General features: G+C 40.8%; 4 protein-coding genes and 2 long non-coding RNA genes across 17 annotated transcripts; 2 read left to right on the top strand and 4 right to left on the bottom strand.

Moving 5' to 3' along the window:
• Positions 1–24,144: 24,144 nt before the first annotated feature.
• ATF3 (activating transcription factor 3) lies at positions 24,145–33,880 on the bottom strand. Its single transcript, XM_068939796.1, has 4 exons — positions 33,693–33,880; positions 29,221–29,464; positions 28,139–28,246; positions 24,145–27,182 (listed from the first exon to the last, which is right to left on the bottom strand). The coding sequence occupies exons 2-4, from the start codon at positions 29,458–29,460 to the stop codon at positions 26,985–26,987; spliced, it is 546 nt and encodes a 181-aa protein (XP_068795897.1). The 5' UTR covers positions 29,461–29,464; positions 33,693–33,880; the 3' UTR covers positions 24,145–26,984.
• Positions 33,881–54,841: 20,961 nt separating this feature from the next.
• LOC138066851 (uncharacterized) lies at positions 54,842–115,395 on the top strand. Of its 7 annotated transcripts, XR_011140414.1 has the most exons (6): positions 54,875–54,975; positions 55,503–55,552; positions 61,767–61,828; positions 97,823–97,936; positions 102,957–103,064; positions 111,142–115,395. It is a non-coding gene; the product is annotated as an uncharacterized lncRNA (long non-coding RNA). The 7 variants fall into 7 exon arrangements; XR_011140413.1 differs by lacking the exon at positions 55,503–55,552 and having other exon boundaries at positions 54,842–54,975; XR_011140417.1 differs by lacking the exons at positions 54,875–54,975; positions 55,503–55,552; positions 61,767–61,828 and adding exons at positions 89,341–89,618; positions 95,995–96,244.
• Positions 76,954–84,102, bottom strand: LOC104140290 (uncharacterized). Of its 3 annotated transcripts, XR_011140422.1 has the most exons (4): positions 83,486–84,102; positions 83,015–83,073; positions 77,417–80,085; positions 76,954–77,342 (listed from the first exon to the last, which is right to left on the bottom strand). It is a non-coding gene; the product is annotated as an uncharacterized lncRNA (long non-coding RNA). The 3 variants fall into 3 exon arrangements; XR_011140420.1 differs by having other exon boundaries at positions 76,954–80,085; XR_011140421.1 differs by having other exon boundaries at positions 76,954–77,630.
• Positions 112,128–120,089, bottom strand: NENF (neudesin neurotrophic factor). The gene is made up of 4 exons (XM_068939794.1): positions 119,774–120,089; positions 118,132–118,192; positions 116,752–116,855; positions 112,128–116,081 (listed from the first exon to the last, which is right to left on the bottom strand). Exons 1-4 carry the CDS (start codon positions 119,927–119,929, stop codon positions 115,905–115,907), a joined length of 498 nt encoding a protein of 165 aa, XP_068795895.1. The 5' UTR covers positions 119,930–120,089; the 3' UTR covers positions 112,128–115,904.
• A 2,988-nt stretch (positions 120,090–123,077) lies between these two features.
• On the top strand, positions 123,078–146,221 carry PACC1 (proton activated chloride channel 1). Of its 4 annotated transcripts, XM_068939790.1 has the most exons (9): positions 123,078–123,196; positions 127,099–127,195; positions 128,828–129,037; positions 131,129–131,283; positions 132,802–132,944; positions 139,770–139,914; positions 140,850–141,100; positions 143,574–143,678; positions 145,508–146,221. In XM_068939790.1, exons 1-9 carry the CDS (start codon positions 123,161–123,163, stop codon positions 145,509–145,511), a joined length of 1,146 nt encoding a protein of 381 aa, XP_068795891.1. In that variant the 5' UTR covers positions 123,078–123,160; the 3' UTR covers positions 145,512–146,221. The 4 variants fall into 4 exon arrangements, with proteins under 4 accessions (XP_068795891.1, XP_068795894.1, XP_068795892.1 ...); XM_068939793.1 differs by lacking the exon at positions 140,850–141,100 and having other exon boundaries at positions 128,936–129,037; XM_068939791.1 differs by lacking the exon at positions 140,850–141,100.
• A 3,075-nt stretch (positions 146,222–149,296) lies between these two features.
• Positions 149,297–194,790, bottom strand: PPP2R5A (protein phosphatase 2 regulatory subunit B'alpha). The gene is made up of 13 exons (XM_068939789.1): positions 193,733–194,790; positions 177,351–177,547; positions 171,960–172,061; positions 166,447–166,539; positions 163,458–163,588; positions 163,215–163,274; positions 161,928–162,036; positions 159,445–159,498; positions 155,080–155,130; positions 153,910–154,029; positions 153,692–153,819; positions 151,310–151,411; positions 149,297–150,505 (listed from the first exon to the last, which is right to left on the bottom strand). The coding sequence occupies exons 1-13, from the start codon at positions 193,881–193,883 to the stop codon at positions 150,373–150,375; spliced, it is 1,431 nt and encodes a 476-aa protein (XP_068795890.1). The 5' UTR covers positions 193,884–194,790; the 3' UTR covers positions 149,297–150,372.
• Positions 194,791–216,729: the final 21,939 nt, after the last annotated feature.

Below are 216,729 nucleotides of genomic sequence, written 5' to 3'. Positions count from 1 at the left end.
CAAGTGGTCACTGTAGAAACACTTTACATGTACGCACAGCATGTGGTGTGTTTCAATCTATAAGGGATTGAAAGAATTTGGGTTAATTCTTTGCAGAAATGTGGGTTTTACACTGATTTCACTGGAAGCAGAAACAGACCCATAGCTGCCTTAGAGGACATGCGGCACTATGCTTGCTAACCTGGGTAATATTTAACTCAAGAATAGTTACAGGCTAACTTGAAGTGGTAATTCTTAAAATGGAAACCATAGTAACAATCAGCCGTGAGACTGCACACTCCTTTTCTGGTACTCATTTGGGTTTTTTCCTCGATAGTTCTTATGGAAAAAATCCATAAGAATTGAGTAGGATTTTTTTTTCCCCACTATAGAATTTTTAAACGTTGACTTCAAACGTCAGGGCTTGATTATTCTGGAAATAGCTGGCATAGCTTTTGCAAATAATCTGTTCTGTACTAGCTATGTGTTTCGTCTGCTCTAAGAGAATCCTTATGGTTCTTTTTAGAAGTGGATAAGCTAAACCACAAAGGGCTGTCTTGGTATAGAATAAAAACATTCATTCAGAGAGTTAGCACAAAATGACTACTGTGCTTCAAATTCACAGCTTGTCATACTCTGAAGCAGCTTCTCCATGTAGCCAAATAGAAAATGATATCTCTAATACGTGTTTTTGTTTTAAATCTGCATTAGAAGAGTTTTTATTGTATGTGTTTAGTAAGCTCTATAGCCTGCCAGCGTAGCTTTCCGAACTCATCTAGGTCTTGTCCGACGAACTGCATCACAGGCAGCTCCCCTCAGAAGTCAGTCAGTTCTGGGTACGTGTCTTGAGTGTTTGTTCTCTGGAACAACTTTCTCCTTTCATTATATTCCGTGATGAATTTATTGTCATGGTTTCATCACTACAAATTATTAAAATGTTAAAACTTTGCCTCCTAGAAGTGAGATCAATGCCTAGAGATTCTAAGGGAGGGTCATACGGAAACTGTCGTGGAATAAGCAAACTATTCAGGTGTGTCTTCCCGTTATAAGGTAACATTTTGAGCATACTAATTTGTTATCTGTCTTAGGCAAAATAATTGAGGACAAAGACTAGGCAAAAAAACTGTTTAAAGTTAAACAGGAACTTGGATGCATGTCACTTCCAAGACAGAGAGAAATATCAATGTCATTATGCCTGTCAAAACCTCATCTGGAATTCTGCTTACATTTCTGCTTAACCATGATGAAGAAAGATGAACTGAAACTAGTACAGGTACACAGACGGGCTGCTAGGAAGAATGACAGAATGGAGAACCTATTTTTTTGAGAATTTCTTTCAGGCTGTTAGACAAGTGAAGTCTGAGAAGTGGTGCGTTCAGCCTCGATCTAAGTACATCAGAGTAAAGACCGTATAAGGGAAAGAACTATATAAGACATAATGTTGGTAGAAGAATAAGTAGGTATAAATTGTGCATGCATACATTTGAGCTGTAGGTGAGAAGCAGTTGCTACCTGTCAGAAGAGAGAGGTTCAGGAACAGCCTTCCAGTAGGAACACTGTATGTGAGTATGTTTGTCGGCGGGCAGGTACACATGCAACATGCCTAGTTTTAGGATGAAGCTTAATTATTTGATGTGAGACCCATGGAGTATACTGGTGATCCAAAATATTCCTTCCCGCCCTATGTCCTTATTTTCTTCAGAGAAGGCCTTCAATTATTTTTAAAAAGCAAGTGAATAAAAGAAAAAAAAAAATCAGAGATCCCTGAATCTCACATCATTACTCTGAGGCTCGTTTGGACAGAAGAGCTAGCACAGGTTTGGTCAGAGGGAGCATCTCTTGTTAAATTAAAGCATTTGATTAAATCCAAGTAAAGAATGAGAAAAGAAAGAGAGAAATTTCTTTTTCTAAATAAACATCTACCACTGAGCTATCATATAACAAATTAAATTCCCAGAAAAATCAGAAAACCGTTCGCAAAGAAGCAAAACAAAATATAACAGGAATTCTGGGAACTTCCCAAACTGTTTAATTGTTTACTTCTAAAACGGAGTTATTCCAACGTTGGGAACATGCATTTAACAGAGGAATGCAGGCAATTTTTGTTTTTCTTACATCCAGTTCATTGATTAAATATATAAACAGGATGTCTTTAAGAGCAGAAGGTTTTAAAACAGGATTTGATACTAAGTGAGAGAGAAGCTAGTTCCCTTTTAGCTGTTCAAGTTTCATCTTTGCTTATCAGAGCTGTTTTAGGGCACAGTAATTTCCAAGTGAACTATTGGGTTGCGAGGTAAATAATCTCTAGAGATGAATATTTTTTTTTTCTTTTTTACTGTAAATGACAATAGTACTTAGGGCTAGAAATTTCCCTTGTAAATTCTGGTCATCCCATTTGTTTGCTAAGTTCCAGTATGGACTCAGGACCTACCCTGTCAGTGTAGAGGGTTATTACTCCCTCACTCATGCCTTTCTCGAGGGAGGCAATCCATGAGCTGTGTTTAAGAACATAATTAACGGCCAAGAGCTGTGGAGTTTGAAAGAAATGTTTGGTCACACAGGTCAGGTGAGGAAATTAATGACAACTACTTTCATATTGCTTTTACAAGAACAAAGGTCCCATTTCCCAAGTTAATAAAATGTTGAGGAGGCCTGCCTCCATTTGAGGCCTTCGTCTTGCCAGTAGTTCCATACCTCTCCTGCTTAGCATTTCAGACAACTTGGTGAGCCTTCAACAGTCAGCCAGGTCAGTGCACACAGAGCAGCTTGCAGCAGGAACAGGATCTAATTGTGGATACAATTCAAGCAAAAGAGTATAAATAAGGATATGGGTGACTGAGAGTCGTGATATAAAGTTACATGATTACTCAGGCTTTTTATGGGCAATTCCAAATGGCACTCACGTGTACACATCTGCATTTTTACCATTGTGTTAAGGAACTATTGTGACCAATACATTTTTCCTGCCAGTTATTGGATTGTCAGGTTTTTATATCACTTTGCTTGCTATTTTGTAAACTTAATTCATATGAAAACCAGTATCTACAGTTTTCCCTGATTGCTTTTGTAACACTATTTATTTCAATTTATTTTCTTTAAATTTCCAACTACAAATGCTCACTCTCTGTAGAATTCAGGAAATATTGTACAATTATAGATGATTATTTCAAATTGTAACTTTTACCATGGCTGAGAGAAATGTAATTATTTTTACTTTTTTAATATCAGCGATATAAGTGCAAAAGAAATAATGGATGGTGTGTTTTCAATTTTTTATAGCAATGTGTGACATCAGATACATATGGAGAGATTTTAGCTGCCTTGTTTTCTTGGCTCATGCCCACAAACTGGAAGAATATTTTATTAAAAATGATAGCACAAGTTCACTAAACTGTTGCATGGTTTCTTTAAAAAAAATCCCAAAATAGTCTTAATGCCTGTTTATACCTAAACAGTAGTGTTTCAAGAGCAGTAATTCAGTTACCGAATGCATACTTAGAAAAAAGAACAGCAAGTGAGAAAGAAATGATCTATCACAAGTCAATACGTAGAGTCCCTCCTTCCTTGCTTATAAACATTTCCGATTTCCCTAATAATAAGATTTTTGCATTCATCACTACATTTTTCAAAATGCCGTTTGATGCACAACTGTTCTTCATTCAGTTCTATCATGCTTTGCAAGGTACATTGCTATTTGTGATTTACCATCTCATATGAATCTCTTTCTAGTACAGTCTGCCCATTTTATCTACTAAGAATACAAGTTCTTCAGGGCAGGAGGCATTTGTTGCAATGACTCGCCAATTCAGGGAAATGTTCCAGTACTTTCCTGGTCTTTCCATGCACTGATACACTTGAACAAAACTCCTCTGCTATTACTCATGCTTTGTCATGCAATAACGATGGCTGTGGGAACAGCAGGCTGTATCACATGGCCTGAAATGGTTAGTTCTGTATTTCATGGGCTGACCTTCCTAATAATTCAATGGTGGTTTTGAAAGCTGTGTATGTGTTTATCAGCCATATGTCCGGCCCTGTGGCAGCAGATCCCCTGTATATTTGGCTTTGAGTTTCTCTTACTTTCCTTTCGCAGTATGTAGTATCTGTTCATGTTTGGTTCAGGTTGGGATACTTGAAGTGTAACAATTCAGTGTGAATTTGTTTTCATTTTACTAAAATATTTTCTTAACTACAACCAAATTATGTCAGTGTTATGCACATGTACAGTGCATATTTCTTCAGCTTAACGCTGCTCTTACTCAGAGACCCTCTACCACTGACTTCAGCTACACTGTAGTCAACGTGGCACCCAAAGGGCGGACTATGGACCGTGGCATCTTATGTACAGTGATTACTACGTGTTAAAAAATTTGTCCAGTGCTGCAGCACTTTCAAGAAATTTGGCATATGCACGTAGTGATCTGTATAGGCAGCATCTACTGCTCCGTTAAAGGAGCATAGCCTGAAAGGCTGCGCCTTAATGTGAGAAATGAAAAACATACATAATTTTCTGCTTCAGGGTTCCTTTTTGTTATTTAGCACCTAGACTCCTGCATTATATCTGTTCTTTTAGAAACGCTTTTATAACATGACAGGTTTGCCAACACAATATTAAATGGTCCCCAGACAGTGTTAAACGCACTTGTCATGTTTTCTATACCATACCTCATTTTGTAATTACGCTGTCTCCCACTGCCAAAAATTCATCCTCTCCAGAAGGCCCTATTTAAGACTGCGCAATAAAACACTGAGAGATTACTATTAGGTTGATGACAGATCATTTAATGCAACTCTTACCAAAACTCTCCAGAGTCTAGGAAATTGGCAGAATACTGTTAATGGGAAGTTCAAGGGCTGCTTTCTGATGTCATTCAACTAGCAACTCAGGGGTAGTTCTCTTGGGTTACTCTCCTGAGTTTAAAGAGGTAGATTTCTTTTTAATCTTCAGTCCTTTCAGGGAATTGTAGCAGGTGGGTTTAGTTCATGTGTATTTGCCATGAAAGTGGATCTTCTTAGATTAAAACCAAGCTTTGCGTTACTGCCTCAGCAACGTTTTTAGTAAATTTAAGTATTTCCTTTTTACTGCGTGCTGACACTCCCAGTGAGAGCAGTAAGAGCTTCATGTGCATGGATCCACCTTCAGGATCTGAAGTTGTGTGCCACAAGCTATGGAACTAGTGGGCTGCCAGATTTGCCACATGGCATACAACTGCACAGCAAGGAAAAGAACCAGTTTAGATTTTCTAAAAAAAAAAAAACCTTAATGCTTTTGTGAAATTGTGAACACTTGCATACGTTGGCAAACACATGGATGAATTGTCTTCTTGATTTCAAAACCATAGTCCCAATGACTTAACTAAAGCACTAAGATATCAGACCTGTTTTTTTTTTTACTTATACCAAGCCCCTTTATGCCATCCTGGCAACACAAGGGGTTTTTAAATGGGTGTATATGGTGTTTATCTAATTTACAAGTTGATTTCAGTAGGGATGTTTATGTGGGTACATCCCAGCTGAGTAAGAGCACTAATAATTTAGCTCTAGTACATTTAGCAGCCATGGTTTAAGATGTAACTGCAGAGATGTCACCGCTCCTGTGCCACGAACTGCCAGAACTGCCAGAAAGGGACACATATCCCCGTTTCACCTACCTCAGTTCTCACTCGTATGTCTTGCTTCCTTTGAGAGGCCACTGATAGTTTAAGGTAAGACATTGCAGTGTGCTTATTTGTGTTTTATTCCTGACTGAGTCTAACAGTAAGAAGCTTTTGTTTTAAAACTGGGAGAAATGCTGGCATGAAAGCTGTCCCCTTCTCCTCCAAGTCAATGGGATTGCAGCCAGGATTTCAACCCAGGTGTTCAGCTCCTATTCAGTGCAGGGGAAAGAGGAAGGAAAAGGGCAGAGAATACATGGGTATCCAGAGGGAAAAATGATGGGGAGGAACATCTTAGCTCATGTCTCACGAACGTTGGTTTTCTCTGAAAGCAAGCTGCACTAGAAATTTTGTGACATAGTAACATTGCTTCTGCATATTTTCAGAATGTACACAGATGTAATGTGTAAAAGCGGTAATTGAAATCCTGTGTTTGAGAGTGTAGCTCCTCACACTGTTTTCTGGGTGGCAGCACCATCTAAGGCAGGTCTCACTCTCCCACTCCCAGCTACGCCTTCTCCCATATAGCTGCCCTCTCCCTGGTGCCACCACAAACTTTACAGGCTACAGAATAAGCCCATTCAGTGAACTGTAGCTGGTTAAAAAGTAATTTGGGGGGCAGGGGGGAGCCTTTTTGAGTAGCTGCTAGCTGATCGTGTTTGCAGAATGGCTTCACAAATAGCGGAGCTGGCAGAGCTGAAGGGAGCAGCTTGCCATGACACAGACAGGAGCGAGTGGTTGGAGATACGGGCATGCCTTAAACTGGTACCTGGTGCTTGCTGTTGAACTCTTTGTATCCAGCACCTTTCCACCCTCATTTTACATCCAGCATTTGCATACATGAACAGAACAGATAATCTGTCATTTGATATCTGCATATATGTCTCGGTTTACATGCTTTATCTGCATATATATCTCAGCTAACATGCTTTAGTAGTAGTTGAACTCCTGGACCTTAATATGTGGTTGAGATGTTGCCATTTGTTCCCTGAACTGACCACTTCCATGCAAATTAAGAAGATAAACCGATTACTCAGAACCACGTTCTTAATGGTCATCATTTCTCTGGAACTTTTTTGATTTAGATGTAATAGCCTGGAAAGATTCCTTTCTTCTTCTCCTTTTGGGAATAAACAAAGCAGAGAAAAGCTTGGAACAACTGATGACTGATTTTGAACTTTCTCTTGAATTAGAATGATGACTTTTTGATTTTGTATATGGAGCTATTATTTCAGCTAGTATCTTCTTAAGTAGTATGTGAACCTTTGGTTGTCACTCCTCTCTTATTTCTAGAGAAGTCCGTGTGACAAGAGGATGCTTTAGGTAAGCAATGATTTATTTTCAGCTCTTTCTTGATACTTGCTAAGGTAGTACCAGTTGATACCCAGTAAGGGAGAATACTCTTCATAATTTGTGGTTTTAGCATTTCAAAACCCTAACCTAGCCTCTGCAGTAATGTGACCTTGATAACCCCCCAAGCTTTGGAATCCCATGAATCAGGCAGGATAGGCAGTCCATCCGTACATCAATTCACTCTGTAAGATGATTTGCCATTACCACAAAAATGGAATGAAGTCTGAACTGAATGCTTCTTGTGGTTTCCTCATACTGTTTTTATTACAGGTGTGGAATAATGTCCAGTAGCAAAACCAGAATGTCTTAGATAGATAGCACCTGATGTACAGGACTGTGGCTCCCAACCAGTCAGGCAGGACTTGCAGCTGCGATGTGAGTGCGCGACATGCAGTAGTCTGCTCCTTGGGATGCTGGGAGCTGCAGAACATTAACAGTTTTCACAGGTGAGGTTTAACTCCAAAAAGGGCCACTCAGAGAACACTAAGCTTCCTCACTGATCCACGTATACTTTTCCCTTATACATTACATGTTTCAGTTCTTCATGAGTTTCTCAGTGACAACCATGCACAAATTTAAACTAATTGGCTAGTGCCAATTCCTTTGGGATCTGCACTTCATAGTATTGGTTAAGAATTTGGAACAAACAAATGAGAAGCCATGCCCAAGGAATCCTTCGTGAGTTCACACTGAATTCGCGGCCTGGTAGGACAGCACTTTGGGGGTTCAGTGCCTGAATGAGTGTTTTTCTTGCCGAGTAGGCATGATTCAGTGCAGTTTAGGGTTTGTGTATCTCTCTGTGAAGGCTGCAAGCATTGACTGAAGAACCAGTGAATGAAGTGTGGGCTAGAGATTGGACAAGTACTTCTTAGAGTAAAATATTAAAAACATTAAGATAAAGCTGCTTAAAAGAGAAATTGCACCCAATATAGAATACGTTCTGCTTCCAGCTGAGAGAGAAAGATTTGGGGTAACATTTTCCAAAAGTGCACAGCCACTGTGTTACAAGCTTACAGTCTTTTTTTTTTAAGATGTTAAACATTCCTTTGTTCAGCGTTGCAACGATGTGACTTAGGTTGTGGGAGCTATTATTGTCAAAATGACCTTGGAGATGTTTGTTACCACCTTCTGGCCAGAAGTTACCAGTTCAATAGCAGCATCAGCAGAGCGGATTATTCCTGACTGTCTGCTATGAATGATCCAACTATTCCTTGAGCTGCCTCCCAGTCTTTGTACTGAAGTGGCTGCAGAGAGCTTATAGGATTTGTTCTACATTCTCTCTTCTGGGCTGCTAACGTGTTAAATCACTGTACCCCTTTGCTCTGTGAGGGCATGTAAAAACCTGACGGCATGTCTATGTGGCATGATGCAGTAGGCTGTAAGTCCAAAAACTTGGTACTGGAAGCAACGTAGATGAATTGGCAGGTCAAGGGATAGTTACTCTTGCTGAGAGGCAGAGCTAATTGTACAGCATCTTGCTAATCAGGGCTAGATTAGAGCAGTACTGATAGGGAAACTGCAGCACTGTGCAGGACCGTGACCATGCAGCGTTTTTCCTGTTACATGACTTAAGTAGATATGTCAGCCTGCAAACCTCTTGTGCTGTAGAAGTCAGCGCTTGCTAAAACAGCCTTATCACTTTTGGGACTCGAGTTAGTGTTTTTGAGCTGTGCTCTGAGGACTCACATGAAGGACGTTGGCCCAGGGTTCTTCAGTAGTTGTCTGTAACTCTTTGGTCTACTGCTTTCATTAAGTGTTTGCATATACCAGTAACTGCCCATCTATGATTTAAAGTGCTTTGGTATTGCACAAAGAGCTCATGCGTTTGTTTCTTATGCTTGTAGCAGAACAGGCTCAATGGACAAAGATTTTTCTTCTGTCTATAACCCCTGTGAGCTTTACATTCAGCTCTCCAAAAGGCACCTTGCTGGGCTATAGCTGAAAGCTATCAGAAAATCCCAATGACCATATTTCATTAGTCACGAAATATAGTCTACAAACTGCCATCAGGGACTCTCCATCAGGTTAACTAATGGGGTCGGGTTTTCATTTACAAGATCTAGGCTTGCTGAAATAAGGGGAAGTCCCTTCTATCGAATACCATAATGCTGCATCAGTCGGAAGTGCCTGGAAGTTACACAACGAGCCATATTTTGCTCTTGGGCACGCTTCGCGTCCATACAGAAATCAACAAAGTCGCACCAGGTTTATCGGGGCAGACTTTGGATACAAGCCTCTGGCCCGGCCCCTGGAAAACGCAGCCAAATTCGACTCCACGTTACCCTTCAAAACACCCACCTCACGTCAGTGGGTGGCACCTGCGTAACACAGGGCGGGATTCGAGCCACCGGCTAAGCGACAGCAAGGTAGCAGAGCGGGAACTAAAAATTCCCCTTAAAATACGGACCTCGGGCGCTCCGTAAATCTTACAGCGCGCCTTTTATGCGAACAAGCACCACCGACGTGCAAAACCTGGACGTACGAAGGTTGCGCTTCAGCGAGCTTGGCTCGGCGGCGGCGACCGCAGGGAGAACGGGGCGAGCCCGCCGGCCCGCAGGCCAGGCGCCGCTCCTAACGGCCGCTCCTAACGGCCGGGCAACGCGCGCGCCCCAACGGTCGGCGTGCCCCCCCGCCCCCCGGCGCCGTCGCGTCGCCGTGCAAATGGCGGGCGGGCTCAGGCAAAAGGCGCGCAAACGGCCAAGAGAGAGAGAGGGAGGGAGGGAGGGAGAGGGAGCCCTCGAGGCGGGGAGGTCACTGCGTGGCGCTGGCGGCCGCCGCCCCGCCCCGCCGCGCCGCGCCATGCCGGCAGGTTCCGGCCGCGCCCCCGCCGCGCCCCGCGGGCTCCGGCCCTGCGCGCCTCGACACGAGGTGGCCGGAGCGACAGTGGCCCCTGCTGGCCACACGGGCGCCCTCGGGGCCGGGGGACAGGAAAGTGAAAGCGTTTCAGTTGAAAGTCTAGAGTTTCGAAATGACGATGAAGAACCTGATACTTCTCTAGGCACTTCCCCCCCTCAAAGTAAAGGGCGCACAAAGCCGCAGTCCCGCAAGCCGATCCGCCTGGACCTGTCGGCAGAGAGCCCTCTTGAAAGCCCTGGGGCTCGGCACATCCCTCAGCTGCTATCAGGCAGTCGGTTTGGGCCAAAGTAACCACGTTTTTATTGTTAGATACAAAGAGAAAACATTTAAGCCGCTTTCCAGTCTCCTTAGCTGAGTTTACGACTTCGGGGAACGTGTTGAGCTTTAAGGATCTGGTTCTGACAACGCTGTCCAGCCTGCTGAAAACAGCCAAAACCAATACTGCTGTAAGACAACAATCATCCATTCCGCTATAAATGCCAGGGGCCTTCGTGTGACTAGTCTGGCTATCTGTTTCGTGTTGGCTTAGCATTAAAGCGCCAAACTCTGCGCAGTTTTATTATACTACATGCAATGCTGTTTCAAATTAACTACAATACATGAATCACATCAAGATGATGCAAGAGAGATTCATAGTTTAACGCAGGAAATATGTAAGGATCTTGCACAAGCCGTGCATAATAACTGCATCTTTATAGAACCAGTAATAGGAGTTGTCATTTGCTGCCACAGCGCTGGAAGTTAATACAAGAAGCAAAACGCGTAACATTTCAAAGAATTGTGCTGTGGTGCGGAGGATGGGAGAGGAAACGGAAAGGCTAACTACGCTTGGCCATTAAGTGGTAATGCACTGTCTTATCTTTAGTCAGCGAGCGAGGAAGAATGGATCTGCTGTGAGTAAAGTGCATTGGAAAGCTTGTTTCACTTCTGCTTGGTGTTGCCTGCTGTCCGGCCAGCACGTATCTAGTTACTGCCTTTGAGCTGTTCACAAGAGCTGATCTGGGCACTGCCGGATTGAGAAACATGTAGTGGAAATACCACGTTTCACGGAGACAGTGACCAGAAACCCTGCAGTTGGGCTCTGTCTTGTTTCTTCCTACCCATACTAAAAAGAGGAAAATATTCCACAACTTCACGTGATTCTCCGTTGCGCTGCCCGTACAAGGATGTACGTATAATTCACGGTGAAGCGCTGGAAGTGCCATGCACATATGTGAATTAAAGCGTCTCAGTATGAGCTAGACATTTCCAGTTTCAATCAATGAAATTACGCACAAGAACCAAAGCACTCATTAGAGGACTAGTAAAAAACTAGATCGCAGGAGTCAAATGTTGCCTTTCATTGTACCTGTTGCTACTAGCCATCAGTTTCACTCACGCTGAAGTCCCTGTTATCGGGGGCAGAAACTAGCCCTACATCGTTCACATTACCTGTGAAAAGAACGGATTCAAGAGGACGTTCTTCCCTCCTAATTGTCTAGAGTCCCTAGTATTTCCTTTCAATAACTTCATCCCTATGGCTGGCAGCTAGTCTTCTGAGAGAAGCCAATGCCATGAGCTTTCTTCAGGGACTGTGGAACTCCTGAACCAGCCAGCAATTCACTCGAGAGATGCAAGAAACTTTTTTTTTTTGCCAAAGGCTGCATGTGCTGATCTACAATTTATCAGAAGTGAGGGAAATCCTCGCTCTGAACTGTCTTCTGGAAATGGTACTTAATTTCTGAGCCCCTCCCCCTCAGCTATTTTTCTTTCTATTTTTCTATGCTTTTTGTCTGTAGATTATGTTGCTATTTGCTATGTTTGCTATAAACTTTTCCCCTATTTAAAAAGCAAAGCATATTTTCCTTTGCCTTAAATAGTCTCATACACGAATAACTGACCAACAGGTAGCTTTTGGACATAATTTCCCATCTTTACCAACTGATTATAGGCTCTAAACCCCAGCCCCAAAGTTTGATTTCCTCTATCATTCAATTCCATAAATATTGCTAATGCGTCCTGGAAAGGCATGTTAGTGATCCTTTGCTTTATTTGCGCTCTGGTACAATAAAGTTCTATGTTCTGCTGTATTAGGTAATTGGAGATTCATGACAGTAGAGCTGAAGAAACTCCCCTTAGATATCTCCCTTTATGAATGTCTACTTCTGAACTGTTTATGAAAAATTACTTCAGATTTTCTGAACAGATTGTTCAATTTCCATGTATGATTTTCGCTCGCAAGTTGTCTATGTAGCCATCTAAAAAGTTGCAGGAAGGAGAATGTCTCTGATGTATGTTAGCGAGAAAATTGCACCCGCCTCTGGGAGATGAACTAGACACAAGCTATCCGGATTGAAATCTGGATTGGCCAGAAATTTTTTGAATGTCTGAAAGGCAGCACTTTGCCGTGGTTTGTTTCTTAGCAGGGTGGTGAAAGATGAGGTAATAGGAAGCTTTCTGTTTGTTCCAGGGCTTAAGAAACTAGCCTCAAGCTTAGTCTGCTGCCCTTGCAAAGCCTTACATTACAGGGATTTGTTTGCCCATGTGCGCTGGGAACACAGCTATGTAGCAGCTGGAGCTGACTGCAAATTAAAACTAGCATTGTAAAAAATAGCAAAGCTGGTTTTAATGTCGAGCGTTTGAAACACTCGTTTGCTCATGCCTTTTTTATTAAGCCGTTTCTTTTTAATTAAAAACAAAACAGTTATCACTCTTAGTAATGAAAAAGGTTCTCACTTAATGAGAACCTATGGAATACTAAAGATCTCACAGCAAGTTCATGGCCTGGGCTTCCCATCCATTTAAAATAAGAAAACCACTTTGTGATCAAGCCCCGAGAAACGGTAAGAAAATCTGCCTGGTCCTCACTCATAAATTGGGGGTTGCCCCACTCTTTTGTTCCCAGCCTAACTGTGTTTTCTAGGCAGGTTTCTGAGAAAGCCATTAGTTCACACGTGGTTTCTAAGCACTATTTATTACGATGACTTAAATCATGGTGTAAGTTTCTCATGTAAATTATTCCTAGAAGAGGAGTATATGATAAAATGCAGTAACTTGAGCTAATTCAGCACTCAGCAAGCTTGCAAAACAATTGTAATGGAGATGCTAAAGAGGAAGAAGTGTGGTAAGAGAACACATAAATCTGGGGAGAACTGTTTAAAATTAAACTCTCCTGTTAGTTATTTGTGCCATCACCGGCTGTTCACTAGAGGCTGTTAGATAAACGCCATTAATAATGCGCTCGGCCTCCCAGCAGAAGGTGTGGAGCGGCCGCTGAGCGCAGCAGCAGCGCTGTGAGGTGCGGTGGGGTGTGAGGGAACCGGCAACGCGCTGGGTTGAGCTGGGAGTCCTGGGAGCAGCAGGCAGGAGACTGTGTTGATAGAGGTGCTCGTGGGTTTTGGGGGAAGGAGGTGGTAGGGGAAGGGCGGAGGAGGCCAGGACAAGGCTATGGCAGAAACAGAACTAGAGAAGGAAAATGTAGCTTTCTACCCTCTCTCATCTTTACTGTAACAAGTCCTAGTTCTTTTCATTCGGAAAGTCAGAATGAAAGAGAAATGCCTCATTTCCCTATTGACCTTCGGCTTTCTCTGCCAGAACAGTTCCTGTGACACTCTTGCGATGGGACAGTACTTGTTTTTCAGTTTAAAACTGTGGCTTATCTCCTGAGGAGGTAGATGCTTACAGCTCGGAGCTTAGAGCAAGAACTTACTACCTACTGCCACGGTGCTTCTCACTGACACTTGCCGCTACTGTCCTCTGTGCTGCTGCTTTCTGCCAACAGGAAAGTAATGTTGTATTAATTTTACAAGCCAGTGCATACTAAACTGGTGCTGGTCACTCTGCCCAGCACTCCTCTGTGAACAGTTTATTACCAGTAAATTGATTCTCATCTTACGTATTCTGAAGAATAGCCGTTGAAGCCAGTGTTTTTCTCCTCTTGGACACCAGGACTATAGCTCTCACCACTATTTAAACGCTGCTAAATTTGACCCATAGATTTTGGGGAGATGCGTATGGCTACACAGCTTCTGAATTTAGCTCATTGCACTCTTACTAAAAGAAGTCTGGAAGAGCCAAAAAGAGACCTCCCCCTGAAATTTAATCCAGGTCACATGTGTGGTATGGCACAGAACAAGAACCAGACTCCTCTGTGAGTCCTAGATCTTATAAAATCTAAATGCACCAATAATCACAGAGGTTATTTTTAAATGTTTAACATTATTCTCAGAGGCACATACACATTTAACATCTGTGTCTTTTTAAAGTTTTATTTATTCTAATATATCACATCTCTGGCAACAATTTTGTGCTAATTGCTCAGAACATGCTGTCCTTTGGGGAATTATAAATTGAAGTATGACGTTTATGGGCTTTTTTCAAATTTGCACATATTGAATACTCAACTAACCTGACATCACTGGGAGCTCAAGATGGTTGGTGACTGTCCATTGCACTCTGCAAGTGTGGATTTATTACCATGACTCAGAGAAGTAGAATTACCTTTTCATGAAGTTGGAGTGATCTGTCTGTCCATATAAGATGCTGCTATGTGAATGTTGGTCATGTTACTAGGGTGACCTAAAAACATTAACTGAGTCTTTTACATAGAATTCATTTTAAAGGAAACTGAGCGTTATGCTTACCTTTGGTTTCCTTATTAATGCACGTACTTACCCCTGTTTAGAAGTACTCTTTTGTTCTAGATTTCTTGTTACTTGGAGTTAGGCTCCAAAAGGATTTAAGCACCATTGAGGTCCTGATAATCCCCGTTTTGTGGTGCCTGATCCTAAATTTCTGTTCTCCTTGGCATGCATGAACATCAAGACTTGTCATCTTCATCCACAGTCTGTGCAAGGTGCTCTGAGCAGCGCTCGCCTGCCTGTCCAACCATCGGGCCCTAGTGTGGCATCATTCTGAGAGTGTACACAACTCATCGGCCTCTCACCACAGCTGGCAGTGAACTAGACTTGTCTAAGCTAGTTTATGTGTGTAGATATGTATGCAGTCATCGATGAGGCAGAATGCCTGAGTTTGTGCCTCTGGTCTAAGTCAGGCACAGCAAGAAAATACCACTGAAGGTAGGGCTTTCCTCAGAGGAAGCAAGGGCAGCGTTTTGCCTGCCCTGTATTTATTATTTTTCTTAGCAGGAGAGTAAATAATGGTACACTTACACATACTTACATGTATGTGTAAAAAAAACACCAAATGAAGAATTAAAATAAAAAGAGAAAAAAAATACATTTTAACAAGAAGAACAACTCAGTAGAGTATGTTATTATACATATTTTAGTGCTCAAATATAATACAGTGTTTTAGTCTCAGAGGCTTTAGGTAGGTACTGAACGAACAAGCTTCACTTCCCTTTTGCAATTTCTTCATTTCAACATACTGAGGAGATGTAGCCTTCTTTCTTTTGAAAAGCACATTGAGATTGGTGGCATCTAAAAGTAGCTTGCTCCTTAGAAACTTGGAGCAGTTGCAGTTCCCATTGCCCTCACCAGGCTTGGAAGGCACTCAGCAGTTCTAAATTTCAAGATAGTTTTATTTAACTATCTGCAGGAAAAAAAAAGGAAATTTCTTTGCCATTTGTTTACATGCGCATATGATCTCATTCATGGGGTTAGTCATTTACTTCAATACTCTTCTGAATAGAGATATACATGTGCATTTTCTTAGTAATATATTTTTAGAAGGCTCATATGAGGAATTCAGGCTCAAATGTTTTTTCCACGGTGACTACTCACATCACGCACAACAGGGGCTGGGTTGAGGACATTGAAATTTCTCTTTGAAACCACGGGGCTCTTTATGCAGACTAACAGGGGGTTCTTTTGGTAGGATGTTTTGTCCTGTCCCTGGGACATTCATATCCGTTTTCCATTCTCGTGAGCAGGGGTAGTACACTAATGCCTGCTTAAGCAGCAGCCTGAAATACTGCTGGAATTACTGGAATAAGTGGATATCCTCTCGGCACCTAGGACACTTTATATGCCTGTGAAGAGAAGAACTAGAGGTTTGGCAAAGAAAATGAGATCCTACCTTGTATTCAGTGTTCATGAACATTCGGAAAGAAAGAGTCATTTACGAAGAATTTAACTTGCTCTATTTTTGCTTGTGACGAGTCAACTTTTAGACGGAGTCCAGTACCCAGGGTATCATGGTAATCACGTAATCATTGCTGCTTCTGAGCTAGCGGCATCCAGAAGGAGCTTGCCCGTGCTTTAAAGGTTGTCACTAAATAACTGTCCAGCAGTCATGAATGCTGCTAGGGCACTGCCCAAACAATTTGGATTGCAAGACAATTAAATGCAACTTAAAGTGTCTGAAAAAACAATGAAATACCTCAAATGCCATTAAACGATGGCACTGTATTTTTGGAAAGAGATAGAAAATGGCCCTCTGACATGTTCCATGTCCTCCTTCTCTGATGCACTTATTGCCATGCATGGAAAGTATCATCATTACTCTGGAATTTAAATATGTGTCACATGTGCCATACTCATTAGGCTGGAGTTTCTGGTTTCTGCTTTCTAGCGGAGAGAAAGATGAGAAACCAAGTAAGAGATTCATTCAGATCTAACCCCCTGCCTAGCCCCTTATGAAAATCTCCAGTCATGAAAATCTCTCATCCACTTTTTTCCATTGTGCAAGTGTCTCTGCCGCTCGCATATGGCCCTAGGTACACTGATGCCTTCGGCAAATGTAGGATTGAACCTACTCTCTCCCAGGTCCCATTGTCTAGAAATCACACCATCACACCCTTGAGCCAGTTCTTCCTGCAGGCGGGATGTGTGAGGCTTGATGCTCATCTATTTGAAACGAGCATCTTCAGTAGCCAAACGCACCCTGGGAAAGGAAAGGGTGTCTGCAGCGCCCAGCATTCAGAAACACAATGTAAGTGGAAGGGTGGCAGGGGGTGGCTGCATGAAGGTCTCCCATAAAGAAGTGTTTGATGCTTACAGCCGATACGGCCCGGTATGTCAGTTCACTGTCTCTTTAGAGCTAGTGCTAGAGGTAGTCATCTTCGTTTGTGCTAAGGGCTGCCCTTGCTGCCATGGTCGCGGTGTCCAGGAGAATCTGAGGACCTGTCTGCAGTGTAGAGAGTGGGATGAGAGAAGAAAGAACTGGGTATTTGGAAGGAAGATATGCATTTAGTTTATTGTTCGCTTTTACTCAGGTCTCATCTGTGGCTTCTGCCACAGTGACCTATTCTGGCCTAGGCAAGCTTACCATGCCCCTCTCAAACGCTTTTACACAATTCTTGCCTGTGCTGAAGAGGACTCAGATAAAGTCTTGTCTTACGGACAAGACTTTAGTTTTTACCCTGACTGAAAGCATTACCAACTGCAAGATTCACTTTCCCCAAGGCCTCCTCAATACCTTAGACATTTAAATTAGACATTTATTTACAGTATAATTATCACTTATGTGATGCCTTTGTGCTGTACAGACTTTCAGATTAACTGTAGTCCCTTGTGAATCTTCAGGAACCCTAGATGTGTGGATACCTACAGTTGCTGCAATTTTCTTTAATAAATAGCTCCTAGTTAAGAATATCTGTGAATCCATGTACCTGAGAGCAAGAATCCGATCTCATTTGTTACACATTTTGTGTAAACAATTTCTTAGAAGATTCTGTTAGTGTTAGATACAGAACTGTGCAAGCTACTGCACACGCAGAGTATGAAAAATGTGGTATGTTATCTTATTTGGAAATAAGTGCTCATGCAATTAGAAGATATTTCATCATACGCATAAGACAGCAAGATTGAACTTCTGCTTGCACCCTCAACCCTAGCATTTCCTGCTTTTGAATACTTATTTGTGGAACTCAATATTTGTTTTAGCTTCCTGTAGAACAGTTTTTTTGGGTTTTTTTTTGTTTTTTTTTAAGGGGACTATTACGCTGTGTGCTATAAACCAGCTTTGGAACATTCTGTTCATTCGATAAACAGCTTCTGGAAAGATGTGAAGTGGAAGGTCAGTGCACAGAGGGGTAGGAGGCTCAAAAATTTGTTGTAGAAATTCAGATAAAAGTAACAGAAGATAAGTGTAAAATAGGGTGCTTCTCACTGCTTTTAGCTAGATGCAGAGGGGCATTGCATTATTTGAAAGACAGGTAAAATTTTAAACGAATCTCTTCTTTCTCTTACAATTAATTCTAAGGACTTTTTTCTTTGAACCTAATATTGGTAACCCTTCAGAGTCAGCATTGATAACTTCCTCTACCCGCCCTTTCCTTGATCTGAGGATGGTTTTGCTGTCAGCAGAAGAACGTGGTATGACCAAACCCAGACATTCAAAAATCCCATTTAAAAAAAGTCCTCCCTCAAAACAAACAAACAGAAAACCCCAGAACATTCGTGTTTAAACATGAAATGCTAACAGTCTAATGTATTTTGAATTTCTTTTATTTTTTCTTGGTTTCTGAACTTCTTAATATACAGAAGTAATGTATCTAGGGGCTTTCCCTATGGTCCTGAGGAATGAGGTTCTCACCTTGTCACATACATCTTCGCTCTGGGGCTTTGAGAATGCTTGATAAAACCACGGGAATTAGCTGCAGTCTACAAGCCCTGGGTGGTTCGGTTTTGATGGTTATAGTAAGTTTAAATAAGAGGGGAAGTTCTTACTGTGTCGGCATCAGAGCACTCTGCTTCCCCCCGCCAGGGAGAGAAAGGATCCGTGGTTCCATTCAGCATACCGTGTGCTCAGTTTTTCTCCACTATTTTCTTTTTTTCTGCTCTCAACACTTAGCCAAGCAATTGTCAGTGGCCTGCGAACTTGGCCTGCAGTAGCTGTTCGGATAAAGGCATCAAGTGAAGCACGCACATGCTGTACCAACATGCAACATGTGTCTTCTGAAAAAGTCTTGACTGGGGTATCCTAGTTCTACATGTGAGTAAATTTTGCACCTCAAACAGATCCTTTGGAGCCAGGCAATTGCAGGATAGGGGTCTCCATTCTAATCCGGTTCCTTAGTTTGGATTGTGTGAGTGTTTGTGAATGATATCTAATAAAATTTAGATTTTGTTTTCTCCTTTATTATTCATTTTGGGGATCATGTTATTCTTGTGAGTTTTTTAACTACCCATAAGATCTTTCTTTTGCAAAACCTGTCATATGCAGAGGGCGTAACTACAAAATGCCAAATCCTAACTTGTCCGCTTACATTCTAAACTAGCCTGTAACTCTATTGTAAGATGGGTAATTTATGGTTTTATTTACTTTCTTCAGAGGAATTGTTCTCTTTGAAATGTATTTGAGTCATGGATTGTTGATCTCCACAGTGTCAACATTGCTCTCAAAGGCAAAAATATGAAAAATCAAAAATAGAAAGAAAAACGGAACAAAATAAATGTTTTCATGGGTTTGGGTTGGAGTGGAGTCCCATTTCATGCACGGCTTTCGGAAGAATTCACTTTAATACAAGTGGTAATGACACGGCAATAAAAATTTACCTCTCTCTTCAATAGCTTTGCAGTAACTTACCACAATTTTGAACAAATTTTGCAAGGATGCTTAATGATTCAATCTTCAAAGGCAAAGGATTTTATTTTCCTTGAAAGGAAAGGCAGAGTGGCACTGCCATAACTTTTTAATGGAGATAAGCTGGCAAATAGAGGCTATTTTTTTTTTAATGCACTGCACAATTTTATAAGTGAGAAGACAAATCATAACACTTCTCCTTTGATGATGTCAAAGTGCTTTAGAAAGGGAGGCATCAGTTATTACCCCTGTTTTCCAGATGGAGAAATTGAGGTATTGGGTGGTTTGTGTGACTGAGTCGCATGGCAGGGCAGGGATTGAAATCCAGCAATCAGATTTTTACCTGTGTTACGGCTCTTTAATAAGGCAGCTGAAAGATTGGAGTGGCCTACAGAGACTCTGAAAGTTCCAAATGTGATCTGAGGATGATGAAGGCCCTGTTACAGGAGACATACTAGAGACAGGACTTAGGGCTGAAGAAGCCTGTCAGAGGCAGGTCCAGGGAATAGAGTGGCTTAAGAAATTGAAATAAATGCTAAATCACCCTTCAAATATATCTGTAATAATTAGTATCTTAGAGAATCTAGTGCCAAAGGATGGTCAAGGTCCAAAGGGAAGGATCCCGGCTCTTCAGTGAAGGGAGCCAGCAGAGGATCAGTCTGAAACTGAAGTGACTGTCGGTGAAGTTTTAGAGAAAAAATCAACGCTAACCAGTCAGGTTTTCATCCAAGAGTTCAAAGAAAACAGACAGAGAAAAATTACTGAATTACTGCAAAGAGCATGTAACTCATTCTCACTTAATCTTCCTTAGTACCTGAAGACTGGAGTGTGGCAAATGTGTCACCAACCTTTACAAAAGGAGGAGGATCCAGGGAACTACAGGCCTGGCAGTCTGACATCTGCGTCAGGCAAAGGAAAGGGAATTAAGATTAAAGAACTATGAATCAGTAGGTACCTGAATAAATGCAGTCTCCTTGGAGAGACTCAGCACATTTTTTTGTGAAATGAAGTTCAGGCTTACAGACCCATTTGGAGATCTTTGAAAGGGCTGACAAATAAGCGGGTCAGGGTGATCCGGTAGATGTAGTCTATGGAAAATTCTAACAGACTTTGAATAAATGCCCTCACCAAAGGTTTGTAAGGAAACCAAGCAGCCATGGGATAGGAGAAAATGCATATGCATGCATAAAAGATAGGAAACAAAGGGCAGGAGTAAATAATGAGTTCTCTTAGCAGAGGGAGGACATCCAGTGGACTTGCACAGGAATCTGTCCTGGGACCTTTACTGTTCAACGTTTTCATAAATGAGCTGGTAAAGGGGTGAGCAGTGTAGGGAGAAAGTTGATAATAGTACATAATTATTCAGGATAGCAAAGAGTAAAGAAAAGGGCAGTCTGAGGAGATTTGCAGAAAGCCTTTATGAGATTTACTGTCTGGAAATTAAAATGGTAGATAAAATTCAATGGAGGTAAGTATAAGGTGATGCATGTGGGAAAATTGATCCTAGTTTCGTATATGAAATGTTGGGCTCTGAGTTTACCGTCACTATTCAGGAGTGAGATTTTAGGGTTATGATAGATTGTTTTATTGCATCATCAACTCAGTGCTGTTGGCAGCGGTCAAAAAAGCAAATCAAATCTCTGGAATTACTAGGAAAGGAATAATGAACATCATTACATATGTCGGTGTACGTGACCGCACTGTATTAATGCGTGGCTTGACCACACCTTGAATACTGTGAGGAGTTCTGGTCTTCTTATCTTAAAGCACATATGCAAAAAGATACATTCCTTTCCCAGCCAAACTGGGTAACAAGGATGGTCAAAGATGTGAAATGATTACCAAAAAGAAAAAAAGACTGAGTAGGCTGGGACTCTTCATCCTGAAGAGAAAACGGTGTAGAGGGGTACAAAAATCACACACAGCAGCGAGGAGATGGATAAGCATTATCTTTTCCTATTCAAGAAGAAGGGGCTGTAAGTGAAGCCAGGGGGACAGGTTCAAAACAAACAAAAGGAGCTTTTTTTCTTGTAAGTGGCAATAGGCCAGCAGAATTTACCATCAAAAGCTACTGTGGGTGAGAAACTAGTCAAATACCTGAGAGAAAGAGCTACTCAGAGTCACTAACTAGAAGAATTGTGTTGCATTTACGTGACTCTGGAGCTGGAAAATAGTCAGAACATGGGAGAGCACCCAGCAGAAGTATCACGTCTGCTTGGTCTGTTCTTATTCTTCCCTGGATATCTGCTTACGATCACTGCTGTAGGAAGAAAACAGGGCTGGACGGACCTTTGGTCTGAAGCAGCAGTGGAGCCATTTGTTGGGATTCCAGACAGCAACTCAGCAGGAAGGTCTGGCAGGTGCACTAACCTGAGAGCTGAATGACACCTGAGCTGCCTCCAAACGAGCTACCTCAGATGCCAGCAACACGCAGAGCTCACCTGCTCAGGGGCATCAGTTAGCACACGCTGAGCTTCTTGCTGTCATCACTAGGGTGCTCCCAGTACTAAGCCAGTTTATGTAAAAGTATTGCTATGCTCCACTACTATTTGCAGTGTAGACATACCCAATGTCTAAGTGGGTATAGTGGTACACTATACCACTTTTAGCATAGTCTGCAAAAGTGGTTAAATATATATATTTTTATAAACATAATCAAGTTGCTAAATTCTCAAAAGTGGAAAAAAGGATCCCAACTTCATCTCTCAGTTTGTTTCCATTTTTGCACTTACTCATTTCACAGGTCTAATCATTTTTCTGAGTGACAGCTTGGGGGGTCTGAAAATCGATAGGTTTTTTTCAGTTCATGCATCATTGTTGGCAATAATAAAGATGTGCAGTCAGAACTGATGCTAAATCAAGAATAGAGTCCAGTGTATTCTCTTTTGACTGTGCTGACTTTGAAGATCTAATAGGACTGAAAATTAGTAAATAACTATTTTTATCACTACAGTCAGCAGTTCTGACTCAGAGTGTCCACTAGGGAGATGAGCTTCCAGTACAAAGATTTTTTTAATATTGTCACTCTTTATCTTAGCTACACTTTAAAAAGGAATGATGTCTATTATATAAAGAAAAAGACGATACCGCTTATAATGCAGGTGCATTATAAGCTGATGAAGAATATTATTAAGTATTTCTATGTAGGTTAACATTTAGGAGCAACACCTTTATCATGTGCTTCTCAGGGTCTCCAGTTGGGGGCACTGGGCAGACATAGAAGCATGGGCGAGGGCAGACGGAGTGAGACTTGGTGGTATCTAGTCCAGGAGACTGCTGCATGGGATGTAAAAAATAAAAACATAAAAAATGGATGTGAGATAAAATTGCCACTCAGGAGTCAGATGTTTTTTAAGATGAAGTAGATTTCATTTTCAAAGCTCTTTTGTTACAACTGTACTGTTTATCTTCATTAGCCATAAATCATTTTTCATTACCCTATTTCTAATACAAAACTAACAATCATAGGGATTTTAACGCCAACCCCTTAGGCAATAACTTCGAATTCTAGGCGGACCCAGCTAGAAACACTATTGTCAATTTAAATATGTTACCTTTCAGATTCTAGCCTAGTGTAAACTATTGGCTTTACCTACCTTCAGTACTGCTATTTATTAACTCACATCAAGGGAAGAGCTAGACAAAAGTAGATGCTCGTTAAAGAATGTGCAGCCTAAAGCCCAGCACGCATTAAGATCTGCATGGGCCTGTACACACACATATTTAGTGTCCAAAACAAGGCCTACAGAGAAGATGCAAGGTACTCTTTAATTCAAGAAGTACAAATGATGCTACTAGGAATATGATATATAGGCCAGCTACATGCACAATTAAATGGTTTCAGATCACACCATTTAAAGGCAATATTATACAATATCAATCCAGGAATTCATAGCCCTAATTTTGTTGATAAGGTTTTCTAAGACAAGCTTGTGCTGATAACCAGAAGACAACTTAGAAAGCAGGTGGATGATTTATAAATTTGCCAAATTAAAAGCGAATTAAATATTCAAAGCTAAAATTTGATAGCAGGTATAGGAGAATGTGTGATAGGGTGAATGCACATGCTGAAGACTGCACATCTGTAAATGGATGTGTTGACAGGAAAAAAGAATGCTCAGCATTGCCAGGCTCACAGTAACCTAGGTCTTCCTTCCAAATGGTATTTTTAACTACGTTTTGCAATACTGCAATGAATTTCCCGGTCCCTGGAGCTCTTGGCCTTCTATCTGACCTCCGTATTACAAGTTATGACTGCTTGCAAAGTATTCGAGCCAAAATTTTTGGTCTACGCCACTGGCTGTCAAAACACAGGGACTTCTGTCTGGGTGTAGACACTTAGTTTTGAAAAAGCAGGATGGTACATTTTGTTCATCATTCCTCATGCTTCCCCACACACGCACGCGCACCCAAAACAAAGCTCCGAATCAGGCTATACTTCTTTAGCACCTTTCATCCGAGTGCTGAAAGCAATCTATAAACATAAAAACTTTACAGCAGCCCTCAAAAGTATTACCCCCATTTGCAAGTTAGGTAATCAGCAAGCTGAAATAACTATCAGCTGGCCATTTGCAAGGGTAGGAGTTATGACTTCCAGTGCCCTAGTCTAACCCCTGAGCCATGAATAAGAAATTAGCCTGGTATTCACGATCAACCTTGCAATAACAAAACGTTGTTTATATCCTGAGGATCAGTGAACAGTACCAGTTTTACTTTATAAGAAGCTTATTGTTGAAAAACTATTAAATGTGGGTTTTTTTTTTAATATCATAGCGCTGTTCTAAGAAAATGGACCTGGACCTTGAAACTTAGAATGAATTAAATGACACATGAGTAAATATATATTAATTATTTTTTATTAAAGTATCAAAACAAACTTGAGAATAGAAAACAAATTGCTTTTAATGCATTTTAAAAGTTCTCCTGAATAAAGTATACTTTTAGAAAACTCACGCAACAGACGGCTCCTTTCTAGCTTTTTAAACACTCTTTTCTTGGGCATAGTCAAATTGACTTCAGTACCATCATTTCCAGATTAGCGTGCAGGTGCACGCATGCACACACACATACACACAGTAGAAAGCAGCTATGACTGCACATATAAAGAAATAAAAATAATTTTATTCTGACAATAGTAGTGGTACCGTATTAACATTTGGCATGCTAAGTAAATAACATCAAGCAACAAAAGCATGACGCCTGCGTCAGCCGTGATACGGTTAAGAGCAACCATACAAATTCCCTAAAGGAGGGACACGAATTCTGTGACTATACTCTAGTCTCTGCGGTAACGCTTTACAGCGGCATAGGAGACAAACTCTTTTGTCTGTTGGCATTTGATATACAAAGGGCAAAGCCAAGGAGCATGGTATCGTGTTGATGCCTCAGTTTTGTACTTCCATACGACAGACGTCAAATACCAATGAGTGTTCGCTGGACAAGGCTATTGTAATGGGCTTTACGTACATCTGTTGTCTGACAAACAAGTGGCCCCACTGAGTCCCCAAGTCACTCCCTCTAAGCCAGTGAAGGTGCAGCAGAGGCTCCACACTCAGCCTCCAGGACGTGAGTAAAACTCTCACTGAAGTCAATGGAAGCTGCTTCCAACGTACAGAAAGAAAGTGGATTCTCAGGACAGAATCAGACCTAATATGTTGTCTTTTTAATACATTCACTTTTCAAATACATGAAGTACATATCTTTTAAACATGACATAGTTTGTAGGACATTACAATATATCCAGATCTTAGGAAAGGTACTAAGAAGTTCTGTTGCAGAATATAAAGATCATATAAGGATCAGGTATGATATCTGATAGACTCAACCGGGACTTGCAAAGAAAGAAGCTTATGGCTGAGGTATCTTTAAGTTTAGCCTTTAGAATAAAAACGTAATTTCAACACTGCATAACTGGTGTAAAATATTATGTACTGTAAGCTCCATTCTTATTGTCTGCTTTGCTTAAATTGTGGCATTGAGCAGCTAGACACCACTCGTGAAGATACAAAATTTTGGAAGGTCTAATCTCTGCATCCAATCACTCAAGATACACAGCACTTCATCTGAGGAAAAGATGAGGGCTGAGGGTTTTGAATAGTGGTGTCTCAAATACAACTGTTGAAGTTTAGGAATATATAATATTAAACACCAAGAGATAAAAGCAAAAAAACAGCACAACACTTGTGTTTTCAGTTTTATCTTGCTTGCAGTATTTATTAACTTTACTCATGAGGATATTAGTGATAAATAAGGATATTTTCTTTTACAGAAAATTGTAAGGATATATTTTATAGGATTAAACAATCTGAGAATTTCACAGAAACATCAGAATTTAAACACTCATAGCTCCAACTGTTTTGTCCAGCAGCTCTTCTACCAGTTCAGAAACATCTAAGGTTAGTATTTAATAAAAAAGAAAAACAATTATTCACGACATCAAAACTCTTGCCTCCTTCAGATTCTAAGTAACACTTCCGATTGACTGAAGTTGCCACCCAAATGTGAAATAAAGTAACTGCAATCATATTTTTCCGCTCGGAATCATCAGTAATAGGAAGTAATCCTGACAAGGCTGGACAAGATTTTGTCATGCCCTTAAGTCTGCAAGAGCTATCTGTATAACCAGACCTACTGAAGTCCATAGAACCTCTTCTCTGAGAGAGGCCTAGACGCATGATTTAAGGCTTGCAGGATCAGATCCTAGACTAAAATGTCTTTTTTTATTTTTCATGATTCACAAGCCTGGGATTCAGTCCTGCAGTTCTTTACTCTGGCAAAACCCTTATCATAATCCCTTCATAGTTTCCTCTCTCCAGAGGGTCCAATCCACCCAGTCACCAAGTGGTAGTACAAAATGCTCTCCAGCAACTCAAGGAAAAATTATAGTCCCCAAAGGATAGTAGGTGGGGTTCCAGCTCATAAAGCACAAACTTAGCTACATGGATGTTTTGCAAGAAACACTGCTTTGTCGCACCTACCAAACTTTTCAAATTCAGTCTCTGAGATGAGTCACAGAAGAAACCCACACAAGTGTTGTGAAAAAAAAAAATTACAAAGCTTAGTTGGGACTAAAGGCTTTTTGTGTATGTGTCTGTCTGTGTGTGTGTCTGTGTCTGTGTGTCTGTGTGTGTGTGTGTCTGTGTGTGTGTGTGTCTGTGTGTGTGTGTGTGTACGTGTTTGGTTAGAATGCAGTATTACGTATCAGTACATTCTGCCAGAAAGCATCCTCCTGGAAACCTCAAAACTTTAAAAAAATACTCTCAGTCTGCTTTCCCCACCAGCAATAAGGAAAGATAGTGTCCATCCAGCACAGCTGTCTGTACCACGTGCATCATTGCAAGTCATAGTGTTCTAGCACAAACGTCGTGAGTGCAGATACTGTATACTAGCAGAGAGCTAAAACTTCTGAAGCTGTCGTCTGTAGCTCCTAGGAACAGCAAGTATGACAGGTGCAAAACCTATATTTGAGGCAGAAGATGCTTCAATTTGATTGAGACCGGATCTTCCGAGGGGAAGAGTCGCTGTCAAGCCAAAATGATTCTTTCTGCGTAAGAAAGCAATCTGCCCTTCCTAAAGGCTCTTGACTAATAGAATCCTACACATTAAGTCAGATCCTCCATGGATTCTGGTAGCTCTTAAAATATAATATAAATACTTCCATGTTTGCCATGTCACTTAACCTTGTAATGTTCCTTCTTTGATCTGTTGAATAAAAAGATTCCTTTCATCTTCAGGTGTCCTTCCGTTCTGTGCCCGGACTATACAAGTGGGCCTGTGAAGATTTAGCATGTATATCAAATGCTGCTTCTCATTCTTTAGCTCTTCAATCTGGGCTTTTAATTCTGCATTGATAGTTTCCAGCTTTTCTGATTCCTAGTCACAAAGTACAGACACGACTATTAGACTGCCTGTTTTAAGTAGCTGATTGCAATGTTTGCCTAATAGTTGCGGTCTTTTATCAGTGCGAAAACATATGGCTGGCTGAGAAGAAAAGTACATGTTCTTAGAGCCCTGTAATAGTGAAACTATGCACCCCCCCTCAATTTATAGTAGTCTGAAAAACAGATTCCCAGTTGCCTTCTTTGTCCTTTAGAGGGGTAACGGAAGTTGCAGAGTCAAATTCAGATCTCATTTACAACAGTACGCATGCAGAGTAATCTTGCTATCTTCTGCGGAGTTACTCTGAACTTTTTGGGTCAAAAATTGACCCAAAATTATCTATACCTCCTATTAACTCCCTGGAATGTCATGTCACATATCTGTAAACCCACATGAAGCTAACTAAGCAAGAATATAGCTTTTTTCCCTACCCTGGATACAGGAGCAGAGACAGGCCTGATGCCGCTGTAATCTACCTTCAGCTCATGGCAGACCAGGTGCAGCCACCGCTGCGGTTTTAGGACAGAATTTCATGGCTAAGCTACTACAGCACCCATTTCATAAGGACGTCAGAGATTATTTGTGAGTGTCTGTAGGCTTGTTGGGCTCTATGGCAGATATTACGTGAAAAGGGATTTTGATTCCTCCCCCCCCCCTTTTTTTTTGTTCAATGTACACATTCAAATTAATGTTATTCCCATAGAAAATATTGATCTCTGAAACAGTAATCTTCTTCCACTGCTGCCATGCTTTCCCTTTCTTCCAGTTTTAACCAGGTCTATATTTAATATATAGTATGTTCACTTGTTTTAATACAGCTAAGATTATGAAGGTTTTGCAGAGATTTTGGTAACATCCTTCTGCACTTCCTACTATGACAGTACTGCTGTACTATCTACTCAGATCATGGCAGGATGAAGGAGCAAGAAAAATTGCAGCTAGTAACTTACTTTCTGCAAGCATTCTGTTTTTTCCTTCTTTTTGTTTCGGCACTTTGCAGCAGCAATTTTGTTCCTCTCCCTTCTTCGTTTTTTTCTTTCATCCTCTTCAGGAGTAAACTAGCCAGGAAAAATAGATACATACACACAATCAGTAAGATATAGTAAATACTCTATCTGCATTTTGATAACTTCTGCGTATTTTGAAACAATGCAGAGAGTGGTGTTAGCACTCACATCATGAGTTACATAAGGACATGGTTCTGACCTTGCTTGCAATACCATAAAATAGTAGTAACTCCATTAAAATTGTCAATAAAAAAAAACTGACTGGACTTCGGATGGATGCAATCCATGCGACGGCTCATTTTAAAAATCAATGGTATTCAGAAAAATTGCCAAGTGTCTCTCCCACGCCGGCCAGGCTACTTTGAGTTTTCCAAGGAAGAAAAGGAGCAAGGGGTGCAGGGAGCAGAGCAGAAGATGAAAGCAAGGATGAGACAGGGCGAGTACAGGGGGCCAAAGGCAGCACACATAAAGGAGTGTCATTGAATATCCCCTTAAGTTGTTTTTTTTTTTTTTCATTAGGAGGTTCATGATAACAGCAACAGCAGTAATTGATGGAAACCAACGTACAGACATATCCCTAATTTAGTCGATCATTTCATACGCGACATATTTTTTCACTGAGACTATTGGAGTGAAAAACTAGCGTGGCCAAAGCACAGCCGCGTCTAGCTCAGGGCAGCCCATGTGGAGCCTACTGGACCGCCCGCACTGAAGTAAAACTGCGGCCACAAGCAGGCAGAGAAACCAGGTTAGTGCTTGCTCCAGTCACCGTAAAACATCGTCCTTAGGTTCACAATTAAAGATAAAACATTCAACTACAGCCCTTAAGTGAAATGAGAAATACCATAGGGTTTTCCAAAAGTGCCTACAGAATAATCAAGCAACAGGCTTTGAAGGATCGAACAGACGAACGCGTTTAGATGGTGGGGAGGGCTGTCGGCGTTTGATATAATTATTGGTCTTACGGTGAAATTTTTATATAAGAGTTATTCAGTCACATTGACATGCATTTTAAAGAACCATACCTCTGTTTTCATGACTGACGTTTCAACTGGCCTTTCAGAAACTGTCACTGTATCCAGTGTGGAAGACATTCTGTGGGATTGACGCTTATTCTGAATGGCAAATCTCAGTTCCTCTTTCACCAATGGGGTTAAATTTGTGAAATCATCAAACCCCAGTGACCCTGCAGGGGACAAAGTGGGAACAATTGCGGAGGCGCTGACTTCTAATGCAGATACCTGGCCTGAGTGTTGGACCATCATTTTGCTGAAAGGTAAAAAAAAAAAAAAAGAGATAATAATAGTCTTTCAACAACTTTAGAAAGGCAAAAAACATCTGCTAGAGGCATATTTTAAACTGTGAAATAAGACTGTATTTCTTGCATTGCTTCAACCCACATTCCCTACATACCGCCATCTCTCACTGGAGTCAAGCAATTAACAATTTGATCACTAGCAAAAACTTCTGCCTTAGGTCAACTTCAATTTCATATTTAATAATTTTAGCACATCAAACAATTGCTAGATCGTTCTGAAATTTAAGACGGAAAAAATGTTCACGTGTACGTGCTGTGAAGCTTTACACTGGTAATGTGTGGCAAACATTACTATTATTTAAAATACAGAATCAGGTTAGGAGTATCTCCATCCTCAGAGCTAAACCATCAAATTCCAGCTTGAAAAGGACAGAGCAAAGTTTGATCTCAGCTACCTTTAGGTAAAGTTAGAACAGCTCTACTAGAAGCTGAAGTCTTCTGAGCAAGGGCAGAACCTGCCAGAAAATCATCATGTTCATTTTTACACAAGACTGTTAAGATCTGGTTATAAACTCCTAAATAGGAGTTGGCACAAACATGAAGATGGACTTTCAAAGCACAGACTGAGCTAGGGGCAAGAAGTCATGAAGAATGTGAAGTCATTTGTTTCATTCCTTTGCTCTTGTAAAATCTGAAACTGTCCTCAAATGCCCTCCACAAGGGTTTTAAATTCTTAAATATTTATGGCCAGATCTCCTGCTGATATAAAACAGTGTAACTGAAGAGACTTCAGCGGAATTATGCTAATAGACACCCATGGAGAAACCTCTCCCTTATTTCTAGCAATTTTCCTAAGGAAATGAACCTGGCCCACGGTGCTCTCCGGGTTCCTCTTCTTAGTCATCCTCATGTATTTTTTAAGCTGGTTGGGCAACGACAACCGAATTTGGAAGAGGGAGAAAGGCCCCCTACACGCTTTGTGAAAAATGGTGTCCCCGCTGAGGGAGAGGCAGGCAGAGCTCAGCAGCAAGCCACCAAACGCCACGGGTGCCCCAGCCGGCCAGCGCACCCGGCCCTGCACGACATGCCCTGTCCCTCGCCCAGAAGAGGTGTCATAACAGGTCTGGGCTGAGGGACAAAAGCTGCAAATCCATATGGAATCAGATTATATTACTCCTCTTATGCATAAAGCAACTTGTTTTAAATTGGATTTGACCATGCTGTTTTTCCTTTTCCTCATTTGTGTAGGTTTCTGTTTTTTTGTTTTGGGGTTTTTCTTTTTTAAATAGCTGTTGGGGTAATTACAATATGTGCTATCTACTCTTGACTAGAATTGCAATAATTACAGCAAAGTCAATTATAATTAACTTAATGCAGGTAAGCAAGTAGCTGCCTCAGGGTAGCAATGTGGGTAAGTTAAATTTCCGCATAGTCAGCCCAGAGCTGCACAGTTCCCTGTATGCTACCTGTGTAACACAGCAAGAAACGTCTGGGCATCACGCGCCTTGACAGGAAGATAGATTTTGCTCAGAGCTATCTAAAAGTGTACCGTAAATCCACCCTGCTGTAAGTCAGAGTAGAGGCTGGTTCATTGCTAAGTGAGGTAAATACAAATCCTGAGGACAGCGAATTGCCTGATGGGAGAGAATGACACTGTCCGGCTGCACAGGTCCCCTCGCTTTCAGACTCGGTGACCACAGAATAGCCGAAGTTTTCCCACATTCTGGAGGTGAAATCCTGAACCTACTGCAGTCAAAAGGAGTTTTTCTGTTGACCTCAGTGGGGCCCGGATTTCACCTTTAGTTACTAAAGACGGGGAAATTATTTGGAACAATTTGTTATTCAGAGAGACCTTGGGAAATTTATGTAATTCTCTCCAGAAAGCCCCTGCTCATGAGTCACGTTTAAAGTACTGATACAGTTTAATCCTATAATTTCAGAAAGCAAGCAGTTACTCTTTTCCAACAAGTCAGAAACATCCCTATAATTTCCAGCTAAACTTCTCCCAACATTATCTACCATTTACCAACAGGCAACCATTCAACACATTGAAACAGGCTAAGTCCAGATAGCGCTGAACCCCTCATTGCTAGCAGCTCTGTTTGCTGACTGTCAGTCTCTTTGGCTCCCGGAGATGGTTCCATTTGACAACGTCAATTATGTTTAATGCACTCAAATCAGGACTCTTAAATTAACAGTAACAACCTACAAAATAATTAATTGGGCTCACAGTTTCCCAGCACTGGTGGTTTATTCCTTTACTCATATATTCCTCACCAGAGGAAACCAAGAATGTTCATATTTCAGCCAAGTGCCTGAGAAACACTGTTCACACCGGATTTCTGTTAGTGCTAAGGGTAGCACTGGCAGCAGTAAGTACTGTACTGTACTATAATATCCTCAGGTACTCCAGTCGGTCTCCCCTCGGTTTAAAAAGAAAAAAGGGGAGTGGGAAGGTGGCCACCCGAAGGGGAAGCACGGAGAAGGAAGTGTCCTTGGCTGTAGAAACTTGCTGCTCTCCTGCCGGAGCAGCTCACTGACCTTCTCAACATCCTGAAAGGCACCTCTATTGACTCAGACTTTAGGGAAGGGAGGGCCTACCGGGGGGCTGAGGTTTGCGTGAGGATTTCTGCCATCAGCCGACTCCCATTTCGTGGAGCTATGTGCCGCCGGTTCGCTGCTCGGGGCTCCGCAGCAGGGCTTGTGGACAGTGTCTAGCATGGTAGGGCTCCTCTCCAGCCCTGAGAGCTGTAGGACCCACCATGGTATAAATAATAAAAATATTCAGCCTTGTCTCAAAGCTACCTAGTAGGCTAAATAGATTTCCTTTTCTTAACAGTAAGGTAGATATTTTCCTGTTTCTGAAGAAGAGTTCTGCTTTTAGAAATGTTTTACAAGAATAAAAATTAGATTTTGTTATTAAAAAAATGCAACAGTTTGCCCTCCCTTCCTTTCTCCCAGTTTTTGTCCAAACGTTATCTCTCTCGATAAGCTATCAAAAGCAGTGTACCATTTTCTTCGGGTTTGTAAAGAACCTAAAACAGTTGGGGAAATACCAGGAACAGGACTGTCTAACCTTACAGGGTGAGCACACTGGGGCCTTTCCGATAGCGTTGCTGTTTGCTCTGCCAGAGCAGGGGCGCGCGTGGCCCTGGGCTCCAGGCTGCCCCGAACACCTCTGAAACCCTTGGCTGCTGAAGGTGCTGAACAGGTCACAGACCTGGCCGGTAAAGGCACAGCTCCCTCCCAGTGTGAGTTAATGCTTCCTTGCCTTATCCCTAGTTCGACAGTTAACAGCTTTTCTCTTAATGGCTCCCTCCAAATTCTGGTAGGCTCAAACAACTTTAGAGAGTTGTTCCCTCCCTACTTTTTGTTTGTTCTTTTACTGATGATTCCTTCCACCTACACTGAACTTTTACATCTCGTTGGACAATATTTTAATTTCAGGATGCAGTGCCTAGCTGTGAGGTCCCCGGCTCTATTACTTAAGCGTATTGTAGTTTAATACTGATACTATAAGTGACTGCTTCAAGTCTTTTCTCTTTGGCTTAGCTGTACACGGCTGACTGAGCCTCTTGGTTTTATTTCTTCACACAAATTCCTTTTCCTCTGGTGCTGATGCAATAAACCCCGATAACCATTGAGGTTAATCTTAAATAGCATTAAGGGCAATTACAGTTCGCAACCTCTGTGCACGCTGGTTGACCTTAAGCCTTCTGACATCCCACATCATTCCCGAGTCACTCTCTGCTGGCTTCCAGCTCCTCAAACGCTCTTACTACGAAGGGAATCGATTTCGGGCAGGAAACTCCTTCTCTCTAGCAAGTTTTCTGTTGTGTCACGCCTGACTCGATTAGGCAACAGTTCAGCAACCGCTCTTCTCCGCGGCGGTCACCGGCACGGAGGGAAAAGTGAGCGCGGCGAGATCGCACGGCGCTCGCTGCCGCTCCCAGGGCGCCGCCGCCGCCGGAGCCGGGACCGGGCATCCCCGCGGGCCGGGCGCGGGCAGCAGCCGCGGGGCCGCCCCGCACTGCCGCCACCGGGGCAGCGGCCGGCGGGCTCCCCCCGGCAGCGGCGCGGGGGCCCGGCCGGGCCGGGGGCGCCGGTCCCAGCTCCGCTCCGCCCGGCTCGTCGGGACCGGCCCCGGGGCGCCTCTCCGCGCCGGGCGGCGGGCGGCAGCGCGGCGGGCTGCGCCCCCGCCGGCCAGGGGTCCCCGCGACCGTCTCCGCTCTCACCTACCTCTCTGCCGCCGCCGCCGGTTTCCCAGCCCCGGGAGGGTCCGGAGGGAGCGGGCTCCGCGCCTGCCCCGCGGCGCTGCCCCGGCCGCGGCAGTCCGCGCTCCGCCGTCCGCGCTGCTGCTGCTGCTGCTGCTCCGCCGCCGCCGGGAGAGCAGCGCCCGCTCACCGCTCGCCGCGCCTCTGCCTCTCGCCGCGGTTGCATCACCCCCCTTATATAGCCGAGTGGGCAGCGCTGGTATTTACTCTGGCGGCGAGTCCCGGGCTGATGTCATGCTATTAATAGCCGCCGCGGGAGAGAGGGCGGCGGGGGGGGCGCGGGGGCCCGCGGCGGTGATGCAAGGCGGCCCCGCCGGCCCGGGGGCGGGGCGGCACCGCACCGCACGGCTCCGCACGGCTCGGCCCGGCCCGGCCCGGCCCGGCGCGGCACGGAGCGCGCACCATAAGACGAGCGAGCCGCGCCGAGCCGTGCCGCGCCGTGCTGTGCCGCGCTGAGCCAAGCTGCGCCGAGCCGAGCCGAGCCGAGCCGAGCCGAGCCGAGTCGAGTCGAGCCGAGTCGAGCCGTGCCGCGCTGAGCCGAGCCGAGCCGTGCCGAGCCGAGCCGCGCCGATCCGAGCCGAGCCGTGCCGTGCCGTGCCGAGCCGAGCCGCGCCGCGCCGAGCCGAGCCGCGCCGCGCCGAGCCGCGCCGCGCCGAGCCGCGCCGCGCCGCGCCGCGCCGCCGGATGGTCGCCCCGCACCTGCGTGCCGGGCCGCGAGCGACGGGACGAGCAGGGGAGAGGAAGGCAGGGGAGGGGGCGCCCGGGGCGGCCCCGGGGTCCGGGAGGGCCGGGCGGCGGTAGCGGGGGGGCCCCGTGCGCTCCGCCGGCCCCGCGAGCGCTCTCCCGCTTCGCTTCTCCCGTCCTGCTTTCATCCTTCCCCCGCCAGTCGGGGGGCGTCTTTCGGCGGGTGGGACGCCTTCTGCTGATCCAGAACGAGCCAAAGAGCCTTTCACCACACTTAGAGAAAGTGAAAATAAGGGAAGATTTTTTTCAAAAGGGCTGAAAAATGTGATCCTACTTCACTGAAAAATTGCTCAGCCCTCCCCTCCTCCCACGCATCCTTCTCCCCGTCCTGCTTCAAATGTCAGCGAAAAGTTCAGTTTACATGTGGAAGAGGACGACTTCACTTTTTACCCTGAGGAGGAAAGACCCATTCAATGGCATGACAGGAAGCTAATAACAAATAACAAAAAATCCTTTTCTTAAAACACGTCAGCTCACGATGTCCTTATGCTTTCAGGGAAAACCAAAGAGTCCGCCGTAGGAGACAGGGAAGCATGGCGGTGTTGGCTGTGGTGAAGGGGGTTTTGTTCTGTTCTGTTCTGTTTTCGTAGCTTCCTGATTCGTTAAACAACAGAAATTGCCTCCACCAGCCCCCAAAGTGCTGGAACATAGATCTGTCAAAGAAACGCTTGCCCAAAGGAGGCGCACAACGCTTGCAAGGGCAGATGCACCCACGCTGTTATCCAACACAAGCATATTCCAGAGGTGCAAAAACGGCCGTTAACAAAGTCTTCAGGTCTCTTTCTTATGTACCAAGTACGGAAAGATCAGGACATTTAAAAGCTTGAGGATGTCCTAACTGTATTAACTGATACATTTATTTATAGCTACAACTTATACCCTGAACAACAGTGTTCCAAAAAGTTAATCAATTTCATAAAGTTCAATGAGGCTGTATTATGATAATATGTCTCCAGTTGTTTATTCTGGGATGTACTAATTGCTTGGAGCATTTTAACAAGGGTATTACATTCCAGTTGATGTAACGTCCGTGGGTTTGTATCTCCCCTCCGTGTGTGACTGCCTGTGTACGCATGTAAATACCTAAATGTGTGTACATTGGTCGCATAGACATGAATAGCAGTCTTAGCTTTTTAAATGGCACCACGCTTGCATGCTCAACTTCACAATCTTAACACTATTTTATACTTCATTGTCTGCTTTGGAGAAAAAAAAAAAAAGGAAAGAAAATCTGGTGGGAAAGGAAAAGAGAGCTTGGACTAACGATGTTCGCTTTCCTCTTGCAGTAGGTACAGTTGTTCCCTGCTCTCCTCAAACGATGAAAGGCACTTTGAGGACGCCGTAATGAGCTCCTCTGACCTACCTGGCAGCCCTCAGTTTGCAACTCTTGCAAACTATAGGCTTTTCTAGCTGTAGGCTCAAGTACTCGCCTATAGATAAATCAATCTCAGCTCTTTCAAAACATGTTTATTATCTTATCTTTGTTAATCTATGTAAATCAATGGCAAATACAATTCCAGGCAAAAACTTTGCTCTTCACAGGGGTCTAGAGCAAGTTTTGCTTTTCAGCTTGGTACAGTCTGTGAAATTTTTATTACTACAAAGGCATAATTTTACCATTCATGCCCCACTCGAAAACAGCTGGCGTCATTTTTCTCAAACCCAAAGGAAAAAGTATTACTCCCGAAGGAGGCCAAATGTGGAAAATTTCATCTCAAAAGATAATTGGTTGGAAAGTTCTGAGCATGAAGTTATTGTGGAAACGGTTTAGCAACATTAGTTTTAGTGGTCATGACCAGGTGCTTGCTGTAATTCTGACAGAGAAGATTTAGCAACTGTCCATTCTTATTTTACTAGCTGTATCATAAATGGAAACTTAGAGTATTTTTAGCTAAGTAGAGCAATGCCACAGAATAGTAAAGGTGAAAAAAAAGCAATTCCCTCCTTCTATGTGGTTAGAAGTACCTTTGGAAAATAAGTACTCTTATCCTGTTGTTTAAGGGTCACTAACATTTGCCGAACAATCACAACACTGCACCAAGTAGGCAGATGATTACTGAGTTTTTGAAATAGTACTGTGTTACACAAGACTAAACCGATACGTTTGTTTTCTATACAACACTTCTTCATTACTGCTGGTACCATTATTGACAATGAGCTACGTTTGGAACTAGAAATTGACAGTAAAACAGTTGTGTTAATTCTTCAACTGCCTCTGAAATGAGAGAGCTCCTCCCTGCAAAACAAACAGAGAGATTGTTCCTGTGCGCATTTAAGATTAGGCCACTGAAACATGTCCTGGCTTGAAATTCTTCTGTAAAAAAAGAAAATGAAACCACAGGGAAAAATAAGCTAAGTTCCAGTGTATCCCATAGGTTTGATCCTGCTCCCAAAGCTAACTTGACTCAGTAAAGATGTAGGGTCCGACTCCAGCTCCCAGAAGTTACATATAACTATAAAGAATATCAGGAAGCTAAACAGTGGAGCCACCAGACGCTCTAATGCTCTTCGCCAGGTTCGTTTTGCAACATGGCTTTAAATACCTTTCATTTGCCTCCCTCTAAACGTTTACCAATGCTCTTCTCTTTCATTTGTCTGCTGCTACCAGAAACTTCAGGGGACAATCCTGCCGAAACAGCAACCATTTCGCAGCCACGAAGTCAGTGTTAATTACTCCTGCCTTCCCTGGAGCCAGGCACAGCAGCTCCTCACCAGAGCACGGACAGCTACTGGGTTTTCTCTCGGTGGAGAAAACACCACCCCGAGGAGCACCCCATGGTGTTGTCCTTGCAGCCCGCGCAGGGAGAGGAGCGCACTCCTGCCTCTACCTTTTCCTGACCACATCCTGCCTCCACATCCCTTCACGCTGCTTCAGACACTGCGGGGATTTGGTTAAGACTAAAATGTGGTTCTCTACAGAGCTGCTAAGCAATGGATTTGCACCCTCACCATGAAAGCTTTCTGCTCTCCCTTGTCTTAAAATTTATGAAACTGTACAATCTCAGTCGAAATAACACCATAAAATCCAGATCCTGTGTGGTTTTATGGTCATACAATTCCACTAAACCCATCTGGTCTGGGGAACATGCAACGAAATGTACATTAAACGTGTAGGGATATCTTGAGTAAAATCGGTCTCCCTGTGTGCTCAGTGGTTTTAGTTGTATTACTGTAGCCCTGGTGGGTCCAGTGTTTCCCTCCATGGCACACATATGAGAAAGAGCGTTCTGGAACTCCGATGTACCGTGTTGCAAAACCAGCACAAAATTAAACTCTCTGCCAAGGAGAGGTATTCGATATTTCCGTGGTGAGAATTAACTTCTGCCATGATTTGTGCTCTGCCGTACATCCAGTTCTGAACCTATGCGGTAAGATACCCCTGTTCCTCAAAACACACGCTAGTTCTCAGACTAGTTTGACATTTGACCAGACCATCAGCAGTGATGAAACTTGGGACTATGTTTTCCAAAGTTGAGGTTGCTACTGCTTGAGCGAAGGGACTATTCTGTGGTAGAAGCAGCAGCAGTAGCTCCCATCCAGCCCAGGGCTTTTCAGGTTGCTGCCTGGGGACTCCTTGGGCATCTGTGGACTGCTTCCAAGGGTCTCCCAAAAGGTGATTTAAAAAAAAAAATATATATGTATATAGTATAGTAGCTGGGATCAAATTCACCATGGAAGCATTGGACCTCTACTGGGAAGCATTAAGAGCCACAAAAACCGAAGGGAGTTAAAAGCCACGGAGTTAAGAGGACAGATATTAACAGAGCCTGCATGGCAAACACTGCTACCTTGGTATATTTAATACTGCTCGAGTGGATGGGCATGTGCCTTGCAGAGGGAAATTAGCTGCCAATAAGGGCGCAACTTTAACTTCTTTTATTCTTTAATGCTGAAGAGAAGATTCATTTGCTCCTTGCTTTTCTCTCCTCAGTTCACATTTCTGTCCTTACTGCTTGTCACCATCACTGTCTGATATCCCTTCTCAATCAATTTAACCCTTTGTTGTCTCCTTTTCAGACCTTCTCTGCTTTCCTCATCTCTTTTGCTCTGTTTCAATAATAGCTCCCTTTCCTATTTCCTTCAAACAGCAACTTCTCCTTTTCTTTTGCCGCTCTGCTCTCCTCCTTTCCCTTCTCTCTCTTTTCCTCACGGTGTCCGTGGGTTCTGCCATCCCCCTTTCTGTGCCCTTCTTCCAGAGGCTTTCTCCCCTTGGTCCTGCTGCGCCTGCCTCTTCAGCTTCCCGAGTTTAAATGAGTCATTTCAGTTTGCTCTTTCACTTTCTGTCATTTTACTTTTTGTTTCTCCACTTGCAACATGGTAACATAGTTGCCAGTGGGTGCAGCAAGATGTGTATTTCAGGACCAAATTCCCCTGTCCAAAAGTACCATGAGCTTTAGTGGAGCTTTACTAAATCAGACGCTCCAGAATTTAGTGAATTCTTGTTGTCATATGCAGCGCTTTTGGAGTGTTTGGGGGGGGCAAGCAGTACAGCTATCTACTCTCTCAGCCAGAGAGAGAGCACTGACTCTGGCCCAGCCAACCATCTCTACAGTTTCCTTTTCCTGAAGCCTTTCTTTTCTTTTTTTTTAGTTTGTAGTCAGATCGTCTTTGCGTACTGGCATCGCAGCTGGCTAAGCACAACAGCCTGTAATTACACTTTCTGAGCTGTTTGGATACATCCAGATAGTAACAAACAAAGAAAAAAGATCCCACATTCGAGATCCCGTATATGAAAGGATCACATCTTAAAAAAGACTGAATAAAGCACAATCACTCGTTCCACTGATCAAGCAAAACGATAGGCCTGATGTGTTAACCGCTCTCCTGGCGGGTGTAAATTGCATCTCTGTTAAGGGGTCCTTATATTCCCATTCATTTTATGGCAAGAAAAGCTCTTTCTTCACAGATCCTCCTCTCCTCTTTCCCCTCGCCACCCTTTCCATCATGTAAATAAATGCCAGATTTTTGTTTGTGAGCGCAGTTACAGATTCATACTGAACTTGGTCAATGGCTTTATGCGTACAAAACTGTTCGCTGATGAAAGCAAGTACTACCACTTGATCCAACTGTTAAGGAAGTCACCGGAGCGATTTCCATCGACTTCAATGAGAGATAAATGTAGCCCCAAGTGACTAAGAAGAATCAGCATCTCGTCGCGGTGGTTGTCAGCGTACCGAACTCCCCTGTGGAACTGACTTGAAAGATAGGTTTAGAAGTTACTTGCTGAAGCTGTAGGTTCAGCTTAGGTGGACTGACACAGTTGTGGTCTGTAGTCTTGTAATCCACCAGGTAAACACCGAGGGTGAGAGAAGGAGAGCGACATAATATGTATATTTTTTACTGCAAGAAGTTACAAATATTTCGGATACGTTACGGCATCATCATGCCGTTACACACGAAGACACGCATGCCAGTGCCCCCTGTAAAAATTGCCTGTCCACATTGACTTCACTTGGGACCGTGCATGTCTGAAGAATACTTTGGGAGTTAGTATCATAAGTGATACTTGTAACTGCTCTTCCCGTCGGCCTGAGAAGCTATTCCATAACTTACCATAATAATTACAAACACACATTTCTAATTATTAAACATCGATTTCGATACAAACACCATTTTAAATGACAAAAATGTGCAACACAGGTTTACGATCTACCAGAGATTCAAAATCAAGGCTGTCATTGCAGCTTTCGCTCTGCTTATCTTTTGTCCTCTCACCTACTTTGCATGTGACTTACCACGAAAAGAACGCATGAGTGATCTTAACTTTCAGCCTCTTATCTTTGCTGCTTTATTTTTTTGGCTTCAACTGTACAGTAACTTGCCCAGATAATAAGAACAAAGTGTAAGTAAAGTGAAACCAACAGGACTGCGTGTAGTTTTAAAATTACACTGCGCTAACTGCGAACACCGAAGCGTGCCACTGACGGGACCACTAGCCCGGATCCCGGCTCCGCTCTGTGAGCGCGGGAGGCTGCGGACCAGGCCGCCGGAGAAGACGCAGAGTTTCATGGCACCCATTTGGGATGCTCATGTAACTGTTAGTCCAACGGCGAATGAAATCCACAGTTGCGTAGGCTTTGCCTTTTGTCCAGCGACTATCTGAAGTGAAAAGCTCACACAGAGAGAGAAGCAGGCTCCAGGACGCCCTTTTTCCAGGGCATGTCCTCGCCCTGAGGCTATAGAGTCATGCGCCATTGGGTTTGCTGTCTAACCAGCTCTTCAGTTCATCACGGCATAGCTTCAGCAGAAGTCAAGAGGAACCCCAAACAGCACAGCTTACACTTATATGGTTAGATGATTTCTCCTCGGGAAGGGGGGACATGAGTTTCATCCCTCTTCACCAGAGGCAGACACCAAACTCAGACCTTTTCCTTCAGAGCCAGTGCTCTCCCTCATGGGCTTTAAAAAAGAAAAGAAAAAAAAATCAGTCCTTGCAGGGTGCTTTGCAGAAGTCTAAGTTTAGAAGGGAAGCTGGGGTCACGAATCCCCAGTCACAATGATGCCTAGCTCCCTGCTGCAAGTAGACAGCAGGGGAGGGAGGAGGGATTTCAGACCGCGTCCGTCTCTGGTGTTCCTGGCCAGCTCACGGAGGGGGCTGGTGGCTCTGAATTCCTGGCTTTTGCAGCTTACTCACATTTACTGCACAGGGAACTTAAGTGCATAACTGGGGTTTGTCACCCTGTCTCTTCCAGCCAACCGTGATTATGATCATTTTTGCCATACCGTTATCTTTTTAGTCCTCCTGTACTTGAAATAGCTGTTAACAGGGCAGATTAGGAGAGTGCTGCCCACAGAGCTGGGAGTGAGGAAATGACAGGGCTCCTTATTCGGTCTTCATTATTTTGGATAACTTGATCGTCTTCCTTTGGCTCTGTTTCCCAGTCTGTTGAAATAGATAATGCTATTTACATTCTAGCATGAAGTATCTGAGATTCACAAATGGAAATCATGTATAAGGCTGCTGTCTTTTATTTTTATGTCTAATTTTAATTAGCATTCAGGTATGTCTCAAACCTGAGGCTTTTGTTGCTGGATGTTGTCCAGATATGTTATTATCTATTCTTGCTATTCAATCTGTGTATCACAGTAGTATATAGCAGCCCCCACAAGGATTCTGGGTATTTTTTTTCCTTATGTGCAAGAGTTTTATACAGAGCTCTAAAAAACATGACAATCTTTCAACAGACAAATAGAAGCTCAGATTCAGCATAGTAATTAAATACGCATCTAAATAGTCCCAGTCAAAAAGCCTTGCTGAACTTGAGACTTACTGTTCAGCAAAGAGCTAAAATTATCCTCTATAAATATTATAATTTGTCCTTGGGGTAATATATTTTTTCTTATGCATTTGGGATGACAGCACCTAACAAGGTATGCTATTGTGGTCTTTTGTCAAGATCATTATTTTGGCAGTTTTCTTACACGTATGAGCTGATTAGTTCATTTTTCACAGATATTTGAGGTACAGCAGTTACTATATTTTTCTAAAACTACAAAGGCTTAGGATTCGAGTAGGGGCTGAAGTATTAAAACAAGTAAAAACCTAACAACCTTAAGGGGGCACAGAGACTCGGAGAACAAAAGCTGAGCCTTCTGTCGCCCTGCTAACACTGAAGTTTGCGTCAATAGTGGACTTTGGAGGAGCGCCTCGTTAGCCAAAAAGAAGTTACGCTGCATCTTGTTACCACCTCGACGGAAAATCGTTTTTTTAATTATTCTTTTTCCCTCTGATTCTAACACGCCTGGGATTTAACAAACCATTTAGAGCTCCTTTTTCTTCTTCCTGCACTTCAACAGGAACGCGCGGGATTAGTGTCTGGCCATTTGCACACGCCGTCCCGCGTGCCCAAATGACCTCCCACGCGTTCGAAGCCGTAGGGCTGAAGCGTTGCTGGAAGCCTTCCATCCTCGAGTGACTCGCACTGCAGCAGCAGAGCTAGCTAATGTACCTTGCGTATAAGCAATGATGACCAACAAGAAAAGCATTTTCTCGTAGCTTAATGATCAGCTGGAAGAGTTTTCATCTCTGTAGCTGTACTCAGCTTGTCATTTACTGACAGGAAATGCCTTTCCCATCAGGCATTTTTACTGTTACATATGGTGAAAATGTAAAATATAAAGAGGAGGAATAAAAGGATCAGTTCTGTTTCATTTATACAAATTAAATTCCCACTGTAGCAAATAAGAAATAGCGCTGAAAGCAGAAATAGAACTGGACCCAAAGCACCGGCAGTAGGACGGCAGAAACTGGAGCAGGGAGCTAGGAGAGCTGCCACATGTAAAGGGATTTTGCGAACTAATGGAAAAGAGATAAAAACCAAGACAATTCTCGAGGACAGCTGCAGGAGAAAAGGACTTTTTAGTTGGTTGGTTCCGGTCAGTTCTGTTTGGTTTATCACTTGTTATTAGTTGCTTATTTTGTTCCATGGTCTTCTGCCGCAGCGTCTCAGCCTCTTTACAGTACATGAGCAGAAGCAGGAGAGTATATTTTGGGAGAGTAAGGCAGACTTAGGAGTATGATGGTGTTACAAAACCGTTCTAAAGAAATGAGACCCAGTGGCTGATTTTCTAAGCTAGGTATGCTTTCACACTAGGAAGTCTCTGCCTTATAACTTCACTATACTTGTTTGTCAGCGCTTCATGGGACTATTCAAATCATTATTTGTACAGAGCATAAGTACAAAGGATCTTGCTTATGCTATGGCTTCCAGGACCAGCAAAAAAACAACAGAGAAAATCCTGCTTAACAGAGGTGATCAGCTAGGTGAAGCAGAATATTGCCTAGTGCACGCGAGGATATGTTGCTATTGGTTTCTGGGGACAGAAAGCTGTCTTGTGAAAACAACTTCTAACAAGTGCGCAGGTCGCTATTTACAGTGAGCACTTTTGTCTCGCTAGGACTTACCAAGCCATTTAAAAGCAGATGTGGGAGTCCCTTCTCTGATACTGCACCAGTGAGGTTCAGCAGGACGTCGGCCCCCATTAATTTTGCAGGGCTGCACCCACAGTGGGAGAGGACTGGAACCCCTCGTTAGCCTCTCAAGAGACTGCTTGCTTTTGCAGATAAACACGGAAGGATTTTTAGTGATACTTTACATGTGAGCAGCGTGTGGACGGCAGTTTTGCACTAGCTTAAAACCGCTCTCATCTAAACCTTGGAAGGACCTAGTTAACTGAAGACTGCGCTACCCTTATATATAGAAAAGGGGCTGTCATACACAATCAGCCGTCAATCAGCATATGAGAGAAAGTAAAGACATAAAAATAAAACGCTCATGTAAAGGCTGGTCAGGAGTACTCAGCAGATCTCACTGTGACTTCGCTGTGCTCTGTACAGGAATTTAGTACTACATTGCTCCACATTAAGGGACAGATTCACCTTTTTTTAAGGACTCAGTTTCCAATAAAAGAAAAGTATAGATCATGTAGATTTAAATTTAGCAATTTTTCCCATAAATGAAAGCTAATCAAAGTAAAACGTGGTGTATCATCCCATTTTAATGAGGCAGATGCCTGCCATGTTCTGGGGAGGAAAGGAGCTTCCTTACTAATGCAGAGATATTTCTTCCCCTTCATAAACTAAGATGTTCCACCTGGTATCAGAAAAATTGTGAAATGTTTAGCTAAGCACACTTCCACTTCCAAATGACATCAGTGTTGTGGCACAGTTAAACATTGGGCAATGCACAACTAAGCCTGGCATTCTGCTTTGGATTTGTAGTTGTGCCCAGGGCTGCAAAAGGGAGTTTTCCTTGAGCTGGGATTGCAGGATCAGTTCTAAGACTTGTTTGGAAACCATAAATCAGACTCAGTCTTCTCCTTGCTGGCTTTGGTGAGGATGCATCTTTTAGTACCATTCACACAACTGCCTCACTTTAACCAACTAGATAAATCATCTTCTTGGTTGTAGCAGAAACTGGACGTACGACAGATTACTGAAAACTAGTCATCAACTCCTACCAGACATAGATTGGCATAACAGCTTCCATTTAATCATTCAAGGATTTGTCTTGGGATGGCTCAGCTTGCTAATCGTTTTTTCGTTGTTGTTCTTGTTTTGTTTTGCTTGTAAAGCAAAGAGAATATCTAAACTTGCAGGCAACATCTAAATACGGTAGGTCTTTTTTGCAGCTGCTTTGCACTTTGTGCAAAAGAGGGTGTTCAGGGTCCAAAGTTTCCTCAACAATTTCCTTAGTAGTCTGCACAAGTCTCTTGAACTCAGGCTGTAAATCAGCCATGTGTTAGGCTGAGTGCTTGAAATGAAAAAAACCTTTCACAGCAAGTGTGATGTTTTTGTACTGTTTTCATTGTTGAGTGTGGGAGTTAAACATGCACTCGAGTTGTGGGTTTTTTTTGGTTTATAATTATTACAGGTCACAGTAATACTATTATATACTAAAAATATATTTATTCCATGAATGCCCTGTACCCTTAAAATATGTGTGCACATGTCTAAGCATTTGCAGGTTTCATCCCCAATTTGAATGTAGTTTAAACACTATGTTCTTCCCTTTTTTAAATGCCCATTGTACATCTCTTTAAAAGAGGTATTGTAAAAGCAGCTTGGCCTCAGTCCTGCCCCTAAGGAGGTCATCAGCAAATCTCCAAAAAAGTAGGCAGCTAGATCAGGGCTGCCTGTTACTATCTTTCAGTATAGTCCCAGGACTATTTTTTTTTTCCTGTTGACTGGGATTATGGGACTGGGCCCTTGAATGAGTGCTGTTTAATTCAGGGCCTTTTTAGGATTCTTCCCTTACTTTCCAGGATTTCTGTTATGTTTTTGGTTGTATTGGTGTTTAGGATGCAGCCATGAAGGGAGCAGGGAGCAGAGAGGTTACACACTGACACAGCTTCTCCCCCATCGCGTGTTCTCCTACAGGGTATCAGTAGGACAGAGCCACGGCCCTCCTCTCCAAACCTATCCTTCTAAGCCATATGATAGGAGAACCTCAAGATCTTTCGGCTGCCTTATATCATGCATTAAATTTATTATTTTTTTATTATTTATTAAATTATTAAAGGTATTAATTTTCCATTAAATCTTACTTATTTGTAAATGTGTCTTCCCCAAATGGACTGCTTACAAAAACTGGGGGGGGGGGGTTTATAGTCACCTTTCTCTATTACCATAGTCCAAGACTTGTCCTTGCCTCTCACAGCTCCGCCTACTTATCTCCCAGAGCTCAGAAGAAAGGTTATTGGGTGAAAGTTAGTGGCCTGCAATACACAGAAGGTCAGACCAAATCATCTAACAGTCATCCACTATTATCATCATGGTGACTGCTACCACCATGACCACCTGCTAGCATAGGACCACCTAGTCTCCAGCCTCCCCCACTTCTGCTGGTACAGAGGCATTTGTCCTCGGCTCTCAAACTCATTTCATTCTGGTCCTAATTCTCCTTTCACACCGCAGTGTGACTTCACTGACTTCGGTACGGCTGCTTTTCATTTGCGCTTATGGAAAGAGAATCGGGACTTGAGGCCAACTTCTCAAAGACCGTTGACCATCCATTAACATCCATTTACATTTAGGAGGTAAGACACCTAAATATCTTGCAAGATATGGGACTAAGTATTCCTCTCTCTTGGCTACCCTTCCTTCTGCTATGACACGGATTATTTTAGACTTTACATGTATATCTTAGATTCTAACTGCAGCCTGTGAGGCTACATTGCCGTTGATGTAAGCATTAAACAGGCAGCAGGGTTAGAGCAGGCCCTAATTATACTGCGGTCTAACAGGGAAACAGATGTGTCAAGTGAGAGGTCAGCAGCATATTTTCGGAGCACGTCTCAAAGTTCACCCTGTACGTGTCCTTTCCTTTTACTAAAATATTTATAGTTTGTTTTAAACTGGAAATATCCCTTCTGCGAGTTTCTCCTGAGAGCCATCTGGGACACAGGCAGCGTGCAGAGCCCAGAAAGCAGTCGTTAACCACAGGAGGAGAATCTGGAGACTCTTCTTCTTCTTGCGACTCTCTCCTGGGATGGATTAAAGTGTACAAGCTGTAGGAACCTAAAGCAAGCAAATCCCAAACTGCTTTAGAGAAAACCCCTTCACGGGGCCATAAACAGCCTGGCACCCAGACGCTGTGTGTGCTGCAGCCAGCAACCTTCATGTTTCCACGCACCTCAGGGTTTTATTTCTGCACGGGTGCTCAAACACAGCTGCTACCAGACAACGAGGAGCCCTCCCCAGGACTATGTCCGGTGGGTTCCTGATATTAACTGTTCCTCTATATCCTCCAGAGTACGTGTTTTCTGGTCATGCCTGCTCCACACTGTGGGAGTGAGCCCCCGTGCAGAGTAGTCATGCTTTTTTTTCAAAGACCAGGCATAGTGGGGCCACCTGCCTTTTTGGAATAGGCTAAGAGTTAAAGCACCCGCGGGGGACAAGCTGATGTGCAGAGAGGGATTCAAAACTCAAGAACCCAGAGAAAGCTTACTAGAAGGGCCTAGATTTTAGCCTAGATGTTCAGGGTACTTGCTCCAAAGAGATCAGAACAGGGCTCTATCGCTGCTCTAAAAACCACCCCTGCAAAATCTACGAGCAGCCCTGGGAGCGAAGATCAGAAGCGGAGTTTGCCCTGGAGCCCACCGTCCTCCGTTTCCTGCACGGCCTCAGCAGGGAGCGCAGCCGGTGCTCCTCTCCCCACCCACAGCCTGGTGGTTTGGGCAGTCCCCCAGAGGTAAAGAAATGTGAACTAGACCTCTTCAGACAGTGAGTGGAACTGAACCTGGATCTTATATAACCCTATTGAGTGTGTAAATGAAGCAGCACTACCTCATCCTTCCACCGCAGTTTATAAGAAGGGAGCAATGCCTTGTTAAACAGAAAATAAGAAATCAAAGCAAACCCAGAGAAACCAGGTTGATGGATCCCGCGAGGATGGAGGTGCCTCCCTGCAGGCCTGGAGTACAACAGTGCCCCGTCTCACGCTGGGGAGACTGATCTGCTCCCCGCACACCCAGCCGGCTGATTTCGAGGGGCTGAGGTCTCGAGCCGAGGGCACAGGCATGCAAGACACGGTCCTGGCTCCCATGCAGAACGGTGGTGACCTGGAAGTTAGGTATTGCTGTGACTAAATTCCTGTGGCTAAAGTTTTACGGGAACTCAGTTCCCCCGAGCGACTTCAGTAAGTGTACACTTTACAATAACGAGAGCAATTATTAACGAGGCATGAAAAACCATTTTGCTTTATCCTGTCCTGGTACAAGCGCACCACCACCAGGGATAACTCTCTTTTAGAAAGCAGTGGGAAAATGTTTAGACAAGAGAAAGTCTCAACGCCCCCATAACCATCTAATTTGAACTTGTAATTTGACAAGACTGTCTTGTGAACATTTTCTGTGAGTGATTTAGCAAAGTTTAGTACATCATGTATTCAAAAACCATATTGCCATCCCAAACTAAAGTACTGTTTAGTTTTGAACCTTTCTGGAAACATCAAGCTTGTGTTTATGTAAAAATGAAATGAATACATAAAAAAAAAAAAAACCCAGATCTTCCATGAAACATAGCACTTTATTCTAAAATAACAGCGTGACCATCTTGGTGCAGTACTCATCTCAGCTTACACCCAAGGCACTAGAGTAAGGATTTCTCTCCACTACTAGAAAATTCAGCCATTCCAGCAGGTTATCACAGCACCTGAGTGTTTAATTATGTCAAGTTTGATAGCTACATGTTTTATAAGATACTTTGCCTATCAAAACAGCAATAAGTGCCTTAAAGAAAACACAATAGCAGTATTAATAGGTGACTGAGTGGTTAATAGGATTTTTTTTACTCTACGCATGAGCGAGAGAATTTGAAAATCCTGACCTCGAAACACACGCATGCTTAATTTTAATCACACGAGTAATCCCAGTGGTTACAGTACTACTCATAAGTTTAAGTTTAAGCACCTGCATAGGTGTTAGCAGGACTGGGCTTTAATGTAGCACAACACTTAACGCCTAGTTTTTCAACATTAAAATTAACAGCTTGTCAAATTCAGTTTTCAAAGAGAAGTCATTATGTGAAACACATTATAAAAATGAATCTGTATCTAGTAAATACTTTGATATATATATTAAAATTGTTATTATAAATATAATTCTGAGCATTTTCTTAGAGGCTCAGCTTTCCAGTAATCGTACAGGAAGAAGAAAATCAAAGATCTCTTAATAAAACTAGCACACGTTTTGTCCTTGGGCTACGTACTATATCTATACATCCTGCTCCAAAAGCTTTCCAACACAAACAGCTCTAGCATGGTAACTGTAATGCTCCCTGTAGACCTTCTAGAGTATAAAAAGTATTAAGACTCACAAGCAGGACCTAATACATGACCTCATGAAAGAAACCCTTGGCAGGAGGGATAATGAGGAAGGAATATCTGCAAAACTGTTCTCCAGCAGCTTTTTCCCCGTTTCAGGAGTTTCCCCTCACTTAGCAGAACAGTCAAAGTCTCAGCCTCAGAAATTGTTAACTTCCATGAGTTTTCTGCAGACCAAATCTCTCCATCTCCACCAAGGCACTTTCCCTCCCTGCACTGCCCCACACCAGACACCTGAGAGTCCCTCCCTTCACGTTTTTAGCTCTCCGGCCCACAGGACTGAGAAGGCTGGGTCGCCCCACGTAGAGGCCAACGTCCTCATACATGTTAACTTATCCCTTGTTTGCCTCTAAACACAACCTGCGTAGCTATCACCATTCCAAACAAAAATATTTGCAGTTCATCTGAGGATTTCCTGACTATTTCCCAACAGAGCTCCTGCTGCTAGCAAGCCTGTCTTCCTTTGCCGTGGGGTCCGTCTCACATTAATAGCGATGCTTCCAACCCCCTCAGCATCCTTTTCATACAAAGTTCTTGTGAGGGAGCCTACTTGTGGCCTCCCGGCTGCCCAGCAGCGGGGGGCAATATCCTCTGATACATATTTCATGTACTGGGGGACTGAGGGAAGACACTACAATAAGGACCTTGTCCAGATAAGGAACGGGGTGAAATTTTTGTCATTGCTGTTGGCAAAGATATGCAGGCCTAAATATGTCTTCTGCTGCGAATTCGGAGTAATGTATTATCAGTTATCATCAACTTTCAGGTGGCTATTTTTATAATAGAAAAAATTGAGCCAGGTTATGAGATCCATATACTCTGAAAAATCCAAAAATTAATATCAATTAATTTTGTTCTAAGTCAAAAAATAAACTAAACTTTGATGGATCTGTCTATTTTTATTTGTTCTTTAAAAATCTGTTTTCTATACTAAATAAATGTCTGAATACTTTGTTTGTGAAGGCAGTTTACAAAACAAGCTAACAACAACAAAGCCCAACTCACCAGTAAGGATAAGCAGTATTTACAAGATCTTAAAGTTGTGAAATTCAATTTTGTCAGTTACTTCCTGCAAACACCCCATATTGCCTATTTTGCTCTGTTATTTTACTCTGTTATTTTAGGTTAATTTGCAGAGTGTCAAGAAAGAACAAAGGTTAAATACTTGGAATTTGCCCAGATTGTAAGTCACTGCAGAACGTGGTCGTAAATGCTAGTTTCTCCAGGAAAGAGAAAGGCAGCTTCCCTAAACATCAGCCTGAGGAGGAAATTCCTCTGGAGCCAAGCAGCAAGGCAGGAGCTGGAAATGCAGAGCATTGCAGGGCTACTGCTTTCAAGATTGCACCATTAAGGTACTCCAGGTAGGTGTAGAGCTGAGCAGAACTATTTTACAAATATATCCCGTTATTATAAGGGATATGAGGACATAAATCTGCGGTAAATGAAGCTGCTCTTGTAATAATGGCTTGTGCTTTTTAACAATCTGAGAGGCAACTTTTGGTAGTTAAGGAGATCAGTAATTAAAAGCAGTGAAACTAGATGTAAACTCAATTGATACATCTATGCAGAGGCATTGCATGCTATGGTGGTGGATATTAGCAGTTACAAAACTGCAATTCCTGGATGAGTTTACAGTAAATCAGAGTAAATTTATGACTGCTAGGCTGTGCTATGGGAAATAAAGCTCTGTTGATTGGGCTTGGATTGTTCTGTGTGTTTATTTTATCTAATCTGATTGTTTTATCAACCGGGGTTATACACATTCATACCGGTCAGTGTGGCAGCAGCTGTCATTCAAAGCCATCTAAGCACAGCACATACACTAACTCTCTTCCTAAGGAAGAAGTGGGGAAACTGAGGGAAACAGCAAATGAGTTTGTCATGCAGTAGGACAAGAGCAGCAGAGAAAACAGAAAAACCTCCAAGCTTTGACTCTAACTCTCCTGGCAAAAGTGTAGTATTTTCAACAAAAGACACTGCTGCAGACCGTTCTCCTCCAGCCTTCCTCAGCCACCTACAACTCTTCTAACAGTTCTGGTACTCCTCCAACTCTGTAAGGGTCAGTGACGATAATTCGAGCATGCTAAGTGTCTGGCTCAGGGCCTGAGCAGCTTTTCCAGTGAATTAGAAGATGGGGTGCATTTTGGAATTTTTTTGTAATCCTTTGCATATGTTTCACGGAAAACATGCTTTCTAATAACAATTCGTATGCTATCAGCCTGTTTTTTCTGCATTTCACTCTTCCCCACTTTTACTATCTTACAGGAAAGCTGTTAACTGATTATTGTCAGTTCTAACACTCAGTGAAATTGCAGCTTGCGCTTGTATTTCAAAAATCAGGCTTCTAGCCTTCAACAGGCCGCCAATCCTGGGAGACACCAAGCGTCCGCAATACTTATTAAACCAATGACATTTTGGGTTGTCAGCATATTTTAAGGCCTCCTCTGAAGGATATCCAGGCAAAGTAGATGAATTTCTAAGAAGCAGATGTCCCAGTGTCATTCAAAAGCTACTTGTGAATCAAAAGAGTCAGAAAAAAAATTAATCTATTTCTTAAACTATGTTAACAAATCCTGAGATGTTAGTATTTCTTAAAGATTGCAGGTAACACTTGAAACAAGTAATCACCACTAAGGCTTTGATTTTTTAATAATTTTTTCTTATGGTTTATAAATTTTGTAGATATTCCTTTTTGGTATTTATTCAGAATATATTCATCCTAACTCTTCTTGTTTCTTCTCATTATCATTAGCCTTCCTTAAGGCAGGTATTTTTTATTACAGAGAAAATATATTTAATCATAACAGCACTCAATTTTCTCTTAATCTTAGAAGTTGTCTTCCTGTGTGTTATTCACATACACAAGGTTCAAAATATTTGCAAGATGACCTCACGTTTTTCGTTGTTGTTGTTTCCTTTCGAGCTTTTCCTTGCTGAGAGGATGTGTGTCACTTGCATTTTGAAGTGAACTCTGGTAAATACAGCTACTTCTTCAAAAGATCACTGCTATCATTTGAGCACGACTTTTCCATAAATATGAAAGTGGGAAGAAAACTATGAAGACTTCTTGTGTGAACTACCCACAGAATCAGTCTTACCCCAGCCACAGTACAATGCTGGTTCTGGATCCTTCTTCACAGTGTGCTACCTATCTCATCACCATACATGACTCTGAGGTCCAAAGAAGGGTAATTGTATTGTAAGACTTTTTAATTCCCTAACTTACTTCAGCTGTTATCAGCAGCTGGTTACTTCAGCTGGCTGATACGCCTCCGTGTCTTGTAAGCGTTCTCTCTAGTATTGTGCATTACTCATAGTTTGAAAATCACTTTGACTCCTGTAACATAATTATGTTAATGTCAAATGAGTCACAGAGAAACAGAAAACCTGTATCAGAGCTGCACCTTAGTGTCAGTTTCTGAATGCTCTTGCTGGCACGGTAGAAGTAGGTTAGGGGGTTTAGGGGGAAAAAAACATCTTTCTTTTAATGAGTGATGTGAAATAATGATAATGACTCATAAGGAAGCTTGCGTGACAATCAAATTTAGATTCACTGGAACATAAAATGGTTAAGAGAACAGACTACCTGATTATTTATATTATCAGAGTGAGAATGCAAAACACTGAATTTTAAAGAATGACTTTCCCAAGAAAACTTTGCAGAGATCTTTTGCATGTATACAGCTTTTGGCATTCATTATTTAGTTCAAACTGTGAGAGTGACTTAAACTGACATCTTAATTAGATTACATTTCAAAGTCAATCATCTCCACTGTTTTATTAATTTCTTGTTTAGTTGATACAATTGATCATCAAGGAAAAAAAAATTAGTTCACTTTCTTGATCATCAGTGCAAAAAGCGGGAAGCCCTTCAACAAGGCAAAAGTTCTTGCAACACATTTTGTCCTAACTTATAGCACCTGAAAGATAATGAGGGTAGAACTTATTCCAGAATTAAAAGAGAGGGGAACATATATCTCAGACACATTGGCTGCCTCAATGCTAAACAGTAGTTTTTTAGTCTTTTTTTTTTTTTTGTAATATACAAAGGCTAGTTACTCTGGCATTTGTCTTCCAGGATTTTACATGCTGAAACACCTATCAATGTCCACACATACCAGCCTGATAAATAAGATATACCATCTGAATGAAAACAAAGGCATTTCTTTCAGGTGGTAGAAATTTCTTCCCTAGAACAGAAGAGTTCTAGTGTTTTAAACTGTCCCGTTACAACAAAAACCAAGCTTAAAAACTACACAACAGGCAAAAAACGAAACGAAAATTGTACCCAGGTAATTTAAATGTAGGAAATAAATTCACACACGGCCACATATAAAAAATATCTGTTTATAAATAAGCATATTTACATCTACATTAACATATGCAACAAATTATGAGAGAAGACTTACATTTCTCTAAGAGCTACATCTCGTTCTGAGCGTTTCCCCCTCATCTGCTGACTTCTCATCTCATTCCTTTTGACTTTCTCTCTACTTATCCTAGAAACTCAGTTAATAAATTAAATCTCACATGCCCCATAAGAAACCAACTGTTGTTACTAAATTGAGTGGGAATATAAGGTCATGCCATAGGTGACTAAGTACACCCTAGATCTCTCTGCGAGCCATGATCTAAATATGACGCCACAGCATCATCTCGACCTCGGCGTGAGTGAGGGGCTTTATTTCAGAGCACATCTCCAGTCCAGAGATAACCTACTATGGACAACACCTGCCGTTCGAAGCCCTCCGCGCTCTGCTGAGCTCTAATGGTTCGTGTGTGATTTATTACAGTCTTCCACATGATGGAACTAATTTAATGAATCAGTTACAGAGCCTTTATTGTAGTGTTTGGCATTTCTGGATTTCAGTTCTGAAATAAGTGCAAAACATATTTTAAAACTTCTTCCCTCGTAAATTAATCTAATTTTCTCTGTGATTTATTTATATTCTTAATTTACTCCATACGCACAGGCAGAGATTCTCTCTGTGTGATGTTTATTTAGCTGGGAAATTCTCTAGGGTAGAACTTAAAAGATTTCTTTTGTTTCTACCTGTATTTGTAACACATGACAGAGCAGGGCTCTGGCTGTAGACCGAGGCCTTTGGGCACTACTGTGAATAAACTGTAGAAAACAAACAAACAAACAAAAAACGATTAGCAAATAAATGACTGAAGTAAGAAAGCCGCTAGCCTAGACATCAAAATGAGCGAGGTGACAAGAGGCTTGACACATCCGCCTTCCCTCTGTCCACGACACCGCTCAAGAGGGACAGGGGGCGGACAAACCCTCAGGTGCAGCCCGACATCAACACCGAAGCGCTGCATCCTGATGGTGAGGTCTGGGAAGCGGTTAAACCGCGAGGGGACGGCGGCCGCCACTCCCCTCGCCCCTCAGCGGCACGAAGCTCAGGACGGACGCCTGGCTCTGTTAGTCAGCGACGAGGGGTGTCTGTCGCGGGCTCCCGCCGCCCCCCCCCCCACGTCACGGCCGTTTGAACCGACAAGAGCGGTTTCTCGCCGCGCGCACCCCCCCCCCAGCCGCCGCCGCCGCCACCACCTGCCCCCGTCCGTCGCCGCCGCTCGCCCCGCCCCTCTCCCCGCGCGCGCCGCAGCCCCGCGGGCCGCGCCGGGGGACGCTGCCCCTTTAAGGAAGCGAAACCCCAGCGCGCATTCCAGTTTCCACCCCACCCCCCCGCGCGCCCGCGTCATCGTTCCGGGAAGCGGGTGACGTCATCCCGTCCTCCCGCGGCGGCGGAGGGGCGGGGACCTGAAACAAAGGAATAAAAATAGAACGCGAGGGGCGGGCAGTACGGTGGTCGGCGAGCGCTGCTACAGGCTCCTCGGCGGTGACGACATCGCCGAGGGGCAGCCCCCGCTGCCCAAGGAGGCTCTGCCCGCCGCACCGTCGCCGCGTGCCCAGCGCGCATGTGCGGCGGGCCCTGCTATTTATAGGCTCTCGTGGGACCCGGTGGGGGGGGGGGGGGGAGGGTGACGTACTGCGGGGAGCCGCTGCGCCGGGTGCGCACGTCGGGGTGTGCGTGCCGCGTCACGTGCCCCGCCGTGTTGACAGCGGCCGCCGGCGGTTGCCTAGCGACCGGGCAGCGGCGGCGGGGGGCCAGCGGCCCGGGGCTCCCCCCGCCCTGGCGGCGGCGGCGGCTCTCGGGCCGGTGGGCAGAGGTGAGGGGCTGCGGGAGCCAGGTCGCGCAGCGCCCTGGGCGGGAGGCGGGGCCGGGCCGGGCCCGGAGCGGGGCCCTGTTGTCGTACAGCCCGGCCCTCGCCGCGGGCCGGGGAGCGGTTGGGGTGCGGGTTTCTGCTCGTAGTCAGGCCTCTGAGTCATGAGGGTCGACGGCTCCGCTTTAATTTATAGCTCTCTAAACAGAGGGAGGTTTCTTCGTTAAATGCCATCCCGTTTTCCTTTATTTGGCATCAGCACGGGAGTCTTGTGGCGTTGTTTAACCTCCTTTCATGGGATATTATGTGAAAAAGTAACAGTTATACAGACAGTGGAAGAAACCAGCAGTCCAAGGTGCTCCTGTTTCAGTGCTGTGCTCGTAGTGCCACGAGTGAAGAAAAACACTGTATTGCTTGGGGGGAGGGAGGGGTGTGCTGTCTGGCTCTAGTTTTTCTACACCCGTTAGGCCATTATAAACCCCACAATTAGTTACTACATAAATCTCACATTGGGGGTGCTACTTATGTTACAGCCTTTGTCTCAACTGCAGCAGTGAAAGCACTGGCTTATATCCTGAAGCTGGTAAGGATGCTGTTTCATTTCTAATCCAGTTGCCAAGCCCTTCTCTGAACAGTTCCATTGAATATGGCCCTGAGGATGTTCCGTAGCATTTGTGGCAATGTTCTTTTTGGGACAGAGCTAGGCATAGGAGTGTCTGCGCTCCCCTGTGGGAGCTGGGCTTGGCTCTTTTGCCTTTTATTCCAACGGTCAGATCATCCTGCATCAAAAAAATGTTGTATTATAATGGTTTTGTTTGAAGAGCTCTTGTGCAAACTATTTCTAGAAGTGTCTGGTCAACAAGGCTTGGCCGCTTGACTTTGTAATTCCGTTTATCAAAATCGGGTATTACAAAGATACTAGGTTCTTCTGACTGTTTCTGCACGCAGCTTTTGGAGGAGGCTGTGCCTGGAGGTCAGTAAGTATACATCTTCCAGAGCCATTTCTCCCAACAGACAAACCAAGCAGCAAGTAGATCTTTAGCTTGGGATAACGTTCTCAGGTTGTTTGAGCTCAGTGAAAATATGTCAGGCCATATGAAACAAGGAGCTTGAACCGTATGCCTCTGCAGGTAGCTTCTGGTCTGTGTGCGACTAAGAGAAAAATAATCAGGTGGAAGACGCACACATTCTCCAGGAGTTGTGCAATAAGTGCCAAGCATAGGTTTCTTGGGAGTTCATACTGTAAAGTAGGCTAAAAACTGCCTGAAAGCAAAATGCAAGTTCCGACTTCTGTCCCCATACAGCTGATGCGTCCATATCAGCATGCACAAGCTCTTAGAGTCATCTTTTTTTTGTATTTGAAAAATAAAGGAGTTGAACTGAATTTAAGCCAGAACATGACATTATTTTCTTTCTGCAGTTTAACAGAGTAGTTCATTTGAGATTATTTTCAAGTATTTTCAATGGGCGTTAAGTTAGCCAAAATCTAGACTGGAGAATTGAAGGAAACAAGAGATTCAACCCTTGCAGTTGTGCACTGGAAAGGTATTTGAATAGTTGTTGACGCTCCCTCCTTTTCCATCTTTCGTTGTTGTAGAGCAGCATACGTTTGCAGAGGTTCCATATCCAGTTTGAAGGGATTTTTTTTTTGTGTGTAGTGCAAATGTAGAGTGCATGGTGTAGTGCAAACTTACACCAGATAGCGCTGCCACAGAGAATTCTAAGGAAAGATTTTCTTTGTAAAGAGTCGCCGTGTCTTTTACGAGATCAAATCATGTAGTCGGAGGGAGGAAAGTAGTGGACAAGCTTTGAGACATACAAGTCTCTCCTTCAGCTGCTCTGAAAAAGATACTCTATTCTATTCCTGTACCAACAAATCTGTGCTGTCCCTAAAATCTGGGTGATGAAGCTCTCTGTGGAAAAACCTGGATTTCTTAGAAGCTTCGTAGCTGTTACTCTTCCTTTAAGCTGTTTCTGGAATATATGCTACTATGAACACAGCTGTTTAGAGTGGCCTTTAGACCAGTTCATGTATAGTTGCACAATTATTCCTTGAAGTGCACGAAAAAATGATACGTTGTCAGTTCTGCAGCTAACACTGCATCCGCTCTGAAGAGCACGTTTACAGTGCTCAGCTCCCCATTACAGAGATGACTGTTTGCCACCAACAAATCAATCCCTTGAATGAGCTATTAGGATACCACTGCAAAGCTTACTGTAATTCCAAAAGAAAATGTGCTCTGGCTGTACATCTCTGACTGTCGTGTACTATATTATACAAGAACTGTTATGGAAAGTAGTTAAATAATTATGTTTTCTGGGAAAAGAATTATGCTTGGAAATGACGTTTTCCTAGAACATTCCTTTTGCCCTCTGTAGCTTTAAAGTAGTTCCCACAACCTTACTGCTGGAAGCAACCTTCCTGGAAGTCAGTGAGTGCCAGACAGAATCAGATTATGTGCAAATCCTGCATAATAAATACTCTGTACAGCAGAACTATCAAGATGTGTGGATGCTACTCAGTCAAGTCCCAAAATGTGATTGCATACTCAATGTACCAAATGTCCTCGTGGAAAACCCTGAGATGAACCCGAACAACTACCAGGAACTAGAGCCAACGCTGACAAGACAGAAACGTCCAGTCAGCAGTTGGAGAACGCTTGCAAAAAGCAATTGAAGTAGACCTACAGGGAGCCTCCAAAACACAAGCCCAGAAGCTATACATGTATGTAAACTTCAGTGGACACTGAAAAGTGTGGCTTCAACAGAAACACTAATTGGGTATTAAATGCTGTATTTACTCCTCCTGTTAGCCCTTTGCTGTGCCACAGGCAGTAACAACCGTTCTTCAAGTTCCATGACGATTAAGGCCCCTCCTCACTTTCAGTGCTAACCACACCTTTTTCTCCAAAAACATCTGCCTTTTAAACAGAGTAGGGGTATTCTTACAAGAATGCGTCTTCCTAGTTTGTACCTAGCTTGAAATTTGCTTCTTTTGTCTTAGACCTGAGAGGGAGTTCACATACTTTTAACAACTGACATCTGTTGGTCCAATAAAAAAAAATTACATACAATCCTTGTCTTCGATATTGGGAATCCATATTCAAGACAGTCTAGAAAGAGTTTCTGCTGGAAGTTAAGGAAGTGATGCGTATTTTCTGACTCAACAGGGCTCTTTGTTTTTAAGCAGTAGGAATAAAGAGAATCTCTCTTGAAATTCTTTTAATTATAAGCCTGAGGGTAGAGGGGAAAGGAGGAGTGATTTCTGTTTCTCAGTATGATGTTTGTGAATTAGTCCTGCCTGGAGGAGTTGCTGTTTTGTTGCTATGTTATAATTGCAACTTTCCTTTGGCTCTTAATGAGATTTGGCTCTGTGACGCTTCTGATTTGTTTCTCTTCCCTTTTCTGTGGGAGCGCTCCAAAAAGGTAAACGTGAGTTATGTTTGTGACTTAAATGTTCTGCTTTCCGTTTCTCTCCTTCACAGTCATAAGCTAGGGAGTCGCTCTTACTGAGAACCGGAGTTGAATGTCAAGTCAGTTCTTGTAGTTTGGCTTTTTCATTTTAGAGAAAACGTGATGCATTGGAAACGTATTTGAAATACCATTTTTCTCATTAGATCGTTAGGTTATGCAAGGTGGAGGATGGCAGTTACCCTTAAAGCTATTATTACACTGTGGTTGCGAATCAAATGAGGAAAGATAGGATTCAGGAAAGGACATGATAAGAATTTTTGTAAAAGTGAGGATAGTTTGGAGGATGAAGGTATATGAGAAGATTAATGTGGGAAAAAAAAGTTTACAAATCAGTCCCTCAGTGTGTACACGTCTGCCATTATTTATGAACAGTCCTTGATTGAGCATAGACACTGAGTCAGTATCCTGTAACTTTTTTTGTCGTGGCAGTCTTCTGTTTTTTCCAGCAGTACCAAAGTCTAGAATTCATGACTTATGACAAATGATTTTATTGAGTGATAATCTCTTGTCTCCAAGCAAGAATTATAGTGATCCCGAGTAACTACTCCTTACTAGCTAGGTAGGAAAGAGTAGTTAAGATGTGAGCCAGAGACTTAGGGAATAAAGCCTACCACAGTGTGCTTTTGGTAAGTCATTTAATGCTTTCGGACAAAAAAGAGATGTGATGTTCTTTACCTCAGTGTGGTGAGCATAACATTAACAATGTTTATCATGTAAGTACCTAAGATAAATAAAGATTGCACACTGAAGGACTTAACTGTTTCTTACTATTTTCCTCAGAGCACTTCATGCTGCAAGATCTATATGAACTGAGACAATACAGCTATTCATAGAATCTGCTGTAGTCTAGCAGTCTCGCAAATCGATTTACTCCACTTGTAAGACTTATTTGCTGTGTTATTGGAAATTTGAATAACTAATCAATAAAGTCCCTTTTAAACTTCTGTCCTCAAATCTTGATGAGATTTCAGTGTTCAGCTCTGTCAGATTTTTTCATAGCTACCTGTGAACTGAAGTTATCATACCTTCATAATTAACATAAAGAATATAACCTAAAAATATATTTATTTCTAATTTCCATTTTATCATCTAGCCCATTCACAGGGTCAATTTAGGACTATTACCTGGCAGTGTTTATTGAAATGGAACGAATTACAGAATTAGGCACCTCTTGTTGCTGCTGCTGCAGTTTTCCGTAACTTGAAAGTTTACATTAAATGTGACTCACAAGTTCAGAAACAGATTGAGGCCTTACTCCTGCATTCTCTGTTCTAAACCTTCCTCCCCCTGTCCCCCAAAGTCAAAGTTTCCAAGACTGTAAAGACAAAACGGTTCACAGAAATCCTCCCGATGCAGCTCAGGCTTTTCAAAACTTTTGTTCTTTTCTGTTTGTTTCTTCCAGAACTTCCTGTGTCACTTCCTCCAAATCCACTGGACCTTTTTTTGTTTGCTCTGACATGATGTTCGCCTTTATTTAGTGTTGCTAGTGGTCTAGTTAGGATGTGGCACTCTGGTTTTCAATTGTTATTCAGAAATGTGGATAACTTTATTCAGTTCATAAAGAAGCAAATGTAGCGTACTGTAAATCACAATGTTTTGCAACACAGGAACAGTTATCTGAAGAAGTGAAAAGCAAATAAAAGACACTGTTTTCCCCTAGGGTTCCTGTTTTTATAACTTTCGATTCAGATGTTCTTTGGAACTTGGTCTGACTCTCTTGCTTCTGAGTGCCTTATTGAATGTGAAAAGTAGAAAATGGACTCAGATCGTGGCTACCTTTTTGAAATTTAGATGATCAGCAGGGCACTGTGTACTGTGAAACGTTTATCTTCAGTGAGCACAGCGCTTGAAAGAAATCCTTAATCTATTACTCATTCGGTTGAGTGCATAGCGCAAGCAAAACAATACTTGAACGTATGTGTCAAGGCAATATATTTAAACATTATCAGCAGGAATGCGTTGTACAAACGCTAGAGGAGAGAACTGCTGCTCTGCAGGAATTTCATCTTTCATTGTTTGGCTTTTCTGCATGTTAAAGTCTCACACAATATTATTTTTAATTCATGATTCTGAAAGGGTATCTTCTTTCTGCCCTTCATTTAGAAGTAATATAAATAAGATAAAAGCATTTTCCAAGGTCAGGTGTGAGCCTGTCCCTGTTGAACTTAATGGCAGAGTTCTCACTGACTTGAGTGATGCAGGACGTGGTGTATAGGTTCCTGTGGTGGGGGAGTGAGTTTGTTCTTGGGTTTCCTGTCTTCATAGGGCTTGATGTGTGACCAAAAGCCACAGTTTTGGCTCCTAAAACACACAACCTAGAGAATGTTAAGAGTGAAGATCGTTTTAAAGTGTGTTTGATTCCATTTCAGTAACTGCTTTTAAGGTTGTTTAAATGTACTAATTTTGTGTGTAGTCTAATTGTTTTTTCTCCTTAGTACCCCTTAGGCAAATTGTATTTCTGACCCTTGGTTTGAGTTTGAACTCAAATATTGTTCTCATATCTGTTGTTGTAAGCAGGGTCTTCTAAGGCTTTCTAATTACCTTCTGTCCAACTTTGCATACTCTCTGGGACTTTTCTCAGAAAAGCTTGCTTCCTCCCAGTAAAATCACTAATTTATTTGTGAAAATGCATTTCAGGGGTACAGCATACCCAATTATAAATAGATTTTTTTTTCAGTTTGCTTTATACTGCAAATAATGGTTTTTAGGGATTGAGTTGTATATGGCTTGATTGTTTTTCAAGTTTATTCTGAAACAACTGATTTTGATTTTGTTTTTGCTTAATCTATCATTGTTCTATTAACTTTTCAGAAAAATGAATTGCAAGAATCCTTCATGATAGCATATGTCCTAAAAGCCCTCTGTAATCTGGAAAAATAATAACTTTTAGTCTTTGTGCTAGACATAAAGTAGTAAATAAGTAGTAGACACCAGTACTTAAAAAAAAGTCTGGTTTTGCTTTAACTTCTGTCTGTAGTTCAAATTAGTTTTAATAACTGTAATTACAATGTAGTATGCTGCCTGCCTCCCCGTCTTCAGTGTAGTTTTCGTAAGTGCTTGAAAACGCAGATAAAGAAATCCACTTTTTATTCTTTTGCTATTTCGTAATTGCTATAACTTTTTTGTTTAATAATTGCTGTTCTACTTAAATGCTAAGTTTTTAGTACTAAAAAGAAACAGACTCTCTTTCAACAGCTGTTGAAAATGAGAGCGCATCTGTAATAAAGGTTATTATGATTCATCTTTCTGCTTGTTGTCAGTTCTTTGAAAACATAATTTGAAATCTAAAGAGGCATATGCTTGTTTTTTTAATGCTCCATTAGAATGTGTTCCTACGGCACTGAGATCAGTGATAACAAGATGAGGTGAACATTGATGATTAAAGGTAAGATTTTTTCAGTCCCATGAGAGTCTTTTATTGTTATTGGATAATATCCTGCTCCCAATTAAGTAGAAATTACCACTTATTTCAGAAGGAATTAGAGGGAGCTAAATTTGCTGCAAAGGTCTGCTTTCACTCAGACTTGGAATATGAGGATTATTTGTTGACATGTGTATTTAAACCAAAATGATGTGAATACAAAACAGATGTTTATTGGGAATGTTTTTTATAATACATTTGAACCGTAAAGACTAGGTGACACATTTTTTCATCAGTATTTCTGATTTCTGAGGAAATGTGTATTCTAATAGATACAGTACTCTAAATGACGTTTTTATTTTGCAGATTCTTATTCAGTTACAAAATACAGCAATTTTGCAAAACATTAAGTGCTGCAATAAAAATCTAGATAGAAAACAGAATGACCAGCTATATAAAATAACATAAATCATGTTGACCTAAAGCTAGTAATACTCTATATTTTTAAATAATTTTCAGAAACAATTTTTAAAGACTAGGTTAAATCTTCGTTTCCATATCCATTCTGACTGTGGACATGAGAAGCTATCAGCAAATAGCTGATGACTTTTAACAAGGAATCGAGTACTGGAAAACAGTTCAGTATTAACTGTGTTTACCACACATAGTTGCATTATTTTAGGGGAACTTTACTAATTTTAACCGTTCTACTGTGCTGTTCATTCTCTTCTTGTGAACCCTCCAAGAGTGACAGTGGAGATAATACATGTCCCCTAATCTTCCAGTCTCTCTTTTCCCCTCATAAAAGCTTTCCACAAGGTTGAGGAAGAGGTAGGACAGTGCTGTTTTGAAGCCAGTCCCCTCAATATAAGAGTGGGATAACTGCATCCAGGTGGCTTTTGCAGGCACAGATCTGGGAGACTATCCTGTAACTGGAACTCATTAGCACCATAGATGTTGGTTTACACTATTTTTAGTAAAAGGAGTAAGGGAAGTTAATCAGAATTGTCTTTACCATTTTTTTCACTTCGTGTTTCTCGAGCTTGACCGTTTCTGTTTTGTTACAATGCTCTAGCATTTATAGTAAGCATGTTATTGTGATGATACTCTTACCAAAAGCAAAAAACCCTGAAATTTGGACAATTAATTGCTATAAACGGTCCGTTTAAGTTGTTGTAATGTTAACTCCTGATTCACTGAGTCAATGGGAGTTTTGCTGTTAACTTGCTCGCGAAGAGAACTCTTTCTCAATCTTTACCTGGTTCTTCTAAATACTTAGATCCATAATAGTCAGAACATTTAGTTCTCACAGGTTTGTATTTCAAGTTTAAAACGGAACAGTAAATTCAAGGGTAAGAGTCACACATAAAGAGAGAAATGTTTTCCACCTTTTCTGCACAGTTTCTTCTTGTTCTTGCTGTATGGTATGATCTGTAGAGAATACACTGACAGCCACTTGTGTCATTTTTGGATCTCTTCAGATACCTTTTCTCCAAAGCTCAGTGGTTTACGAAGAAGTCTTACAAATCTGACAGTGGAGGTGGCCATGAGGTTTTGTGAGTTATGCTGACAATTGTGTGTCAGTGAAGTGTTGCAAAACATTTAAATAGGACAATATGTCCTTCCTGCATATATCTGTTTTTTGCAGACTTCAGTTTTAGGATGCTGAATGTCAGTTCCCTTTCTGATGATGGGCATTCTGACCACACAGGACATAAAGCGCATATAGTGTTTCACTGTGTACAAACAGATGCAGACTGAAAGCAGCTTTACAGAGATGAGATTGATCCTTTTCTAAAGTATGCCACACGTCTCTACCATTTAGCGCTACACATGTAGGGATACCTAAGCTAGTTCTGAACAAGCTCATGTTATCCACATGTCACGGCACAGTGTCTAGTTTGGGTCTTTGATGTGGCACCATGCTGCTGTGGTTAGTTGAGTTCCTGTTAGAACTACACTGAGAGAATATACAGCCTCAAATTGTATGTTGTAAACATATCTTTAACCTTTCTGAAACTGGGAAATTCCTGTTTAGAAGAGGAGAGGCAAATAACTCTTTGTACAATATGTTTACACTAGTGTATTAAGATAAATTCAGCATAAACCTGAGCTGGCCGTGAAGGTGTAGTAACAGCTTTACCCTATTCACTGAAGCGTAGATATATAAAAATGCATTTTTGGGTACTTATGTACTTGTATAGCTTTGTCTGTGTAGTTCAGCTGCACAAAGTATGTTCACTTAGCAAACATCTGCTTTTTGCTTAGATTTGCTTGTACATTCTTTCCTCTATCTGCTTAGTGGTGCTAACCCCTGGCAGGAAAGAAAGAACATCTTAAATAACAGCAGTTTGTTGAATGAATAAGCCATAGATAATAGGTGCACTAGTATATACAGGTCTCCAACAGCGACAAGGGTTTTAGCACTGTTTGCTAAGCCTGTGTATATAAACTAACAAACATGGAGCTGAAACATTTGCCAGATCTACTGGCGGTTAACTTCAATTGTGAGTGCTCAGAACACTGGGAGTCTAACTACTCACAGGTCACGTATCAGTTTGATCCTTATTTAGCACGTACCCAAGGGCTCAATATTACCTTTTTCTTTTTCCTGCATCATTGGCTGTTTGATCCAAGCACTACTGAGAGCCGCACAAGTCTCTCCATTGACTTTGGTTTAGTCAATCATCCTCTGACAGTATACTAAGCATGTGTGGATGAACTCCTTGCGGTTCCTAATATGCACCCACACATAGAAGACTATTAGGGGCCGTTGTTGCTAATACTCAGTTTCCAGTAATATTTATATTTTCAGGATGAAACCCTCAGGTCCTACACAGTGTTACAACTGAAGTGTGTAAACAAAAAGTTCTTACTACATAAATGGAATAGTAAGAGCAACATTTTCTAAACTTTGAACTTTCCCTAAGTCATGCTTACAGCTCCATGTGACATGTTACAAAAGTTGCTTCTATCATTGTTTGGTTTTTGAACATGACTTTGAACTTGTAGACAGCTAAAGGTTGCTGCCTTCCGTAGGTGGAAAGGCACAAAGGGCAGCAAATTGCGTAGTGAAATGGAACTGTGACTCAGCTTTTGCCTGAAAGTAACGCTCACTTCATTTCTGCTTCTTCCTTCTGGTTATCAAGAAATGTCTTACAGCACTGAAATAATGCAATGTTCTGCTTGTTTAAATAATGCTTTCAAAACTTACTAAAATTAGCGAATTGCAGAAAAGTAAAGCAGTAGCTAGCAGTGTTGCTTTCTTTGCTGTGAAGTTTGGTAGGAAAAGTGTGCTATTTCTAAATTACGTGCAAAATGTCTATCAGTCCTTGCAAACAGTTGCCATAAAATGTTGGGCAGAGGTGAAAACTTTCTGTTAAGATATTCCCCCTAGTATAATTCATAGGTGTTTGACTGCAACAGTAATGGAAGTGTGTTCAGAAGACCTAAGAGGGAGCTCTTGCAGTGACTGCACGTGTCTTTTCTATGCTTGGTATGTAACTTGGACATCAGAGATGGAAAAATTATTAGCATCAGGACAGAGTGGGCACTCTGCATCTCATGCAGAGCTTTCTGACCTTTATTTCTTTGATGTGGCTGGGAACTGGTACTCCCACATTCCCTGAACTAGTGTGAACAGCCTAGTGTTAAGTAGGTACATTGGTGGGAGTACTCTTCTTGATTAAGTATTTTTAAAATTTCTTTGTGTTATTGGGGACCATAGTTTCTCCTCTGGCTCTCTCACACAACAAAAATTCCAAAGTTTCTGTATTAGCAGCCCCTACAGCTCTTACAAGTTTGCCACAGGACAACACGGTAGAGGTAAATGTACCACATGTCTTTTTAAGAAAGGGATTCAGAAGTTGCCAGAGATACACTGACAGGATTGTTTTCTCGACAAATCTTTCCCCGTCTTCTGATCCCGACAAGAGGAACGCCTAGTCAAGAATCACAGGATAAAACGGGTCAGAAGGGACTTCTGGAGGTTATCGGGTTCAACCCACTGCTTAAAGCAGGGTCTACTTAGATCAGGTTATTCAAGGCCTTGACCAGTCAAGTTTTGAGTATTTGCAAGGATGGCGATTTCACAGCTTCTCTGGGTAACCTATTCCAAAGTTTGGCTACCCTCATGGTGAAAAATTTCCTAATATCTAATCAAAATTGCCGTTGTTGCAACTTGTGTCCGTTGCCTCATGTCCTATCACTGCGCGTTTCTGAGAAGAGTTTGGCCTCATCTTCTCTACACCCTTCTGTCAGGTCATGGAAAACAGCACTAGGATTCCCCCATGACCATCTCGCTTAAGACCATACAGACACATTTTTCCTGGAGTGCTGTTTTAGTACTATTTAACTCTCCTCGGTAAGGTTGAATGCGCACCTGTTATCTTGGGGGGAGAGAAGGCATGTTCCATCTTCCCGGAATGGTATCTGAAAGATCACTAAAAAGCCTCAAGACAAAAAAATACATTTGCGTATCTCGGATAAAATTATGACCTTTTCTATGGTGAATAAGAGCCAAGGCTTGATGCTTTCCAGTATTCAAGTCCTGAAACAGTTTTTTGATATGTCAGATAACATTGATAGTCGCTAAAGGGATGCGAGTTGAAAAGGCTGAAGAGGTGCTTCATGGCTTGATGGTTATTCTTCAGTCCTGGGCTCTAGGTGAAGTTAAGTCTGTCTGGCACCAGTCTGATTACTTTGGAAGACCTCAGTAACTCTTAATAACTACAAACAAATACACTGATCACCAGTACCAGGGCCTCTTTCTCTCTTTCTACACGAGCAGAGTCCTTTGAGATTTCACCCAAGTTTTTAACGAAAAGAAATCTTGACTTTCTCATCCGTGAGACTGTTAATCTTTCTTTTTTGTTCCTGAGCTTCATAGGCATAGGGGAGAGGAGAGGTTCACAGCCTCCGCTGTTTGTCCAAGCTTCTGTATCATTATAAACTGAAGGGTTGGCGTTATCCTCTTTATTTCACATGCCGGAAGAATGAAATATCTACTGGCCTCTCCGTAGATGCTTTCCAACTGAAATATTTTTTAGACAGTATTCTTTTATTGAGGAGCTAACGTGTTAGCTTGTTAGAAGTTTCGAGATTACCTTGCTATTCAAAATAGCACAAGCTATTTAGTAGGGAAGTCTGCCTTTGATTTTTATTCTGCAGAGCAATTACTTGGTCATCCATTCATATCATTGCAAAGCACTTTGGCATTTTGAAGGCTCATGCAGACTTGGCAATGTTGTTCTTCATGTCTTTCAAATATACTGTGATCTTCAGCATCTATTAAATACATCTTGGAATTCATAGAAAGAAGAATTTATAAACACAAGAACACTAGCAGTTTTCCTTTTTTTAGAATTGCCTGCTCTGTGAGGGTGGTTCCACCTCTTCTTCTGTTTCGCCGTGTATATCCAACAGTAGTCTAACCTGATAGAACGGAAAACAGGACAGAGTGGTATCTGCTCTTAGAGGTATGGTCAAAAGTACAGAAAAGACTGTTCATCCCACTCAGTGTGAAGATGTTCTGGCCCCAGTGCCTGAGACATGCCTCAACCAAGAGCGGAAGAGATGTATCTACTCTGAGAATAAGATATGAAAAAAGTCGGTAACCGTTTTTCCCTTCCACATAGTACACATCCCTGGCCTTACAATGTTCCTCACCATGGAAATTCCTTTTGCTGCATTTGAGAATAGTATATAGATAAAAGTCAGTACAAGGAACCTTTCCATTGCTTTTTCAGTATAAATGTGCATCTGTTTGGGAGTCTGTTTTTGTTTGGGAGTGAATTTTTCTGTAGTAGCAATACTTGCTATTTCTTTGGTTAATGTTACTTTTGTCTTGGTCTAGGAAAAGAAATGCACTGAAGTAGATCGGGGAGAGCGGTTTTTTTCTGTGCAGTAGCGTTGTTTCACATGTTTCTAAGAGGCAATTAGAAAACAAAGTGAGCGTCTTGGAATATTCTTGCGACATCTCTATTCGCAGGTAAACTTCTAAGAAGGAAAATTTCCTGGTGGAACTTCTTTAATCTTCTGAAGCCTTAATGTTTTTCTTGGTTAGCCTCTCTTTCATTTCCTACCTGGGGAAAAAAGAAACAGGTGATAACCATAATAGAGGAAAAAATTATTTCCTGCTAATATGTCAACATGATTGTGTGCTAATTCAACACGTGGGAGCCATTTTTTGTCTGCCTTACTCCTATGGGCAAAAATCAGGGGACAAGAGAGCAAAAAGGTCTTCAAATCTTTCTCCCTGTACCCTGGTTCTCTGTCTCTTCCCCTCCTAAGCTACTATAGCATCCTGCCTCTGCCTTCCTGGCCCCTGAACACAGTCTGAGCACACAAGTCATTCGAGGGCAGGGAGCAGTCAGTGTGCTTCTATGTACAGCCCTCCTGCGCTTCTGTAATCGTTTATAGGGCCTGCATCAGAAGCACAAATTGGGAAATCCTGAGGATTTCCCTAGGTTATGCTGAAGGCTGTATGTGGCTTTGACTGCTCCTCACTGAGGGAGCTGCAGACCGCCTTTCTTAGATCCAGGTACCAGTGCTGGCATAAGAGCAGGGACGAATCTGAGTTGATGAGGACCATCTAGGTATTGTGAGAAACCACGCCGCCGTAAGCACAGCCATTGTGAATGTGTTGTCTCCAGGAAACGGGTGTTTTCTCCCTGTGGCCTGGCTCATGTCCGCTCGTTTTAAATTAGCCTAAACAGAATTTTAGTGGCCACGATGTGAAGTGATACTTGAGGTACTGTGCCCACGCGTGAAATCCATTCTTTTTTGTGTGCTATCATGAATTAAGCCGCATGTTCCCTAGGTTCTTTTGTTACCGTGAATTTTGCTACTCTGAATTCTTAGCGGATTGTTTGTTTTGAAGACGTGGAAGTAATTGTGAGAATCCATGAAGTGCCAGTAGCATATGAGCATTGTAAGCACATATCCACACTGCCAAGCGATGGTGTGAGCAACTGATGAGTTGTGCAAATTGACCTTGACCTGACCTCTGATTGGCTGGTGCCATATCAAGCTACAGCTTTTATATAAAGCAGGACTTAAATTAAGGTCAATATTTAAATTACAACATGAACTCAGATGGCGGCAAAATCAAATCTATTATCAAATTTCAAAAAAGCTTGCAGGAGTGGCTCTTAGATCAAAAAGTAATAGTTGATCAGCTTGCAAATCTCATGTATTGGCCTTTTGTAAAATAAAAGTGTATTCCTATAAATATTTCCTATAAATAATTCCTATAAGTATAAAGGCAAAACCTAGGGAAGTGAGGGCACTTTTCATCCAAGCATGTGGGTTGTATTAAAGACTATAAGGGAGCATAATTATAAACTTTATTTGCTAATCTTGGGTAAAAATTACAAACTGTATTGCTGTTACAAAGTTTTAAACTCCACTGAGCTTGTGTCTCTCTGAAACAGCCTATTTGTTAGCCATTGCTGAGCTCTGTACTGCCCTGCCTAGATAGCTACAAGTATCCCAGCAAACTATTTTGAGGCTAGAACAGGCATGTCTGGATTATACTGCAGCCACTGTTATGACTACATGTTTAATTACTGTGAGTTAATATAATTTTTTCCTTTATGAAGGCAACTCTTGGAGACACTACTCTTTTTTCCCAGATTTTATTGTTTCCGTTAGTCTAAAATAAAAGACTCTCAGACTAAAAAAGTATAGAAGTTGTTTTTTTGTGAAAAAATGTGTGCCAGTGTGAACATGTCTTACACGAAAAAAATGTATTTTGGTTGTATTGGTTGCACTTAACGCCTTCAAAAAGTTCTAAGCGATAGTATACACAAGAGATTTTAAAGTAACTTTAAATAAGGCCTTATGATGTATATATTTTGAGGATCGCTGGACTTTGTAAATGCAAATATTGTATTAGCAGAATTTTTTTTTTACACTTGCAGATTTAGTCGTGTAGATCAGCTATAGATACCTATGTAGATGTTAGTTTTGGTGGTAGAGCAATGATACAGCAGACACTGTAGAATATAAAACTGGAGTGCGCTGCACTGAAATAATCTTCAGTGACTGACTTAAATTCATAAAGGATTTAGTTGAAGGAAAATTGAAACTTAAATTCACTCATTCTCAACAGGTAAGACAAGTAGAACATTTCTGTTTATAGTAGGAAAAATGGGTTGCTAGAACACAACATGATCTGAAGTTTTCCAGTCTAATTAACATTTAGTCTAAGTATAATTATCAGTCATTCAAAAACAGTTTATATTAAATAGAGCAACACACTCAAAAGTCACTTGACTGAGATACAGTATGTCTACTGGATAGCCAATTTGAGCATTTTTCTGGGAACTAGCCGTATGCTGAATTTCCATTAGTTTCATATGTGAAATTAAGCTTTCTCTTCCCTTCAGAGTTGCTTATATGTCCACTGCCTTCTACTTGAATCTTAATTTACCTCTTGGCAGCGTGCCCTGGGAGGTCCCACTGGCATTAGTGGAAGATACCTATGCACTGGAAAAATAAGTTTTCTGGATTCCTGTTTGTTTTCTGTACTGGATATACAGTGCGTTACTATGAATGCTGAGCAGACATTGTGCTCAAATATTAATCCTGCACAGAGAACACATCCTTCTAGGTCAGCAGAGCTGCTCATTGAAAAGCTTGGTACAACTCTGTGTTTCCGTTTTCAGTACTGAAATGGTCATCTCTTTTACCTGAGAATGGGAATTTTTCACATGAAATCAGGCAATTCCATCCTTTTTAATGTTATGAGTTTAGAATTTAAGTCTCTTTCTTAATACAATTCTGCATACATTATTCTTAATTATAAGCAATAATTATTTAATTAGGCAAGTACATTTTAAAGCACAAGTAGATATGGTTATTCTGAATAACCATCCAGTAACACAGCATATGTGTCTATACTAATCTGTAATCTCATCTCTTCTGTCAAATTTTTCACTAAGCGATGTCAAGCTCACCCTATTTTGCATAAGAAGTTATTTGGTTTGTTAATGAGTAAAATGCGGTTAGCATTATTTTAATGTGTATATGAATATGACTCTGCATATGACATGGGGATATCAGTGGGAGTGCTTAGAATAGGATTAGATCCTCTGTATTGCGTGGTAGATGCTGTATCTGTGTTTAAGGTAAGTTGCATGCAGATTCCAGTCTAATCACTATATTTCAATGTACATATATATGTATTAGTATACTTTGACATACCTAGTGCCATATTTGTGTACATTCTTTACCAAGTTAGTGTTCTAGATGAAAGCCTGTCATACAATTTGATAACTAGTAACTTATTTTATATGTATGCATGGATACCTATAAAATTCCCGTTTGTATTTAACTGTAAATTATTGCTATTCCAATGGATTATCTTTTCACTGTTTTTTTGGTCGTACTGAGGCTAACTTCTATCGTTTACCATTTTCTATATGACTTTCTAATCAAGAGTTATATGATGAAGAAAAAGAAACCAGGGAAAGTTACTGAAACCTACATGGTACAGAAAATGTATTTAGATTTCCTTTCAGTGGATATTGCCCCATATTGTCATGTACAATTGAAGCCTTTTTCCCCCCTAATTGTTAAAATTGTAAGGCATTTTACAAAAGGAAGAGTCATTTACAATAAATATTTAGTTTTCGATCTTGTGTTCTAGTAAGACTTTTTGGAAAGAAACTACGTACTGGGATTTTGTGTGACTCACTGTGGTAGGTAATTCTTAATCTCTGAAGAATATGTGTTCTGCAGTCGTTGGAAAGTACACTGTTGATTGTATAGGAGGTATTTGAATTGCTTAATGTATTACCAAATACTTGATTAGTAAATAATGTTTTACGTAGTGAATTTGGCTTACGGAGAAATTCCATGCTAGACACAGTATGCTACAGACGTGGAAGTAGATGGGAATGTGTTTTGTTTTTCTGAAGTATGTGATCTGGAGTGACAGCATAGGAGGAAGTTATGCTGTGCCAGAAACTCTTCATAAAATCTAAAGCCCACACAAAAGAGATGTGAACCCTGGATGTGAACAGGGCTCATCCATGCTTGCAGATCTTTTAAAAAGATGTTAGTATGTTACGTACTGTTAGTATTGCACATGTAGATGTCACAGTCAGAAGATTTGTGCTGAGTCCTGTACAAACATGGAGAGCAGGCATTTCTGATGTTGAAATACTACAAAGTTAATAAAATCTCATGATTTCGCAGCAAGACCAGTCGAAATGTAATTATTTGGAGTTGGTGTTGTGAATGTTTTTGGTTGGGTTTTTGGCATGAAACCTTGTGAAGTTAATTTGTTTTGTTTCATAAAGCCGAAAGTCTGATTTTGGAATAAGATACGTAGTAGATTTTGTAAACTTCTTCAGAATATTTCCTCTCGCTACCAATCATTCGTATGCCGTGTGTTCTAAACTAAACAGTTCAGATTATAGATGAACGTTGAAGTCTACAGTCCAAACATCTGTTCTATCATCCTTTAGTCCCGGTGAGTTATTTCCTCTGTTCAGCTCTAACTTGTCTATGGAAAAATTATCCAACTGTGAATTAATCAGGTTCCTTTATCCCCAGTAACTCTCGCCGCAGCAAAGTACTTCGCTAGGTAAGATGCAGCATGTGTATTATTTTAAACCAGGCCTTACTCTGTTACTAGTGTTTAAAGCTGCCCCTGCTCTCTACAGAAATGTTTTAAGTTTTTCATAGGTGAATGCGCTAAATAGGTTCTTATAACCGGATTTACCTAACTTAACCTTTTTTCCCCCATTATTTTGCTTTATCTGGGTTATTTCCTTTTCTCTTAAAATACTATATATTTGGAATTTAACTGTAGAAACCTTTGCTAAAGTTTACGTAGCGTGGCTTTCTTCACTGAAGTCACATCTCACATTTAGTTACTTACTTCATTGGGCTTATCTGCTTAAGTGCTTGCTGTTATCAGGCTTTAAGGATTTAATCCTGCACGGTGCTTAGATACTGCATCACCTATATATAAGACCAAAAACAATGACCAGGATGGATAATGCTTGGGACCCAAATTCTGATCAACCTGGTGAGAACTGCACCTGAATGGTAGTCTTCTCAGGCAGGTTCATTTTCCCTCCCTGCTTCATTTCTGTTTTGAGCCTGTGAGAGTTTGAATTTTTATGAAAGGAGCTCAAAACCAGAATTGTGCTCTGAAGTGCACGAAGATTGCGAGATCGAAGTCTGCGGATAGCGTTCTGCAGAGTCAAATATAAGAACTTTATTAAGATAGTATGAGAGGTTAAGTTCATCTCTCAGATAAGAAACAAATTACAGTATCCTTTATGCAAGGAGTTATTGTCCTTATATTAGCATAGATTCAGATTTTCCTCTAAGTCTATATCTGGCATTTTTCTTGCACTTTTTGTTGTGCTCTGAACAGAGTGTATAGCAGGAAGGTTGTCATTACAGAGCTTACCAACAGATTTCCATATTGCAAGGAGCTTGCTGCCAGGCCTCTGACAAAATTCAGGAAATCTATTCAGCCGTATTTATTAATTCAATAGAATGATACCAGTGATACTGGCTGAGCAAAGTGAAGTCTAACACTCAAGATATTAACATTCCTCTGACTGCAGTGCCTTACTTTTTAATGAAGCCATCCTGTTTGTTCCAACACTTCAAGGTATGTTCTTGGTATTGTTTTGAAAGTTGCTTCCGATTGTGATGATATATGAAAAATCTGATTTTTGTTAATTTTGTTTGATTTTTATTTCACATATCTTAGTTCCACTGGAGTGTTTCTAGGTGGTAAAGAGAGGAAAATCAGGAGCCCTGGCTTAGAACAAAAATAAAGTGTTGTGGCTTGCGGAGGAGGAAGAATGAAAGGCAAGCAAAAGTACGGTTGGGGAAAAAGAAGAATTTGGGGCTGATGAAATTAGGATTTTGGCAGAGATTTTTGTCGTCAGAAAACATGAGGTTTCAAATACAAAGTGTTTTCTTAGAATGAACAGAATTGTACAATCTTTTTGTTGAGAACCGGGTGAGCCGCTCCGTTTTGTTCCAGTTTTCCAGGCAAGCAGACAAAAGCCTGAGGGAAGCAAGGAGATATGAAGCTCTTTTTATTTCATAAAAATGTAGCTATTGTTTCTTTACTTTCAAGGCCTTGCTGTACTGGACGTTTGCAGATCTGAAGATCAACATGCACTGCTTCACATGTCCGAAACTGAGGAAGTATTCCACCCGTGCCGTCTTGTGATATCTTGCAATAAGACACTTGGAACCGGTCTCCACATTGCTCCCTGTACAGGGTTTAATTTTGCCAATGTACTGCGAACTAGTGCCATTAGAAAAGCATTGTGAGGACTCTTTGAAATGAATCTAGCTTCTGATTGTTTAGTTAAAAAACTAGGGAGCTGTCTACCTTGTGAATCAGCATTCTGCTATTCCAGCCCTAAAGAAAATTATTTTCCGTTTCTAGCACAGATGGCTTTATGTGGACTGGTTTACCAGTAACAGTCAGTTACTTCAGTCAAAGGATGTAATTATGTCATTTCTTTTATATTTTCATATGTCACATTACTGTTTATTATTGTGAATGATCTGGTTTTGATTGCTTGAGTGAAACGAATAGCATTGTTGAAAAATGTAAACTGTCTCTGGCTTCATTATAGAAAGTTTGTGTGATGGCGATCATGAGGACACCCATAGTCTGTTGTTAATCTTCAGCAGTTTGAGCAAGGAATTTTAAGGCTGGCTAAGATGGAAAATAAAAATCTACCTTTCTTGTTCTTCTAAATGTAATCAGTTTGTATTTCCCACACCCACTACTGCCAACGATGGCTTATTAATAATACGGAGTTTGAAAGTTAGGGCGTTATGTAATTCCTTCCTGTTTCAGCATTTCACTGTATGGTAATAGTACACAGAGCATTGGTGGAAAATTTACAGCAAGTTAAAAGCGCAGTTATTCCTCAACATGTAGCTTTGCAGGAATTAAAAAGAACAAATGACAGCCTAGCAGCCTCACACTTAAAATATGTTCATGGGGCATATAATTAACAGACCTGGCTCACTCCATTTATGTCACTGTGCTTTGATTTTTTTTTTTTTTTTGAAGTTTTGTGAGTTAGGGCCATTAGCTTGGGTAAAAACTTTGAGAAGCATTCACTGAACATGTTTTTGTTCTAGGATTTGGTCTTAAAAATTCTGTATTAGGGATTCTTACCTTTAGGCAGATGTAATGGAACGCTGCCATACAGAGGTGCCTTTTGGAAAGAAAAGCCATTTGGGGTCAGTAAAGATTCTTTTCAAGGTTGTTAACCTCTGTATCCTTAAATTATATTTATATAGCTGCCTAATTATTTCTGCAGTTTCAGTTGGAGTATGTTGCCCAAACAAAACAATTGTGTAATGTTGCTGTGCAGTTACACAGCTGTTACCTTTTGCCCCACAGATGCCTACGTTTCGGTTATGGGTGAAGTAAGCTCTGGGTAGCTTCCGAGTCAGGTGCATTGTTTTAAAGTTTTCACATGCATTCATATGTTTTCATGAAGTTTTCGTATTCAATATTTGAATATTAATTAGGTAGTTATGCTTATTCATATTATTTTTGCATTTTGTCAACATGCAGGACCATGGTTCTGCAAGTCTGTCTATTGGCTCACAGTCTTGCCTACCGCACTGCGGCAATAAGGCTGCTTGACAACCGCTTCATTAGGATTGGAGCGTATTTGTTGCGTTTACCTATTGGTGGTGCATTGTTTAATTCTGCAATGCAAATACACCAGAAGGCTATGAAAAATGCATGATTTTTCTATTACGAATATTTAAATGTCAGTCTTTTCTTTAAAATGAGTGCATATGTTGTTATATGCAATTGAAGACACATGATAATTTTGTCTTGATGGTACTAGTATATTTTTTCCTCTCTTTTTGGTCTCTTAAGTTTCTGCGCAAGAACGACGTGTTTACACTGAAACACTGAACTTGCATCTTTTTTCAAAATCCTCGTATCTTCTTTGAAACTTGTCTAGTAGCTCCAGAGAACAGTTAAGCGTAAACTAACAGAGTATAGTATAACTATGATCTTTCCTAAGTCTGTATATTCATCACTGAGGAACCAGCTCCTGAGGGAGGATCTTGAGGTTAGTATGAAATTTGAAGGCTAATTTTTCTAACAAATGCCATACCCAGATTTGTACAGCTCCTAGCAATCTGTGGCTCCTAGCAATCTGGGTCAGCTCATCTATGTTTCTTTTCAGTATTATCACAATCTAAGTGTAAGAGTTTAGGGACTGATTTTTATTATGCATGATATGGTGGAGTTTATCATATAAATTAAGGTAGTGTCATTTGGCTTCCTCAGATGTGTGTGCTTCGATGGAGGGACATGTGAGAACAATGATAGAGGTTTCCTGTTGAAAACAGGAGATAAGTACTTAATCAGTGCCCAAGCCAACAGCATAATAAAAAGGAAAGCACTTCAGTTTCCTAGAGCTCAGATTATCATTTTAAGAACAAATTCCAAATCATGAACCACTGGAGTTTGTGTAGTAAATGTCACACTGACATTTCATACTACCCATAGTGAAGTGGATCTGCAAGTTGACGTCAGTATCTAAATCTACCTGTAGTATATTTTACTACAGGTGTCTTTTGGGAGGAACTTTTTCGTGTGGGAAAGGAAGTCAGTCCTTCTGATACTCTAGGTAGGCGCTCTCTGTCCTGTCCCAGTCATATCAAGAGTGGACTGTTCCAGCGGGTTTGCTGGAGATGTGGCTTTGGATTATCCTTCTAAGTGATGTGACTTCTGTGGACTTGGAAGGCCTTCGTCACCTTGCCTTAGGAAATAGCGAAGTGGTTACGTTCTGTCAAAGCTGTATTGTGTATGTCACTTTTCCATATCCCTGATCAAAACTCAGTGATTTCACCAGAATCATTTTCAAACTACATGAGTAAGAACATATTCTGCAGTGTGTGCATTTTTAAACCCTCTTTTAATGGAGAGTTTTTTTTGTTCTTCGCTAGGCCTTTTGTTTTATTGGTTGCTGAAGTTAGTGGGGCGTCTCGTGTTCAGATTTTAATGTTAGCTTGTATGGCTGGAGAAGATACACCCTCATATTTGTAAGACTTAGGGATCCCTGAAAGCGTAGGCTCAAGTGGCGGTATATTAAGACTTCTTGACTCAGAGCCACTAAAACTTTAACCTTTTTTTTATTTCTATGCAAATAATCATTAGTTCCCTGCATTCAGAGTTGCACAATTCCCAAGTTTCCCCCCAGCTCTTGTTACAATGTGTTACTGACTTGAAGACAAGATGTTCCCCTCTTGGGTTCTCCTCTCGCAACGGTTAAGTAATCAGTAACAGATACTTCTTTCTTGTACTGTCTGCTGTCCCCTTGCAGTTGTTATTCTGTCCCTTTAAATCGTGGCACCAAGATGCCTTCAATCCGCATACTGGAGCTTCTCCTTCTTTTCTCCCATGAATAAAGCTGGTTTGGCAGTTGTCTCTGTTCTTTAACTGGAACTTGTTAACATACCTTAATTTTTATGTATTTAGGCTTTCTGAAAAATGCTTCATATGCTGTAAAAGAAGATAAAGATGCATCATCTCAGAATCGAGAGTCACATGTTTAATTGCAAATGACTTGAGCTTACTGCATTTTCGTGTAATTCTGTGATGTCCTCTCCAAAGAAACAGCACATGATTATTTGTAAGCTTGCCATACCGAGGAGGAAATTTGATAAGGCTTTCAGAATCTGCATCGTAAGGCTAGTAATTGCTGTGATCCAATAAGGGAGCCCTCTGTGGTGGCATCACTAGAGAGAGTAAGCGTGGTGTGACTGCTGCTGGCTTCTCGGATCACACTGCCTAATGAAAGATTAATGAGGAGATGATGTTTTATAACAAACATATAATATTGCCACCAGGTCACAAGTTTGATTTGAACCAATCAATATAATTCTTTCTCCTAAAGGTAGCTAATGATAGCATGCTTATGAGAAATAAAATGGTCTGCAATCTAAGACAGCCTGCAAGTTCTTATTCTGTCAGCTTTAAAGAAACAGTATTCATTTTACAATGTCATCCAAACCTTGGAAAGAAAGAAGAGTTTAAATTCAGAAGGAAAATGTTAAGAGGACTTTTAAAAAAAAAAAAAAAAAAAAAAAAGTAAGCTCAGGAAAACTGAACTAAGTGAATCCTGAGATCAAAACCACACTAGAATTAAAACTCACTGAAATCCAGGGAAAAAAGAAATAAGTCTTATATTCTCAGAGTTAATGGTTTCTGAAAGAGAATACATTAGGAAAAATGAATGTTTGATTTGACCTCAGGGTTTAAGGACCAGGTATGCATTAATGTCTGTACTCTTATTCCTAGCAGCGACTGAGTCATATTGACCCATCTGAGAAGAGTTGGAAAGAAGCTAGGCAATCGTACTTCTCCTGCTCTTGTACTGACAGAGGGCCAGATAAGTTTCTGATGTGACTTTGATGAGTCTACAGATTTTTTTTTAAATTACTCTGACTATATTAGTTCCAGAAAGTAAGTATAGGATGCAGAGGAGGTCACGTAAGTCAAGTATTTCCATCAGAGATGATCCTGTAAGAGACCGAATGATCTGAGAAGGAGAGAGCAGAATGAGGAAACACAAACCCTAGGACTTCTTCCTAACTAGTCACTAAAGCCTTTGAGGTAGATTTTGCACTCATAATTCTTTCTGGTAGTATTGTAGTGCAAAGGTGTTGGCAGCGAGTTACTGCGGCTGTTCATGGAATAAGGTACTGTAAACTGTGAATAATGAAGCTTGAGTTTGGAGCTATTGATCATTAGGCCTAAGTTTGCTGAGCTGCAGAATGGGAACTCCCTACTTTTCTATTAAAAAATATGTTCCAGTTCTGTAGTGAAAGATTCTGATTTTCATAGCAGCATAGTACGGCTGTATTTCTGTCTTCTCTGTGTATACGGGACAGTGCTGACCTGATTCCAGTTAGTCCTTGTTTATAAAATAATACTTGAAAAAAATCACGGCAGAGTTTTTGGCAATGAAAATAATATTTGCCTAATATTTAGGATACTTGCCTGTGTGGTAATTTCTGCCTAGATCAGTAACATTATAAACTTTAAAAACATTAGTATTATTATATTTAACAATGTAATGTTCCTAATACCTGAAACAATTTAATAGAGTGAAATTTGTCACCAAAAATATCAATAGTGAATTTTAAAGTAACATTAACCAGGGCTAGAAAAGATTGTAAGTGAGCAAATACACATTAAAAGCCAGGAGAATTTTCAGGCTGACATCATTCTCCAGGCGCACAGGTGTACCCAAACACCGTGAGTAAGCACTCTGTTGGGTGAGTAAGCCACTTCTAAAGCACTGAAGAGTGATTCTAGTAGCAATTATAGACCCATATTTTGCCCCTTTTACACCATTGTGAGAAAAAAATATTTTGTCATTAGATGACATTTCTTAATGTTTAGCTTTCTAGTTTTCATTATACAGTAGGGAGAGAACAAATTAATCACCTCTAGTTGCAATCTGACGTTGCAGCCAGATCTTTGTTTCAATCAATCACTGAAAAAACATCCTTCTTAAATATGATTTCCTCCTCTCTGTATCGATTGTATTTTACTTCCAGAGTGCACTCTGCCCCATTGCCTTGTGTTTCTTGGGTTAACTTGAATTTCTCATGTTGTTTTTTTATTTCTGTTTCTTTTTTCTACTCCAGTGCGTGCTTTACATTTTTAAATTTTTAAACAGAACATCTTCCCCATAAAGTTTGGAATTTACTAGGCTCCCTTCCCAGGAGAGCAGCATGGCCTAATGGGCAGTGCACCTTCCCTGGGAGATGGGCACTGCCGTGTCCTTATCCTCACTCATTTATTTTGTGGCCTTACTTAGGTCTCTAAACTACCTACCAGGAGTGCTGCGAGGAGTAATCAATCAGTGAAGATTGCACAGCACTTTGAAGAAGCAAAGTGCTATGTAATGCTTAGTATTATCTCTGACTTTAAGAGTACCATACGTTTACTGTCAGCCTTGAATATAAACAGCCCGTGAGGTGAGTGGAGGAGACTGTGTTTTTTTCAGTGATCTCGCCTGAAGAATGACAGTAAGAGTTCTGATTCTGGTAATATGACTTCATAATTGCACAGACTTTCTTTTCATGATGAAATCGAACTTTGTCATTTCTGTTTCTCCTTGGTAGCTGACATTTCTGATAAAATTTCCTGTAAAGCTTGGGGAAAAACAGAAGCGTAGCTGTATTTGTGAGGACTCATGTTGAAATAAATTTCAGAGCTGTTGCTATCCATAGTCCTGGAACAGAAGATGGAAAAAAGAGACGTTCGAAAGACTAATATACAAAAACTGACATCTAGAGAAACCAAACGTAATATATAATGCTAATCATTTTAAATTTTAATTAAGGAGAGGATATTGTAGGAAGCATTCAAAGCAGTGAATTTTGTCAGCTTGTTTATAGTTTCATCAGATGTTTGTCTTTTTTTTTTCATAATAGACCTTTTATCTACATCTTTAGCATTTATCTTATTTTTATTACTGTGTTGTCTGGCAGCTCCCGTCACAGACTGTTCTGTAATTGCTCTATTTTGATTTAATTTTTCTTAAACATGAGTGACAAGACCTCGTATGACCTTTGTTCTGATTAGCATTTTGTATCCTGACATTAATACTTCTCTATCTTTCCCAGAAACATCTCATCCAAAATACCCTGGTGTTTTATGTGGCACATCACAGTGGTGGCTCATAGTCATCCTCTGATGGACTAATACACCCTCTTCTTTTCCTAATCTGTTATTTCCAACTTGTCATGGGAATTCTTATCCCTGTATATACGACTGTGCACTTTATTTTATCTAATTTCATTCCGTTTCTGTTATTGCAGAGTTACCCATCTTCTTCTGGTGCGAAATCCCGTCTGGAGAAAAGAAAGCTATGGATAATACTACTGTTCTTAAATTTAAGTTTTAAACTTAAATTGGTTTCATTTATTCTTAGCTGCTCCTGAGCTAAATCTCTAAAACTGGATGCTCAACGGGACACAGTGTGGATCCATCCAAGTTGGTGCTTTATAACAGTATCTTGACTCTAGTGAGATTCATTAGCTCAGGTGAAGAGCTGTATGAACCGTGTTCTTTCTGAACTTCAGCTTGGCTGAGAATCATTTTAATCATATTTGTATGCTGTTGCTTAGGTATGCTGAACTTAAGCTAGCGTGCCCATAGCTATTCTAGGTATCCCTACATCCCTGTGTCCTGATTTATCTGCAGACTAGGTAGACCACAAATCTTGCAGAGCTATTGAGTATGTGCTAACAATGGGATCTCTTAGTAACTAGGTAATTGACAGTCTGAACATGTATGTGCCTTTTTAGTTCAAATTTTCCAAGGCAACCTCCTGCTTGTATCTGGCATGTGATTTTGCAGATACAAACTGAGTCATTTGGTAAGTTTGTTTTCTGATGTCATTTCACAAATTAAGCAGACGTTTAAGTGCCCCTGTTTACCCTTACAGTTATTTGCAAGTATGGAACCAATGGTGAGGGCAAGAACCCCTTTGAAACTAGCCCTGCTCGTTTTGGCCTGGATTTTGCTTCAGCTGAAATTTCTGAAAAACTTCCCACTAATGTTTGTGGGAATGAGGTGGGGCATGTTTGTAGAATAAAGGCATTCCATAGACTGGTAGTAGTGCAGTGTGTGTGAATACAGCTGTTTTTATATTGCTAAATGTTAGGAAGTTTGCCTGAAATCAGTTTTGGTATTATTTCTTGTCCACTATACAGTAAAATACGTAATTAGGGAAGCATGTTATACAACAAACTCAGTTTGAAAAATTGATTTCTAAAGCATAAAGGAGGCAGTGACTGAAGTCCTGCCAGGCTGTATTGAATACTCACATATATTATATTGTAAACATAATATGATTATACTGTATGTTGTCATAATAATTGGCAATGGTATTGGAGTCAGTCACTGAATGCTTTGTTCGTGTGGTAATAGATGACAAGGGCTCCAATGTTCGTTGGCAGCAAGCTTATTTTTCTTTTTTTATTTTTTTAGTAAATTGATTTCAAAATAGTTTTATGTGTGTTTCTTTTTTTTTAAGCTGACTGTCTTAGGATCCAGATGGCTTTATCTCTTTGTAATGAAATTTGGGACATTCTCCTTAAAAGTGCTGTTCACTCAGTGCTGTCACAGAGGCTGCATTGTTCATTTTTCTTAAAGCATGACACTGTAACACCAGCGATACGAAATACTTACTAGTGGTCAACAGCACAGAAGGATGGATTAAGTCAGACTCATTCGAATCCAGGCTGAAAGGCAGCACGAATCAAGAGAGAACATAACATCTGAGTCTGGAGGCTAGCAAAAATTTTTAGGTTACTGGTTAGGAACAGCTTACTGTCAATGTCCCTAGTTTGGATTTGGTCATCTTAACTCATGCAAGCCATGTCACTGGGTTCGAGAGGGCTGCCACGTGACAGGAGCTATTCATGGTGAGGAAGTGTGGCGCAACTCTGTGTTTTGTTTGCAAAGGTCCTTGAGGGTAGACATAATAAGTGGGAAAGGGACATTTTTCCTGCTGAAACTTCAAGACGTTTCTTACTGAGATTGTTGCTGGAGTTTCACAGCACAAGACCCTCTTAAAGTGGTTTCTTTTAAGATCCAAAGCGTATCTATGACAGGCTGCGCAGCTTCCTGAAGGAGAATTTGTGATAGCTTGAGGCATTCACAGTAGGCGTACATTTCAGCTGAGGCAGAATGAATTTCACCTAATACAAGTTTAACATAGCTGTAAAAAGGCTACCTGTGCTACTTTTTCATCTTCCGTCAGATTCAGACTAAGACTCAACAGCTTAGCTCCAGGTTCTTGCCAAATCAGCAGCACCCACCCTATTCATCACCGTTCTTTTGCCTTTACCTTCGTCCTGCACTCTTTGCCAGTTTGAGTGCTGATCCAGCTCTCGCTGTCCTCAGTGGTATATAGCAATATGCTTCCTCACTTCTCAGGCTTCCACGCCTTTTCTCATACTGCATTTAATGCCTGTCCTGCCTGTCCGTGGGTCAATCATTTCCCATCGTACCCTTCATTTCATGTCTGTCCTCCCTCCACCTCTAAGGCTGCCTCTTTCTGTCTTCTTTCTCAGTGTTACTCTTTGGTACCCGATTTGTTTCTAGGAGTCTCCTTTGAGTTACCTATTGCGGAATATGCCACCTCCACGTACCTCTACTTCTGCCAGCAGAACGGGAATTGCAATATTATCGGTTCTACCGCATCTGGCTCCTACAAGGCAAACATAACATTACTCTGTCTTGCACTGAAGTATATACACTTCAGTCTGCTTTCAGAATACCTGTGTGGTCGACAATCTGCCCAAGTAGTGATATAGCTGCGGTGGGATTCACCTGCTACGAGACGTGTCTCGTCATAGGGAAGAGGGATATCTGTTTGAATCGCTACTACCAGTTGGAGAAGTATCTTAGAAGTTCTCCAGGGATTTCCTAGCCAGGGGCTGTCCCTGGGTAATTACGTTTAGCTTTCGAACGTCTTCTAAAAATCACAGCTCAAGGTAAGTTTAGTAATTTAGTATCGTGTTGAAAAACAAATAGTTGTTAAATGGTCTCGATAATTTCCATTCAGAAAGCACAGCGAACATCAAAACGTTTTTTTGCAACATTGTAGGGTTTTTATTTACCTGCTGGGGTATCATCCGGCGTTTGGTGAAACTGCTGCTGCTTTCCCCGCTGAGATGTAGCGAGATGTGCCCGTGTACACTCTAATGCACAGCGGGTTCTCACACCAGGTATTATAAGCATTGCAAACTGCAGATGTTCCAAGTGTTTTTCTCCTCAGTATTCTGATTGTTAATTATGTGGCTAATCAGCATTTGAAAACAAAGTTTGCACACAAAGGCTCTATTCATCCCGTGCGGACAGGCTAACAAGTTCCCATTCTACACAAGTGCTGTGCATAGTCAGACACGCATTAACTGCCTGGTGATCAAACCAGAATCGTAACAGAGGAGTTTTCATAGCATACAAGGTAGCTGAAAATTGTTTTTTGCAAAACTGTGGTGATTATTTTTCAGTGTACTTTGCACCTTCCCTTGTGAGGGGAAATCTATTCGTGCAACAATGCCTAATGCTGTAGTTGGGGCTGATTTGGCTTATACTTTAACTGTAAAAAGTCCTGGTGTCTCCAGAGCCTTTTGTGACTTTTGTCCACTCGGCTGCTCTAGCAGTCAGGCTTTTTCGACCATGAAGAACCTCGAAGGCGCAGCCCGGCCTAGCCACACTTCCTTCTCGCAGCTTCTGTAACAGGTACTTTCCGGTGGTTTCTGCAGGGAACGGCAGAGTGTGGTAGAAAGGCTTCTGTACTAGAGCTGTTACCCAGCAGTGGGGCCCGTTCATATCCTCTGCACTGGCGAATTCAGGAAAGGGTAGGCGTGACACTGCTGGTATTCTAAGGTGGTGTGCTTGGAGGCGCACAGCCACCAAGGCTTAGGAAAATACACCCTTCAAACGTTGACAGCTTTTTTGTGCCTTGTACCAAAGAAGGAAAGGAGCACATAGACACAGCTTTTCCTTGATGAGTCATCTTATTCCTTACAAATCTCCCTTTGACAACATTATTTGCGAAGAGGCCTTAAACTATTTTCTTCAAAGTGACACGGTATTTTAGAAAGCTGGAGGATCAGGAGTTAGCATCTCAAGCTTCCTGCGCATTGATAAATATATACCTATCTCGCGTTAGAGGCAGCTCAAAGGAGAGGTGCAGAGGTTGTGAATGTGAGTGCCGCACCGCTTTGGAGTCACGCTAAACTCTTTGTATTAGAGAGAATAATAGCGTGCCCTTTCAACAAGTATTGTGCAAAGTGTTGGCTGTCATCCTTTAAACAGTACCGTGTTTGCATTTCTCTTGATCGTCTGTCCAAGAGCAAAGGTCAGTAGGTTGAGACAGTATTGTTCAAGTGCAATTGATCTAAAAATATATCAGAAGGAAACTACTGTATATGAACAAATTATGGAAAGGCTTTATATGGGCTTGTTGATGTCTATAAATACATAAAACAAGGAAGAAGCAGCTTATGACATGGTTATTTCTGGAAAAGCGGAAGATGTGGTCATTGTTACACTGTGCATAGAGTCAAGCAGAAATTGTGAGCAGAGTTAAGAACCCAAAAATCAGAAAAATAAAACAATTTCCATGAGAACTCCTTGGTCCAAATCCTGCCTCCATGCAAATCAATGGCAAATCACCCATTAACGTCGGTTGGATCAGGCTTAAGGCTTTTACTCCCCTCTTCCTTTTTTTTTTTTTTTTTTTAAAAAAAAACCCTTTCTTTTCCTTTCTAGAGAATACCCATCCTGACTGTGAGCCTGAGGATCTGATAATCTTTAATGATTTCTGGCAGATCTCAACATAGAATATTCCAAAGTTAGTAACAAGGCGTCAGCTCACTTCCTCGTCGGAAGGGAGAGCAAAATACGTTTACTCTATCCCCACATCTGTATCATCGGTCATTATTACTCAGTCACCCGTGTATAGAACCCAATATTTTGTATTCAGCAGCTGTAGAAATTACTGAAATACCTGTTCAGCTGCAACACTCAGAAACGTATCCAAACTTGAAGACCTCAAGAAACGAAGGTGCCATCAAGAATTCCCATAATAGTTTGTTACGAATAACTTATTTGTTGACGTGCCTCGTTTCCTACCTGAACTTTGTTTTTAGACTAAAGAACCCTGCAGGAGCTAGTATTTTCTGTGAAGTAGTAAGTCAAGCTAGTTAATAATGTTAGCAAGTGAACTTTAAGTCTTTTCTTTAAACATCTCACTGTAAGGCATTTTCTCTTCAAATCATTTTGTCTGCTTTTTGTATTCTCTCTGCTTCCAAAGCCTTCTGTCTAAAACGTGGAACGTGGTGCGATGTTTCACTGTAGGTTTCACCAGTGTTCATATAGTCGTGTAAGGCTATTTGGCTATTCACTACATTGGTATCTGTACATACAAGGATCATACTTGGTCTTTTTGCCACAACGTCAGCTGTTTGTGCACTGTGGTCCTTCATGCCTTTTAGACTGTGTTTTCCGGCGAAGAGATCTGGCTGCTGGTGTAGCACGTCGTCCTAATCCCTATGCGTTTGGGGGTATTAAGACATGTTTAATTTGAATGGGGTCAGCTTATCAAGTGATCCAAATTGCTCTGAATGACTATCTTCAGCTTTTATGCTAACATACCATTTTACTAGTCTTTGTGCCATCCACAAATCAAAGTATTTATGGATGTTTATATTTATTTTCAAATCATAGAAGAAAATGCTAAGCCCTAAAACATGACGCAGTGATGATTTGCCATTAATTTTTACTTTGTTAGAGCTGTCAGCTCTTAATCCATTTAATGTTTTTTCGATACTGCGTGGTGCTAATTTTCATAATTGGAATGTCATGCAGCATTAAGTCAAATGCTCTCTGCAAATGTATTACACAGCTTGATTACTATTATCAGCCAAACTTCTGTCTAATCAAGCAATCCAATAAGTTTATTTTACAAGATCTATTTACCATAAAAGTGTTGACTGATACTAATTATGTTCTTGTACTTTAATTCTTTATTAATTTAATTTTATAACGGCTTTACCATTTTATTACCTGGAAGTAACGTCAGGCTAGCTACCCATTAGCTCTGAGTCATGCTGCTAGCCTTTGTTATTATTGGCACAACATTAGCACTTTTCCAGTCAAATGGAATTTCTCTGGAATGCCTTAACTTATTAAAAATAAACATTTTTAGTTCTAAGGCCTTCTTAGTCTTAGTTCTTAGGTGTAAGGTAGATGGATTGGCTGATATAAAAATGTTTATTTCCAGTATCTGTTGTATAACATCCTGCTTGGTTACTAAGGGACTGGAAAATACTTTGTCATCATCATGTGACATAAGAACATCTTTCCAAATATGGAACAGAAATATTTCTAAAATTTTCTGCCTCTCCTGCATCACTATTAAAAATTTTACCGTTTCCATCTGGCAAAGGGTGTATATTATTGGAATATTACTATAGTCTGGATACATTTTTTTTTTTTTAATTTTTCAGATTATATTGATCCTGTCAGCTATGGACTTTTCCCTGGTGTTTCTAGCTTGTCTTATCAACTTTTGTCCTTTGTAACTCCTAATTCCTATCGGTTACTACTTTTTCTCTTCATTTATTATATAACGCTTTTTATTACTAATTGCTGCTCACACTTGTGCTGTGAAGCAGGGGAAAGGTCTGTCGGTCGAAATTACTCTCTTCCTTGACTGTGGAATTACAGCTTCTTAACCATCCTAAGAATGTCTCTTAAAGAAACTTCTCACTTCTGACTTTCCCGCAGTCATTTTCAATCCTCATTTTAATTACTATGTTAGGATACAAAAGTTGAAAATTACTGATAACTGTTAGCACACGTACCGTGCTCATGGCTTTATGCTGGAGTGCCTCCCTCATAGATGTTACTCGTTCCGTCCTTTCAGTGTTTTTTCTTTTTTTTTTTAACATTTAAATCAGGTGAATCATTGCACCGTGTTCACTAATATCAATTACTTTAATTACATCAAATTCTTTTGCATGGGTGATAATTTCCTATTCTCTTGTTTATCGAGTCTTCCAGTCTCAATGTGTAAGGGCCGCAAAAGTCTAAGCTTTTAATATTCGTTGCTGTACGGATCCAGTCTCTTCAGGGAAAGTTTGAGCATGTACTGTCTTTGCCTTCTTACCAACTTCCTCAAATGTTCCCGCTGTTGTTTTGCTTTCTCCCACTTGCATCCAGATCAGACAGTGAGGTCCTCATACCTCTAAGATGCAGGCTGTCTCGTTCATATGCTCGCCTCCCCTAGTCTGTCACAGACTGATGTGCACCCAGCCGTCAGTATCACACGTGTGCCATCACGTCTTGCCTCCAGCGTTTTCCGCTTCTGTGCGAGCAACACAGTGCATCACAGGAGAGGACACAGCGGGGGTAGCACTTGCACCGTCCCCTTTCCTAACGTTCCTCGGAGAGGTCGGATGACCGTGGCGAGTGGGTTTCATAAAAGCTCCGTTAGTGAAGCCTCCCCAAGTCATCCCCTCGTTTATATCTGGTATCCGCTTGACCATATGCGCTCTGAGGAGGATGGCGTCTGTTCCAGAAGAGGTGCTGAAAAAGGGGATTTCAGATAGGTTTTATCACAATGTATGTCCTCTATGCAAATTGTTCGCCAACGTTTCCTTCACCCCAGTGAACCAGCAGAAACCAAAAGTAAATCTGTTTTCCGTTGGTTTTATTGCAGCAGGTCCTCTTTTGTTTTTGTGTGTTCTGCCTCTGTGGCTCCAACTCCTGTGTGACTGTAGGACTTACCTTCTTTTTATCCTAAACCTTGCTGAGTTCTTCTCAGAGTGGGGCACAGTAAATTCTGTGGGATGATATGAGGGAGGTTGAAGGAACTATAGTGTCTAGCCGATTGGTTAGGGATCTTGAAGACTGCTCTCCAGGAGTGGAGCGCACTGCATATTTTGCAGTGAGCATTCAAATTTGGTCAGCGTTCAGAAACAATAGCCAGTTGCACGTGACTGATAAAGAAAAATGTGGCTTGAACATACACCTCCTTGCTTTAGTATTTTAAATCAAATGCCTTCCAAGGGTAGGGCCGTTACTGCAGTTCTCCCGTCTGACTTCCTATTTCCTTCCTGAAAGAAAATTATTGTCATGTTTTCTGTCACTGCAGACTCTCCTATCTGCAGCAGGTACTCCCAGCAAAAATGGTGTGTTTTCTTAATACCTGCATGTTATAATAAAAACTTGATTTTTTTTTTCTATTTCAGTAATGGTTCTGCTTAGACCTTCTGATTAGGAGAGACTAAAGAGCAAACTGGAAGTAAACAAATTATTTCTTTCTCTAGAGTTTCCTATCTAGAGAATAGAAACACTGATATATGATGAGCAGTGAGGAAGAGACTGCAGACAAAATTCAGCTGCACCTACTCCTTCATGGGATTGTCGTCTGTATTACGCTTAAGGAAGGAGAGGAACATTAGGCAAAAGAAACTAGAACATACAAAGGATTTAAAACATAGGATTTTGTTTTCTTAATTCCTAGTTATTGTCTAGTCTCTTAAAATGGCCATCATATCATACAGATTTCACGTAACATTTTCCAGCGATATAAACTCAAAATCCTATGGCATCTGAGTGTCACGCGTTTTACTCTGTGGTCTTGAAATGATTTGTGCAGATCATTTTGCTACAGAAGTGTTTAGATCTCATGCATACATAAGAACATTTATTTCCCTCCTGAATAAAGATCATAGGTGTACTTACTGTAAAAGCAAATATAATCCTACAGCAGTGTTACACTTGACATGATAAATGTGGAAAGAGTCACAGTGACAATGCAGAAAGAATCATAGTGACTGAGCCACAGTCTTTTTGAATCCAAACTTGTTTCAATCTTTTGAAAGAGAAAATGAAATTGTCACATGGCTGCTGATTACATAGTGACTGAATTGTCTCTAACTACGTGTGCTTTGGGAGATAGAGCTGCAGCTGGGAAATCCCCAGCATGTGACTGGTACAGCTGTATTGGACAGTGGGATCAAGGTTTCCTTCAGACCTGAGTATTTCACGGTGTTACATCTGTACCTGTGGGTGTCTGCCTATTGCAGCATCTAAGTAGCTGCCAGACATTCCTGGGGTTTCAGAATTTGCATCAGCATTTCAACATCGTCAAAGCTGCTTGTAGTATACCGTTCTGTTGCTGATAAAGTAATGGGGAAATAGACTCCCAACTGCAGTGAAGAAGAAAATTTCTCTGTGAGTATGAACAGAGTATCTTCAGGCCATCTGCGTTTGTGCCACGCTGCCAAAGGACATAACTAAATGGTTAGGAAAATGGAAAGCTGTGACTTCTGCTTTTTTTCAAGCTATTTCATGCTTATCCATCCCAATCCTGTGTTTTTTGTTTCCTCTGCCTGTGGCATCTTGTCAGCAATTAAGATGGTGAGTTCTTTGTGATAGGAGCTCTTTGTTACGTCTTGGTACAGTGCCAAGGATAATAGGACCCAATTCCTTATGGGGGTTATAAGATTTATTGAAATATAAAGCTGTGGTTTCAGCTAATGCTTCATGGGTTGACTCATTCTGACCCATCGCACTGTCCAGTGTCAGTGTTAGGCACTTGGTCGTGCAAACTGGTGCCACATCCACGTGGGAAAAGGGAGCTGCTGTTCCATGGCTTTGCAGTGACCCACAGCAGTGTTGGGAAACAGGCATCTAGCTTACGTGGTTGAAAGTCCTGATCATTAACAATTGCCAGTCATCACTGCACTGATTTCACCTCTTTAGCTGTCAAACTTGTCCACAATTCTAAAAAAAAAGGGGGGGGGGGGGAGAAAGCTGCATTGAAGCACCAGTTTACAAAATCTTATATACTATGAGAAAAATGCACTGTTTTTTGTGATTAGCAAAATATTTGCAGGATGATGTCACTTGAAAATACATTTAGCCTTTGCTTCTCCAATTTATTTTGTGTTTCTTTACATGTAGGATATCCTGATAGAGCCCATTATGACTCTGATCTTTCCCCTCCATCTCAACTCTGCTGATCTTGGGTTTGGATAATAAGGGTGCTATGTCAATCCTCCTGCCAAACCTTTGCAAAGCACTTAAAATATATTTTCCTCTTTGTGTGTATCACCATGTGTTTTTGGTTCCCCCAATATTTAATTAATTATTTCTAAATGTCTAATTAGACAAGATATTGCAAGTAGATGCTTGAGAGAATTTTGGTCTAGTGTTTCATTTTATGCCTGCAATTTTACACGCATTGTGGTGCAGACATCTGGGGACAAATGTGGTAGCATGTTAATCTCACTTTCCCTAATTTTAAATGTAGACCAAGTTCATAGACAAAATTTAATGTCTGGGCACAGGCTTGCTTGAGCTCCGCTTTACATTGTGAGAGAAAGGAAATTTAGTTTTACAGATAAATGTCATTTTTAAAATTTAGCGCTACAGTCTGTATCTACAGGTTGGTATATTCTTCATTCTTATAACAATGTTTCCTTTTATAATATTAAAAAAAAAAATCTCTCTTTATGAGGCCTATAGGGACCTAATATTTCAAAACTCTAAGTATTCTGTGCTTTCACTCATTTCAAAATGGAGGGCAACGCGTGGTTTAGTCAGTTTGGTTAGTTGGTCATAGGATAGTGAAAGATGACACAAATGTTTGATAGAGCATGTAGTAAGGATAAGCACAACGGCAAAAAAATCACAAGATGAGCTACTATTATTACCACAATGTGTTGGTTCCTAATTGCTCTATGTTTTATATATTTGTGCGCAGTATGATTGAGGAAGTAGTCAGAGGAAAGGTCACAACTGCTTTCTGAAAGTGAATGAATCATGTGCTGATTCACTCTATACAGGCACCTGTGCTCAACATATTTGTATTGTACCTTCCTGTATTAGTTTCCCATCTGCTCCTCTGTGGGAACCTGACTTTAAAGACACCAGCTGGGGTGCAAATCAGTTAAACAGAAGCAGTGTCGTAATACAGCTTCATGGACTTGAGTTGAAAATTACGTAGTTCTTTTAAATTCCCCCGCTAAGTTATCATTCAGTACAAACGTCGGCCTCCCACCAACGTCTGTGAGATGGAATTTAGCTATACAGGTGTTTGCATGACAAAAGTAGGGTGTGGGGCGCATGTCCATTGCTGTAAGTCATGAGATGGAGGGCACACTCCCTTCACTGGTTGCTGTGGTTGCATGCAAGTGTCCTCATAGCCTGGGGACATGCTTCCACTCCAGATTCATGCTAAGTTGCATAGGATGACACTGGGTCTGGGTCTGGGGGCCTCTCTGACCGCTCGTGTGACCCAGAGCAGCTCTCTCTCTTGCTCTCCTGTCATTGGCACTGGGTACAGGAAAGCTCCCACAGCTGGAGTTTGAGGAGGGCAGATAGGGAAAACGTTTCAGATAAAAATCTGAAGGAAAATAGCTAGCAAAGATTGTAATGAGGATGGTGGAAGAGTCTGTTTCTTTTTTTAGGACTGTCCAGGACGAAGTTGACTTGTTTTTAAATGCTGCACACTGCTCAGTCATTTGGCTAATGTGACAGACCTGTGGTGCTTGTTCTGTTAGAACCAAATTATATAACGTAGAAGGATTTAGCCAACCTCACATGCTTCGCCACAGTGTGATAGGTCATTTGACAGCATGAGGAACACAATATGGTAATAAGAGAATCGTTTCTCCTCCCTCTCCCCCCTTTTTTTCCAGAAAACAAAGAATGTCATGCTTGTGAAAAGGTATCATGCTAGCAGTTCAGGGAAGTGACACTTTATGCCCCGCACAGATGCGGTGTGTGTTGTACCGCTGCAGGCTTTCCTCATGCTATCTTGACAGCATCTCAGTTCTCGCATGGAAATGCAGCCTTCAGGGCTGAAACAGCTGTTCAGACCAGCTTAGGCATTTAAACTATTGTTACGAAACCTTCTTGCTAAGACTAACAGAGCATTAAAACCAAACAGAGGATTCCCTGTAACTTCAGCCAGAGCAGACAGAAGTCCCAGATGTCACTACTGATGCAAAGCATCCTGATGTGAACCCCCGTCTGCTAGAGAGATGAGAGCTCTTCCACTTGAGGCAGCCAGCTTACTTCACAAAAATCACATAGTCCAAAACTTCAAAACTGGGTATTGCAGACCCAGGCACAGCTATGATATAAAAAGGGGGCTGCATGTGTATTAAATCATCACATGACCGGCACTACTACTTGGAGTGAAGTAGAGAGAACGAGAGAGCAGCCCCAGTAAATCTGCTTTAAAGTACTTGGAAGCCAAATCTGTATGTAGGGTCCTATCTAGCACTAAGCTACTAAGCTTCTATATGACAGTCGGCAACTGAAAGCTAAGCAATTTCTTTGATATTTTTCAAGACTGAGGCCTCTGAATTCTTCTAACAAAGAGTATAATTGCATAATTGCAGCTCCTCTGACCTTTAGGTGGCCTAATGTAGGCATCCAAGCCGAGAGGTGTATGTTGTACTGAGGGAGCTCTGCTTTGGTTTTCTCTTACTACACCTACAAATGGAATGCCAGCCTGGTGCCCTCAGCAGCAAAAGTAAACCTGAGCAGAGCAAAGGGAAGCTCTGCTGGACGCAAGGGTTCTGTCTAACTTCAGCACCCTAACTTTATTCTCATAATGCCATCCTGAAGATTTTTTTTTTTTTCCAGCAAAAATGAACTGTTTTTAACTATTTTTCAGCCTTTCTTCTTCAGGCTAAGATTGGTTTATACGGAATTGAACAAATTTCAAAAGTTTTGCAATGCTCATCTTTGGAATTACCCTACAACATATCTGTTCATTATTGCTTCATTCTAGCAGACACTAGGCTTCCTGCAGCTAAAAGAAGCTTTTAAAACTTGATTTTTCAATATGAAGTGACAGGAATGAGAAGGGAGAGAAGCGTGCCACTATAAGATTTAATCCTAATCTCTATTATTACTTAGCATTGAATGTGCATGCATTATGAAATATAGGATCTTGAACGCTGTTTTATCCCCTTTGAATAGGCACAGTGCTTATCTCTTTCTGAGGTCAAATTTTACAGTATTCAAGGGGAAAAATAAGAACAACTGATTCCCCTTAAATATGTTTCTACAATTATTTGTATAAATTCTCTTCCCCTGTGACTAATTTAAGCTGTTTGTACTGTATATAATTTTATCCAAAGGAAGAGGCAGATGGATTAAAGAGATATATTTGTACATGTGGCTGAATATTCCATTATTAAATATTGGGGTGACCTTCCTGAAACCAGGAGGTTCTGTTGCTACCCCTTATTTTATGTAGTTTTATGTTAAAAAAATTTATATTATGGTTTAAAAGACAGTCAAGCACTTGTCACCAGTTCTAAACAAAAGTAAGTGCAGGCTTATTGGGTATTGGAACAATTTGGGCTAACAGACAATACTATGTAGTCTTGGGAGTGGGGAAGTATGTATGCAGAGGGAAAAAGCTGTGTTGGGGAAGCAAAAAGAAAAACCGCGGCGCGTGAAGCATATCTTGGGTAAGCTCAGAGAAAAGCTGAGCAAGAGCCCTTGGGCTAGCAGCCTGTTTTTACAGGCTGGGGGCACTGAACGCAAAAAGCTGTCTCATTTGTTTGATTCTGGCACAGCTGGAAAATACCTGACTCTGTAAAAGGTGTTGTTAGTTTTATCTTGAAAGCACAACTGGTAAGTAGATTGAAAACTAAACAAAAAGTGAAGTCAGTTCTTGTGTCTGCCTTCTCTCTGTGGGAGGTTTCTACCCCTTCAGCTGGAGCGCTAGTACCCAAACAGGTCGCGTACCTGTAGCTGGCACAGCAGAGAGGCTGAAACAGCGGTGAAGAGTGCAGTGGGATGGATGCCGTCCTCAGGAGCCTCCTAAAAGGGGCTGGCATCAATGCAGAGAGTTTCTGTGCTCTCAGCAGCAGAGCCGCTGTAAAAAATTCCCACTCCTGCCCTGGTCACTCGTTCCTGCTCCCCGGCTGTAGCGCAGGCTGATCCAACAACGTGTGCAGCTGCACTGTGACTGATGAGGTGCCAAGTGCAGTTAGCAGGGTGGAAATGGGTAAGAGGCATGAGACGAGACGGGATATCTTAAAATGATAAATTAATACTGATGGTTAAAAATAATAATTAAAGCTAACTATTGTTTGTGAAACTGGTAGCAATTGAACTAGTCACCGTTTCAGAGTAAAATTCTGTACCAGGGCCTTCTAACTGGAAAGGCCTCCAGCATCCTGAATTTTGTCTAAGTGCTCAGGGTAAAAATGTTAAGAGCTGACCATTTCAGATGGCACCAAAGTTAAATATGCTTCAGTAGTGATTAAGAATCAGGTTCGGCTTTCACTGAGGCTGTGGTTTCACAAATACTTCTTTCTGGCAGTAGTGCCAACCAGTAGCTGTTCATGCTTGCTTGCTTCCCACCTTTGCCCACATACTCACTTTTGCCAGTATAACAGTTTGTGTGACTGCACAGTGAATTGTATCAGCAAAGGAATCTTTTTTTTTTTTTAATCTTTTTTCCTGGGTTATTTTCCTCAGTACAATTCATCATGTGCCCGTACAAGAGGTTGTCCTGGCACAAATAAGGTTGTGGTATAAGGTGGAAATAAGCTGGAGGGAACAAGCTGTTAAAGCCGATACTGTTGCTGAAAGACACATTTGTGAAAATACACCTTGTTTTGGCACAGAGCAGCAGGAAAGAGGGTGTAACTAACTTCACCGGGAATCGCTGAGTTACAGATGGTCACGGCTGCTCAGAACAGATGCCTAGATCTGAATGCCTGTGGTCCTTCATTCAGATCCCTCTTTTCTATAATAGATCAAAGAGAAACCTGACTGCCCCTAAACTCTGAAACAATGCTCTATGCTAGATGGGAATGAATGTAGCTTTGTTCATTTGAGGAAAAAAAAAACTCACTGATATTTTCTGTATGTTGTTGTCCTTCAGTGCAGTCATCTCACAGTCCTTTTCTCCATTGTGTCCCGGGCAGTTCTGCAGCAGGAGATGCTGCAAATGGCCTGTCATGCTGCACAGATGTGTATCCCTCCCAGGTACTCTCCTTAAGTTCTGCTATCAATGAGTGCTGTAAATCAGCACTCATGGACTTAGGTGGCCAGGCATGTTCACTTCTTTCCTGTGTATCTCTTCAGCTTCCTCAGGACTGTAGTTCCTGCAGGCAAAGAGATAACTAAGTGTAGTATAGCAAGATTTTGCTCTTTATCCAGTGCTTTCTACTCGTAATTCTCACAGTTAGGTAAGCATCTTCTCATTTCATACATGGAAAAATATAGAGAGAGAGAGTTGGAGCAACTTGACCAAGATCCTAGCATGTTTTCTGTCAGTTTGGAATAGTTAAGTAGCTTAAATAGCTCTTCTCACTTCAGGTCACTGCCCAGGTCGTCTGCATGTTAGCAGGGGACCATTCCTTCTGCCAGCTTATGTTGCTTATTTTTGTATGTGCTTGTTATGTTTCTGTGGTGTATATTTTTCATTAATTTGGGCAAATTAATTTGGCCATTAAAGAAAGTTAATGAGAGACAAGAAGTTCTGCCTTATGTGGTAAGAAAATGTCCGCTTGTATCTCTCATTGCACACCAAAGGCAGCGCTCACCTGTAACACTTCTCTTGTTCCAGGCCTAAGGTCTTCCTGTGCAGTTACTGCCCGAGTACACAGTGCTGTCGTTGCACAATACAGATAGATACCTGCTAAATGTCTTTATGAAATTGTTAAGCTCACTTCACCTGGGCCATAAGGAAAGAGGCTCATCTCAGACTCAGAAATCGAGGGGAACTTCTACATTGAAGTCAATGACCTGTCTCAGAAGCATAAATGGGAACACAACTGGGTCCCAGTTCTTTCCCAGTTTTTGCCGGAAATGAGAAGGTAAAGATATTGAAGAATAAAAAAACAATAAATATCCCCTGACATTTCCTTTATTAACATCTATTTTTTTTTATAAAAACCCTTTGATCCTTTCAGTTCCCTTAACAGTCTGCTAACAGGTCAGCTGCTGAAGTCTTTCTCGGGTTTTCACTCAGTTCTCCCTTGGGCGACTTTCCCATCAAAGCTGATGCCATTTCGCCTGAGTAAGAGAAACAGTGAAAAGGAGACAGCATTTTAAGACGTGTGCCAAGCAGCAGTGTGACAAGTCTTTACGCATTTTTCTTAACCCCCAGCCCAAGGAAGGAGCGCAGACCGTCACCTCGGATGGGCGCTCCTGCGCGGCTCGCCGGCTACGCCCTCACTGCTCTGGTTGTGTGTCGGTGCTCCCATCCACACCCCAGGAAATCAGAAATGTGCCGTTGCTCTCTGCCTCCCCGCTCCCCTACACAGAGTCCTCTGTCTTCAGATGTGTGGGCAGGGTTACGGTCGTGAGCGCTCCCGTGCCAAGTGCGGTATTTCCCGTTGGTTATGCTACGCTGTCCTCTAGTGGCAAATCAACCTGCTGGGCCGCCGTGTCTCAGAAGAGGTGCGTTTTCCTACGCCTCCTTCTCTATGTTGTTCACACGGTAATGCTATCCTTGAAGAACCATCTTCCTTTAAAAAGGTTGCTTAATGATAACGAGAGCATTTAGAAAGAATTTTTTAACAGAGGAACTTTGTAAGAAGCTGGGCAGACGGTTCTGCACCGTGATGGTGGCACCAAGCTGGCATAATTCAATTTCAGGCTTAACTTATTTTAAGTTTTATTTGGCTGCCTCACCCATGCTTACGTGTTGTTCCTTGAACTTATGAGCGGAAGAATACTTGCTGGAAAAGTAAAAGCCCTTGAGTCCTGAGGTTTGAGCTGCCACTCTCTTTCAACTGTGAAGTTCTGGTGAAACTCTGGATGTCATTTTTCCCTGCCATTTTCTATCTGGAGAGCAAAGTGACAATAATAACAGTGTTAGAGGGCTGCCGATGGAAACATGGCTTTCGGTGCAGAGTGTACAATCTTAAAAATAGTAATACATTGCCTAGTACAATAGGCCCCAACCTGTTTGGGAGGATCCTGTCTCAGAATTGTTTTTTTTTTTTTACATTTTGGCCAAAAATCAGCGTGAGCTGATCATCAGATGTAGCGCACCATTTTTAGAATCACACAGAATCAATATTTATCCAGTATCACAGATTCCAAAGCAGGATGGAAGCTAAGGAAAAAATCAGATTTCAAATGTTCTTTAGTTTTCATATAATTCGAATATGTAGAGTATTAGAATATGTTTTGTTAACACATTCAGCCTTAAATTATTAAATTATTGTTTAATTAACGTTTGATCAGTTATTGATTTAACTTTAAATTAAAAAAATATTATTTTTAAATAACTAGAAAGTAATAATAATTTAAAAGTGCTGCCTCGTGTCCGCCTAATTGTAATGCTATAGAGGACTAGGTCATAACTTCACCAGTTACCCAGTTCATAGTTGATAACTCTTCTGATAGAAAAAGACTCACATGCATTTTTCTCCACTGTTCCCCAGGAAGAAGCGTAGTTCTCCCAGGAAACTGAGTGTCAACGCCAGACAGCGTCACTTTTTTTTCCTCAGTGGAGCAGTAGTCTGAGGGACTTTTAATCTTCAGAGAACAACAATTTGGTAAGAGTCCATGATTTTCATGAGAGTCCAGACTGATGAGAAGATGACTTTGTACAAAGGAAGAATCAGCATCTGTTGCCCAATTACACCATTAACGCTCAGAAAAGTTTTCATCTGTGAGCTCTTTTCCAGAAGGAGCCTCCACTGACTAGTAGATGTGGCTCAGAGCGATTCAGTTTAACCATGGACACTGATTGCTCTGTGGCCTTTAGGAAAGATCACCAGGAATTCAGTTGCCATCACTTAGGGCAACTTAAAATCTGCCTGTTAGTCTGTAGGCAAAGCTGCCTCATGGAAGACTAAGCCCAGCATCAATATTCTGAATATCCTGCTGAAATGCATGACTTCTACATGTGTGCAAGAGCCGGGCTTGGAATATGCAATGACTTTGTGTTTCATCACCAAATTGTTATCTAACAAGACGTTGCTGTAATGTTATTCTGACATACCACAGACTAGACCTTAAAATGGATGCCGAATTTGTTGTCCGCTGATGTCTGACTATGTCGACAGTTTGGCTTTCTTTTGTGAATGGGCGAAAAGCCTGGGATTTGTCTGTAAGTGCTTTGAAGCAAAAGTGCTTTTGTCTCGCTGGTCTCTAAGACCACTGTTCGAGACTTGGCAGGTGGACAAATCCTTAGCTTAGGTCATTTGAGTGAGAGAACTGAACAATTTATTTAACTCTGCTCAAAGCTAATTTGGGGAGGGGGCAGTGGCACATGTCTGGTAGAGGGTCTACAGCTGGATGTGTTACTAAGTATTGCTGTAACTGCCTCAGTGAAGGGTTTGCTGTGGAGGAAGTAGGAATAATGCAAGTTCTGTGATTTGTCAGAAAATCCACGTTCTCCTGTGCCTGTGCTAAGTCTGTACTAAGTTGCTGTTTGCTTCAAGGGCTTGCTTTGTATATAATACAGCTTTGCAGCATCCTACAGGTTTTTAAGCCACGGAAGTGTTGCTTAGACTTTAACACGTGGTCCAGCACACATGAGACCCTCTATAGCTAAAAACATTAGTTCAAGTAAACATCCCTTCTCAGTCGTGTCAAGGCATGACGCTTGCTGACAACTGACCTGGTGCCGCTAATGAGGCTTGAGATGAAGCTGTGCATCTCAGATGAATGCTGTGGGCCTCCACCTGCGTAACTGAACTGTAGACGGTGTTCACCAACAGCTGTTATTGTTTGATCCCTCCTTAGATGACGAGATATTGAAACCAAATAGCCCTCACATAGTCAGTAGGGAGAATACACGCTCCTGAATTAGCTGTTCTGAATTGCCTGTTGGGCTCTGCTGATTATGGATGCTCTCTGGGCACCTAAGTTAGATCCCTAAGGTTAAACAGCATCAACAGCTCTGCCTTACAACTAGTCCAAGATGCATCCTCTTTTTAAATTTCTTTTTTTAAAAAGGATTTCAAAATGAAAATACGTCTGCAGCATATCTAATAATACTCCAGATTCCACCTATCCTGCCTTCCTTAGATCCCTCTTTTAAAAACAGAAGAAGAAAAGCAATATTTTGATAAAATATTTAAAGAACTAGAACTTTGTCCAAAGGCTAATAGTAAAGAGACTGCACTAGATTTTCGGAACCTAATATTCTGATTTCAGCTTTGGATTTCTATTGATGTAGCTCCGTTGCTTCACTGGAGGCCCTCTGGCTTTACAGTGACATCAGATATGATCTAAAATGATAACAGAAAATTATTGTCTCTCATTTTTCAGTCACACAAAGGTTACAGGCAGAAAAAAATTCATGAATATATTGGTTTATAGCCTTTCTGAAAGTAGATTTGAATGGTGTTAGTGATTGAAATCAAGTTCAATGGAGAGCTGGTAGTCAAGAAATGTTTTATTTCATTTAAGCACAGAATTAATCTTGATACAAAAAGTATACCAAGAAATTTTTTCTAAGCAACAACAAAAATTACCTGGTGGACATTGCTTTCTTTTCTCTCTTTTTCCTTAAAAAACTTTGCAAGGAAATGCGTAGTTGAATGAAATGTTTTAGCAGTTTAGCAGAGGCCACAGTATAAGACTTGAGTTTCCTTCCCTTTTTTTTTTTTTTTTAATATATATTGGAAATAACTCTATTGCAGCTTGATATGCTGTTTGGCTTGTGTGTATTGGAGTTTCCACACCATTTGTGATAAGAAAAGAGCCAAACTCCTCATATTTTTATAAGTAGCATATTCTGCTTATTTCAGGCCATCACATCATATTATCTGTTTTTTTCCCCACTGGCTGCATATAATACTCTCTCCAGAAGCTGGGAAGTTTGTTCATAGCCACCATCTCATCCTATGTCGTTGTAAGTGAAGATAGCAATTGCCTGTCTTCAATTCTTTATTAAATTGGAGGAATTGACCCATTCCTTACTCTCTCATGAGAACTTTTCTTATATATCTTCGAAGATTGTAAGGGAGCAAACCCTTAAAAAAAATAAATATTTAACATGCATCAGTGACAAAGTAGCATTTTGCAAATAAATTTCTTTCACATTAATATTGCTTATATTTTGTCATGAAGTTTATTCCTGTGTTTCTCTTCTGTTCATTCATCCTGGCTTCTGTTTTTTGAGTTTTTAAGCCTTTTTATGCTGATTCATCTTTCCAAAGAAGTTACATTTTTATATGCAAGAAATAGTTTAGATGTGATAGTAAAGATAAGAAATTATTTTGATATTAAAAGTTGTATATAGCGCTAATTTTACTGATTAATTTGGTATTTTTTTCTCCCTACTCTTACACACAAGATCAAACTGCTGAATATCGGGATTTACCACATTAAATTCTCTGGCATTTTATATCAGTAAAACTGCAAAGTCTATTTACCGTACAAATTAAGCTAAATGGTGCAAGCAGAGTTAAGGTTAGAGAGAATATTTGCATAGAAGATTGTAGATGCAAAAAGCGTATGTCTGACTGGCAAGACATTTAGAATGGGATTCTGAGTTGACACAGATCACTGCAGTTCTGTGGAAGTTACCGATTCACATAAATTTAGAATCAAAATAATAGAGATAAACTTAAGAGAAAAAAGGAGAACAACGCATGGGACCTGGACTATGCAGTGAGGAAGTCTGTAGGCTGCAAGAAAAATATGCAGCAGAGACGACAGTAGCGCTTCAGCCACTGGAAAATTTTTTTGCTAGTTCTGTATCTCTAGAAGTTTGTGTATGTATGGTTTCTTGCATACACCAGAAAGTGGAATACATAAAAACATCACTGAGTCTCTAAAGTTAGCTTAAAAAAACACTTAAACAAGCCAGACACTGGATGTCTCTCTTGCTCTGCTTACATGAATGAAGAGTGGCCTTCCAGAGTGGGAAAAACCTGCATCTCTGAAGATAAGTGGGTCACTATGAAAAGACCAGCTGTCCACTGATGCCCAGCTGATTGCAATGATATGATACGATTCCTGGAATTGCCAGCTCCCAGCATGCTAGATTATAAGTACAAGATAACAGCAAGAACCGCAGCTGAGAAATGCATTTTTACCAAAAAAGCATTACTTATCAGCCCCATCCTTTTCCAGAGCCCCGCAGATCTATATTAAATAACTTACTGCCAATAACTGAATATTGTTTGAGAAAATAAGTTAAAATCAGTAGTGCCTTTCTCTATAGCTGCAATACGTAAGCAAATACTGCAGTGGGCTGCATATTGAAATGCACCAGATGATAGACACATTTTCTTTTTTTCTCGCCATGGTTCCTGGTTCAAGTCAGTTGAACTTGGCAGTAACTCTAGCTAGACGAGAACTAGATTTTCCTTTTTCCAGAAAAATCAGCAACTTCTTTTCATTTCTTCATTCTGAAACAGAATTAAGAGACACATTCAGAACTTCTCACGAAAAGAAAAACATTTGGTGAACTTTTCTTTCCCTATGTGAGTCAAGGGTGCAGGACTAAGTCTTTGTTTTGCTCAGCCCTATTGCTTAAGCAATGAAGATCTTTCTGCATCCACATTTTCAGCCGCTTTATGTTTGAGCATTATGAGGTGAGAACAATAATATTGAGTGCCGGAAAACGTTTTGAAAGTCCTTTTGCGGTTAAGAACTTCAAGATCTCTGACTGGTATTAGTGTAGTATCAAAGAGTTTCATGGTAGTTCGTAGCGCATCTGTAGCTTCCCAGTGAACTGAAATGTAGGAGAGACTAGCGCGAAGCCTGAAGTGATGATTTCAGAAGGACTTGAGTGCTGAGAATTTAGAGTTTAGTGATATACCTAGAATAATACAGGAATTTGGGGCTGGGAAGGATTTTGTCAGAGATCTTTAGGTTTCAGGGTAGTATGATGACTAGATCATTTTTCTATTCTTCAGTTCTTAACACTTTTTTCGGAAGAGTTTGATCTGTGTATTGTGGGCTAGTATGTCTCCTTAGATCAATATTACATTTTTTAATTCTTTAAGTTAAAAAGCAACTTAGATTATAAACTCCAGGAGAATTTTAGACTTATAAAAGTCTAATGTCTTCAAGAACTTTGCTGGATTTTTTTCTGTGTCTCTCAATATACATGACACAAACTGTGTAACTTTTGATCTCGACGGTTGGCCAGTATCTGAGATCCTGTAGTTTATTTCCGTCAGTGTTTAGGGAAAATATTGGTATGAAAGGCTATATCTTTGTGTATACATTCTTTGTAACCAAAATGGAATTAAAGTGAAGTGCTGTTTCCTTGAACGTAGCAGGAAAAAGACATTAGGAGACAACTCCTTCGGTGGTAATCCAAGCCTCTCTTTTCAATCGGCACCGTATTCAGAAAACTCTCTCTCCCTCTGTTTCGCTCTTAGCATGTTTTCAGGGTCATTCTGCAAAGTGTTCCACTAATTTCCTTCTCTGCTTGTAGCCGTAGCATTTCTGGCTTGGCCATTCACGCCGTTTCCTTGATATTATATACTGACCTTTGTGTTCGCATCCACATGGCTCCAAGTGTTTACCTGTCTTTCTTATGGCTGGGGCTTGGAGGGTGACGCGTGCTGGTCTTCGGTTAACGTTCAGAACCATTTTGCTTCTTAGGACCACAAACTACCCAGCTTCACTTTGGGTTTCACTCTATTTCCTGTCAATCATCTTCTGCGTGGCCTGTAAGGACACTTCACGTTTGGGCGAAAACAAGCTGAGAAGGTATGCCTCTCGTTTCTTTGTAAAAGTTCTTTTTATGAACAGATCTGTTATCATATTTCAGAATACGCTGTTATCATATTTTTGAGCTTCACTTCCCTTTAAAGAAGCTAAACTGCATTTGGTCTTCCAATAAGTTTTGCTCTCTTTTATCTTGGACAGTGAAATTTTAAGAATGTCAGAAGTGTTTTTTTAACAGCCTAAACCGAGCCCTAAACAGGGGATGTGCTAATTGTCATGTTCTTAAAATCTAGTGTAGACAAACCTGTATTTTGCTATACTGACTATTTTAAGGCCCCCTCTTCTCTCGGAGTTCAGCTTTTCCAGGTTAGTTCTGTGAAAAATCTGTGCCCAGTCCTGATCATGTATATAAGCACAATGATCAGAAGTGCAAGAGTTATTTAGTGCAAGAGCCAGATTATATGGTTATTATTTTAGACTGTGAAAGCCTTTGAGCAAGGGCATGCAAGTGGAAAAAAAGTTTTGGGTTGACTTTTGGGGTTGGGTTTTTTTCCTACCAAATCAGAAATAAACCTCATCACAAAGTACGGTTTCTTTGTATAGCTTTCAATGATTAGATTTAGTGACTGCTTCAAAGTTCATTATTAATTACCTTATACCATATCTTGCAACAATATTTGTCCTAGTATTGTGAGAACTCCCTGTTAAATGTTTGCAAAAGGAGATGTGAAGGGAAAGGGGTAATAACGTACGCGGATGAGAGCAGTAGAGAGTTCTGAAGTCTCAGCCTATTTTCAGTCCTAAGAAAATGTCCCTCTAATTCAAGAATTATGGAGGAAATTTTGATCTGTAATTATGCTCATAATGAGAGAGGACCTCTTCTGGAGCTTAATCTAAATGACGCAAAACGTGTAGATTCCTGAGCACCACAGAAAACAGCAAAGCTGATAATGTAGGAGATTATGGTGGTCCCGGGAGCGGAAGAGGGATTGGATTCTAAGACAGTCCAAATCAGCGATGCTCAGCTGGAGCGCTCTGTTTCTATTGATGTACACCAGTCGGAAAGTGGTTTATGACCGCAGGTTGCGTAGAAACGAAGCAAACCAAAGAAACTGTTATGAAAGCATCCATCTAGGAGAACATGAGGGAAGAAAAGTACTGTGAAAACAGAACGCTTTCTTAATTACATTTACTACTAAATTTACAAAAGTTTCCCAGCAGGGAATTTCTGGAAAATGCAGATTGAAAGGTGAGGCAAACTTTGATTGCCCTTTTAAATGTCATTGCAGCATATTTACAGTAAGAAGTAAATTTAATTTTCTGTATTACTTCTAAAGATGCTTTCTAGAGAAAAATACCCGTGCTTCATAACCACCTTAAGAAGCATTTGCTATGGTTGTTGCTAAAGGAACAGCTTCATATTTTCATAAATACCGAAGTTAATAGGCTCCTAAAATCAAGCAGAATTGCCTGTAGGTGACTTCTGCTTATATGAAAATAGCTTGCTCTCTGGGAATTAAACTCTCAAATTTTCTCTCTAAGTCTGTTACCTATTATTGCATATTTTACTCTCCTGTTCCTACTTCCTTGAGCTGTTTTGAATCAACTGTGAGTAGGAGCAGTACTTAAATGAAATTTCCTCGAGGGTAAAACCTGATTTGATAAATGACAGGAAATAAACAATATTAACTGTAGCTTGTGGCTATGATGAGATCAAAAACAGTCCAATAGAGACCTGTGGGTTTTTAAAGTCTAACCAACACACACTTTTTTTGGAAAACGTAATACCTACGACACATCATCATAAAGCCACACTTACAGCTTTGGAGAAAAGGTGAAATATTCCAGCAATGTGGCCTCCCAAAAGGAGTGCGAGGAGGAAGATGCTTTGATTTTTCTTTTGTTGAGTTGTTCTTTGGTATGCAGCAAGAGCTGCTATTGCTTTGGGAGTTTTTTTGCTCCCTTTATCCTGGATTTTAATTTTAGGTATCAAAGCCTCCAACAGTCTTGATAGGCAATTTTTACTAACGATGATAAAATAATTATTTTCTTCATGGACTTGATAATGTCAGAATAGGCCTCATATTGGTCATGCTTAAGGAAAATAAGAGCCCTTTCCTCCCCCTAGAGGTGCAGGAAAACCTAGCTGCTGGCAAAGTTAATTTACGTTGAGCTTTACTTTATTGGCATAAAACATTTGTGTTGTACTTGGGGAGATGCACTTTTCTAGCATCTCTCTTCGTACTTCACATGTCCTTTCATGAGCATGATTCTGTGAGCTATCTAATAATGATGCTGTCAGAATTTGTATTTCTCTGAGAGAAACAGAATGCAACATATATTTCTTCTTATCACTTGGAACCATATAAAGTATAACTAAATCTCCAACGTTTCTCTCTTTAAAATGTGATATCATCTTTTCTCACTGCTCTAGTCTGACAAAATGAGGCAGGAACCAACCACGTAATTAGGCTGGCTGTGGTCTTCTCGTACTCTGCTGTAACTGTCATCATCAAAATTGCTTTTACCTCTCTCTAGCTTAATTTTGGGGGTTCTTCTCTATTCTCATTCTCCTTGTTCCACTGATCACTCCCTCCTCCTCATTGTCACTCTTTCCTTTTCGTGATTCTCCTCCAGCTTTTCAGCTTGCTCCATGTCAGCAGGACTGGACCTACTGTACATTTTGTTCCACCTGACAGGAGAAGCTGACGTTCAGCAGCCCTTGCATTTCGCTGGGTGTTGTGTAATTGAATTGTCTAGAGTGCTGATCTTCATTTGCTTATTCTGACGTTCCTGATGAAAAAACATGTACATTAAAATCATAATGTAATTACAGATTTTGCTTTTAGCATGAATATATTTCTTCTCAATGACACTGAAATTACTTAGTACTCCTAGTATTTATATATTATTTTGACAGATACGCAATGGGCTATGAATAATTTTGAGGTGGCGCAGTTTACTCCATGTTGCTTAAAAGCAAGGATTTTCTCCCTCTCCTTTTGCCCCATCACATTTTATTATTAGTGGACACATCTGAATTGTCAGCTTTGCCAGAGCCTTGGTGTATGGGCTGGAATGAATAATTAACTGGTCAGATTAATTTAATTGCTTAAGCATGTTATTGACTAACGAGAAGTGCTGAACACCCTCTTTTTCTTGTTTTATATATTTTTCCTGGCTGTTCTTCTTCTGCCGTTTGCTTCATCCTGTTAGCTTAGACATACAAGTCCAAGCCAAAAGAGCTTGTAACGTGGAAAATGTAGGCCTGCAAGGTAGGGATAAGCTTTTGACTTTGTCTGGAGGCAGGATGCTAAGACCACTCAGCCGGCTGGTTAATGATGATTTTCATGAATATTAAATGACAGAACCAAAACAAAACTCCCAGAGAGACACTTGCGCATAGATTTAAAGTACCAACATCACCAGCTCAGACAGCTGCTCTCTGTAGACTTTCTTGAAAGAAAAGAGTGATGATGCATATTAAGATGATTTTTATAAACCAGAAGGCCACTTTGTGATGCACTCTTTGAAAAGTAGAGATATTAATCATTTATAGCTTGAAGGAGAAATGTGTTTTCTGAAGTAGGTAAAGGACAGGTAAATGATACCTGTGCTGTTCTCACTTTTATTAAGTGTTTCAAAACATTTTTGAGCTTTGTGCTCACTAAAAACGTGTGCAAAGGGTAAGCCTTACCTTTAAAGTTCATGCCAGCTCTCTCTAGCACGCAGCTGTATTCCCACTTCTTCCTCTGAAGTTCCTCTAATCCCTTCTTAGATTTTTTCCTCTCTAAAAAGACCACATCACAGGGCACAGCATAGTAAGCTACATTTGCTTATATTTCTTTCTTATGACTGGTCCCAGACAGGATAAGAGTTTGCTGTTTACAGAGTTCTTCCTTTAGTCCCTGAGGTATCACATTAAACAGTACATGGAAAAATTAAAACTCAAGCAAATTGGGATTGAATTGAAGCACTACCAACATAAATCTGGGGTGATTCTATTACCCCCACTGCAGTTATGCTCAATTCCTAAAAGGATATATTTAAAGGAAGGTGAAACGTTCTCTGTGGCCTAAAGAGTAATCTTTGTAGATTAAAAAAGTGGGGGTCAGATTCTCAACTGATAGAATTGCACAGAACTTCCTTTACATACATAGGTATGTAAATTTATACCAATTTGATATGTGGTTCAGTGATTTTCAGACACCAAAAGGAACGAGTTGGAATAACACGGTAGGTTTGCTCAGATAACTGCCTTTCGGCACGATCTATGTTGTGCAGTTTTTCTGAATATAAAAAGATAAAGAAAATCCAAACTATTTTTAGGTGGAATGAGTCAGTCTAAATGAGTTGATGGAAAAAGATATAAATGAAAGGACAGTCCAGTTAGAGGAAGTTATGGAGCGTAATGCTTTTATATAAACATTCTGCAGAATTCATTTGGCTTTCCAAACCCTGTCTGCAGGTCAAGAAGTGCTTTGCAATGGCTCATGGAGACTACGCTAGCCTAGCAGCAGGCTGCTGGCTGCTCTCTTTGTTTTCAATTAGATTGCAATAAAAACAGAGTATATTTTTAAAAATAGAATTTTTGAAGTATTTATGTAAATAATTGATGGAGTTGTTACAGAGATGTTATGTGACTGTGAACAGTCTGTGCAATCAGAAATAGAAAAGAAGTGGCCAGCAGGGTCCTAACTGTGAAGAAAAGCATTCAGCGAGAGCATTTCTCTGTTAGTATGTCCAGTTATGAAACAAGGACAACCCCTAATTTATTGGTGGTGGTGTTAAATCAAACAGTGTAGTGGAACGGGAGTGATTTTGTCAAGGGCAACATAAACCAGATACATCTACAAGGCTTACCTGGAATAGTTTGTAGTCCTGTTTTCACAAAACCGTGAGGAAGTTACAGCTATGCTCTCTGGCAGAGGTGGCAGTAAGGTGAGCTACAGAGTTCTGGAATAATAGATTGTGACTCTATCCCTATATATTAAATATTCCTGTAAATATATATCCTTTTGTGTAGCAAATACAACTAATATAATTATTCAGATAAAGTCTTGCTTAAATTTTATCTTTTTTCTGAGCTGAAAAGTTCCATTAAATACTTACAGAAGTTCAGGTTAATGTACCTTAGTCTGCAAAAGCTACTAACAGCTGTCTTGGAATCAGAGGCCTTTTTCTTCCTTATTTGAAATCATCAAGTCTATTTGAAAATAAAGCAGCTAAGCCCTAGTGGATGAAATGTTTACCTCTAGGTTCCAGCTGCACCTCCATTTTGCACATTTCGAATGTGCGGTTAAACTTCCTGATGATGTTGTGTGAAGCACCTTTTATAGAACGTCTTCAAGTGACTGAGCCAGAAATGCTGTGGGGTTCATCATTGCTTTTAGCAGTATTAAACAAAAAAAAAATGACCAATGGACACATAGGCAAACTCCTGCTGATGACAGGCATAGATGAGCATGAGTAAAATATATTCCCTTCAGCTGAAAGATGAAGCACCACAAAGTGATGCACCTTTGGAGCGAGGAAATTAAAGCCACGGCTTCAGTAAGTAGCAGTCTTTATATTACAGCCATGCTTAGGACCCTACCAGCCCTAATGGTCAACGATCATTACTTTCTTCAAGCAGCTGACAGTCCCAGTAGGCAAGATGGACAAAGGGAATTCAAGGGAAGCACTGGCTCATTTAACAGCCAGAAAACCTAGCAATAAGGACTGCAAGGTGATAGCGGAGCTGAGAATTGCACCTTCATCTCTGTGTCCCTGGTCACCTACTCAGCAGCAAAACTCCAGCCTTCTTTCTTAAACTAGAATTGCTCTCTTTTAATGCCGAAACGAGAAAAAGTCCTAAGTTATAGACTGAATAGCAGCGGTGTGATTTGCTATGAACGCAGGCTCCTGCAAGGTATCAAAGTCAAATGCCTTCAGTATTTTTGGAAAATGAGACTGAGGATGTCAAGAAAGGAGCCAGCAGTCACGAACTGTTTAATTCACTCTGATTTTCCCAGAACTGTATCCGAGGCGGATGTCATACTCTTCCGTTCTCAAGTTCAGCCTTTTCTCTGAGTGCATCAGCAAGTTTCACCACTTCTGAAACTGTACTCTCCCAGACTTATTTATAATCGCCTGCTGCTTTCCACAAGTAGAATTTCACTTACCTTCCTTCTCACTGCCTCCGATTGTTATATTTCACCGATGATAAACTGCTGTTTTGCATACAGTCCTTTCGATGGCCTATTTTCTTCCAGCTCCAAGACATACTGAACTCAAAGGAGACCATTCGCAGAATTGGGAAGGAAGTGTTTATTTTAGGGAGCAGGAGCAATTTATATATAATATTTAATATGTAGAATCACAGTGGCTCAGCACATGCTCCTAAAACATTCCTCCGTGTTTTTAAAGCCCTTCCAAGCTTACTAAAGTTGATAGGTTGATCCTTTGCAGTCTAATAATCAGAGCTTTTCAAATATCCCCATCATTTCAATTCTGCCTACCATTTTGTTAACGCTGTCAGAGATCGAAACTGTAGGGCCTTGTTTCTGACCTGTTCAACTTCAGTTTAAGGAATATATGGAACAGAATTTGTTTTAGAGAGCCTGTAACATTGTTGCTTCTGCCTAAGTTGCTAGATCTGTATATGTTGTATGGCTCAGACATACCTGTATGTTTTTCTCTATATAACATGAATATACATTACAAATGCCTTTAAATTGCTACTGTCCTACTCTTAAAAAACACTGCTTAGCTGTTCTGAAGTACAGAACATGGTTAAATGATAAATAAGGAAAAATGAGTGGCATTCTTGACACTTCCAGCTAATGTAGGACACGCATATGTTACCTAAGAATATTCTCTCAATTTGATCATATAATCCCTTGAATTAACATCTTTGCCATAATGAAGTATACTTAAATATGAGAGATGCACAGCTGCACCGCTCTATAGCTCAGAATCAGCCCTTTGCTTTTCATGGAGCAGTATTTATTTTTTTAAATGAGACTGTTTTTAGGATTTTGACTCAATCATTGAAGATAACAAAGGATGAAATGTAATAAGTTTTGAGTTACTTAGCCTTTATCTGTGATTATTACAAACACAGCACTGCTGCAATGTAAAATAAAGGGTACCCTTTAGCCCCAGCCTCCAACTAGAAAGCTAGCTCTTCTAGGATACTCCTGATCTGCCACAGGTACTTTAATACAGGTATCAGTCTGATCTACAAAGTGTTCGCCGAGGCTCATGGCTTGGGAACTAAGCTCTGCATATGCAGCGCCGCTGAATTTAGTATCTCTGCCAAGGACCATAAGAGAACTAGGTACAGGGAAGTTTTCACTTTCATCATCTTCTAATTCTATCTGCCACAGTGTCAGAAAAGAAAATTCTCTTTCCTTTACTGGCTGGAACAACCACTACTCAGAAGTCTTATTTGTGGGTCTATTAAACAGTAACATAAGGACTCCAGTGCCTACAAAAGAAGGGTGCAAGCCTCTAAGTTGAGCTCTGCATTCAGACATTTCCACAAGTTCACAATCCTGTTTGGATTCAGTTTATGTATTGCATTTTCATCAGTCTAGTATCTGTACCGTTTTAACCTCTAAAGCCCAAGTAGACCTGAATTTTCACAAAGCTAGGGTTAGATCCAAGTTTCTGCTTTATCTGCTGCCTTTCCACAAGGCCAAGTTCTGCCTTGACAGAACTTTCAGCAAAATCTGGAGGTAAAATAAGCACATTGGGACATTGTTTCTTCTGCTCTTGAGTGAGGTTTCTTTCAGTGGAAGGAAAATTATGTCATATTTTGATTTTCCTCGATGGCTTATCTCCCAGTTGTCTTGCGCCCAGATTCTGCTTAATTTTTCACTTCTCAGAAGGATAAACTTCATGTCAAAAAGTACTGCAGGAGTCACTAATCTGAAACATTTATAAGCAATGCAGAATTTCTGATTGCAACAGCTACAAATAACCTATGGGAAATGGCAGCAGGAAGTGTTTATTCCAGAGTACTTCCTGTGGCTCTGTTATGTGAACTCTGCAGTTTATCCAGGTGCGCCTTGTCTATTTTTCACAGAACGTTAATCTCATTTTCTGTCTGTTATTGCGGATTTCTTGTCAACAGATAATCCAAGCCAAGAAGATCTGAGCCTAAGTTTTGTAAACAAGTAAATTAGGACTCACACCTTCCACTGAACAGGAAGAGCAAGGCCAAAATAGAAATAATGTGAAGATCAACAAATGGGTATGGGTGCAAGTTAAGATTGTTAACATTGACTCTGTTTGACAGAAACAAAAATAGGAAGCAGTGTTTGTTATCAGATCTGCCTGCATTGCTCTGCCAAATCTACCTCAACAGTAAAAATTGCCCCCATAGCACACTGAGATATGTTCTCATTTCCCACCTATTGTTTTCTTGGTTAGAATTTTTTTGTCACAACAAAATCAAAATTATGCCTGTGCTATGATTGTACTTCCAGCAGTGATGCCCACCTATCATACACTTGGTTGAGACACTGATCTGAAAGAAAGAAAGAGAAAAAAATCACCTTTTAATAAAGCAATGATTTTTCCTCAAAAAGTAGTCAGATGCATTCTATAATATGTCTCTATCTAAATCAGCTTTCACAAAGAGGGCTCTGAGTGAAGTAATTGTCACAAATATAAAAGTTATTATGAATTTGTTTGCGTTAATCGAAGCATTCACAGACCCGGACTGGGTTTTGTTTTTTTTTTTTAAAGTATTCATTCTATACGGAATAGACCATGTAAATAACTTTCAGGTTATAGGTTCACGTGCATTTTACTTTGTCTGAGTATTACTCATGGTGCATGGATCTCCATATAAGTTGTCTGGTTTTAATGTTGCTTCCTGAATAAACAGAAAACAATTTAAGCAAAAGCATAATGAATCACGGATAAGGAAGTGTGTGATTGTCACCACTTATGTAAATTTTGGGGATTGTGAGATATCCCTGAGAATGGCCAGTGTTGATCTGAAAATAGGCTGATACTAATCAGTGCGACTCAGCACATCCTACTGATGTGCAGCTGAATCCTACTGAATGGCAGCTTTTTCACTCACAAAAGTACTCACAGGTTTTTTGGAGTGTTTTTTTTCTTCAATTTAACCAGATCAGCTTAAAAATCAGTGTTGGACTTTTTACATGAAACTCTTCACATCTCTTCCGTTTTCTCTTGAACAGATGCAAATTACATTGGACGCATTTCAGATACGTGCCAGAATATGTTTGTAAAAGTCAGCTAAACCATTTTCTTCCTGTTTTTTCTCCTGCACCAGCAAGTGAGTTTTGCATGCTCTTGGGAGTCTTCAAGGGACAAACTGTAGTAATTGAAGATTTTTCCAAACTATCATTTGTTGAATATATAGTCTGACGGTGGTTTTGAAACAAAAGTTAAAGGAGATGATTTACAAACAGTGTGGAAGCTCCTCCCACTCCAAAGCGCTGTATTGAAATAGATAAGCATCCTCTTTTAATTTTTACTGAAATGTAAAAGTCTGGCAGGTATGACAAGCGCAGCCTGAAACATCATCTAGCATTGATTCCTACAGTACTCCAAACTGACGACCGATATTGTCAGACCACAAAGATTATTGGTTTGGCCTAGGCAGCAGTTTTCAAAGAAAAAGAAGGCCTGTTCCGCGTAAGAAAACCGATACAGAAATTGATTCACTTAAATCAATGAAACTCTGGTATTTTAGCAACGGGCTACAGAAAGAAGGGTCTCCATACACGTTACACTTATTAAGAAAGAACCACTTTATTTTATGTCTAATCCCAAGGCCATGCGCTTCTTGGAAAAATGTCAGCCTTTGGGATTAGAACTAGGATTCAAAAGTTCCTGTATTCTTTTAAATATCCTTCTGGCTAGTAGTCTTGTTTTGATTAGGATGAAGAATAATGCTGTTACCAACATACCGTACATGTTCTTAGTCTGATTTCATTTAACTGCCATTTCTACAACTGTAAAAATTGAGATTATACTTTGATCTGCATTTCACGTGTATTTTGAAACTCAGTGGAACCCCGTTCTTGAATTTTGGTTGCTTATACAGTTATTCCTCTTGCTCTAGTTGTTAATCAGATAAATCCTTCTTAAAGTAAGGATCACAGAATCTAGCCTTTTCTTAAGATAAGAACATCTGTTTTCAAATCCTATCGCAAAAGTTAGTCAAAGGTATTAGGATAAAAAGTAAGGGACTAGTGGAAAAAGTGTCAGGTGGAAAACTCCGTTTATGCTTCTCCTCAGTGATGAACCCATCTGATATTTCTCAACGTTCTGGAGAGTCAACTGTTACTAAAGTAAGTCCTTTCTTGGCACAGCAATTCATTAAAACCTCTGATTATAAAAACCTCCTGTTAAATTAACAAGACACAGATTAGAAGCAGCACAGCAAAAACAATGATATTTGCAATGTCAGCAGGAAGCTCCAAATAAATTAAAAAGAAAGTCATCATTCTCCAAAGGAGCTGTAGGATAGTGGGAGGGGTATAATATGGCTTTGCACAGTTTGATTGTTTTGAGTGCAGTTTATAGTTAGTGAAGGCACTTGTCTTACTGGCAAAATGTATTTTGGTCAAGGAAATGCAACTGACTGAACAAAACAATGATAGCAGACAGTATGCTTTTAAGCAAAATAAATTTCAGGCTGTCAACAAGTAACAGCCTTAGAAACAAAACAGTGTCATTAAAGTAACACTAAAAGAAATATTGTGGTACTCTGAATGCATTAGAAAAGTAGTCACTGAACATGTTATCAGTAACAGGAGTTAATGATAGTGAACAGTAGTGAAGAATATCCAGGTTAAGGATATAGTCCTTCTGGTGGCCCACTGAAAGCCTTATTATCATAATACCTGAAGTGAAATAGCTTAGGAAGTGACTGAACAGAAGTGAGTATTTCAGTTCCCAAACTGAAGTGGAAACAAAAAGGAAACATTCTGCACTCTAAAATGCATTCAGTTGTGATAATCTTGTTAATAACAGAACGGAAGGACTGGGACGTCTCCCTCCCTTCACAGGCACAACTGAGGGCAGGCTGAATTTGCAAGGATCTCACATTAAAAGACTTTTTATATCACCATTTCAATAACACCGTTGCAACAGGAAGGTTTCTTCCCTGAAATGCACCTGAAAGTATAAATAGAAGATGCCTTATCAACTTTGGGATCAGCAAAGGTGAGCTTCATAGCATGAACAGGAAAAGCAGGGAGAGAATAGTAACACTAAGCCATGCAGGGGTGATGTGTTAACAATCTAGCTACAAAATTTCCACGTCCGAAATTGTTAAATGCTGAGGAGTATGCTGATCTCAGATGAAGCCAAGACAATTTACAATAATCCCAGGAGCACATCTCCCACAGCTGCCCCCTGAGGAAACAAACACGCAAGGAAGGGAAGGGAAGGGAGAAAAACATGTAGACCTTGGAAACTGATCTGTGAAATGCTGGCAAAGAACAACCAGCGCTATTATCACCCACCCCATGCACATAAAGATGGCAGGTATACAGTGGTGGTACCTGTGGGCAGGCATCATCAACGGGCCAACTTCCAGTTGCTGTTGGTGTCCAGCCAAGAGATCGGTGGTTATAACAATACAGTACTGATTTTCTGAAGCAATAACATTTTCTTTACTTCAAAACTAAGTTATTTATTTTGCCCCAGACCACCACAGAACAGCAGAAGAGAAGGTGGCCCATGGAGCCCCTCCTCCAGCTTATGTGGTCTAATAGTAAGATACAAAATGAATTTACAGTAAAATCAGTAACACTGTTTAAGAGAGGATAATAAAAAGAAATACTGCCAGAGAAATCTGATAAAGGGAGGACTTCTTTCACCCTACAGGATCTGGAGTTTTATGTTAGGTTAAAGTGAAGAGGAATATGTGAATGCACACCTCGTTGCAACAGCAGCGATGAAGCCAGACTAAAACAAAGAAAAACTAACAGAAATTAAAAATGAGAGGCTGAAATTGTCAATACGAAGATGCTAAAAATTTCCACAGGATTCTAAATTACTGTAATAAACTTATACTATAAGAGTATGTGGGAAACAGTGGGCTATCATTTCCTTTTTTTGTCAGAGGGAGACTGGAGGAAGCTAGAAGGAAATCATCATAATCTAATATAGATGACATCTTTGATAATTATTTCAAAAAATAAAAATGAAGTGCCATTTATTTAAAACTAACATAATAAGAATCTACTGAAAATGTCACAGTATTTCTCAAGCGGGAAAAAGATTTATTTTTCTTGTTTTATAGCTGTAGGCTTTGCATAAATATTCCACTGTAACTACATTTTAAAAGATCGACTGTTTTTATTTCCAGTATTCTCAAACCTGTCAAATATTAAATCCCACAATGCCTTTTAAAGAGTAAGCATCTGCTACACCTATTTATATATGTGAGCACCTATAATTAATCACAAAAAATGAAGCAGAGAGAACTGATGCTAGCTGGTCCAGATAATACATTCAGTTTTTAAAGGAATGGGAAACAACTTAGGATTTACACAAAGACCACTAAATGTTCAACTATTAGAAACCGCCTTATCTCTTAAAGAATGTAATTTTAAATTATATGTTTGTAGACAGAGAAATACAAGCAGTAAGAACGTCCATATGAAATAATACCTATAATTCAGAGCAAACAGCATGAGTATGTGCCGCTAACATAGATCTGTTTGACTCCCTGTTTTCTGGAATTCATTCCAACAATTAGCTATCATCAATCAGTTTTCTGTTTAGAAAATACATAAATGTGTACACCTATAGTTTATATAAAATGTCCTTCCTTTCAGGAAACAAATCTAATATTCATTCTATTGTGGCCCTGTGAGTATTCTCTAGGTACTAAAACACTAATCAAAACTCATCTTTAATGCTGAAATGTGGTTGATCCTCAGGTTTAAAGTCGAGATTGGGGCTGCCATCCTCATTCAGAATTCGTCGAGAAGTATAGCCAACAATTGGATATTTGGCCTTGTACACGTTATTGAAGATATCATCCAGGGACTTTAGTTCCTCTTCTGTGAGTCCTGTCTAAATGAAATATAGTCAAAGAAATAAAAATGCAGATGTTCACATGCATTTTTCTTTTCTTGTTGATTACTCTAAACCTGAGGGTCAGCTTTCAGGTTTAATTTGCAGAGCATGATTAACAGGATTGATAGTATAACTTGCAATCTTATTCTTCTCATTCAGATTCATCCTTGACAAAACTTTAATTAATGTGCAGGTGAAACAAACGGTTAGTTCATGAAGCTAATAACATCACAAACAAGCAACAGCTCACTGCCCCAGTCAGCATCCACTGCCTGTTCAGTGGCACAGGATAAGCTATACCAATTAACAAAGCGATTTACTCTCTTTGGAAGTATCTTTTTAAACAGCAGGTAATTTCCCCTTAACACGCTTACTTGTATAAATTGTACTTATTCCACAGATTAAAAACTTCCCTCTCCCAGGCTGTTAACAGTTACTGCAGCATTCATGAATACATAATCACTTCATGTATTTAAAGAATGTTAATTCATTTTGTTTTCACATTAGACTAAAATATGTGAATCTACTTAAATTAATATAATATAAATTAGCTGAATATAACCATTCATCATCTTTCCTCGCTTTTCATATGTACTGACTAGCAGAACACAAAGCAAAAGAATAAAACTTTGCAAAATGGAATTAAACTAATAAACCAATTTCTTACTATGTCATGAGTAAGATCTGCTGGATCCAGAGACATCTTTGCCACTCCTCGTGTTGAGTCTTTTCCAACCAAAGCGTTATATGGGGCTCCTTTTCCATAAAATTCTGTCACAGGAAAAAAAAAAGCGATACTCTGACATTGTAGAGGGTAGAATCAGCTGCTACTTTTCACACAGTTCACCTCTCAGTGAACCAAAAGCAACAACTCAAGTCTAAGATTTTTCTTTCCAAAACTGACTTTTGAGTTGCTACCTTATTTTGATAATACATCCCAGTGCTTAAAAAACAGATGGTACAATACAGCTGTTAAACTCTTGTACTGCGTTCTTAAAACCTATCTATCGTGTAGGGAACTATGCTTTACATTCTCATAGGAGGTTTGTATACTCCAGAATTGGCAGTGCCAAACCTTTGTCTAATTTACGATTTGAAGATCAGTCAACATGTACGTCGGGATAAGGTGAATTAGCAAGCTTAGTACAAACAAAGCAGCAAACCATTAAGTTGCCTATTATGACCTTAAGGCGAATGTCCAGGACCCCCTTGGTTCCTCCAAACATTTTACAGTAAGTGCATTACCTTTCCTATTAACCATAAAAACTTTTTTTTCCCGTAAAAACCCAAGATACAATTCAGAGAGATTACTTCCAACTACCTAATGTAGTTAAAAGTATTACTGTATTTTCCACATTAGAATTGCAAATTGAATTAAATAACAGGAGTTCAAATTAAAACATGTGTTTCCTGGTCAAGGCACAGACAGTAACTACAGCAATAAATGGCTGATGCGTAAACGATGAGACATAAAGTCTCATGAGACAAGAAAATATTAAAAAAGTACTTAGGCCCCCCCATCCAGAGTCACAGACAGCTCTTCAAGAGTTTTGACCAGTCCACTGGAGAGCAGAGGTAGACAAACACCAGCACAAAAGGAGGTATGAAGCTGAGGCAATGCTGGTGTAGTGTAGGGCGATACAGGCACATCTCAGTTAGCTTTGATCTGGTCAGTTCATGTACCCAGCGCAATAAAATGCCATAGTACTGGCTCCCAAGTGGCCAGGCTATACAGCTGGCAAGGACTCAGGGGCCCCGGGCAGGCCTCTTCAGCAGTCACCATCGTCTGCGGCCAGGTTAACTAGACTACGCTACCTTGTCTGTCTACATGGTGCTGTAATCTCAGACCAGTGTTATGTTCTCGACAAAACCTTAGCTTGGGAGGTTTCAGGGGAGGAAAAGTGAGATTAAAAAAAAAGAAAGAAGTATATTCTTTTTGTTGCAGTTGAACTTCAGATTGCTAGCAGTGTGGTGATATTTAAAAATAAATGAACAAGGAACAACATCATGAAAACAAAGTAGACAGGAGAGTGACAAACAAACTCACCTTTTCCAGAAGTGACATCAAATACTACTCCCTTCACTGCCAAGTAAATGGGCTGTCCTTCCTGGAAAGAAAGAAGTCCATGGGTCCTCAACACTTAAGCGTAGGTTTAAAAAAAAACCACCACCACCTGCTTTTGGCTATGAAATCCATAAGCCCTCAGCACACTGAAACTAATATTCTCTGCTGTGCGTTTCAATGAGCTCACAATCAAATGCACAGTAAATACAGAGCTAAGAGATTTAATCTGACCCTATAATCAGCTGCATGGTAAAAATGATGTGTCTGTGGGTATCTGAGCAATATAATACGTGGCATTTCTATACAGGGCCACTCTGAAGGCTTTCATCTGCCACCCATTCATGTACCTTTATGTCAGCTATTGGCAATATGCAGCAGAGGAAAAGAAACAAAAAAACAAAGTATTGGGAGCTATAAAAGGAAGTAGAGACTGTGAACTCCCACATCACAAGCAGCTCTCTGAAAAAACACTACAGTTCTATCTGGAAGACTACCGGTGACGCTGTATTTCCAAGCACCTATATTCTGGACACCTTAGCATGCATGAAGAGTATGACCCTTTCCTGCTTTCCGTACTGAAATGTTTTGTTCTGCTGGGATAGTAAACAGTAGAACAGACATGGGTTAAAACCTTGCTTATGTTGCAAAGATCTGTCTCGTTTCTATATATATATACACACACAAACATACATGTAACTCTCTCGAAATTTCTTGCTTGTACTTTTAAGTTGTCCCAGAGGCTTTTTTAAGATTTAAGCATGTGGGATGGGAGAATCTATTTAACCTAAATGTAATAATCATAGAAGGCACTTCCTTCTTGCAAGTCACCTCCTGACGCTTGCTTGAAGATGTCTGTTCTTAGTGCAGACAGATATTGCTGAAGATAAAAAGGTGTATGGCAAATGGCATTCTTTATCTGATTAAGAGAATAAGAGATAAACACAGAAATCTGATCTGCTGACATCTGCTTCACTTAATAAGCCACTGCTTCTGCTTTGTCTTCTGCTGGCATGACCACATTTTTAGTCATGAAAATGACGGTTAGTTTCTTGCAAGTATCTCGAGAAGACCCTGAGAAGGTGGGCCAGCAAGTTCTTCAAGGGAGAACACATCTGTTTCTTGATACGGGATTTATCATTTTGAACTTGACCTTTAGCTGAGACTCGTGTGTCACAGAAAGCTAAGAACTGTGGAGCTGAAATTCCTTTGTTAATTCTGTAATCTTGCAGGGAATTTTTTGTTTGTTTTTCTTCCCCCTACACAGCTGACTGAACGAACTAACGCTACTGAGAGAAAATTCTTTTGGGTCCAGTTGAGTTTAATCTGGAATTAACGGCGTGAGCACGCTGTCAAGCAGCCAACGAGCGAAGCAGGGCGCCTGTCTCGTCCCGTCTCCGGGCTCGCCCCAGCCAGCAGCACAACTCCGCAGCGGGCTGGCAACGCACCAACGCCAGCAGCCTTCTCGCAAACGCCTAACAAGCGGGTTACCCCGTAATTACTGGGGGGGGGGGGGAGAGCAGAGCAGCTGCAGCCAGCGGACAAGGTGCCCCCGAGGCTTTAGCGTGGTTTCTGCGGGACGGACAAGGCCCCGCCGCGCCCGGCCCCGGCCCCGCCGCCCCGCTACCTCCTGCCCGCCGTATCTGGCCAGCTCGGGCTCGGTGAAGAGGCGCACGGGGGACTCGGCCGCCGGCCGGAAGCGCAGCTCGGGCTGCGCCGCGCCGAGCAGGGCGCCGAGCAGGGCCGCCAGCAGCAGCAGCAGCCGCCGCCGCCCGCCGGCCATAGCGCGGGGGCGCGCAGGGGGGCGGGAGGAAGAGGAGGAGGGAAGCGGTGAAGGCGCAGGCCGTGTGCGCGGGGCGCGCTGCCGTAGGCCGGGGAGCGGCGGCCCTTGCGGGACGAGCAGCCCGGGCTGCAGCGGGGTCGTGACAGATCCCCGCGTTTCCGTCTTTTTTTTTTTTTTTTCCTTCTTTCTTTCCCCCGCTGAAGTTTCTCCGCTGGCCGTTTGGAATGGTTGTTCACAAAATCAGCACCGATAAGGAAGGTTTCAACTTTATGACTTGAAAAAACCTTGACGTTGTTAACCTAAGGAAGGGGAGAACGAATAGATTCTAGTTCTCAGAGGACGGGATTTCACCATACAGCCTAGAGAAGCATTCTGGGCTGGCGGAGGGATTTGATGGTTTGATGTTTGTTACTCTATGCAGAATAAAATTACTGCAAACTATTTTTTTAATTTAGATATTTGTATCACGTTCTCACTGTCGTGCCGGCCGTGAGGACGTTAAGGATTTAAACAGTTGACCAGTTCAGAAAAGGATCCAAACAGTGAGCAGGGTGAGGGGTGTATTGCACAGCTGGCAACTGGAAATGCTGAGGCCAAGAGGAAACCCCAAACCCGAGCTTCTCCGGACTTGGGACACTTTCCTCAGAGCTGCAGGAGCACGACGCTCCTGACTCCCGAGGAACAGCAGTGAATCCTCTGCTGAGGAGAAATACCCACAGCCAGTCTTCAAAAGACCCAGGCAGGGTTTACCCCATTTTAGGAACTGATGGAAGGACGGGACAGCAGCAGCGACAGCCACGTTTTCTACAGAGCCCGTATGCAGGCAGTGGAGGTGTCGCCTCAGCCCTCTCCCCAGGCTGAATGGGCTCAAATCCACACCTCGCAGAAGAGTCCCCTGATCACCATGAAGATGAAGGATGGGAGCACTCTTCTGAAGCTGTGCTGCTCTACAGAAAATCATTAAATGCAAACCAGTAGCATGAATCCTAGCGCTCAGCAGATTCAGCAGGGACATAGAAATGCATTTGGTCTCTAAGGACTGTTTCTAAACTCTTCTTGGGTAAAATGCATGACTCCACCTCAAGAGAATACCTGTTTCACCTGTTGCCTGAGGTAACACCCCTTTCCACCTGCTGTCCAAAGACAGTTGTATGCACTGGTGGGAAGCAGAGGCGAAGCAGGTAATACAAAACAAAATATCCTAGTTCTCCGGTGGAAAACAGAAGCACAGAGGAGTGAGGGTGTGTCATCGTGCAGCGTGGGGATGATGAGCAGCATCCCCATGCGAAGAGCTGGGCCAGCCCTGCAGAGCCGGTGCACAGGGGAAAGCACTTATGCCCTGGAGAAGCTGACTGCCACAGGCTGCTGTCAGGTGTGTTAAGCAATCTAGTGAGGCAAGCTGCGTATTGGTGCTGTTAGGGCAAAGGCTTGCAAGGTTTACTACTGTGCTTCCCCTGAAACTGAAGTTGGCACACCCCCTCTAAACAATAGAATAGCTGGTTTTCAGCATGGGGTTCCTGTCCTGTCAGTCACTTCCCTTTGCTCACTGACTGCACACCCTACAAGACAGATACGAAATGTCCAGCAGAAAAGAGCTCTTTTGTAAGGCTTTGGACAAAATAGTTCCTGAACACTCCTGTTACGCATGAGAAAGACGTCCTGTAACAGCATTTGAAGGAGCTCTGGCATTTGCCCAGTTACTTTGCCAGCCTGCCTGCAAATACATTGCATGGCTTGCAGCAGAGACCCATGCTGCTGGGAACCATGCAGAGGAGTAGTCTGTCAGTTTGGCTCAAGTCACGTTACAGGTTTACCTTTTCTTCTGAAATAATTATTTATTAGTGCCTCTCTGGGGGAGGGCAGCAGGTGCCCAATACTAGCCAATGTGTCTGAAGTGTTACCAGTATGGGAGTGAGTTAGTCTGCCTTTGAACCGCAGCCGTACACAAAATAAATGACAAGAACTAAAATATTGTATTTCTGAAAGGAGAAACTATATATTAGGAATGTTGTTGTCAACTTCAAATGTGGGTCTACATTAATTACCTACCGAGCAGCTAACTCTACTACAACGTTGTGTCTCAACGCAAGAAATGTTTTGCATGCTGCTTCTTGATTATGAAATGTTACCAGTTACAAACATGCTGGGGGAGAAAAAGCTGTGTAGGTATTTGGGGACGGATGGCTCGTGAGTCAGTTCTTAGGTGGCATTTTGGCTTTTGTCCTCCCAGGGCGCTGGGTCGCTGCTGCTCCGGCAGTCAGCGGAGCGCAGGTGGATCCCTGCAGCAGCCCTACACGAGTTGGTCTGTTTACCAGGCTGGGCGGTTGTTTGGGTGTTCTGGTAACAGCCTTGAGCAGTAAAAAAATAAAATAAAAATACTGTGCGCATCTGAAGGAGAGCTGGCAAAACTGTTTTAAATTGCTTTTCCGATCTAGTTGAGAGCTTGTGTTATGAAGTGTAGAAATGGCCCACAGCTCTCCCTAGCTAAGCAGTACACTTCTGTATTTTCAATGGGGTGAAACGTCCGGGCAGATCTCACAAAAAAACTTGCTTATCCGTCGGACAAGAAACTGCACTGCATATGACAACTTCATGCTATACAGAGCAAGAGGACTTAGCAGAAATTACTAAACAAGTTTTGAAAACTAAGGCAAAACCAAAATTCTTGGGTTTTGGTTTAAGTCTTGCGATATTCGGTGCGCCTTAAAGCTCCATCGCCTAGAGGCCTGGCATGAGAACATGCAAGTTTCCATCGCAGAAGGGGCAGCGGAGCAGCGCTGGAGAGGGCGAAGCCCTCTTTACTGCGAAGATAAGGTGCGTCCTTGCCACACACGGGCTCGGCAGCGCGGCCGCTGCCCGGCGCTGCCGCTCCCCCGCGGCGGGCGGGCGGGCGGCCGCCACCAACGGCCGCCCGCGGCCGTTAGAGCCGCTCGCGCCGCGCTACCCCTCCCAGCAGCCCCCGCGCCGAGGCAGGAAGGAGCGGGCGGGCGGGCGGGCGGGCGAGCAGAGGACCCCGGCGCCTGCGTGGCCCGGCCCGGCCCGGCCCGGCCCTGCCCGGGCGGGGGGGCTCGGCGCGGCTCGGGTCCCGCCGCCCCGCGGCCGGGCTGCCTCCCCGCCGCCCAGCCGCCTCCCCGCCGCCCAGCCGCCTCCCCGCCGCCCAGCCGCCTCCCCGCCGCCCAGCCGCCTCCCCGCCGCCCAGCCGCCGCGGCCCCGCCTCTCCGCGCCGATGCCATGAGAGGACAAGAGATCTCCGCATCTTACCGGGAGGTAGGGGCGCGCCGGGCAGCGGCACCGGCCGGCGGCTCCCAGCGCGGGCCAGGCTGGGTTGGGCCGCCCCTCGGGGGCGATGCCGGCTCGGCTGGGCTGCGGCCGCCGGCTCGGCGGGGTGCGGGGCCGTCGCCAGGGCGGCCAGCGGCTCCCGGAGCCCGCGGCTGGCTCGCCGGCCTCCCCGCCCCTGCGGTCCGGCTGGGTGCCGCGGTGCGGCCACAAGCGTGCCCTTGCCTGGCGCTGTGACTAAGCCCCCCCTTCCTCGAGCTGCCTCGTTTAGAGGCCAGATCGCATCCACGCTTGCCACAAGGGAGCAGTTGTTTCGGGTGCACGCTAATTCGTGTTTTGCCTTTTAAAAGGTCCGTCAAAATAATCAGCAGTAGTACTTTAAGCATATAGGAGAGGTACGGTTGGCGGGCGAGTACTGTAACTGAGGCTTTCATGACAAGGATATAGTCAGTTGGACATGAAAAGTGACTCCGGTACCAGAGCTTTCAAACTGCAAACTGAAGGCCTTGTTATCATCCTGCTAAGAGCCTGACGCAGCACCCAGTTTGCATATCAGTGTACAGACTCAAGCTACCATGATTTCATTCTTCGTCTCTATCAGTCTTGCTAGAGACGTAAGTTACTTGTGTGGGGCTCCCCAGCAGTAGAGACCTGCAGCAGGTCACCTTTGCATCTTGCAGGCAAAGGAATGCAGCCGTGTCCCTTCCTGTAACAGAGCTGTATGCGATGGGTAGTTTGGGGCTTCGTTAGTAAGCTCTGATTTAGTTTAGTATTATCTGTTTAGTTTCAGCTTCTGTTTTTTATGTCAGACTAGAAGGCATTGGAAGGTAATGAATGAATGGACCAGCAAAAGGCCTGCAAGGGCAAGTTCTCTTTATTTATGAAGCATTTATCCAGTAGGATGGTTTTATCTAGTGATTGTTGGGATGACGCTAACTCATGTAAGAGTCTGTATTTAGGGGGAGTACTTGAAAGAGTTAATGAAGTCACGCTGATGCTGAAAGTGTGGACTGGACTATGCGTATTACTTTTCTCCCTTATGTGCCAGCCACCACTGACACTGCTCTGTATGTTTTAGATTGTCCCACGCTCTGTGGAGCGAGTCCGGATGGCGTGCAAGTCCGCCGAGCAGCTGTATTTCTATCCCTTCTCTGTTGCCCAGGGCAATCTCTGATGCCTCTGCCCCTAGGTGGAATGCTAAAATGTCTGGAATTTCCTTTTCTGAACTCCTGTTTCTCCAGGGCCTTTTCTTCCCTTTCTGTGCACGACTCTAAAGGAACTCCTGGGTCACGAGCAGGCTCCTGCAATTGTTTCTCACTCGGCTGCATGCACTGAGCCCAGGGGAGGGCTGAACCGTCTGTTCCATGCCCTTCCTGTTCTTGACATCCTGCCCTATCTCTCAGCCTCCTATTACAGGCTTATCTGCCCTGCAAGTTCGTGTTGCTTTTGCTTTAGCACTGTGCTTCACCCACTTATCAAAAAGAGCATGTAGGAAAAGCTGGCTTGTGAGAGTGAATACCAGTAGTGTATGCCTGTTTCCACTGTTGTCACTTGCCTTGATTTGGACATTCTGTCAAGCTTGGAGAAACGAGAATCAGCTGTCATGCAGTAATGTTGTGCTTGCTTCCTAGTTGTTAGAAGGCTCGGCATGTCTGCGCTGCTGAGTCGTGCAGAGCAAGCATGCTGAGCGCTGCGTGCTCAGAACACAGCGCTCAAGCCTGAGCTGTGAAGAGGGCTAGCCTCTTAGTGGCCTCAGTGGGTTTCTGTAACTTCCCTTCTTGTCAGTCAGGTGTTCAGGACTCACAGTGAAATTGGTTGTCTTTGGGCAGTCTGGTGCACCAGCTCAGCTTACCCAGTAAGCTGACACTTACTCAGTGTTAGTGCTCTGTGCTTTTGACTAGCAGTCCTGTGCTGGTTTTAAGTGTAAAAAGTTTATGAACTTACATGTGCCTCTTAAGTACAGAAGATAAAATGTAGGCACGTGCTGGGTATTTTGTTTCTAAAGAATACTGAAAGGCTGCATTTTCTGGCCTTTTCCTCTCTATTCCTACACATAAAAGAGGGCTATAGGCCCTCTAGAGAGGGAAATTATAAATGTTGCATACTGTGTTCTTGTTTAAACTTGCAGTGGGATCTTCTTGCTATCAGGAATAGAATTCACTTACCCACCATATAACCTCAGCTGGTGAGGTGTCTGTACCAGGAGAACAATTTCCGATCCAGAGAGGAGAGAGAGAGTCAGTCAGGAAACTGCAGTGACTTTATAATGTACATCAAATTTTTTGAATCAGCTCTGGCATAAGGAATTTGCTCAAATATAACTTGAACTGACTTGTAAGCCGGTTAAACCAGAAGAAAAGGTTCTGTGAATACTCTTCCTGTGTCAGAACAACTTATTTTGGGTCCGGTAAACAAATAGACCTGGTGTGCTCCTACAAAAAGGAGCAGAGATTCTTTAATTTATTTTATTAACATAATTGAAATAAGCATCTTCGGTTCTACCTGGGAAAGTCTCCTGCAAATGAGCCCATTTTAGCTTACGGGTTAAAGAGGTAAATAAGTAGTTATTTACCTCTTTACCCCATGCCTCACATCATGGAAAACCATGCTTTATGTATGTGCGGAGCATTTTAAAAACAACTGGGTAACTGCTTTCAACTTGCTTTATCTGGTGGAAGTGAGTACAGAAATATGGCAGGTGATGGAGACTTTACCTCAGTCTTCTAATGTGTGAATTGAGTGTACTCTTTGCTAATAAATGCAAATGATAATGGTATAATGATGATAATTTTAATACTTAATTAAAGCTGGACCAAAGAAAAGCTCTTCATTAGGGATACATGCACGTTACTGCTGAGTAAGTTGAGGGTGTAGAACTTAACAGCATTCAGTATGGCTACTGCTTTAACTGTGCACCCGTTTGCCTTGGAATGGGAACAAGGCTGATCTCCTGTACCTAATTAGATAGGTGATACTGTGTGTTTGGCTTGGGCAGTTAACAGCAACACGTGATACGCTCTAAGCTTGTGCCCTGCGTTACCTTGCTGTAACTTGTATGTTGTATCCTGACGTGAAAGACGCTTGGGAAATATATGGGGAAACTTTAAAAAAAAAAAAAAAAAGCTGTCTAATACTTCATGATCTCTTGTAATGCCAGCTGATGTGACAAGCTGCTGACTTCGACACAAGTGTCCTGGCAGTTTGGGGCCCTGAGCTCTGAATAGCAAAAGAAGAAAACATCTGGTCTCTGCTGATTTAGAAACGCTGGAAGGCTAATTAGTTGCATAACCAGTAATATATAATAATGTGTACAGTGAGCATGAATAAGTACCAGAGATGTAGATGTTTGTCTGTTGTCTTGTAGTGACCCATCTGCATATATGAGGTAAGACTGCATTTGAGTTATTGCCCTAATACCTGTCAAAATATAACTTACTCTTTATGCACCTCTTCATTAAGAAGTGCTAATGCTCTGTTTGCTGGTTGTGGTTTGTTTATGCCTGGAAACGTGTTCTTGAGTGACAGAACAAAGTTCCTGCTTCTTTCAGAGGCACTGCTCTAATTAGGGGTTTAAAGTGGGTTGAAGCTGCCAGGAAAACTTTGATCTTGAAAGAAAAGGTGATGTTATTGTTGAAGCAGGGAAAAAGTAGTAGGTTAAATTTAATGTGCTGTCTTTCTCTTTTCGCAGTGGGCAAGTTACTTAATTTTTAGCTGTGGGTTTACATAAATGTGACTTTTATATTGTGAACAAATGGAACAGAGGTTAGGTGCTCGTGTGACAGGGGCATGTTTTGGTGTGTTTGGTTAGTTGGAGCCTTTTTAAATAATTAGTACTATAGAAATTGCAAATTGAGAGAGCGTTTGGAAATTGAACCACTGTTTTAACTACGCAGCTGAGTGAAGACGTGGAGCAAGTATCTGAAAACCCCATAGATGAAGGAGAAGGAGGGATGGAAGATCATGAAGATACCAGCTCTGTTATTTTACCAGGTGAGAGCTATTGATCCAGAAATCATCAACTCTATGTACCTGATAAGCTGTTTTTTGGGGGGGAAAGGTTGTTTAACTTCTGACAGCAAGTGAAACGTTAAATGGCTTGTGTGGATGAGGGAAAAATACCAGCAGAAAGTCTAGGAGCTTTTGCACGGATTGAAATGAGAACGTTTCTTTGTCATGAACTGTGCTAGAGCAAAGAAAATCTGGTTCTGAGATAGCTTAGTACATCTATGGGTTTTGTTTGTTCATTTGTTTTGTTTTTTAAATGTTGATGCATCCTACCTGAATTGCAGGGTCTGTGATGGCAGTGGATTGTAAGCAAAGTGTGTACCAGATGAGCAAGATATAACATTGAACAGATCTGCTTTTAAACATATTTTTGTTATACTGTCCAGACCTGCTTTTTGCCAGGGAGGGGAAGGCAGTGTCAAATGGGTTGGTTGCAGATGAGATTTAGGTAGCCAGCCTGAAGTGGGTATCCCCCAAATATTTGGCAGCTGTTCAAGACTTTTTTTTTTTTCCCCCCCAGTAGTGCAGTTTTGTGCATACTAATGTCCTAATTTCCTTCACTGCCATCTCCTGAACTCAGTAATGTGTGTTACCATAGACCTTTATAAGAGGGTATGTGTTTGCTAGGAGCTATTAAAAGGTTAGTGCTTGCTGTGGTAAGGAACCATGCACCAAGCACCAAACCATGCTATTATAGTGGAAAAGCAGAATGTGGCATGGCCTGACTCATTAAATTACACCACACAGAAAAATCAACTTAAAATATGCCTACTTATCTCCTTTCATATGTTGATTTTTAAAGCTCATTTTGTGTATTCAGCTATGTATCACTCACAGTCAAACCCAAACCGTGACATGTGGAACTCAAGAATGCCTGAACAAATATTAGCAAAAGAAGTAGAGAATGCAAGGGGCAGAGGAAAGCAGTGTCTGTGCGGATGTGCATGTACAATTGAGACTAGTGAGAAGATCTTCAGAGAATAAACTTTGAAGGAAAAGAGAGTTTGAGAGAACGAGGTCTGTCTTTTTCTGGGTTTAATTGGAAGAATCCTTCTTTTGTGAAACTTTATGTAATATGCACAAGGAATTAGGAATTGGACTTCAAAAATTAGAGGGTAACAAATATCTAGCTAGTTGTGCCGTGGTGGAGATACACAGCTATCTGCAGTGTAAGAGCATTAGAATATTACATCTCTCTACTGACGTATATGCTAAATGTGGTCAGAATCAGTTCAGACTGGGGTGGGGGGAAGTGAATTGTTTCTTTCCAAGAGGAAAGATTGACCATCGGCAGACTTTTTTCTGTGAACTTTGAACTTTCTTTCTGAGCTGGCCTTCTTGAAAATAAACCTCGTTTTCTGCCTTACCTGTCCTTAAGCAGAGTGCCAAATACAATGTGTGAAAAAGAGGCCTGGTGTTTGGATGTTCATGCCTCATGCTTGAGTAGGAAACAGCTGTCTGACTGCTCCTCAAAAACAGTAATAGTTGTGTTTTTTAAATCAAACTGAGTTGGTGGTTTACTCTCCTTTCAAGTGATTGATCTTAAATGAACATTGCCTAAATTCGGCCCAAAAGTCTGTGTGTTAAAGTCCTAATCCATATTCTGTTTGGTTCCAGACAGTGAATTGGGTACCAGTGCCCCCTATTTGCGTTTCAGCAAGACCTGCCTAAAGAATGTTTTCTCAGTAATTCTCCTCTTCATTTATCTGCTGCTTATGGCTGTAGCTGTGTTCCTTGTCTACCAAACCATCACTGACTTCAGGGAGAAGCTCAAGCACCCAGTGATGTCTGTCTCTTACAAGGAAGTGTCCTTGTACGATGCACCTGGTAAGACTGGTAATGGACAAAATGTGTCAAGTTAGTGTTCGTGTTTATCTTAGATTGTTTTACATGGAACAATTTTTGATGTTAATTCTCCAGAGCCCACTGTGCATATAATGCTTTGACCCAGATCTTTCATTTAGTCTTGTTTAATCTGTGCTGTGTTGACTTTGCATGGAATGTTAACATTATAGGACAGACTTTTAACATCAAGTTTTTGGCCAATTAGTCACTGATTTTTCATGGCCCATAAATCAATCAGTGACAGGAGCTCTGGGATCTTATGCTATGTTTAGTAGATAAGTTTTTGCAGACTCTAGAATGGGCCCTTTTTAGAGGTAAAAAGATCATTCATTATAGAAATACTCTCAAACCTCTATCATTGAGCAGGGTAGCCCATAGGATCTGTACCAGGACCACAGCCCAGCAGTAGACAGTCAGGTACTGTTGACAGTAAAGAAGAAGGTGGATCTATCAAATAACCACAAAATAATCACAGTGCCACTTTCTGCTTCTGTTCTGCATTGTTTACAACTTGGTGTTACAACAGTAGGCAATGACAGCATGATGTGACTGGAAAGAAGAGTGTTGGTATAAAAATGCAATGTAGCATCAGAACGCTGTGCTGCAGTTTGTAGGAGGGATTACTCCACAAAAGCATTTTTGAATAGTGACTTTTTTTTTTTTAATTATCCAGTAACCATTCACATACAGAGCTGCAGTAGCAAATGCAGCACAAACAGCATTGGACGCTACTTGTATGTCAGTTTCCAAATTAAAAATAACACTTTTGTTTGAAGTGTTAGGTCATTTTACAGAGACTCCCTCCAGCAATTGTTGCTAAAAGGTGACTGTTTCATGCTTCATGTTGACAGCTTCCTGTAGTTGTTTTCCTTTAATGGTCAGTTAGGCTCAGCCCTGTAAGTAGGTTCTTGCGTTTGGCCTGTATGGATCTGACTGTAAGAGCAGGCCTTTCCCTGTTTTTTTCCTGTGAGCGAGAGGGAGAAAACATCCTTTAAAGAAACAGTTCAACATGCCTGTAAATCTGAAAGTATTGGCAGGAGTTCCCGCCAGATCAGAGAACCTAAATTAGTGTAGCCCATTACTCCTTTGTTCTGTTGAAGTGGTGAGATTCCAAGTTGCAAGCTTGGAGCGCCAAAGAGAGGGATAAAGCGTATGTAGACGTACGTATTCTGACTACTTTGACGTCTCACATTTTGGCAGATGAGTCATTTCAGTTCTGCAAGTTACTGAATCATATCTAATAACTCAGAGTATATATTTTTTTTCAGTAATTGATCTAGGCTATCTTCAAGAGTTTATTTCCAGTACTAAATGTGGCATGACAGGATTTTGTTAGTTTAGGGTTTTGTTTTTTACTAGCTTCGAGGTGAATGGAAAAATCCTTTTTTTTTTTTTTTTTTTTTTTAAATTTTAAATTCATACAGTTGGTCTGCAACCATTGATTTATGCTATACACAAATATATGAATTTCCATACAGGTAAAGAAGTGGCCTGCCCACCGGATGATATAAATAATAAGGGATGGTAACTGTTTGTACTTGTTTGATGGCTTTTTTTATTGTGACATATTATTTAGTGAACAGAAGATATTAGATGCTCTTAAGAGCATCTTTTCACTTTCATTAGATTAGCCAGTAGATGCATTATTTCTGATTAAATTTTGACATGTTAAATGGCAATATTTGAAAACATGTACATGCTGAAGCCCTTTGTGCCCCGCTTGACTTCGGTAATCTCCCAACTTACGTATTCTTCTCACTTGGGGCCAGAGGGACTGATTTATTAGCTGCTGACTTGTGGGAGGACTAGTGAAATTTAGTAACTTCTGTGAACTTTGAATCACCTTAACAGAGCATGAATCCAGATCTTCTGCAGCGCACTGCAGGGGTTCTGTCCTGATGTGGCTGGCACTGCTCTCCTGCTCTTGCAAAACACTGAAGCACATGGTTTAATTTAATTCTTTGCTGGATCTTGGCAAGATAGCTCAGTATCCTCTGGGATTAAATCCCAAAATGCAAATCCATGTACTTGGGAAAGAAATCAGCTGTCTTCAACTTTTTTCCTTCAAAACAGGTATTGCCTTTTACCCAGGCAAGGCTCGGCTGCTTAGCTGCAAGCATCATTACTATGATCACATTCCGCCTCTGATAAATCCAGGTCAGCCAGGAGCTGTTGAGTGCACCACTCAGAGAATCAACTACACAGACCCTTTTACTAACCAAACTATGGTAATAATAACAATAGAGCAAAACTTATTCAGTATTTTTTGTTTGTTTGTAATTGTATTTGAAAGTAAAAATAGATACCAAGTGCTGCAAAAACTCCATTGCTTCTAGATTTTTTTTTTAAAGCGGTTTGCCTTTTTGTTTTCAGAAATGTAAAAGACCTCAGTCAGTGTGTATGTGTGTTATGGATGATCAGCTGTTATGTGGATGTGTTTGTAGCATGAAAACCTGAAACGAACAAAATAAATCTCGTTTCTGACAGTGCAGCTCCTGCTGTTTTCCTCTCCTAAATGAACTGGCAAGCAATCTGCTTGATACTGTAAATCTAGTTTTGATTGAAAGCAGTAGCAGTTATTTCATTAAAGCAAGGATAGCGTCTGTCTCTGTGTAGGTTTGGTGGGAATGAAATACTATTTTTGTCACACTTGGAAAAATCTTAATTGGACACCAAGCGTTTCATTACTCTGGGAGACTGAGTATCAGATTAGCCAGTAACGTGGGTGCGTTGAGTGACTGTCTGTCTTGAATTGCCCTTAAAGATGCAGCAAATCTTACTTCTGCATAGATAAATGTTCAGAAAATATACTATGAAATATGGTCATTTATATCTCATCTAAAGCTATTGCTCAGATTGTTTTTTAAGGAAACCAAACACTACTGTTTGGCCAGCTTTTTTTCCCTGCGTGTTTTGCCTTTCATCCAGTCACCCTTTCTTTCTGGAACATAGCTCCTCTTTTTTATTTAAAAGTAAGAGTATAGGTGCAAGTCTGGTATTTAATTTCTGCCCCTATTTCTCTTTCTGCACACTTTAGCAAACTAAGAGCTTGCATCTTACGGTGCATGACAGATTCATTTAGAAGCTTGCTGTTCCCATAAGCTCCAGCTTGCGACTGAGTGGAGAGGCACTGAGGCAGACCTCTGAACCATACAGAGCTCTGTTCAAATCAGCTGAGTCCTTTAACAAGCAGCAACGCCTTGTCCAATGTAATTCCTGCGCCACTGCACCACTTCAAGTTGGATTCTGTTTGCTACCTTTTTTTTTTTTTTTTGGTCTTTTTTCAGCAGCTTGCTTGAGGTGCTGGGGGCTATATTACTGGTTCTCTTTCTCAAGGAGAAGCCTTATGTTGTTCTCTACATCAGACTCCAAACTAACTGGTCTCATATTGGGAGCTGAAAGTTCCTAGACTTTAATGCTTCAAACAGTTTTGATTTTCCTTCTACAGAATGCAGGTTGTAGAGCTTTAACTGTTAATTCCCCTCATGAAGCCATATGACCTAGAACTAGAGCAGATTTCTGAGAAAAACATTAAATCTTGATTTAAAGACATCAGTCTTAGACTAAAAGTAGGGCTTTAGGCCTTGGCATTCTTGTTAGATATTTTAATAGAGGCTACCTATTAGAGTTCTGGAAAATCTCTGTATGTATTAAATTTCTATAGGGCATTAGTGACAGATGGCAAATTCATGAACAGGAAATGAGGATTCCTCTCTCACTCTCACTGTCTCTCTGTCTGCTTATAGAAATATGCTTTGGTTGTTCAAGGCCCTCGTGAGGTGAAGAAAAAGGAACTGGTGTTTTTGCAGTTTCATTTAAATGGAACCGACCAAGACTTTAGTGCAATTGACTACCTTCTATTTTCCTCTTTCCAAGAGTTCATCAACAGGTATGCATAGAAATAAAGGGATGAGCCCATAACTGAACTTGTTATCTCAACAGTAGTAGTGACAGCAGGGTTATTTAAGTGAAAATGTAAGAGGCTTTTTTAATAATTCCCATCAAATTTTGGTATGTTTGGATTAGTTTGATGCACTGTAATGTCTTACAAAAATGATTCCTAGTCGCTAAGCTCGCTTACTTTTTAAAAAACTAACTGGGGACGTTTTCAGTGACAGAAACTGTCCTTCAGGTATGCTTCTGTCATTTCTGGCTTTAATTTCTAAGCTTGAAGTGTGTGCTAGCTTACTGCTGTCCGCTGCTTTGGGTGATCAGGAAGTGGGCTGATGTGATCATGAAATGCACTGAAAACACTAGTGTTTCTAAATTAAAACAAAAAAAAATTGCAATAAAGATCAATTCTCCAAAGGGGTTAATTGTGATTTCACTGAAAAATTAACCATATTTGTGTATATTACTGGTTTTACGCGAGATGCTACAGAATGATGTATTTCCATGGATGATGTTTTCAAAAGTACCTCTTACTGGTTTAGTACTGGTGCTGAAGTGATTAATCAATCTTCTGCTAATTTTAATAGGAGCAGAATTAATCAAATCTTGAACTCTCTTGAAAACCTCACCCCTTTTCCAGGCTTGTATGAATAAACTCCGTACTTAACTACTTAATTTTTGCTTTTAATTTCAATTCAAGTTCAGTTCTTCTCTCTGTGATCCAGATTAAAACGCTAGGCAAGAGGCATTAGTTCAGTGAGGCCTGACAGAAAGCTTTAATTTGATAATGGTCAGAGACAGGGTGAAGAAAGGACAGGGGATAAAGGGCATATGCAGAATGAAATAATGAGAGAGAGGGCAAGAGAAACAACACTGGATTTTATTGTAACACAGCATTCTTGCAGGCTGGGGCGTGATCATACTGGTGCTTTTCAGACGGAGCAAATACTGGAAGTGTTCACAGTCACAATATCTCTGGGCAGTCAAAGACCAATTTTCTGAATTTACTTTTTACAAAGTGTTTCTGCTATAGCTAGAGAGAGAGGGAGACACGTTAAGCTTAATTCCTTGTGTACTTTTTGTAACTGTACTGAAACATCTCCGAAAATGCTAATGTTCCAGGTATTTTAAGCATTGATATTTCAGGGTGAGAGAACGCCAACTGAGAGTAGTGATATAGAAGGTGCTACTTGTTCCTTTTGTGCTGGATTTTTCTCAGTTTCTGTGGCTTGTGCTGCGGTTAGAGGTACTTACCGTACAGTGGGACTAATTTGTGCAAGGAACACAGCTGTTTCTTTTCTCCAAGACACAAGGGTTGTTGCCTGAGACTACTCTTGGTGAAATGCAGAGCAGAATGCACTGTTGTGTTGCATCTGGTTCCTGTCCCTTGTAGAATGAGCCAGCTTATCAAGATGCGACTAGATCTGTGCATATCAAAATCTTGGGAGCCACGTTTCTGTGCTCATTATACCAATTTGCCGGTAAGCTGTTTCAAAGGGCTCTTTCTTCCCGAGTTCAGACGTGCATATCTTATTTAGGCTGACGGTATGTAACAAGTCTCTCTTCCTACTAGCTAGCTGCATGCTACTGTCCCAAAGGCTTGCGCCAGATATTGGGCAAGGATGGGTTAGATGTGTGAAACAACAATAAGCAGTATTGCAGAGGTCCTAGCTCGAAGATTGAGGTTGTGCCAGTGTAGGTGAATCGGCTGATTGTGACAGCATCTGTAAGCTACCTGGGAGAAACCTGGCTCCCAGCTTCTTGCCTCCAGGTTTGCTCGGTCAGCAAGTTAAATGACAGAATTGATCCCTGAAGAGAAGGGGAAATGCCCCTTTGTTCCTAAAGAAGCTGCCTCATCTCAGCGTTGGAAGGCACCGGAGATGAAACTGGGAGAGTAAAGGCTGAGCGTGGGTTACGTTTGGAGCAGTGTGAAAAGGTACAAAATGCTGTTGCCTGGGGAGGCATCTTTTGTGTCTGTTTGCAGCAGCTAGTAGGAATATGATTTGATCCTGGTTTTGAACTATCCCAGATACCAATAAAACTGGAGAACGTGTGTAAGCCTTTAAACTTAGCAGTGAATGGCTTGCACGTTTAGGGTGAAATACACTAAGAGAACCAGTTGTGCTCAAAGGTGTTTTGTTAGCGTCTCTTTTATAGCTTCCTCCAAAGCTTAGTATAGATTGTATATCTTGTGTTGTTCAGTGTTGTGTATTGCTGTCCTGGTGTCCCAGGGCATGAACTGGACAGGTTCAGGGCAGGCTGAAAATTTAAGTTTTCTCCTGACCACGAAGTGCATGTGAAACCTCCATGTTACGTGGAATGCACTTGTTCTGTCCGACTTCCAGCAGAAGAGAAAATAGAAACGATTTCCTTCTGGTTGGTCAGCTGAAGCTAAATTTGGCTGATGAGAAGTCAGGACTAAGATATCCTTGGAAACTGTAGTGTGTTAACAATGTAAATTTTGTCCTTTCGTACAGTCTCTAAACCTTAACTTATTGGCCACTGTTAACTAATTTTCCTGGTGAAGTCTCTCACTTACTGGTTATGAGAGCATGTTACTAGCACTGGATCTGGCAATTTATGTGAAGTAATGGTTATTGAAGATGACAAGAGATATGATAAATCTCATCAGATCTCATAATTATCTTGATAGATTTTTGCCATGGCTGCAAACAGCTTAGGTTGGACTGGAGGAGTAGACTATTGTAAAATGTGTTTGTAGGGTATTCCGTCATCTTAAGCCACAAGTCCAAACCTCTTCAAGTTGGTGGAAAGAGCCCTGTATATATGCCATGTTTTCTCTGTAGGCGTTATTATGTGCAGTTCACTTTTGCTTTAAATAGCAGTAATCGTATTGGTGAAGGCTGCTGCAAGCATCAGTAGTAAGCAATAATAGAAATGGCACCTAGAGATCTGTTATATTTATGAATTTTTGAGGCATAGCAAGCGGTAAGGACCCAAGCAGGGCCCAATTATTTCTGTCAAAGCGTTTATTCTCTTTAGCTTTTAGGTTATAATTGAATTGACAGACTGTATTAAACTGGCACTGCTTCCTAGTTTTGTTCTTCTGGCCTTCCCAGAACGTTGCTGGACTGTATGCTATTGTTGGACTGTGAGTTGGTGTGATGCTGCCACTGGCTGGTGATTTTTTTTTTTTTTTTTCCTTTCATTTTTAAGACAGTGGCAGCTGCTGTCTGTGCCGTATTAATTGCAGGGAAGGAAATAATGAAACCCTTGCAAATTACCAAAAAAGTGTAGCTAAAAATACAAGCTCCTTTCTCAGCTGTTATTAGTATTATACATGGGTTTAAGAATCAAATCCTCTGAACATGTTACCATCAAAACTACTGTCAGCTTAACATGTGAAATAGCTTATGGTTATGTGGGTTAGAAGGATCCACTGCAGGGCTAGAGCCCATCCAGGCGTAGGTTAGGAATCCCCACAGTTTGGACAGATCTTGTGGTCTGAGGCCCATCAGCCCGCACGGGGGCAATGCGCTCCCTGATAGTAGTTTGCACTGTCAGTAGTCCAAGAGTCTTGGCTGAGGGGAGACCAGGGCTTTGTAGTTTGCCCCTGACTGAGGCAACGGCCGCTTGTACTTCTCTTTTCTCTGCTGTAAAGTAAGAGTTCCATTGTTTATTGTGTGTGGTGTTGAGGTACCGTTAATATTTTGGGAGAGCCCAGGAATCTTACAGTACACCAAAAGCAAGAGTAAGATTTCAAAGGTGTAATAGGTAGAAGAACTTATTAAAAAAAAATACACACAACTAAGTGAATGAAAGACAGAGAAGGGATTTTAATCTGAAGAACAACTCATCCTAGAAAGATAAGTTTCTTTTTAACTCCCTGTATTCACCCCAGAGAGACATCCTGCAAAGGCTACTCATTTATTTTGTTTAAACTGCGTTATTTGCCCTCTGCTGCTCTTTGTGCAAAGCTTGTGTGGCTCTGCCCTGCCCCGCTTTTTTCCCCTGACTCTGTGGCAATGGTCTGGATTGCAGGCATATGCAAAGAGGTGCCTTCTCGGATCACCCCTCCGCGACTTCTCCTCAAAAGAAGCTAAGCTCTCTTTTTCCAGCCTACAATTACTGTCGAAGGCAAAAGTATGCTTTTGCTGTTTGCTTACCATGGAAGTTGTGGCTGTAACGTTCAGCTTTATTTAATAATTTCCTGCCTGGATTTTCCATGTTGGTTTTGAAAGCTTTTCCAGGATGCTGTATTTAGTCATGCCTTAGGCATATGACTAGGCTGGCAGAGTGCTAATTTTGCGTGTTTCTCTGAGTGGCAGAGCACCATGCTCTTCCTGACTCTGTCCTATCAGCTACTGCCATAGCTATGTATCGAAGGGAGGAGAAATCTTCGTCAAACTAAGCGTCCCTGTGTCACTGGCTTCTATGGCAAGGAGCAGTCAGGTAATGGGCCTTGTTCTGATGCTTTGCCTGCTTCTGCCATGCCATCCTGTTGGGATGACCAAAGAAACTGCTGCTGATACAAACAGATCAAGATATTACCAAACAGCTAAAATGTTCTAGGATATAATCTGTCTAGATGTAGAAAGAAGTGTATTAATTTTTCTTTCCAGAAATGCTTCCTCTTTCTGTATGTGTGCACCACGTAATTCTGCGTTTGAGCTCACCGTTTGAAGCCCTGACTTGAGAGCAAAGGTGTTGGGTTTGGCTTTTTACAAATGTGTGCTTATTCACCCGTTAAGCTTGAGCAGACACCACAGTACAGAGTAGCCATCAGTATGCTACTATTTTTACAGTCTCTGCTCCTGCTGCCTTGTAGAGAAGATCAGGGTTTGTGGGAAGAAAAGGAGCCCCAATTCTGAAAACTAAGGAAAAACACCCGAGAAAAGTGCAAATCCACGAAGTGGTGGTACAGTTCTGCTTTTCTTCTTCACATCTTTCTCTTGAAAGACCAAACTTCTTAGTCTCCCAGCAGACCAAGCCATGTGCTCCCCCTGCCAGCTGAGCAAAGAACTCTTTTCCTTCACCTATGAAGATGGAATTAGCCTGGCTGAGTCAAAAACCCTTTCCTGTTCCCTTGTCTCAAAGAACCAGCCTACCCTGGTAGCCTACATCTCTCCAACCGGAAATCTCTCTCCAGCGAAAATCGGCAGTCTGTGCTTTAGTGATTCATGAGTCATCGCTGTGGTTCACCCGTTCATTTCGAATGAAACCTTGTTAAAAAGCAGCTGCAGGGACAGGCTTATTTCATGCAGAAAGCATGCAAGTGGCTAAAATCACAGTACAGAGGAGCTCCAAGTAAATACATGATCAGAGTGGTTAATAAGACACACTGTGCATTTGCTAGAGACAGGATGGAGACTAGGTATGCCATATCATAGAGCTACACCTTTACCACTTGCAGTAAGACATATCATAGAGCTACACCTTTACCACTTGCAGTAACTTGCATAGAGCTACACCTTTACCACTTGCAGTAAGATCAGTATTGCAAGTCCTAAAATGCTCACGGTCACAGTGTTAAAAAAGGATACTAACCAGTCCTGCTATTCTGGGCCTACGAATATCTGTGGTTGCATATTGTGAGAACAGGCATGTTATTACAGATGGGAGCCTTACACCAAAGGTATGTTGTTCCTAAAATATTGGCAATATGCTAAGTGTAAATTTCAAAGCAGGTTCAGTATGTCTGCATTGGAACCAGTTTATATGCACCCCAAAGATGGGGTAAAGCAGCCTGCCCTGGGCTTAGACTGCTTCTAATACCTTCACTAGCTATTTGAAGTTAATGATAGTCACAGCTCTAATTCGTTCCAACATCACCACTCTAACAGAAGCCAAATTTTAGAAGTAAGAATGTATTTGTCAGCACAAACCCATTACCTTAAGTTCTCATTTCCATAAAGTACAAAAGAACTACTGTGCCAGTCAGTGTCTCAGCACAGGCCCATCTTCGTGTGGCTAGGCCTAATACAGGGAGGCAAAGAAGTGGATGGAGGTGTGGTCTTGGCCAGTATTTTTTAGGATTGAATCTAACATGGCTCCACTAAGTAAACTGAGAATTAGCAAAGCCAGGCATCGTGAAGGAGGATGGTGAAGGCATTGTTGGCTCTGTTCAGAGCAGAGTTATATCCTACAGCAGGTGCCGATGAGTGGCTCGGGCTTTGCAGTCCTCAGGTATTTATTTTCTAAGTACCTGACTACTGGAGCAAGACAGCCAAGCCTTTCTTGCTCTGCAGAAGGTGCCTGGGAATAGATGTGAACTAGCCAGCCTTGAGAAATGAGAAACAGCTCAGACCTGACTAACAAGGTAGTGCTAACAGGGGACTACGGCTTCTTTTAAATCCTGGTCTCCTTCTACATATACCTCCTAGAACCACTTTTGGTGGTCCTTTCCTCCTGCAAAATTTTTTTCCACTCTCTGAAAACAAACTCCAGACAGTGGCTGGAGAAACCTACTACTTCATCTCCTACTTCCCCGCAATGCCCCACTGCCTGGCGTTGTGGCCAGTGGTTTCCTGGGCTGCTGGCCATGTTCCTCCCTCTCCCAGAGAGGAGGAATCATGAGCAGAACCAAATTCCCCTCCAAAGCAGAGCAGTCCCTAGGCGGGTGCAGAACTGGAGGATGGTGGGGAGTCACATAAGTCTTCCACAGCTGGAAGCACGAGTGCAAGTACTAACATTCATCAAAATGTTAGTACTAACAATGTTTTAGGTGTAGTATGTTTTAGCAGTTGAAATCTAAACAGAATTTTGAATGTGTTTTGAAATGCCTGTAGGCCTGACATTGTGCTCTGTGCAGTGCTCAGGTACTGAGTTTGGTCAGTAAAATAAAATTTTTTTTTTCCTTTAGTCCAGAAAAAGCAGAATTCATGAAGGACTGTGAAAGCTCATACTCCAGCTGGAAGTTTTCCGGAGGCTTTCGAACTTGGGTCAAGATGTCCTTGGTGAAAACCAAAGAAGAAGATGGTAGCGAGACTGTTGAATTCAAACAAGAGGTAAAAAGTGCTCAGGAAGAGTTTTTTGAAGCACTGTTAATTAATTAAAAACTAGTTACTGGCAAAAAGTTGGGGGGATTTTGCATGATAATTGGCCAACAGACCACTTCTTGAAGCAAATGGCAACAAGAGTTGGAGAAAGGTGGTTTTTTGTTTGTTTTTGTTTTTAATTTTTAATGAAATATCACTAAACTGGCTTTTGTTTCATTGTATTCCTGTTGCCACTTGCCACTGAGCAGTTTCAGAATCTGAATTGGCTGAATGGTTACTTGTGTTCTTTCTTAACCTGGAGAGGTTTTATAAAAGCATAAATACCTTGAGTGTCTAGAGACGCTTCTCAGAAAAACACGTCCTGAAGGGTAAGTCAGAAGATCCAGCCCTTGACTGTATTATAAGTGAGACCTGTGCTCTGAAGGGATTGGCTTCTTAGAAGTATTAACACAGCTACCTTTAGTTCAAGGCTGGGATTTCCAAAGTGGTTTCCTAGATAATAGCTAGGAGTGGAAAGAGGTATTGTTTAGGTTACCACAAGGGCTGATGTTAGGATGAAGAGGTAAATATAAGCAGAGTATCCTTTGTAGTGCTACTGATGTCTGCTTTTTGTTTGGGTTTGGGATTTGTATCTGTTGAGTAGCCTTAGAAACATGGAATAACTCAATTTCTTGGATCATTTAAAATTAGAAAATATGAAGGTGGAAGATGCAAATGTTAGAGCTAGAGATAAACTGACTGTTTGACTTTCATTCCTGTTCTCCTCACACTAAAGGACAGGGGAATGATTATGTTTGTTATCTTGCTCCCAGTGTTGGTTGGAGAGGAAGAGTCTACAGAACTGATAGTGTTGCCCTTCCTTTCAAGAACTTGCTGATAAGAAATAGTTTTAAGAGCAGTCCTTTTGAAAGAGCGTGTCTTTAAGAGAGTACATTTTCTCTTAGCCTGTGGCATACTTGAAAGGAGTATTTTGCGGAGAGCAAAATGAAGCAGAAGAAACATATCTTCAGTTCTCAAAGTCAGAGCCTTATGTGGTGAAGCCTCAAGGGAAGAGCAGTGCTGTAGAGCACCGACTGTCAGGTGGGGACCCTCCTGCTTCTCTGGAGGAGGACACCCGGAGAGGAATCCCAAAACCATGCAATGATGGCCTTAGACTGGCGGAGAAGAAAGGATACGGCAGACACCTAACTCTCGTGTAAGCCCTGACAGCAGCTGTCTGTCTGTCCTTCGCCACCTGCAGCTCTGTATCACCTGCTGTTTGGTGCTTAGCTAGTGAAGGAGTTTTGCAAGTCCTCCTTTGTGTGCCCAAGTCTAATGCTTTCAGACTGGAAACAAAAGTCTGACTCAAACCCGGAAACTGAGCTTTTCTTGACTGTAAGCATGTATTTAGTCCAGCGGTTATGGACTCTCTGACCATATGTTTAGGTGAACTCTGTGCTTTTACAAAAACTAGAAAATAGGAATGGGTACAAATGTGAACTTTGGGTTTCAGATCCCTATTAATAATACGGTAGATGTTGAAATAGCTCAGGCATAGATTGCCCTTGTGTTGTTTGACAGTACAAGACAGTACAGGGTCCATGCAAACTGAATAAGGGAGTCTGTTAGCCTTTCACATGTGAAATTAGGAGACAGCATACCAGAAAGCTATGACCTACAAGTAGTAGGTCAAATTGCATACTAAATTAGTCTGCGACCTAGTGCAGTAGTCATTACTTTGTCTTTTTTCCTTTCCCATTGCCTTTATTTAGCCTTGTGTCCTGTTTGTTTCCTATTGTGCAGTTGTCCTGAATGAGTGCAGTGATGGTACGCTTCAATAATTAAATGAACTGTAGTGATATAGGCTAAATCTGAAGCAAAGGTGTTTGACCAGAGGAGATCAGAAAACATGAGGTGCTGGAGCTTCAAAACGCTCTGAATGGAGACATACGGTGTTGTATCTCCTGCTTCTGTGTGTTCACAGCCAAAAAAATTGGTGTATGCTCCTGGGGAGTGGGGACAGGGAGAAGGAAGACTGAAAGAAATTGTAAGGTATCTATAAAGAAACTAAGCCATGGTAGGTAAGCTGTTATGAGAGGCTTTCATGTCTGCTGAATCGCTATTTTCATATGTGTAGTCTGTGTTAAAGTCCTGAAATGAAATAACAGTGCTGTTGGATTCATTACTTCGGTACAGTATTAAACTAATCTAGGAAGAGCAACAGTAATCCCTTGTGTACAAACCAAGATGTAAATATTCCTCTGAGGTTTGGAAAAGGGACAAGTCCTTCCCTCCGTTGTTTGGCTGTATCTACAGTGTGCTTTCCTGATAAGTAACTGTCTGGTTCTTGAGTGGTTTATATTGTCTCCTAGCAGTACTGGATTTAGTGCAAACTGCATTATTATTGTCTGTGTTCAAAGTCTATGTAGTTCTCTCTGGGTTTGGGGGCGTGTGTGTGTGCAAGATGAGATATTTTTCTGAGACCTGATATCTCAATACTTTGCCGATTCTGGTTTGTAAGGCTAATCCTGCTTTCATGGGGCTGTAACATTTAATCCGGTAACCTAATCGGTACCCTGGTTATAAAAGCACTTTGGAGTTGTGATAAAGCTCTTTCCATCCGTCAGTGCTAGTTTCAAACTGTAACCTAGTTATTGGGAAGTATGTTTTTAATCATTAAAATCCAGGGTTTTTTTCATCTTCCACTTTCATTCTGCAGTTGCCAGTATCTAGTTTATCCCTACAACTGATTCTTCAAAAAAACCCCAAAAAAACAACAACTTTCTGTGACCAACCTGTAGCTCTCTGGCAAATAAAGATAACTTAGCATTCATTCATGAAAACTCTCCAAATAACAGTTCGCCCCATGTGAATGAATTTTTGCTCCCCTTGAGGGGGAAAAACTATATTTTAAGTGTGGTGTATAAAGGCGTTTCCAGAGCTAACTGCAACAATCCAAGAATATGGTGTGCTACGTTTAACTCTTGTATTCTTGGCTCTCCAGGAACAAAGTACTTTCAGTAAGTTACTTGGGCAGCAACTTACTAATGAAGGCTGTGGTCTGGTATCCCTCCCTCTCCCTTGGACTGCACCAAACCTCCCGTTGACTTCCTGCAAACTGGAGTGAATCTGTTTTGTCCTTGCCTGGTCATGTCAAGTCAAGATACATATCTGTTCTGCCATTCTGATTTCAAAGAGGACAAAATGAAAAAGATGATTTCAAAGAGGACAAAAATGATTTCAAAGAGGACAAAAAAAAAAAAAAAGAGGACAAAAATGAATGCTTCAGCTAAGTGTGTGTGAAGTATTAAGACTTGCAGTGCTAGCACACGGCTAAGCCCTCCGCTGCCTCTAAGGGTGTGCGCCACAGCTGGGCCTTCATTATGCTGTGTTGGTGCCTGTTGTCCCATAGGCACTAGCGGAGGGGCATCAAGTAAGAACAATAAAGCATTACTACATAAAACAAAGGTCCTGGCACTAAGTGAGAAATAGCAAATGAATGAGAAACATGAAACAGAGGGAGGATGTTGACCTTTCCATACTTTGGGAGCCTAATGTTCCCGGTAGAGGAAGGCTGAATTTGCTCTAAAATCTACCATTTCCACCTTCCTCCAAGCCTTTGCTGCTGCACAGAAGACTGTATGACAAAATCAAAGAAAGTAATATGCGCCCTTTCTTCCTCTCTCTAGACTAGTGTGGTTACCTATATTGACCAGAGAACTAAACCAAGAAGCGACCAGCTGTTTTTTGTGGTGTTTGAATGGAAAGATCCTTTTATACAGACTGTTCAAGATGTGAGTAACATACTAGTCCCTTCCTGAATTGTTGCCCGACTGTATATATGTGGTGCGTATGCCTTTACTCTCTCACTCCAAGTAGAAATTTAGAGGAAGAGTGAGGTTGCTTTTAAAATTTTAGTCCATGCTCTTTCTTGTATTCAGTAATGTGTATTCTGCTGAGGTCAACACCAGTTGATGCCTTTCCGTGGCTTAGTGATGCTCAGCATTCTTATTGCAGCTAGATGTACATATAGCTAAGAGAAAGCATGTGTCCCCTGTGCTCTAGCAAATTCTAGCTTCAGGTCAAGCTTGAACATTTTGCTTAGATAAATGTGCTTGAATAAACTGATTTAATGACTTTTCTTTTTAATTGACAAGCAAGAAATCTAGACTTAAATCAGAATAATAAAAATAAATCAGCTAGTGCATTTTTAACCCCTGATTTAGACAGAATTTGATACTGAGTTTAAATACACAAAAAAGCACTTCACAATTTGGTTTATGATCTTAAAGTATGCTGCAGCCAAAGGTGTTTATCGTACTACACAAGACAGCTATCAGTCACTGGAGTGCTTAAAAGGTGTGTGGGCCGCTGGAGGTATGTGTGATTCAAGTATGCAAGAGAGATGTTGTTTTCCTAGTTCTCCAGGAGAGGTCAGCTGCATTGCCCTCCCCCAAAAAAATGCAGAACAGATAAGGATGCAATTACAATCAGTGTAAAGTTTTGGCATTTAAAATAGCCTTTCCTAAGAGCCGAAGCCAGCCACCAATGAATCCACAGAATTCTTTTGTTCTTGCCCGCGAGCGGAGCGTGACTGTAGACCATGCAGGGCAGGATTTGGTAGCTGGTCTTCTGCGCTGCTGCTGGCAGTTCTGTGCCAGGGCCCTGCATGGGGAAGGCTCCTTTCGCCCCCTCCTGCAGGACGGGGGTGGGGGTTGGGGGTGACACCTCCACCCTCATTAAAAAGCTGTCCTTGATCTGGCGAGCTGGAGGTGCTTCTTTCCTCCTGGGGAAGCTTCAGCCCTAGTTCACAAACACTTGTAGCTAGTGCTGCTGCTTTTAAGAGGGTTTACAAATACAGAAAGCCTGTGTTTTAAGAACACCTATTCTGATGGTGATGTGATGACACCACGCTCATGCTGGCTGTAAGGGACAGATTCAATAGGGAAGCTGAAAGCTGGGTGCTGCAGCACTTCATCGCTGCCTAAGCCTCTTCAGAGATCTGCTTGCTTCCTTTGAGATCCTAGAAGACATCCACATGCCTAGAAGTGCAAGGAGAATTGCAAACTATAAATAAACTAACTACTCTTGACCCAAACTTAGTTAAAAATAGAAACATAAAATACTTACTGTAGGTCTGCAGAAACAGTTGCTACTGTCAAAACCTACTTCAGCATTACAATGCTGTCTTGTTAGAGCTTTTCAGTAGTGGCTTTTTTTTTTTTTTTTTAGGCGAGTGCTTTGTTTTCTTGACAATCTCCTCTAACATTACTGTTTAGTTTTGTAAATCTCTAAAAAATATGTTACAGGAAGTTTAATCCTTAATCTTAAACTTAGCAATTTACCTGTATCTCTAGAAGTTGCTTAAACAATTTACCATCTTGAAATAGTCTAGAAGGAATTTAGCAGCTAGTACAGACATCTTCTGGAATCAGTGTAATTCCTTCCTGGCTGAAGGAATTGGAAAGATCTTGGAGTGAGGTAGATGTTTGGAGAAGGCACTACAGAGTAAAGGCATAGGCTGCAAAATGCTTCAGTCTGAAAACTGGAATTGGTTGTTATTGAATAGGTATAATGGCTACTGAGTCAGATGAGAGGGAATAATATTTTTAATTTCTTTCAGATAATCACAGCAAATCCTTGGAACATGATTGCTCTTCTTTGTGGTATCTTTTTGGCTCTGTTTAAGGCAGCAGATTTTGCTAAGTTAAGTGTTAAGTGGATGATCAAAATCAGAAAGAGACATCTGAAGAGAAGAAGTCAAGTAATGAACCACATAAGTTGAGACTAAGACTGACTGCCTTTTAAGTGTTCATAGCAGAAGGGATAGAAAATAACTGGAATAAACTTCAATCAGCAATACAGCAATTAAAGATGCAAACCAGGTATATTTTCTTCTGAAGACCATTTCCACAGCCTAGCAAACTGACATTTGAAACTTCAGAAAGGAGCCAACTCTAGGACAGGTCTAACAAACTCATGCTCTTTTTAATCCAAATTTAATACACTTACCTCAATACATGGCGGGTGGAGGACAGAATTCAATAATGCTTAGAAAGGCAGTGCCGTAGTAGTTAAGTTCTAAAACTGGACAGTGTTTGAATACCTCTCAGAACAGGTGACCGTTTAACTACTGCACGAGCTATGACTTGCATCTGTTGCCATAATGCAGTTCTTTCCAGTGAACAGTCAAGGAGTAAAGCACACAGAACAAAACAGTCTTGCTTCCCATCTCTAAGGTATGAGTTAAAAAAAAAATACACTGGATTTCTATTACATGTCATTTTTGATTTAAAATGTATTGACTTCTTTTAATATTAAAAGATATCTAAAATCAGCTATTGTGTGCATTGTCTGAGATTACGTGCTCTTAGATTCAGCTGGAGTTTCACAGGAGATAATCCAGACAGGAATATTAAGGCAAGAATTTTAAGTAAAAACTAAAAATCTATTCCTGATCAGGCTGACTCAAAGCATTCTGTGTGTGCTTTTTTTTTTTTTTTTTTAACCAAAACAAAACTCAAGTCAGTAGTTCAGCATCTGAGTTGATGATAGACTTCAAAGTCTAAATCTGAGCTGTGCTGTTGCTTGTCTTTCCCCCTGCTTTCACTTTTTCCTAATGAAGTGAAAAATAGTCTTTCATCAGCCTAGCATATAAACGTGATTTTTCTCTTATATAGACTGAATGTGGTAACTGCCCTGTGCTGTTGTATTTTTTTTTCTTCCTTATAACTCCTCTTCTGAAGGGAGATGCCTTACTCAGAGCTGTAGTGTCTACAGGGCAGCAAGTGCCAGTGTGTTTGCTCTGAAAGAATTGTTGCAAGGGGAAGCACATGCCAAACAGTTCATCTGTTGTTTCTTCCATCCTCTGAGAGAGGAGCATGAATTAAAACAGAATTAAGTTCATCAAGAGTAACCTCTTCATTTTTTTTTTTTCCGCTCATTAAAGGAAAGAAGCATTTTGGAATAAACTACTACTTTCAGCTGATTTCTAGAGCAAATCCTTTTAAAAAAAAAAAAAAGGAAGTAGCCATTCTCTGTAATAAGGAAAGCAAAACAGCAATACTGGCTGCAGGGGTTACCAACCACTAGGGTGGAGTGCAGGGTGGACACAGGTGAGGAGCAAACAGCAGGCTGGACCAGACTAGAGCCTGCTGCTGCCTGTAGTTACTAGGCTTGTGTTGCTGCACTGTTCTGACCGTAGGCCTTGCGTCTTCCCCCAGGTCCTGTGTGGGTGTCTCAAACTGCTCATAATTTGAGTTTTGTAGTCTAAGCTAACTTGGTCATATTGTTGGGGGGAGGGGGAAACGTTTGGCTGCAGAACAGGATTGGTGTTTTACAATGTTAGCTCTTAAATGGGTCTAGAAGGGCCAATATTGTATCCATCTACCTCAGGTGGGCATGAAATTTGGCTCAGTATTAGCATAGAGAATGAGGTTAAATGGGGAGGGAGGAAAGTAGAGAGAGAGACCAAACAGAATGTTAAAGCAAAACCTTGGAGAGCTACTTCAGCTTTAAGTGCTTGTGTTGTAAGGGAACAGGACAGCTGAACTGTGGGAAAAGCACGCTTAGACCATTTGCATCAATTATAAAAAAAAAAAAAAAAAGTTGATTTTGCTACATGATGCTGCATGCTCTGCTATGAAAGTATTCCACTGACTTCCCTGGTCAGGTTATCCATGTGCTTACCCAAATACGCAGTGGTATAACTTGTCCTCAGCAAAGACAAAATTAGTTCTCTTAAATTGTTGTTGTCACAGAAGTATGTTAGTGTTTTAAGGATGAGTAGTTTTCTTTAACAAATGATATTACAGCATTTATTTCTTGTATTAAAAAAAAATTAGAAACTACATTTTGATCAGGTACTGATCACCCTGCTACATCCCACAACTTTTAAAAATTTTGTTTACTGATGAGGTGCAGAAGGGTACAGGTTGCCTTGGAAGACAACTGATGAGGGCTGGTTAAGGATGCACTCTTATCTGCAGTACTTCAGATACTTATTTTTACCTAATTCATGTAGCAGCTGCCTTCAGTCACTCTATCTCATCATCTATCACAACTCTTTGTTTTATAGGAAATGTTACTGGCAGGAACCCAGTCTCCCACTATATACCTACTCTTAGGTGTGATTCTAATAACAAGCATTGCCCAATTTGAAATAGCCTCTTAAAGCTATTGTGTATTGTGTGTTTTTTTTTTTTGCTACTACTTATTTATTTGTTCCTATTTGTAGATATTTGAACAACTCTTAATTACAAATGTCAATAATTTGTCTCAGCCTCAGCAAGATAAGTGTTATTAATCTAGCTTTCACCTAGCTACCATTTCCTTAAAATTGTAGGAGAGCTTTTGTAAACATTCTGTATCTGAAGTTTAGGTTGACTTCTTCCATGGCCAAAAAAAAAAAAAAAAAGTACAGTGAGGAACTAACTTTGAGTATGTGTTTGAATAATAATCTTTCTCATGAACTGGCAAAGTGTACCCCTACAAGCTGTACAGATTAACATCTTGCTCCAGGAGACACCATGAAAAGTGTTAAAGGATTTTCCCCCCTCCCCAAATTTTGGGACATCAGAGCATATACTCTGCCAGAGTATACTTTGGTCAGCTGATTACACAGTCTTTTTATAAACTGACACATAAATAGTAGCAACAATTAACTGCAAGCACAAGCCACTTGTTAAATATGAAACTGAAACTCTCTGTTCTGCCAAATATCACCATGTCTTCAGACAGCACAAGCCTCTCAGTGCTGGCAGAGCTTTGTCCAACTGGACATTCTGCAGGTCACATGAAGGGCCCTGGAGCCCACGCAGGAGTCGAATTGAGGAGTGGCTTTGTATTGCCCCTCTAAGTCGTTGAGGCTTCCTCTACAGTATCCAGAGGATCCAGGCAACCACCGCTATGGAGTGCTGCTTTTAAGGCAAACAGCCCCTAGATCAACACTCTTGAGCATCTTGCTAATGATTGATAAAGGCTCTTAACAAAGAGCTTCTCCTGTTTTACCTCTTCAGGCAGCCTTACAGAGGAAATGGAGCCACTTAGAGACAAAGAATGAAGTAATAAAGTGTTTTTTTTTTTTTTTTTTTTAAATGTAGAAGCCAGCTCAGACACTGTAGTATAGACTTTCTCCCTGGTAACTAAATAAAATCAGTAAAACAGTTGAGCAACAGGCAAAAAAGAGCCCAGGACTGTACCTCAGCTGTTCTGTCCACCACACACTGTGTTCTTCACAGGTAAGAACAAAGCCTTCCACCCCTACTCACTAAAAAATTAAGTGACAGGTCACTGGTCTAATGAAGAGCTACAGGTTACTTAAAACAAATGTGGTGCAATTAAATGGTTGTTTAAGAGCCATTCTAATTCTCTTGGTCTCCATAAACACAAAGATGTGATATACAGCACTAAATACAAACATAAAGACTTTATTGAATGCTGCTCAGTTCTCCAAAGATCTTCCATTACAAAAGTTTTCCACACAACTGCAATTTAAGAGATTGGAATGGTACTCTGATAAAAGATGTGAAAAATACTTGATTAAAGAAAACGGACAAGACTTCTATAATCAGCTCTCCACCTTCCAAGAAGCAGACTGCATTTTCTTTAAATAAAACAAGGAACTAGTTAATTCACAGTCATCCTTCCTTATTAGGGATTCCAGCTTTGGTCTCACTCTTCAGGCCATGAGATACTAAAGCTACTGCAGAGATGTCCGAGATGGTCTGTAGGAGACTGCACTACTCTGCAGGGAGTCCTTGGGCTGATGAGGAGCATCATTGATGGGCTCGCCAAAGGAAGCTCCATCCTCAGCTGTAAGAGGATGACCAAGAAGCAGGGAGAAGACAGTCTCAAGGCATTCACCACAGGGTAGGTCAGATGCACGGACCACCCAAACCTAGTTGAGCTCTCAGAACCATATTTTGCCTCATTCTACTGTTAGCTACTTACAAATCGAAATTCAATCTGGAATTCACAAACAGCACCATGTCAGAGTTCCTTTCAGTGTTGCTAGGGGCACATAGTGAGTATCTCAAGCTACTGGTAACGTACCTTAGTTTCATTTGAGAAAATACAGCACAACTAGAAGCCTTTTCTATAATCTTAACCCAAGTAATGCAGCGATGTGAAAAGCACGTATAAAACAAGGAAAAAGAATGTACAGAGCAAACTATACCACCTATGTGCAACACAATCAAAAATTCAAGTCATAATTCTCACCACTCCCATAATTATTTCACTCATTAAGGATGACAGTTCAGTTCTATGAAACATTGGAAGTGACCGTATATCAATTATTAGACAAATTTACAATATGCTGTGGTAATGACATCACTTAACTGCTGTACTTAAATTTTTCTTCATTTACATTTTGCCAGAGAAAAGGTTGGCTGTTTCTATTATACTGTTGAGGTTTATTTTGCAAGTTTTTCTATATTTCAAAAGGGTACAAAAAAGTATGTCTGCGAGTAGAGGTTGTCATTTCTTTTATTTGGCACTTGTATTGTGTGCACTCAGCACATTGTGAGTGCTGTTCTGCTTTTCTGCCAGAGCCTTCTTAAGCTTTAACTCCTCTAGCTTTCTCCACAACTCTTCACGTTCCAATTCTTTCTTTTTCTCTCTGTAGAAAGAGTGAAGTATCAGTTTCAGATGTGTTTCAAGTGCAATGTGTAGATGCAGCTATCTAAAACAACTGATTTACATCCAGTAATTCTTCAGTTTTTTTCTCCCCAAATCTATTTTTGGAGGCAATCACAATTTCCGCTATTAAAAGATGAATGTATGACTTGATAAAGGTTAGTGGTAAACAGCATCTTTGCTCTGACAAACTCAATCACCTACTACAGTGTAGTTTTCAGATGACTGCAATTCTAAAGAGGTTCTTTATCACATGCAAAGACATTAAGAAACCAAGCACCATGGGAGGAAAAGTCGAACTAATGAAAGGAGACTGAGCATGTGGTTTCAGTTGGCCTAGGATAACCTAGCATCCCTTATACCAACACTACTGTTCAGTGGTTAGTAGGATAAAGAGGAGGTTTTAGCTGAGCTATAAAGTTTTCTCCAGCTCAGCTTTCTTCAGACACATCCCTCTGCAGCACTAGAGCCAGCACCCAGCAGCCTCCTGCAGCAGCAGCCAAGATCAGTTTTCCTACTTCGAAGGCGCTCCCTGACTCAGCAGGGCTGGGAGCCAGAGATGCTGCTGCTGCCGCCGCCTCCCGGGCTTCGGCTCCCTCCACGCCACCGACGTGCACCTGCCTGGGTGCTTCACACCCCAGGGATGCACTGGGCCGCCCACAGCAAGGTTTCTGTTGGCAAATCTACTACAGAAGCCCTTGGCCACAACAGTTACATTTTATGCCTTTTTAGCTGGCGCATTTCAGATATGTATTTATCAGCATACGTTTGGAAGAAATATCAGTACCTTTGCCTTTCTGCTTTGTATGAGCTTGTAAGTTCATCAAAAAGCTTGCCGTTCATTTCCATCAGCGTCTTCAGCACATTATATACAAGTGCCACGATAGTTCTAGAACAGAAGGAACACACCGATATATTACTCAACACAAAATAATATCTGGTAAACAAGTGTTCAATTTCCTTTTTGGACTCTGAACTTGGTATTTAAAACACTACTGCAAGATCAATGAGTTCTTGAAACAAAATTCTTTACTATAACTCTCTGTAAACAAATAAAATACTTTTAATTTTTTGAAATAGCTCTCTAACCTTAAATTCCTGACTCTAGCAGCCACCCAGGGTATAATCATTACTGTGGCTATATAATATAAAGCCATTCAATTATGTTAATATTTATTGAGTTTTCACAGCAATTTTGTAATATCTGAAACATGAGAGTCTATAAAACTTCTGGCTAACAGCTTGAAGATTGGGCAAAAGTACACAGCAGAGGAATAACAAGACACATGGTTTAAGATAGCTACTAAATGCTCTACCAGAAGTGTTTATGGACAGCAGGTAAGTTTTGCTGCACATGCACCACTAGAGAATCAGCTAATGGTTTCAAGTGTTTTATATTAAAAAAGGCTTAAGTGATACTGGCTATTTTCTATGGCTGATAGTATTTCCATTTAGGAATTATTTTTCCTTCTCACTGTTTTTTGTGAGGGCATTTTTATTTCAATAGCTTAAGTATACTAATACTTATCTCCTTTAATCCCACTCTTTAATAATTACATACAGGAATGTAAAAAACAGCAGTAAAATTAACCATTAAAAAGGTGCCTATCATTAAGCTTATTGCTAATCAAAAAGTAAGCAAGCTATCTTCCCCATGCTTCCCCTCACTAGCAGTTCACCTTCACACAGCAGTAAGGTTGTAAGGTTGTGGAGCAGGGTGCCATGCAGTCTTGTGACCTTGAAAAATGAGTGAAAGAAAATTCTAAGGAAGTAACCAGAGGACCAGGTTTGCCTTTTCAGTACACTTTGTCCACTGCGCTGCTAGGACATCTCCCAACTATTGGTTAGAGACCTTACGCTCATTCAAAATGCTCGGTACACTTAGCCTCTCTACACGCTTTTTTTCACCACTGGCTTTAATGTGCTTTTGCAGACAGGAGCATATTTAGGGTTTTGGTTTTCAGAGGGGAAAAGCTTGATTTAAAGTGAGTAGCTCTGGATATAAGCACATTTCGGTATCCTCCAATATTGATTGCAAAGGGTTGTACTTTCTGCCCCAAACACCCTGGCCCACAAGGTACACAACTATCTTTTATCTTGCACTTCCTAAATTAAAGAAGCAACCTTTTTTGCAGCTTGAGGAAAAGGGACTTCCTCCAGTTTTGATGAGGTCCTAAAAACATTGATGCTCCAAGAATTAGTTCCAAGCATTAGCTCCAAAATTCATATTCAATCTGTCTCAGCTATGTTTGCAACTAGACACACTATCTAGATAAATACAGAATAACTTGAGATTCTCAAATAAAGGGCTTAAAATAGAGCATTTAAGTTAACAAAGTTATGAAAGGCCCAGCCTACTTTGGCTTTTGCCTATACAGGCTTTATATTCTGCAAATGGACTTGTAACTTGGTTCAGGATGCTGGACACAAGCAAACTTTGCATTTTAATGCTTCAACAATGCAGTGATGATTTCTTTCAAACATAGTATCAGAAATCCTAACACTTAACAGCTGGCATTAAATATGAAATGAAGCAGTCAGTTATTTCTCATTCCTACCGTCCTTTATAGTGGGTAGGCACTATTCTAATACGACAGTATCTTTTCTCTTTATCTCACTGGGCAGCGAGACTTTCTTATGAAGACACTGACAGAATTTAGTTCATCTGAAGGAGTAAAGGACAACGAAGCACAAGTGCAGCAGAAGCATCCACTGGTCAATTATTTTAGTCTAAGTAATGTTAACTTGCATTTTAGCCAGCACCTAAGATCAAACGTTATTAGATTATCTACTGTCTACATCATCATCCAATATCTTCATACTTTTTCAGTGAATTCTGGTTCTCTATCATAACAATGCAGAACAGCAGCATGATATAGCTGAGAATGAAATCCATTTTCTGCATTCAAATAATCAACTCACTACAGTACGGAGCATTTTTTCCTCTCACTTTTATCTGTGATAGAAGTTTATCTTGCAAACATATATACTTCTGTTCAACCTCAACTGTTCAGCTTCATGGAATGGATATTTTCTTAGCACCTGTAATCTCATTGATTTCATCTGACTTAAGTCAAAATGAAGACACTATATGCTTATGATCCAATCCTGAAACAGCAAACTAAAATAATTTATTCTGATACTACGGGAAAAGTTAAACGTTACATACGGATTCCAGTGTTCTTTGGAGATCTTGTATAAACTGCCAAACATAATTGGTAGAATTTTATCAATGTTCTCCTCAATCAGACTAAGAATGTATTCATTATTCCAGAAGTACAAAGCTCTTTCTGCAACCTGAAATGGAAAGTTTAGGGGTCAAAAACTACCAAATAAGTTACCATGAATTATTTTTATACTTAATTTTTATTTTTATTTTTTTTTTACCTGAAAATGTGAACTTGATACACACTTGGATATTTGCTTAAATAAAGGCTCTTCTATTTTTTTGAATTGTGTCGGTTCTATTACATCTAAGATTTCTTCGATTTCACCTAAAAACATTACCTGTTTATATAAAAAAAAAGTATATCAAAAAGCATGAGAATATTTTGCATCTCCAATATAGACAAAATACAGCTTACACTTTAGTCACGAATCCTGCAGAGAGCATGGTGTATAATTATGTTCTATTAGACCTCCATGGTTTATGGTTTGTTTGCAGTCTGAAAGAAGTCAATCATCAGTTCTAGCCACCACGTCAGAGCTCCCATCTTGGATTTCTTTTGTATAATTGCTCTCAACACTTCAACAGTGCTGCTTTTTCACATTTTTTTTTTCATAGTTAAAAATGCTAAAACCTTTTATTTCTTCAGGAGTGGCTGCAGAGGTTATCATTATCCGAGATCTCCAAAGTAGCTTTTGAAGTGGTACATAGTTAATCTCAGTTTTAAATTACGACCAGCAGAGCGGTAGGTAGGTAGCATAGAAAATTCAACCTGCTCACACAAACGGGGACAATGACGTCAAGGGACGCCACTTAAAGAGCTGCCAGGAAGGTGGGATCTCGTAGCACAGTAAGTCATCAGGGTCCTGGCTATCTTTCTTTTAATTATGTAGAAAAAACACAATCAGAAAAATTGATTTCCCAAGACCATTTAAAGTTATTTTTATAGTACAGAAAAGATATAGATACATGCTTTACTAATACATGCAGTTATGTCTAGACATTCGCAGTGAAGTAGAATTTTATTCAATATCTCAATTGCTAATCTGTGTCAGTTGACTTGGTATTCAAATATCAAACGCCAGCATGTTGCAGATAACTACTAGCTCAGAGGTAGTCAATCTACTAAAGCGCTCTTCGCCTGGAAAAGTTATGTCTCTATAACAGATCTTAAATATAATGCAGCTTTTAACATAGCTTTAAGAACTGACAGATGCAAAACCAAAATTGCACCAAGTTGCATGACAAAAATCAGCACCCCAAGCATTTGAGAACTGCAATAATTCTGCAAGATCTCTTGAAAAGTGCAACAGAGAGATGAGGTATATGAAACTGCTGTACTACATTTTATATTACGGGGGAATGATGTAAACACAAGAAACAAAACCAACCTCTTTCTGACTGCAAGTTTTTGGCCAAAATTTTAGCAGTCCTCTGATTACCTATATTAAAAACACAAACAAGTTAAACCAGAACACTTTTTTTTTTTTTTTAAATAAATCTTATCAAATATGTAATAGAAAATATTAGTTTGCTTTTCCTTATCCAAAAAGGAATACAGCTAAATATGGTTTCATTCAGTGAACATAAATACTGCGTGGTCTCATTTAAATTCTTATCTTGTTTATTTATCTTGCATTATTTTCAGAATAATTTATATCCTTATCACTTCAAAGTCTTTGATTATCCATTCATACTCCACTCCCACCCCAGTACATGTACTAATTGATATGATAACATCAAAGCTTCACAAAAATGCATTTAAGTTCCCTGCAGCCAGGATTTCCCAGAATCTTTTGCCTTCTGCTGAACCATGCTTTGGGGACCACTTGTCTTGGCTTCAAGCTTTGAAGTCCAAGAGAAAGCAGTATACATTGCTTACATAAACAGGGCTATATAGAGGGGTCATGGCCTCTACCACCTTTTCTCTTCTAGAATTTCAAATGGCAAAGACTGGAAACTAGGAAATAAAGATGTGAATTTACAGAGAAAATTAGTTTCCAGTAGAGATACTGGAACAATTTATATAAGATAAAAAACAAAAAAAAACCCAAAAACAAGCTAGGGAAACTTAATCAGCAAGTACAGCTCCCAAGAGGAGGGGAAACAACAAATAAAAGACTGGAGACTTATTTCCTAGAAACAAGCATCTGACATGGCATCTAAATTACAAAATTAGTGCTGGCTAGAAAAAAGCTGCAACTCAGCATGTTTCAGAAGCTGAAAGATTTCTCTGAGTACTATAAGCCTTCATTCTGAGGACAGAACCTCTACTCTTATGGCACAATGGCTTCTAATTGATCATCAACTGTCAGACTTGCTCATCTATTTGGACAAGAATCGTCCAAATCTGACATTTCCCTTTTGATTTTTTTTTAAGCTTCCAAGCTGGATGTTTTGTTTACAAATAGGCGTGCTATCAATACTAAGTTGCATCACTTTACAGACAAGAAGTTTGTATTGTAAGTGCCTACAAGTCTTTACATCCTAAGACACCTGCACCCCTTGCTCTACAAGACTAAGCATCACTTCAAGTGAAACTGAGCAAACGAAGAAACCCTAGTCAGCTAAGAAAGTCCTATGCTCAAATCCATGAGGAAAAAAAAAAAAGTTAGCAAGAAGAACAGGTCCCTTAGAGAGCCTGTACAGAACTGTAAACATCCCTGTACAGTTTTATCTAGCTGGCTGATAGATACTGACAACTGATAAACAAATGCCATCATTTGACACCTGAAAACAGGGTAGGAGGCCTGGGTCAGCCCCAAAGGGTAACAGTTTTGTAGGCTACACAAAGGCAGAGCTCCCTGAACTGCTCGACTGGCACTGACCCAGCCTCCCGCAGGACCCTGAACTGCTGGCAGGCTCCACTGACAGAGCAGGACAACCAGGGCAGGTGGCACAGCGAGGTGCAGAAGAGAAAGCGTGAGCTCTCACATTTCACTTTGCTTACCCACCCGATCAGGTAGCTCTTCATTTACTTCTCCTCCAGCCTTAAGAGGAGTCTGACTTAGATGTACTAGTTAAAATTGTGAATCCAGAGAAACAAGTGCAAGTAGTCTATGTAAACACACTTTTTATCTAGCAACATTTTCTATTAATTAGCTCATAACTAAATGACTCAGTGACATACTATTGAGATCATCTTTTTAAAGAAAATCTCCCAAACATTTACAAGTATAACTCCTCATTCTGCCAATACCTTCCCTTTCCCCAAAACAACGAAAGTAAGCCAAAAAATGCCAGACAAGTACATTTGCTAAAGATAAGCCGCGAGAACCTACCATACACCCCCTAGCTGGAGCATGAATTTAACAGTTTTGGAAGCATAAAACTGAGTTAGCTAGAACAGTTCAGTTTCCAACGCGCATTATAGTAAGAGTATTCAATATACTTAACTACATAAGCTCAGATTCTTAATTTCATAAAGAAATAACACATTCCGAGTATAAGAGCACAGACCTCAGCAAGACACCTATTCCTTGCTCTTTACAGAGCATAACATCATAATTTCCAGCTTGACCATGCTTTCATATTAAAATGCTTATACATGTACATTTGTGTTCAAACATTTGCCTCCGAGTAATACTCACATGAATGCAGAGCTAAAGCCTTACTGCTCTTACTACACAAAATCCACCAGCTTTTATTATTCCTTTCTGAGCTACTTCAAACTTCCTATAGAGTTGACTTAGGGCAACAGGCACCGGCTAAACAACTCCTATTTACAAGAGCTGCAGGTCTAGCCTGATTCTCACAAAACTAAATTCTTTACAAGTAAAGGCCATGGCACTTAGCAGGGTTAGGTAACGAACTCTTCTTGTCAGCTCCGCAAACATCAGGACTGACCTTGAGGCAGACTACCATAGTTATAGAGCCTGGACTGAATGTCCTCTAAATTGACCCTGAGTGACAGTTCCTGCCAGAAAAATAAGAGCGCGGTACTCATGAAGATAGCCTTCTGATGGCATTCTTAAAATATTACTTGACCTAAAGCCAAAACCCCCTCCCCACAAAACAAAAAACCTTCCAAATACTATTTCATCAGTTGCCTCATCAAATTTTAATATTTACATTTCAAACATTTCAGAAAGTTTCTTAGAGCTTCACTTCCTATCATCTATTAAAACTTTTGCTCATCCTTTATAGGTCAAATTTTGTTACATGTTCAGAGTAATGACCAAGGTAGGTATATGCAGTGATTCTGTGGTGAGTTCTTGATCTTCTCCATTCTGAATTCACTTTACTGACTCAAAGGTGACCAGAATTGTCTACACAATCTCAGAACTTGGTACTATGGCATTCCTCCTTGAGGAAGCCCAGCTTTCTCACTTAAAAGTTTAGGCTTGGATTCTGCATCACAACTCTGTAAATTCACATCAGGAAGTTCTTATTTTGTCACTTTGATTAAAAAAATATATATATATATTTATATAAAAAAAAAATCAATCTTACAGGTTTTTATGTGATACTGCACATTTGCTGCTCACATTCCCTACCTAATAAAACAAGCTCATTGACCAGTTTCAACTGAAACTGGTCAATTAGTTACAGTTAGGATTTTCATCTAAACTCCTACAAGTTTTGTGGAAATTGGCAGCTGGGCAGAGAAGCCCAAATTAGTACCCCACGGGAGAAGCAAGCAGAACTCAGCCGCTATGTACTGTTTGGCAACAATTGGCTAGCTAGCACGCACAATCCACAATCTTTTGCTTGATATGGGTGTCACAGGATAAATGAAGCAAGCTGGGAACACTGCAGTAAGGGGGAGGAAGATGCTTCAAGCAGATAGCACAAGTTCATAGACAGTCAGGCCTAGTTTCACCCTCCACAGCAGAACTTGCTTTCTGATGAGGAACATCAACACTAAATGACCCTGCAGAAAACAAGCTTCCACAGTAAGTCTGGCTGATGAAAATTTAAATTGTTTCCACAAAACCTTCTTTTTTCTTTATAAGAAAATTGTAGAAGCTCTTCATTTTTCCAATCAAGCAACAGAATAAAGTATTTAAATTTCAACTTATCCTTAACTGAAAATATTTCCGATTGTCAAACTACAAATGGTTTCTGTTCTAGTTGGTCGGACATTAATTTATGTCCCCATGAGCTGCTGTGCTGCCCTGAGCCTGCACTTTTCTTTATGGGCATTGCCAAATGAAGCACTGCAAACCCCCTCTTTAGCTGAACTGTCAACACGCATCATGGGAGATGCAGTCTGGCAAAAGCCACTGATGCCTGAAGCACCTGTATTGTAACTGCCAAGAGGCACTGCAATAACTGAGACAGAGCAGAAACACATTTGGAATTTCAAAGTTACCTTTATCTAGATAAAGTCTTGTTATTCTTTTCAACTTTTATTTTAGGACTGTTTATTTCCCTGAAGCATTTCAGCTTTATGTAGTGGTTAGGCACAAGCCATCAGCATCAAAAACACTGAAGTTTCAGTTCTTACCAGGAAGGAATACAGTAGATAATACTTTCTCAAATGAAGTGATTTACATGATCTCAGCAGTTCAAATTTTTATTCAAATCTGTGCTCCATCTTGGTCAAAGGTTAAAAGATAACTGCACTTTCAAAACCCAGAATTCTCTTAACACCTGTCCTAGACTGTTAAAAAAATTTTTTTCCACCCCAAAACACCTATGGATCATTACTCGAGATATCACAGATGGTACTGCTGTAAAGTTCTAATGAGTGGCACTGAAATATGTAGTTCAAATTAAAAATAGAAAAATATTCAAGCAAAAAACATACTTACAGGCTCTGTTAAGGTTGTATCTTTTTCCAGGAACTGTACAACACAATAGGCCAGCTAGAATGCAAGTCATATAGTTATTTAGTTTAAACAGACACTGTTTAGATATTACAGCATAACTAAATATCACAAGTTATAACAGAAGCATTTTAAATTAGAAAAAAAATCCTACACAGCCATTTAAAATCCTTCCAAACTAAACAAAACAGCAATTAAAGCAGAAAGATATACAGTCTTGCTCTATTTTACAAAGACTTTCTGCATACCAAAACCTTCGGGTTTTTTTTAATCTTAGAAAAAAAATTGTTTTTAAACTTGACTGTTTATTTTCCTAACTCAGATGCAGCATTCAGATAGATTCTTCTTAACTTCAGTTCCTGTTTTAACAGTACCCTGTGAATATGCCTGAATTTTCAAACTTTTTTTTTTTTTTTGGGGGGGGGGGGGCAGCGCACAGGGAAGAGACTTCCAGTCAAACAAAAAAAAAAAAAAAAAGATTAGCAGGTCTGGCTGAGCACACGTTGCTCAAAAGCAAAACTGGATATCTACAGCATGCAAAATTCTGTGGTAGGATGACAAAGACGTGAAAGAAATCTTAACATGTTATATAGCCACAAGAGATCAGAGAGCATCTGTCCAGCTGAGCACACTGCCCCCAGCAACGGCCAATACCAAGTGCCTACGGAAGAGCATAAGAAGCAGGGAAGCCTACGGCAATAACTCACCGGCACGCTCTCCCGGGCTCCAGTGGTTTGTGCCCCAAGGGGCTTTCCAAGGCCAGGGTGTTCTATTTGTGTTCAACAGCGTGGAAATACAAAGCTACCTAAGCAACCTTACTTCTGCCCAGTACAGAAATCATACAGTAGCTCTATTATTGAAGTAGTTACAATCCCAGACTCCATCAAGACCCGTTTTAAGAAACTGCAGTTATTTTTCATCTCCCAATACAAAGCAGAGATGAGGTCATTTACATGCCTTATATATATTTCCATACTTGAATTCAAATATCCTAAGTGTTTTATCTTCCAATTTTTTTTTATTTTGTTATACCAAAACAGATCATTGCAGTGCTGTAATTATAACATGTCTATTTTTTTCTTAACCCTTAAGATACGGTTATGTGTAGATTAAAAAAAATAAGAGTAACTGCCATATGAATAATAGGAAGTCCCATTAAAGCATTTTTGTGCAGTATTGACTCACTGCTACCTATTATTCAAAGACACAGACTCAAACTTATATCAGCTTTAAGGCTTTTATTTTTTAAGAGCAGTCTAAACTTGTACCGTAGCAACAAAGCAACCAGGTCACTCTTGGTTGGGAAATGGGATTAATGTGGGTTTGCATCTTAAGGACAACACGAAACAGGAAACATACAATGATGAGCTCGCTCTTTAATTTCCAGACGGTATTTTGATACACGGGACCAGCGGTTTATGAAGGGATAGATTAACAGCCGGGTCAACAAACTGAACACTGCTTTCGAGTATACAGTACAGCTTGAGGTAATACCACCCTTTCAGGTGCCAATGCACTAGAGAAAGCATATCAGGGAACAAGGGACAGCTTGCTGTACTGATCTAGCGAGAATACCTTTGGCATGTGACTGGTCCCTCTCATATCACTGACTCATTCCATGAAGCAGCCTATTGCACAGTGATAAACCACAAAGACAAGCGATTTAATTAAAACTTTTTATGAGAATTAGGAATTAACTGAGCTCTTGACTTGATCCAGTCATAATGATTCCACTTTCATTAGAAACTCACTTCCTCATATCTTTTGTCTATAAGGAGCTATATTAGTGAGAAGACTAAGTTAACAAAGCTAATTTTTAATTAGCCATAGCAGAATTACTTGTTGATTTGCATAAAATGTATTCAATGCTCAAGTGCCAATATGCCTGGGAAGGATGTACATTATTCATCAAATAAGATGTTGAACGTCTGTGCTAAATGTAAGAAGAGAAGTTAACCAAGGAACTGCAACATTCTGACAGTATGTCATGGAGCTACATAATTCCTAGCTGATCCAAAGAGATGTTATGTATTTCTGTCTTTTATATCCAAAATAGGGAAAGAAAAAAAAAAAAAAGGGTAGGCGAACCGGAATGTTTTAAAAAGCATTTCTGAAATAAACCCCTGACCATACTCAAGGTTCCTTTATACACAACATTTAGCTTACGTAAGTTATAACAGAATAAGGCCCTGGGATTAAGTTTCAAGCTTAAAGTGTAACAGGCTAGCAAACCCAAAAAACTTCCCATTTCAGTTGACATGACTGACTCACTGCTGTATTCTTTCACTTTTAATATATGCTAGATTCTATCTCAAAAGTAACACTTACATCTAAGATCTTAACAAAATATTCAGTGAATACATTTTAAAATATTTTGCAATACAGATATTAAAACATACACTACTTCAAACTTTCATTAGTTTCAAATGTGAGTACTAAAAAATTATTGCAAATATGTAAAAACTTACCTGTGCGTGAAACAAAGCTAACCCCTTCGCAGTGTGCATGGGAATCAGAACTTTCATGAGGAACTGTTTGTGTTCTGCTTTCAGTGGCAGTGCAAAACCATTGATAATACTGAAAACATGAATAGGCAAATTTTTATATATAAAGACAATTTTCTTCCCAGAAGATCAAGAAATACTGTAAATTAAACAGATGTTCAATTTCGAATTCATTTTCTAAACCTAATAACTGTGGGGCCACAAAATAGCTTTACATATGCATAATCTAGTCTAAAAATGTCTGTACCATGCAAGTTTGGACTCTTGCTAGCAAGGGTGGGGAGTGGGAAACACTCGTAATTGAAATTCAGTAATACTAGTTAGGCTGAAGTATTTTTAACATGACTTCCACTCATGTCTACAGAAAGCTTTGCCATCTAACAGTAAGGCTTTGATGGATACATCAGAAAGCTGATCCTTTTCACCCACAATCACTTAAAGGTAACTTGCAAAGAATTAAAAACAAACAAAAACCAAACTGATGGCATATAATTTTTTTAAACTACTTTATCACTACAATTTTTAAACATTTGTTTTGAGATCATTTCTAGATTTTTGACAAACCTAGGAAAACAATAGCATCCTTTTCATTTGATTTTCATGAAGATTTGTTCCATTACAGTTTCACAAGCTTCGGATTTTCAAGTGACCAGTAGTATCTATGATTTTCTACCGTGAAATACATCTGTGGCAATTTTGGAATACTAATAAACTGCTACTACACAAATCTCTAAAGTTAAAAATAAGTGATTTAAGGGTAAAAATGATAATAAAAAACCCTAGCACTTACAAGGCTTTCACAATTAAAAGTAAACCAGACTGAAGATTAAAACATTTCATTCAACATGAGGGTAAAAACGAACGCTTGTTTTCTGAACCAAAGAAAACTATCAGAAAAGGACCAAGAGTAGATACTACTTATTATTTCCAAAAGTAAAGGGGGGGGGGAACCAAAAACAACAACAAAAAAATCTTATTTTGATATCCATATTTCATGCTAGAAACAAAGACTCTTAAGAAATATTTTGCAGGCCATCTTTAAAATCTGCAGTGAAGAGGACCATTTATATTCTACAGCCCGATCTGATAGCCACATGATAGCCCAGACAATATTAAATGTCAGTGCCAGTACTTCCTCACTAGTTACTAAAATAGTTGTTCTCCCCTTCATTCCCAAAGCAAGAAAGCTGAAGCTTTCCAGAATAACCCAGAACAACATATCATACTTATTCTCCATCTTATCAAACTTACCTTCCTAATATCTCCAGAAGCTCAGCGACACCATTGAAGTGCTCAGTTTCATATATAAACCTGATACAAAAAGAAGCAAGCAAAGTGAAACAGAGATCAGAAATTCTAAAGAAATAACCTTCAGTAAGCTTCAAATATTTGACAGCCTGATCACGGACCAAAAATCAAGTCTTGCATTTCAAGAACAAATCACTACAGATGAACGAGGAAGCCTCAACCTCATCACACACACGTATAGCATACCTGAGGAAAATGTTGTTTATCTGTTTCCTGATGAATGCTCTTAAACCAAGGAATTTTCCATAAATTCGATGAAGAACTGTCTTTAGAAAATCACGTTCTCGTGGGTCTTCGCTATCAAAGAGCTCCAACAACTTTAAAAATTAAATGGAAACATATTATTTCCGAAAGATTTTTAAAATCTGTGTCATGTTACTAACTGATTTGAATTTTATCTGTAGCTTACAAGTTTGCATTAAAAAAATTAGAATCAGTTTGACCTGAGGTTTTGTTTGGATGTCCAATATTATTTTGGAAGTTAGTTTTTTGGGTTTTTTTGTTTTTGTTTTTTTAAATGAAACCCAGAAGCTTTGTTTTCTTCATATCAGGAAGTCTGTATACAGACTTCAACAAAGTCATTCCAACAGCAGTTAACACTATCAAAATAAGAATGAAATGATCAAGAATGAGGTTATCAAACCTTAGGTAAGTGGTTTGCAGTTGGTTTTTAAGAAATCAGAATTAATCACATCTGTGTCAGATAATTACAGCTTCTTAATTAAAATCCTGTATTTCTCATTTTAAAAAGCCTCGTGTCTTTCAAGTTAAGCAAAAGCATAATTCTTTGCAATCATTTTGCAAGACGGATGGATGGTGATAAGAATCATGCACCTTTCCTCAGGGAAAGAAGAACGTGATACGCTTAGTGGAATGCTAATGCATTAGAAGTAAGCTACAGAAAAGAAATTCACAGCACGTAGAAGTTAAATAATGTTGGTCTTAATCTAGTATCAGTATTTTCCTCCTTTTTAAACCTCTCCCCCTCCCCTGCCATTTTCCACTTATCTATTCCGGGTGATGAACACATTTGCTTTTGTTTGGATACAAGAGATTTCAGAATTGATGATTTAATATGAGGGTTCATCAAAATCAAGCATAAGCTATGAAAATGACAAATTCTGGTTCCCTGCTAATAGAGACTAAATGCCCCAATAAGGCAGCAAGATAGTCCATGCATTTTTTTCCTCTTAGAGAGTTTTGCGAGGATACAGAGAAGAGCATACTCGCTTGAAGAGATCGAAAGACATTCCAATCCCATTATAGATCATTATTTTAAGTTATTGCTTCCTGTATGTCCAACTAAGAGCAAATTCAGAGATGCTAACTGTGCTAAATAAGTTAATAACTTAGCTCAAGCAGTCACTATTATCTCCTGCTCAATCCAGGCCTGCAAACTTACGAATGTCTATACCAAGCAACATAAGGCAGGGGAAACAGCTGTTCAGGAACTTTGCTCAGGCTCATTTCATTTTTCTATTTAGGTGATCTCTCTCAGGATCACTACTCCACATTTTTCTGTATAGCTCCTTGTTGCATTGCCTTTCTTGGGCTCTCAAGAAAGATCAAGTCAAACTTCAGGAACTAAAACTCTGGAAGATGGCTTCTAAGAGAACCAGGACCAACTAGTAAATCTGCTACTCATGGCCAGTTGTTCAGCAGCAGCTTCAGGCCTGGATTTTGTGGGAAAGTCAAACAAGACAGAAAGGAAGGGAACACCTATTAACAAGAACAGGAAAGCTAAACAAGCAGTCTCTGAAGGTGGGGAGGGAAAATATTCATACAGGTTTCTTCTTTATGTTACTGCACTGTGACGGCCTGCCACCACTCTTCAGATACTGACATTTTCCTTGAAAACAGTTATTTTGATATGGGAAAATACCCACTAAAATAACCTTGGACAAAAATTATTATGGTATCAAAGATAAAATGTTAACATTCTGCTAACTCATTTATTTTGATTTGGAATGTCCAGAAAAATGAGTTTCTACTACGTCTACACTAGGTCCTGGTACCTCTCCCTTATCCCTTCCTCAGTGCAATGCTGCTCCCGACCAAAAGGCAAGTGCTTCGAAGTCCCTGTTTGCCTGCTGATGAGAAAGTTGCACCTGCCTCAAACCAATTCAGATCTTTTTGGAACCACAAAACATTGCTATCCCAAACTTGCAGTTCCTTCTTGCCCTAACTTCCTGTAGATTTTCCAGTCAATATGACCCACAGCATATTCTTCTTCCTATTCACCTCCCTCACGTTTAGGATTTCCACAGAAAGGGAAGCAAGGTGCAGAACAGTGAACAGCAACAGAGCCCCTAAACTGAAGTGAAAGCAGAGCGGTTACAGTCTTTATTTTCTAAAAGTTTATCTTCTTTCTTCACAAAAACTGACTCACATTAGTTTAAGACGGTTAGTCAAATGATACCTACCAGTCTTGGCTAAACTCTAACAAAAGTAGAAAACACAAATCAATCTTTACGGCCTAAAATTTCAAGCTATCGTACTTCAAAGGATAATAAATTGTTAACGGTACTCAAAACATAGAGCCTATTTCCCTGATAAGTTATATTTAATAAAAAAAAAAATCTCAGTTCATTTTCTTGCTCAGTTACATGTACAGTGAAGCATAATTTTTCCTCAGTTTTCCTATGTATTTTCTTACCTAATTTTTCTTCTACGTATAACACATGATAGTAAAGGGAATGACACTATGTAGTAACAACTTAGCAGATGCTAGAACATGTATTAAAAAGTTAGCTTTTCACAGAACAAAAATCAATTTTGCTGTAAGTTTTACAACGATAAGTTTCTACACAGGGGGAGGGGGAAAAAAACCATAAAACCACTAAAACAATTTAATCAGCACACTGTTGATTACACTGCAAGTAAGAGTTACAAATCATTTAAAAACACATGACTTCTTTCAAATTCAAGCATTTCACACTATTCTCAGATATCAACCTCTATGCTTTGCAAAGTGTTTCTAAACTTACAAATTATCTGTGTAGTATGGTGTCCTGTTTATATAATGCTTTGCAGAAAGCATCATAGGAACAATTAAAATTTAACCCTTGTCAAAGTGAAAGCTTTAATATCTCCTTCACTATATATTCATCAGACAGCTTCAGTTTGAGAGGCAATCTCTATATCGGGGGGGGGGGTGGATGTGGAAGCTACTTACCTGCTGTACAAATTTCTGGTCAATGTATCGCTTTGCAATGCTCGGCTGAAAATCCGGACTCTCTAAAAACCTCAGGAAAAATTCATACACCAACTACAAACATTGAAATGAAAAATATGAAGAAGTTAAAAAGTACACCATAATACAGATCTTAAAACAACAAAAAGCCCCTACATACACGAAAAATAGTCCCACTGACTTTGCACATGCTTAAAAGGCACACGTGCCATGCCTCCAGAACTGAGACTTAACACATTACTGTTAATTATGGTCTTCAGTGGAATTTACTAAAAGAACTACAGTAAGTATCAAGATTATTTTAATTCCCCAAAATCAAAGCTTAATAAATAAACTACCGAAAATATCACTATTAGACAAACCAAGTGAAAGTTATGTATTTTATTTTTATATATATTTTTCCCCCACTTTTTTTTCCTATATTAAGAATTTATTCCATAGGAACAAGTTACTAAATGCTTTTAACAACACCAAGGGTAAAATTAAGTACTGTAACATTACAAAATTCCTTAAAAACAGATTAAGAAAAGTCTGCTAACTGAAGTGTTCCTGAAGTTGGGTTTCAACTGTAAGCTGTAGAAAAAAAAAAAAAAAAATCAAAGGTCATATTAGAAAGCTGAATAAATACACACAGATTTAGGGTTTGACACACCATTAGGTTTCTATATCCTAGATACTTAATTCAAACAACAGGACCCCCTACATATTTATACTCAACATCCTTTATATTTTGTAGTGCATTATTACTATTGAGTTCAAGTCCTCACTCAACAGGACCCCACAAGGCGCACAGGTGAAAAGACAGGAGAAGAGAAGGATAGTGAGGGCCTGAATTGGCCAAGAGGCATGAAGCACAAGTCCCCTGTTTTTGGGTTCCTCAAAAGTCTGAGGCACAAAATTCTGTGCTTCAGTAACAACGGGGAGAGGGAGGGGAGACACCCACAGCGCTCTCAATTAATAAAATATGAAGATGTAAGGCCTCTTTTAACTAAGACAGAATTGAGAGGGGGAAAAAAAATTAAATTTAGAAACACTCAGGCTCGCTGCTTATCTTCTCAGTGCTTATTTCTTTGATCTTATTGCTTGTTAGTTAGTTAAACGATTGATGAATGATAATACTAAACTGCAATTTAGGTACACGCAGACATCACTGACTAAACTTTAAAAAAAAAAAAACACACACACAGAGCAGGGGTCATATTCACAGGCATGTATTTCAACTATTACCACTAAGAGTGCTTAAACTCTCTCAGAACCAATACCTAAGTAGTTCAGAATTATAATTACGAAGTTTAGTTGAGGAAATGCTTGACAGAAAGTACTTTTTATCTAGAATTTGAGATTGCAGTAGCTCATGCATAGCCTCAAGGAGGCTATGCTGCATCCGTAGAGCAGACCTCAAAAACACAAGGAGGACCCTCTTTACTCTTTCTTTTCCCTCTGATCAAGACTAACAATAGCTTTTTGCATCAGCAATTTAAATGGAGTTCGAAAGGTTACAGATTTCATACAACAGAACTGCATTAAAGGAACGTTGAAGTTGCAAGTTGTAGGAAATTTGTCTTCTTGTGCATAAATGTAATAGCATGCAGTTGCATAATAGACTATGTAGGACAGTTTTGTTTTTTTTTTAAAGCTCGATAATAGCCAATCTAATGAGATTTTAAATATTCCCGTACTCCATTCTCTGCCTTAGAAACAGATCAACCATGGCTACTGAATTTTCTCAAGCTAAAAATTATACAAATTCACCAGTGGTTTGTATTGAAATAGGAAACACAAGGCTGAAGGGCGGTTATAAGCACAGCTTCATAGGGATTAATTTTGGAATTAAATCTCATTAAATATTTCTATCAATGACCTTGGCAAAGGATAGCCATTTGTTAGCTGCTTGAATGACACCACAATAACGGAAGCTACCAATAGAGTATCAGGTCATCAGGAAGAAAGGACAAGATTCCAAAGGTCAAGAGTAACAGACATAGGACAAAACTCAGTGACCGCAAAGTGACAGATAGAGACCCAAGAAAAAGCTTGGCTAAGCACTAGCAAGCTTCTAAGCTAGGGAAAGGAACAGGCCCTTAATACTGGTCAACCGCAGGACGACTAAGATCTATCTACACAATGAAGCCATAAAAACAACAAATGAAACCCTGGGATATAACCAGGAAGATACTGACAGTGAAGATAAGAGATGCACAGGCCTACACGTTTCAGACAGATATTAAAACCTGCAAAGATACAGAGAAGGAACCACTACAATTATCATGGGACAGAGCACCTTTTATGAGGGAAAACTAAAATAGCATGTGTTGTTTCTCCTGAAGTAGGTGGAAGGCAACAATTATGACTCCTTTATAAATAGGTAGCGGGACCAGGACAAACATCAAGCAAAAGAACTAAGCTAAAGCATAATGCTGTAACAACGTATGCATATAAATGGTTCAAGATTAAGGTTAGGATTAAATTAGAATGGAAAACAAGGTCTTAGAATAGATGCGTCTCATTTATAAAAGAAGTCAGCAATAACACACAATTCTCAATACATGGTAACAAAATATAATCAGTTACACGTCTCATTTCTAATACAGGCCAAATGCGTGGCAGTTACCATGTGAATACTTCATACAACCACATGCAATTCCAGAACCAAGAATGTTGCTAGTGTTCTTAAAGAAAGGAGTTTTCAGAAGGGGCAGGGGGAGCACTCAAAAATCCATCTAGTTTCTGGGCTGCATCACAGGAAAGTTCTGCATACTGAAGAAATATTTATAAAGTTCTAACGTTTACAGAATCTTCTACCTTCTGGATTTCCTGATAGTTTCACTGCTCCTAGAACACACACAGCTCATTAAAGGTCTCAAATAACTTTGGAAATCCTTGGGAAATGCATGAAACTTTATCCAAGGCACTTCAGGAAGCAAGCTGTGATGGCCGTTCCTGTATAGTCAGTCTCTCCCTTCTCCTGTATGCTAACGTTTATGAACTCAGAAGCATAATCAACTAGGGGTAAGAACGGACTCTAGCCACAGCAGACCCTTGGCTGCTTCTGCCAAAAAATAAAAAGAAAAAAGAAAAATCCAACAAACAAAACAACATCCCCCACCCCTCCCCACCCCCAGATAGATAGGTTTGCTCAACTTTCCTCAGTTTAGCTGAAGCATTACCAGTAGAAATACCAAATCTCTTAGGGAAGAGAACTGTCGGATTTAATAGTTTCAGTTTTGAGAACTGGTCTGCTCGGGTCAGAGAGATACCACAGGCCACTCCTGCTCCTTTTGTGATTCAGCCTTCTTTCTTGTAGAGACCACTGGAATATCATAATTGTGTTTAGGCCAACAATTCCATCATCTACTCCTTAAGCTCAGAAATACACAGTGGCTTTAATGCCAACCTGTTCAAACCAGTTCGGTTGTTAAGAACCATCTTGAGTATTGCTTTAAAGCTGTCTTACATGTAACACTCATTTTACTGAAGGCCTACATCTTTTGCAGTAGCTATAGAGGCTGGTAACTTAGTAATCCATTATCTATCATTTTATTTTATAGGGAAATACCAACAGATTCAACAAAACAGAGGTGTGGAGGTTCAGTTATTCGCCTTTCCCTCCTGGAAAACTGATTATGCGACTAGCAGCATGGGACCGAGTCCTGAATTTTGTTTGTAATAGAACCGCCACAAACAGTACAAGCTGACAGCCAGGGAAAAAACAAACAAACCAGCCAACCCCACAACAACAGTCACCCACCCACAAGCAGGTCTTCACACTATACCAAAAGTAATAATGAGTTTCGATTTGGAGGGAATGAGGGTGCCCCTTCCCCCCCCCCCCCCCCCCCCCCCCCGACACACGCAATTTGATACTTCCAGCAGTTTGCTACATTCTCACCCTGGTCTAGATACTAAAGAGCACAAAGCTGTGCTCCTGGATGCAAATTAATTCGTTACCAAACTCAGTCTGCTACCATCCAATAGTGGACACATGAACTGCAAAAGAAAGGGGAAGCAAACACAAACTGTTTCCATTACGGTGCAATGAGCACATCTAACCCAAAGGCAGCACAAGCAACTGGTGCAGCAGAGGAAAATCTGTGGCGAACAGCCAGACAGCCTGACCACAACTCATTTAGAAAAAGACAAAGTAAAAAGCTGAAAATAAAATCCCAAATAGTACTACAGAATACACACTTCATTCAGTTTCTCTTAGACAAGCCTAAAGCACAAACTGAGATGTTCAGAGGAACCACAACTCTTTTGCTATAGAGAGAACTATATTTACTTACGACCTAAAGTGAACTGAGCTATCATTTACAAATGTTACTCCTGAGACAGGGGTACTCTGAAGGCAGATGATGCCTCTACTGACTTTAAGAGGCATATGAGTGTCTCCTGCCTTCTGCTAAATCAAGCCATCTGTTTCAGTTATAGCCATTTATTCTACAAATTATATATCAGCCACAGATTCTTTGTTTGAGTGAGATAATTACTGCAGTTTTTAGCCTGCAGAGTTGCTCTCTGCAGTAACTTTTTTCTTACTGGTTTAAGTCTCAAACAGTGTCCTGAAAACATACTTTGTAGCCAATATTAGAAGTCGCATTTTTAATACAGGTGTTCTCTGTTATATTAGAGCTATAAAATCATAGCCACAGAGTAGTGTTTTGAGGCCCTAAAGAGAAGAGAGGAGATGATATGCAGATATGCAGTAGCTATTAATCTTCTATTCACTGGTAAGAGTTGCTCTGTAACAAGTTATATGTAACAGATACTACTTTTGCAGATTCAGCAAGGAATTACCTGTGATACGACCTAGGGATGATAAGTGATTTTGGTTTATTCAACTTTTAACAGTTAATTCAAAAAAGTTCAGCATTAGTGCAAGTCAATCATGCGACTGATACAACAATGCTATAAAAAAAATCACGAGATTGGTACAGGAGTGCAACAATGGAATAACTAACCAACTGTTACCAAACAACGCCTATATTGTAAAGTTTTTGCAGGGAGGGAGGGAAGGGGGTGGGAAGAGAGGAATGAGGAGATCTATTTCTTGCTCAAAAGACAAATAAAAGCTATTGCTCCATTTTCACTGCTGTCGTGAGAAAGTAAGTGATTAACCTCCATTTATATTTTACAGAAAACAGAACACTGAAGTGCAGAAAACGTGCATCTTGAACATAATTACCTAAAATATCCACATACTTTATAAGACCTACATATATCAAAATTTTTTATAGATTTGATTTTAACAATTCAAACACTTCATTCAAAGAAAAAAGGAAAAAAGGAAGAAAGTGCTCAAGCAATTCAGAGAAGAGTTATATTCTACCACACTTATACATACAAAAGAGCACCAGTTTTGTTTTTCTCATACATAGGCACTCAAATGTACTCATATAGAAAGTAATTTTGATGTTCACGAATGGCACCAAAGTGCTCAGATATCCATTCACAGTTCCTGCCTTACAAGAACACTTGAAAATAAAGGAATCGCATACCTGTATGTGGGGCCATGAGGCTTCAAGAGTTGGTTCATCTTCTTCTGGATCAAAATCTGGGTTATCGCTAGGTGGAAGTGTTCTGAAAATATTAGAACTAATCTGCAAAAGAAAAAAAAAAAAAAAGTCTGTGTCACTTGTTAAGCTTCCACAGCCCACAGTAAAATAAGTAAGTATCTTATACTTAGATAAAGGAAGCCAAACCAGCTTTAAAATTGTTTTGCCTTTTATTCTTCAGTTTTCCAAAACTGCTAAATCCAAACACTGAGAGGACTGAATCAGGCCCATGAAAACAACAAGAAAACAATTTTTTTTTGCTAACTTATGAATTTTTAGACAGACATGGGTCATGTTTAAGATTTTTCCTCTGAAACCATGAAGATGAAAAATTAGTTTTTATTAAGGAGACTGAAGTGTTCTTTTAACTCTACGACTCCAAGAGCTGAGGTTTTATATAATTAGTCATATTGTATTTGGTATTTTATGCTCTAAACAGAGCTCTCTTCAAACGTAAGAGAGACAATCCTCTAAACATACCTGTTTTTACAGCTCTTCATTTTCCTTAATTTCAAAATGTTCTTCACTTTTAAGAAAGAACTGAAGTGCATAATTTTTCACGTTCCAAAATCTCAAGATGTTTCAAGGTTTTGGGAAGTCAAAAATAACTTTACATAGCACTTGTAAGCTTTAGTTCTATGACAGAGCAACTTAGAAAAATTAACAAAAATGGCTACCAAGTTACTTTAACAACAACTTCAACAGGGTAAGTTAAGAGGCATACACTTGGAAAATCCCTGAAGAAACAAGTCTGGAGAGAAGATCGGTCTTTCGGATGCCAAAATAAAGTGCCCTCTCATCTGCCAGATGTCACCTGCTATGCTATGTGTTGATGTTAAATAGATATAAAATCCAGCAGAGAACATTAACTTAATTTCATATTTTGCATTCCTTGTAAAAATTTCTTTGTATTCCTTGCAAAGACTGGTTTAGCCCCATTTTTCTATTCAACTTTCAAATTCCTTAGTCTTTTAGATCAAGTCTGTTCCAAATAGCTGCTAACCACCCAAGCCTACTAAACACAACCAAACGCCTGATAGTCTGCAGCAAATGCTGCTGCATGACATCCATGGACTCTCCCAGGTGCCTGAAGGATCTTGCAAGGGGACTTAAAGATCCTTAAGTCACCCAGCCAGCTCTGCATAAAAGCATCAACTGCTTCATTAACCAAGATAAAAAGACATTGGATAAACTGACTGACTTCTCATTTCCTCCTATGCCCTTCATTTGGGCTCTCACTGTCTCCTGTCAGTTATCGAAGTTCTAAAGCTGCAGACACTGATGCTCTACAGAAGGCCGACCTCTGTATGAAAGGGTGCTAGAGTAATGTTGTGAAGATAAGGGAAAGGTGGTTGTTTAACTTTGTGAAGATAAGGGATGTGGGATTCTGGAGTGCAAGTAAAATTAGCTGGGGGTGCCAGAGAAAAGGGCAGAGGGAGGAGTTGAAGAGATTCTGGCTTTTAATCAAATCTGAAAGCCAAGGTTACAATCACAGATCTGTTCCTTGATAATATTTATACTTACTAGTTAAGCAATAAAAACATCCATGATAAACACCAGGATTCAAATTAGTCCCCTACTGAGACTTCCCTAGGGGCCCCCTACCTCCGCTTTTGTGTCTTCTGCTAGTATTTCCTGAAAATGTGTCCTTTTATTTCTAGATACATCCTACTGAACTAGTCAACTCTTTAGCACAGAACCTAATCGAACAAGTTTTCCTCCGGGATGTAAAAATTTCAAGTCCAAAACAAAGGTACTAACTACTGAGCATACTTCCGTAGCCAAAAATGAACACCAGCCCTCTGCCAGAGCTTTAGGAAGCTAGCCTTATGATTTTTCAGGGTATTCAGTACTTCCACTAGCACCATCTGCCTCCTTAGGAATCTGAAATTTGGAACAAACTGTATACCATTTTTTTGTATTAGCCAGTCTCCCTGAAGAATTGGTTCAATTACTTCATTATGTTTGAAATAATTTTACTCCCTGTCTCATCTGCTTCTAGTAACATCTGGCTAACAGCATTTTTTGAAAATTTTTGGGGGGTTAAAAACCCCACTATTGTTCTACAGGCTAATTCTTTTGCAATAGCCTCTCCTACTGTTTAAAACATCCCTTTTCATTTATAAGTGGGATCTTGCCTCAGAACAGTGATTTAAAAAATACAAGTCATAAAAGGCTTTTATAACTGCACAGTTTTACAAAGTAACCCAGCATTAGTTTTCTAAACCTCAAAGTTTGGAGAAAGTAACTTCTTAAAATGCGCAATTTCTAGGCTGAACCATTGGAAAAGCAGTTAGCATATTGATGTACATCTTTAGGGGAGGTTTTGTTTCATTTTAAAGAGAGAATTGCTCCTAATTTGTACACTTTTGAAGGAACTAAACATTTGGAGAGATACCAGATTCAATTCCAATTTCTTAGTATGCAGATATGGACACCTGCGGATAAGTCTTTCGAAGTTCAGAATTCCACAGCTTGTGCAAACTGCTAAGAAAATCATTTACATTGGATCTTATATGATGGTTGGAAATTAGAGGAGGTTGGCAGCACAAGGAGATGGACAAGTAAGGTATACTGGAGGAACATTTGTTATGCTCTCAAACCTGATAAAGGCTAAAGCTTCCTAACTTCCCAGGCAGTTTTTATAAAAGTAAATATTCGTAATGCCAAACCCTAATTTACTGTTAGCCTCAGAGAACTTCCAATTGAGAATTTACACACTGAATAGATACTAATTTTAGATGACCTAGAGAGGAGGTGCATGGACCGTGGTGCTATCCCTTCAAAAACTATTTGTAAGCAAAACTCCTCCCTACTTCCTAGCTGAAATATTTTGACAAAAGAATTATAGGACAATCAAGTTGCTTGGGACAAACAAAAAACAAAACAACAACAACAACAACACAGCCTACAACATGTATCCTGCACATCTCCTAAATGAAAAGGTATTCTTTACGACCTTGTTCCATCCTTGGTGCCTGGAAAGGTACTTTTATCATTTCAACCAGTGCTTCCTACTTGCAATCCAAGTAAAGTAGGATCCAAGCAAAGTAGGGACAATTACACTAGACATGATTGTACAGTATCAGCTCAGCAGCTGTCATGGTTACAGAGACCATGTGAAGGGAAGGAATGCTAAGAGACCTCACCTGCACAGACCTTGCCTATGCACTGGTCAGGAGCAACAATATTTTTCCTCTTGGTATCTGTAAGGGATTGTTGACTTTGCCTCCCCAAGACTCAGGCGACGCCAATGAAAATGTGCTCCTTCCTCTGCAAGCTGAAGGAAAGGGGTCCCAGGCCTAGGGAAAGACAAGGGGCTTTGGAAAGAAATTAGCTCCGTTTCTGCCGCTGATTCTGCTCTGGCTTTTGTAAGGGAACTTCCATGTAACCTGTTCAACTTTGACTACAAGTCAAAGGGGAGTTCAGTTTCACTAAAGTTGATTTTTCTTTTTTCCCCCTCCAATACGCTATCTTTCAAACTCTGCAGAAAACTGACATGCTTTTTCTTTTAACGTAGCAACAATTAAGGAAAAAAAAGGCCAAAAAAACCCCCCCACAAACACTTAAGTCTCATGGAGGTTTTGCTACAAAGAAAATCCTCAAGTCTGACACAGGTTGTTTGGAGGGAGAGAACCATCCAGAGCACTTCCTGAAGGCTGGTACTTAGTCCCAATTCAGAGCAAAGATCTTGTCTGCTGCCAGTTGCCAGGGAGACTAGAAATACTATTCAGGCTTGGAGAGATCTTTTGTCTCAAGCTCTGAAAAAGCTCTCACTGAGCATTTAAGGCCTTCTTAGCTTTCTGTTATTTTAGGGGAGTAAAGGAGATGGAAATCTGATGGAGAAAAAAAAAAAAAAAAAAAAGCATCCGCAGAGCCTCATCGCTTGCACAACAGTCACCTCAAAAGAACAGCACAACACCTTAGCTCCAACAAGGGGAAGTAACTTCAACATAAAAGAAGACCTCTTCTCCCTTCAAGAAGTATGATAATATACTCTTTCCAAAAAGAGGCTGCAGAGGACACAGAGTAAGAGACGACTTGCAAGGATTCAGGCATGCTGCCACCAGCAGTGGAGGTGGGGAAGGAAAAAACAAACAAACAAAACAAAACAAACAACCCAAAACCCCCAACCAAACAAGGAATAGGTGGATGCACTCTGTCCTTTCTGTTTCTGAGTAAGGGACACTCACAACAAAACACACAGCTCCTTTTAAAAACAGAGTGTGCCCTAGATTTTTTGTAAAGCTTGTTACAAGTGGCTGGTGAAGCAGCCACAATAAATAATTAAAGGTTTTCCAATAACCCTAGCCTTTCGGTGTAACGTTAAAATTCCACACTTATTGATAGCAAAGATAAGAGCTTCCCTATCAGCTGCTCACAACAACATCAGATTCCACTATAAAGAAAACTATCACTGTAAAAGAGCTGCAGGCCACATGACTGAAACTGGTCTGCCTACATACCCAACAGCTAATTTTAACGTCAGCAGTTGTATGCATGTATACCAAATCAAACTTCAGAGAACCTTTTGCCTACATGCAAGAGCCCTAAACGCATTGTTTTTAACCTTTCAACTCCTACAGACAAGTCAGTGTGAACAATATTCTCTAAGTTGTTTAAGAAGTCCTTGGGTTAGATTCCTGCACCCGGAATAAAGGTGTATATATAAAACATCACTTAGGTAACATTCGAGAACGCATAACAAAAGCCAATGAAAGTCAGCAGATAACAACCACAAATACTTTGGTGCTTATTCAAAGTCATTTGAAGAAATTGTACAGCACAACTCACCCTGTGGTTTACAACTTGAGCAAACCACTTACGCTACTCAAGCACAGTGCTCAAAGGCCCAAACAGTGACAAAAAGCCATGTAAAGTATTTACAAAGTAGAGTCAGTGTCTTACACTGATAAACCTTTCTGTTGACAGTAGTATCCCATGCATCTTTTCCAGAGAACTTCAGCCCCTCATTCCACTACCATTCTCAAATAAACAAAGACAGGCAGCACTGAACTATTTCCATTTTCTGAATGAGTATGACTTCAAAGCTTATCCAGAATGCAAGTGTCTGCAGCATACCAGTTCTTTAATTTGCATTACCCTGCATGCATTGCATTCCAGCTAATAATTAGACTTAAAAGTATTTATTTATTTTACAAGCCTTTCTAAACAATCCTATAGGCCAAGTTACTATTAATGTATAATGCTACCTTTTATAAGCAGATTTACCCACAGCAATGCCGAGTTAGATGCTATCACAACCGTACACCGATTTAGTTCTTTTATTCAAACTTGAATACTCAAGAACATTGAATTCCAGATTCTACTTACCATTTTTACTATGTCAGCATAAGCTGATTCAACAATCACTCCACGATTTGTTGAGACATATTCAACCAGTTCATTCAGTGTTGCTCTCTTAATTTCTTTGCTTTTCAGGTCTGAAACAGAGTCCATGAAGTCAAAGAGTACGCAACACTGCTGCAACTTCTGACAAAAGAGATCTTGCTGTTCATTGGAGGTGGCATCTATAAATGGAGGGGAAAAGAGAGTCACTTAAGTTTACAGAAATAAAATTGCAGTTTCTAAATCTGTTCTGTTGGCTAGAATTTGCATAACCTATTATCACATTTTTAATACGAGGAATGGCATTTCATATGACAGGCAAGTTAGCAAGCTATACTGTCACAAATGAAAATAAATGCCTGTTTAGGTATATTAGAATAAAAGACCCAGCATTCAATTCTGAATAAATATATGGCAGTAAATTTTTTTAATAGAAAACAAGCAAGTGAATTAACTTTAGGTAAAATATGTAGATGTGCAATAAGTACCAACTCACTCTAATTAAAAAAGTCATATACAGAAACAGTGCATCATCCTAACCTTTCATTCGTGCAATTTATCTCATTCCGTTCCCTAATACTTTATTATATAACCTGCTTAAAAGCTGCAAAGTCTGCTTGGAAGAAACCTTGTCTTTTTACCCCAATGCAAAATACTTTGCATGCTTTTGACACCATGTGATGAACGTTTGTTTCTCTCAAGAATCAACTTCAATATTTCAAAAGGATTAATCCTGAATTTTCATGCCTTGGTCGAGATAACGTGTTATGATCTTAGTCTTGTAGAGTTGTCCAACTTTTTTGATCTATTAAGCAAAAACGTTTTAACTTGGCATTTCTATTTTAAAGTATAGCCTCTCTTAAATCTGATAAACTAGATTCCTCCATTAGCATTTCACATTAGATCTACAACAGATGGATTATTACAAAAATGTAATATATCTTTAGAATACACCTATTCAAACCATAACTGTTCAAAAGATGCAGGATCCCAATAAAAGCAGATGTGGTTTTACCTGAGAAATCGGTTTAATGCCATAACTATGTAGTCTGAACTCAGAGAGCCCAAGTGCCCTTCCTTTTTGTTTTGTGTTGCCTATCGGGGTGGTTCTAAACCACTCCGGCAAGATAACATAATCTCATCTATCAGTCAGTTGGGATACCACCTTGCTCTGGTGAAAAAATTTTTATATCCAATTTTAAGTAGGACTAGGCATGCTTTCCCAGTGAAGAACTTCCAGACCTGTCTATAGCCAGGCTCTTTCAACCTCATCTCTTAACTTCTGTCATTCATTCCAGCATTCATATTATTACTGCTGCTTTATCATAAGGAAATTGGCCAGACAATACTGAAGATCTTAAGTCTCAGTTTTAACTCTGAACACCAACAGATCCCACGCTTCTCTTTGCTGTTTTAGGATTAGTCTGATGAAATAAGTTCACATTAATGTGCAAGTTCTAACAACCCAGCCACTCTTTGATAATGCCAGTTCCTCAAGTTTCTTACCAAAATATCTTCCATTTAGTGGCTGGAACAGTCTACAGTGGTTTTAATATGCAGTAATTACTTGCTAGACCTCTTCAGTATCCACATAAGCAAAAAATAATTGCTAAAATGGCCTGAAACATCTCCACTGCAATCCTAACTGCTCACTCTGCCCTGAAAGTTTGAACATCAGAATATTTGTATTCATTCCCTTTTGCCATCTGACAATTACGATCCTATTATTAACTTATCACAAGAACTTCAGCGAGCTTTTGAAAAGGCTAGCAATTACTACTCCCTCATAAAGAGCAATTCATACTACTGAATGTTAATTCTGCAATTTTAACCACTTTTCTTTTGAATAAAAATCTTGTAAAGTGCTTATTTCACTCAGATAACTACAAATTGCACCATACCGAAGACATGAATTGTTACACCCTGCAAATAATGAACAGCAGCTGTAAAAACATTCGTAAGTTACATAACATCTTAACTCACATCTTCTAACATTCTACAACGGATTGCATGAGTAAGTATTGTATCATAGCAACAAAGCAATAACACAATGACACGCTGAGGATAAAAATCCAAAAAGCCTAATTTAAGGAACCAGCATAGGCTCTGATAGCCGTCCTCAAACGGGAGTCAAGCCTACTTTTATTTTTCCCCTGGCCAAACACCTAGTTATACCCCAAATTACAAAAGTCCAGTAATGAAGGGTAACTGGCACAGTGTATTTACTTGATTGTCAATAAACTGAAGCTTCACTGAGCAAAAATCTACCTAGATGTTTCAAGAACAAGGCGGCTTCATTTGCCTACTCCTAGTACCAGTTACAAACTAAGGTTAAAAGCAAGTAATAGGAATTCAGAAGAAATAATGAAATAACTTATTGCCTTCCCCAGAATATCAAGAGAAAACCCTGTAAGTCACTCCCATTTAGACACTAGAGCAACAGAGACTGCACCCCTCCAACCACACATAACTGTTCCATTTCATTAGCAATTTGAACTCTCTCAACTAGACATGTTTTCTCAAAAGGAAAACCTGCCCATTAATCAGTCTTATTTGTATCATTTAAAGGAAAATTGAAAAAAGTTGTTTTCTTCTATGCATACATCCATACTTAAGGGGAATCATAAAATAAAGACATTTACAAGAGAGAAAAACTAAGTTCAACCATCTTAAATAAAGTAACAGAAAGCTAGTTCTGCTTTATCATCGCTACCTGCCTTCATGCTAAATCTCTACTTGACATATAGCGCATTTATCCCAGGAATGCTGAGAGGTACCATGGAAACCACCAAGTGTTTGGGGAAATTTCACTTGTCGGATGGAGTACTTGACTGTTCAGGCCTTGTCTTGGACTATGTTTTACTTTAGCTATCCCAGTACAACTGAAGCTAGACAACTCTACATCAAAATAAAAATCATACTGCAATAGTTTATTCCAGTTCTATGAATAAAATAAACTACACCACTATAATTGCATCAACATCAGAGACTCTCAGCTTTAGTAGCATAACAACTGTGGCATGACTTTTTAAACCATTTTCAACTTAACATTAAGACTTACACCATAAAGCTGAAGTTTAAGACAAGCCCTTTTCTTCAAATACCATAAATACCTTGAGGACCATACAAGTCAACGTCAGGGTAGACAGTGGATGCTGCAGTGAAATAGCAGCCTGTCATCAGGGTTATTTGGAAATGAAAACACAAAACAAAACCTGAATTCCATTAGCAGCCTGTCCCTGACTCACCGTATGTTGTTGGAAGAGTTCTACTTTTTCCTGAAAATGCTACTCCATGGAGATGCAGAAGCCAGAGAAACAACCATAAAATTTTATTCTGAAAGCCCCCTAAAGCAGTCCACATACAGCCTTTTTAAAGGCTTGGAGGACAATGACGCTGGGGAATAGAAAAGAACTACCCCAAAATGCAACCGTCTCTACACTAAATTGAACCTCGTGGTCAATCCTACACTTCTACATAATTCTCTACACTTCTACATAATTCCCTGACAAACTGAAATACAGAAGAATGACAAGGAACATGCCATAGCTGCATCATATTCTAAAGTGTGAAGGTTAGCATGTATCTCTATACTCCTGCTACACTTACTGTGTTATATATAGCTGCATTCAATGGTAGAAGGATCTGCTAGAGCAGAATGAAGACCTGACACTGATTCGAAGAGAGGAGGACACAAACTCTGAGACATCAAGTATTTCTTATCTCTCGATTTCTGTAAATTATTGTTGCACAGCCTGCTCTTTTCAGAGATACTGCTAGGCTGGAGAGGGGTTAGTCTGGATAAACTCTGGCCTACCTCACATAAATCAAGCATAGGCAGCAATGCTTGACCTAAATCTAAGATTTGTTTTTATCCTGTGAACTTTTGATGTGCATTACCGCCTTGATCTCTTGCAGTTATCTGAAAGGCTAGACTGTCAGCGTTTATGTTATAGGCATGTTAAAGCACTGTTAAGAAAAGGGGTATTTGACACAGTTAATGTTACAGCATGAGACAGAACGTATTTCCAGGTTTCTAAATTGTACGCTTGCAACTTGACAGGCAGCTAAATAGCTGGCTTACACTGAAAAGAAGAGGTCTCAATCATCATGCCTCTCTCTCCTTTCTCCCCGCCCCTGCTCATTTACTCTTCCCTTTCCCTCCTCTGCTCCCAGTCACATCTATCCCTCACACTGGCTCTGGAACTTGTCAGACTCTTCTGTGAGCTGCTTTAACTCAATAACATAGCCATATTAGTGAGTTTAAATGGCTTCTGGAAGAGTCTGATGAGCATCAGGTCTGGCCTAAGCTTAGCGATGGGAGCAGACTTCTTTCAGCTGCAGTGAGCAGTTAAGCTACTTCACTGTCTCTTTTGGAACCATACCATCCAATCTTAAAGGTATGCAATAACTGGAAAATCCTAACTACGTAGTTAAGTTAGATGCTTTTTTTGAATAACGCATTTCTGGTTTTTTGGAAAGCAGTTCTAGACTCCTTTAAAGAAAAAGGTGGCCCACGTATAAAAGTTTAGAGTATACCTGGTTGTGCCAGAAGTCCAAAACGTTCTTATGCCACAAGAGAAGTTAACACAGTTCTAGCATCTGGTGGATCAACAGCCCAACTGAAACTTGTGGGGCTACTCAGAATAGCCGTCATACAACTCCTCATGCATCTAGGGAATCTTGTCATCAGTTTTTTCATAAAGAAAAATTTTCACTCCTAAGGAATAAGTGCCATTTCTTGACAGACTACTTTTTTTTCCATTCAGAGTTCAACAACATGTATTTATTTTCAAGTTACCTGTAACCCCAAAGCCTACAGCTATTGCTGGAATTCTGGAAAGGGCTGACTAAGCTTCTCTGCATATTTTCACTAAACAGAGCTCAGACTTTCCAAGTCAGGTAGAACATTATTATCTATTTTAGAAGTTAACCAGCTCCCTATGCAATAGAGAGTTACGTAGGTTTGTTCACTTGGGGGCCAGGTTTGGAAGATAACCAACGAGAATGGCATTCTCAAGGATTACGCTACGCAGAAGTCCACACCACATACCAAAATAAAGACCTGACAAAGAATTAAAGGTATAGAAGGCACATTGATCAATTCTGTATGGGACTAACATGAACCAACCAGTATTAATACTCAGCCTCTCCACTTCAGAGATCAAAAGAACTGCAAGGGAACAATCAAGATAACGAGCTCAACTTCCGCTGAAGTTACACTTACCACTTACAGGTAAGCTATCCTGCAAATTGTGCAAGTCCTGCCTGACAACCAAGAGATTCACATGAACAACACTTCAAAAAATACGATGCAACTCCTCATGTGATCAACAGTCCCTTCCGCATGTGTTTTACCTAAGTTGTTAATATAAGTCTTCCTCCAACCAGTCGTGTAAAGTCAAATTAAAACTTCAAAAAAACACCATCCTACCAAAATTACAGTCCAAGTAAACCTCCATTTCTTTTTGAAATAGACAAGAAATCGTAAGTTCTGCTCATTAAAATATTATGGATTTTAGGTTAATTCCTTGCTGTCTCAAGGGGGGAATCACATCTGAGAAGTAAAACTAGATAGAGATAACAATCAACAATGATTTTTATTCATAAAACTTGAGGTAGTTTACAAAGCTCTCTAGGCTACGCAGAATTTTAAAGTTGTTTACTCCAATAGCAGAAGTACTTCTGGAAAGCTATATTCCATCCAATAACAGGCTGTTTGTTCTGTTAGTCTCTTCTCCCATTCCAGAGGGCCAGCAGTTGACCTTAACAAGTCAGTCCAGAAAAATCTGAAAACCCAGTACTGATCCAATAACATCTGTCACAAACCTTCTGCGACAAGGCTCCACAAAGTGATGGTAAACTGTAAACATCTTCCTACCTAAATTGTTTCTACCATCTTCCAAATGTTCTTATAATCTTACATAGTTAGAGCCTCCAGCAACTCACATGTTAAGTTTGCCGATTTTAATGAAGATTTAAGTCAACCGAGACACTTCAGAAGATAAGAATGCAACTGACTGGAGTGCTTTTTTATTTAATAGCCCTATTTCCTACTGTTTTCCTACAGAAGAAAAGATTCAGATGTATGCAAGAAATAATAACAATTATTCTCCTGGTCCTCAAAAAGTAAAAGAATAGCAAGACCTCAGGGACCGGGCCTGCCACAGTTCACCTCACTTTCCCCACAACTTTCTCAAAAAGGAGAATCACAGTCCTACTGTTCACACACACGTACACCACTACGAATCACTGGAAAGGGAACTTAAAACACCCTCAAATCAGCTTTAACAAAGCCTACACGAACAATACAAGCACTTCCCATCCTAGCATTTATCAAATAAGAAAAGCACACCACCAGAACTTAACTGAAACTTAGTTACATGCAATAAAAAAACTCCAGAAAAAATATTGTCCAATGGCAGGACATAGTTGATGCAATAGTGCTTTTAACCGAAGTACTGAGGAGTTCAGTGATTTGCATATAGGTAACCATATGAAACAGTTTGGCTCAGCGTGATACTATGTACTTCTTATAAAAGGCAAAGAAATTTCACTTCTTCTACAGCTGAAGCTCAAGTTTTCCAAAAAACACTTATGCTACTCCTCTTGAACTTGAAACAACTTTTCTTCCACCAGTAAGCCAACTACTATGCTCACCAGCACATTCATTTATGTTTTTGGCATACACAGTTACTATACTTGCCGTCTTCATTTAAAAACCATCAGGCAGTTTTACTGACTGATCATATGCCAGGATGGACCAATCCTGAATATACCAGAGGCTTTAAGCCTCAGCATTCTTTCACACGAGATGTTATCCCAAATAATGGTTTCACTGGCCTGATAAGCTTTAACAGCTCATCATCGATCTTAAGTAATTTTTATCTTAAAATAATAATTAAAAAAGGAACCCTGCCTCTTTAAGAAAGATTGCACCAAATTTAAGGGTGTTTACCTCCTGTTCACAAAATTTACATGCACAGCCAGACGGTTAGACTGGGGGAGGGTGGCAATAAATGGCTTCTGGAACAGGAAATCATTATTCTGAAGACATGAAGATGGCATAGATGACAACCTTCAAAGCATCTTAAAATTACAAAGAGTGATACAAAAGCCTGAGCATTGGAACCGCTTTCCAAAAACAGAAAATATAAGTCCTAAATAGCTTTTCTTACACAGAAAGTAACAAAGGCTTTTGTTATGGTAAAATATCCATGCTTTCAAAGCGCTCTCCTGACAAAAGAGAGCAAATTAAGATAAAGGTAAAGCGCTGGGTATCTAAACAGGTCTTCTCTTTAAAGGTTACTAACAGAGATCAAACTGTATTTGCCCCAAGCTAAAAGCATAGAAATAGTTACCATGAATAAACTGGCACACAACAACTTCTTACTCCCGGTAACTCACTCACATGCTTAAGTGCTAACACATGGGAAAAATTAACCACGAGCAAAACACAAGAGACTCTACAGAAAGGAAGAGAGACTGCAGACTCAGTATCTGACATTGTCAGATCAAAGAAAGATCAGAAGGGAACAAATTAGTATGATGCTGCTTATTCCTAAAATACATACTGTATCAAATTACAATAGCTGTTGTCAACTTCAGAACAGACATGTCAACATTTTTTTTTTAAAAAAAAAACACAAACCTTTGTTCTTATAGAAATACTGTTTAACTGAAATCTAGATGTTAAATGCAATTCAGGATTTTCACACATCATTTTGAAGATGCAAAACACCTTCCAGGTTGTAGACTCGGAACTGTTTCACATCTACACTGCTTAGAATTTAAAAGAATCATCTGAACAGTTCTGTTCCCTTCCCCCCCCCCACCCCCAACACCTGTGGCACTATGCACAAGTACAGGGAATAAGGACAGTAAGAAGCAGGTGACACAGTTGTATGCCATGCATATTAAGTAAAAGCCTACACTCAATAACCATTACACAGCACAGCATTAAATACATCCTCGGTTTATAAGAACATATTTAAAAGCCTAAAAGAAAATCTTCCTTTGCACCTTTTAAGCTCGAAAGGGTAGAAGCTGTTACCATTTGAATAACTCCCCTTTAAGTCAACTGTAAAACTCCAATTTGACTGAAATTATGGTATTTTATAAATATTGAGTGCTGCTAATGAAGTATGCCATAAATGGATCTAAACTGTGCAATTTTAAGCCTTTGACTTGTATTCTTTCCCTCCTGTACTACTTACTTGCCCACCCAATCTAAGAATAAAATTGAGTAAAATGTTAAAGTTACTCCAGTTTGGCATCACATTAGAAAATACAAATCAACATTACAAATCAAGTCCTCCCCACCCCAAACTGAAGAAATGCCCTTGTTGTTTCCAAATGGCAAAAATTAGTGTTGAGTGCAATACAAAGACACGTTTTTTGAAACCGAGGGGTAGCTGTTTAATATTACTTTAGAGAAGTACAGAATCTCAGTTTGCAGTGAATTTAGCCCTTACGCTATTTTAAATGTGTGAAGAGGATGCATAGGGGAGTAATTTAATAGGAAATCTTCAAAGAAGATGGGAAGAAACAAATACAATAAAGATGCACTTTTGATTTACATTTTTTAAAGGACGAACCTTCTACAGTAACAGAGTAGCCTATTAAAAATGACTTCTAAAATTTCACTTGCCTATGCAGTGATGCACCCTGCCAGCGCTCAATTACTGCAAGGGCACAAGTAAAGCGTCACACTCAGACTAATTGCTGTGACTTCTTATTTCTACTCTTCTTCAGATTCAGCTTCCCTAGCCTATGCTATATTGTCCTTCTCCAAAACCACTCACTCCACCTCCTCTTTCAGTTCTTCCAATGAAAATCTATTGGGCTGCTTTCACCTCCGATATGCAGTTTGTCAACTCTCCAAGCACACAATAGTCTCGGATATAAAGCTTTTCATCAATAATGTGAAAAGTAAACTTGCATAACAAATTGAAAGTTTTCCCATTATGTAGGGAATGGCTTTAATGCTATTAATTCTTGAGGATTTTTATAATCACTTACTAGAATTAACAAATACTCCTTTTGCAGCGCTATTCTTGAATCTACACACACAAATACAACTTTCGTTATTACTTGCACCTTGACCTCCCAGTTCCACAGCAAAATTCACATTTCTCTTCTGAACCTTATCATACAGCTGATGAAAGCTATGACAAAACTACTAATTTCACCACTGCTACTTGACGAGACAGTGAGGAACGATGGCAAAGAGCGGGAATTTAAGACAAAAATGAGGTGGAAATCCCTTCCTGATGACAGCCGAGCAACAGGACAGCACAATCCCGTTATCGACCCTTTCCCCTTTGCTTTATTCATAGCAGCAACACATGCTACTTCATAGCAAACTACAGGTCACCTATGATTCTTATTAGACTGCTGCCTTTTCCCACAGCCTCTATACCCCACCATTCTGCCTCTATATTCCCTCAGCCTGTCTCTGCCTCAGTCCCCCCACAGCATATACTAGCCAGAAGCACTTTTAAACACAACAATTGAAAGCAAGTTTCATGCTCTCGTGAAAATAACTGCAGTTAAGCTTTCCTAATTTTTAAATTCTCAGATAAGTCAGTTCATTACATGAAAGTCTGTTATCTGCAATCAATTCCCGATTTACCGGGGGGGGGACCCGAGCCTGTGATATTTCAGGAAGATTGATTTACTTTCAAAGTCATGGGAAGCTTGAAAATCATGGTTGCAGGGAAACAAAAAAAACAAGCAAACAAAAAACTACTATGAATAAACTAGAAAAGAGCCTGATAGGAAACATCTTCATAAAATTTCAAAGCCAATCTTTAGCAGAACAGGAGTTTGAGACCCAAAATATGAGATTTACTGCAGCTACTGGAAAGGAGCTAGTTTCAGCTATAGATCCTTCTGCCCTCTCTTCCCACTTACCATCTCTGCTTAGCCTACCACTGCCACACTGTCCTGTCACCCATAATACTTTTCTACAAGTGAGAACTATAAGTCACAAGTTTTCCATACATTCAATTGTAGTGCCTGGCACTAACTACGGATGAGAAAAGCAAAGAAAAGTCATGCATAGCAGCTGCAAAAGAGGTGGTTCTTCACAGAGCATGAAGTAGGCATAGTACATAACTGACTCAGTCTTGCTACCGCGCTACGAAAGCTACTGGGCAAGCGCAAGCGATCAATCTTACAGCTCAGACAAATTTAGATCAATCTTTATTAAGAACTATAAGCTAAGCTCCCAATTACAGCAAACATTAGAGCTCAAGACAATTGAAGATTTTTAATATTGACAATATACAAATCATTTTTATTTCAGTCTTAGAAACAGCTGGACTTTCTTTGCTGAAACTAAGAAAATTGGCTTGAGGAACAGTTCCAAAAGAAATCAAAACAAAACAAAAAAACCTGTCCATACTTGGCATGGAAAACTTCAGCCCAAACAATTTAGCAATGTTATAAGCAGCTGAGAATAAGGTCTCATGAAGGAAAACTGTAGGCAACCTTAACTAAGATGAGCTCTGCCTTTAATTCAGGAAGTATGCCATCAAATACGCATCCCTTAGACACCATACGTTACTGACCATGAACTCAGCAAAACTTAGTAGAAAGCAATTCAGTGACACTCTGATAAAAATCAATGAATTACACAATGATTTGGACATTAAGAAGCAGCTAGCACTGTCAGTCTAATTCCTAGTAGAGAGTTTTGCCAAGGAGGTGTCACACAACAGACATTACTTAACAGCCATTTGTTTAGTTAAGCTGTGATTCCAACCTTCAAACTCCACACGTTGTTACGAAACTACATACACACACACACACACATATATATATAAAATTACATAACTTTAGTCTGCTAGATTAAAACAAGTGTTAGGATTACGTTGGCAGAGAAGCTGAATTTTATGCCCTTCCCAATGGAAATGATGGGGTATTTGTCTTTCCAAACAAAGAAAACACACATCCCTTCTATACTTAGATAACTCTTGCTTGCAACAGTACAGAACTGTTGGTGCAGCACCTTTTCAAAAGCGCAGAAAGATTTTAAGATAGACAGATATTAAAAAGAATGTTGTAGATCGATGTAACGTTATTTTGATCAGATAGCCTGGAGCAGTAAGTAATCACATTCATATTTCTTACAGCAACTAACATTAAATTCAGCACCTGCAAAACTAATATCTGACCAAACTAGAAAGCTACGAATATGGAAAAAAAGAAATCTGATACTAAGCTGGCACACAGAAGATGTGAAAGATTTAAATAGAAAAGTTCATGTGAAGACTGTCAATAGATTCTATATTTAGGAATTGCTCTTGATGGAAGTATATTCTAAGACCAAAAATTCAAGTCTAAGGATAAGAAAGGTCAATTCTTTAAGAATTAAAGACCAAATGTTCCACTCCATAAACTGAGAACAGTTCCTTAATACAGAAAAAATTAAACGGTTCATTTTCCATAGAATTATATTATAATGATTAAAAAATTCTTAAATCTTCTCTAGCTATTACAACTTCTCTATTTTTCAAAACTGTAACCTCACTAGACAGAGATTTTGACTATATTAACTGTGTACTCTGTTGAGATTATACATAACAATTAAACCACAATTATTTACAGAATGCACTCATTCTTCATCTGAGAAAAAAAAATTGTCTTTTAAAGAAAAATATTACCTAGGAAGATTATAGCTGCAAGTGATATTGAATACAAAAGGTAGAGGATAAGGAACTACAAGAAATCAATGGAAACTTCAGAGACATAGATCTGTCACTTCACTTACAAATATTTATGAAGGCTTTAGTAAAAGTAAACCATTCTAAAATTTTTGAAGGATGTTTTCCTTTTGTGAGCAAAGGCAAGTTAATGTTAGTATGAGAATAAAATCCCCTAAGCTCTTTTAAACTCCATTTATTTTTATTACTCTGAAATATACAGTGTATGACTCAAAACATCAGAAGTTTAAGGCTTGAACTATCTCTGATGAATTTAAGTAATGTTTAAATTTAAACCTTTAGTCAAGTTTATTGGGCCTTCCTGTAATGCTTCCACAAAAGCCTAGCCTGAACACTGCACCTAGTTTCCAGTTAAGTCCAAGCTCTCTCTCTCTCTCTCAATGGCTGAGGAGAGATAACAGCATTGTTAACATTCACTGTGGCCCCCTTATTTGGATGTCCAAACTGCCTACTAGGAAGTTGCCTTATAAGCATCTTATTCCAGTATCCTTCACCATTCCCACCATAATCCTCCATCCCATGGAGATTCTTATAACTCTTCCTAGCCTATGGGATTTTCGGACCAATTTCCAGTTCTTCAGCTGTAAGGGCCTGAGTGTTCTCCATAGGAAGACAGTTCAATTCGGAAGTGAACAGCAAGAATTTCTTTCATTAGTTTTGCTCTCTGTGTATGGACATAAGTCTGGGGTGACCCATCTCATCCCAAAAGGATTTTCAGTCCTGAGAAGATCACAAAGAAATGTCAGGAAATGCTTTATTCCTTCCAGTGATGCTTGACATGTTTGGTACAGAGGAAAAAGGTATATTTGCTTCACAAACAAACAGACCATATTAATTGTACTAAATAAAAACCAATAAGCTGCATGGTTGAATCAAGGATTTTTCTTTCTTCACTTCTATTCACCATTTTCCACCTATATTTCTTACACACTTTTTCAACTCCTTTATTAAAAAAAACACACACAAAACCAGGGAAACATGTATGTATACTTTTATCATAATGAGTTCATATCTGATTTCCAGACCAAGCTGCTTTCAAAAAATGAAGCTAACTGTGTATGTTACCACAGTCATTTAAAATGATTTACTAAATTATTAAGACACAGTTACCAATTCTTAAGATGTTGAAATAATACTTCCTTTGCCAGATTTCTTTAAATCCAACAGTGTCAGGATTGTCCACTAAATAACAAAATCCTGCTGTTAACTAGTACATTTTTTTGGCTGTATGTATTCAAAGGATTTGTAAGCTATAAAGTTAAAAAAAAAAAAAAAAAAAAATCAAACCCCCAAAACTCCAAACCACACAACCTGCTACAGCTTTAGTAAGTTTTGGGGTTTTTTTTTTTTTTTTGTAATAGTCACTGGGTCCTCAGTATTTCTTATTTAGCTTTTAAATAATACAGTAAAATGGACACTGTCCTGAATAACAAACACATAGGAAACCTGTTAACTTAACTGAAGAACACATTACTAATTTACCTAGCCTGACATCAGCTAGGCTTTGCTGAGCTTTTATCCAGAACTGACACACAATACTACACCACACACAAAAATAAGTTGAATCTTAGTGAGTCACACAATTCTGCCCCTCCAAATCTCTGAAGTTACAATACTATTTGGGACAGTGATTACTAGTCACAGATAAGTGTTTTCTCCTAGTGGTGGCATATCATGCAGCTAAATTGGGGAATTTCGGTAATATGCAACAGCAATACACCAAAAATAACATACTTTTAACAATATTATCTATCTACAGGCTTTCAAACAACACTACTTAAAACTTGGGCAAGTATGTTACACAATCTGATTTGGCCATTTTAGTGACAAATAAACAACATTCTCTAGATAAAAGAAAAAATAAACGATCCACCCAGTAAGGTATTTGTTAGAAGTAAATGATTAGTTCTTCTTTCATAAGATCTCTCCTTCCAGTACAACAATGTGCAAGTATTTTGGGCCAATCTGACAAACCTGCCTGGCAGTTTTAGAATACTTTATTTTCTCTGAAACAACGAAACAAGACAGTAACTATAGAAAAAATGAAATATTTTACAGCAGTATAATGTTTTTCACCTACAAAACTTCTCCCAATAAAGGCTTCAAACATCTGCATTTCACCATTTATCCGAAAAAGCAGAGAGTGTTAATCTAAAGTCAGAAATGCATGCTGAATATCCTTAGGCATTCATATAATGACTATACTTTCCTTTTTCAGCCGCTCCCTGCGAATGCTGGCTGTTACTCTATAGATGACACTATACTAGCAGCATCACAGCTATTCTTTGAAGTAAATGTAGAGTTCAGTAATAAAGTAAAGCTTCATTTTCCCAAGACACATGTGAACAGAACAAATACTTTATTTCTAGAAGCGCTCTTGTTTTGGGGGGGGGGGGTGAGCGGGGATGTTTAAGAGGAAAAAAAGGAGAGGAAGTGTCATGAAGAACGGGAGAAAAACATCATACACTACAATCATCTTATAGCATCAAAAGATCATATGTAGCCATGTTCAGGACAATTCAAATTCCCAGTATATCCAAACATCACAAATCCAAGAGAGAAAATATGCAGAAGTGTGCTGCCTGACTTTCTGATAACTGGCTGATTGGGACAGTCACCAGTGGGTTTTTCATTTTGCTAACTCATAAAAACAATTCTATATTTTGCTCAAAATTTATATTCTGAGGCAGATTTGGAGTATGAGTCTTAAATTTAAACCATAAGCACAAAGCCAGATGTTATTTTCCATTAAGAATTTAAGGCAATTCAGACTACTATAAAACTATGAATAACTGAAAACATTCCTCTGATTGTTCATGGCCTCAAATTTCCAAACGTCTGAGCTGCTGATGCCATGCAGAATTTCCTATACTACAAGAACACAGCTTTAAAAATACACTCACAAAACTCTAAGACTTAACTGTACAGAGTGAAACATTTTTAACATTAAGTTCCAACTCAGCAAAGAATGTAAAGTTGGACATTTTACTGATTTAAGCTGGGTCATTTCTTGCATAAAGTATGCATGCTTAACTGCTTGCAGAATCAGGACCAAAACTCCCTGAATTCTGCCACCTATTCATGATATTTACCAAGTGCTTCTACAGGGTCTTAGTAGCAAGCAGTGTTATAAAAATCATATTTGAGAGCAATATACACTGTCTAAACAGTGTATGCATGAGAGTCATTATTAAAGATATGCAGAAACGTAGCCATACCAAGAGCAGAAACTGAATTCTGATCTCAAACAAATTACTCTGGTTAAGAATTAAAATAATTATTCTAGTTTTCTCAAATTACACTAGCTTACCAAGATAGGATAGAACTTGACAGAGAAAAGAAAATCCTAACCAAGCAGTAAGAACACCCACAGTTACTGCAACAGATATGGGAGAGGAAAAAAACAAAAACAAAACAAAAAACCCACAACTCCCTTGTTACCTTCCTGCCCTAGCTTATTTGCTTCTAATAACATTTCTGCTAACAGTTTCATGATTTACACTGTCTACTGTGTACATCTACCACTCGAGTAAAAAAGCCTTGAAATATTATAAACATGACTATAAAAGCCGTAAGAAGAAAACAAGCAGCAAAAAAAAAAGTTATTTGATACCTAAAACTATTTTTAAGCTGGCTAAATTGCATTTAAATTCTGTATTTTTGATGCAAATTGAGATTGCTGTCCATCATCACATGATACAGCTTCAAAAATCCTAAGATCAACAGTAGCATCAAGAAATTTAGTATTTTGGGTAACGTTAAGGTAACACCTCCACCGTCTTTCTCAGGTCCTTGTCAAACACTTTATTTTAATAACAAACTTATATTCTCTACCTAATAACTATTTCTGTAATTTTTAAAACAACAAGAAATATATACAACTTGAATTTGATGTTTAAAGGTGTGACAGGCTACAACTAACTTCATTTTTGTACTCTTCTAACAAACATAGACTATTCAGATTTTAGCTTCAGGACACAGGATAAGCGTCCACTATTTTCTTTGAGTTTTAGTGAGGCCAGCATCTAAAAACCTTAATTCACTGCGTGTGACTGATCCTGTACCACACTAAGCAGGAGAGAGGCTTTGGGGCAATTCCTGATAGTTAGAATAAGACAAGTAAAGAGTCATTCAAGAACTGTCTAGAGGTGATGGGAAAGCACAAACAAGTCAAAGGCAAACCCTCTCTGATAACTCAAGATATTATGCCACAGGCACCGAGTTCCTCTTTGCAAAACCCCCCCCGTGGGAGGAGCCACCACTTGCTCCACGGTTTTAATCCTCAATTCTCTCTACTCCTACACTCAAATTTATCAGCTTAAGGGAGAGTTTACAGTTGCGCACAAGCCGTCAGGAAGCCTACCTGCCCTCCCAACGCTTACTCCTAAAAGAGCCAGGAAGGGGGCTGCCAGGTAGCGCAGTTAAGCCCCGCGGCGGTGAGAAGCGACCCGCACGCTCCGTTACCCGCGGAGAAGCGCGGCCCGAGGCAGAAAGCCCGTCCGCGCCGAGCACGACGGCCGCAAGGGCCGGCGGCAGGGCGCAGCCGGGGCCGGAGGACGAGCCGCGGCAGGCGGCGGTGGGGCAGGCGAGGGGCCCCGGGGCACCTGTTAGCCGGAGGGGGGAGAGGGGCAGCGGTACCTTTGAGCTGGGGCAGGGGCGAGAGCTCCACCTGGCTGCTCTGGCTGCGGAACTGCGAGGAGCCCTGCGAGCGCTTCTGCCTCTGAGCCTTGCGCACCGATTTCCGTGTGAAGCCATCCACTTTCTCCGCGGCAGAGATGGCCGCCGACATGGCTGGGCGGTGAGGCGGCGCGGCGGGACGTCGCTCTCCACAAGCATATATTAAAGCGGAGGGAGAAAGCGGGCGGGCAAAAAAGGGGCTTAAAAGAAAGAAAAAAAAAAAAGAGGGGGGAGAAAAAAAAAAAAAAGGCTCCCTGCCCTCAAGCCGGCCCGCGCACACACACCAAGGCGAAAGGCGGTGCAGAGGGCTGGTGTCCCAGCGGCAAGCAGGCTTCCGCGCCGCCTCGGGCAGCGGCCGTCCCGGCGCTGGCCCCTCGCTGCCGGGCGCTGAGGAGCCTCCTGGATGCGGGCCGCTGCCTCGCTCCCCAGTTCCTGCTTCCCTCCCAATTTCCTCTCCGCGCGGAGCCGGCTCCGGGGGAGGCGGCGGGCGGGGAGGGGAGAAGAGGGAAGGGAAAAACAAAAAAAGCAAACAAACAAACCCAGCAACAACTTTGCCCGGCGGGGCGGGCACACGCCAAACTTTCCCGTGAGCGGGGCGGGGGGGTGGCGTGCCGGGCTCCCGCTCTCCTCAGGGCAGGCGCAACAAGAGCCGCGGCGGGCCGGGCTCGGCGGCGCCGCTGCTGCCCGCCTCCCGCCTCACTCGCTCCGGGCCCCCCTCAGCCGGGCTCGCCTGCGCCAGCCCGCGCCGAGCCCGCTGTCATCGGCCGCGCTCGCCGCTGGGCCGAGCCCACCGGGGAGGCAGTTTCCACCCCCCCCTCCTCCTCCTCCTCCTCCCCAAATCGCTCGCTTCCACACGCCCTCTCTCCGCCTTCAACCGCCGCCGGCAGCTCCCCGCGCCTCCGCCGTCATCCTGTCCCCTCCCGCTCCGCCAGGAGTGTCTCCGCCCGCCGCGGCCGCGCCGCCCGAGCCCCGGAGCCGCCGAGCCAGCGGTCGCGCAACTTGGCGGCGCGAGTGGAGTTGAGGCGGGGAGGAAGGCGGTGGGGGGGGGGAGGGGAGAGGGGCGGGGCAGCGGTTACCCGCCAGGGGGCAAGAAAGGCACGGAGGAGCGGCCGTTGCGCCGGCGTTCGATGACTGGCAGCGCCGAGCAGCCAATGCGAAAAGGGCACCATGGAACCCCCCCCCCACACACACACACACACTACCCCCCCTCGCGGGCCGGGGGTGGGAAGAACGCGAGAGCTGGGACGAGTTCCCGGGGAAGGAGTGATTGACAAGAGGCTTCTCCAACCGGATGAGGCCGAAAGGGGGGTGGGCGGGTTTTTAATCTTTGACGCAGGGGAGAGGTGGAGGTGGGGGGGTGGGGCGGTTCCCGGCCAATCCGCGCCAGGGGGCGGTCCCAAGGCCGGCGTTCGCGCCGGGGAGGGAGGCGGTTGGGCGCGCGAGGCTCCCGCCCCGCCCCGCCCCGCCCCGCCCGCCGCAGTAGCCGTTACCGCGGCGCCCCGCGTGCGGGCGGCGAAACCCTTTCCCCGGGTTGGGGCCGCCTCAGTGCTGCCGCTCGGCTTCGCCGTCGCGGGGTCAGGAGGCGCCGCCGTGACCAGGTTCCCCGGGCCGGAGCCCTCCTGGGCGCCTCTCCGGCGCGGCCCGGCGCCATGGCGTTGCGCCGGGCTCCTCGCCGCCTCCCGGCCTCTGAGCCCGGCGGTGGCGGGGGTCGAGGGCTCCCGGCCTCGGCGCCCCCCGGGTGGCACGGGCCGGCCGGCCGGCAGGGCTGGGGCTGGCCAGAAATTACTGGTGCTGCTGGGAAAACGGCAGTTATGCTCGAGCCTTTCAGCGGGCCGTTAGCAGCCACGTGTGGTAACTGGAGACGCTCCCCACTGAGAAAACTGCTAAAAGCGTGCTTAACCACGGCCGCTGTGTGCTTGGAGTGACGCTACAACTAAATGAGTTTTGTGTGGGGGACGTTGTCCTTAGCTATCTTCCGAGTGCTTCTATTTTTTTTTTTTTTTTGCTTGTCCTGACACCACGCATTTTTCTCTCCCATGTGTTTGACTTTTATGAATCTGGGTTACCATGGCGTTTACTGAGTCACAATGCCGTTTTGGAGGCTGCTGCAGCACACACGGTTGTCTGAAGCAAGCACGTGCTTAACTTTCAAAGTGTGAATGTTTATTCTTTTTTTTGTTGGTGGCTTAGAATAAGAATACCAAATCTTGTAGGCCCATGGGTGGCAAGAGATGTTGCTTTTACACCATGGGTATGAATGAAATGGAAGAATGGGGGGCGGGAATAGGAGAAATTCTATCTTTCTGCACAAAAAAATGGAATAGCAGCATTTTGGGGGATGGAATTTGGGTCTAGTGTCTCAATTACAAATATGTCGCAAAAAGTAAAAATTCCGTACAATTTATATAATTCCAGTTGAATTTCAGCCATGGAAAACAAGATTTGTAACTGTTACACCAAATGAAAAGCATGATGCTTGAGGATGCAGTATATGACTACATGAAAATATGACTTTTACCCGGTCCCATTTCCATATCCAAACAGCCCTACTTTTGAACCATAAACATATGGGATGCCTTAGCTTGTCGTTCAGGTAGAGATGACAGACTAGTTTCGTGCATATCAACACATTTCTTCTTAATGCAGAGTTTTAGGTACCAATTCAGCAAATAAATATTTGTGGTATTTTAAATATGTGCTCAGATCTGAATGTCTTTGGTAGGTTGTAAATACTGTGAAGTAACTGTATATGTTTCCTAAATACTTTCATGAGGTGGGAGTTTAAACTTCAGATGTATGATCAGTAAATCAAAAATCAAGTGTAGGTTATGGCTTTGTGTGAACATAGAAAACTAAGACTGTATAAGCCTGTTCTATAGGAACTATTTCATTTTATCAGTCTTTCCTTTTTTCTTTCTTATGGCAACACCATCTCTACTTACTTTTTAATGCATGATTACTTGTGTACCTTCATCTTTTTTGCTTTTAATTAATCTTTAGTATTCAGAAAATGTGGAGAGTAGTCTAAGAATTTTTTTTCTAAGTATTCCAGACTATCCAATATATCTATAAGTTATTTTTCCCTAAGCATAAGTTGCAGTGTGCTGTTATCTTTCTTGTAGGTAGGTAGACTTTTTATTTCATTTGTATTTTTATAAATATATTTTACAAAATCCATTTTACAAACAAAATGGGTACCTTTAGGCACTTTAAACTGCAAGCTCGTGTATTTGTTGTAATAAAGGAAATTCTTGCACTCCTTACCTGGTTAATTCACCTCTCACTTCAAAGACCATAGTTCCTGTTCAGAGCCCACTAAGGCCCAGTCCCTGTGTCAGTGTATTCCTGCCTGCCCTCCAACAGCTGTCATTTTCTGCTACACCCATTTTTAGAAAGTGACACTGTCTAGTGTGTCCGATACAGTCTTTAGTGGCAACTCAACTCTTGCTGCCTCTTCTCAGTGTAAAGGAATCTATCTTAAAGTTCCATCCATTCAATATTTTGAAAGCTGTCAGGGAAAAGCATTATATAAATGCTAAGTAACATAAGAGCATTTTCTGAGCTTTAAAATACTTTCTTCAAGGTTACTAGGCTTTGGAATGGCTGCCATGCTGATAAGACAATGTTGTAAAAATCCATTGGCAGTTGAAATTCCTGATGCAGAAACCTAAGTAAATAATAGCTGTAATCTTGCAAAGATGGAATTTTCATATTGATTGCGCCTGAAAATATTTTCAGACCTTATCTTTTTATATCACTCACACAAGAAATATCAGTGAAATCTGAGTCAGCCAACAAAAAGAAACAATTTTATTCTCTCAAATCTATTTTTAGCTATCGAATTTTCCTTTGTCTTTTTATTATAACTCTTCTGTTTTGAAAAAGAATCAGCAGCAGCTCCGTGGACCGGCTCTAATTTCACAAACTGAATTTGTAATATTTGAATTAGTGAACGAGGTCAGTGGAATTACATGAATGAATAAAGTCAGTTGAGCATACAGGTCTATGGGATTGGGATGTTAGGAGAAAAAAGGAAACAGAGCTCCGACTGGCAATTTGAAGCAGCTACATTTGAGAAAGCCAGAGATTGCCCTTCCCTGCTTGCTGCACACACGGCTTCCTACACAGCTGTGAGCTGCTTGTGAGTCAGCTTCTGAACCTCATGGTTTTTAGAGTGTATTTAAAGGCACGTGGTCACGATGCCAGGCTATAAGCTGCTGGCTCCAAATCTAATTCATAAAAGTCTGAGATATCCACAGAGAATGTTGTGAACGGTAATTTTATGGCAAGCTATTCCAACTCTTAAATCAGAGCCTTCAATATACACTGAAGCATGGATCCTGCAAAACTTTGTGCATGTGTCTAACTTTACTTGGAAGAAAAGTCAAAGGTTTAGGAAGTAATGATCATTATCATTCTAAATGGAGGAGCAAAATTCTAGAAGAGATTTCACTAAACGTCACGTTTGCAATACTTTTCGTTAAATCATAGAGACTTATTTCCTGTATATTCTTAGCATCTTCTCAGCATCTTCCCTGCAGGAGTGAGACCTTCAAAAATATGAATGGGAACTTGATGTGTCATTAACTTTTAGAGTTCTAACAAACTTGGCTTGGAAGCGTGGGGCTTCATGGATCAGGTTGCTACAGAGGACAGGGAATTGTCTGGTGGCCAGGAGATAAGGAGTTAACTAGTTCTGCTTTCCCATTCTTCTGTCAGGTCAAGCTGCAAGAAATCTAGTTCTCCGAGACAGTAGGAGGAATATAATAGTAAAGAGGATGCCATAAGTGGGTGAACCCTCAGCCAGGAAGGTTTGTGGGGAAAGAGGTTATGAAAACCTTTTGATATCCTTCTCAAAATGAAGAATTTAAAGGAAAATCCCTGTGCGTCACAACACTGCTTGTATTTACTACTGCACCATTCCATCGGTTTTTCTAGGTATTTTTTTCAGCTAACTTAAAATACTTTCTGTGCTAAGGCTCTACTCTTTCAAGCATGCCTGGGATTAAGTTTAAGCACTTGAACTGTGCCTGCCACTAAAACCAAGTTAGTTATTCACATATTTCAGGTTAAAGTGTGTAAATGTCTGCATGTCTGCACTGGATAGTCACTATCTAGCAGAAGTGTTCCTAAATCTTTTGCTTGATAAATCCTTAAATAATGTAGAATCACTTATCTCAGAGACCATCTGTTATCTTCCTCCTAGAGCAGGATTTAAAATCGTGGGATTGGAAGTCAGAGATTAGTTGGCAGGACCTTCTCTTGTGAGGGCTCTGAGTTAGACTTCCTTCAGCATACCTATGAATACATTCTTGCAGCCTTTCCAGGCAAAGCTATGCGCTTGTGTATGCGCAGGCAGTGGATTGTGAAAACTAGATGTGATTCTTCTTCTTATTTTTAAAACTTTTTAATTCAATCTTCTGTTAGCTAATCCAACATGGTTGTGTTGCAAATAAAAAATTTAAGAAGTTTGTACACGTATGCGCACATACACACATCCACTGATTATCATAACTGATAATCCAGTGAAAATGTATCCTAATTTAACTTCTTCTATTTGTGTATTGAACTGTCTTTTTTGGTGGAAACAGTGATGTCTGAGACCTCAACAGGAGTCTATCTGGATCGGTAAGATGCAAAGCGTCCCTTTAGGGCGTACATTTACAACCAAGCTTTCAAAGTTGGTTAGCATCTTTGTCAGAATGATATTCCCTTAGCAAAAATCTATAGAACATGAACATATATAGATAGATAGATAGATATTTATTAGTCTGTTCCTTGTGCTGAAGATTTATTTGCATTTTCTATATAAAATGGGAAAGATTTGCAGCAGGAAGAGTAGATTCACTGCTATTTTTAAAGGTAACAAATGGCACCTCTATTTGCTGAAATGAAAAAAAAAAAAAAACCACACAAAATCCCACTTTCTAAATGCTTCTCTGTGGCAAACCAGACCTTCAAAAATGCCAACTAGCACTGTCCTCAGCTTTACAATCTCTTACAAAGATTGTTCAACACATTTAGAAAATAAAAAGGAACTATTTCTGTTATGAAATGTTTGCATTTAAAAAGGGAACACCTGGAAGCTAGAGTTTTTTCAGAAATAATTCTTAATGCTCAGTGAAAGGAATTAAACAAACAAGCAGCAAGGTTTATTCTGTCAAGTTCTCAGCAGGCTGACAAGAATTACTGCATGCTAAGAATCAGCTGCTCTTGGAAACTTTATGAATGTGGCAGCCAGAAAAGTACAAAACATGGCCAAGAGACATAAAGCAGATATATAGCCTGTAACAAAGAGAAATGAAGAGAATGGCTAAATCTCCGTAAATCTAAGGCGGAAAGAGTTTGCTGTACCAGCGTTTCAGAACGCTTCGACAGTGTAGAACACTTCCTATAAGGAATTAGTTTTGCATCTCAAATTGTAATTCTGTTCCCATGCCAGAAATAGTAATTGCCTACTTGGAAAATAATAGCAGAAAATTATTTTTATATTTTCATCTGTCTCTACTGTGATTTAGCAACTGGAAACAAAGAGCCAAGTCTTGTGTGCAGCCAGTTCTTTGCGGTCCATGAGCAAGTGGCCTGACAACCATTGTTTGCAAACCTCTGCTTTGTATCCATGCTCAGTTCCCCACTACAGCTTCTCGGACATTTTTTAGAAACTTTTTTGCAAAAGCAGAATGAGTGCTACCAGTCAGGAGGAGTCCTAAATGCCGAATAATTATTATCATTCCTTCCCCTCCCCAGCTAATGAATGAAACCAAGTCATACATACTTGTGGATTCTTTTGATTTGTCGTGTAGGTTAAGAAGCTTTGGTGTGCCTTTGTTTCATGTTTTCAGGCTTTTCTCAAATGTGAGAGCTGCAAAAGAGACTTAAAAGAGAGAGCTATGATTCTCATGTAATAACGTGATTCCCAGATCTGGGTCTTTGAAAAAAAATGCTGTGGAACTTGAGATGAAGTCAGAAGTGTAGGTAAACACAAAAAAGACATTCAAGCAAGCCTGTGAGGGATCTTGGTAATGTTTATAATAATTTAGTCATTTGTTCTTTTATCTGTAGCAGCCATAAAAAATTATTTTGGCCAGCAGATGAAATGAAGTTACTCAGTCTTATTAAGATTTCAGAAGTACATGCATTCATGTTAGGACTTGCCTACCTGGGGGAAATTTACTGCTTTTACTATAGCAATAGAGCTATAAGTCATTGAATTATAGCAACACAGTAATGCCAGTGAATCCTGCTTATGTAGATGTGCCCTTAGTCAGGGCGGTGAAGGAAGCCATGCTTGTTTCTGCCACAGGGCAATCTGGCATTATAGCCGAAGCTGTCTCTCGCAGGTCGCCGTCTAGGGCAAAGTCGCAGCGTTTCGACCCCGCAGCTGACAGAGGCAGCACCTTAGGTGACCTGGCGCACTCTCCTCCCAGCGGATCTGCCACCGCAGCCGCTAAGCACAGACCGTGCAGCGAGCTCGCTTAATCCTACCCACTGAACACATGAGCTGCAGTTTGCGTTTCAGTCTGTAAATTGTTCTTTTGTTTTGCAGGCTTTACTGAACACAGTTTTATTTCATGTGACTGTGCTATTTATGGAGGAGTAAATATTGCCGGGGGTCTATTTGAAAAGGCCAATGACCTGGATTTTTTTCCATTTGAATTATCTCCAAGAGTCAGACGTGTTTAACAACTGATTTTTTCCCTTGTTGCTGTAGACTGCAATCGTTCCTAACATCTTAGATCAACATCGACTAAAAAGATGAAGATTTTTGAGAAAAATAAAACTTAATGTAGTGAGAGAGTAATTAGATGGTATACAACGTTTCCATTTCTGGAAGTGATGAATTCCGTCCAGAACTACCAGTTATCAACATAGTATGTTTTTATCCCTAAATGTTGGCCTTTTATAGTTTGACACTGCTGTGGTAATTTCAGTTCATAGCTCCAGTTTGCTCCTTTAATTTTTATTCTGTTTTACAAAGCCTAGTATCTAGTATGTTTCCACATATTATAATTAAATAAACAAAGCATGTTTTCGGAACAGGAAGATTTAAACAGAGTAAATATTCTTCCTGCTGTCCTTGCAATCTAAATAGCAGTATTGCTTTACAATTTAAGAATCAGAAAGTAAAACATTGCAGGAAAAATATTGCTATATTTTCACTTTCAAGAAAGAGTTTCGTGAAAGCAAACAGGTGGCCCGATGTGAAGAATATTAAACATGTTTGGGTATTCTTAAAAGATAAGCCAATCATATTGGTATAATGCGTACCGTTTTTTTAGCAGAATAAAATAAGTTGATCAAAATTCCATGAAGTATAATGGGCTCCAACCTGAAATTTTGCTGCACACATACTACTCTTTACCTAGCCATGGAAAAGCATGAAAAAGATGTAATTTGTATACCGAACATCATTCAGTATATGCTCTAAAGTTTGTAGGTTTTGCCATGCAGTTACAAGGTACCCTGTCTTCAGTACAGCACCAGATTCAGAAGTTACAACCCTCTTCTCCCTTGGAGAGGTGGAAGTAAGCGGACAGATATGGGTTTTTCTCAAGCAAGCCTTACTGTCAAAACCACCACGGTATGCAATTGCATTTCTTCAAAATCTGTTATTTACTGGGGAATTGGACAACACTTGGATGATTTAATGCCTTTATGAAGTAAATGAAGAGTACATCTTTAATATTCTCCTGGCCTGGACCACGCTACGTCACAAAGAAGCCTTATTGTTCAAGTTCCCTGCACACAGTCCCACCATTCCTTCTCCGTCCTTCAGGAAGAGCCCAAGAGGCAGTGGCAGAACTTGTCGTTACGTTGATTTCTTAGCGCAGACGTTAAGTTCAAGGCATTTGCAAAAATGTTCCACATTACTAATAAAACTAATAGAAACTTGCATTTGCATTTCTTCAACCAGAACAAAACTGAATTCTTGCACATTTTCTAGGGCAGAGATTTTTGTTCCTCACAAAGGAGAAAGCTTTTTGAAGGTTTTCCACTCAATCCCAGCACTTATTACTTCAACCTTCTCATTTTTTGTGTCCCTTTTCAAACATCTGAGTTTACCAGTAGGTTATTTCACACTCTAAAAAGATTGTAGTCTGCTTTGAGTCAAAATTGCTGCTGCACTGACATTTAACTGCCGTCAGTGACACCTACAGCCTGCATTAAGACTATTTGAACAAGTGCTGTTTCGTTCTCAGTTAAGTAACATGTGTTTTCAGTTCTCGTTTGTATTGCTAAACATGAATTTTCAGATTCTAACTCAAATCATCTTTCAAAATTAAATTAGCTAAAGCCTTAATTAGCCAGCAACGGATCAGAACAGACTGCAGTGACTACACATGCTACTCCATTCTATCTCTTAGAAAGCTGCCAGCTTGTAAGGAAGGAAAAATTTCAGAGGCTCTTTCTCTCTTAGTAGACCTTAGCAGAATGATTATAGTATAGCCAAGCACCTGCAGTAATTCCTTCCTAGGTTCTTTCTTGGTGATTAACTAGTTAAAACAGACCTTAAAGGAAAAATATCCTAAACTGTTTGGTATACGTGTGCTCCCATGCAAGGATATCTCAGAATCTTGTTCCCTTTTTCCCTTCTCCAAAAACTGGTGGCCTGATTCTCCTCTACCCTACTTTTTGGGGATCGTAGTACCACCAAAGTCATCAAAGTTACGTTGACATAAACGTGCCTGAAGGCTACGTTTCGTAATAGAAACTGTAAATATGCAGGAATGCAGTTTTCTGAAATTAAATTTTCTTTTTAAAAGATTAAATATTCGCTAAAAGGTTCGTTTAAATGATTGGCGGGAAACTAAAACTATCTATTTTCTTACAGAGCAGGTAGGCAGCAGAAGTACAAACTGATTGGTAAGTAAGCCTCGATGCTGTTCTAGAAGGGCTGGTTTTAAAGGCAACCCACAATCCTGATCTCTGTGCCACAATTAAAAACACTAAATGTATATGGGGATAGAACCAGACTAAGACTATGTATGTGTGTATATATAGTCTTAAATATATATATATTTATATTCTGAAATATCTATTTTTTAGACCAGAACACCTACTATCTTTTTGAGGGTAACAACTCTTTCACACTATTGACCCCAGCTTGACATTTCACTAGATTAGCCTCCATTTCCATAGCCATTGCCTGTCTGATTGCTTCCAGTGTCCTGCCGCTGTATTATGTTCTCTGAGAAATTTGTTCTTGATTTTATATTGCATGTTCTATTCTGGTTATTCTATTAAAATGAAATGGAGTTCAAGCCAGTCCCTTGATTGAATAGGCTGAAATGGACACAGAAAGTTCCTTTGCACTGTGCGATTTCAGCTGCTCTTCGTTGGGATACCTGCTTAATATTTGTAGAGTTTGGTGCCGGGTCTCCCAAATCCGTGCGATCCTCAACAGCAAGAATCTCTGCCAAGGACAGACGGGTTTGTTGCATCCTTCTGCAAGTTGACAAAGTGGTCCCCAAGCACTGCATGCCACCAGGAGCAGGGTCTATCACACACAGCACTGGCTCCCAGGCTCTTGGTAAGTGGCGCCTCTTGATGCTGCCCCCTCACGCTCCGGGATGCAGGGCTGCGGGCGCTGCCTCCTCGCTCCCTGGCTGTGTCTTTGTGCCTTGCTGGTCTTGTCTGCCGGGCAGCTGCTGCTGCTGCCTCCCTTGGGTCCTGCCCTCCCACTGCTTCCACTGGCTGCAGCCAGGATGATTTTTGGCCCCGTCAGAAAGTCCATTTGGCTCTGCACAGAGCCCCCGCAAGTGCCGCAGCATTTATCGGCCTGTTCCACACCTCATCTGTGTTACAGGTTGGGAGCCAGAGTGACAAAATGTAATTGTGCCTGGGCTTACTCTGCTTGTCCTAAAATGGTAATGGTTGAGAGGACTTTCTTAAGCAAAAACTGCTGCTGTTTTTTTCCATGGGATGCATCATATTGTCAGTGTCTGCACTGCCTGCTCACTGCCCCGCTGCTTGTGGGAGCTTACTGGGGAGTAATAGGGGTCTTCTGGGGAGCCATCACTGGAGCCACATCTTTGAACCTATAAATACTGCACAGTAAAGCAACCAGGCAGCTTAGAAATTTGTGAGATACCGCAGTATTTCATGGCTGATAAATTCATGCAATTAGGGAAAAACATAATTGGTTTTGGACATGGTTACATTGTAGATGGAAGACATTTCACGTACATGGCTCACAAAGTAACGTCAGTGTATCAGAGCTGATATTTGATATGCAGCATGTGAAAAATAAAGCAGAAAAAATATTAGATTTGCTTTCAACACAAGCCTCGATAAAACAGGATCTTCACTGATTCCGAAATACTCAGTGCTGTTACTGATTTCGACAATATGACTTCCAAAAATAGACTTCGTTGCATAGACTTGGTTTCTGCTCTTAAGCCTGAGAAAGATTACTCTTACTTTTGGACTTTCTCCCTGCTAAGAAGCATCACTAGTAAGTTTGCTGAGCGAGAGCAGAGTTTTTACGAGTACTGTTGCCGTGGCCTGAATTTCTTGTGTAGTATTTTTATATTCCGTCCCGTCGACAGCTGTATTAGGCCATGTGTCGGGTGTCATGCTGTGAAGTCTATGCCTGTTTTTCCATTGTGTTAAGTTTAAAGTGTTCATAAAAAAGGGGGATATGGTTCAAAGGTGTCTTCCTGTTTAATCAAATGCACACATACTTGACTACTCTTGTAGACTGCTCTAATGGGTAGAAAATGGAACCATTTCATCTGACAGCTTCCATTAATATTCACTGCATATCCAAAATGACAAAGACAAATTGCTAAAATAACCTTATATGTCTGATTTCTGTGATTGGAAGTAATCCATTCATACCTTTGAATATATGTTTTACATTATAAATTGCTTTCTGTCTTCAGCAATTTTTACTACAGAGGTATTTTAGAAGATGTATAAGGTCTTGACTTTTTAAGAAATGTCTTCATTCTAGTCTTGTGTTGACTATACTGCTGTCTACACATATAATTGCTAAATGTTACCAAGCTATATTGTTGTTTAAATGTCTTTAATATTTTCTTGTCCAACAATGCAGTGGGGATTTCAAACATCAATATTTGTTTTAGCAGTTGTATCAGTACCATTAACTACCTCTTCTGTAGGAAAAAAAGGTGAAATTTCAAAATCACTGTCACCAAAGTCTTACTTAAATATCCGAGCTAATTGACTTGGCCAGTTAGCTGTTGTTTATGAGACTAAAGCAGGTTACAAAATGCGTCCTGCAGTCTGTCTCTGAAAAAGACTAAAACATTCTTTTTAAATAACATTTAAACACTATCTGATCCCATGCGTATGGGGTGTCCAATATGTTCTACATACAGCTTATGAATTTTGGACAGTGTTATTATGAATATGCTATATTTTTAATGTGGAACAGACCATTTGCTAACTGGGTCTATACCACATACTTGTCAGAGTGACAGAGAGTCATTAACTTTAATGACTGTACCAGATAAAGTGGAAATGTCTCAAACAGGAAAAAGGAACAGAAATTTAAAATATGGGGGTTTCAAAAGGACTCACAGAGGGAACAAAGAAGATTTATGAAGTCAAAGAAAAGCTTATTTTTAAAGCAGGAGGAAAGGGATCTTGTTTAAATATGAGACCCTATGATGTCAAAGAAACTGTGAGGACTGCAAGAAGATCGCTGCAGGCGCACTAGAGGATACTGCGCTGGGAAGCCAAAGCTCCCTCCAGACCCAGCGGGGCGAGAGGGGCACTCTGTGGTGGGACGTCACTTCTCAGCGGGCCTGAAGGGCCTCTGGAGCGGCCCATCTCTCTACGCTGCCTGTGGAAGTAGCTTCCCAAGACAGTCTCCCAGCGTAGGTGCTGGGTGTGGCCAGACCTTCGACTTCTGAAGGCCAGAACACCCACGGGGCTGGAGCTAGGGGAAAGCATCGTGTAGATCGCTGCAAACCCGAGGCTACACCTGTACGAGTAAATGAAACGGTGCAGGGACTGTTCCCAGGCGCTGGCTCTCCACCACCGCTGTGGTGATTTTGCTGCAGCAGCACCCGGCCCCTACTGGCCCTCCCCAGCCCTCCCCAGACACTGCTCGCCCAGGGACCCTTGCCACTGCAGAGGGCACACGTGGCACCCTGGTCGGGAGGGGGAGGGAGCTCACTGGCGTGAAGACAGGTTCTTCCATGCTTGTTGGCCTCAGTGCCAGGAGCTGGTTTCAGAAATATTCGGTTCAACAGTACAGAAGTATCCTTAATGTCTGAAGCACTTGGAAATCAGTTCAGACTCATTTGCGTTATACATATATTACAGCCCGCAGTTACCCCTCACCCAGGCAGTCCCCAACTGCAGGAGCTATAGATGTTTTGCTTCCCTTTGTCTGACTGTTACTCCTGTAGGAAGGAACGCTTCCCAGGCCCTGGCTCTTCATTTGTCACCCCTCAGAAACTGGGTACCCCAGCTCAGCTGCTTTATGCCTTCAAGGAGCAGTACTGTGGCTCTCAAGGTACTTGGAAGTCTGTGCAGACTGCAAGAGGAGACTGCCAGCAGCACTTGGAGGAGTGGGGCACTGAGTGCATAACCGTAACTTTGTAATGCTCTGTCCACCTGAGTAATAATAAGCATACTGTTTAAAGGATTGTTTTTTCACTAGATAATTCAAGGTGAAATTTGTTTTTTGTTGTTGTTGTTTTATTAGCACCCCACTTTCTAATAACTGTTTTGGGCCAATTTTTTAGCTCCATTACATTAAATATGTAATTTTCTCACTTTGGCTGGAGATATACTGATTTACATCTGTTGAAGATCTGGCAATATCTTCAGTCTTTCCTTAAAAAGCTTCTTTCTGTCCCCTCTATCTCTAACCCATATTTATTGTGTTACATTTGCTGTTTTCACTGGCCACTGATCTCTTAACTGCAAGCAATCTGTCACTGCAGGAATTTGAAGCACTGTGTGATTTAATGTTGCTGTTAGCTCTGCAGACCAGAGCTGAAGCTTTTTGCCTTACTTTGTCATGTCATGCTGAGTGTCTTTAGTCCGATTGCCTGCTGCTATCATTTTGCTGCATCTAAGCATTAATTAGCCCTTCAGAGGAGTAAGTGTTAATAAGCTGGCAGGTATTTTTTTAGAGAAGAGAACTAAGGCAAGCTCACAAGCACACTGTTCTGAGCTGAAATGAGCATTAAGGAGTTCCCAGTTCTTTGTCCTAAGTTAGGACATTGTTCTCTAACTTGCTATATAGTTAAGTATCATTGCTGATGTTGTCACAAACATGAATTGCATGTGATTTTGCTGAGTATTTCTCGGGTTCGATAAAACCATTTTGAAAGTAGCCAGTGTTAATATTTAAGATAGATGTAAGAACTGGGTTCTTTTCTGGAGCAGATAACAGAAACAGTAGTAACTCTTCTAAAACGCAAGCATACACGGGTAAAGAGGTTTTACTGGGTGCTGTTTGGTAAATGTTCATGGCTCTGTGAAGGAAGGGAGGAAAAAACGGAGAAATTGAGATAAGGCAGTAGAAAAGCAATGGCCACAGCCACAGAAAAGCCAATAGTCTGGCAACGTTAAAAATAATAAAAGAAATGAGGACCTTTGGGCAGAATGCTAGCTACAGAGGTAATGGGATTTGTGAGCAGCACTTGTCTCCTCTGTGTTCAAAGGTTGCTTTCCCTCTTTATAAAGAGAATTGAACAAAGTAACAATTGTCACTAATTTCTTCCTCAACAGGAAAGTAAATCATAGGTTCCCAAACTCTCCTTAGCAAATGGTTAAAACAAATCAGAATGCCTTTCTCATGGTTACTATCTAGATTCCGAAACTTCCTATTTTGCTTCTTCCTCAACCAGTCTCACAGGAACTGGTGATTCTGGGTTTAAGCAAGAGTACAGACCACATCTTCCTGTGGCTGGTACCATAGGTGTGCTGCTTTCCTGATGATTAGAGCAGTTTTACGCAGCGGAGGCTGGGGGGAGGAGGGGGAGGCGAGGAAATGCACAGTTTTATAACGCGCTCAAAAGTAGAAGGCGTTGCCAACGGACTACAAACCGTGATGCTAGCATGTTCACCGTATTCCTCTTACTGTTCCCTTGAGCGCTAAGGATTAATGGCTGCAGAAACTGCTTGTTCATTTCTGTTTGGGGGGGCAGTAGCTTCCCTTCCACTGGGGGAGCAGAGAAAGCAGCTGAACGCTCCTTATGCTCTCCAGTTGTCCTTGATTGCTGCATGTGAGAGAGGCGCTTAAGGTCGCGTTCAGTGCAAAGCTCCCAGTAAGAAGGCAGTAGGAATTCTGTCTGAGTCTCAGAATGCAGAAGCCACAGACCATGTGAACATCAGAAACTGTTTTAGAAAAGTATCGGTATCGCCATACTGCAATGTCACAACATGATGCATTTGAAACTATCAGACTTAAAATAGGGGCTCCTTGGCAACGCTTTCTTGCAAACTTGATCTCTGTAGTTGAGACTTTCGAACAGAATCTTTCTGCTGCAGATTAATTTAAAGAAATGAACAGCAAGCGGAGCAGCAGAGTTAACGGAGCCTGGTTTCCTGTGGTGTGTGTCCTATATCCTACAGGACTTTACTTACCGCAAAGGTCCCCTGCGTGTCCTTATGACCTTCCCAGCACCATGGGGCCTGGCCCCGGGCGTGCAGGACCTGCCCATGCCTCCCCCTGGCTCAGGAGTGCCATGGGGGCTGGCGCTCCACGACACCCCGGCTCTTGGGGATGGCCCCAGACCGGCCCCTCGATGGAGCGCATAACCCTGTGCTCCAGCACATGAGCATTGCTGTGAATGATTATTTTTTGAAAATGGAAGGGAGTTAGCGATGACGGCTCATAATTTGGCTGCTTTGCTGTACCAGTGCTCCTGGTCTGTGGAGAGAAGAAAGTGAACATAAGAGCTGTAAACAATGCATGCTGTATGTGAAAACGTATGTAATATAGTTTGCAGAATAAATGGAGCCTGATGCTTGATTCACAGAGTTAATTTAATTTATCAGAACAAATATCTTTTTCAAATTTGCCATTAAAGGTCTTTCATTCTTTATAAATTCCTATGACTCTTATGCAGTGGGTAAAGTATTCAATTTATAATGCAAATATTCTTTTTACCACTGAGATTTCTGCAGAAGGTTTATGTGCATCATTTGTTTTAATAGGGCTTTTTTTTCTCATGGTCCAAGAATTGTAAAAATATAGTTGTACATACTTTGTGTTGAGATAAAGCTGCCAGCTAAATGGGATTTTTACCTTATGCACAAGTAGAGGGGCACAACCCCTCTGAAAACAAGACCTACTTCACTTTCAAGGAATGTGTGTCTTAAACAGGACCTGCTAGTTATCTGAAACAAATCCAGCTAATTTAGGGTGATATATATGCTGGATGCCCCACATAACCCTGATTTATGGAGCTGCTTTATTTTCACCATTTGGCAATGCCAAAGAGGTTGTAAGATTAGCAGTACTTGGTGAAGCTTTTAGTTCTAAATTATGGAGTTGCATAACTACGTAAGAATTAGAGCTTAAAAATTTCTTTTAAGTTTTATGTTTGCAGAGAAAAACAAGAAAATGTGAGAAACACATTTTCTCCATTTCTCCATTTCATTTTCTCAACTTGGCCCATGGATCTTAGATGTTTGAATTCGGCTTTATGCATGGCAGAAGACCTGAATTCCATATTGCATGGAGTTGGTCCATGTGCCCTGTAGAAACTCTTTCACGACTACTCAGCCTTGTCTGCATGGTAATATGCAGCTACCTATTCAAAATTAGATTCAGGCACTTATTCATAATTTACGGTTTAGCTCTCAGTGATATTTTTACTAAGTTGGAGTGGATTTCTAGTATGGAAGGTCAGGACATCTTTTAGATAAGCTGTAATATATCTGCTGTTAAAATAAACCCTTTATTCTTTTTCCTGATTTATCTCTGTGGCCAGTAGGAAGAAACAGCTTTTGCTGTTTACTACTACCAGTGCCATTCAGGACCAAACATAGCTAGTAGTATTCCCACAGCCTTGTGCCAGGATCCAGAAGTTAGAATCTTGGAGAATATTTTTAAAGAAGAAAAATTGCAAGGTAATTAACTTTTCTATTTCTGCCACCCTGTCTGGACCACACGGAAGTAAGAACTTTTGGTAGCTCAGAGAAACTATCTATTTGAATGCATATTCATGCCAATCAATAAGAGCTTGTATCACATCTCTTTTGCAAGAAGAAGGCACTGGTGTCTTCACAGCCAGTCATCACCTGCTGTGAACTACTAGGATGGGCAGAAATGGGATTTCAGAAATAGGACTGAACTGTTTTTTCAGTTGTTAGGTCAGTTCGTTCAAAGTCCAGCAAATTTAAATATGGATAGAAACTCACTATTTTTCAGTGTGTGGCCAGTATTAGTTCCTCATGCTCCAACAAGGAACCGCAGTGTTTGATATTAGAATCGCGTTCACAACAGAAGAACAAAGCGGCTGGACAATGGTACTATTATGGAGCAGGTTCCTTTGACTACTGCTGCCCTTAGCCGAGTACTTTGTGCACTGAAAGAGTGCTGTGAGCTCTCCTCATAGGTCTTGCTGCCTGCTTTTCCTGATTGCTTGTGTTATTACCTTGCACTATTTTCTTTCTGCTTTTTTCTAGTGGCCCATTTTTCTTTGTCATTTATTTAGTTTTATGATCTATCTCCTTCTGGAAAGCAGCTGGACTAGCTTTTGTAATATGTCATCCCAGAGTGTTCCTTCAGCTGTTGAAAAGGAGTGTGATTTTCAAAAAGTCATGGCTGCAAACGTGTTTTAAACAAATAAAACAAAATCCTTGGGCTGTGCTCACTGGCTTAGTGTAGCGTAATTATACAGAAGAGAATCAGATGTGGTTCCAGGACTCAGAAGAAATACAGATGAAAGTGCTGCTCCTATCCACAGCGGTGCAGACACCCCGTTATACTGAATATCAATGTCTTCCTGCTATTGATAGTAGTCTGTAGAGAACACTCCTAATTGAGGCCTCACTTGTGCGTCAGCGCAGATAGGAGAATTCCGGATCTGAACCGGCCCTGTCTAACAACCTAGCATGTTTGTTTTTCATGAAGCCCAGATCTGACCAGGGGGTTCTGGGATGCAGAATGGAGAGCAGTCCACAAAGGATCCTTTGCTGGGCAGTTTTTCTACAAAGGATTAAGAGACTGTACTTCCACACCTTATACACAACTCCTGCACATGCTTCTTTTTATCTATATTCCAGTATAGCTCCAGGTCCATTGCCCTACGTAAACCTACAGAAACACAGTAATTACTCCAAATGAGATTTAATATTAGAACCCCAAACACATGTGAATCAACACGTATGATCGCCTGGATTTGTGCAAACTAATTTTGGGCATGTAACTAAGGTGCCCGAATTAGGGATCTATGCTCCCTCTACAGTCAGCAGAGAGAGAGTTTATAGATGGGCTGAACTACAGTCTTCCAGTGCCTATCTCTCAGCAAACAGGGGAAAACTAGGCATTGAGGCTTAAGAGATGTTTGCAGTCAGATGGCGTTAAAAGTTTCCACCTCTGAAATAAAGAGGGCGGAAGAAAGGTGAATGTGTCACCTTGGATGAAAGGCCATTGCACTCACACTGAGCAGGCTGTGTATGCACAGTCATGCTAATGACAACCAGGAATTTCACAGGAATTTCACAGGAAAGCCAGGCAAGAAGCAACAAAGGTAGGATGAATGGGGACATAGTTGTGTAAGGGACCTTCCAGAGTCATGGCCTAAGCATACAGCTCAGAGGAAGGGATGATGAGCTAAACAAAAGTGCCATCTAAGTTGTTCGGTAGGCATCATTTTTGAGCTAGAAACTTTCTCTTTGTTGCTGCTCTTCCCCGAGCTTGACCGGTAATAACTGAAAAATGGGAGGACAGAAGCTGAGTAACAGGGATGGAAATAAAGTCTGTGACAGGAGAAGAAGGGCTTACAGGAGACAGCCAGCTGGAGACAGCACAGAGAGACACAAATCAGGTCTTGCCAGAGGGAGAGGATGTGAAGGCAGGAAGCCTCCCACCGCTGCCTGTGCGGAAGCTGCTGGGGCAGGTGAGGAGTCTCAAGCTTGCTGGGCAGCTCTCGAGCGCTGGCAGCCAGGCCAGCAGCACCTACGTGTGGCTTTGCTTCTACTGCAGCAACAGGCAAATACAGATTAGTCCTGTTTCGAATTACTAAGGCATCCTCAATGTTTGCAAAACATTGCTATTAATTGAATTTACTCAAGATAGCACACTCTAGAATTGCCAAAATTATAGGTAGTCCATATGTTTTGGTGATGATTTTGGTATGATTTGTTATACTCAAATTTGAAATGATGCTATGTTTAATAAACTCTTGAGAAGAAATGAGTAATATATAAATATAACAATGAAGCAACTAATTCATAGATCTGGAAATTATCTTCCTCTCCTCCGGTCTGTTATTGATTGTTTATGCCATTAAATATTTCCTCTTTTTATCTGCATTTCTCTGCTGTAGGTGTTGAAGTCCACCGTCAAAGAGCAATATATGGGATCGAATTGCTTGAGACTGGGGAACATCACTGACTGAACTTCCAGACAGCTCAGCCTCTTCAGGTCTTTCACTGGGCCAGCCTTTATGAATAATGCAGACTAGCTCCATTTTTTGCATTCCTTAATTTGAAACTCTGCATAATGTTCCTTCGGTCTCATTTCTGAGTGAAGTCATTTATCCTGGTGATTTGGGACTACTAAGGATATTATACTGGACATTCAAATTACATTCAAATGAAGTAGTTTTTATATATGCCTTAACATTTTACCTCTTACCCTCCTAAATCCAGACTGCAAATTGTCAAGGTGAGGTGAACCATTTCTGTATCATGTATTTACCCTTGTAATGTATTCCGTGGGTACATCGAAGATAAAGCTTCCCTCTAGAATGTCAGGTTATTTTAAATATTCTAATAAAAATTCCCCTGTTCAAGGATGAATAGAGACCCTGTAGTGCTTATGTTCTACTTAGACCCTCAAAATTAGGCTTCTGTGCAACTTAAGGGATACTTAGGATTTGCAAAGGGTGACGGAATTAGTCTTTGACTCCTTGAACTGCATTTTTGAATCAACGTGTTTGCAGAGAAAAGCAGACTGGTGTTAGCAGTGGCTGGTAGAGATCAGTATATTCTGTAGGATAAGTTTGTTTCTGAAAAATGTGGCAGTTCTATACTTTTGAAGGTAAACTGAGATTACCAGAGGTTAAGCAAAAATGTAATTTCCATCGAGCAAGCTATGAGGCTTGAAATGACCATGGGGGAGCAGGCCTGCTTTCAGTAAAGTCTGCCTTTTCTAGGTAGTCTCATATTTAAGGAGGCCAGCCAGCACGCTCTGACCCCAGCCCCTCTCCTAGTTATGTCAGCATTGTGCCTGCTGACTGAGCCTTATTATCAGTCTTGTCCTTTATTTGTTCGTGGTTGGCTCCTGAGGGGTTTCCCAGAAGATGACCCGTGTGAATTATATAGTCAGTGTTTTCTCCAGGTTTCTAGCATCATGTCTGGAGGATACACAAATTCTTTCAGAGATTCTAGTTGTTCCATACTGGCTTACACTTAAGAGAAAGTGCCTGTCACTCTTTAACATACCTGATATCTTCACTGTGAAACCATTTATCGCAGCATCTGGGACACCTCACGTTATCATGATCCCTGTGGGCTGCAGATATCTTGGCCTGTTTCTTACAGTTAATAAGAATTCTGTGTTTCTGGATGTTAGTGGGCTTTAGTGAGCTTTTAGTGGCTCACTTCCAGTTATAAGCCAGTAAAATTCATATGTCAGCGTGCACCTCCATCAGTACATGGGAAGAATACCTGGTTTTGATGGTTACCTTGGAAGACTCCTTAATAACTTTCTCCCGTCCCTGCTGTGAAATGTCCAGCTCAAGTTCCGTAGACCAATTTAACAGAAACCTCCATATGTAATACTGTATTACTAAAACCCTTGACGAATCTGATGCAAATAAACACCTGAGCATTTCAGCTGGTCCACCTTCAGACAGTAAGTTCCCTCATGAACATAAGCAGGATCTTCTGCGTTTGTGAGTTCTTCTAATACACAATCGGTTCACTCATTAAAGCTCAACCGTCCTTGCAGCAAGGCAATTTTGCTTTAAACTCAATCCTGATCCCGCTGATCGCTATCAAAAACAACAACCCAAAGCACAGGCAACCTGCAGCTGTGAGAGTAAAAAGGGCCCAGAAGTACAGAGCCAGGTGGTGCCAACAGCTGAGGAAGGTGTATTGCCGATCCCCTAGCCAGGCACTGTCATACCAAGACAGGGTATGCCTGTAAATCTCACAAAATGCAGGATCCTCCATAAATGGCTGTAGTGAGACACTGCCATAAGGCCCATTCACTGCAGACGTCTCTCTTCGTGCAGAACAAAAAGAAAGGGTGAAATTGCTGAAAGATAAAGCCTTTTGCTCTGTGACTTGCCAATTTACATTTTCAGACATCTCTGAATTTGGAAATGAGTCAGCTGGCTATTACTTACTCATCTGCTCCGCAGTTTCTACCGTCTTAATCATTTTGGTTATAGCTGGGAGTGTTACCTTCTTCAGAATAAAGACTGGAAAGATGAGCGAGTAATTGCAGTCTTTGCTACTTTGATTACAAAACACCCGTACGTTCAAGGCTGGGAGCCATATTAATGTCTAGGATGATGTACTTTCCTGCAGCGTTCAGAGGGGATGCCCCAAGTATTAAGTCTATAAGGAGAGCTGGAAGAGTTACAGTTAGCAACCAGCTTTCTACTTTTCTCGTTTTCATATGTGCCTGCAACTGGTAGCACTGTAATTTTTCCTTTGATAGTGAGTGCTGTTGGTGTCTGGCTTCTTTCTCTATCGCTGTCGCGTAACTTTCCGAGATGTCACTTATCATTGGACTACTGCCATTCCTCTATGGTCTTCTCAGGTAACCATTAGACTTTCTCTCTGCATATCCTTGTATTGTTGGTTTTTTTTACCTTTATTACAGCAGCAGCCAGTGGTCCCAGTGAAATACAGGAACTGTGCTTTGAATCCAATGGGCAAATCCGCAGGAAGAAGTTGTCCCTGCCCTAATCGAACAGCTTACAGTGTAAATAAAAAGATGAGTAACTGATGGGAGAAAGCTAAACCACTTCTGTACAGTAGCATTTAGTGACCCTCTCAAAATTGTTGGCAGGATCAAGACCTTATGAGAGGATAACTGCCCGTTCCAGATAGGCTAGGAAAAAGGAGGAAAAATAAGTTTGTCAGTTAGCCAAAGAGTTTCTCCTTACTGCAAAATGTACAGAAACGGTAACTGAAGTATTCACCAATCTTAAGTGCTATCCACTCACCTATTTCATTAGCTCAAGGATCAGGGTGCTTTTAATCTTTATGAGCTGGGTCATCACAGGGTCCTGGTTCATGCTTGAATCAACACAGTGCTTCAGTTCCCTGCCTCTGTCACTGTGGGTTTTGCACTCTGCCTGCTCTCGCTCAACTTGAGTAAAGTGGGAGGAAGAAAAATTTTGAAGCTGGGCTTTTTTTCTTTAATAGTTATGTCAGTTTTGTCGGACTCTTTTCTTCGTTTGCTGTTAGGTTATTTATATGACCAACACCAAGTAATCAGGGATCATAACCCCACGGTGTGCTCAACACTGCATGGCCTTTTGCTTCTCCAGCTGCCAAAGATATAAGCTGGAAGGTGCTTCAGGCAAAAGCAGGTTTTCTTGGCTGGGGTTATGGGTTGGTTCCCTGAGCCCTGTTGTGAAGCAGCCGGGAAGGTACCATGTCTGCAGGGAGGACATTACTGAAGTGCTGGTAGTTTCCCCTCACTTCCCATCTGAAAAGCAACCTGCTTCTGCAGCTGACGCAACCGGCAGAGAAATAATTCTGAAGTTTACCGCTACGAAGAGCTGCCGAAGATCTCCCCAGGGAATGAGGCTGTAGTAACATAAAGAGACAGTTCT

This window comes from Struthio camelus, chromosome 3, assembly GCF_040807025.1.
Source record: "Struthio camelus isolate bStrCam1 chromosome 3, bStrCam1.hap1, whole genome shotgun sequence".
Classification (NCBI taxonomy): Eukaryota; Metazoa; Chordata; class Aves; order Struthioniformes; family Struthionidae; genus Struthio; species Struthio camelus.
The sequence above is the reverse complement of the archived record's forward strand: the minus strand, read 5'-3'. Positions and strand labels throughout refer to the sequence as shown.

Coding starts and splice junctions, on each gene's coding strand:
- ATF3 (XM_068939796.1), bottom strand. CDS start 29,460: ATGATGGTCCAACACTCAGGCCAGGTATCTGCATTAGAAGTCAGCGCC. Junction 28,247..29,220: donor CGTCAGTCATGAAAACAGAG/GTATGGTTCTTT, acceptor TTTCCTGGCTAG/TTTACTCCTGAAGAGGATGA. Junction 27,183..28,138: donor AAACAGAATGCTTGCAGAAA/GTAAGTTACTAG, acceptor CTTTGTGACTAG/GAATCAGAAAAGCTGGAAAC.
- NENF (XM_068939794.1), bottom strand. CDS start 119,929: ATGGCCGGCGGGCGGCGGCGGCTGCTGCTGCTGCTGGCGGCCCTGCTC. Junction 116,856..118,131: donor TGATGTCACTTCTGGAAAAG/GTGAGTTTGTTT, acceptor TTCCTGTGACAG/AATTTTATGGAAAAGGAGCC. Junction 116,082..116,751: donor CAGATCTTACTCATGACATA/GTAAGAAATTGG, acceptor TATTTCATTTAG/ACAGGACTCACAGAAGAGGA.
- PACC1 (XM_068939790.1), top strand. CDS start 123,161: ATGAGAGGACAAGAGATCTCCGCATCTTACCGGGAG. Junction 131,284..132,801: donor CTTTTACTAACCAAACTATG/GTAATAATAACA, acceptor GTCTGCTTATAG/AAATATGCTTTGGTTGTTCA. Junction 141,101..143,573: donor GGCAGACACCTAACTCTCGT/GTAAGCCCTGAC, acceptor TCCTCTCTCTAG/ACTAGTGTGGTTACCTATAT.
- PPP2R5A (XM_068939789.1), bottom strand. CDS start 193,883: ATGTCGGCGGCCATCTCTGCCGCGGAGAAAGTGGATGGCTTCACACGG. Junction 172,062..177,350: donor ATGCTGACATAGTAAAAATG/GTAAGTAGAATC, acceptor TTTCTTTTGCAG/ATTAGTTCTAATATTTTCAG. Junction 162,037..163,214: donor CTTCTGGAGATATTAGGAAG/GTAAGTTTGATA, acceptor TCATGTTTTCAG/TATTATCAATGGTTTTGCAC.